This window comes from Polypterus senegalus, chromosome 7 (assembly GCF_016835505.1).
Source record: "Polypterus senegalus isolate Bchr_013 chromosome 7, ASM1683550v1, whole genome shotgun sequence".
NCBI lineage: Eukaryota > Metazoa > Chordata > Cladistia > Polypteriformes > Polypteridae > Polypterus > Polypterus senegalus.
Window position 1 is genome coordinate 157181354 of NC_053160.1, and position 288358 is coordinate 157469711.

Genomic DNA, 288358 nt, shown 5'->3' on the forward strand with positions numbered 1-288358 from the left:
ACAAGGTCAGGGTTTGTTTAAACTGTTAACAGATTATACAGAAGTGGCCATCAAGGGTAATATTAAAGCCTCCAACACCCAGACTTGACTGAAGCACCACAGTTACAGGTTCGAATAGTTATTTTATTTGCCTTGTACCTTGAAAGGCTTCTTTAAATCAGTCCAGCACCTCACAATATAGTATATATCTATATCTGTATCTATATCTATCTATATATAGAGTAACAAAAGGAGACAAGAGAGGATAAATCTTTGGGGCACCCGAAGGCAAACCCCATATATTATAAATAAATTGCGGATATCAATACATCAGAAAGAAAAGAAAATGTCATATCAATGTGAGTCTCCAAAACAGACTGCTGCTCAAGATCACAGAACTTCTAATATTATTGGCTCCTGGCAGGAAGAGGCAGATTCAGGGAGGTGGACACAGGAAGTGATGTCACTGATGTAATGGTCATCAGTCTTCTTGTATGCAGAGAGGAGAAAAGACATTAGTCGACAGCACCTTCTGGCTTTCCAGAGTGTGTGTGTATATAGATATATATTGTGAGGGCCAACCAGCATCTTTACCCAGAAGGACAAGGGGGGATGGTTTTGAAGGGCACTATCTTCCTTGAACTGACACTTGGCAGCACCTATGGATTGCAATGGCACCTCAGATTCCCACAGGGCTGTATGGGAATTACTATTTGTCAGCACAGCCCTGTTGGGTTCCATGGATGCTGCCACTGCGGTACCTGTGGATGTTGCAGAGCCCTACTTTGGGCTTCAACCACACCTGGGAGCAATTCCAGACCTCCCTAATGAGCCACCTGGAGTGCTCCTGGTTGTGGCTTAAAAAGGAGTCAGCTGCCTCACAGAGACAAGCCAGAGTCAGGAGGAAGAGGGAAGAAGCTTGCCAGGAGGAGCGAAGGTAGAAGGAGACAGAGAGAGGATAAAAATGAAGTACTGTGTGCATGGGACTGTGTACTGTGCGTTGCAGGTGGGAAACGATTGGAGCGCATTAATAAAGTCTTGTGTTGTGCTACACTTTGGTCTGTGCCTGTCGTGTCGGGGGCAGCTGGAGCACCCCTGGTTTCCACTATATATATATATATATAAAAAATCCTTCCCTTTTCTCTTCTTCCATTCTTCCCCAGCTAGACAGTATCACAAAGTCTTTTGACAAAATAAATGATCTAATGTACATATTAGACTACTGACACATTACATTCTACTGTAACTATTTAGAGTAACTGCAGAGTAATCAAGTTTTTCTAAATACAGAAGCTGTGTTTCTCTCTCTTTTTAAACTTTCCATGTTCGCTGGGACCTGAAGCCTATCACAGCAGCTTTACAACACAGAGGTGACCTTTGGGTGTGATGCCACTCCATTGCAAAGCACAGTTGGTCCCCATCGCACTCCATCTGTATGTCACCTGAACCCCCCCCTTCCATTATAATGTTAGAAGCGGATGTCCTGGTATCTGTTAATACAATTTAGAACCTATCTTTGGATTCTGCAACAGTCCATTTTCTTACACATTAAACATTAATATCACACTCACTTATATCATTCACTCATCAACTTAATCTGCATGTCTACAGGATATAGACAGAGACAGAAGTGAAGAACTACAAATCACACCCAGGTCCCAAGAGTTAAGATGCAACACTAGTTGCTCTGCCAACCAAATTAAATATATTTATTTACATTTGTGAAAAAGTGAAGTATACCCTGGCAGAATCCAACCCAAGATGAGACAAGCTTATTGCAGGTCATACTCTGGGAGTAGTGTTCAGCCCCATTTAATTAAATTGCTATTGCTTAAAATCAAACTATTATGTTAACAACTTCCGTTTTTAATATGTAGTTAAAACTAATCTAGGAAACCTCATTAGCAACACAGCAGCAAGCACAAGGCAGGGTGCCAGTCCATTACAGGGCATACACATGGACAGCACAATAATTTACAGGCTCCAGACGACTTTAGCTGTACATTTGTGTGATGGGAATGTGCAAACTCCACACCGACAAATGTTAGCCTAGATTTTGAATTCAGATTTTGGGACCTGTTAAGCAGCAGTGCTAATCACTGTACCACCCAAATCTAAATACATCCACCAATTTGACAGGGCGCGATTTTATAATGGGACTTGCTAAAGCACACCAAGGCATGTTATGATGAGCAACACATGTGCCCTATCTGTTTAATATAGAATTAAACTGAAGTGCATGCAATGGGAAAACACACAAATTATACATAAGACATTGACCAGAAAGGGATACATAATTAATGCTCTGGAATCAGCAGACGTTAATGCTGGGCCACTCTCCATTCAAATAAATCCATCCATCTTGATGACTTGCTTATCCAGGGTAGAACTGCAGGGTAGCTGGAGCCTACCATGGCAATTATAGGACACAAGGAAGGAACACCACCTGGGTAGGGCACCAGTCCATTGCAGGACAAATACACACATGGGTCACTTTAGCAATGTCTGTTCACCTAACATGCATGCCTTTGGGCTGTTGGAGGAAACTGGAGCACCCATAGGGAACCCATACAGACACTGAGAGAACAGGCAAACTTCATGCAGGGAACACTTGGGATATGAACCCTGGTCTTACTGTGCCACTCCATCCAAATCCAGTTTAAGTTACTTATTCAAATTAAGTCATGTATACTTGGTTCACTGCCCATGTAGCACTTTGAATATTCACATGCTAATTAACACATTGCTCTTCAACAATAATTAAAGTCGGAGGAAGAAAAAAATTCATATAGTGTATTACTGCAACTGGAAAGATGGCCAAGCATAGGTTGAAGTGAGAATTACAGCACACTACCATTGAAAAGTGGAGTTTTCCCTAAGACAAAGGAATCCCCACAAACAGAGCAGCGGGACTGCAAAACCTCCTTTGAAAAGAAGTTGGTAATATTTTGACAAACCTTTTGATCACAGATTCCCAATTTCTAATTCGTCAAACAAAACCAACAGATGCACGAGTGCAAGCGACAGCAATATCTGCTGTCCCGTTTGATACAATGCATTTTAACTAAACAGGCAGTTGGCCTCCCAGGGAAGTGCTTTGGGAGGCCATCACAGATCACTGCAGGGAAGCAGAGACATATCAGGAAATGTCACATCTGCCGACTCTCTACTTGCCCAGGGACTTTAACTGCATCTATTTAAATCAAAAAGGAAAGTCTTCAGTGTTGACACCTTGGTTTGTTTTGCCTGTCACGGTCCCACAAATCAGCACAGGGAAATCTCAGAGGATACAGATACTGCTAAGAAGGTTTGTTTACTCAACTCACAAGTGATCTGCACCTGGGGACTGTCCTCTTGTCACTTTATCGATTAACTGGTTCCAGCTCTGCAGGCCAGCCCTGAAGCAGTGAGTGCCCATGAATAATGATGGATCAAATTTTACTACACACTTGACAAACTGAATGAATGAATATTTAGGAGGTAAAATAAGGTGTACTCTTAATATTCACACATTTTGAGAACTGTGTTTATGCACAACTTTTTGTTTCTCCCTTAACAGCAAATCCTCATTTCAAACTGACAAACACAAGCCAATACATTTTTGTGGTGGTTTCTTGCCTAGAGTACAGACTTTAGTGCTTTTCACTTTTATAAAGCATACAGATAGAATTTAGAAAACCAGGATGGAAAACTGAACTCTTCCCAGTAAGAAATCACAGCCATTTGTTTTCTGTATTCAGTTATTCTAAATTAAATTTGCAAGGGGTTTGATTTTGTCTAGGATTTAACATTTAGCTAAAACATTAGTCAAAATGCATGTGGGATAAATCCCCAAACAACTAAACTGTTCCAAGCAATCAAATGTGTTTGTGTAGCATGGGATGGATAAATAGCGCACTAAAAATATTCTGAAACCACACACAATGCTTAATTTCCACACCTAGGACAATAACTCCCAAGGGATTACAGATCTTCTCAACTTTCACATCAATTCTCTTTCCTTGGTCAACTAAATTGGATTTTGTCATCATTTTAGAACAATCCTACCTCTCCTCTACAGGACTTCAAAAAAAAAAAAAATCTAGAAATTAAACCACACTGCATTATGCTACATACCTCAACCAGTCCTGCAGGAGTGCATTGAAGCTCAACTCAAGTTGAACTTCTATTTCCTCAAATAGCATTTTATATATTTTTTGACAGAGGTCTTCAGAATTGTGACCCCCATACACAGACTGAAATGTGTGGGGTATTTCAACATTTAGGACTCAAACCATACAAGATTATGAACTGGACATTTGTTCAGCATCCCCTTATGACACTGTAACTAATGCAGATCCTCAAGAGCGAGCTGAATGCATAGCGCTCCAGCAGTGCCATCATGAAAAGTAGCTACTGCAGGTGAGCTGAAGCATTGTATTATTATAGGCAGCTGCTGAAAGTTAAAACATCTGGCTAATGGAGTGCATTCAATACTGGATATCTATTGCACTACAAAATTATATATTTTTGCACACACACTTCACAAAACGTTCAAAAAGACAAAAAAGCGGTCCCATTGGGGGCAAAGCAGTTACTACAGAACACACACCCACCACCCCCAGTAGTTGGACACAAAACAGACCAAAAATTCTGCCTTGTTTGTCTGAATGGGATTTTTCTCTGGCTTTCCTTCCTTGGCACAAAATATCAACTTTAAAACTGGCCCACAGAGGATATACAAATTCATGTGGCCTTGCAATATACTGGCATCCCAATACTGCCAAAATAGGGTCTGGTCTTCACTCTCCTGACCAGGCTTAAGCAAGTTCACTAATGGAAGGAAGAATGGACTACTTTGTCCACGCAGAAACAATACCCACAAACACAAAATTATCTTGACTAGGAAACACTTGTAATAAAATGAAAAAACAGCAAAGCTTGACACTTGTAACCCATTTTAGAGGAATTTACACAAGGATTGGAGTCATAAACTATTAACCACCACCTATGGCCCAAGAAACAGATAAGGGTTAGCATATGGGCCAAAGTAAATGGAGGCCACACAAGGCTTTATCATGAACTCAATCTACAGAGACTGAAAAGGAATGTGATGGTTAGGAGGACACACGCTGGAAATCACTCCAAAAAGTTTCTGTAACCTCAACCCCCGCATACCAACCAGGGTGCAAAAAGAAAGAACAAGTCTGCAACATTCTGTAGTAGAAGCTTACAGAAGAAAAAAAAAAAAAATCATACAATTACTTGTAATCATTAAAGATCAATATTCTGGACCTGTGTAGATAGTGAAGCCCAATAGACAGACAAATTAAAACCTAATGGGCTGGACAGTAATGAAACAGATTAAAAATTCTTCTCTAGGGGTGTCCTAAGCAGAGGAATGGAAACTGATGGCAGCAACATGCCAACCTGATAAAATGCAAATGAACAGTTTATTAGCAATTATTGAACAACTGGACAAAACACACCACACAGTCTAAGCATTTACTACTCAGATTCTCAACCAAAAAGAGACACAGCATTTTCTGGGCTTGCAATGTAATGTAATCCAGCTGAAGATCTCTAGGAAACGTTCTGCTTCCAGTGACTTCATAATATACTAAATGGGCGCTTTATAAACAAAACACCATCCATCTAACTCCAATTGAAGAACTACTACTTATCCAAGAGGCAGTAGACACAAGAAACGGTTGAGTCCTGAATAGTAAGCTAAAACCATCACATCACAGGGGGTTCTGGAGGTGCCAAGTGAGCCATGTGTTGGACCCAAGTGTCTAGAGGTGGATCAACACCACTAACCACTTGGCTAGTCTTGTGTTGATAGCATAAAAAGTAAAACATTTGGGTTGGAATAAAAATACAAAACCATATGCATTTAAAAATAAAACCAATTTACTTAAAATAGAACATTTATTTGTGCATCCAAACAGTTCAGAATATATACAGCTAAATATGTACAATATTAAAATCTGAACAGATTTCTCTTAAATACTCAAAAGGAGTAAATGTCAGCTGGGTATAATGAAAAAATGTCAAATGTATAATACATTTCAGTCTCCTCGGAACATCTGGGATTTTTTTGGGATTTGTCAATGGGTTAATGTAAAATTTCCACAAACTCTCCAAAGTCTTTAAAGCAAATGCAAAGCAAGTGTGAGCAATGCAAGAATCACCAGGTATGACCAGGACTGATGCAGCCGGCAGCCATTTGAATGAAACTTGTACTCCTCCTGTGTGTCATCTGAAACAAAAGGAAAGGAAATAGGTAAGGCAGCTGCTTTGTCATTGGTAAAAGGACATTTTAACATCACAAGGGTTGCCATATTTCTTGAAAAGGGAGGCCATTAAGAGTCTTGCCAGTTGGCAGGCTCCTGCACCTTGACTACTGAAGGAGGTGCGAATGGCAGCCATTCTTATTCAAAGACAAAAGAAAGGCACATTAGAATAAAGAAAACCCGACTCCCAAAAAAACATTAGCAAAATATTTCACCTTAGATTCATTTGTTCTACTGGTTAACTTAAAAAAAAAAGTTGCAACCAAAAGGAAAAGAATTGTTAATACTTCATTCATATTTGTAAGAAAAGGGGTGTCAAGTGCACCCCAGCTGATTTTAGCTATTTCAGTTATAATTACAATTCATTTATAAAGCACACACACAATTTTAGATCAGAACATAAAACTGCAATTACTCGAAATGGCAGAAGAAAGGAGACTTGGGAACAGCAACACATTTTACTGGACTAGTAATTAAGTGTAATCTACGAAACCTCCAAATATATTTAACTTAGAACAAAAAAAGCACCTTTAAATACATTAATGAAAGTAAAAAGCCATTCTCATGGTTAAACAAAAAAAAATTAAGACTGGGAGGTAAAATAAGAAACCCAATTAAAAAAAAAAAAAAAAAAAAAGGGAAAATGAATCAATAAAAATAAGGTACTTAAAAGCAGTCTGCCATCTATATTTGAATTTTTCCCCTGGCCTTGCCCATTCCAAATACAAGATATTAGCTGCCCCAAGGCAGTGGGAGTACTGGCAACATCAGGTATGTGGCCAGAAACAGTCCATCACAGTCCATATTCCTACAGAGCAAGATTTAGAGCTTGCAAAATACCAGATCTTTAGGATGCGAGAGAAAGGCCACAAAAAAAAAAAGAGAACATGTAAACTCTAGACAGGGTGGAGTTGGAACCAGCAGCTGTGAAGGAGCAGCGCCAACCAATGTGCCCTCCAAATAGCTGGGAATGTTTCTAGATTGGTTTCTCACTTACCATTTAATTTTAGTAATCCTTTCCAAAATTATGCTCTCAAATCTCAAGTTCTACAATTCTCTAGGTCCTTGTACATCCGACAGACATTTAACTGGACTAATGGTCCATCAAAGCCAACTAGTACTTAGATAATCTCAGATCATTGTTTACAGATTTTCTCCTATAGCATAACAGTCTCTCCAAAATGCAGCAACATTCACATTTCTTTTAACTTTGGAATTTGATTATATTTTAGGCGACACAGCACAGGGGTTAGCACTTGAGCCTCACTTTGCTTGGGATCAGGGCTCCATTCTCAGCTTAGTCACCGTCAATGCAGCATTTCTACAGATTGTCTACCGGTACTATAAGTTTCCTGACGCAACTCCCAAAAACTTCACTAAATCTTAATTAGGAATTGTACGTTTGCACAGAACCTGCAATGGCCTGGGGCAGCATTCAGGACTGGTTGCTGCAACCAGGCTAGGCTGCAGACCCTACTGCCCTTCAATAGAAAAGCTGTACTCAGAAAATGGATGTAATTTGTCCCAGTAAATAAAATTCACAAGGGGGTGTCATGCATCATTATAATTTAGATTGAAGTTCGACTCAATGCGGATTCCTAAAACTATAAAAAGAACACATACCACAATTTTCTTGAAATACTCGAGGAAAGCAATGGAGAACTCCATAGCCACAACGACAATATGAACATCCCTTCTGCACCCATTCCCCATGAGGAATGGCTCCACAATTTCTGAAATTTAAATAAAACCTCATTAGACCCTCCATCTTAAATTGAAAGCATTTATGGATGCACTCCATCAGAAAAAGCCAAAGTCTCACCTGATCCGTTCATCATATTCACAGCTCCTGCCTATAAAATGCTTTGGACATGCACAAAAGCTCCCCAAAATACACGTACCCCCATTCTGACAACAGTTTCTGTTTAGTCTGGAACCTTTGAAAGAAAAAAAAGGGAGAAAGCCACAAAGTTGTATAGCATATCAGATAAGACATTACAAAGTGTACACAAAAGAAAAACTCCAAACAAGGTCAGAGAGGCTAATGTTTAACCACAAACACTCGCTCTGTTTATTTTCCCTTCTCCCTCTTGACAACCAAAGCTTTCAATTAAAAGGCAATAAAACAAGGAAATGCTTCACCAAATGTTTGCTTATTTGGGCCAAATTCTGTTTATCTGTATTACAAGCAAATGATCACGCTGAAGAACAGCTGTATAAAGAGTACCTAAAGCACCCATTTAACAGCACTTGGTCAGGTCAAGTTTGTGACCTTTTGTATAACAGTTCATCTGCAGCTTAATTAAGGGAGCAAGGAAGATAGATTAAAAAGCAAAAAAAAAAAAAAACCTCTTTAACAAGTAAAACACCATTTAGAAACAAAAAAAAAAGTATAGCATGGAATACCACAAAGCGCAGTTAAATACAGCAAAGTCACACCACAAACTTACTTCCAGTAAGACCAATGAAAGGCAACACCTCTCCATAGTCTCTGTGCTTCTTTTCTTCTAGCCGAGTATTCATTTCATTGAATTGTTTCAGAAATTCACTGTGGCGAGTCGTGGGTTTTCTAGAAGATTCTGACTTTCTACTCTCTTCACAGTCTTGCCCTTCACACCCTTAGAGACGAGAGTGGAAAACAAAATTTAGTTGTGAATATAATTTAATCTTCCTTTCACAATTTACACTATCATGGAGATCTGGAACACTATCAAAGAAATGTATATTATATAAATAAAATGCTAATGCCTGTCCATCTGTCATGAGATTACTCACAAACTAATGGGGCTAGAACCTTGATCTTGGTGTTAATCAAAAGCTTAAGACTGCTGTGATAGGTTTTGGAAATTAAAAAGAAAAAAAAAAAAAAAAAATAGCAGCCTCCTGATGGAGATAAAGTTTATTGGAATTAAAGTATGGTTGCCACAAACCCTTCCATTAGTAATCTCCAGGAACACTGTACACACAGGTTCAGAACTCATAATTTTGTACATTTGTAAATATCGGGCAGAGATCTTACTGTTTATATCTAACCCTTTGTAGCATTTTAATTTTAGGACCACAGGTCTACATGTTTCACTAGTATTAACACACTTCAGTTATATAAATGGCCACCATCACCACTTCAGTTTCAGGAGACTGGGTTGGAATCCCAATTGACCAATGTTTGTGTGCACTCATCGCAGGTACTCAGGTTTTCCTCCCAATTGCAACAAAAAAGATGTGTTATATAAAATTTGCCCAATCTCACTTAGGGTACCTTTAAGGGGTCTGCCTTATACCCTAGGATTCTGAAGTAACCAAATGAGATTGAAAATGGGCAGGCTTATTAAGGGCAAGTGAATTCAAGAAAGTCCCCGCCACCAGATTTCCCTAAGTTAGTTCCTTTAAGGAAACAACTCGTGGAAATTTACTTAAAAATCACCACATCCTCCAGCATACATTAGGTCCCCAGTACACAGCTATATGGCATTACAGCTGGTGCTTTCTCACCCAATACCATTTAAAGAACTAAGAAACTTTTTGGTACCATACGTTCCAAAAACTTCACACACACACAAAGTCTTGAACCTCCTCCGTGTAATTTAGCTGCCACCCTTTTATTAGTAATCAGCGTCCATTCTGCATCTTCATAAAAGGATGGACCACTAAAGATTATAAATGCAACAAGCACATTGAAAATTTAAAACCATTGTGCAAGCTGAATAATTTTACATTTTTCGATACATTTGTAATTTTAAACTTCACACAAAGGAATAATGCCAAACACAAGTCTGAATTTTGGATGGAACCCAATTCACCAGAGAAAAATGAGTAAATGTGCACCAAATTAAATTTGTTTTGTCAATTGACACGAATCATTATTTGACTTCTATCAAGAGGCATTAGAAATATGAAAGCTACATGTAAAATAAGTGAAAATGCTGAGACTTTATAAAACTACCACCGACTGAGCATATAGTTCATTATCTCCATGTGGCTGAATCATAATGACCGCAATATCACTTCAGGTTACATTAAATGATCTCTTGAAAGAAGAAACAGCTTCTTCCAGTTGGGGTCACAGTATATGTATAATGTATTATAAAACTGCACAAATCAGATTAGGCGGGATCAGTAAATGGATTTTTATCAAGTACCAGCAGCACCAGAAATCTAGTTATAAAATCAGTTTTAATTGAACACATTTGAACATTCCCTTTTTACAGCTTGTCCCAAGGTTCACTTAATGTGGAGTAGCTATATTACTTTTTAATAACAGTTTTCTGTAATTTGTTCATCTAGAGTGATAGCATTGCCATCAATACTGGCACACAGAAGAGAAAACCAGATTCACGAATGCACATCACATAAAACTTCAGATAATTTCCAGTCCTTTCCATAATTTGTCTAAAAAGGTAATCAAGATCATGCAACAAAAATTAATGTGTACAAAAGGTATAAGCTACCAGATTGTTATAGTATTTGATTTAACATTGATTCAATCAGATTTCTGCCCATTTCCTGAGCATGCCTTCTCCAAGACAGCTGTGCCAGGAGTGGAGTGCCTACCATCATCAACATCACATTCAAAATAAGCACCAGTCTTAGAAGGGGCCCTAATGCCCTGCAGGGCACACCCCAAATAACCACCCACATTTGGTGAACGTGCACATCTGACAGGAACCACGTTTGGAGTGGAACACTGTTTAATGGGAGCAGATAAATGCAAAATGGTTACTGAATGTACAGGTAATATGCTTTTGTCTCACCGTTATAGTCACACCTATTCACTGCGAGCCCCTGATCATACAACACAACCCGTTACTAAAGACGGCAGTGAAGCAGAAGCAGTCTTGTCATTACAGTTTTATCTTCCTACAGAGGAGGTTGCCTTAAAAAGCTCATCCACTTGGTGAGCCTGCATTTTTTTACCCCTGGATCAAATAAGCATCATGGTCCAAACAGCTAGATCATCACTTTTCACACAGCCCAGGGTTCAACAAGATTCATCAGTAAATTAGACAGGAGGTGAAAACACCAGAGAAACACACTAACACTATCAAACCGAAGAAATAACAGGGAACTAAAGCAGGTTAATTTATTTGATGCATTAAATTTATTAAATGTGGGGTAGAAGCCTAAACCAGCAGCTTCACATATAAATGAGGAACTTGGCAGGCAGTGTGGTGTAGGGATTACGGATCTGCACTTTAAACCCTGAGGTTGCGGGTTTAAATCGCGCATCGGACACTGTGCCTGTCCTCCATTTGAAATAGGAATATGAATAAGTAAAAAATAAATGTAAAAGGTAACTCGTACGGGATGAAAGTTAACCCTTCCTTGTTAAACATCCATAAACCAAAATGCCGAAAGATGTTCGTTCGTGCAGAGCGAGTATGCGGTGGTCCCAAAGTAACGACTGAATAAACGCGCAAGACATCACTCCGCACTATAGTTTCAACAGCCACATGTGGCTTTATTTAATAAGGAAATACAAATTAAGGCAAGTGTAATGTTACTGAAACTGGAAGGTTGGTTTCCTCCGTCTTGAAACATCTGCGTTATGCCAGTGCCCGACGGGTAAGGCGCTATATAAAAGTTCACAAACGGCATCTGCGAACTCAAATTTTGCCCACTTTTCCAAAAGGGGGGAGGGGGGGCGACGATTTTAGCAGTCGACAGTACCTTATGTTTGCATAGAATCTATAATATCGTTTCTGATTAGGGAGTAAAAACTTAAATACATATTTAAGTCAAAGGTAAGACAAAATCCGACATCAACTAACAATAATAAAGTTTAACGACCCACGGACCCCATAAAATAAAACCTTAACGTACCAAATCCGAACTGAAGGCTCTGAAGTACGAAGACCATGGATACAGCCCACCTGAGACGAAAAGAAAAAATAACGTTAACCTCATCACAATGAAGTAACTATTTAAACTAAACCATAGTTTCACTTAAAATAAGCAGTGAACTGTGTCACATACGCTCACGGGGAAAGTGAAAAGCAATATATAAACGAGTGCGTGCTTGAGACCTTCAAGAAACAGGTAATTTGAAAGCCCTTACCCAAATGACTCTCCGTAATTCATGATTCGTGTACGCCTTGTTCACCCTCAACCGAGAAATCCAAATTAAAGAGCGTCGTGGATGTAACAAACGTTAAAACGTTTCACTCGCACCCATCCAAAAAATTAGCCAAAAGACGCAACACTACTTGCTTTTGCTATGAAGTGACTCACAGCTCGACTGAAACTGCGACTACTTTTTTTTTGTCGTGGCGACTGTCTCATCAACTCGTTAAGGATTTTTGACAGCCTCTTATCACCCCCCGGCCACACCCCTCACCCCCCGCATCGCATGCGCGAGGATCGCTTCGTAATCTTGAAGAATCGCATCGTTTGCGTGGCCTTACTTGATAAGACCAAGTGGCAACTACAAACTTGAATAATTTAATCGCTAATTACACATGAAACTGCAATTACTGAATGTTTTGTAAGCAACCCAATTAACATGTAAATCCTACTGTTAATAAACTGCGATTAGGGAAATCTGTGCAATGGCATCAAACCCATCAACTCTGAGATCAAAAGCAAAAACGCAATGAACAGTAAGTGTGACAAGTCCATGCAATCATAATCCTATCTGTAGTCAGTGATCAACAGTCACTGTATTCAAACAGTTTTTATCGCTCGCACAATGGGCTAATTATTTACAACAAAAACAGCTTTTGCTATCTCAAAATTATTTCCCAATTCTGCCAGTTTAAATGTTATCTTGTAGGCTCTGAAATCCTATCATCTTCTGACTATGTAGTTGAACTTCACAATCAGTTTTGTGTTTAGATTCTTTCAGAGTGAATACTGTTTATCTGTCTGCCTTTCTTAATGTGTTTTATTTGTCCTGAATAAGAAAAAAGTATTGTAGCAAGGTAAAATGCTTCAACCCAAGCAACAATGGGAGCAAGGCAGGCATCAGTTCTGAACTGGAGGCTATGATATTTATTTTGCACAGTGCTCCAAGACCAGGGTTCGCATCCCAGGTCCTCGCTGAGTGGAGTTTGTATGTTCTCCCTTTGTCCGCGTGGGTTTCCTCCAGATCTTCTGGTTTCCTCCCACAGTCCAAAGACATGCAGGTTAAGTTAATTAGCTCTACTGCATGGTTGGTGTGTGTGTGTGTGTGTTCACCCTGCAATGGACTGGCACCCTGTCCAGAGTTTGTTCCTGCCTTGCACACTATACTAGCTCCTGCATCCCAACTAGACCCCCGCAACGTTGTTTAGGACTAAGCAGATTAGAAAATGACTGACAGTGCCTCCAATAGGAGCAACAACAATCATTCATACATTATTTATTTGGTACAACATTTGTATTCTGTTCACTGTTAGTTCGTTCTAGTGCTTTTTACTTGTAGTACTCCAATAGGAGCAGCAACAATTATTCATACATTATTTTTGAAAACACTTTTAAAATGAATCAAGATTTTTTCCGTAATTGTGATAATACAATAAAGTGTAAAAATGAACAGTCACCTGTACTAGAATCATCTGGTACAACATTTGTATGTTGTTCACTGTTAGTTCGTTCTAGTACTTTTAATAATCAAACCATCGATTCTTTCATTTTCACTTCAGGGTCATAGGGATCCAGGGCCTATACCTGAAACTTAGGGTGTAATTCAGAGACAAACATTAGACAATTTAAACAGTCCATCACAGGCACACACACTCATTCACAACTGCCTAATTTAGAATTACCAATTAACGTAACATTTTTTAGGTGGGAAGAAAGCCCACACAGACTCAGGCAGAACCTGGAAATTCCACAGAAACAGTGTCCAGTCTAAAATTGTGCTGCACTTTTTACGTTTTATTTTGTAGAGTAAATTTCTATAGTAGATGTGTCAATCAAGCCACCTATTCTTATTTTTAATGTATTATCTATTGAGGACACTGGCAATTAGTCCTTTACATGTGAGTGCAATCAATAATTGTTCATTTGGAATAACACTTGTTAGTCAACAAGTCCTTTCATTATATGTCCCAGCATTTCCTAATACAAGGTATTACAGCCTGTTATGACAAAAATGAGTGCAGACAGGTAACAGCACTAGATGCTATGCCAGACCATTGCAGGATACACTCATATCAACCCAAGTATAGACTGACTAATCGACATAACAGCATGTATTTGGATTGTGAGGTCAAACCAGAATTCCTGGAAACCCTCATGACATATGGGGGAGAATTCAATTTTACATTACAACCTTCCTGAAGAATGGGCCACAGTTGCCTCAAAAGCTTGCATTTTGTAATTGGTTGAGTTAGCCAATTAAAAGTGTTATTTTGATTGACTTCTCATTGCATCCATAGTGGCTAACATGGTACAACACCCTACCAGAATCTGAACTGAGATTCAAGTGCAATATGGCAGGAATGCTTCCTATTGGTCCATCATGCTTTCCTACTGTCAGTCTTCATGGTATTGTATGCTTAAAAGTAAAGAACAGGTTCATTATAATTTTGAACATAAAGGGTACCTTTGGGAGGCAGAGTGGTAATGCTGCTACCTCACAGTAAAGACACTAGAGTTCACATCCCAGGTCCTTCCTGTATAGAGTTTCCTTCGGGTGCTCTAGTTACTTCCCACTGCCCAAAGAAAGGTAGGTAAGGTGATTTGGTGATGTTAAACTGGCCTTGGTGTGTGGGTGTATATGTTCACCCTGTGATGGACCGGCACCCTGGCCAAGGTTTGCTCCTGCCTTGTGTCCTATTCTTGATGGGACAGGCTCCTGTGACCCTGGTCTGGATTAAATAGGTCAGAAAATGATGGACCATCCATCCATATTTTTTTTTATTTTCAATGTCATTTTTTTATAGACAGTTGCTTCAATTCATTCTTATTATTCAGTTTTGGAACTTGTTTTTTCCAGTACATGGTTTTAGAAAACCAGAGTCTATTTTAGCAGCATCAGAAGCAAGAGGAGAGAGAGGTTGGGAGCATGCACTGATTACAGTGCGCACCCATCACACAACGAATCACACGGTTTGGGACCCGAGTGCAGCCACACAATGGGTGACACCTCAGCACCACGCTGGAACAGAGTGAGGTTTTGTACAGTGCTGGTGCCAATCTTGCCACCAACCCCAAATTTTCTCTGCAAGTTGGAGGAGCTGCTTGCAGGGCTGAGTACAGATTAACATTATACCCTGGATGAAGGAATTGCAGGTTAAGGGCTTGCAGGTTAACAGACTCCTAGATGTTTAATGCAGCACGATACTTTCCAGTATTAATGGCACACAGAAACTCAATGCTGGTGTTGGTGCTAGGTTATTAGTGAGCTAACCAACTGTTCGGTAGCTAACATGTGCAGCTGGGTTCCCCCTCCTTATGATTTGTGCACTAGATGAATGCCTAATTCTCCTTAATGGTGGCACAGGCCCTGGGTGAGGGGACTTACACTCAGTGATTTCACCCCAAAACACCACATCAAAAATTTATAGAGAGTCATTTAGGTGTCATCCTCTCTGTTGGTGTTACCTGGTGCGCTCGATGACCCCCTAGTTACGCTACTGGTAGTAAGAGAGAAACAAGGAAGGGAGAACATGAGCGGATGCATTTTGGAGGCGCTGGAGGTGTCCAATAGTATTTGAAGGAAGCCCCACCAAGAGAGAGTTGCAATAGTCCAACAGAGGCAGGACCCGTACTTTAACAAGCAGTTGAATGGTATAGCCAGTGAGGAATATTTGAATCCTTGAATATTATGAAGAGAAAAACAATAAGATTGGATCGTTGAAAAAATATATTCAGTGAATAAAAGTGAGGAGTCCTGAGCCACAACAAGATTCCACACTGTGACTCATGGCGAAAGGGTGACATCTTCAAGGGCAATGCTTAGAGACAATTCTGATGAGGGAGAATCAGAATGCAAATACAAGATACAGTGGAACCTCGGTATATGTCCTTAATCCATTCCAGACCCTTTGACTTATACCAAACAGGACGTATACCAAACAAATTTTTCCCATAAGAAATAATGGGAAAATGATTAATCCGTTCCCATGAAAAAAAATCCTATTGCTATTGGCATATTATACATTGATGGGGTTGTATAAAATAATTTAAACACTGCTTAATACTAAAATACATAAATACAAAAGCAATTAGATGAAATAAATGAAAATTTTACCTCACTTAACTTTTTAATAACATCTTTGTTTTTCACAATCGTAGACGGTTGACGGTGACTACAAACGGTATGCAACAGCCATGTCCCGGATACGCATGCCACCTTCATACTTTTCAACAATCAATTCAAATTTACATGAAAAAAACACAAAATCACGTTGTGACGATGCAGGTTTGCTGTATGAACCCTACACCATCGGTAATGTGCCTCACTGCTAACCTCATCGGTAACAACAAAGCAAGGGGATGGTGAAAAAGTGCAAAGTGCTTTTATTAAAACAATTAACAAAACAAGGTGTTCAAATTAAAGTGCAGTCTCCAAAGTTCCAATAAATAATCCATAAAATCCGAAGTGAAACGTGGACAATAGGAAAAAGTCTTCTTAAAAATAACGAAGTTAAAATAGAGCAGGAAGCATTCTTAAAAAAAAAAACCAAGAAGCAGCCCGGTGCCTTTTTACCTGGCGGCCCCCCTGCTTCCCAACAGGGGAGTCGCCCTACTTGCAGCTGACGTTAACTCTGCCTACTTCAGCTACTTCGCTCGCTCGCTCGCTCTCTCTCTCTCTCTCTCCCTCACTCACTCACTCACTCACTCACTCACTCACTCACTCACTCACTCACTCACTCACTCACTCACTCAACCTCCCGTCCGTTCTTTCTTTTTCCTCCCCTTCTAGCCGACTCGCCTTCTGTTTATCAAGATAAGCAGCCCCAGGAACAATCATGAATGCGGACGGTCCCTCACAAGTGCACTTTGGTGAGAAACGCCCACATCGCTAATTGCCCTGACAACATTCAGCCACATAACCACCACGCCCCCTCACCAAGCTGCTAGCGCGGTGATTATTTATTTTAAAGCTGGACTTTGACAGGAGCTGTGGACCCGCTATACCACACACGTGAAAGTTCACAGAGATTTATAGCGCGGGTTGTTCACTGAATGCTAGCAACTGGCACACTAACGCACGTGGGCAGTCGTGGCTTTGTCTCGAGAGAGGTAAACAAGGTTAGCACGCGATTCATATTCCAAACAAAGGTCGTATACCAAGCAAAATATTTCGTGTCCAAACAGGACGTATACCAAGTTGGACTTATTCCAAAGCAGACGTATACCAAGGTACCACTGTATATGATTTTGAAAGGTTATGTTTCAGGTGACTCATCCATGATGAGTTTTCAGATGGACATCTGTAGATCTTTTCTGGAAAATGTGGTGTTGTAAGAGGAAGAATGAAGAGAGATCTGTGCAACATCAGCATAGAGGTGGTAGGAGAAGCAATGAGAAAAATATCATTGCCTATAGAGTGAGGGTTGAGAAAACAGACAAGTGTACCTGACACTAATCCATAAGGCGAACATGTGGAAAATTTATGTGGAGAAGACAAGGAATTTGATCAGTCAGATGGGTAGAACCTGAACCATTTCAAAGTGGAACCGCTGATTCCAAGCTTATTGATGGAAGAGATAATCAAGGAGTGGTTAACAGTGTCAAAAGCTAATGTAAAGTCACGAAGGATAAAGACAGCGGAAAGAGACATAGCTCAAGCAGATCTAAGAGCATTTGTGATTGAAAACGGTGCAGTCTTATTAGAGTAACCCTTGCAGAACACAGACTGAAGAAGATCTTGCAAATTGTTGTTGGAGAGAAAAGAGGGGAATTTTTGTGGACTATATACTCTAGAGTTTTGGAAAGGAATGGAAAAAGGGAGACAGGGCGGTAATTCTCAATGGCACATAGGTTGAGAGAGAGTTTCTTCATAATTAATATACAGAAGCTGTTCTAAAAACACATCCTTACAAGACAGTTACTTAGGGAAACAAGAGTATGAATAAAAAGATGAAACAAAAGGTCATTAAGTGCAAACATAAGTTACAAGTAAAATCGAAGCAGATTAACAATTTGAGATGGCAGTATTATGGAATTAAGTTCAATACAGTTGGCAGAGGAGATGCAACCATTATGCAATATAGTGTTACAGTTACAAGCACAGACTGTCTGTACGTGTGGAAAGCAGAGTTTTTAAAAATGATTTAAATGTGAGCATTGACAGATTTTCCTTAATGGGCCTAGGGAGAGAGAGAGTTCCAGGAGATAGGATCAACATAGTGAGTGTCGGGAAAAAGTTGCACAAGGTGTCTTTGAAAGAGTGAAAAGCCAGCATCTGGGCATCACCAGTGCTTGTAGGGAACATTCAGATAGACAGAAGTTCTAGACCCACTTGGTGTAGGATCTGTACATTTTACCCTGCGTCCATGTGGTTTCTTCATAACCAAAAGACGCAAAGGCAGTGGCCTTGTGCGAGTGAATGTCAGTGTGTGCTCTAAAGTGATTGTGTTTCTTGGCTTCTGTTCTGAGCCTAATGCTTACTCTGTATTGGAATAAGCAGGGAAATAGATGGCAAGGCCTTCCAAAATGAGAATTATCTGGCAATACTTTACTGCAAGAGCTAAAAAGGGCTAAATACAAGCATACCAGGAAAGCAAACAAGAAAAGTACTGCAGCCGAGGATAGTAACATAGCCCTGAGAATTGAATTGTTGCTAATAGAGTAGAGTAGTGGGAGAAGTGAGAGTGTCCATCTTGAATAGTATCATAAGAAACTAACAAAGGAGGATTTTGTGAGAGAGAGAAAAGGCAGCAAAATCACATGAGACAAGGGGCAGCTTTAAAGACCTAATATCTGACATTTTACTTGAATTCTGATAGTCACGTGAATCTTCAGTATTTAAAAACAATGAGATAGTAAACAGCTGAATTGCCTGGTTCAGGGTATACATGTTTCTTTGTTGGAGAACATGAAAAACAGCTATGGCATAGTGCCATCTAGTAGGTGACGTGTCAGCATTTTTTCCAGAATACGAATGTATTTTTCAAAGTGGCAGAGGGTTAAATGAGCAAGAACAATTTTTACAGACCCCCTATGTATGCTTCCATGCAGGGCGCTTGTTAGACACAGCTGAAATCTGTTATAATGAACAGATATGCATTGCACTCCTTTTATTATAATGGCTGCTTGTTATCAAGACAACATGCAACCCCTCCACCCAGCAACTGTTCAGTTTATGAATTAAATCAATGACAACATTTTTGCAAAATTCTTTTTCAGTACATAATGAACTGTTTTACTTTGCACTTCAAAGGAAAAATGACATAAATAAAATACAAGAAAAAGTAGACATGTCATTCAATATTTAAGATTTACATTTTGGAGTGGGTCCAGAAAAGAATTATTTTATTAATGTCACCCATTTGAGGACACCTACCAGTACCCAGAATCCTCAGTTTCTTCCTCTCTCTCCAGGCTCTCCCAATGCTTTAGGTGGTACCTTGTGAAGAATGTTCATTCAGCTCTGTGGTGCCCCCTATTTGGAACTCCCTGTAAACATTAAACTCCTTTGGTCATACCAATCAAACAAAATAACTGCCTTTTATCTACTATTGTAGTTAAAGCTTCTATTTCTTCTTTTACTGTATGATATTTATGTGTAATCCTTTTAACTTCATGCTTTCACTTTGCCATTCTTTTGAATTTCTAGTAAACTCTGTACTGTCATGCATTTTATTGCATTATAATTTAATGTTTTTTGTATAATATAGGGTCGATATTGTTCAATGCACAATGTACAGTGAAATTCTAACTTGCATGCACCATCACTCTATGGCAGGGGTGTCAAACTCCAGTCCTGGAGGGCCACAGTGGCTGCAGGTTTTCATTGTAACCATCTTCTTAATTAGTGACCAGTTTTTTGCTGCTGATTACTTCTTTTAATTAACTTGACTCAGGCCCTTTAGTTGTTTCTTTTTCCTTAATTAGCAGCCAAACAATAATGAGACACAAAACAAACCGCCACATCATACAATATCTGAAAATAAAGAAAGGTGAAGGTCTCAGTAAGGTTGATCTCTCAACTCACCAAAACACTTTGACGATATTCTTATAAAAAACAGAAAACGAACAGTTTTGGAAATGTCAGCTGTGGCAGAATGAGAGCAACAACAAGCCGTGGAATTAAATAACGAGTTTAATTAATAGCAAGAAGTGGCTTCTCATTATGAAACTGGTTGAAGTTTGAAGCCCCAGTTTAGCTGGTCATCTGTTGGCTCGTTTCACATTTCATTTCTGTTTGGCTGTCATTTAATGAGGAAACGAATCAATTCAGAAAAATGAATCCTTCTAACAGGGCTATTAAAATGTGAATTAGCAGTGAAAACAGGTCACTGATTAGAAAAAGGGTTGGAATGAAAACCTGTAGCCGCTGCGGCCCACCAGGCCCGGAGTTTGACACCTGTGCTCTATGGCATCATGATAAGTGAGTATTGCAACCGTACCTCACAATTTCTGTTTCCTTACATGGAAAATCTCAGAGCACAGTTTACAGCAATATATAGTAGTGCTTGCAAGGAGAGGCACCATATTAAATAATGCAAGTCTGACTATATATAAGGAACTGCAACAGCGACTCATATCGTAGAAGTACATTAGTCTGCTAGTTTATGACAACTTTCTTCTGCTACTTTAATCTGTTGGTTCTCAAGTCAGAGTTCATTTAGCTCCTAGACTAAATTGATCTCTTTTAAAGTGCTATGCTGGGACCTCACCAAGCTTTTGATCTGAGTGGTACTGTGGTGGTGTGCTCACAACCTACTGAGTGTTTGATCTTTGCTGTTTACTTTACTGCACATATGTCTAATCTTCATTATCAGGACCTCTTCTCTAAGTCCCTGGATTTCAGAAGACAATTTACAAAACAATGAGTTAAAGGATGGCCACTAACACCTCATTTGTGTAATCTTCTTCTGAGACTGCAAATTGCTTCAAGATTACCACAAAAAGTAATAAATGTGAAACACTTCAGTCTGTGCAGCTTTATCTTTATTCTTTGTTCTGTTCACTTGCCAGACTGCTGCTTCTCCTACAATCACATACTGCCTACCTGTCTCTGGGGGGTACTTAAACACCTGCCTACTTATTGCTCCTCCTATCATAAAATGGTTAAACATGTACACTTTTCTTTAGTTTTTAGTCCAAAGATGTGAAATGAACTTCCCATGACTGTCTGAATTGCTGCATGCTTTCTGATGTTGAGAAACTTCTTTATGACTCAATTGTTGGAACTGGTAAAGCTCTCCTATCCCTTTGATATTGAATAGCTTGTTCTGACCTTATTGCTCCTTTATCTTCTAGTCCTATAGTACTAAGGCTACATCTTCACTGCTATATTTTCATTTAAAAACAGCAATTGTAAGCAAAAGCAATCTCTACCCACACTACTGTTTGCACATTGTTTATAAATGAAGCTCCATCTGCATAAAAATGACTGAAAAAGCAAATGACAAAAATGTTTGCCTGCAGTGGTGGAAAAATTCCTTGACTGATCGAAATTGTAGCAACCTGGAAATTATACATGCAACATTCAAACTGAACTTAACTGAAGAACTATGCAAACAGGGTTCCAAATACAGTACATTTGATTATGCATTACCTGCTTACTGTGTACTTTATTGGCAACTGCTGAAATATGTATAAGATTTTTAAGTCACGTTGGGTAAAGTCAAATGCTTAACATAGAAGCAATAATAATAAATAAGGTTCAGTCAGGTGTATTTATGCAGCCAGTAGGGATCTCTGAAGCTGCATTCGATGCTTCAGATTATAAAACTGCTGGGAACTTCATGACATGTTGGCAGGTAGAGAACAGCAAGACACACATTGTACTGCGTACCTAACTCTGAAAACTGAATCAGCTTGGTAATTAATATAAACAGCCTTGAAGCATCTAGGAGTTATGGAGCAGGAAGTTGAACAAAGTGCCCATCCAGCATATGGCACTGATGCATACACACAGTTACTCATTACTTTTAAAGTGACCAATTAACCTTATGAGCATGTCTTTAAAACATATGATAATAAAACAAGGACCAGGAGAAAAATTCACGGAGTCATTGCAGACGTCACAAAAGCAGTTTTTGAGCTGGCATTCAAACCCAGCTTCCTGAAGCTGTAAAGCAGCAGTAATAAGGGCTGTGCCACAATGTTGCATGTACATGTTCTTAAGTGCTGTCTAATGTTTTTAATTCTCCCTAGTGTCTGCCAAATCTCATTTAGTGTAATACGAAACATCATCACCCCAGTCCCAAAGGTATCATGTCCTGGTGAGCTGAATGACTTCAGGCCTGTCGCCCTGACTTCACATGTGATGAAGACCATGGAGCAGCTGCTGCTTCACCACCTGAGGCCACAGGTCCACCACGCCCTCGACCGGTTGCAGTTTGCATACCAGGAGAAGGTGGGAGCGGAGGATGCCATCATCTTCATGCTACATCGATCCCTCTTCCACTTGGAAAGAGGCAGTGGTGCAGTAAGAATTATGTTTCTGGACTTCTCTAGCACCTTCAGCACCATCCAGCCTCTGCTCCTTAGGGACAAGCTGACAGAAATGGGAGTAGATTCATACTTGGTGGCATGGATCGTGGACTACCTTACAGACAGACCTCAGTATGTGCGTCTCGTGAATTGCAAGTCTGACATTGCTGACGACACTGCTATCGTGGGCTGTATCAGGAGTAGGCAGGAGGATTATAGGAACCTAATCAAAGACTTTGTTAAATGGTGCGACTCAGACCACCTACAACTGAACACTAGCAAAACCAAGGAGCTGGTGGTGGATTTTAGGAGGCCCAGGCCCCTCATGGACCTCGTGATCATCAGAGGTGACTGTGTGCAGAGGGTACAGACCTATAAATACCAGGGAGTGCTGCTGGATGATAAATTGGACTGGACTAACAATACTGATGGTCTGCGCAAGAGAGGACAGAGCCAACTATACTTCCTTAGAAGGCTGGCATCCTTCAACATCTGCAATAAGATGCTGCAGATGTTCTATCAGACTGTTGTGGCAAGTGCCCTCTTCTACGCGGTGGTGTGCTAGGAAGGGCAGCATAAAGAAGAAGGACGCTGCACGCCTGGCCAAACTGGTGAGAAGACAGGCTTTATTATAGGCACGGAGCTGGACAGTTTGACATCTGTGGCAGAGCGACAGGTGCTGAGCAGGCTACTGTCAGTCATGAAGAATTCACTACATCCACTGAACAGGATCATCTCTAGACAGAGGAGCAGCTTCAGTGACAGACTGCTGTCACTGTCCTGCTCCACTGACAGACTGAGGAGATTGTTCCTTCCCCACACCATGTGACTCTTCAATTCCACCAGGGGGGTAAACGTTAACATTATACAATGTTATTGACTGTTATACGTGCCTTGCACTCTCCACCTTGCATTTTTTAACTTGCACTGCACTTTTATTTAATTAATATTGTTTTTATCAGTATGCTGCTGCTGGAGTATATGAATTTCCCCTTGGGGCTTAATGAAATACTCTATCTATCTATCTATCTATCTATCTATCTATCTATCTATCTATCTATCTATCTATCTACACAGTGTTAGCTAATTTCCAGTGCTTATGACTTTCTCAAGTTTTTTATGGACCTGAGGAAAAGGAAGTGTTAATCATTTCTATCTTCAAATGTAAGTCAAATAGCTATTTTAACACTTTTATACTCTTGGCTATGCTGGATAGCTACACATGCATATATAAGCTTTGTGTTACATTTCAGTCAGGATTCCTGCCCTGGCTGGGGTTCAATTCCTTGTTTTATGTCCTTTTTGTAAATTTTTGTGTCATTTGTTTATGTTGTTACTTCTTTTAATTGTCTGCTTTGTTTTCTAATCCTTTGTTTTCTAATTCTTTGTTATGTGCCTTGTGTTTCATGGGTGGTTCCCCAAGAGGTGGGGTCTCCTGCCCATCAACACCTCAGCCCTATAAAGGCGAGACTTTTCCACAGTGTCTGGTAGGTCATTTGAATGCACTATGGAGTTGGTGAGTTTTCTTGAAATTTTGCTGTGCTTTATGCATATTGTAATTTTCTATTTATGACTTCACTATTTGATTTCTGTATTGGGACTTGTTTGCTTCTCGAATTGCCTTTTTCAGGCATTATAAGGCTTTTTGTGCTCTTCTGAGCTTCTCAGTGTTAAGTAAATCTTTTATTTTATAAAGATCATGTGTTTGTCCTTATATCTAGCTGGGGTTTGACAGTAAATTCCCCTCAGCAGCCATTTTTGGATATGTTTTATTGCTTTCAATTCCAAGTTCATAACACTTTGTTTGTAATGTTGCAAGGACATAGGTTCATTGTTGTTAACATGACTGCTCCCGACTCCATTTGCACCAAATAAGCGCAGTATGCTATTATCTGATATTTGTGGGGTGAAGGTGTAGCGGGAGCACAGATCCAATGTTAATTTTCAGTACAATATCAAAACAATGTTTTGTCTCTATGAAATGACAATGAATAGATTGAAAAGTTCAAAATGGGTGCATGGGCATCACAGATGAAGGAATTTCATGTCACCTGTCCTCATTTATTTCTGCTGACAATATCTAATGTGGCAATGACTTGGTTCTGGGAAACAAGCATATGACGATAGAACTAAGTGTGTTAATATCCAAAAAAGAATGATTTTCACGTAAATGCTATATTCTTTCTGTATTCATTTTTATAAATCCATTGTGGGTACTCTACGACTTTCGGTCATATACTCATTAGCTTTGTGGAAAGCTATAGAATAATTGCTGTTTTGTCCTGACAATTTATTGATTTTTTTAGATTTTTAGCCATTTGCTCTTTATGCGTGTGAAGTTGCTTTATAGGAACTGAATATTCCTTGCAGCTACTGACCCCATCACTTCAATGTTGCTGTTCTTTATCAATATACACTAAGTAGTTATTTTACAGGTACACCTCCCTTCTTTTGTCATATTCACAGTGAGCCAGGAAGCCTGTCCATCCGGACAGAGTGTACAATTAGAGTGACAGAGATCAATTAAAGGGTTTCTTTTAGAGTAGAAAAAGAGAATTGTGAAAGTAGTCGGAAGAGGCTGGTTCAACGAAAGTTAGATCATTCACCAAAGACAGCACTAAATTCAGATTTGAAATGAAAGCTGACAAAATCAGATTTCAAACCTCAGTTATTTATGTACTTGAACACAAGTCTCTCATAAAGTATTTTATTTTTTTAATGTCTGGACACTGTTTAATGTGCACATCCATCCTTTATAGCATGACCCTCATAACATCATCATGGTTAAGTAACTCATGTCATCCAAAGCTTCGAAATCATGCCAGTCCAATGAAACTCAAGAACATATGATAAGATAAAATTGTCGAACTAAATAATACCAAAAAATGCAAATTATAAAAAAAATGACAATAAATAATGCATATAATACATGTACAAACATTGTAAATGATCATCAATGTGTTCTTGACACCCCTGAAATTAACTGCTTGATCAGTGACCATCTTTATAATACAAGGGTATTCAAATATAAATAGGAATTTATGAGTTACATTTTATTTATTGAATACAATAAAACGACTTATACACTATTTTTCTATTTAGTCTTTTGCCACTGCAATGCACTTGTTCCAGCACTCAGGAAGCTTCATAATCCTACAAGAGAAGAAGTCTTTTGACTGCATGTTGACCCATTCTTGCACAGTGTCTCATCATTCGACTTGAATTTCTTAAATTCCTTAAGTGGACCAAAGAGATAATTGATCCTCTCTGAATGACTTGCACAAATCATACACTAGACTGAGAGAGACACTCATCCTCAAACTGATTTATAAGTCTTGAATAAATCTGATATGGAATGTCTTCTTCATTTGTCAAAAATGTAATCATAATTTGTTGCGTACCTTCTTCTCCAACATGTTGATTACAACTGACAGGAAGAGGGGAAAGAGCAGCTAGCACTAATGATAAGTTCAAACATGCATGTGTTTGTCCAATGAGTCACATCTACCTTGCTCTCTTTATAAGAACAGAGTATGAAAATTCCTGCGTATAACTGAACGACCCTCATATAAATTGATTTCTGTCCATCTGGCAGTTCCACTTTGTTAGCCATATTCACCATTAACTTCTTCACTGCACCATCTATGGGATGGTATTTTGTTGTGCATGCAGTAATAAAATGCATTGTATTTTAATTCCAGCAGAGTTCACATTGCAAACATTAGCACTGCTGTTGAGAATCCTTTACCAAATCCTGTATAATTGAGGCAACAGACAAAGTAACATTAGCCAATTTAGTAAACCCATTTTGTAAGATGTGGAGATATGGATTGACACAAAAAGTCAGAAACTGGGAAGTAACAACTTGTTTAATGAAGGCAGCAGTCCAGTTAAAAACATAAGGTGTTTGGGATGAACACTTGCAATTAAGGTGGTCCACAGGCCTTAACCTGAAGCTCACTTAGTTAAGCCTTTTTATTATTACTTAGCACACAAATGAATGAAACACTGAAGTAGCATCTCTTCTTTAACATTTAGTGCCATTTGCACCTGTGTCTGCACTGTTCACCACTTATCATCACTATCTGAATACAATTAAGTGAATAAAGTCTACAGGAAAGGGCAAATTGAAAAGAATATGATAAAAGAAAGTTAACATTTAAAGCCATGGCAACAAATGCATATTTCTGTCATTTTGTTTACATGTAAATATTATTTCTTATTTCTGATTGAAATATAAGAGAAGAAAAAGCTAATTAAACAATTAGATACCCCAGGACTGAACTTTCGAACCTCTAATTTAGGTGATATTTCATTGTGGTGGGCTTCATCAACAACTCAAAATACTTACCAGGTCTCCTGTTAATTTTAATTCTAAATAATGTTCCATTCTCCTATTTGTTTCCACTCGTGCATCGATTTGCACTGAAGAATCAGGATTCATGATGAACAGCAATTGTAAATACCATATATAAAAGTGAGTGCGTTTATTTGACGGATTGCCCACCTGTTGTGTATTTGTTCTTTTGCCCTGCCTGTAGTTACCAAGATAGCACTGGATGGATATATTAGTCAATAAACATTTTATTTAACTAATTAACAAATAGGTGATTAATTAACTAGACAATTAATTAACTAATCACATTGCAATCTGATTAATTAAGCAATTTACTCATTAAAATAAGCCATTATTAAAAAAACTTGATTACTAAAATGTGTAAAGACTAACCTATAATTTAATGGTCTCTGACTAAATTTGTTCACTTTTCCCCTAGTGTTATTTTCAAACTTGTATTAATTTGTCATCACTCATAAACCATAATAATACAGAGATGTTCAGAATGAGCTGCGTGTTCAACCTAACCCTACCGGTAGTTCCAGAGGCCTGCATGTTAACAGTGTTTACAGGAAATCTAATAAGACACTTTCCTTACTAAAGCAAATACAAAACAGGCAGTCATCAGATTAAATCATCTATTATATTGATTGATCTTTATAAACATGGAAAAATATAGAGCAGGAAAGCTTCTTACATATTTGTAAAAGAAAAGGGTAAAAAAAGCTGCTTTTGGGTTAGCACTGAGATGAGTTTGTGAATCTTGTGTGGATCATTGGAGTGTATGGTTCTCAATTGTGATAAAAATGACCAGTGTGCTGTGAAGACCTGAGCAGACATCCATTGTCAGTGCTTGTCATGCCTACACTATGTATACCACAGCTGTCCTGTGTCTGAGTGGCCTGTGCAATATGCTTCACTCTCAGCAGATATCACTAGTGTTGTTTTCCTGTCACCCATGGGGCATGCCCTCGTGGCTGTTCTTTTCCTTCATTTACATATTTGGCTGATGCCTTTACCCAAAGTTACTTACAACATTACAGATATAATTGATCACATTTTTTTTTTTTGTTTTTACAGATGAAGCACAGCAGGTGAAATGACCTGCTCATGATCACACAATGTCAGTAGCAGGATTTAAACCCACAACCTTAAGGTGTGAAGTTCAAAGGTTTAACCACTGTGCCAGCATTCATGATGCTTGTCCGTGTTACCATTTACAATGTGAAGAACCCGATTACACTGTACGGGTAGCCCACACCTCAAAATATCTGCTACAGGAGCACATCATAAGATCTCGATTAAGACCATGAGGAAAGTTAAAGACCTAGTATTTTACAAGTTTTTGCATGATGAACAACCCTTACATTTTTTCTGTCTGTCTATTGTAGGAGGGGAACAGGCATCCTGGCAGGGATGAAGGATGGTTTCATATCCAGATGGGAGACCAGAGTCAAACAACAGATGGAGTGGCCAGCAGGACAAAAAATAAATTTGTGACCAGTTGGCATGAAATAATGGATGGACCAGCAGAAGCCAAGGGTCGGGAGTTGTTCCATCTCCATACTTAAGGTGGCAGTGGTCCTCATATGGCAACCCAGACAGGACACCCACAGTGATGCTTGGGAGTTGGAGTCCGGAAGTGCAGCCCTGCCAGGGGCCCTGGATATTGATAGAGGGTACTGTCAGGGGAGGACCTCCCTACTTTTTTCATGGCTTGGAAATGCTTCCTGGAAGACATGGAGTGGCACCAGAAGCATTCCTGGGTCTGGCTTAAAAGGGAGCCCACAGCCTCATGGCAGTGAGCTAGACTTGGGAGGCAGTAGGCAACACTCAGCAGAAGTGGAGAAGGAGGAAGAATTATGAGAACTGTTCTATTTTTTATATACTTGTGGCTTATTACTGGAGAGTGGATTGGGGAGAAGTGCCCAGACAGAGTAAAAAGCCTTTATTTTATCTTAATAATGTGTGGTACTTTACTGTGTCTGTGGTTTGGGGGTCTCCGGTTCCCCCTTGTGGTCACACATTATATATAGGTGTGGCGGATGTCTGGTAGGTAGCCACCCAAATATCAGATTGTGATCAGACCTATGCATATATATATATTTTGTAGAGATTTTCCCAAATAATAAACATCTTACACAAAACAAAGTGTTGGGGACCGTCCCCATATATTGTCCTGCAGACAAAGTAGCAAAATAAATGATCAAAATTCGACCAATGAGGTAACAGTTGACAAAGTTTATCATTCAAAATGGCGTTTATATACAGAAATGTATTATGGGAATAGGAAATGGTTGGCAGGAAGTGACGTGGCAATAGGAAGTGGAAACGACATTGTTTGATGAAAACCGGAAGTGATGTCTTTTTGAAGTGTTAGAAGTGATGTCAGTTCATGTGGCCAGAAGTGATGTTGTGGTAGCCATTTTGGAAGCTGGAAATGTTGGTGATTAATTTTCCTTGGCTTTTCTGTGGAGAGAAGAGACTCCGGTAAGCACCACATAACAACCCTTCATCTCGCAATGTTTCACTCACCTTTAGGCTTTCTGACTGCCTCCTAATCGCACGTGTGTGACAATTTATATATATAATTTTATCTTTATTTATAATATATAAAAATGTTATCTTCACAACTAAATATTAAAAAGCTGGGAGCCAAAAGATGAGTCATGTAAGTCTCACTTTAAAAAGCTTCATTTAATCTATATTATGCTTCATTTGGTTTACATCGTGCACATTCTTCCTTCCTCTTATGATATTTAAAAGACAAGCAGTTTTATTATCATCTAATATTGGGGACAAAATTGGACTCTGAACAGTGGCTTGCTGCTTACAATTGTGACAGAAACCTTTTAGTAACATTTTAAATTTTTTCACTGTTTTCAAGTCTTTCTATTTTTTTCACTCATTTGTTTGCTGAGAACTGTATACTGTGACTGAAATTGAATATAGGTGTTAATAAATATAAAGGATAACAAAGTTACACATTTTGCTGCAATTCCCAGTCATTTACAATATTTTTGTGTCCTATTATGACTTTTCTTGTTAAGAAACAACCAACAAACAGTATTTATTGCCACGCCCACTGTTCAACCTCATATTCATGTTGCCTAGCAACAGTAATCATTTGAATATCACCTAGGACTCTTTTTTAATTGCAGGCTTTCTTATTTAAATAGCCTCCAGATACTGAGTTTGCATTTCAACTTGAGTTATTTACTTGTTTTACCAAGCAGGTTTAATGTTTAATGTTATATAAAAATGTTGTTGTGTCCTTACTAAGATGCTGGCTTTGACCTTTTGCTCTTCCCAAGCTTTCACCTTATTTGTCTGCTCCTGTGTTGTCTCTCCATGTCTGGGATAGTATCAAGAAAATGACAGTTCTTAATATTGAGGCATTCAAAGTAAAGTTCACGATGTTTACGGATATAAAAGAGTACTTCAAGTATTAAATCAAAAATTAAACAAAACAAGATTCCAGCTAAACAGACTCACACCTCTATCTGTTTATCTGGTTGGCACAGTTCTGCCCACTTGTCCATTTCTCTAGGACCATCAAAACACTGTACTTTTTCATTTTCCACCTATATCTCAGATTATAAATATAACACCAGGTAATATCTCCAGCAGAATTCATGATTCTGTACTGATGGGTTGCATCGATAAGGGAAATGAGATAGAGTATAGGAGTCAGGTGGAGAACTCTGTTTCTTGGTGCAAAGAAAGATGTCTGCATCTTAAAGTGAGCAAAACCAACAAACTGGTTATTGATTTTCGCCACACCAAAGAGCCTCTATGCCCAATCACTATTCAGGGAGTAAATGCAGAGGTGGTGTGCTCCTACAAGTAGTGACAGATGAATGACAGACTGGACTGGTCTCTTAAAACACAAAGTACAGACAAAGTAGAGCAGGCTCTTTTTTCTTAGGAGTCTGTGTTTTTTAATGTGAATAATGACACACTTCACATCTTCTACAAGTCTGTGACAGCCAGTGGAATTGTCTAAACTGTGGTGTGCTGGGCTGGTAACATAACTTCAAGAGAGGTCCACCGAATTAACAATCTAATTGAAAGGGCAAGCTTGGTTTTGGGCGACACTCTGGACCCCCTGGAGGTGGTAGCAAAGGAGAGAATTAAAACAAAACGGAGTGCCATTATAAACAATGCTACACAACCTCTCTCTGACACCAACACTGTGGACTTTCAGTCAACAAATTATTCAGCAGTAGTGTCTCAAGAAGCATTGCGGAGGCTCCTTTATACCAACTTCAATATGCCTACATAAGTGGGACTGCGACTGCCAAGTGAAAAGTTTTCCTTCTTTATAACTTTGTTTGTGTTCATTCTGGTATATGTTCAGACTACAGTGTGTGTGTGTGTGTATTTATTTATTGATTTATTTATTTATTTGCTTAAAGAACTTCTGCAGAAAGCCAAACTTCCCCTGGGGTAAAATAAAGTTCTATCTATCTATCTATCTATCTATCTATCTATCTATCTATCTATCTATCTATCTATCTATCTATCTATCTATCTATCTATCTATCTATCTATCTATCTATCTATCTATCTAGCTATCTCCTCTCCCATCCTCAGCTTTAACAAGCTGTCTGCCATTGGCTGGGTAGGGGTACCCCTTGTTTGTCTACGGGGTACTCTGGGCTAGAACTGTGTTGTTGTGATTTTACTCTTATTGAAGGGTTATTTACTATTTTTGATTTCTTTCTCATCATTATTTTTTAATTACTTCTATTCCCATGCTATTTTGAGAGCTTTTTACATGGGCATATTGCATTAGTACCTTCTGCCTATGAAATATGACTGTATCCTGTGTCGAGGGTGCCAGGGGCCACAACCCGGCCGGGACGCCTTGGAGGACCGGAAGTGGGTGTGTGCCCATCTGGGATCACGTAGGGGCCGCTTTCCTGGTTGCTTTGGGGGCCACGGGTTCAGGGCGTGGAAGCCCCACCCTGTAAGGGCCCGTGGTCACTGCCAAGAGGTGCCCCAATGCCTTGGGGACCGAGGACCTCAGCACTTCCGCCACACCAGGAAGTGCTGGGGGAAAGAGAAGCAGGGACACCCGGAGAGCTTCCGGGAGAACAGCCGGCACTTCCGCCACACTGGGGCATGTCAGCAGGTGATTGCCTGGGAGCACCGGGAGCTCATCCGGGTGTGGATAAAAGGGGCCGCCTCCCTTCATTCAGGGCAAGAGTCGGGAGCGGAGAGGACTGAGCTGGAGAAGACAAGGAGGTGGCCTGAAGAGAGTCAGAGAAAGGCATTGTGTGGCCAGGACTTTGGGGACTTTGGGGGTTTTGTGGTGCACTTATTGTCAATATTAGTGTAAATAAACGTGTGTTTGGGTGACAATGATAGTGTCTGCCTGTCTGTGTCCGGGTCAACCTCCACACCTGGTATTGGGATATTTCTGAAAGGATCCAATGGCCTACCATATTACTTTTCTTCTTTCTTTGGATTATGTGCTGCCACATTGAAAGAGAAGCTATGGCCGGTGTATAAATTTATAATTAAGCCCTAGATTTCAAAATGTTTTGGTCATACTTCTCAGATTTTTTATTGGAACAATTTTTATTAGATTTCAAAAAGAAAACACAAAACTCCCCAAAAAGGATTCAAGTTTGACAAGAGCAGTGAAAGCAAGCAACAACAAACCCCTCACGACGCCCCCCTCTACCCAACCCTGGTAAAACCGACTTTAAGGATTAAAAGTTATGAAGAGGAGAAAGACACAACAGATACAATGTGGCCAAATGCAGAGAGACAAAAGAATTAGGGTTTATGACATTGAACAGTGGCCAAATACCTCCCTATCAAACACAGAGCAGCTTGCCGCTTCTCTATTTTGGAGCCAGACAATTCTTTGATCCACTCCATCAAAAGTTCAAGTAGGAGTAGATTAAAGAATAAGGATTTCCAATAATTAAAAAAAAAAAACAACAAAACAGAGTCAACAGATTTCCAGCAAGAGACTAGGGTGAGTTATGTGGCAGTTGTGCCCAGACAAAATAATCCCTGCTGGATAAAAGGAAGAATAAGAGTGGAGAGGATCAGGAGAACAAATGTACGAGGCAAAAAATGAACATTAGCAGGTAATGACAGGCATGACAAGGTGTAGCCAGTTGGCTAATCCGTGACACTACCATACATGCTGTATGGCTTCCTTATATCCTGTCACTTCACCACCAACCATTAATTTGATCTTTTCTTTTCATCGCCATACCAAATTTCCATTTTTGTATCATTTCACTCAGCTCGGCGTTCATACTTCAGTTAGGCATTGCATAAATGCAAGCAGCAAAGATTCACCAAAGCAAATTTGTTATTTACCTGTCTAATTGGTAAGAACTCTATTTGTTCTGATAAAGATGGTGTCAATCTTACGTTATGACTATTTCCTTCTGATATCTTAATCTGTCACAAAAAGAAAACTCAGAGTGCAAATATAACGCCTTGAGCCACACTGCTAACTATATTTTGAGAGATTAAGTTTTTTCCAATGCTATACTTGATAATACCACTCCCATGCCTGCCCCCAAGTGCAGTCATCATATGTACTTGATCTTCAGCATGGAAGAGTTCACATAGCAGTCTCTCATGTGCTTCCCCATGTGCCTCCTTCATTATTACTGACAAATCTCCACATTAAAACATTCACTATTCTGACCATTGCTCATACGTTTTCATATGTCAGTGCTGCTGCAGGTGGTAACCGTTTCTTCACCCATAACTTCCTCAATGGTCACCTCAATGTCTTCTCCATATTTCTATTTGCCTTTATTTTACTGCTTTTATTTACAGCAATAACACTTTGCATTTTTTCCCCAGACATGAAGCCAAATAGCACTTTACCTGGTCTCAGATTCTTTCATTCCATAATACCTGATGACACTTGGCAAGACACAAAGTCTGGGAGGAGTATTTTGATCAGCAAGGGCTTTTTCAGGCATATAAAGAACTCAAGGTTAAAAAATGAGAGGCAAAAATGAAGGAAAAAATTAACAAAGCAAGGTTGCTGAGCCTCATTTATGATCATTTCCTTAACTATGAGAAGTTTCAGTGTTTTCATGCAGTAAATCGAACATTAGATGAATGGCAATACACACCGTCATCTTAAAGAGCCGTGCTGCGATGAAGTCAAACTTTGCAAATTTGGCTGAACACTGTGACTGACAACATGCACAGCTGCTAAAACAATATGGAAGTACCCATATTATAACATCAGAAAATGACATTACCATAAACAAATTGGGAAAAGAAAGCACAATACATTAATATTATAAAGGAAACATTAATAAAAATAAAACATACAATAAAACATTAATGGATAAGTAAACAAAATATTATCTCTATGACCTGATGCCTGTTTTTGAATTTCTCAACCAAGTTTACTGCTGGCTCTAAAAGTCTGATCAGTTGCTAATACCCACACTACAGTGCTTCAGCCACCTTTACACACCAGATTAAGCACACTTTTTTCCAGATAACTAAAAGCCTCTATTTCACCACAATCCAGTTGCCCAAATCAGCTGGACATTCAGATCTAAAACTTTCAGCTGCCTTTGTTTACCTCTGTTCAGCTTCTTCAGCGTTTTCATAACCTCCTTCAAGGACCACAGCTAGGTCATTCTGCAGTCTCATAAGCAATATCATTACCCCATTAATTCTCTTTATTCAGCAGTTCTCTTGTGTATTTTGTCAGGTGTTCATTCATCCTAGTACTGTCAATCATAATGGTAATATTGACATTTTTCAGGCAATTCACACCCACTACATACTATTTTCAAACTCCTGCTTCATCCCTTCAAGAGCTTGTGTTTGATTCTTGTCTGGGTCACTGCTCATCTGGAATTTGCACATTATCTCTAGTTTTAAATGGATTTCCCTGGGTGCTCCAGTTTCCTCTTATATTAGAAGTATATGTGGTTAAGTTCATTCACATCTCTAAAATATCCCAGTGGGGATAGTTAAGGTTATATAAGTGAGTGTTTAATTATTATATTTTCAGTTTTGCTTTAAGTGAAAATTGTTGTAAGACTTCTACCTTACACCTTATTTTCCCTAACCTTTCTCTGTGAATCAAGATTTCCACCATTAAACACAGTGGAGGTAACAGAACCAGTGTTAGTTTAAGAAGCAGAATAACAAACGTTATTGATAAAAAGAAGGATTTCAGAAATAGGATAATTTCTTATGTGTCTATGTGAGCATAAAAGAAACTGAAGATGCAATCAAACATAAAACACAAAACAGGCTCAACTGAATTCTCCACAGGTTTTCTAGTTTTGAGGTTCAGATAGCTAGATGTTTCATTTTAATGTAATTGTTCACCATTGACCATGCTGTGGATCTTTTAGAAACTTTTGTGATATATCTCTCTTGCTATAGTGGTCTAATGCTGAGGCTAAAGACAGATTAAGCATTGTCTGCAGTGTTTCTCAACCTTTAAGTATTTGCGACCTGAGTTTTCATAACAGTTTTAATCACGCCCCCCTAACATTTTTTTGAAATGTAGATGCATATTTTATTATACCTACTCAACTTTTATCGACATTTATCAAACTCTATATTTGTTGTTCTAGCATCAGAATGTATTTTAAGTTAATTTGTTTTGGTTTCAACAGATGTTTTTTTTCATATTTTTGATTCTTGTTTTCTTTTTTTCACATCTTTGGGCCCCCTTTTTGTTACTTCGCACCCCCCTAGGGGGGCCTGCCCCACAGGTTGAGAACCACTGATTTGCTGGGATGTGACGCAAGACCCACTTGATTTTATTTAGCCAAAATTTCTAAAAGCTAGAAGTTAACCTGATACAGTTATTACTGACCCGGTTACACCTTAGCAATTAAAGATGAGAAAGCAGCTTACTGTTAAGTCACTACAGTATTGCAGCATTTAAAGTTCTAATATGTCTTGATATAGATAGATAGATAGATAGATAGATAGATAGATAGATAGATAGATAGATAGATATGTAAGGCACTATATGATAGATAGATAGATAGATAGAGTATGTAAGGCACTATATTATTGATAGATAGATATGTAAGGCACTACATAATAGATAGATAGATAGATAGATAGATAGATAGATAGATAGATAGATAGATAGATAGATAGATAGATAGATAGATAGAGATAGTGTGGCCTGTAGGGGGCATAACTCCACCCCAAACCCCAGACACAACTACACACATACAGTCCCAGGTGTCGATCTAGTGCTTTTATCTACAATGACATGTACTGTACCTTTTGCAGGCTTCCTGTAGTGTCATAGTGGTTCCCACACAACACAATACAGCCCAATAGCACTGGTTGATCCCTCTACTCCTTCATTTTTCTCCACTTCTCCCATTGTCCATTTACTTTTCCAACTACTACTTTTCCATCTCCCTAGGTCAAGTGGGGGGGTTCTTTATTAACACCCACCTGAGGAGTACTTCTGGTGCTCAATCTATTGCCACTAGAAAAGTGCTTCTGGGTCAGGCAGAACCACCCTGGACCTTGTACATTCAATATCCAACAGCTCCCCTGGCTGCCCTCACAGAATATGATACAGCAACCCCATAGAACTACCATGCTTCCCTGAGGGCATCGAAACTGGGGCTTGCCAGACAGGATGCTGCCACTCAGTGTAGAGGGGATGCTCTGCCTATAGCAAACAATCACCCACTATCCTGTCCTTCCAGCCTCCCAGTTCCAACCAGTGTGTCCTTCCATGCTACTGTAGCATCCTTCCTTGTCCACATCCTGGAACAGAAAGGAAATATCATTGCTACTTCATTGACATTCCTTTACCACGGCCTCCTGGTTGGGTTGGAGATTTGTCTCTACAATAGATAGATAGACAGACAGACAGATAATAAGAGTTCAATGTCCTGTTTAGGTGATTGAAGATTGTGCAGTTCTAATGGTTTGGAAATATGGAATCACAAGTTTTAAGGCTGGATCGCCTCTCTAATGTCATCCACCTTAAGCTACCCTTTATGATGCAGACTGACTTTCTTTTAAGCCTGCTTCAGAGAGATATTCTACTATATTAAAGCAGTAACCCTAACCATTGTATATAGTATTTATTTACTACAAATCTACATAGTTATACACTTAAGAATCACTAATATACTAGGTATTGTAAAGTCCAATCCCAACACAGACAGGTGTAGGACACAAATTCAACCACACGTCAGTTTTTACTTTCTTTTTTACTTTGCGGGCAACGCCTTCCCCGTTCCCACAAGCTCAACACAGTCCCAAACCCAACACAATACTCTTTTCCTTTTCTCCTCCACTCATCACGGCAAGCTTTTGTTTCTCTCCTCCCAACTCTGGCTCCCGGAGTGGTGTCTGCTGGCTCCTTTTATAAGGCACCCGGGTGTGGTGGAAGAGCTGTTCTCCAGTGCTCAGCAGCCATTGTAGCACCCCCTGGCAGCACCCCCGGATCCTAACATGGCTGTATCTAACTCCAACTCCCATGAAGCCCTGCGGGAGTCCGAGGCACAAATGCAACCCAGGGGGGGCTACCATCTAGCACTCTGGGGGAGGTAACACTCTGGTTAGATTGGCTCCGCCTGTCCTTCCAGCATGAAGGCATTCCAGCCGGGCAAGGGTCCCGGCCATCCGTCACAGTATCAAGAATATTATAACATAGTCAGCGCACCCTTATGGGAAATTCATTTGCATACTGATGAGGCTGATCCAGTTAAGAATAAAGTGTCTGAAAAAAGTGTTCAATGTGTGTAAAAAGACAAGGGTTTGATTAACAAGATACAAATAAGCAAAAGTAAAAACACAATCCTGATGCTACACAGACAGACTCCACAAGGAATTACTATATACAGATATTGTCCCTGTCTGCTGATTGTGGTGTTTTGTCTACTTGACAGTGGCAAAGCATATCAAGCACAGGCCATTCTTCTCACCTGCTGTTAAGCTTCTCTGTCAGTAACTTCTGGGGACACTAGTGCCCAGCCTGTGAGTCTTCACCTCTGAGACTTGCCAGCAGAAGACCATTTCTAGTTTGAATTAAGATTTGAGGCTAAACTAGAGTCACTTCAAGTTCTGGCAATACTGGGGTAAAAGTGCCCTCTAGTGGCCACTAACATCTTTGCAACTCTTCCCTGTGTATGTCACAGCAGGTAATTGACACACCACCCAGAATTGATGTTTTCTTTTTTGGACTCCACCATGAAGTGAACAGCCTCAATGCCTCACCACCAAAACCTTCTGGTGTTATTCTAAGATTAGAGAGAAAACAGTCAACACCATTGGAAGCCTTTATTTAAGACTTCTGTGTGTCTACACACCACATCTTTTATTTTTTTCTGTTGCTTGCACCTTGACTCCAATAACATACTAGTATCAAACCTTTTTTTTTAAAGAAGCACAACTCTGTCTTACATAAGTGAGTTATATGTTATGTAAAGCTCGGTATTATAAAGTGCTGAGTCTTGATTGATAAGGTTAGGCTAGTGGGCAAACAGATTAATTGGATTTCAACTAATTCAATCTATTGGTAGCCTGGATATGATATAGAGGAAGAGAACTATTTACATTTGTTTTAATTATGAATTTGTAAGAAGTCCTCTTTGCTTAATGGGAATGTTCTCCAGCTTTGTACAGCATTAGTTTGCTTTGTCACTATACTTTGATTGCTGGACATGGAACTCATTAATGTCAGGAAGAAGTCTCTGCTTGTGTTGCAATGAGTCTTAATGGAATTAGCACTGACAGACACAAGCCTAATGTAATAAGCAAAGAAATCCCACGCTTGGTTTGTAACAGGCTTCTATTTACATTTATTTGACCCTGTCATCTGACACTGTTAGAAGAAAATGTGAGAGACTCTGACGGCTGGAGTTAGGATGGGTCCAATTGGATTTCAAGGCTTTTAAATAGGTGGCATTACCTTTGGCAATGGTTCACTGCATTAGTATACAAAGGAGACATATGAAATACTCTCTGATGGCTGTGTAATATGCCAATATGGAACCCTTTTATGTAACAACACCAATACTTTTAATGTGTGGACACTTCCTGGTGTAGATAGATAGATAGATAGATAGATAGATAGATAGATAGATAGATAGATAGATAGATAGATAGATAGATAGATAGATAGATAGATAGATAGATAGATAGACAGATAGACACACACTTAACACAAACCAGAATGACTAAAAATGAAGAAAATTAAACAGAAGGAAAAACATCTCACTTGACAGTCACAGTCCCAGTGACGTATTATACAGGTTTGTCTTGACACACTTCTGTTGAACGATTTGTTGGCTGAAAATACTCAGTGTTAGTGTGTCACAGAGAGGGTGTGTAGCATTGTTCATAATGACACTGAGTTTTGTATTTATTCGCTCCTTTGCTACGACTTCCAGGGCGTCCAGAATGTGTCCCACCACTGAGCCTGCCCTTTTAATCAGCTTCTTGATTTGGTGGGACTCTCTTGAAGCGATGTTACCAGCCCAGCAGAGTGTAGAAAATCACATTGAAAATTGCCATCACAGAGTTATAGAAGATGTGAAGGATGTCACTACCCACATTAAAGAAATGCAGCCCCTTAGGAAAAAGGAATCTGCTCTGCCCCTTCTTATACAGTTCCTCTGTGTTACAAGACCAGTACAACGTGTCACTGATGTGGAACCCCAAGTACATGTAGGAGTGCACTACCTCTACATCTACCCCATTAACAGTGACCAGACATTGAGGATCTTTGGTGTGGTGAAAGTCGATAACCAGTTCCTTGTTTTTTCTGATGCTTAATTGGAAACAATTAATTCTGCTCAAAGTTCTACACCTGACTTCTATACACTGTCTCCTCTCCCTTATCAATATACCCCATACATCTTAGAATTTCTGCAGGTGACATGACCTGGTGTACATACAAAGTGAAGAGAAAAGGAGACAGAGCTGTTCCTTGTGGTGCTCCAGTATTGCTTATGTCCATATCAGAAACACAGTCCTTGAGTCTCACAGGTTTTGTCTGCCCAACACATAGTCCCTTATTCAACACACCATTGGCACATCCACCTTAACAGGGATACCTGGATGGTGTTGAAGGCACTGGAAAAATCAAAAAGCGTAATCCTCACTGTGCTGCCAGTGAGAATATGACTTTTGGAGCTGATTGATAGTTGTATCCTCCATTTCAATCTTTGCTCGATATGCAAACTGCAATGGGTCTAGGTGGCCTATCACAAGAGGACTCATATAGTCCAGGACCAGCCCCACAAATTCTTTATGAGGTGAGACGTAAGTGCCAGTGGTCTGTAGTCATTAGATGAAGAAGTGCCTGCCTTCTTTGGAGCATGAGTGGTGGAGGATGTTTTCCAAAGCAGCAGGACTTTCTGGAGCCTTAGAGTCAGACTGAATAGGTGACATTTGACACCACAAAGTTGGTCAGCACAGGCCTTAAGAACTCGAGGACTGACTCCATCTGGTCCTGCAGCTTTTCCTGTATTTATTTATGTTAAAAAGTTTTAAATCCATTTTACTCTTCTTTAGGATACATACATACATGCATACATCTTCTTTGTGATATTTTAATCTTGCTTTCTACACCCTTGGTAATCCATTGATCAATCCTGTGATAATTTATTGATTTGTAAATAGCATAACATAGTGTTGTCACACCAGCCTAACTGAATTTGGGGTCAAATGTGGGCAGAACTAATCTTACACGATAGGGAGTAAAGCAGGAGCCAGCCTTTGATGGGGTGCCAGTTCATTATCAGGTACACTTATACGCACACTGACACTCACACTTACACATGGCTAAATTAGAATTCTCAATCAAAATATCCTTGCAATGTAAGAAGAAAAATGGAGTTCCCTGGGATGCTCCATGCCAATAACTGTACTAAAGACAAAGCTTCCATAATCTAATTCTTTATGGTTCTAAATATGATGCTGTAAGTACGCTTTTAGAAGTTTTTCATTTCACTAAAATGGCCTTCATTAATCTTTTAAGACTTAAGTTGTACTTATTTCAACTTTGAGAAGACAGAAAATTTTCATACATTTTCTGTCTTCTTAATGTACATTTTTCATCACATTTGTTTCACAAAGACCAACAGCAACATTCAAAAGGTTGAATCTAAGACTGAGAAATTTAAGAGTTGTTTTGCAATGTGGGGCAAAATCCCTGCAGAAAAGTGGGAGAAAAGTGCAAACACCATATAGAATGTAACTGCCGAGAGTCAATTTTAGGTCCTATCTGAAGGTTTTTTAATATGCAAAACTTTTCTTGCAGGAGTCTTGGGTCAGTACTAAGCAGCTGCTAATTGTTATATATATATATATATATATATGTATATATATATATACATATATATATATATATATATATATATATATATATATATATATATATATATATATATATATATATATATATATATATATATGTATATATATATATACATATATATATATATACACGATTGGGATAGGAATATAAACAACAAACAGATTAAGTTTGTAGATGATATCAAGCTAGGTGGACTGGTAGATCTAGAATACTTTAAATCATCAGAGGGATTTCAACAGCATACAGGCTTGGGCAGAGTTGTAGAGATGAAATTTAACGTACCGTGGGTAAAAGTAAGGTAGTACACATAGGAAGTAAAACTTGTGCATTTGAAGACACAATGGAGGGGGGGGGTGTCTAAAAATTAAAAGTACATGTTACGTGAAGGACTTAGGCATCATAGTGGACTTGTCGGTATCAATTTCCAGAAAGTGTTCAGAAACCATTAAAAAGGCTAACAGAATGTTAAGTTACATAGCTCCCTGATGTGCAGAGTAAAAGTCAACAAAGATTACACTTAAACTTTATAACGCACTGGTGAGGACTCACCTTGGGGAATGTGTACAGTTTTGGTCTCCAGGCCACAAAAAGGCATAGCAGCGCTTGAAAAAGCCCAGAGAAGAGTGACTAGGCTGATTCCAGGACTACATGGAATGAGTTATGAGGAAAGATTAGAAGAGTTGAAGACTTTTAGTTAGAAGACTTTTTCAGTTTAAGCAAAAGGAGATTAATTAGCACAGTCAATTGAGAATTACTACAGTGGATCAAGACTGTTATTTTAAAATGAATTCAACAAGAACATGGGGACACATTTGGAAACTTGGTAAGGGTAAATTTTGCGCAAACATTTGGAAGTTTTTCTTCACACCAAAAACTATAGGCATACGGAATAGTTTAGCAAGTAGTGAGATGGACAGTAGGACTTTGGGGACCTTCAAAACTAGAACTGATGCTATCTTGGAGGAATTAAGTAGATATGAATGGCAACCTTTGTTGGGCTGAACGGCTGGTTCACATCAAAATATTTCTAATGTTCCAATGTTTTAATGATAAGATTAACACTTTTTTTGTTTTATGACTTATGATTTTTGGCTGATATTTTTGGTATGTTTAGTTTGCTTGATAACACCTTCTCATTTCTTGGTTGTTCTTTAATCTCCTGATCCTCTTATAGTTTGAGCTTGACATTTGCATCCCAAGCATAACAGGACCTTGAAGCTGTGAAGCAGGCTAGCCATGCCACCTGTGCTGCAACATCTTGAGTTAACCCTTACATTATGTACATTATATAGTCTGTAAAGGAATTTTGTGAATGGGATGTCTGTAAATCATTTCCTATTTCTAAAACTGAATATGAAGAATGAAATGCATCTTAAAGAGTAAAACTTTCAACTACCATGTTCCCCTCAGTATATTATATGCATAATGTATTTTCTCAGCTTTCTATATTGTTGAAACTGCCTTCATCAATCTGTTATTGAGTAGATGGTTTCAGTGTTAAGGAAATACATGCAGATACAGTATGCACTTGCAAGAAACACTTCACAAATGGAAAATGATGAGCTGATAAAGAATGCATGAAAAAAGAGTTGGGATCATGCGGGTTTAATGGTAATTAGAATGTGTCTGTTGAAAATGGCACAGTTGTTAATTACAGTATTGTTAGCAATGGAAAATGTTCTGTAAATACTTTCAATACAAACAATAGAGGGATCTCAATGTTTGCGCACAAGATGATACCTACTAAAATGTTTTTAATTTTTCATTGCTTTTTTGTGTGTCCCAAAATGCAACCCAAATTAACATAGGTTTATTTGAGCAGTTGCAGTGCCTTTTGTGGTTTGTGAAATTCCCTTAACTCCAGTGTAGGAGATGTTTTTCATTTCTAAGTACTTTGGGATGTGTGCAGTTGCTTATATAATATATCTCATTAGGGAAGTTCACATTGATCTCTGTAATCTATACTAATAAAAGGCAAAGCCCTCACTCACTCACTGACTCATCACTAATTCTCCAACTTCCCGTGTGGGTGGAAGGCTGAAATTTGGCAGGTTCATTCCTTACAGCTTCCTTACAAAAGTTGGGCAGGTTTTATATCGAAATTCTACGCGCAATGGTCATAACTGGAAGCAGTTTTTCTCCATTTACTGTAATGGAGATGAGCTTCAACGCCGGGGGGCGGAGTTTCGTGTGACATCATCAGGCCTCCCACGTAATCACGCAGTACATAGAAAACCAGGAAGACCTCAAAAAAGCGCTCAAGAAAACATGCATTATATAATTGAGAAGGCAGCGAAACAATAAGAAGCGAGCGAGTGACATATACAACCATATTCATGAGTTCTGCTACTTGAAACAAAGCACGATGTAAACCTACACTTTAAATTAAGTTCATAGACAGGCTGCCGCTGGCGTTTGTAATTTAGTGCCTGCCCATATAAGGCCGTCCGTCAGCGGCAATCCAATAGCAAACTGCCACGGGTAAATATTCACGGGTGAAGGACTGTGCTTATGGAGAGGAAGATGAGATGGTCAGGGTGGTGTTTGACACAAACTCAGCGAAACTGCGAGAGAAAGTTTTAAGTGCCAGGACTAAGGTAACATTAAATAAAGCTATGGACATAGCACGAGATGGCACCAGCACAGCTGGGAACCTTCGATGCAAGTACACCGAGTGGCTCACGTGAACTGGACGCAGTGCACAGATAAAAGCAACAGTTCCAAACAGCTGAACAAAAACTGAATTACACAATTGAAAAGGCAGCAAAAAATATGAAGCGTCTGATAAGCATATTCATAAATGCAGCTACTGTGGAAACAAAGCACACGGTGGAAAAGTCAATGTCCCGCTAAAGGAAGACAGTGTAAAAACCCGTGCATGCAGTGTGTCAGGTCTCAGATAAAGAAGAAGACGAGCTGTTTATTGATGCAGTAAGAAACGAATCGATGAATGAAACCTGTCATCTTTACAACGATTGACAAACACGGAATGTAACTTGAACACAACACATCCTACAAATACGAACCTGATTGAAAGAAATAATGATAATCAAATCCTTGATGACAGCAACACTCAGTAACACTCACAAAACAAATACTGTATATTGACAGTCATGTTACGTTATTTTTAAAATGTTCCCTTTTCTTTTTCTACCTTTTTTTAACACACTAGTTCTCCGCTGCGATACGCGGGTATATATATATATATATATGTATATATATATATCCCGCTCTACATACTCGAATAATGGATACTTTATTCGCCATCAATGATTGTTTTGGTAAAGCCATACTCAGTGTATTCATTAGATGAACGGTAAAAAAGTAAGAGCGAGGGAGGATGACTCATTGAGGCATGCAGGCTGTAGTCTTGCGTCAACTCTATCTGAATTGCGCGATCACATTTGAAAAATATATCTTTTCAAGTTCTATTTAGTCCATATGTGTCAAACTCAAGGGCGGGCCACATCCGCCCGGCGTGTAATTATATCCGCCCGAGATCATTTTATATACTGTATTATTGTTATTAAAGCCCGGGTATATGAAGCGCTGGTAACACAATAAACTACAGATCCCATAATGCAGCGCTTCAGCTGCCTTGCCGAACACTAACTGCGTTAATCAAGTCTACCATATGATGCTGCAAGTTATTGCGGCTAGAGTTATTGCGCACTGAGTTTGCAGCGCTTTGGTGACTTTGAAGAACAAAAAAAGTCCGTCTACATGCGGCTCGAACCTTGTGCATGTTTGGTAGCACATATCTGTGTGAGAAGCTCTTCTCAGTGATAAAGACTAACAAAACAGCACACAGGAGTCGCCTCACTGATGAGCACCTGCAATCCATCCTGAGAATCTCCACAACACAGAACCTCACACCAAACAGAAACGAACTTGTGGCCAAAAAAAGATGGCAGGCGTCCAGCTCTAAAATGACATATGAGCAAAGACAACTGAATGATTTGATTTGTTATTGCACGTAAGAGCGGGAGTCAACCGTTTTAACAAACAGCGTATTGCACTGATACGAAATAGCTGTGTGTGTATATATGTAGATATGTATGTATATGTATATATATGTTTATATATGTGTGTGTGTATGTATGTATATATATATATATGTATTTGTGTGTATATATGTGTGTATGTATGTGTGTGTATATATATGTGTGTATATATGTAGATATATATGTATGTATATATGTGTATATGTATAGATATGTATATATATATATATATATGTTTATGTGTGTGTGTGTAAATATATATATATATGACAACAACACTCATCTCTCACAACAGAGACAAAACAATTCAGGTTACGTTATTTTCAAAATGTTTCCTTTTCTTTTCATTGCTTCTTTAACACACTACTTCTCCGCTGCGAAGCGCGGGTATTTTGCTAGTCATTTTATATTTCTGCATTGTAAGTTGCTTTGCAATTTTTTTTTACTACACTTTATTAAGGTTCTATTAAATGATCACATCACAGAGCACATCATTTTGAACCTCTTTATTAGGCTGAAAATAATTCTCTCCTGCTAAAAGTGCTTTATAAATGCTTTCAACAATAACAGATGCCACATGTTAATCTTATTCTGCAATTAAACATAATGTTTATCAGAAAAAAATGTTGTCTCTTTGCAAATCAAACAGCATACACCCTGTATATTTTTTTCTCAAACAGGACTTTCCATCTAAAAACCCAACTGTAATTTAATACATTACTTCTTCTTTCAGTCCACCTTTCTTCCACCCATGTCAATACATTAACTGGAAGTCAATGGCACAAGAAAAAAGAACAGCTACTGTACATTTTCTAATCAACAAACTAGTAAGAGTCTGGTTCACTTTGGAATCAACATATTTTATATGCAGACTCCATTTATGTATTAATAAATGACAAGATTTGCAGTAATTGGTGAATTACTGAAATTAAAATGTCTCTCCTGATCTCTAGCTTGTGTTATACTCCCACATTTTCCCATTCCTTGTTGTGAATATTCCTATAATAACTGGCCAATGATAACTGAGAAAATAATGCTTCTGAAACAATTCCCTGGGCATAATGAATCATTTACTTTTTTAAAATACTGAAGCAAAGAGGGCAAAGACCAACCTGTACTTTGCATTATACATTTGCGGAAAATAGCACTTTCAGAATGAAAATGATTTAATTTGACTTAACTTGACTTTAACATATATTTTTGAGATTCTGTAAAATGTTAATTTCCCATTGGGAACAAATAAAGTATCTATCTATCTATCTGTCTATTGTGCGGGACATCAAGCAGCTTCAACTGGCCAGGATGCCCTCAGGATGGAAGGACCAGGGGAGAGAGCGTACATAGGGCATTATCTCCCCTGGATCGCTAGGTGGTAGCCCTCCTGGGTTGCAGCATTGCTCCAGATTCCAACAGGGCGAGCATGGGACATGGAGTTCTTCAGCTCAGCCCTGTTGGTTTCCGCGGGTGCCACCATAGTGTGCTGCAGGGACTGGGGAGCCCTACTTCATGGGGCTCCAACCTCATCTGGAATTGCTTTGAGACCACAAGTATGGACGACTGGAAGTAGTCCCAGATGGTAGATTAAATGATCTGCCTGCCTCACATTGAGGAGCCAGAGATGGGTAGAAGGTGGTGAGTGAGGAGGCAGTGAAAGACAGAGAAGGAAGGAAGAAAAGAATGCCTTATTATGCTTGTAATTATGCTTATAATTGTGCTTATTGCATATACTTGTGGTTGTGGTGGGAAACGCTTGATAAAGAAGAGTTTCCCATGAATAAAAGACTCTTTAAACTTTTGTCTGAGCCTGCTTGTGTTGACTGTCTATCTATCTATCTATCTATCTATCTATCTATCTATCTATCTATCTATCTATCTATCTATCTATCTATCTATCTACGGAAGTGGGTTTTTGAGATAATAGAAGCCAATTTTGGCATTTTTCTCTCTATTAAAAATTATTTTATAGTGGTTATATGTGTTTTGCATCTTTTTCTGACACTGCCTTTGTTTTCATGGATGCAACTATTTTGAGTATCCATTGTCATGTAGTTGCTATTAAACAACCTCCTAATGTGTGTGGTGCTAACAGAAGTGCTTGAACAAGATAAAAGTTTGATGTGGTGAACTTCATTTTCATCCAACTTAAATCAAAAGAAATCTTTGCATGTTGTTGCTTGTATTCTTTATTGCATAACTTTTTTTCTGGCTTTGACTTTAATTATTGGTTTTGCGATTTGGTGTAGACAGAGCAGATTCTTGGTATTGTGTCTTTTGTCTGGTTTTCTAAAGTTTCCTTTCTGGTCACCTCTATTATTTCTAGTTTGCCCTTCTTTCTTTTGGCAAACAGAACACAGCACACATGGTGAAACATCCAAAATCACACATGCAGAGCCAGTTTAAATAGCCAGAAAAAGATCCTCATTGACACAAGATGAATGTGTAAACTCCAAAAAGACTGCAAGATCTCAGCCTGCTGGATGGAGGTCGTGAGGCAGGAGTATTAACCACGCCAGAATGAATCAGTATCTCTGCATTTTATAGAGCTTCTTTCACAGTGCTTAGTATCACAAAAATTTCACAAAGCAAGTATGAAATGCAATATTAAGTTATATACATAAACAAGTAAGATTAATGGATAGATAATAAAGTGCAATAGACAAGACATTCAAATATTAAATATTAAAACTACATTAACAAACATCATTGTTTACTGTACTGTTTATTTTTGTACAAAACAATCAGGAACTTAATCAGATGAAACATTGCATCTTTTTCTGAATTTGTCATTTGTTACATTCTGTACAACTCTGTTAAGTATACTTAGAATCTTACTTGTACTTTACACGTAATTACTGGAAAACTAGTAAAAAAATATAGACATGTCCTTTTTTATTCTATTCACTTGTCCCTTCATTTTCTGAACTAGCCTTTTCCATTATAACATGTAAGCAAGTTTTTAAAATTAACTTTCTTTGTCCTATCTTTATAACATTTACAGTTATGTATGAAGTGGGATTAATAAAATTTATTTTCTATATGTTCTTTCTCCTGGTCAAAGTCTGTGGACAGCCCTGCCCAAAATGTCAATATGACCACAAGAATACACTCACGTGCACACTCTCTCCTATCAGAGCAAATTAGAGTTTCTAATTAATCCAATGTGTATATTTTGGGATGTAACAGAATACGTGAGTACCTGGGGTAAATCTATGTGAACACAGTGGAAACTTCAATTACAATTATTTATATACTATATGCTAATAAATATTGGTGGATGGCTAATCTGCTTTATCAGGTGCTATTTCATTTCTAAGATAGGGCTTTCTCAATCCGATTTTTTGTACTTTCAAAATTTTTGTAAAAATGTAAGATTTAATTGGATCTTAATTTTACATTTGTGCTGCTTTCATATTTTAAATTCTGCTCCCTTTTTTTCATACACAGACGCTTTAAAATGCAGTGATATAATGTTCTGAGACGCTTCATTCTTTATCTCTCAGTCTGCTCTTTAATTAAGGTGGAGGTGTTAAAACCCCAAGTCACATAACAGTGATAAATTTTTCCGACCTGAGCTGTTTATCACAGTGTGCCTCAGATCCCTATAGCGGTACCCACTGCTCTTAGAACTATTGAAATAAGATAGACAAAATATTTCATTTACATTTCTTCTAGGAAATTTCTTTAAAGATCAGATTGTTACATATGCCTGTTAATTGTTCCTGGAAATCATAGTTTGGTTTAAAGTCATGACCAAGAACACAGGTGTTCAGAGACAGCTGGCACATGCCTAATCTTTATTTATAGTGTCAGTACGGGCACTTCTTAAAAATAGCATCACACAGAATGAACATTCTGTAAGATAATAGATAGTTTCTCTTTCATATCTGTAGTACCATTAACTGATGTTCTCAGTGAAAACTAGAATATAATGTAAAGACTTCCTGACTGAGAAATAAAAATTTCTTACATAGTGTGCAAACTTTGCACTTGGTCTGCTAGAGAGTTTATCCTTTTCAAGTTGAATAAATTCTGACTTGAATGTGACTTAACACTTTGATTCCAGAGTTCCCGTTGTTGTGGCCTCTGCACAATACAATATACAGTACTATACTAGAATGTTTGACTCAGTGATGCCATGTTCTGTAAGATATGCAGTCTAACAGAACACCCGATGCACACGAGAGAGGCCTATGGCGCCATTCAGGCATCATTGACACAAGGAAAAATTAATAAAAAACATATTTTTAAATATTTATATGCTTTTGAATGAATGAGCTTTACGTAATAAAAATGAAGTGAATAGAATTACTGTTTGGCAAAAAAATGTAAAATGTGACAGCTTTCGTGTGCAAATGTGCACACCTGCTGGTGTGCTCAAATCCAAGGCATCACCTTTGTTCTTCTGCAAGGTGCCTGCGAAACTGTCTTACCAGTTGCACAGCTAATTAGGTTCCTGTTCCATCAGATACAGTCGCTGTGGAGAAAAAAGCAGGGATTTCATAAACTAAATAATTACAAAAAGAAATAAAAGATTTGCTGGCACTTTATGTTTTATTAGCTTTAAGTCTTGTGGCTTATGATATCATGTTTGCTAGACATGAAAAGCTTTTGAAGAGCTAGAAATGCCCAAATCAAGATAAGTCCAAATTAATGGCAACTTGCAACAGTTACTACTAATATATGGATGGGTGCTGCTTTTCAACTTTTTACAAAGGAAATTTGCTGATGTGTGCCGCGGGTCCTAGCGTCCAACGCCCTGAGCCAGCGACGCTCTCACGCCGCTCCACAGGAATGCAGACGGGACAGGGTCTATACCTTTCCCAAAGGGAGACTCAAACCATCACAGCATCCCAGAAAAAGAGGAGGAATCGAAGGAAGAGAGCCGGTTCCTCCAATAAGGGAGGACGTGAGGCAGGCCGCTCATGTCCAGAGAAGGGCCACCCTCTGCGGAGGCAGAGGGAAACCTCACAGCCGGCTGAGGTGACGGGGGCACAAGCGGTCCCATCCAATGTCCCAACATGGGAGGCGCAGTGGTCTTGAAAGGGGGGCCGAAGTGCAAGCACCGGGGTGCCAGTCAGAGGGGGGAGCATTGCCCGTATATGAAGCAGAGAGATGCCGAGTGGTGGCATCAGGGCAACGTCTCTGCCCCTTGTTCTAATTTATGTTTTGCAGGACCGGGCCCTGGAGTGGAGTGTGTCAGCTTCCTGCCGTGGGAGACATGCCCTCGCGGGACAGGCCACTGGCCCATAGAGGTCTCAGCTTGCGGTGGGGCACTGTGGCGTGTGGCTGAGGGTGGTACCCAGCCGGGACGCCCAGGATGACCAGAAGAGGGCTTATGCCTCCTCCAGACCACGAGGGGGCAACCTGCCCTGATGGCTTTGGGAACCACGGGAACAAAGCTAAGAAGCTCAACCCTATAGGGGCCCGTGGTCACTGCCAGGGGGCGCCCCAATGCCTGAGGAGCCCTAGCCCTCAGCACTTCCGCCACACCTGGAAGTGCTGGGGGGAAGAAGACCAGGGACACCCGGAATGCTTCCAGGTGCGCAGCCGGTACTTCTGCCACACTTGGGAGTGCTGGCGGAAGCTAATCGGGAGGCACCTGGAGCATGTCCGGGTGTGTATAAAAGGGGCCGCCTCCCTCCATTCGGTGGCTTGAGTCGGGAGCAGAGAAAGACGGAGCTCGGGAGGAGAGGAAAGGAGGCGGCCTGAAGAAGGAAAAGGCATTGTTGAGGCCTGGACTTTGGGGGAGTTTTGGGGTTGTGTGTGGCACTTTATTTGTAAATATTGTAATTAAACGTGTGTTGGGTGAACTAACGATGTCTGCCTGTCTGTGCCTGGGCCAGTTTCCATATTATTTATATAAAAAATCTTTGCAGTAAATGATTCAGTGGTAAAATTACAATGTATGAAAGGTTTATATATCATAATTAAAATGGTATTTACATGCACACTATATGGCAACATATTGCACATTGATTAGCACCTGCAAGTATGTAATAATTTCACTTTCCTCTGTACATGTTACAATTATGATCCTATACACATACACTGCTCAAATAAATGAAGGGAACACTTAATCATCAAAGTGTAACACCAAGTTAATTAAGCTTCAGAGATATCAATGTATTTAATTAGGAAGCAAAAGCGATTGTGAAGCAACTTCGTGGGCTTTGGTGCAAATGAAAGTGTCAGCAGGTGCACTGGAAAGCCAACAGCAAGACACTCCTCAAAAAGGGAATAGTTTTGCAGATGGTGGCCACTGACAATTGGTCTCTCCTTATCCATCCTGACTGAGTCTTCTCTAGTTTTGCAATTTGCTAGTGACTACTGGTAGCATGATGCTGAACCTGTAGCCGATTCAGGAAGCACAAGTATTCCAGCTTTTCCATGGTGGTACATCCATATGTGCTGTCGCAAGACGGTTTGCTGTGTCTCCCAGCACAGTCTCAGAAGCATGGAAGAGATACCTGGAAGAAGGGCCATTTTTCTCTATTTCACTGTCTCTTTAATTTAATATTTTTTTTTTTTTTTTTGTATCAGTATACTGCTGCTGGATAATGTGAATTTCCCCTTGGGATTAATAAAGTATCTATCTATCTATCTATCTATCTATCTATCTATCTATCTATCTATCTATCTATCTATCTATCTATCTATCTATCTATCTATCTATCTATCTATCTATCTATCTATCTATCTATCTATCTACAAGAGGAGAGCTGGACAGAGACTTAAAAGGGCATGAATCCAGCAGCAGGACTGGAATCTTCTCCTTTGTGTGAAGAGGAACAGAAGGAGCACTGCCATAACCCTAAAATGTGACCTCCAGCTGGCTACCGGTGTGCATGTTTTTCACCAAACTGTCAGAAACTGACTCCATGACGGTGGCATGAGGGCCTGACATCCTCTAGTGGGACCTGTGCTCACAGCCCATCATCATGCAGCTCAATTGACTTTCGACAGAAAATACCCCAATTGGCATCTCCATAAATGGTTCCCCATTCTTTTCACAGATGAGACCAGGTTCACACTGAGCACATATAACAGACATGAATCTGATGATGCAGTGGTGAGCATTATGCAGCCCGCAACATCATCCAGCATGACTGGTTTGGCAGTGGGTCAGTGATGGTCTGGGGAAGCATACCCTTGGAGGGTCACACAGATGGCCATGTGCTAGGCAATTGTACCCTGAGTGCTGTTAGGCACTGGGATGAAATCTTCAGAGCCATTGTCAGATCTTATGTTGGTGTAGTGGGCCCTGGGTACTTCTTGGTGTTGGATAATGCCTGTCCTCAAATGCAGGCAGTTCCTGGAAGGTGAAGGCATTGATGCCATTGACTGGCAGACCTGAATCCAATTGAGAATCTCTAGGACTTTAAGTACCATTGCACCTGACGCTGCCAAGTAATGCCACAGACTGTCCGGGAGCTTACTGACACCTTGATCCAGGCCTGGGAGGAGATGCCCCTAGGACACCGTCTCATCAGTAGCATGCCCAGAAGTTGTTGGAAGTGCAAACAGGCATGTGGGGGCCATACAAACTACTGAGTCACGATTATGGGTTGGATTAGACTGTGATTACAAATTAATGACTTTCATTTTCGGTGTGATGTTGAATCCAGCCCTCAATGGGTTGGTTATTTTGGTTTCTGTTGACCATTGTTACATCATTTTGTTCTCAACGAATTACACAATATTACTCAGTAAAAATTTTCAACTTGAAAATTTCTTACATTGACATCCAAGGTGTGATTTAAGTGTTTCCTTTCATTTTTTTGAGTAGTGTAATTGTGATATGATTACAGAAAGGTTAACCAAATCTTAATTGTTTACACTTTATTGATCAGATTTGTTAGGTCACACAGTATGTGTTTTTCTAGTCTCACCATCATTTGGAATAAGCAGTTTTTGCAGAGATTCAGTTTTTAGAATATCGAATTCAGCTCTCCTAATGGTGAGTTCAGCATTTAAATAACTGTCTTTGTGCTTCTGGATTTTAATCTAGAAATATCAAGTTTTAATTTATCCATAATGAATTGTTCTCTAGCTAAATATAGTATTAACCCGATAGTGCTATATTTAAGCCAAGGTTTCTCCCCGGCTTATGTTTAAATTCTGTGAGGTACAAGTAACAGACAAAGTCCAAAGAAAAGTCAGAGTGTCAACCTGGCCACGTTGTTTAATAACAAAAACAACAAAAAATTGCTTTAGCAGAAAAATAAACAGTTGTTTGATGGGACAAGCATAGGGAAATAAAGCAAAAGAATTGTAGCTTCTGATGGCTGTCTGCTAAGGGTATGTCTGCAGAGCTCCATCCTCTAATAGGCTTGGGTCAAGACTAAGATGCCTTAGGTTACCTTGGGGCAGGGCAGGTGTTCCTCACCCTCAATGGGAGTTATCTCAGAACTACGGACAGAAGAGACAAGACCTGTAGTGACAGTGATCTGAGCCGATATGTTGATCTACAGGCGTGTATGTGTGACAATTTATTTTCTGTTCATTTTTGATACAATGATTACTATTGCATATGTTGATATTGTTGTTTATTCTTTTTCTAATTATATATACTATGTCAATTTTATTTCATTTACTATTTAATTTGTTTGTGATCTTGCTTTCCCTTGTTTCTCGTATTTTATGGATGGACCCACAAAAGTTAAAGCCACCAAGACAAGCATAGTGAGTTCCTTACACTTCATTGAATGCATTTTGTTGGAGTGTTGGATCTTACTTGTGAGCACTGCTTTATTTCTTTGAATTTAATGGTTTTGTCAAATATTTTTGTCTGTGTTTAAAATTTTCATTTAAGGATTTTTTTTGGATTACCCTGTTGGCAACTCCTTTTGTTTTGAGCATTTTGCTATTTTTCCTTTTCTTTTTCTTAATAAATTTCTCTTTTTTTAGATTCCTTTGTTTGGCCTTTTTATTCACAAACCAGGGGTTGATGGTAATTCTCTCCATTTTGCGACACTGTGAACATTTTGGGACCTATTTTTTTAATTTTCTGAAACCAGGCTGAGGCTGGCCAATAAAGCAGGAATTTGGCTGGCCTACATATGCAGGCTATTAGGATTCTGTGCAGAATATTAAGATTTTGGCATACTTTTAGCTTATTTTTGGAGGCACATACCACTTTGTTCATTGTGTGTACTGCACGCATAACAGACAGTGCATTAATGTTATTGTTTTTGCAGCCTGTGTATTATGTTCATGCCTATGTTTATTTATTGTTTAATTTGGTTTTATTGTATTATCTTTTTTTGCACTGAGTGGTGTATTTACTGCTCTGTGTCGAGTTTACGGGAGCCATCCTATGCTTAGTTGATTGATTGACTTTGAATTTGTTGAGAAACAGTGCAAACCTGTGGCATTGCATTTAGTAGGATAGAGTTCTTCTAGTTACTCTATTTTGTTGATTATGCGCTCTAGGATATTATTTGTATTATAATCATACACTTGCCGCCCCATGAAAACACAATACACCCTGCTAGATTTGTTCTAGCATCAGCTTTGCTAATGTAGTGTCTTAATCACAATTGTTAGTTAAAGGCAGAGGATGTGGAGAAGAAGTGCCAATCAGTTACATTTCGAGTTAAAGCATAAATATCAAAATGAGTAGGTGTGAAGGAGAAGAGAAGAAAATGTCTACTTTCAATTAAATTTGTTTATTCATTACACAGCACATTAACACAAGCAGTGTCGTGGAGAATGTAGGTATTTATTTATTAATACTTTTTTGTTGGTTTAGCTGATTTTGTTGTCTTGTAATTGATTCTAATATACTTCTCCATACAATTTTCTTTTACATTTCTACAGTAGAGCCCAGCCAAGATAAGTGACTTACCTGCGACCACACAAAGAACCTCTGATGAGAAATGGGTTGATAACCACATTGCTTACAATTTAAAGTCTTATTCATAAGGCCATAGTCACTATATAATTCTTCTTCTTCTTTCGGCTGCTCCTGTTAGGGGTTGCCACAACGGATCATCTTTTTCCATATCTTCCTGTCCTCTGCATCTTGCTCTGTTACACCCATCACCTGCATGTCTTCTATCGCCACATCAATAAACCTTCGCTTAGGCCTTCTTCTTTCCCTGGCAGCTCTATCTTTAACATTCTTTTCCCAATTTACACATCATTTCTCCTCTGCACATGTCCAAACCAACACAATCTCACCTCTCTGACTTTGTCTCCAAACCGTCCAACCTGAGCTAATGTATTCCATCCATCCTCGTTACACTATCTTTAACTCTGCCACCTCCAGCTCTGTCTCCTATTTTTTGGTCAGTACCACTATCTCCAACCCATATAGCATAGCTGGTCTCACTACCGTCCTGTAGACCTTCCCTTTCACTCTTGCTGATTCTCATCTGACACAAATTACTCCTGAAACTCTTTTCCACCCTGACTGCACTCTCTTTTTCACCACTCTTCCACAATCCCCATTACTCTGTATTGTTGATCCTAGGTATTTAAACTCCACCACCTTTCCCAACTCTACACTCTGCATTGTCACCATTCATGAATCACACTATATGATACAGAGTAGTCAATAACATGTGGCCTGACAGAACCATCACCCATGCAAAGGAATTACAGGCATGGCACCCATTAGTTCTCATCTCGCATACACACAGAGCCTGCCCCATGGCATGGGACAAAATCAAACACAGTCTGGTTGGACTGAGTAACTGGATATGGCAGAATATATGACTTGGGGTCACAGGAGCGTGTCACAAATGCCTCAAACTCACTAAGATTATGCAAATGAAGCCTGAGACTGAAAATCACCAGAAAGCTGTGAAATCTAACAGTGAGCTTAGCAGATAAATAAACAAATAAATATAGTGCAAGGGAAAATAATAGCAGTAGTATGAAGTGCCACAGTATCAATCTGATCTTAAATTCTGGTCTCGTTTAAGTTGAAGGCTCTTTTTTCACTCTAAAGAATCACCCTGGTAAGTTAATGGAACATTTTACTGCTTAGGAGACAATTGAGGAGGTTTAGCAGGGAACACAGCAATTGGATGACTTTTGATTTTCAGTTGTGATGTCTTCTTTTTGAGATTAGCTTGATTTCCCTGTGTGAATGCGGGTGCAGTGTTACGTTACGTTAGTGATTAAGGCATTTTGATTCACTTTACTGATCTGATTCTTTCAAACTACCAGTGAATTAATTCTTTGGATATTTTTTTGTATTTATTTGTATGATTAGAGACTGGTGCATGTGTGAGTTCGAGGATGAGGCAGGAGGAGCCCTCTGATCGCATCAAAAATATACTGTATTATTATAATTCATTCATTATAACAAATATATTATAAATTATACAATTTTTTGTTTGTATATTTGTGCGTGTGTATATATTTATTTAAATATTTAATATGACGACAGTTTATATGACATTGTCCTGTTTCAGTACATGAAGCATAATAGCACAATTAAGATGCATAATTAAAATGTTACGTTACAGAATCAGAAGTGAAAGAGGATTGTACAAGTCATTCTCAGGTAATGATTCATTTCACAAATCAAACGAATGGGAATTTTGTGGCGAGTCATATAAACAAGAATCATGTGACTCATGCTTGAGTAATAATTCGTTCAAAAATCAAATGAACGAGAATAGTGTAACTCATTCTTGGGTAATAATTTGTTCAAGAATCAAATGAATGAGAATCATCTGACTTCTTAGGTAATCATTCATTCATGAATCAAATGAATTAGAATCGTGAGACTCGTGGGTGAGTCAAATGAACAAGAACCGTGTGAATTATGCTCGAGTGATAATTTAGTTGGAACTTGAAAAAATCAGTGAATGATATATGCTCTGAACTGTAAAACCTGTGCGGTAAAATACAGTTGAAAGAGAATAACTGTCACAAATTAATATTTTTATGGGGTTCAGGTTTGTGTGACTAACATGTTAATGTACAAAGGGACATAAACATATATGTTTATATATTCTGTTTAAAGCAATTCCAATAGCGAACTGTACAAAACAAACAATTCATTTATTCTAATATAAATGTGTTGTTAATGTATTGTACTCGTATGATGAACAAGAGAATAATCAATGACGGAGTTCTCATTCTCCAATGATGATTAAAGATCTAAACAGAAAGAATCTTGAATCAGATGGGTAGTACTTTTACATGTGCTTTACTGTATAAGTGTAAAGTCTAGGCTGATGGTATCACACATGCTCTTTAGTTGAGCTCCTGTTGAGCTCTACTGAATCAGTTCATTTGTACTTATGAATCTGATCCCATTATTCACTGAAAAGAGTTGTAAAAAAAGAAACAAATTGTTGATGAATCACCCATCATTAGGTTAACTGCCATGGCCTACTTCTTATGTTGTGCATTTTGTTTCCCATGACAGGTAGAGGAGAAAAAATTCCCTGGTATATTTACACAAAAATGTAATCATCTTGTTTGGTTCACCCAGAGAGGCAAAACTTCACAGCACAAACACCTCTGTTGTCACCCCTAGCAGTTCAGCTCACAGTTTCTCCTAAAACACTTCCACAGTTCTCGTCTACAAAAACTGCTAGAAACACTGTTTAAAGAAAAGATTTAAAATAAAAAGAAACAACTGAAAAGTGCCAAAAATGTGTAGCTGCTGAATCTCCAGTTTCACATGTGAATAACACCTTCAAAAAATGCTCCCATGAACATAAAATTACCTCACTTTCTCACTCAATAAGAGGATTGTCATGGTAGCCTTTTCTCTCTGTTTTCAGTGCTCAGTTGTGTTACATGTGGGCCACGTCATGGGAGGATTCAGATTGTGACTCTGTGGTGAGTCCTGTTTGCACAAAGGAGCGTTTGTTCTTTTGTTGTGAAGCACCTGAACTCAGTTCTGTTGCTCTGAGCAGGGAGCCAATGTCCCTCCAAGGACCACTGGACATAAGCCTGTCTGGTGTGCCAGTATATCACAGGAACACTCATGAACTTACTCCACACTCACTTACATTAGGTTAGTTCTACTCAACCTTTTCATTTTCCTTCAGTCACAGCCTCCCACTGAAATCATAATTAGGTGGCATGCAGCAAGTTTTGCAATACAATATTTATCTAGATAATCTACAGTTATGGAGTGACTGTAACTATCCAGCTGCTAACTTTTCAGTTTTACCGACTTACTGGCATCTTCTCTCCAATGTTTCAAACAGAAAACAAACCTGTTCAAGCAAAAAAACATTGTATTACATGGCTGCAACAAGACGTAAAGCAAAAGGACATCTTTTATTGGCTAACTGAACAGATTACAAAATGCAAGCTTTCGAGGCAACTCTGGCCCCCTTCTTCAGGCAGTTTGTAATATTATTACATGGCTCAATATTTTAGAATGCATTATTTAATTCCAAATTCTACTGGAATACAAAAAGCATCTTCTGTTTTCTAAAAAATGTTACTGCGTGGTGTTGGTGTCATATGCTATTTGGATAGCTCCACAGTGTAATCACAATCAATTAAACATTTTAATTGCAATGTTGAGCCAAACATTCAGACATGCTGGCTTACAAACATTAAGATTGGCTACGCTTCAATACACCATTAAAGGAATATTTTCTTCACCTACCACTTTATAGTTTATCTATTTAAGTAGGAGACACAAAGCAATCAAGAGAACATTTACCTTAGTATTACTGCTTTTAGCTGGCAGACTAAGGTATATACAGTTTAACCTTTACTTACTCGATCTCCTTCACTGTTACTACTGAGAAAATTCAATCACGAATGATTAGTAGCAGACCTTGGGGCACAGTAGGCAGGAGTCAAGTGCTGTGAATCCATTACTGTTGCCACTTTAGACTTCAAAGTGTCATGAACAGAACCCTAACCCAGCAGGCAAGGAATGAAATTGCCTGAAAATATGGTACCTGCACATCAGGCCTGCAGACAGACCCCCAAGGTGTGTGCTGCAAGAAGCACTCCAAAGCAAAGAGGCAGCAAATGGCTACTCTTAAACTTTCTAACACTTCTATTGATTTCTTACACTGCTGCCAGTGGACATCTGCGTGATGAAGGCATGTTATTCGCAGTGTCAATATTTTGCATTCATATTTATTTAACCCAGTGGAAAAAAGCCAAAACATCAGCCCTAACAGAATTTTTTCCTTAAATAGAACATGGATTTTTTTCTTCTTTCTGGAGTCATTTGACAGGATTATTAGTTTGGAACTGCAGCGCTGCAGTAACCTCATTCACAGTGTCACAGTGGAGGCCATACACATAGGATTTGGAGTCTCCTCCTATTCTCTGCTCATCAGTTCTGGTACTCAGTGACATTTCCGAGAGAAAACTATTATCCAAGAGTTAAATGGGGCCACATGTGATCACACTGAGTTGTAGGACATTTGGCAACAACATTTCAGAAAGAATAAAGAGTTATTGTTCCCTTGTTGCTCGAATTATTTTTATAGTTACAAGAGAAAAGCCAAGCAAAATGACACCTTTTATTGGCTAACTAAAAAGATTACAATATGCAAGCTTTTGAGGCAACGAGCTCGCAGCTTGCATATTGTAATCTTTTTAGTTAGCCAATAAAAGGTGTCATTTTGCTTGGCTTTTCTCTACATTCATAATGGCTAACACTGTACAACACCCTAGTACTATAGTTACAAGATAAATTTGATATTTCTCAAGCCAATGTTATTTCTTCACAAGCATGCGATATGTTAATCTGCTACACAAATAACGAAAATATAAAACTCCATCCAGGAAGACCACTGTGAGCAGACAAGCCAACGGGAAATAAATTCTTACCTCAAGAAAATACTAGCAAGAATCTGTGATAAATTATATTACTTTACTTTTATTGTCATACTAATAAGGATACCTCAGAAAAAGGAAAGGAACTTTTTATTAATAATCTTTGCTAACTTAATGTGGATATAATCCATAAGAGTTTTCATGCTTGAACTCATGCGCCCTTCATCTCCATCTTAAAATTCTGGAACAGGTTAGATGTTCTTTAAAATCTGCAAAAAAGACTTCACTTTAGCTCACAATTGCATGTGGACAATTAATGTTCAGTATACTGTGATTATGAACAAATAACTTCAACTTGGAAAATACCAAAGTTATCCATGAAGAATTCTTCATCACCCCAAAACAGACACCAGAGAGCTAAAAAAAAATTTGTACTATATAGGGTTTATGCACATCTATTTCCTGAATATGTTTTTTCCATTGTTAGTGGAAGATTGCTGGTGTTTATTCCTGCAGAACTTGTTTCAGGTAACCATGCTCAAGATACCAGTTTATTGTTAGGCACCATTGCACACACATCCATACTAATTTATGCTGCAACAGTCTGGAGTCACCAATTAAGCTAACATAGACATCTTTGAGATGTGAGTGGAACATGGAAGATCAGAGAAGAACCCAAAAGGACAAACTTCACACCGTAGGAACTGAAATCAAATTCCTGCAGTTGTGAGGCATCATGACAGGCCATTATCATTATAGACACATATAGTGTCATACATGTGTGAATGGGTGGTAACTTCAGTGCTTGTCGACTTGCCATTTCAAACCAAGTTTGGTGTTGCCGCTGCCTTCTAATGCCTCTCCACTCCTTCCTTCTTCAGATACAGAGAATTGTCAGCTGATGACACACAATGTCACTTCCACTTTTTGGACTCCTGATCCCACCCATTCTGCCTCATAACCATCCTCATAACCGGTATCAGTACCATCTTTCTCCAGTCTGGTCGAAGAATCCCATCTGTAGAGATGTCCTTTTCATGTGAAAGCTTTTTTCAAACTTCATAATATACTAGATCACCATTCGGTACCTCAACCCTTTACATTTATTTGTGTTTTCTTATTACAATAGTAAGTGTGTGCATGTGTGTAATTCCATAAGCAGAGAGACACATTTAATATAATAGTAGTTGTAATATTAGTATTGACATTTGTCCAGAGTATGCCATATACTGTACATGGCAGACCCCTGTTGCTTCAGTTTTGCCAGAGAGCATACACTGGTAATGACAGAACCATCACAAAATACACGTATGTAATCACCCATACTCTTTCACTTCAAACAAATTTATTTTTAGCAATAAATTCAACATTAAGTTTTTTGGATGAGAGGGAAAACAATATAATCCAGATCAACATATATGAAGATGGGAAGAATTCTAACACCATAGCTGAATTGTGATTTTGAGTTAAAGGACAGTGAGATGGTGATACATGCTAATAACACTAAAATTAAATTATACAAGTCAAAATGCAGATTGATATAATGTAGGCATAAGTGTTTTAAAAAATGCTCCACCCAGAAATGGTATTTTCTTGATATGTTATTTACCCCAAATAGTTTGCAGTGGTGGCCGAGAACATCATTTTAAACTCATGTTTTCATGTAGACAGAAGAGAAAAAAGGTTATGATATAATAGAAGCCAATAGTGACAAATTCTGTGCAAATGCAAATGAGGTGAAAACTTGTAGTTACCGTTATTATTTATTTATTTAGCAGATTTTTTTATTTAAGTTGACTTAGAAAGTAAATTATAATACAGACAAGAACAAAAAAGCAAGCATCAAAAGGAAGCACACGGGAGTAGAACTACTACATGATATACCTGGAGCTAGACTAAAACAAACATCAGTATCCTAAACTCTTTGTCAGTTGAACAGCAGCTATCCTGTAGGAGAGAAACAAATCAGTTGCAAAATGTATTTAATGAAAAGTTGTGTTTTCAGAAGACCTAACCCTAAACATGAGCAAATCAGGTGCAGTTCGAATAGTCAAAGGGAGATCATTCAACTGAGAAATGTTGTCCAGTTTTGGTATGTCTGGCAAGAGGAGGGATGATCAGCAGACAGACAGAGGCAAAATGGAGACTTCTTTAAGGGAAATAAGGAGGAACCAAGGATTGGAGATATTGAGGACTGTACAGAGAACTCCAGGTCAAAACAAGAGTTTTGAACCAGATCTTTTCAGCAACAAACAGCAAGTGAAGAGACCGAAGCAGAGGAGTAGTTTTAGCAGAATGAAGAACAGAAAACAATAGTCAAGTAGCTGCATTCTGGAGTAACTGGAGAGGTCTGATATCAGCTGAAGGAGGTCCTGCTAAGAAAGAGTTACAATAGTCCAGCTGAGAGAGAAAGATTTAAATTTAAATTTTATCACATGGCTTCTAAAAAACTCTAGCAGTGACTTAATGTTGGCCTTTTTCAGAAGTGTCTTCTTTCTTGCTACTCTCTCAAGGAGGCTGAATCTGCGAAGTGCTGAATAGATTGCTGATATCTGGAAGATTTCACTCATTTCAGTCAAAGAGCTCTTGGCCAATTCTTTGACAAATGTGATTCTGGTCTGGTTGCTCAATTTGGTAGGATGGCATAATCTTGGTAGTGTTTGGGCTCAAATCATTTTTTTTCAATTTGGGTATAGTGAACTTCATGGTGCCAAGGGTTTTTTAATAATTCATTTTAAAGTTCTACAAGCAGGTCTTTGGTCTTAATGGTGGCAGGAAAGGACAAGACAGATAAGAAAGAGTCTCAAATCAGATGGGTGGTACTTTCAGTCTAGTCTGGTCTGGTCTGATCTAATAATTGTAAGACCTCTCAAAGCCAGTTATATTTAGAATGCAGTCATTCAGCTGAACTCAGTTGGATTTGAAATAAACACGAATGTACATTGTTAGCATGATTTCTCAGGAAAATTGAATATATCGTCCAATTAAGGTTGTTAAAAGGAGAGAATGCCTTTCAATTAAGTAATTTTCACAGTTTTATCTTTAAAATAATTTCTGAAGAATATCTAAACACTTTATATCATTGTAACATTATAGGAAAGTACTTCTACATGAGTAGAAAAAATCATATTTAAACTAGCTTTGAATCTGACTTTACAGCACAGCAAAATAAAGAATAATTAGCACAAGGTTATTATTTTCTGAGAGTACAAAATCTACAGAAAATCAATTTGAACACCACTGTAGACTTGTTTTGGCAGAAATAGCAGAACCTCCATCCAATCATCTATTTTCAGTATCCACTTAAGCCAGTTATAATGTTACAAGGGCCAGAGCCTGTACAGAAGGTTGTCAAACTCAGATCCTGCCATATCTTTAATTAGCAACCAATTACTGCTGCTAATTTATTATTATTTTACCCTAATTATGGTTGACTTGCTTTAATGTTTTTTGCCTTAACCGGCAGCCAATTAATAAAGAGATAATAAGCAAGCCAAGAGACGACCAACTAACTCAGCGGCCTCAAAGAGTCCTTGAGGGCCACCATTCTCACTTCAACCAATTTCGTATTTAAGTGGTAATAAAACCAGTTATTTAATTCTATGGCTTGTTAGTGTTATTATTCAGCCGCACCAGTCGTTTCCAAAACTGATTTTTTTTTTCTAAGATCACCATGCAAATGTTTTGAGGACCGCAGCAAAGCTTCATTTTTTTTATTTTCAAATATTTTATTGAACAGATATTGTATGGAAGACACAGGTGCAAATGGGATCTCAGTTGGCCTGGTCACCATTTGACTTGCTTTTCATCTCATTATTGTTCGGCTACTTGTTATTAAAAAAACATCAGTCAAAATGCAAATCAATTAAAAGTAAGGCAACATAGTGTGTTCCTTTACATTTAGTAACTGGTTAGTAATGGAAAAAGTGGCAGAAATAAAAACATACAGGAATGGAGTTTGACATCCCGGCTATACAGGCAACATTGGGCACAAGGGAGGGCCCAAATCTTAAATCATCACAGATGGGAATCAAAATCACTGAAGCACCACTGCACTGCTAACAGAACTGCTCACTTCAATTTTAGATTTATAACAGTTTAGTCTTTGTCAACCTAAGAAAAGTGAAAGGAGATAGATAGATAGATAGATAGATAGATAGATAGATAGATAGATAGATAGATAGATAGATATGAAAGACACTATATAATAGATAGATAGATAGATAGATAGATAGATAGATAGATAGATAGATAGATAGATAGATAGATACTTTATTGATCCTGATGGAAGTACCAGTAGCCAAGGATTATACCAAGTTAGATACAAACATTTAAATACACACTATACAAATCACATTAAGTAAGTACACTGCAGTTGAAATCTTACTGTACAATACATGTAATGTAATGTAGATGGTGCATACAATAATGCCAGTGCCATGGGAACTGTGCAAATAGTATTACCACCAAAGTGACAAGTCGCAAATACTAATAAAGTGATAGATACTAAAGTGACATAATATTAAAGTAAAAATAAAATAAAGTGACATGGCTTATGCTGATAGGATGACATGTTTCAAGTGACACATTATGAAAAAGTTCATACAGTAGTAACCAAGTAGTGAGATATCAAATGTAGTGCATAGCTATTACAGCTAATATAGCTTTAGAGTAGAGAAGGAGCATCAGGCTTATTTGGGAAGAGTTAAAGAGTCTAATGGCTCTGGGGACAAAAGATCTTTAGTATCTGTCAGTATTGCAGTTCTGTGATAGCAGCCTACCACTAAAATGATGGTGAGGTTTATTGTCCATAACAGACAGCAGCTTCCATAGTGTCCATCTCTCTGCCACTGTCACCAGAGGGTCCATTTCCATGCCAACCACAGATCCTGCTCATCTGATCAGCGTGTCAATTCAATCAGCATCTCTTTTCTTCAAGCTACCCCACCAGCACACCAAGCATAGAAGAGAGCATTGGCAACCACCAACTAACAGAACATCTGCAGGACTTTGTCATTTATGTTAAAGGAGCCCAGCCTACTCAGAAAATAGAGCCGGCATTGCTCCTTCCTGAACAAAGCCTTTGTGTTTTCTGACCAGTCCAGCCTGTGATCCAACTGTTCTCCAAGGTATTTATAGGTCTTGACTCACTCCACATTAACCCCTTCAATGCAGACTGGTCTCAGTGTTGGTCTAGATCTACGGTAGTCCACAGTCATCTCCTTGGTTTTAGAAGTGTTCAAAAGCAGTTGGTTTGATCGACACTATCTCACAAATTCATTTACCAGACCCCTGTACTCCTCCTCCTCTTGTCCACACCGACTCACCCCATAATGGCAGTGTCATCTGAGAACTTCTGCATGTGGCATGTCCCTGAATTGCAGCTAATGTCTAATGTGTACATGGTGAAGAGGAAAGGAGAAAGAACAGTTCTCTTTGGAGCTCCTGTGCTACTGATTACAGTCTGTGAGTCTGCATAGGGAATTATCTCCCTTGGATAGCAAGGTGGCTGCCCTCCTGGGCTGCAATGTTAACGTGGATTCTCACAGGGCATCATGGGACATGGAGTTCTCCAGCTCAGACCTGTAGTTTCCACAGGTGCCACCATGGTGTGTTGCAGGGACTGGGGAGCCCTACTTCAGATGGATAGAAGGTGGATGAAGCATACAAAGATGATTGGAGGAGGTAGTGAAAGACAAAGAGGAAGGAAGAAAAGAGTGCCTTATTGTGCTTGTAATTATGCTTATTGCCTATACTTGTGGCTGTGGTGGAAAATGCTTGATAAAGAAGAGTTTCCCATGAATAAAAGACTCTTTGCCTTTTAAACTTGTGACTGAGCCTGCTTGTTTTGATTGTTTGGGGTGCTGGAGAGCCCCTTGATGTCCACATTATCTATCTATCTATCTATCTATCTATCTATCTATCTATCTATCTATCTATCTATCTATCTATCTATCTATCTATCTATCTATCTTTGCAAAATGTATTAAGAAAATGAGGAGCTGTATGTATAACTTCATTATAGGTCATTGATGTGATACTCACCTTCACCCCTCATTTTATTTTTGGCAGCTTGACAGAGTCCATGAGGTACTGTTTTAGATCCTAAAAAAGAAACAATAAACTGTCCTGAATCAGTCTCTTCTACTGGGAGACCTAACCTGGACCCCTCATTGTCACATTTCCCCTGCCTCTCACACTTTGATCATTTTGCAACAAGCTGCCACAACACCAATCTTGTCTATTTTTTATCTATCACTCTGAGATATGCACTAATCACTCTGAATGAGGCTGCTGGATTTCTCTCCTACTTTATTATTGGTCATGAAACACAGTTTCCTTGGACACTGCTTGGCTTTTCCTTTTATTCTACTATAGTTTAATAAAAACAATTTATTTATTTTTTCTCCAGCCGTCTGGAGTTTTTTTGTTTTTTCTGTCCCCCCTGGCCATTGAACCTTACTCTTATTCGATGTTAATGTTGATTTATTTTTTATAATTATGTCTTTCATTTTTCTATTCTTTAATATGTAAAGCACTTTGAGCTACTGTTTGTATGAAAATGTGCTATATAAATAAATGTTGTTGTAAAAATCACTCCTAATGCTTTAACAGAAGTGTTTGGGTTAATACCATTGCGCTATGAAAAATCTATTGTGTGCAGTGGAATTGGCCTCCTAACCAGGTTGAGCAAAACCCCCATATAATGAATATGTGAAGAAGAATTGTTATTGGAACTTCATTCTCCCCAAACTGCCAGGTGGCAGCATCCTAGGGCTGGAGCACTCATGTACATATCAATAGGGCAACCTGGGTATTTTAGCCCTGAAGTACAACCCTGCTGAATGCCATGGGTGCTTCCAGGGGGTGCTGCTTAGACTAAGCATCCTTATTTGTAACAGGATCTGCCTGACCCAGAAACACTTCTTCAGTGGGAAGTCGTGTCTCCAGAAATGCTGTCCTGGTTCAGCATAAAGGGAGCTACCCATTTTCAGCTGGGGGTTTGGTTGCAGACAGTAGAGAAATCTGCGAAGGAGTGGAGTGGAAGGAGTAGAGTGGATTGGTGAAAACGAAAAGAAAAGAAGATAAAATGGAAAGTACGTACAGTGTTTATGTTGTATAGCCCTGAGTGCAAAGGAAAGCCTGTGACAGGTGTTTGTGGGAAAATAAACTGAACTATCAACCTGAGAAGTGCAGTCTAAGGGGTTTAGGGCAGGAGTGCCCTCTGGTGGTGACATGTGATATGAACCCATTACAGTCATTGCACAAATACTACTTTTGCTCAACTGGGAGAATTCTAATGCACCTTCCATAACTTAGTGAAACATTATTGTTTTATATTGTCTCTGTTTGGAAAAAAACAAACTATCTTTGTAATGATCTGTTCTGAACTTTGCAAAAATTTAGCAAGAATGTATTAAAATGTAATTCTAAAATAAGCATGGGCCTGTGCTTATCCTTTTTATTTTATTTGCTGCTTTGTTTTATGTTAAGAACTAATTTAGAAGGCACTCTGTTATTGTATAGCATTCTGAGTAGGGAGGGGGCTGAGTGTTGAGTTTGGCGGTCTCTGGAATGTATTATTGTATTTGCTAAGTTTTTTGATTAGATTGTGTTTTCTTATTGTGATTAGTTCTTTAAATTAAAATAACCAGTCTCTGTCTGCTTTTAAAGAAGAATTGTCTACAGTTTGGAATGCCATTTGTTTTATGTAAACATGATGTGCCATTGAGCGCTCCTATGACATTAAATGGTGTTGTAAATAGTACTGATGACTGATTCTTCTTACATGCAAGCATGATGTCCCATTGAAAGCTGGCCCTTGTTGACCTACATGTTGTAAATTCCAGAAGTGGTGCCTTGGCAAGTGGTAATGTTCAGCTTGAAATCATATCATCATTTTATAAAAATAGAATACCATGGCATCTGCAATGTCAGTCACATTGGGAAGAAGCTTGAATCACTAGACTAAATCAACTTCAGTGCTGTTGTAAACAACTTACCTTGTCAGTGTTTGTTGGGCACTTCAAAAAGAAGGTACGGAACATTTTCATTATTATCATTATATTTATCAAACTGGTGATCTGTTTTTAACATTCTGTTTAAAGAAATGGGTTTTAAGATGTTCACAGTTCAAGTTTGTATACAGTATTTCCAAACATGCTGCTTATGTAGTTATTTGGAACAGTTCTGTAAAACAGAATTACCATTTATATTATATTATATTATATTATATTATATTATATTATATTATATTATATTATATTATATTATATTATATTATATTGTGGACCAATGGTTAGTCTATTCACTTCATGGATTCAGGATTCTAAATCTCACAAACCAGTAATTTTGTTTTTGCTGAGTCTGCCCAAGTTCTGCTCATGTCTTCATGGGTTTTTCTCTGGGTGCTCAGGTTTTCCTCCAACATCAGGAAAGATGTGCCTGTCAGATCCACCTGGTGATTCTAAATTGGGACCCTGGGAGTGTGGGTGGGAGTATGGGTCCTGCTGATGGATTATCACTCTGACCAGGGTTAGTTCCTGCCTTGTGTCTAGTGCTGCATGGGTAGCTTTCAGCCTCTCACAGCCTTCAAATTTCATTAAATATCAAGGTAGATGATATATATTGTATTAATGTGGACTTGTGCTGTAATGGTTAGTGCTTCCACACAGCTCTAGAGGCCTGTTTTCAAATCTAGAATGTTCAATATCTATTTGGAACTAGTATGGGTATTTGTGTTTAATGCCACTTTCCAGATAAATGTTAATTAGTTTAAAATGCATCTTTAACTGTGCTTTAAGTGTGCTTGAGTTTTCATTATATTTGCCAAAATACAGTACGCAGTCACCAGAGACTTTGCTTTGGAATAAGACTGTTCAGGAAAAGAAGAGGTGAATAGATGAAGCAAACTAGTGGATATTATATTATATCTCTGTATTATAAAAAAAAAACCTTGTGACAAGACAAAACTTTTTTCCTGCAACGAGACATGATCTTTTGAAGAGAGACAGAGAGGCTCTTACTTACAACCTTTGGAAGCAAGTCCCATGATACACATGCAGAGCAGGTTAGAGATAATAAGTAGGAAAATTCAAAAGTCTCAAAAAAATGAGAGTAAAGATCGCATTAGCGCAAAAAAACAGAAAATATTACTCTGTGAAATAATGGAACAGCAAAAAGAGATTGAATAGTGTTTGAGGATGTCTAGGGGAGAAGAGAGACAAGGCATTGAGACAAAAGGACAGCTGCTGTACAGACTTTTAAACTTTCAAAGCGCTGCACGAAATGCAGATAACATGGCACAACACCAGCAGCAATTCAGCAGCTGATTGAGCAAAGAGGAGGTAAAAAAACAAGTGTTATTTGTTTCCCATTGTATCACCGTTTAAGAGGGGTTTTGGAGGAGTGATCGCGTCTCCTTGGGATGCATTCAGCCCCCCTCTTCACAACGGCGCATAGCGCTGGCTCCCTAGTCACATTAGCTGTCCATTATCCAACCCACTATATCCTAACTACAGGGTCATGGGGGTCTGCTGGAGCCAATCCCAGCCAACACAGGGTGCAAGGCAGGAAACAAACCCCAGGCAGGGCGCCAGCCCACCATAGTAGTTATATTATATTATATTATATTATATTATATTATATTATATTATATTATATTATATTATATTATATTATATTATATACTGTTGACTATATTGGGTGCAAGGTTATAACCAACCCTGAATTGTGTACCATCACATGTGCTGCTTTCTGTCTGCGGTCTGCATGCTCCCCAAACATGTCTTCTTTTCCAACATTCATTCTCAGTTCACCTCACAATTCCAAACCATACAATTTTTGTACTGTAAATGTGAGACAGTGTGCATGTGTCTGTTTTCATAACTAACTCATATTCAACACAAACGTGAAACACTGTCTTGCACCTTTGACTACTAACAACATTCAAGTTAGACTGGAATTTAATGTGAAATAATTTTAGGACACATTATATTTTCTGCATACTTAATACACTGTAAAAAATAAAGATTCTTTAATGGTACTATATGATGCTTTACTGGGTTGTGTGGTTCTTCATGGAACCATCGCTTGAGAAAGAACTATTTCATTCTGGGGAGAGTTCTTTGCATATGAAGTTGGTTCTTTGTGCTTTGAAAACGTTCTAATATGCAGAAAAACCAGAACTTGTTCACTTAATGTAGGCTACCTACCAGGACATTAACAGATTCAGAAAACTTGGACTTATATAAAGCACTACTGGTATTTTACAAATCTGTTATCACCTATTCGTGATTATTTACGAAGCCTATTATGGACTTAAATAAAAAAGGTTCTTTCTGGAACCTTCACATTGATGCGTCTCCTGGGAACCAAAAATGGTTTCTCTGTGGTATTGCTCTGAAGTAGCACCTTTATTTTTAAGATTGTACAGGTTATTTCATTATATACAGTAGATTCTGAAAGTATTCAAATCCCTTCACTTGTTACACATTTCGTTACGTTGCAGCCTGGAGCTAAAATCATTGCTTTGTGATTAGGATTATTGCCCTGTTGGAAGCTGAACCTTCAGCCCAAACTCTGCACATTAGCACACCCTTGAAGGCTGTTGGGAATTTGGGTGCTGTCAATATTCAGTATCTATTATCGTAAGGAGTAGGAGAAGGAGGTTGGGATTACTGATACTGATATTATTGTAAGACAGCCAAAAATAAAGTTTACAGACTGACAACATGTTAATGAAGTTTACCATACTAGTACAACCTTATAAGGAGGCACAATATTTGATGGTGCTACTTCACACATTCTGTTTTTCAGGTTGCAATCTGACATCTGGTTAGTGTTTCTGTTTAAACATTTCCTCGTGTTTGCAGAGTTTGCTTTCTCTTGCTACTCTCGTGTTTCTCCCACATCTCAATGACATATGTGTTAGGTTATTTGACGATTCTAAATCAAATCTATATATATAATTCACTAAGGCAAAACACCCATGGAAAGCACGCCGGAAGGGGCGTGGATTCACTAAGCCGCTGACAAGTAAGACACCTATGGCGCACCCAGGAAGGAGCCATGCCCACCAACTCCAAGACCATTGGATACAACAAGTCGCAGAGCCACTCCCACCAACTCAGACGTGACGACACAGAAAAAACGGCGTCATTTATATTCGTTTGTCGTAGAGGCCACATGCACCTCCGAGCCACATTTCTCGCGGAGGTGAATCGCCATATGCAGCGTGTAAAACAGTTTGCGAGGGGTATCCCATGGGATCCTTAAATAAATCCTTTATAACTGACGTTAAAACACAATGAAGTAAGCAGTCTATAAAAACCGAGTTTTCGGTTACGGCGCACGACCGCGTGCACCATGGCAAACTGTTTTACACACTACATACAGCAATTCGCATCCGCGACAAACATGTGTCTTCTTAGATGCTCCTGCAGGAAACACGGAAGACGTTTCCCTGCACATCAACACTCCTTTTTCACTGGCCCACGTCTACCCTAGCTCTCTAGGCATTCACACTGCCTGCCCGTGTGCCCGGACGCAAAAACTCACCGACCACCCAGTTAGTCCCTTTCGTCTGTGCTAGGAGTCCACATGAATGTCTGAGCCACGTTGACTTTTCATTATTCTTTTTGGTTTCGACACCCGACCGCATCCACAATGAAAAACCATGCGAAAGGAACAACGAAGCCCCGCACAGAGACTCCTCCCACGTGCTCAGGAACGCACCTCAGACCACTGGCCGCCAACTCAAACAGCTCATCAAACACATACTCACTCGCTTTGGTCTGTGCTGCGGTCTAAATCCTGCTGTGAGCCACGTTGACTGTTCTTTTGCCCTCCATGGCTACCGCTTCAAATGTACTTCATGGAAACAACACTTCTTTCAATGTTATAGAAATTCCTGCTTCAGGTAACTGTTTGTTTCTGTCAGTCGGGTTTTTTTGAAAAAATGTCATTGGCGAAACTGTTCCTCTCAAACTTCATAACATGGCTGTTACCTTGGTTTGCCAACATTGGGATAACTTCGGTGACGTGGTGTCCGTTGTTGTTAGTCGCAGAGGCATTGTTATACAGCCTGCTCAACAATACGCTGACTACATGAATACATCCGGAGTCTATGGGGGTAAAGCAGAAATTGTCGCAATGTCCCAAATCCTTCCAGCTACTATCAGCATTTACTTCCAAGAACGTCCTCATGCCTCTCCTCGAGTTTACAATCCGGCCCAGCGTCTCTTCATATCCTGGCTCTTTAGCGGTCCTTTGGATCATTAGCATTACGAGGTTCTCATGCCTCTCAAATACCCACGTGATAACCTTCTGGTGACTTCTTTTGACTCTGTCAGTATATGCACACAGGGTGCACACCCACTTGCTCGCCACACTAATGTGACGTCACCTACCCACTCTCCTCTTCCTGAAAAACATTTAAAGACACACTCCCCTAAACACACGCATTCCACACAGGATTTTCAATGCACCTTTTTTTCCAAAAGCTTCAGAGTGCACAGATATCTGAACGCACATTTAAAAAAACACAACACTAACCGAATGATGCAATGTGAACATTGCCAACAATGCTTCAAAACAGCTCGTGCTCTCAAGAAGCACTTACAAACTCATTCCACTGTCACCTTCAATTGCACATTTTGTAACGAGGACTTTACAGGTGAGATGGATCTCCACAACCATATGCAGATCCATTCAACACAAAGATTTGTATGCAAAATTTGTGACAAACACTTTCACGCACGCCAATACCTTTCTAACCATCTCAAAACACATTCCCTCATGAATTCTTTTCAGTGTCAACACTGCTCCAAAACCTTCACATGCTAGAAATATCTCAAAGCACATTTAAACACCCACTCCACTGAACAAACGCATTCTGAACAGATCTTTGAATGCACGATTTGTTCAAAAACGTTCCGAGTGCAGAGATTTCTCAACATGCATTTAAAAACACACTCCACTGAACGAATTATGCAATGTGAACATTGCCAGCAATGCTTCGACACAACTCATTCCACTTTCCTTCAGTGTCAACACAGCACTAAATCGTTCATGCACAAACATCGCATTCACTTTCTGCAGCTTTTCAAGAAGATTCCGCCATTCACTTCCAAGAACATAACATTGGCCTACCTACCTCACTATGTGCTTCTTGCGATGCTCTTCATTGGCCAGCAGAGATCAACAAATCCAGACATTCCACTAAGTGTTGTCATGCTGGCTCTTTTATTAGAAGACCACTTGACTGGCAAGAACCCGCTGTCCCGAAATTACTGTGATCATATCAGGGAATACAACTCTGCTTTAGCTTTCGCGTCAATGGGCGCACACATCGCTCAACCGTCTGGACAAGGACCGTATGCTTTCAGAATCCATGGTCAAATTTATCACCAGGTCTCTCCTTTATATAACAATCCTGACACGTCACCACAATACAGTCAGCTATATATCTTCGATTCTGCTAAGGCTTCCACTCAACATTTGCAAAAGGAATGTGATAGCGCTTGCAGTGACATTTTGTTGTTTAAACTAGACAACATGATACGACAGGTTAATCCCTTCGCACAGTCTTACATGCAAATGCATGACATTTTTACTCACGGTAACCCTGTTACTGCTGTACAAATGGTGTTAATGGAAAATCCAGGTCTGGATATGAGAAGGTATAATGCCCCGTCCTGTCAAACTGATGTTGCTGCTATCTTTGTAGGTGAAGACGGGGTTCCTCCTGCACAACGCGACATTTGCATATATCCAAGGGGAGATGCTTCCAAGCATATCTCTGTTCTCAATATGAACTGTGACCCCATGGTTTAGCATTTGTTATACCACGGGTTCACTAGTGTATTGTATTTTGCTCTCTCCAGAGTTCCATCTTTTCATTCACTTACTGTTGTATTCTCACACCACCCGTTTTAGACAACCGTGTCTTTCCAGAAGTGTTTAGCATTCAATAAATAATTATGCATCAGATTGACCGTGTGTCTACCCAGCGCAGAGAGGCGCGTGTAAGCCGTTGAACCCCATTCGGGTTGCAAACCGTGGAATTTCCACTAAGTGCGACTCATATACTCCCACTGATTACGTCCCTTCGCTTTGTCCACACCCCCATTCCCATCTCGCTACTACCATGGTCGGGTGTCTTGGTGGATTATATATAGAAAAGCAGCCAACACCGCACAGAGCAATGAAAAGTCTACGTGAGTCACAGGTGCATCTGGACTGTGCAAAAACGTCAACGACTCAAGCGATGGGAGGAGAAGGCGTAATGGCGCTCCGCCAGTTTTCAGTCACGGATGATTGTGTGTTGGTTCGTTCCATTCATTGTTACAATGTTGATTTTCTTGCTGATTTATTACATTACCAATTTTTCAAATGTTTATTTTCTCCCTGTGCTTAAAAATCATTAAAAATCCGGCCTGATTATGCGGCGTATGGTACGCCGCGGGTTGGCTAGTACATAATATATGAAAAACTGTGTGTGTGTTAGGGGCCCTGCAATGAAATGACACGCTTTGTCAAGGACTCATTCTTAACTTGCACCTGGTGTGGCTGAGTTTGGCTCCTTGTAGCCTTGAAATGGATTAAGTGGGTTTCAGAATGTGTTATATTATAATCTTATATATCTCCAAAAATACATTTATAAAAATAATAATTAAAACATTAATAAAATTTAAAATGAAATAATCCATTAGGGATATTTGTTAGTCCCTTAAAATCCAGAACATTTTTTGTTAATTATTAACAAACATATTGATCAGTCTTCCTGTGAAGTCTGCTGCTGTGTGATTCCCATTGATTTGATTCTCTCCAAATCATTCCTTGAACATAACTGAAAGGTTTTTTTTCTTTTCAGCTTAAAAAAGACATGTCCTGATTAAATCAGTTTTGATTTAGGTCTAACCATATGATACACAAGGTTTGCTGTGGGAAATAATTTACAGCTTTTCACAGAGAATGTATTTAGCATATTCATATTTTTCGATATTGTGGCCTTTCCTAAAGATCAGGATAGCAACTAAAAGTAAGAGACAAACCATCATTCAAATGGATAAACAACAAATAACACTTTCAAGCCATGATATATGAAATTGAAATTGTGTTCAGCCATTTGCTTGTTTCTGAATTACCACTCCTTCTCTTTTACAGGCGCTGGGATACGTCTCGTAAGCATGAAGTCTCAGGTAGTTGTCTATAATTTAGCACTGATTCGGAGTTTGTGGGAATGCAGAGTGAAAAAATACATACAGAAGCAGAAGAAAGAAGAAGAAAGGCAAGAGAAAAGTGCCTTAAAAAAGTAAGAGCTGCCTAATGATGAGTATACTGAATATTGAGAACTAGCCAACCCGCAGCGTACCATATGCCACATAATCAGGCCGGTTTTTTAATGATTTTTAAGCACAGGGAGAAAATTAACATTCGAAAAATCGGTAATGTAATAAATCAGCAAGAAAAGCAACATTGTAACAAAGCACGGAACAAACCAACACACAGCGTCATAACCGAAAACTCGTTTTTTAAAGACTGCTTACTTCATTGTGTTTTAACCTCAGTTGTAAAGGATTGTTTTAAGGATCCCATGGGATACCCCTCGCAAACCGTTTTACACCCTGCATATGGCGATTCACCTCCGCGAGAAACATGCCTCTATGAACAGTCAATGTGGCTCGGAGTTGCCAGGAGTTGGTGGGCGTGGCTCCTTCCTGCGTGCGCCATAGGTATCTTATTTGTCGGCGGCTCAGTGAATCCACGCCACTTCCGGTGTGCTTTCCATGGTTGTTTTGCCTTAGTGAATTATATATATAGATACCAAATATTCTCTGAATACTGAGTAACCAATTCAGTTTTCCTTTTTGCCTTTTGCCTGATAAGATGTAGACACCTGTAGATATCATAAGCAGTAAGCTGCCAGAGGTTTAAATTTAAAGTTTAGGTTAGCAAAAATGAAACAGAAGGAAATTTCAGAATATTACAAATAGGCCTTATTCAGGGAACAACTAATAGGTTACAACCTACAGATGTTTTGCAGCAATTAAAGTAAATTAAGCCATGCAAGTGGAAGCAAACAATTTGCACAGGTGTCCCAACTTCTGTTGATTACTTAAAAACCCTCTGTTTGTCTCAAAGCTGAATTGGAACAGACTGTGTTACTACACCCTCTGAAGCACTACATCACGGGTGTCAAACTCCAGGCCTGGAGGGCCGCAGTGGGTGCAGCTTTTCTTTCTAACCCTTTTCCTAATCAGTGTCCAGTTTTCACTGCTAATTAACTTCTTTTCCCTCTATTTTAATAGCCCTGTTTTTAAGGATTAAGTCTTCTGAATTGATTATTTTCTTCATTAAATGACAGAAAAACAGAAATGAGACATGAAACGAGCCAACAGATGACCAGCTAAATTGAGGCTTCAAACTCCAACCAGTTCCTTAACGAGAAGCTGATTCTTGCTGTTAATTAAACCCGTTATTCAATTCCATGGTTTGTTGCTGCTCTCTTTCTGCCATAGCAGACATTTCCAAAACTGTTGATATTCTGTTTTTTTCTAAGAACCCCTAAAATGTCTTAGTAACCTGAGGGATCAACCTTACTGAGACCTTCATCTTTATTTTCAGATTTTGTTTGATGGGTACAGGTGAGCTGGTCATGTCCTGCTTGTTTTATGTCTCATTACTGTCCGGCTGCTAATTAAGGAAAAAACAACTAAGGGGCCTGAGTCAAGCTAATTAAAGCTAAGGCTAAAGGAGTTAATCAGCATCAAAAATTAAGAAGATGATTACAATGAAAACCTGCAGCCACTGCGGCCCTCCAGGACTGAAGTTCGACACCCCTGCACTACATGGACAGTATTACATTGTAAAAAGTTATAACTTCCAGTGATGAGGACACAAAAATGGCAACTAACAAATGAAAAGAGACAGAGCATTGTTACAATTAGAAGTGCACCTTTCATTTAAAGAAATAGAATAAAAAAATCAAAGTGTCAGTGAGTACAGTGGTAACCTAAACAATCCAAAGGAAACTGGAAACTGGAGGAAATTCTGATAGGTAGAGATCTGTCAAACCCAAAGTCACAACTCAATCAGAAGACAAGTTTCTGTGGTTTACCAGCTTACATGATAGGCACCTCACTGCACAACAGCTTCAATCACAGCTTAATAACAGTGGTGGAAATAAGCAAGTCTCACTTTCTACTGTGAAGAGGAGACTTCATCCAGGCTGCAGTAGTCCACATTCGGTATTTCAAGGCCCTATTTTGTCCTTAAATGAATGGCTTTCTTACTGCCGCCCACCCTGTCAAACCTGCAGCACAATCTTTATATATATATACAGTATATAAACTGTACCTCTGTCTGGTAGTTTATGTCATAGTGAATAGTTTTATTTAGGTAATCACCCAGAGCCTGTCTAATATAAACAGATAAAATAAAAATTAGTAATTGGTCAGCACAGTGGTCCAGTGGGTAGTATTGCCTTCCCAGTGCATTTATAATCTAATTTGCCTTCTGGCTGAGGTGACATTTGTGAGGTCTTTGCATGTTTTTCCTATGTTTATTTCGGTTTCCACTGGGAAATCTGATTTTCTACAACATCCCTAAGGCATGCTGGTAGGTTTATTGATTTACATTTACTTATTTGGCTGACACTTTTTTTTATAAGGTGACTTACAACATTTATGATACAATTGGTTACATTTCTATGTTTTATTTTTCCAATTAGAGCACAGGCTGGTCAAGTGATTTGCTTATAGTCGCACAATGTCATTAGTGGGATTACGAACGCACAACCTCAGGGCTTAAAGTCCAAAGTTTTAACCACTACGCCACACTGCCTGCACATTGGTGAATGTAAATTATTGGTGAATGTAAAGTGTTCCAGAATTGCTGCATGTGCAAATGTGGGCTGTTGTCCCATCTAGGGCTGATTTTCACCCTTCATGTGCTACAGGAATAGCCTTTGGCTGTCAGCACAACTGCACTAAATATCGATGGATCACAATTGTATGCTTGTTTAGATGGTATAATTATTTATCAGGCTAATATATTTGCACATCTTGTTAAATTGCATTTACAGTATGCCTGCTTATCACAGAAAAGGTGAGTTACTGCATGTTAAATAAAAAGGCTTAGATGCAAGAGAAAAAGTTACAGACATTCAATTTTGAACCAGCAGGAATAAAAATAAATGCATTCATTTTTGCTTTCTGCCCTCCACCACCATAACCAATCATCGATGGGGGAGGACTGAAAGCTTTACATTTGTCAAAAATTTCAATCTGGTTTTCATAGGATCTTGAAGTTTTAGGGTCCCCTGATACCAAAACCATTGATATCTCGATAATGGATGTGTGTCTGTCTTTGTGTGTCAGTTTCTTGAGGATGGTCTACAGCTAAAATGGCTGGATGGAAAAAGACCAGACTCGAAACTTAACCTTGTTTAAGCACTTATGGCACAGGAATCCTCAAGTACTGTAATTCTGCAATTAATTATGAATTGTTTTTGTCAATTTCTGTCGTAACAACCCACTTTATGATCAGAAAGATCAGCATCAGAGTAGTAAAGAATTATCAAAACTTTATACAATAGTTTGGGTAACTTGGTTCCTAGGGTGCAAAGCCTACTGATGCTCATGTCTGAATTTTTTAAACTACCACAGCAGAACTGGGTACAGGATAGTAGCAGATCTTAGACAGGATGCCAAATAATTGCCGGACACAATCACATACCCATACCTGCCCACTTTAAAGTTGCTAAGCAGCTTAATTTGAACATCTTCGTTGGTTTGTAGGTAAATTATAGAACCCAAATATAAACCCATGCAACACGGGAAAAATATTTAAAATACACATGGTGACTAGATTGTGATTTGAACCCAAGTAGCTTGAATGCTTTGTCTCAGCAGAACTAACCACCCTAAATTTAAGTCACTGGATCTTATCAGTAGTAGAAATTTCAGTACAAACCCTAGGGGCCCTGCAAACTCTACTAGCAGTACCACTTCTACCTCAGGTTCTGTTTTCCTCTAATGGCTCAACAATCACTCCAGTGCATTAGCCTGCTAAGTAACAAAAATATTATTACATCTCAAAAGACAGTGGCTGACGTCTTTTTTGTTTTTAGTTGAAGATTACTTAGCTGAAGCAATTTTCGTTTATTTATTTATTAGTAACCATCTGTGTAATGCTGTATGGTTGTTCCTTGGAGGTACTACAACTTTTAGTATAACTCAGCATTTCTCAACCTTTAAGTATTTGCAACCCGAGTTTTCATAACAGTTTTAATCGCGCCCCCTAATGTTTTTTTGAAAGGAGCCCACTAATATCAATTTGTTCTTTTTTAATTAATGATATATCATAGATGCATATTTTATTATACCTACTTAACTTTTATCAACATTTGTCTAACTCTATATTTATTTTTCTAGTATTAGAATGTAGTTTAAGTTAATTTATTTTGGTTTCAATAGATGTATTTTTTATATTTTTGATTCTTGTTTTCTTTTTTTCACATCTTCATGCCCCCTTTTTTGTTACTTCGCACCCCCCTAGGGGGGCCCGTCCCACAGTTTGCTATAACTTATCACTATCTGTGGAACCTTAAATGTCATTCAGCTGCTGAATGTGTTCTTGTCTCCTTGCCTCAGATGTAGACATTTCTGCCATGTCTTCAGTGCCTCTAATAGATGAATGCAGTTACCTTCTCAGCAGTCCTTTGGCAGGCAGCACAGTGGTGCTTTGGTCAGCATTGCTGTTTCATTGTTTCTGTAGACTGGGCAGTGTATGTTTTACATTTGATTGTTCTCCTCATGTTTGCACGTTTTTTCTTCTGACTATTTCTTTCCATAATCCAAAAATGTTCAATATACTGTAGGGTAATCATAGAATAATGTTGCTTCACGTCATGCTATTGCTCTGCGTTCAAGCTGTTTTCCTTCTCATGGAAAAAACACTAAAGAAGCAGGGAGCCATGGAAATTATTCTTTTCAATTATTAATTTTATCTTCTTGTTAGACTGCTCAGTTCATAATTATATTACAATGTAAAATGTCCGGGCGGCACGGTGGCGCAGTGGTAGCGCTGCTGCCACGCAGTTAGGAGACCTGGGTTCGCTTCCCAGGTCCTCCCTGCGTGGAGTTTGCATGTTCTCCCCATGTCTGCGTGGGTTTCCTCCGGGCGCTCCAGTTTCCTCCCACAATCCAAAGACATGCAGGTTAGGTGGATTGGCGATTCTAAATTGGCCCTGGTGTGTTTGTGTGTGTCCTGCGGTGGGTTGGCACCCTGCCCAGGATTGGTTCCTGCCTTGTGCCCTGTGTTGGCTGGGATTGGCTCCAGCAGACCCCCGTGACCCTGTATTCGGATTCAGCGGGTTAGACAATGGATGGATGGATGGATGTATAATGTCCAGAAAGACTGTGCACACAGTTGGCTTAGGCCTGTGTTTAACTTTGGCTTTGACTATACAGTGTATTGTATCTGACCATGGAATCCCAGAGGTTTATTTTCTCCATTAATTCTACTCACTGGAGTTTTTGTTTTCCTCTTCTCTGTTGCCAGCTGGCCATAACACAATTATAACTTTAATGGACACCAAATATATTATTAGTATCCTTTTATGTTAAGCAGTTTGTTTTTTTAATGTGTGAATTAAATCATTTGAACAATTTGACAATGTGATCTGCAACAAGAGTAATGAGCAGGTTAAGGAGATCCTGGAGTGGTGGAGAGGAACCTCCTTGCAACAAGGAGGCTCGGGTTCACATTCTGGGTGCTACCTGCATGAAGTTGTCATGTTCTCCTCACATCCTCACATGCTCCAGTTTTCTTCCATAATCCACAGACATGCAGGTTAGGTGAACTGGCATTGCCAAATTGGCCCTAGTTTACAGTATTTGTGTGTGTGTGTTTACTCTGTGATGAACTGTTGCCCTTATCAGGTGATGTTTCTGCCTTGCACCCTATGAATGCTGGGATAGGATCCAGGTGTATTACAACCCTGCCTTGAATAAGCAGGTTGAGAAGATAAATGAAGTTATTGAATTAAACTGGTTTTCCTAAATTGGTGTAGGAGTGAAAGTGGATGTGCATGTATGTGTGCCCTCTGTACTGGCACCATGTACAGCAATAATTCCTGCTTTGTGGCCAATGTACTCAATGCTGTTGGGCTAGGCTCTGCTTTCTTGTACATATTGACTGGAATAAGATTAAACAGTTTTGGCAAAAAGTATTGAGAAAGTCTTAAAGAATCCTACTGCAATGCCTTTAGTGGTCTGAAATTCAACAGCATTCTGAAAGTTTTATAATCCTTCCATTTACCTGAAAAAAACTCAAGTTACCATCTACCTCACTTCTTTTTGTATTAAATCTAAGACAAACTGACAGAGGCCTATACTGCACTATTCTACATCTTTTCAATGAAAGCTCCCTTAGTTTTTATGGCCCTATTGTCCAGAATGTCAAATACTAAATTTACTGTCAGTATCCAGGCACAAGCCACAGAACTTTAGTGTTTCACTTAGAAAACAATGATGCTGAAGCAAGGATATGTTTGCTTCCATTTCACTGCTCTATTTTTAGCTCCATATAAGCATCCTTCCATACTTCATTATTCCATTATCTAGTTTAGGGTCGCATTTCCTTACAAGGCAAACTCAAGCATACACCAACAGCCCCCCATATAACCCCAATTTACAGTCACCAGTTAACTTAAATGCATTTTTAGGGATCTGCAAGAGAACCAGAGAAAACCCACACGGACACGTCAAGAAGATTCAATTACCTTACAGGCAGATGCCAGGCCTGCAATTGGAATCCAGACCTTTACAGCTGTGAGACAGCAGTTCTGTTTATTTGATTTTACTTTCTCTGTGTGCATTACATTCTTACTTTTTGTGCTTTTTTCTTGCTTTTTGAAATTGCTTTGGGAAATTGTTTTGACAGAGCACACTATGGAAGTAGTTACATAAAATAAAGGTTAAAACTCAAATGGGTCTGTAAGAAGAAAAGGCTAAAAAGAAGAAAAGATAGTTGCGTGCCTCCAGCTGTGGGATTATTTGTTTACATTGCATTGTCTCTACGATTTATTCTCATACATGAAACACAAGCATAGAGTGGAGGCAGATTGTAATGTACATGCAACAGATATTTGAAGATGGTCACAGGATATGTTTTCATTTCTTCTTTTTTCTTTTTGTATTAAAGTCCAACTTAAAGATTGTCCACACCTTCATTTATGCTTTCTCTCACTATATTGACATAACTCCATGGGTAATTAGGATATCTACTCCCCAAACAAATGAAAATATCTTGTTTCACTATATATGTGGATATACAGTAATACTAAAATATCACTTTGGATCACCTGTGTCATACAGGAATTGATTACTGAATAGGCCAGAGGAGGAAAACTCTTAGAGAACGATTTTATTGTGCAAAGAATTGTGTTATTTTGCAATATATATATTCCAATTGTTTCATAATAATTATTGTGATATTATGCAAAACTACTGCATTGTTTTACAAAGACGTTGCCAGCTGTGGTCTGTATCACCCTGCACATGCACATTAGTGACAGCTGATGAAGAAGAGGTTAAGCATGTGCATAGCATGCAATAGAGTGACAAGAATTGAACAGACATTATATACATACATTTAATTCTGCATGTGCTGAGGGGTATATTTAATCCACCCGGTTTAGGGTCTCAGAGAGCCAGCCAGTGATTATTGCAGCAATCCTGGATGTAAGGTAAACAACAAACATTGTGGACAATATGTTGCTATAGATATTTGGTGGCACAGCGGTACTTTGGATTTTTGGAGGCTCAAGTTTGAAAAAGGGGATGGATTTTATTTCCTTCACGGTATATGAAGAATTAAATGTATTTTGTTAATTGGCAAGTATTACTAGCACATTTCCAACATTCTGTGTTAAAACAGATAATCCACAATCCACAATGCCTTTATCAGGGAGGATTTGCAAACTCCATTTAGACCATGGTACTGTGAGGCAGGAATGACAGCTCTTTGCTACCACTTTGCCTAAATTAAAACATTTGTACTAAACTTACTAAATTCAAACCTGATTAAAATTAAATATATACCGAAAACTTTTACTCAGTTCTTGTCACTTGGTTGCAATTTATGTGTGTACTGAATCTCTCCCTCAATAAATGGACGGCTGCATGCATGATGTTACTGGCAGCAACAGGCAGTATGTTTGCAAAATAACATAGTTCGTTTTCAAAACAAAAACTTATTGCAAAATGAGGCTAATTATTGTGGAATAATGCAAAACTATGAAATAATGCAATCTTTTTTTTAAGTGGTGGGAATAAACTTCTATAGATTTTGCTCATGTTATTTAATCAGTGATTTTTTTCTTAAACAAACATAGTAGGTGGATTTTTAAAAAACTTAATTAACCATTTATTAAATTTATATATAGCATCTTTTATAATAGGGCAGCACGGTGGCGCAGTGGTAGCACTGCTGCCTTGCAGTTATGAGACCCGGGTTTGTTTCCTGGGTCCTCCCTGTGTGGAGTCTGCATGTTCTCCCCGTGTTTGAGTGGGTTTCCTCTGGGTGCTCGGGTTTCCTCCCGCAGTCCAAAGACAAGCAGGTTAGGTGCATTGGCGATTCTAATGTGTCCCTAGTGTGTGCTTGGTGTGTGGATGTGTGTGCCCTGCGGTGGGCTGGCACCCTGCCTGGGGTTTGTTTCCTGCCTTGCACCCTGTGTTGGCTGGGACTGGCTCCAGCAGACCCCCGTAACCCTGTAGTTAGGATATAGCAGGTTGGATAATGGATGGATGGAAGTTTCCAACACAGGTTAAAAACCTCCAAAATTCCAATCTATGACCTTTGTGCTGATCAACTCATACATTTAGAAAATGTGCGCATAGTGCAACATTTAGGTGTATTTGGGGACTGTTTTGTACGTTGGAGCATTTTTTCACTTCTTAAAAAGACATCTCATTTTTGTTTATTATATATTTTTGTAACAATGGGTCATACCCAAAAATATTTATTAGTAGAGTACATAAGGTACATCTTTCCTAGTAATATTTTATAATATGTAGTTGAAATTGAGATGAAGTAGGCTCATGGTGGCTCAGAAGCTCTCAATGGCAGCAGATTCCAACTCAAATGACGTTAAAATTGCATTGACTGATGTTCTTGTGTTAGCTGTTGATATGCTGTTGTTATGGCTAATTGTAGTTCACATTTCTTAAGTATGAAAGTTGGAGAGTGTCCATGGTAGACAGCAGGTCATTATGAGCTTTGCTGGTAAATTATAGTGTCAATGAATTATTGTAATTTGCAGATAATATAAATACAACTGTGAAGTTATTTTTAGTGTAAAGTAAACATTGATTTTCCATTTATTCACTCTATACTTGTAGAGCCACATTTAATTCACTCCTTTTTATTATTTCTTTCTACCTAGAATAAGTGATTTTTTTTGTTTTCCATGCATTTCATTGTCAGATAATTACCCTGCCTTGGGTTGACATGGCACAAGTGGCCCAATTCTGCTACTATTACTATATATAGCAATACAAAAGAATTGACTCCAACAAAATCAAAAAGTGGACTTGATGAAAAATATTTGAAAATTGGATCAAAAAACCAAAGCATTTGACAAAATACAGCACTGAAATGGAGATATTTATATAAAACGGAGACAGGATGGGATATGGCAGGAAATGACATCAAAACTGTAGGACCGAATGACGTCATCATAGCTGAATGCGAAGTGATGTCATCACAATGATCCGGAAGTGATGTCATCAGTGTGGGACCAGAAATGACATCATTTTCTGTAGTCGGAAGCAGAAATGAGGTTAGACAGCCATTTTGAGAACTCGGAAATGGTGGAGGTAAGTGAATGGGATCAAAATATTTCTTCTTTGGGTCTGGTGGAAATGAGAGAGAGCCGTTAGTACCTGAAATCAACCCTTTATCTTGCGATAGATCACTCACCTTAAGGCTTATTGACTGCCTTCCAAGCGCACGTGTGTGCAATGATAAAACAACCCAGACGCATCGGGTCAGGCGGTGAAATAATTCAAAGGGAGAAAACCCTGTAGGGGTCTGTGGTACTTCCTGATAGGCAAATAACACGAGGGGAGTCCCTTGGTCTGTTAACACCTCTTTCGGGATCCTGACACACACAAAGATCCCTACTAGTTCCCGTGCTGTAATTTTGGAAGTATCCAAGTGCAAATGAACAACCTCTGGAAATCGAGTGGCAGAATCTACTACAACAATAATAATATTTATCTATACTAATAAAAGGCAAAGCCCTCACTCACTGACTCACTCACTCACTCACTAATTCTCCATCTTCCCATGTAGGTAGAAGGCTGAAATTTGGCAGGCTTATTCCTTACAGCTTACTTACAAAAGTTAAGCAGGTTTCATTTCGAAATTTTACAAGTAACAGTCATAACGGTCGATAACGGTCGACAACATCCGCCATGTTGAACTCTCTTATTTACGGCCCCATCTTCACGAAATTTGGTAGGCGGCTTCCCTGCGCTAACTAAAACCGATGTACGTACTTATTTCGATGGTATGACACCACTGTCAGCCGCCATATTGAACTTTCCAACGTCACTAATTCTCCAACTTCCTGTGTAGGTAGAAGGCTAAAATTTGGCAGGCTCATTTCTTATGGCTTACTTACAAAAGTTAAGCAGGTTTCATTTCGAAATTCTACACGTAACGATCATAACGGTTGACAACTTTCGCCATGTTGAACTTTCTTATTTAAGGCCCCATCTTCACGAAATTTGGTAGGTGGCTTCCCTGTGCTAACCAAAACCGATGTACCTACTTATTTCAGTGGTATGATGCCACTGTCGGCCACCATATTGAACTTTCCAATGTCACTAATTCTCCAACTTCCCGTGTAGGTAGAAGGCTGAAATTTAGCATGCTCATTCCTTACTGCTTACAAAAGTTAAGCAGGTTTCATTTCGAAATTCTACGCGTAACGGTCATAATGGTCGACAACGTCCGCCATGTTGAACTTTCTTATTTATGGTCCCATCTTCACGAAATTTAGTAGGTGGCTTCCCTGCGCTAACCAAAACCAATGTACGTACTTATTTGGGTGGTATGATGCCACTGTCGGCCGCCATATTGAACTTTTCAATGGTCTTTGTTACTTATGGGCCCATTTTCAAGAAATTTGGTACGCGGGTTCCCAACGCTAACTGAATCCTACTTACGCACATATATACTGTACGTCCATAGCCTGCAGCTTGGTCACCGTGTGAGGTAGCGTTGGGTCCCCCATCCCAATGCCTCCCACGTTGTTGGCTGCCTGCCTATATAAGGCCGTCTTTCGCTCCGGTCTCTACATTCTCTTCCTTTCTTCGCCACGGGATTCATGTCTCCCTGCTGATAACTACAGCCTTTTTATTTAATCAACGGCTTCTCTGCTGTTTTATTGTTCGTTTATGATGATTATAGTTATTGTTTAGGTATTTTAGACTTACTTTACATTGCTCAGGTACCCATTTCCTTTATCATTCCAACTGAACCCCCATTAACATGTCTATCGAGGTGATCACCATCGATCAAAGAACTGTCACTTACCAAGTGGTTTCCATGCCCGGAGATGGCACCTACCTTTTCCATTCTCTGTGTTACATATTGCACGGCCATATCAGGCTCACTCTTGATATCCGGAGGAACATTGTGTCTTATGTATTATACAGGAGATAATTATACTACAAAGGAGCACTATAAGAGTGAAATGCTTAAGCCCTTCACCTATGGTTCTGCATGTGAGTTGATGGCTGCCGCTGAATTGTTCGGTTTTCGCTTTCAAGTGTACTGAAATGGCCAAATATTTTAAACCTTTCGACAACTGCCAGTGCCTCTTAAACATCTTAGACTCACAGGTGACGATTTCAGTAGTGGACACTTTGATGTTTATGAATGTTTAAACTCTCAAAAGCTGGATGTGAAGTTATCGATGAAACCGGTTGTATGCTTACAACGCTTGACAGATGACGAATGTCACTTCAACACAAGTCCTGCAAATACTGTCGTAATTGAAACAAACCATGAAACTCAAACCGATTATGACAGCAGCAATCCAAACTGTGAGATTTGAAACAAGATTACTGTTCACATGGCCAACTGTACGTTACATGCTAAAGAGTAAGCTCAGCGCACAGCTTGGTCATATTACAACCGGAGGGCTGAACTCAAAATGTGGTATACAAAGAGATCCTTAACAAATAATTATTGGTATATTTTCCCTCAGTTTAAAAAGGTTTAATTTTCTTCTTAATAAAAATTTTAAGGCAGTAGTTCGCTGCTGCGAAGCGCGGGTATTTTGCTAGTTTATTTATATATCACATTTTCATACAAATGATATAGCTCAATGTGCTTTACAGGATGAAAAAAGACAAAATATAAAAAATAAAATTGGGCAACACTAATTAACATAGAATAAAAGTAAGGTCCTCATAGTATTCAGGTTTCACATGGAATAACTTGATGATGATGGTCATGTAGACTTCTGGCCTTTAATTAAGGTGCTTTAATTGGGTGGTGGTGGAGCAGATCGCCACCACAGAAAACCCGTAAAAGAACATCAGAGAAAGTAGGAGTTAGTAAGGATTTTGGAGCCACCATGAATTATAATGATGAATAAATGCATATGCAGAATATCAGGATTAAACTAAAATGAAGCTATGAAAAAGCCATGTTAAAATAATGACAAATATACTGTATATTTATGGCCATTTAATGAGGATTCTAACGGACCTACGAGGTCAATGTTCAAAGGGAATATCAATCAGGGTAAAGGAATAAGAAAATCTGATGAGGATAGCACTCAGGGCATGAAGCACATGAAGCACACAATCATCTGATCTACTCGTTTATCCCAGGCTCACCTTGTATCAGGCTTGTTGACTGCCTCCTAAGTGATGTGTGTGTATATACACAGTACACCCCCAAAATTCGTGGGGGTTACGTTCCTAGAGCACCCACGAATTGTGAAAAAAATGCAACTTTTGGATATGGTTAAAAAATGCCTTTTAAATGCCTATTTTTATAGTTTAAACCATAAATACGGTATGCCCCAGAAGCACTTTAATTTCGTTGCAAACTCAGCTTAATACATTACCTAAAAACAGAATGAAAAGGTAAACCCGTATACTGTACAGTACTGTACTGTTATATCTCCCTCTGTGCTAGAATGTTAAATACCGATGTTACCCCTATATGTACTGTAATTTATGCAAGCGCGTTTTCTTTGGTATGCGCTGTTGTTTTCTTTGTTATAAGTAGAGTAAATACATAATAATTTCATTTAATTAAAATATTCATTTATAAAATAAAAATTAAATGTACTGGTACTCATCAATGATGAATGATATTGATGATGATGATGATGAGGTAGCTGTGCAGTACAATCCAGATGATTTAAAACTCCACGAGTGGCGTCTCTTCTTCAGGCACTTCAGGAGGAGTCGTACATTTGGACGGGTCCTCTTCTGGTGGGGTTTCGTGCTGGCTTTTCTTTATAGGTTTCAGGAACATTGTGATGGGAAGTTTGGGAAAATCGTCTCCTGTAGCGAACTGCTGGTACAATTTCCGTGCTTTCTCACGGATGATATTATCGTGTCCTTCTTCCTGCAGTCAGTGATCCACAATGCCAAGGCAGATTCCATTTTGATGATATTTTTATTCCTTTCGGTCGTTACCTTTTTGGCACTATCACAGAAACTTACAGATATAGTACTCCAGTCTTGAAACTGAATGATTTTTGGGATGCCAAATGGGTTGTCCCTTTTATTTGTTGCCAGACAAAATAAACTGAACAAAAAAGGAAAAACAAATGAAAACTTTTCACTGCTCCCTGGTCGGGGGTTTCTCATAAGTTTCATTCTCTTTCACAATGGGACAATGGAAAGAGTAAACCTACCCGTAATTGAAATCACACAGAATATTCCTCTGTTTTAAGACAGACAAGTTTAAAAATTTGTCGGTGGTTTTCAATGTGTGTTTGATATGTAAAATCTGTTGTACAGTCTGCTCATTTTGGAATATCTTAATGAAGACGAAAATTGAGCTTTCACAACAAACTTTTATAAAGAAAACTGGGCAACGTTTCAACAAAGTCAGTCTACAGAGAGTTGTGTTGTTTCATGCAGATAGACAGACATGACAAGGATATTACATGCAACGACACCTGGAAATAAGTGTATTAACCTGGTAAGGAAAAGAAACAGCTCAGGAAGTTGAATGCAGTGTTCTGTAGGCTTCCCTCAAGTGCAAGTACCTTCTGGGAACTGTTTGCTCACCCACACTTCATGTTGGTTGGTTTCTTCCAGATGTTCTGGAATCCTTTATAAGTCAAATACATTGTATCAAGTTGATTGACCTCTCTAAATCGTCACTAATGATTTCTGAGTGGGCCCTTAAATGGACTTTCATCTTATCTTTGTCTTTCTCCTATTTTAAATTATTAAACTTTGATTCGTTGTGATTATAAACTTCCTCTGTAGGTAATATAAAAGGATGGGGACCACTTTTAATTAAGCACGTCTGTTTGTGATTTCTTTTACTTTTTAGGTTGACTGAAGAATGGACCTTTAGACTTGAAATAAAGAAAAGAGCACTTTTAAGAAAGAGTCAACTGGAAGTTGCAGATGAACTGTATCATATCCATGACAAACATTTTCAGTCTGCAGAACGTACCTCACCCGATTCAGGAATTGATGTTGAGGCTGAAGACAGAAATTTTATATTTGAGCTCAATGGAGAACATCACACGGTATGCTTGAGTTTTGTTCATACTTACTGTATGTATTTAGAAGTAAATATTCTCACCTTAATTTGACCCTGTTGAGACAATAAATCTCAGTGAGGTGTTAATTAAATATTTCAGAATTACTGAAATGTACTTACCTCAGTAAATGGATTTGATTTATACTATTGTGGAATAAAAACAAGATAATTGTCAGATTAATACAATGTTTATTAGGAAAAACAAAATACATGTGGAGAGCACCCAAAGCCAAATGCATATTCTAATAACACCAGTTCTCACAAAGCACTAAATAATAAAAGCAAAAACACTGCCAAGGTTGCAAGGCTCTATACTTGTTAAGATGTCTGTTCTAACCTTCAATACAAGTAAATACTTTGTATAATAAAAGTAAAAAAACAGGACAATAAGTGCAAACTGACCATGCAGGTGGACAAAAAGTATAAACTATTAAGAATTCTAAACATGAAAACTATGCCATAATACATCTCCTTTTTGGCATAGCTGTTAAGCCTTTCTATTTGCAGTTGCATGCAGTTACTTCTAGAATAAACATATACTATAATAACATAAAATAATACAAAGTACAATATTGTACATTACTCCACAATATATACAATACAATACAATTTATTTTTGTATAGCCCAAAATCACACAAGAAGTGCCGCAATGGGCTTTAACAGGCCCTGCCTCTTGACAACCCCCCAGCCTTGACTCTCTTAGAAGACAAGAAAATACTCCCAAAAAAACCCTTGAAGGGAAAAAATGGAAGAAACCTTGGGAAAGGCAGTTCAAAGAGAGACCCCTTTCCAGGTAGGTTGGGTGTGCAGTGGGTGTCAAAAAGAAGGGGGTCAATACAATACAATACAATACACAGAACAGAACAAATCCTCAATACAGTATAAGAAGAAAAATTCTTGAAGTACGGAGTAGAATTTAACAGTAGATGATATCACATATTAAGTTTTGGATATTTTTAGAGTCCTGGAGACCTCATCCATCAAGCTGCCTCCCCCATTGGGCCATTCCACAGCTGAAATAGCTGTAATCTGACGAAAAGACCCCTCATTCCCACGATTCCTGCAATCCTCCATCAGGGATGACTTTACCTTAGGCAGGCAAAACAACTTGGCAGGTGGGCCGTGGCAGCAAGTGCCACTTTTGAGTACCGAGAAGAGAAACAGAATAGGTGAGGGTTAGTATCCAATTCTAACTATCATGTTACTTATGTTTTAGTGCTAATGACTAACAACAGAGATGCAGTCTGTACAGTAAATCAGCAGCTCTAGTCAGGAAGCGCTAAACTGAAGTAGTGAGTCTTCAGTCGAGATTTAAAAGCTGAGACCGAAGGGGCATCTCTTACAGTAGCAGGCAGATCATTCCATAGTTTATGGGCCCTGTAACTAAAAGCTCAACCTCCCACTGTTATTTTATTAATCCTTGGAATCATAAACAGACTGGCATCTTGAGATCTTAATGTGTGCTCTGGTTTGTAAGTCATGATAAGTTCAGACAAGTAAGCCGGACCTCGGCCATTTAATGCTTTATATGTTAAAAGGAGGATTTTGAAAATTGCCCTAAACTTAACTGGGAGCCAGTGTAAGGATTTAAGAACTGGAGTTATGTGTTCATATTTTCTTGTTCTTGTAATAATTCTTGCAGCAGCATTTTGGATTAACTGGAGGCTGTATAAAGAACAGTTTGAACATCCAATGAACACCACATTGCAGTAGTCAATCCTACTAGAAATAAATGTATGAATTAATATCTCAGAGTCCTGTTTATTTAGAAAGCACCTTCATTTACCAATATTTTTAAGATGGAAGAAACATGATTTGGACAGCTTTGTAATATGCGCTTTAAATGACATGCTAGAGTCAAAGATAGCTACTACATTGCGGGCTGATTCAGTAAAATTAATGGTGATTCCAACTGAGTTAAATGATGACAAAATATTGTTGTGATCAGCGTCATTCCCTCCAACAATTAACATCTCTGTTTTATCTGTGTTTAAAGACAAGTAGTTCTCATCCATCCACTCCTTTAATTCACTAACACAACTAATTAAAGACAACATCGGAGAAACTTCATTTGATCTAAATGAAAGGTATAACTGGGTGTCATCTGCATATGAGTGAAAATTAACATTATGTTTCCTAATGAGAGATCCCAGTGGAAGCATGTAAAGTGAAAACAGTAAAGGTCTCAGTACTGAGCCCTGCGGGACACCATATTGAACTTCTGTGTATAATGATGGAGTACTGTCAGCACATTTCTGTACATATTGGAATCGATTTGATAAATAAGAAACCAAGTGAGCAGAGTACCTGCAAGCCCAACATCATTTTCTAGCCTGTGCAGTAAAATAGAATGGTCAATGGTGTCAAATGCTGCACTTAAGTCTAACAACATAATTACAGTGGAGTTTCCTTCATCAGAGGATATCAGAATGTCATTTACAACCTGCGTTAGTGCCGTTTCTGTACTATGACCTGTGTGGAAACTAGACTGGAATTTCTCAAATAAAATATAATGCATAAGGTGTGACTGAAGCTGATTGGCGGCTACTTTTTCTAGTATTTTACAGAGAAAGGGTAAATTTGAAATAGGCCTATAATTATTTAGTATGTGTGGGTCTAGGTCTGACTTTTTAAGTAATGGTTTAATGACTGAAAGCTTTAGTGCATCAGGTACTGTGCCATGCAATAATGAACTATTGATAATGTTTAGAATAAGCGCTGCAAGAACATCCATTGCACTTTTTACTAGTTTTTTTGCCACTGGATCTAGGGAACAAGTAGTGGGCTTCATTTTAGAAATTAAAGTTAAGACTTCCTGCTCAGTTACAGAATTAAAATTACTAAAGTGCTGAATGCAATGTGAGGCAGGGCCTGCTAAGCTAGTATGTAGTTTGTACTGTGATGCTGAGATCTGGGATCTTATATTTTTAATTTTCTCATTGAAGAAGTTCATAAAGTCTGTACTGCTAATATCTGTTGGTATTTTGCACTGTAGATCTGAATTTCCATTTGTTAATTTAGCCACTGTTCTATACTGTACCCAAGGATTTTTATTATTGCTATCTATTATTGTAGAATAATATTCTGAGCAAGCTTTAAAGAGAGCTTCTTTATATTTTTTAACACTCTCTGTCCATGCAATATGAAAGACATGTAGCTTTGTTGTTCTCCAACTGCCATATAACATGCTTTACAGGATACTGTACAACATGCAATAATCAATATATTCTGTCCCCGAACGCCGTATTAGTGAGGCTTCTCTCCCAAGACCAAATCTGTACGGAGTGTGCGTCGCCCAACTGGTTGTAGTGAACGTGGACAGATAGTTTACTCACCAAGAAGTCAAGGCTGAGAGTCCGTATACTTTAATGTAGAGTTCTTGCCATAAGTAATACAAGTATTAGGACGTAAAACCATTGATAACCTAAAGGTAAAAGGACGATAATTTCCTTAACCTAAATACAATATGGTGGGAACTAAAGTAAAAACAAAAGCAGCGCCAATAGAAAAAAGGGAGCTAGGGACATACCAAATGTATTAATTAAATGGGGGTGGAGGTAGGAACGTACCAAACAGTTTAATAAAAATATTAACACGGGCTGCTGTAGCAGCACATAATACATTTTGAAAGCTTCACCATAAAATAAATGTATATCAATAAAAGTTTCAGTATAGCAAAAATCACATTTTTCCTGTATAAATTGCTTAGGTGAATTTTCTCGACTGCTTATGCCAAATTAAAGTCAACTGACAATCATATACACTTTACCAGTAGCTTAAAAAGTAAGTCTAAGAAGTAAATTGAACATAATGTATATAAAGAAAAATGCAGATGAAAAGAGAGACAAAGTAAGTGAAAGCATCCACTTGGAGTGATGGAGTTCTAGCTTGTTTGTAAGTCACAGATTGTATAGATTTTATCAAAGTTATATTTCCATTTTCTAGATGGCCGCTTTGTTAAAGGAAGGGCAGTGCTTCTAATGTGGTAACTAACATTCACCATAAGTTATAATATACTGTATATTCAAAAACTGCATCTTATTCTTGTAAAACTTAATTTCAAAATATGTTCAGGCTGAAAAAAAGTGGCTTATGTCACAATAAAGTTAATTTTCTACTCACCAACAAGCAACAGATTAACACTTTCATGACTGTATTAATAATAACTAGGGCTGGAATCGATTCGAAAATTATTAATGACATAAGTGTATGTAAAATTACATTAAAATGTAGTTATAACATTAATATAGTACATAAATCATACATAAAATTAAATAACACTGAATCACAAAATTAGTGCAAAATTAACACAAAGCAATTAAAAAAAAAATAATGGCACGCTTTAAACTAAACTTTAAACAATGACCATAAACCTGAAATTTTAACAAAATACTACTTGAGCAAGAAGTTGAATTTGAATGCCTTCCTAAAAGTCAAGTTGAAAAAAAAGGCAATAAGAAAACCACGCCAATATATTAATTCTCAAATAGGGATGTGAAACACAGACATGTCAAATAAAAATGATCAAGACGATTGTTGACTTTGGATGCACTGCTATAGACTGATTTAACTGAAAGAATAAGCATATCTTAAATGGGCATACATTAAAACTCCATAAAAACTAACCTCAATTGTTCACCACCATCAACAATTGAAAATTATAGTCTACACAAGTGTTGTGTCTGCGAACAGCAATCTCTAAGTTGCTTTTCTTGCTGCCCCCTGTCCCACCCCTTCAGACAATTTAGCACATCTAAGAGATTTATTGCTTTTTGGTTGGTAGAATCAAGATGTGCCTGGGGATTATTTGGGTTACAAAAATGTGGCTCTACAGAAGAATGGTTAGAAAACACTGCTCTACCTAAAACTCCACTCCTAGCATGCTTAAAAAGATCTCCATAAGAATGCTGTACAATACTTGGAATGTTATGTGGAATTCTTTGCATAAATTGGTGAAGATACTGCATACTGGAATAATCAGTAAGAATAACCATTATACTTTCATAGAATTTTGTCATTATATTAGGCAGTCAACATTGCAAGCTTCCAGACAGACTGGCAAGTTAAATATAAAGGCACTAGACACTTATTTTGGTTTTAGTGCCACTCAGTGATAGCTTATTTGGCACTTATGGGATATAACTTATTTGAGATCTACCAATCTATCTTTAGGCGTTATTATGGTGTTGAGACGGCCCTCCTTAAAGTATTCAATGACATCTCTATTACTAGCGCTGCAGTCCTTGTCCTCCTTGACCTGTCTGCTACCTTTGACAGTATTGACAATGAGATATTGCTGTTGTGGCTTGAACATCTTCTTGGGCTTAAAGGGGCTGCTCTTAACTGGTTCAGGTCATATCTGACTGGTAAACACTTCTCAGTGACTTTAAATTCCTCTTATTCATCTACTGCTCCTATTAAATGTGGTGTTCTTCGGGGATCCATTTTGGGTCCTGTTTTGTTTTCTATATGCCTTCATCCTATTGGAGCTACTTTTAGGAAATTTAATATTTCTTTTCACTGCTTTGCTGATGATACACAGGTTTATACAAAGTATTCCCATCTGCAACTCTGCAATAAATCAACTGCACAACTGTCTTTCTGAACTAAGATCCTGAATGGCTAATCATTTTCTTGATCTAAATCAAAATAAAACAGAGGTGCTTATAATGGGTCCATCAGCTAAAGGCCAAATTGATCTTGGACTTCTCGGCTCTTTCTCTGTCTTTTGCAAACCTCAAACTTCCCCAATCTTGATGTTATCTTTGACAGTAGCCTCTCTTTTGAGAAACAGGTTAATTCCATAGTCAAGAGTTGCTTTTCCAGCTTCGTCTATTAGGTAAGATCAAGCCTTTTTTTATCTTCTAGGGATCTTGAGAAAGCTACTCAAGCTTTTATCTTTTCTCGCCTTGATTACTGCAACTCGCTGTATTCTGGGATTAGTAAATCCCTGATACGCAGGTTACAGTTGGTCCAGAATGCTGCCGCTCGTTTTCTGGTTGGGGCAAGAAAGTCTGATTCTGTTTCTCCAATATTAGCTTCTTTTCACTGGCTGCCTGTCAGTTTTAGAATTGATTTTAAAATCCTGTTGCTAGTTTTTAAATCTTTACATGGTCTTGATCCTGCCTATTTATCTTGTGTACTTCACACTGGCCACCTAGGGTGCTTACATCTTCTGGCCAGTTGTCTCTTGTTGTCCCTAGTACCAGATTATGTAACATTATTTCTGTTTATTATTTATTTTATTTATGTTCATTTATTTTATTTCTATTTATGTTATTCATGTTAATTGTATGTTTTTCTTGTATTCCATTATTGTAAAGCACTTTGGCCACAGCATTCCTATGTTGTTTTAAATGTGCTATATAAATAAATTGACATTGACATTGACATATAACATTGAATTGATCTTCTTATGAAGTGAAAAAAAAAGTGTAACGTTTACCTTCACAATTTTTCTCTAGCATCGCAGCAGGCCTGCCATAACCCACACCCCTTTCCTACCAGGCACCTGTACCTGTCAGCAGGTATAATTTAAGAAAATGGACACTAGTGTTACATATTGACATGTGGGGTATCGTTATGAACAGTGTAATATAAAATTTTAAACCTTTAAATGAAAATTTTACTTAACATTTAATATATAATTTGTTTAAAAGTAGTATATAAATATGGTACTGGATATGTATATGATTCTTTAGGTAAACACTTAACTCTTTTGTATTATTGTTTCATAATGTTAAAAAAAAAAAAAAAGAAAAAGAAATGCCGCCCTGACCAAAGCACTTCCTGAGGAGTTTGCCTCGATGCCAGCCCTGGATGGGACAATATTTTTTAATGCATTAAACAGGCCACATCAATTGCAAAAATTAACGTGTTAACTTCCCAGGCCTAATAATAATACTATAACAATTGTCATCTCTTTATCACAAGCTACTGACATTGAAGGTGGTCTTTGACTTGGACTAAAATTAAATAGAGCAAGATAGAGAAGATGTGCATGGAGCACTAAATAGATGAATGAGTCTCACAGGTGCACTCAACTTCACTGGATCACTGTTGCAGATTTGTTTCATGGGTGAAAGAAGGATATAACAGCGGGCTTGACTTCAGCGTTTAGATGATGAGTAGAAGTGTCACTAGCAGAATTCAGTAATAGTGCTGCTCGTGTACTGAAGCTAGTGAATGGGTTGGAACTCATTGTGTTTGAAATGTGTCAGAAATTGAACTGTGGCATTCAGTGTTAGAAGGAGTGTGCACATACTTATTCTTCAAAGGCAAACGAAGAGAAAACTGTAGTAAACCAAGAAGAAGATTAAGGAAAATATAAAAATAAATGTGTCTAAGTCTTGAAAGGTATTGTGACGAACACAACACACAGCATACAATTGATGAAGATGGAAAAGGAAATCTTAGCAGCACGGATTTTTATGGGTGACCCAAATGAAAGTAGCCTGACAAAGTGATAGCCAAATCACTGGAAACAGAGACGGGCAAGAAGTTTATACAAACACATTACACTTGATGTTAATCTGATCAATGATTAAAGACAGAAATTAACTTTTTAATAAAGTGTTTGCTTAAAAATTATTTCTTTTGCGATTCTAAATTTAGATTTCTATTTTGTTATTCTAAATTATAGATTCCAAATTTGTGATTTATTTTGCAAGGTCTTTCCTTTTTTAACAAAGTTTGAATACCCTTTAACAAATGGTTTGACAGTAAATAGCTGGCTGCTGTGACACTGCACATCATGTAATGTGGAATCACATGTCTATCAGCATGTAGCATCACAACAAGGTCACAAAATATGTGACATATTCCATTTAATGAAGACATAAACAAATAAAAATAACACTGAAATGTTAAAATCACTTTTTAAACCTTAATATCAGATAAGGATGAACACTGGAAACATCTCTAATTGTAGCTTCAGTTTTGTTGTGTAACATTGAATTCAGTACAGATCCAACAGGGATACAGTGGCTGGTCACTGAAGACCTTCATTATAACTGAGAAGATACACGCTGCAAAGTGGTTAACACTTCTTAACTATTCTTGATATTCCATCCATCCATCCATTATTCAACCCACTATATCCTAATGACAGGGTCACGGGAGCCAATCCCAGCCAACACAGGGCGCAAGGCAGGAAACAAACCCCAGGCAGGGGGCACACACACACACCAAGCCCACACTAGGGACAATTTAGAATCACCAATGCGCCTAATCTGCATGTCTCCTAACTGCGATGCAGCAGCACTACCCACTGTGCCACTATGCCGCCTCTGATATTCCATTATTGCATGCCACATGGGTAACAGAATAAGGAGCAGGAGAGGAATGTAAGTCAAAAAACAAGGTCAAACAAAACTGGAAGGCAACAGAATGATCACCATAACCAAAATATAAGACAGCATTTAAAGTCCAAAAGAAACAAGCTACAAGTAAAAAACCAGAGAACTATTTAGATAAAGCATATTAATGTATTAGAATGTTTTTAAACACAATTTTGGACAAAGCACTTGGAGTGGCCTCATAAAATGTTGCATTAGTGACATTACACGGCATAACCTATAAGAGTGCACCCTCAGGAGTGTGCCTTCATGGAAACAGAGCTACAAAAAATAACAGCAAGCACAAGAAACAAAATGAAGATGCAGTGAGGTACAAGGCATTATTATAATAAGACTATAGAATGGAATGAATGATATATTTCAGGTTTCTAAGGCTAAAGATCTCTATACAAATATCTCAAACATGCAGAAAAAAATGCATCTGTGACACAAAAAAATAACAACGTTTGTCCCCTTGTAACAGTAGTGGGAGGCCCTGCTGACCTGAAAAGAAACTTCCACTTCAGCCATTCCACCTTTACTACAGAAAATGGTATTTACAGTACCTTCTATTAGTCCTCTGGCTAATGGATCTTTTAAAAGATGGTCTTTACAAAACATTCTGCATTGACTTTTCCTAATTTTAAAATAGATAGTAGTCTCCTTAGTTCTTCCTGGACTCCTGGCTTCTTTTAAAGGCGATATCACATTATAGATTTTTCTATCGTAGCTTTCAATTATATATTCTTAGCAAGATAGAGGCAGACAGCAGCATGTTCCCTTGAAGGCCAGTTGCATAAATGTGACATATCTAGAGACTCATTTCAACTTGTTTTGCCCCGACAAATCCAACAGGTCACAGGTTCAAATACCTGTTAAATCTTCGTACAACACCAGCTCTGACAGGCAGCACACTATTGGCTGTCAGCAAAAGGGGAAAGGAGTTTTCGGTCATGTAAACTTACCTAGTCTGGTCTTGAAATCTGCAACATATCCTACGACTTGAAGTTGTGTAATGTAGCATTTGGTTAAAACAGGTGCTCAGGCTTCTTTTAGCACAATAGACACATAGTGAGTAGGGTGAAGTATTATCTCTTTATCTGTCTAGGGGTGAACTGACAGATAAAGAGATAATACTTATATCTGTCTAGGGTGCACACTGTCCAGGGGCATCAAACCCAGAATTAGAAGTGTCTAACCGTTGTCATGTCCTGGCGGAGCTGGACGGTGACTCTGATAATTCTGAGGTGGAAGGCAGGGTTGAGGAGCCCCAACGGGCCACCTCAAAACCAGTTCCCAAAAAGAGAGAGGTAGTGATAGTTGGGGACTCAATCATTAGGGGGATTGAAATGCAGGTGTGCTCCATAGAGAGAGAGTCTCGCCCGGTGTGTTGCCTTCCGGGAGCACAGGTGGGAGACCTCCCTGGAAGGATGGATAGGCTCTTGACCAGAGCGGGGGTGGATCCAGTTGTCATTGTCCACGTTGGAACAAATGACATACATAAGGGTAGTCTGTCAGTTCTGCGTTCCAAATTCAAAGAGTTAGGTACCAAGCTGAGGAGCAGAACTGACAAGGTAGTCTTCTCCGAAGTTCTGCCTGTGCCACACGCCAGTCCAGGTAAGATTGAGGAGATTAGAAGGCTTAACGTGTGGCTCAAATCTTGGTGCAGGGTAGAAGGGTATAGGTTTATGGGGGCATTGGGACTCCTTTTGGAACAGATGGAACCTGTTCCGCCGTGATGGGTTACATCTGAACCGGAGGGGCACCAATGTATTGGGTATTGCGTATGTGTAGGCTAGTTGAGGATTGTTTAAACTAGGGAATGGGGGGGCAGGGAGAGAGACTAAAAGACAGTTGGAGAGGAATATAGCAGATAAGGCAAAAGAAGACCCCAAGAGATTCTTTCAGTATTTTAGTAGTAAAAGAACAGTTAAGGAGGAGGTCAAGTTCATCAGGAATAGTAAAGGGGAATTAAAAGATACAGACAATGAAATAGCAGATGCCCTAAACTTATATTTTTCTGAGGTGTTTACAAGTTAACAAGTGGATATCCTCCCAGAGGTAAACACGACTACTAAGGAGGTATTGAGGGATTTGGAAATTGTAGAGGGAGAAGTGCTGCTCAGATTAAATAAGATGAAATCAAACAAATCACCAGGACCAGATAATATTTATCCTCGTGTTCTTAAGGAGGCTAGTGAGTACATATATAAACCCTTGACACATATTTTTAGGAAGTCACTGTGCACTGGATAGATTCCAAAGGACTGGAAAATGGCAAATATCATCCCATTATATAAAAAGGGTGACAGGGCAGATCCAAGCAACTATAGGCCAGTAAGCTTAACATGCATCACAGGAAAATTAATGGAAGGAATTATTAAGGATAAGATTGAGCAACACATGGCAAGGACAGGAGTTATTCTGAACAGTCAGCATGGGTTCAGAAGAGGCAGGTCGTGTTTTACTAACATGTTGGAATTCTATGAGGAGGCAACAAAAGGATACGATCAAAGTGGAGCTTATGATATTATTTATCTTCACTTTCAGAAAGCATTTGAAAAGGTGCCACATGAGAGGTTGGGCATCAAATTAAAAGAAGTGGGAGTTCAGGGTGATGTTTTTAGATGGGTGCAGAATTGGCTCGACACAGGAAGCAGAGGGTGATGGTGCGAGGAACCTCATCAGAACTGGCCGATGTTAAGAGTGGTGTTCCACAGGGGTCAGTGCTAGGGCCGCTGCTGTTTTTAATATATATAAATGATTTGGATAGGAATATAAGTAACAAGCTGGTTAAGTTTGCAGATGATACCAAGATAGGTGGATTAGCAGATAATTTGGAATCCGTTATATCATTACAGAAAGACTTGGATAGCAAACAGAATTGGGCAGATTTGTGGCAGATGAAATTTAATGACAGTAAATGTAAAATATTACACATAGGAAGTAAAAATATTAGGTTTGAATACACAATGAGAGGTCGGAAAATCGAGAGTCCACCTTATGAGAAGGGATTTAGGAGTCATAGTGGACTCTAAGCTATCAACTTCCCAACAGTGTTCAGAAGCCATTAAGAAGGCTAACTGAATGTTAGGTTATATAGCAAGATCTGTGGAGTACAAGTCCAAGGAGGTTATGCTCAACCTTTATAATGCACTGGTGAGGCCTCATCTTGAGTACTGTGTGAAGTTGTGGTCTCCAGGCTACAAAAAGGACATAGCAGCGCTAGAAAAGGTCCAGAGAAGAGCGACTAGGCTAATTCCAGGGCTACAAGGGTTGAATTATGAGGAAAGATTAAAAGAGCTGAGCCTTTACAGTTTAAGCAAAAGAAGATTAAGAGGTGACATGATTGAAGTGTTTAAAATTATGAAGGGAATTAGTACAGTGGATCGACACTTGTATTTTAAAATGAGTTCATCAAGAACACGGGGACACAGTTGGAAACTTGTTAAGGGTAAATTTCGCACAAACATTAGGAAGTTTTTCTTTACACAAAGAACGATAGACACTTGGAATAAGCTACCAAGTAGTGTGGTAGACAGTAAGACGTCAGGGAGTTTCAAAACTCGACTTGATGTTTTCTTGGAGGAAACAAGTGGATAGGACTGGCGAGCTTTGTTGGGCTGAATGGCCTGTTCTCGTCTAGAGTGTTCTAATGTTCTAATGAACTTGAGAACTTCCAGTCCTCTTAATCTGCCTATCTGCCCTCAGTGGGTGATTCTCATGCTTAGAGCTTCTGATGACCTACTGAGGTGTATCCCCCTTGGACTGTCCATCAAGAACACACTGTCGGTTGCCTCAGGTTTCCCTTTGTTACCCCAGTACTGGTGTCATGGAGAGAAGGAGCAAACTTTGACATCTTTATTAATTGTTCTATCGTAGCCAACCAAGAAATAATAAGGGTTTGAATCCCAAAGACCAATATTTTAAATCTTTCCTTATGTGTAAATCACATAACTTTTCCAATCCTGTAATTTCTAACAATATAAACGTTTTGCTAAACTATTCACATTAAAGTAGTCATCATTATAAATGACACTATATAAAATAAATCAATTGCCGCTGACTATGTCCGTCTTTACATCAAAAGAAAGTAGACGTTGTACTTGAAAAATCTTTTAAAGAAATGTATGAAAGACTGTAGTTTTGATATATGGCAAAAGTTTATATGTAATAGTATTAGATATGTTTTTCAGCAGTGAGTATCTACAAAGCAATATTGGGAATATTGCCCACTGGCTTTCATAGAGAAGGTCAGCATCAAGGTTATTTTTAGCTCAGTCCCATCTATTTGGCATACTGTTCATCATGAGTCTTTTTTTTTCACTCACACTGCTTCTGAAAGATTTATTTACTTTTCTATCTTGGAAATGTAGCCCATAGCTCATTGACTTTGGTCGTATCTTTCAGCAGAGCAGTATAGTTTTTGAATAATATTTCAATTTCTGCTGTATTTTTGTTTTGTTGCTAATGCATAGCTCATCTGTGTCAATGGGTATTCACATAAATTTAAAAAATGGGAATATTTGGAATTGCAGCTCTGTGTTAATGAATTAAATATGAAACTGGGATTTACAAATGTTAATAATGTATGACTTAACAACAGTATCAAGTGATAATTGATGCATTTATTATGTATCATAGTGGTACAGTATTTTTACCTTCAGTATTTTTGCCTTCAGGGACATGTGTTCCAGTCCTGGCACAGTCCCATAGAGGCGAATTCACACATACGTCTACGCTCACTCGTTCAGGTACAATTTACAGAGGACAGTTAATCTTACTTGCATGAAATGAAATGAAAGAAGAGACCAAATTACTTAGAAGAGACTGTTAAGTTCATAGGGAGAATATAGGGACTCCTGGCAGATAGTAACAAGCTCAGGACAAGAAGAACACAGGTTCCTTGACTTGTGAGGCAGCACTTTTTAATTTATGTTTACTCATGTCATCATGTAAAGAATCATCTCATTAATATTCTTTGTATAATATTTTAATAATAACAATGATACTCACAACATAAACAACGTAACTAAATTGAATTGGGGATCCATTTAGCTGTCAGGAGTAGCAGTCGGACATAAAAGAGGAAAATATACAAACTGTGCAAGGTGAAGCGACGTCTCTCCAGGAAAACCTGATACGGTAAACTAATCTGAAATTGAAGCTGCACTGAATGTTTCCTCATTTTAAGATAAATGGGTTTCTAAATTTGCGACTGTTTTTCAGTACGAGATTTTGAAATTTCAAAACTTTCTACAGTAAGCTGTAATCAAGACACATTAACAAAAATTTGACTTCACTAACAAATATTCTTGAAGAATAAATGTGTCTAATTTAAATAAAATTAGTCAGATGGGAACTCAGTTGTTTCATATGGAATGAAGGACAGAAGGACCGATAGACAACCATTGCCATTGCAGCAATTGAAATTTGCACTATTAGGAAATGCATTAAAGAAAAGAAAATGAATGCAGTGAACTACATGAGGTTTTCCAGTATGTTAATATGTCTTCCAAGATTTTAATAGGTAGTTAGAGTGTTAGAGGTTAAATGAACATGAACACGCCGCTGTGGGACCGCACCATTGTTGAACAACGTGCCATAGTGAGATTTCTTTGGATAGAGGGAATGAAACCTGCTGAAATTCACCTTCATACATTCGTTTGCTTTGTCATGTCTACTGCCTAAGCCAGTATGAATCTGATCCGATTTCATCTTTACATCTCAGTTGGCTTCAGTTTCATTTAAAGAGGACAAATCCACAATGTCAGATTTATGGTCAAAGTTAGACTGATGAACTGCTGTGGCATTTTAAATTATGATTCTGCTAGCTTAACTTACAGTAGCTAAGAGCTGGAGAAACTGAAAATTTGTATCTTTAAGTTGGACAGTCCAGTGTTGATTATTTGGGTCAACTCAACAGTAATTTGTACAGATGACGCTGTTTAACTTGAAAGGGATTATACAGGTTGATTCAAAAAGATTCATCCGATTTCAAAGTGTCCTATTTTTACAGCTGTGAGGCACCTAGGAAACAACACAAACCAATTGAAAGAGGGGCTCATAAAGAGTTTCTGACTGTCACTTGAAGATGGCTCCTTTTAGTGTGTGAGTGTAGTGACTCCTGAACCGAAAGCGTTTTGTGTTCTCCACTTCATCGCTGGATTGGCCATAAAGGAGCCCAGCATTTCGCACTCCACTTCTGGCCGCCAAGATCACCAGATCTCACGCCGTGTGACTTTTTTGTGGGGGTACATTAAGGATTCTATTTATGTGCCACCACTCCCAAGGACACTGGATGATCTCCAAAATCTCATTGAAAGAGCAGAGAGTACAGTGACACCCAACATGCTCAATTGAGAAGGGGATAAATTTGACTATTGTGTTGATGTTGTCCATACAGTTGGAGGAGGTCATATTGAGCACTTGTAAAAATTACATAATAAACTTTATGCTCATCTAAACCATTTGCAATTTACTGCATTGTTCTGTAATGATTTACAAGTGAAATAAATAATTTTGAAATCGGATAAATCTTTTTGAATCACCTTGTGTTTTAAAATGAAGAGAGACTGACTGATTTGCTACAAATTTTTCTTTTGCCGACAGTGCCATTGTAGTTACGTGCTATAATGAGGTGCAGTGTATCATATTTGCATTCAGCATGTTATCATGCTGTAGTGTTAACGTGAATCCTGCTGATCCTTTCCTGGTTTGGATCACTTGGTGTTTCCATGATCACATGAGAGTGAACTCCTGTGTTGTTTTGCTGTGATTTAGTCACAAATATACTGGAGGCATCCAACTTGGAATGAAGAAAAAAGCAGAGAGGTTGTTATCCTTAGCGGGCACATTAGTTAGAGTTGTTGCCTCAAACCTCCAGGGATCTGTGTTAGATTTCTGACTGGTCACTGCCTGCATAGAATTTTCATATTCTTCTAGTGTCTCTGGATGTTTCATTTTTCTCTCACATACACAAAGACATATAAATTACAAAAGATGGAGTTTCCTATAGGGCTCAGTGTGAGTGTGTCCTGTCCAGCATTGTCTCCGTTCTTATGTCTGATGTTGTCAAAAATGCTCAGACTCCTTGCCTCCTGTCCTGGAATAATTTAAAACAAGGAGATGAATAGATGGATGGTGCTATTTGTAGTTAAACTCACTTCTGTCAACTCATAGCTGAGAAGAACAAAGCAGGGCAAAAGGAAGATGAAGGTGGCAGAAACATGAAACATCCTGGTACAAATTCACGCCCCGCTAAAATCTGAATGCTTGTCAGTTTTAATTAGCAACTCAGCCAGTCTTTCATGCTTAGAGCATATGGGGCATCTGATTAAATGCTTATTTTCTCCTGAACACTGAACGGTTTTGTGATGCATATTATTTGAATAAACAGTTGGGAGAATTTGATAAGCCAGCTCTTTCACAGATTTAACAAAATGTCAGCTAATAATGATCTCGGAGAAAGCTGACACTCAGATGGCAGAGCAAAGTTACAGTTTTAGGTGACAGTTTTCCTTCAATTAGTGAGCAGTCAATGAATATTTATTACTGATATATTTAGATATGCAATAGTATGTCTTACTTTAAAAAAACAGTTACAGATGTGATGTGAAAGACAAAAAAGGGTCATTCATTGATTGAATTAATCCTTGTAATGTACTGAGATAATGCATAAGATTAGAAAATGGCACTCTATAATTTGGGTGGCATGGTGGTGGTGCTGCCTCTCAGTAAGGAGACTAGGGTTCACATCCCAGTTCCTCCCTGTGTGTAGTTTGCATGTTCTCCCTGTGCTTGACTGGGTTTCCTCCCACAGTTGAATTTGCAACAATAAGTTGGCTGTAGTGTGTGTGAGTGTGTGTTCACCCTGCAACTGATTATTGCCCTGTCCAAGCTTTGCTGGGATAGACTCCAGCCCCCAAACACAACCCTGGTCTGGATTAAACAGGTAAGAAAATGACCTGATTACATATGGAGAAGCTTATTATTTGCTGTTATTTTATTTACTCTTGTTATATTTGCAGGAGATCCCAGATTATTTGAAAGAAATGGTTAATGTCCGACAATGGCACATAAATAGGACAAGCATACAGGAAATTCCAGGATATATTGAGGTGTTTCAAGATTTGAAAGTTTTACAGCTGTCGCACAATGGCATTCGAGAGCTACCACCGGAGATAGGTAAGTGAAACTTGAGTTGTACTCTAAAATGTTCAATTTTCATGTGGCATTTATTGACAAGGTTCTGTTTTTTCAGAGTATTTAAAGAACAGGCATTCGCTAAAATCTTTAAAAATGATCGTAAACTGAAATATTAACACAATTGCTGTATACATTATTGTAAAGTAATGTACAAGAGAAAAAACTTTTAAAATCCAAAATATACAATATATTAAGGAACAGCCTAAAAATGTTGTTTTGAATTGAATGAGTTTAGCTGGTGGTCTGTTTTACTTTCTCATATATGAAATATTGGGAAAGTATTGTAATTGTCCAAAAATTCAATATCGACATTTTGATTAATTTTGACGTTTTAGACCTCCCTCACGTTCTCATATATGAAGGACAGGGAAAGTATTAGAATCCTCTAAAAATTAAATTTCAAGATTTTTATGTTTTAGTCTTCTCTGAATCCGAAAATACCATTTTATGGCTGTGTGTTTGTGTGTGTGTGTGTGTAAACATGATAACTTGAGCACACTTTCACTAAGGTCAACCAAATTTTGCATACAAGTATTAGGGACAAAACAGATTTCTAGTAACTTTTGGGCTATTTCCGCTAACTGGAAGGGGTACTTTATATTTTATTCATGCAGCTGCAGAGTCCAATTTATTCAACTTTACTTTTATAATAATTGCTTACAGTAATATACAGTGGTGTGAAAAACTATTTACCCCCTTCCTGATTTCTTATTCTTTTGCATGTTTGTCACACAAAATGTTTCTGATCATCAAACACATTTAACCATTAGTCAAATATAACACAAGTAAACAAACAATGCAGTTTTTAAATGATGGTTTTTATTATTTAGGGAGAAAAAAATCCAAACCTACATGGCCCTGTGTGAAAAAGTAATTGCCCCCTTGTTTAAAAATAACCTAACTGTGGTGTATCACACCTGAGTTCAATTTCCGTAGCCACCCCCAGGCCTGATTACTGCCACACCTGTTTCAATCAAGAAATCACTTAAATAGGAGCTGCCTGACACAGAGAAGTAGACCAAAAGCACCTCAAAAGCTAGACATCATGCCAAGATCCAAAGAAATTCAGGAACAAATGAGAACAGAAGTAATTGAGATCTATCAGTCTGGTAAAGGTTATAAAGCCATTTCTAAAGCTTTGGGACTCCAGCAAACCACAGTGAGAGCCATTATCCACAAATGGCAAAAACATGGAACAGTGGTGAACCTTCCCAGGAGTGGCCGGCCGACCAAAATTACCCCAAGAGCGCAGAGACGACTCATCCGAGAGGTCACAAAAGACCCCAGGACAACTTCTAAAGAACTGCAGGCCTCGCTTGCCTCAATTAAGGTCAGTGTTCACGACTCCACCATAAGAAAGAGACTGGGCAAAAACGACCTGCATGGCAGATTTCCAAGACGCAAACCACTGTAAGCAAAAAGAACATTAGGGCTCGTCTCAATTTTGCTAAGAAACATCTCAATGATTGCCAAGACTTTTGGGAAAATACCTTGTGGACTGATGAGACAAAAGTTGAACTTTTGGAAGGCAAATGTCCTGTTACATCTGGCGTAAAAGGAACACAGCATTTCAGAAAAAGAACATCATACCAACAGTAAAATATGGTGGTGGTAGTGTGATGGTCTGGGGTTGTTTTGCTGCTTCAGGACCTGGAAGGCTTGCTGTGATAGATGGAACCATGAATTCTACTGTCTACCAAAAAATCCTGAAGGAGAATGTCCGGCCATCTGTTCGTCAACTCAAGCTGAAGCGATCTTGGGTGCTGCAACAGGACAATGACCCAAAACACACCAGCAAATCCACCTCTGAATGGCTGAAGAAAAACAAAATGAAGACTTTGGAGTGGCCTAGTCAAAGTCCTGACCTGAATCCAATTGAGATGCTATGGCATGACCTTAAAAAGGCGGTTCATGCTAGAAAACCCTCAAATAAAGCTGAATTACAACAATTCTGCAAAGATGAGTGGGCCAAAATTCCTCCAGAGCGCTGTAAAGACTCATTGCAAATTATCGCAAACGCTTGATTGCAGTTATTGCTGCTAAGGGTGACCCAACCAGTTATTAGATTCAGGGGGCAATTACTTTTTCACACAGGGCCATGTAGGTTTGGATTTTTTTTCTCCCTAAATAATAAAAACCGTTATTTTAAAACTGCATTTTGTGTTTACTTGTGTTATATTTGACTAATGGTTAAATGTGTTTGATGATCAGAAACATTTTGTGTTACAAACATGCAAAAGAATAAGAAATCAGGAAGGGGGCAAATAGTTTTTCAAACCACTGTATTATTAATTTGATTTGATTTGTTGTTGATGGATCTTTAATGTACATAATATAAAAGCATAATCATTCTCTTGTGGTGTACTCCTAAAATATCTATCCCCATATCTGAGTATACAAGAAAGTTTAGGGGAGACCACACAAGATTTTTGATTGTGTATGTGGACTACCCATCCATCAATGCATTATCCAAATCAGCTCATTTCATTACAAGACTGCATAATGAAGTGCATAATGAAGTGCAAGACAGGCACAAATAGTGGAGATGATGTCCTTGCATTGCAAGTCACAGTTATGCCCGTGCAGACACCCACATTGGCCAATGTACAGCTGCTAATTCATTTTCGAGATGTAGAAGGAAACTGATGTGGCTGGAGATGACACACGTGAAAAAAGGGAAATGTATGCAAATTATGCAAAAAAAAATTTTAAAAAATATGCTACATAGTGTAACAATGTGGCTTGAAGGGTATTGCAAAGGTAATGCAGTAATTTGTTTTAAATTTTCAATGCAGAGAAAGGATATCTGCGGCAGGCATGTCAAATTAGACAAAAATTAAGATTCCGGTACTCATATGAAAAATAAGATTTATTCAAATATAGTTAGTGAAGGGCTGCATTAGTGTGCATCTCAGCATCTGCAAAGGGAAAAAAAGGTTAAAGGTTATCCCCATTCTGAAAAGGAAAGAGAGTAAATGACACAGAATTTTGGCTCTTTAGCCTTCATCAGGGTGCAACTGAAAAAACAAGTAAAAGAGGAAGAAGGGAACAAACCAAGGCAGAAGAAAGGCAAAAAGGTGATAGTACAGTAGGTGTGAAAAGCTACCATTAGATAAGATGAAGGGAGAGATTAAAAAGTTAGTTGGTCAGTACAACCTTGAGAAATACAGTATGTGAACCTAGGCTGAGACTGACCTTAGCATCTTCTGATTTTCTGTGAAAAGTGTTATTGAAGCCTTGTGAAAAATCACAAACATAGAGATCAGTGTGTCCATGATCAACGGATGGGAAGTGTTCTACAATAGGCTGTGTAAGGCCTTTGATCTTAACATTATGAATGCTAGCCATCTGCCTGTATCACCAATGTAGAAGGCTGGATATTTCCCACAATAAATACACTCAAGCTAGAGTGTTCCCAAGCACAAAGTCCCAAAGAAAATTTTTGAAAAATGCACACCATCAAACCCCAGCTAGTAACAAAGACGGCAATGAAGAATCCTTATAATTAAAAAGATTTATTTTAGCAAAAAATGCTCTGTAACCAAATAAGGCTCTGAGAAGCACAAAAGGCCAATGAATTACATGTGACAACAAAAGCAATGCAAAGCAAACAATATATCAATACACAATCCAAAGGGGAAGTTAAAAAAACAGAACAAGAGTTCAAAATCCAAAACATTCACAAGACAAATACAGAATAATGACATAGAAACTCATCATCACCACTAATGCAACAAAGTGAACTGCCTTAAAAGCAAAAAAAGTCAATTACACAGAAGCTCCATGCAAAACAGCTGCAATTTTTGAAAATCTCTCAGATTGATGAATGGCTACTTTCGTGATTATTATAATGCCCTGGCCTGTCTCCGACTGTACGCTTTTGTATGTATAATCACTTACTGAACATACATGACAACCTAGTTAAGGCCTCTTCTTTCCTGGACAGAATATGTTATCTGGAGGATGACAATGAGTTTTTTTGATCTGGAAGATAAGGTGTGAATTTATGAGGCTAACATTGAATACCTATTGGGGAGATACTATGTTGTCCTTTATTCTGACTAGCCGCGGTTTGACAGTTTTTCCCCCTATAGTTGGCATTTTAAGTCATTGTCTGGGATTTTATGCTTAGGAACACTCTAGTTCACAACACAAAAATAGCTTAAATATTCATGGTGCTGCATATACTCTTGTTTCAAATGTACTTTTTATACTTATTATTTTTACTTTTTTACTTGAGATGCATCAGCAAAGAATAACATGTTTATGAGTCATACACACTTGCTTATAATAATCAGGTGAAACGTTGCAGAGTTCAAATGGTTGTGACACCTGAAAACAAGGCCCTTCACAAAAATGAGATTTTGAGAGTGGACAAATGACTTCAAAGAGGAAGCAAATGGTGTTTAGTTGTCACATACACACATTCACACACATACACAGGACCTGACCTGACCTGAATTAATACTTTTTGCACACTGTTGAGCACTGAGGACAGGAGTCAGCAGCCATTGAAGATCATGTAGGACTAAATTAAACTGTTATTCTTTTCACTCCTTTACAAGTACAGCATAAATGTAATTCAGGTGACCTTAATATTTATTTATCATTACATTTACAGCATGCTTAAGACATTGTATATTAATATGAATTCATTACACTTATATAGCACTTTTCTCACTACTCAAAGCACTACCACATAGGGGACCCAGGGCACAAACCCATGATCTCCTTACTGCGAGGCAGTAGCACTACCACTGTGGCACCTGTGTTAAGCCAGCAGCCACCTAAGATGCCATTTTAACTTTGTGTTGGCTGAGGTAACAAAATGAACATTCATGACATTGAAAAAGCTCTTTAAAATTGTGATTTTAAATCTGTGATATTAACAAATATAATGTGTTAGAAGTAGAATGTTTACATGTGCTTGTTAACAATGCAAGTTAACTTGTCTTACATTTGATGTAATATTAAAATAAGTTTGTAAAACTCATTAGTCATACAGTTTGCGAGTTGTTATCGATAGTAAATCTTTAAAGAAAAATTTTTGCAAATGCTGCTGATGTAGCTTCTTATGTAAATATGCAGACTGACTGTGTTTGGGTGTTGAACAGAACTTTGGAAGACCCTGGGTGGGGGGAGGCTGCTATGGAAAAAGTCTGGAAAGTTCTCTACCAGACAAGCATACAGTAATGTGAGTTTCAGAAGGGGGTGGAGGAGCCTTCCAGAAACCGCTAAATGGATGCAATTACAGAGAGAGCTTCATGGACAGATGATATCAGGATATCGGGTTCTTGCAAAATATTTAAGAGTCTTTGAAATGTCTCATTGGTATGTAAGGTTAACATGAGTTAAGCAATTAGATACAGTATCTTCTGTAGGAAACTCTGTAGTTTGTAAATGTGTAGCAGGGTGTTGAAAGCAATTCTGAAACAATTAGTAAGTCAATGTAATGTAGTTAAGATCACTTACAGTAAACAGATCTCATTTTATTTAATTTCTTCTCACCAAATATACACATATATTTGTTTGCACCTCAACTTTACAACTCCCTTTATTTGCATTGCATGTCTCATCCCAGTATTACTCAGTTATTACCAATAGTAATAGATATTTTGAAAAGGGAAACAGAATCTTGAAACACAATACTAGTATTGAAAATTGATTACTAGCCAACCTGCGGCGTACCAAACGCCGCACAATCAGGCCGTTGTTTTAATGATTTTTAAGCACAGGGAGAAAATTAACATTTGAAAAATCGGTAATGTAATAAATCAGCAAGAAAAGAAACATTGTAACAATGCACGGAACGAACCAACACACAATCGTCCGTGACTGAAAACTGGCGGACCGCCATCGCTCATGTGCCCACCTCCAACTCGTCACTTGAGTCACTGTCGTCTTTGTACAGTCCAGATGCACCTGTGACTCACGTAACTTTCCGTGTTCCTGCAGGAGCATCTAAGAAGACGCATGTTTGTCGCCTATGCGAATTGCTGCATGTAGTGTGTAAAACAATTTGCTATGGTACGAGCGGTCGTGCGTCGTAACCGAAAACTCGGTTTTTAAAGACTGCTTACTTCTTGGAGTTGGTGGGCGTGACTCCTTCTTATATGCGCCATATGTGTCTTACTTGTCAGCGGCTTAGTGAATCCACGGCCCTTCCGGTGTGTTTTCCATGGGTGTCTTGCCTTAGTGAATTATATATATATAGATTATATGATTATGATATAATGATAATAATAGTATTATTTATATGAACAGCATGTTTATCAGATATTTGATATCATTAGAAGCAAAAGTACACATAGCAATATTATTTGTAAATGACTCATTATCTAAGTTTGTGGCTACTGTCTGGAAGTCTTAAGTATTAACGCGTTCAAGTTATTTTTAACGGTATTTAAAGTTTACATTCAACATTTACCAAAGTATTAACGCTTTTAAGTTAATATTAAATTTGTAGCTACACTCTGGAAAACATGTACAAAGTATAATGCAGGTTTTCTGGGAAACAAAAAAACTAGCGATTGCATTACTAACTACGACTTTGGTTTACATTCTAGTTTTGTAGGATAGGCTTGATTTATTGGTTTTGACCTTTATTACTGATTTATGATTATCTCTTGATACTCATTTGCTGCCCTTGTGACCTGACTCTTTTCCACCTCTTGGCAGTACAATTCTAATTGTTTATTGTTGGCTATTACAAAGCTCACCAAGCCAGGCCATTAGCCTCTATTAAGGTGAACGACTTCATTTTTCAGATCTGTTATGCATATAACAATCTAAGTACACCTTATGAACGGTATATCTACAAATAATCTATAAATATAAAATGCTAACGTCTGTCTGTCTGTGACTCAGTTATAAACTAATAGGACTAGAACCTTGATCTTGGTCTTACTAAAAACTTTTCAATTAATATGTTCAGGAAATTTACAAAATGCTAGTTTGTAGCAAATTGGTGGGCACTGTACCTGAAGGCAGAAAAGTTTATTGTAATTAAAGTATGGTTCCCACAAGCCCATCTGTTGATAATCCTCCAGGCCACGGTACATATGTGCGTTTATTTTGAGTTTAATTCAGGAAACGCTTGGGTCATCTATTAAGCCTGAATTACTAAATGAAATACAAAGCAACTTCATCCTTTGTCCTAAGCACAATGATTTCTTTGACATTCACACATCCATAATATGCAAGTTGATTGTGTACTTGAGTACAGTTAATATTAAGTCTAAACAAGAAAATGAGCAATTTAACATCCCTGTTGAGTTCATTAACTTTTTGACACCTCCAGGACTGACACTTCACAAGCTTACTCTGAAATAAGGAACACTTGTCATGGTTCTTAGAAACCTTAACGGTAATAAAGGAATAGCCAACAGCTCCAGATTGTGGTAACAAATCCCCTTCAAAACGTACCTAAAGCTGAGGTCATCACCGGCTCTTCCATTGCCAAGATTTTTTTTACCTCACGTGGATATGTCTACTGATGACCAAACAATGCCTTTTAAAATTAAGAGAAGGCAATTTCTGAATTGCCCGACATTTGCAATGACCACTGAAAGAACTCAAGGACAAACATTCAACAAATTTGCCTTTCTTTTGGATTTGCCTATTTTTTCTCATGGACAGCTCTACGAGTCATTTTCATAGATCTGTAGTTAAGATGACATTAAAGTAATGATAAAAGACTTTTCTCTTTTAGGAGAGGTCAACAACTATTTTTACAGAAGTTATATATAAAGAAGTTTTGTAAACACTTCTGTGTTGTATTTTCTTTGGCTCGCTTAGTTTTATTTCAATTATATTTTGTAATTATTTTATGCAATGTATATTTTATTTATCATTTGATGTTGGTATTTTAATGTATTTTTATTTTTTGAAATACATTTTTTCTCTTGGTTTTTATTTGCATTTAATTTTAGTACTTCAGGGCTGCATGTTTCACCAGTGATTATATATACTAGTTTTTGCCATTTGTTCTATTTTGTTATCAGGTAAACAAATGAAGAGATAGTTTTTGCATTTACTCATCGATTTACTGAAATAGTATTTTACACGATAGTGTCGTCAGGAGTGAAGCCTGTAATGCCACCACATGGAGAAATGCATGTCCCAAGTCCCAGTCATCTTTGAAATATGGAGGCGAATGGGAGTGTCTGGGGCAAAGTCGTGTGCAAACTCAGACAGTACCAGGTTGACCAATTCCCCTTGAGCTACTGTGCCACAGTCTCACCAGAGACCTGGGGCCTTATGTATAACGCCGTGCTTAGAACTCGCACTATAACATGGCGTAAGCACAAAAGCCGAAATGTGCTTACGCACAGAAAAATCCAGATGCAGGAATCTGTGCGTACTCCAACTTCCACGTCCTTCCGTTACATAAATCCCGATCAGCGTGAAAACTAACGCTCGTGCACGCGCATTATGTAACGCCCCAAATCCTCCCAGAATTACGCCTATTTGAATATGCAAATCAATATAAATCGCCCTTAAGCGCAGCCTTCTGTGAAAAGACAATGGGAAAAGCACGGGGAAAATATAAGAATTTCAGCGAATACCAAGTGGAGGCAAAGGAAAAACATACTATTTGTTCAAATAAACCGTGGTATAATCAACAAAAGGAAGTTGATCGAGTGACATAGCGTGTTGGAGAAACTTGAAAGCTCACATTCACAAAATCGCACAGTGCCGGAAATAAAAAAGAAGTCACATATCAAAGTTGCCGTGAAAAGAAGTGTCATATGAAAGTTTATTAGGGTACAGAGAAAAAAGGCACACGGTGGGGAAAAAGCACGAAATGTCAACTTTAATCTCGAATTTTCCACTTTAATCACATAGTTTATTTTGTCATTTAGTAGAACATTATAAACTTCATCTTAAAATCGTTTAATTAACCAGTTTCTCAAAATTACATCGTAATTAAAGTAGCACGTTAAATGCTTTGTTTTGTATTTGATCTTCTACTCGTATGTGATCTATGTGTGTGGATCACTACTTGCTTCTTAAACTGGCTCTCTTCCTCCAACTGGACACAGAGTCCATTACATTTGTGATATTACAGCTCTCTGAATAACTAAAATACTGAGATGTATACGTGATATCATTTTCATGATGATAGGAGCTAAAGCACATTATTAAACATGTGTTTCATGAGCCTCGTGCTCATGACAAGCATTTATCTTTGTGAAATTTGTCGCTGCTTTTAGCTGTGTTGTTATTTTCTCTTTCTGTTTTATATTCAATATATATTTGTGCGCCCAAGAGTCCTTGCTTTTCTTTCCCCAAGTAACCGATCGCCACACAATCAGCTCTGTAATAGACGTTAAGCCATCTGTAAGCTTAGCGCCGATTCTTCAAAACGTTTAATGTAATGAAGAATTCTGTTGGTTCGGATTAAATTACAACCACTGCACACATCCGGTCAGGGATGAATGAAGATGTCCAAATTCTATTTATTAATTTCTTCCAAACTTATACAATGTGAAGATATGGTCTTATAATCAATTACGCAAACTTTCACATTTAAACGAAGCTCCTACTCTACTGCTCAGACGCCACCAAACTAATCTAAATGTTCAAAGTGAAGCCCCGTGATTGGCCAAGTTCCAACTCACCACGGGCCAACCACAACAACCAATAAATCAAGGCGGAAGACAACTAATTAAGGGGGTACAACACATAAATAATATATTGCCTTTTCAACAGCCGCCCCCAAATTTGTTATTCAAATTTGTTACATAGGAAAAGGCTATAGTGAAACACCATCCATCCGTTTACGAATCACTCCTTTGGAACGGCTGGAAGTTGAATAAGACGAGTGACTGGTCTGATATATGATTTATTGTTTACTTGCACTTCAGCAGTCCTGACTGTCCCATCAGTTCCTGGTATTATACGGACCACTTTGCCAACAGGCCAAAAGGCCCTGGGAAATTGTTTATCCCAAATCATAACAACCGAACCTAATGGTAAATTTTCCCTTTTACTTTGCCATTTCTCTCGTGATTGTAAGTTGGGCAAGTAATTTTTAATGAAGTGAGACCAAAACTGATCCGCAAGGATTTGGCTGTGCCTCCATCGCTTACGAGTTAAAAGTTCAGATTCTGGGTAAACAACCTGAGGTAGTGCTGAGTCCGCCGCCCCATTAGGAGATAATTTGGTGTTACGGGATCCAAATCAGTAATATCTGATGAAGTATAGCCAAGTGGTTTTGAGTTTATAATTCCCTCAATTTCAATTAATACAGTCCTGAACACTTCTTCAGTAACTGTTTGAGTCCCAAGTGTTACTCTTAGCGCTGCTTTAATAGATCTGATTTCTCGCTCCCACACACCTCCGAAGTGTGGAGCTCCAGGAGGGTTGAAATTGAATTTAATTCTTTGTTTTGCCAAAAGATCTTGAAGATCAGGGCACATTTGCATCACTTGACTCTGACTCTCCTCCACGGAAATTGGTTCCACAGTCTGAAATCAGCTCAGAAGGTTTTCCTTCCGTGATATAAATCTTCTTAATGCCATTAAAATGAATCTTTCTCCATAGTAGATAGAACGTCAATATGAACTGCTCTTGTTGTTAAACATTTGAATAAAATACCCCACCTTTTCTCATTTCTACGACCTATCTTAACTAAAAATGGTCCAAAACAGTCAACACCTGTAGAGAAAAATGGTGGTTTGAAAAGTCGTAATCTACAAGGAGGAAGATCTGCCATCTGAGGGGGTTGTGGTTTTGCTCTCCATTTCTGACATTCTATACATTTACGTTGGTGTTGTTTTACAGCCTCTCTGCCCCTGATTATCCAGTAATGCCTACGCAATTCTGAGAATACTCTTTCTTGACCAGGGTGTTTTAATTTTTCATCAAATTCAGCTATTATTAATTTGGTAACTGGATGTTTAGAATCTAATATTATAGGGTGTATAGCTTCAATATTCAATTGCTCACTCTGGCGTAGACGCCCACCCACTCGAATAAGTTTAATGTCAGAATCATACTCTGGAGCTAATTTTATGAGGCGGCTACTTGGTAGCACAGGTTTACCCGACTGTAGTAGGCCGAATTCCTCTGGGAAGCTGTCTCTTTGACTCTGATGTAGTATTGTCAGCTCGGCATCTCTGTAATTATCAGCTGATGGGGCATTCGTAAGGCTGCCGCCCCATGATGGGATATTGTTGTCTCTACAACTAATTCTTGGAATGTATGACACTCCTCAGCCTTAGGAATGGAATTAACAGTTGTTGAAGTGAATCCACAGAAATCAGTTTTCTTCATTTCAGTGTCATCTGCAACACTTGCTGTATCAGGCAGAATGGGCCATCTGTCAGGTGGATGAGCTAGGAATGCGGGACCCTGATTCCAGCGATTCTTTCCTGCAAGTGCCTGAAGTGATCTCCCACGTGTAATGTCGTCTGCTGGGTTGTTTTCAGACTCCACATATCGCCATTTTCGCACATCTGTGAGTTCCTGGATTTCAGCTACCCTTGTTCCAACAAATACCTTGTATCTGTATGACTCAGACTGAATCCAATTCAGTACTGTTGTTGAGTCTGTCCACATTACAACATGATGTACTGTATATGATAGTTCCCTGGTCAGCAGTTTCGCAAGTTGAGCACCAGTGAGTGCAGCGCAGAGCTCAAGCCTGGGAATGGACTGCTGCTTTTTTGGAGCTACTCTTGATCTTGCTGTCAGAAAAGCAATCTCCACGTTACCTTCATTATTTTCTGTCCTCAGATATGCAACTGACCCATATGCTTGACTAGAGGCATCACAGAAAATGTGAATATCCCTAGTAGCAACAGGAGTGTCCATTCCTGGGCTCACATAACACCGTGGAAAGCTTATATCTGGGAGAAACTGTAATTCTCTTTCCCACATACACCAAGCTTGAAGGAGGCCCTCTGGTAAATTAGGATCATCCCAATCTCGTTGTTTATCCCACAGGCGCTGTACAATTAATTTTGCCCGAGTTGTAAATGGTACAATATATCCAATTGGGTCGTACTGCTTTGCCAGGACTCTATAAATGTGTCTCATTGTAGGTACTGTACTCTCTATTGTTCTACACCTGTAACTAATGTTGTCTCCTTTACAATCCCATACTAATCCAAGTGTTGATTCTTGCTGATCAAACTGCTTGTGATTAAGCCAAAGGTCACTGTTACAAGCTCTAGCTTCAACGGGTAAATGGGCTATAACTTCAGGCACATTACTTGCCCACTGCCTTAGTTCAAAACCTCCCAGTGACAGTACACCTCTTAATTTGTCAACCAATTCCTTTGAGTTCTCCAATGATGCTGAACTATATAGGCAGTTGTCGACATAAAAATTATTTTCTACACATTTACTTTGGTCTTCTTCAGGAGAACTGTGATTTCTGATATGCGCTGTAAAGCATAAATTGCACAACAAGGGCTACATGTCGCTCCAAATGGCAAAACTTGCCACTCTAAAACAGTGGGTGGCTCGTCTACCTTTAAATCTCGCCATAAAAATCTAAGAAGTGGTCTGTCTTCAGGGAGCAGACGAACTTGATGGAACATACCTTTAATATCACTGCTAATTGCCACGGTGTGTTCTCTGAATCGCAGTAACACTCCCAGTAAGGTAGGGCCCAGAGTGGGTCCTGGTAGCAGAAAATCATTCAAATTCTGACCTTGGCATTTAAAGGAACAGTTAAACACAATTCTGTTTTTTCCATTGTGTTCTACCATATGGTGTGGAATATACCAGGTCTCCTTGGCTTCTTCAACGCTATCATTTCTTAATCTGGTAACATAGCCTGCCTTTTCCAATTTCTCAATTTCAATAGCGTATGTCTTTGCTTTCTGTACATTCTTAGCTAATCTCCTTTCTGTACCTCTTAGCAGAGAAATCACTGCTTCTTTAGGTGCCTGCAACTGAGGCATATTCTCAACTCGAAGCAGAGGAGTAGCATACCGCATAACTCCATCCACATTAACCCTCACAGTTTTCTCCTCTAATAAATGTATTGCCCTTTGTCTTGTTTTGATCTGCTCACCTGTTTTTCACTTCGGTAAGGTAAAACATCCAACTGCCAGAGCCTCTCAATCTGTTGAATCAGATAAGCATCAGGGGTCAATACTGAAGTGAAATGACAAACCATTACCTGTTCAGACAACTGCTGCTTCAGTGCTCGGCATGGTCCCTGAAGTGTCCATCCAAGTCTGGTTCTTACGGCAGCAGGTCCTCCAGGAGACCTAAGCGAATTGGTTCAATTGGGGTGATGAGGTGAGGGTAGTCAGATCCTATGAGGAGAAGTGGCTGTGCATTTTCAAATGACTGAAGAGGAAGACCTTGCAAGTGTGGATATTTACTTTGTAATATGGCAATAGAATATGAATGTTCTGCTAATCCCAGGTGATTTGCAGTAAAGGCTCCACAAATCTGAAATTTCTTATTTGGCTGGAAAGCGGGAGATACAGAAAAAGATACTGATTGTCCCTTTAGCACTTTAAGGTCTTGTCTTACTGTTCGAAGTGTAAGATCTTCGGGATCACCATTTAATTGAAGATAATCTGCTGCCGCTTGGAGCAGAATAGTTCTTTCGGAACCATCATCCAATATAGCGTATGTTTCTAGTGCTTTGTCACCACTTCGTAAAACAACTTTGCTTACTTTAAGAAGAACCCTTTTTGAGGAGGTAGGCTTGTCAACATAGAGTACTTCACTTGTGGAGCTGGCTGGCTCTTTATTCTCCATTCGTGGCTTAACATTCACTTCATGAAGAGCTTCCAAATGTTTACCATTACAAGTTTGCACGTAATTCTCATCCTGCACTGGGCAGCTTGATGATTTCTTCCACATTTCCAACATTTCTTATTAGATCGAATCCAATTCTCCTTTTGCTCCTTTGTTAACTGACTGAAATTGGTGCATTGGTTAAGAGAATGCTTATTATTGTTGCAATAAGCACAATACATTTTAGGTCTCTCAGTAAATGTGGATGATTCAAATGGTTTCTGAGCCTCTACAGGGGGAATGGGAACGGCAGCAGGTGAATCCATACTAAGGAGAACAGTTGAGGCCTTAGGTGGGGCTGCCTATGTGGACGGCCTTCCCTTTGCTCTCTTCGTTGACTGGTATGTGCCTTGGTTCCAGTACTGGTTATTTCTATTTCACCTTCTTGCACTTGAACCTCAAACTCAAGCCAATTTGAGAAATCATAGAGTGTTGGGACATTAATGTACCTTGACAAGATATAGCGACGGAAGTTAGCTTTCAAATCGTGAGGTAGCTTGGAGGAAAGTCGACTTACGTGTGAGCCACAATGCAGTTCAATTCTGCCCTTTTCACCTAGTTGGTCAAGCATCCCCACTAAAGCACGGATCTGCAAGGCAAATCTACGGAAGGACACAGTATCACCAGTTCTGATATTTGCACCATCCATTAGTTCAGCTATTCGTTTTAACGCCAGTTTATGAGGCTGACCATATTGTGCAGTTAAGGAAGCCATAGTATCACTATAAGGATATGGAGAGTTGCTATAAGAATCTGCAATTAATAGTGCATCCTCCAATTTAAGGTGATCCATAAGGATTTGATACTTAAAACGTTCAGTAGCATCACTTGGGAGGAGATTCTCGAGAGCTATCTTCATTCTAGAGAATTCTCTTGGATCCTCATGGACGAAGTAAGGTATCGTAGGTTTTGGTCCTCTGTAGCTTTTCTCTTGAGATTGACGTATTAGTGAAGAATAAGGATTTCGATACTGGCCTTCAGCTGGTGGCACTGAATATGTCTCATTCTGAGCGTTTTGATACTGTTGTGCAGGTGGATAGATAGTGGGGCATAATGGATTGAATTTATTCTGCATCGTGTCCTGTCTGACAAATCGTATTGAAACATTCTCTGGACTACTTTGTCTTATAAGATCAGTGCCTAAAGGGGTTTGTACTCTTTGGATTAATGGAGGATCTCCAAAGAATGTTAAATCTTCTGACCGGTATCCACGGTCACCTGCAATGTTGGCAACTGGGCTGCTATAAACTGAAACAGGCCTACTCTGGGAGACAATTGAAGTATTGGCCTCTTTTTCCATTTCAGTAACTGAAGGAGTTTGAGGTCGTTTATCAGGCTCCTGTGCAGGGACTACATCTCCATGAGGCTGCAACTTGCTTATGGCATTGGTAAGATGCATCATATTCTCACGCAAATACTTATTTTCAGCTTGCATCTCTCTAATTGCTGCAAGGACCTCATCACTAGCTCCTGGGTTTGGAGGGTTAGGAGTTTTTCTCTCAGCAGCAATCCGGACCTCACTTTGTTGCTCAATGTCAGAATCGGGAATGTGAGAGGGTGAGGGGAGGGGTGTCATCTTGGCAGCACCCTCATAACCGGTCCTCTTCCAATAACTTGTAGGTGAATGATAAATCTCAGATTCTGGATTCACCCTTCTAATTACACCTTCTTGACTGAGCGTACAATTCTGCAAATCGGAGTGATGTGCTGTCTGAGGTGGAATCACAACTAACTGATTCGGTAATATGGGTGCACTGTTACACCAACTCACATAGTTCACATCAAAATCTTCCAAATACACAGGGCGACGTACTTGGCCTGGGTCTAACAATGGCTTCATTATCATCTGTAGTATTTGTTGGAAAAGACGAATACATCTTCTTTACAGTGTAGCAGTTGTCTATCCGGCTCGAAGGACCATAAATTGTAATGAAGAATTCTGTTGGTTCGGATTAAATTACAACCACTGCACACATCCGGTCAGGGATGAATGAAGATGTCCAAATTCTATTTATTAATTTCTTCCAAACTTATACAATGTGAAGATATGGTCTTATAATCAATTACGCAAACTTTCACATTTAAACGAAGCTCCTACTCTACTGCTCAGACGCCACCAAACTAATCTAAATGTTCAAAGTGAAGCCCCGTGATTGGCCAAGTTCCAACTCACCACGGGCCAACCACAACAACCAATAAATCAAGGCGGAAGACAACTAATTAAGGGGGTACAACACATAAATAATATATTGCCTTTTCAACATTTAAAGAACACTGAAATATCTTCGTAGTACATGTTTAATTAATCTATCCTTCACGACACTCCCAGTGAAGAATATAGATTATTTAAATGAAGTTAAAGTTTTATGTGTATAATTTAACAAACATATTTTGCTGCATTTCACCTTAAAAATTATATCGTCATCATATGTAAATACACGCTTTATAAAGTGGCCCAGGTTGTGAGATATTATAACTATAGTGCAAGTTTACAGTGGGGTGATTGTACTTATAAGTACAAACCGTTCTACAAGGAGCAATTGATTGAGTGCATTTAAAGTTCTTGGGATTAAACTGTTTCTGAACCGCGAGGTCCATACAGGAAAGGCTTTAAAACATTTTGCAGTGGCAGAGACAGCGTGTGCTTAATACCGTATACTGATAATTCTCTTTCCGATCAGCTGCTGCTGTGATTCACACTCAGATACAGTGATATAAATACTCCGAGTCGTGCAGTGAGAGAAATATGGAAAAAGATGATCCGCTGTGGCAACTCCTAACGGGAGGAGCTGAAAGAAGAAGAAGAAATAGAAGTGAGAGTAACAACACTAAAGCAGTTATGGTATTTGGAATACTATGGCTGTTCCCTGGACCATTATATTGTTACGAGTTAATTACAATCAGATGCATTACACTAATAAACAATATGCGGTTAGTTTCTGTGTATTTATAAAGCCGCGTCATGAAAATAATGAGTAATCACACAAGAACAGTACCATTGCTTTGACGCTGGGTGCCGCCAGTCTGCAAAACCGAGCGGAGAACTTGCATACGACAAGGTATGAGGTACCGTGGAAAAGTGCGTGGCTTTACGCCAAGTGTAGGTTTTATACATCGCGATTTGAACGTGGAAAAGTTCTTACGCAACATTTCTGTGCGTACGCACCGTTTATACATGAGGCCCCTGGTAACAGATCTTCCTTAGCTCCAAAAATATCACACAGTAATGTCAGGTGTGCTGCTTACATTTTACTGGCAAAGAGAACCACACTCATACATTAGTGATCATAAAAAATATAGGAAATGTTAAAATAGTGATTAGTCTTTTGAGAGGTGGCACAGTGGCATGGGTTTGAGTCAAATCCTGGCCATGCCTGTGCAGAATTTGCATAGTCTCCTCATGTCCACAAGAGCTTTTTATAAGCTATGCCAGTTTTCCTTCCATTTCCCAAAGATGTGCAGATTAGGATAATTAGTGGCTGTGAACTACTATCCTGAATGAGTGATTATGGATATTTCCAAGAACGTGTAATGCTGTAGGGTGGCATGGTGGCGCAGTGGTAGTGCTGCTGCCTCACAGTAAGGAGACCTGAGTTCGCTTCCTGGGTCCTCCCTGCATGGAGTTTGCATGTTCTCCCCGTGTCTGCGTGGGTTTCCTTCCAGGTGCACCGGTTTCCTCCCACAGTTCAAAGACATGTAGGTTAGGTGCACTAGTGATCCTAAATTGTCCCTAGTGCATGCTTGGTGTGTGTGTGTGTGCTCTGCAGTGGGCTGGTGCCCTGCCCGGGGTTTGTTCCTGCCTTGCACCCTGTGTTGGCTGGGATTGGCTCCAGCAGACCCCCGTGACCCTGAGTTAGGATATAGTGGGTTGGATAATGACTGACTGTAATGCTGTAGAGATACACCTGATTCAGTGTTCCTGTCTTGAATGCCATTTTGCAAAGACAAGCTGTGGCTTCCCAAAATCCATAACTGGATTATGTGGGACTGGTGGTTATTAGATTTGCATTTATCTCTGCTACACGTTCTGTGTACTTGTGTTAACTTTTCTGTTTCATTTTAATAAAAATGAGCTTTGAGAACTAATATACTACACATATCTGTAATACTTTACAGAACATTCTTTTTTATCTGTAATGCAATGGGAGGAAGCTATATCATTTTATTAGACTCTTCTGTGTGAATTTTAATCTAGAAATGAGTTCAGGATGGCATAGTAGCGTGGCTGCTTTTTTTTCTCAGCCTGACATTTTAAACCAGATTTGTTTCTTGTAGCATTTGCCAGTTTCTAAACTGAGTAGTTGGGACTGATCTGATATTTTGAATATTTTAAAATAAAAATCAGTTAATATATTGTTAGTTATTGTTGCATTAAATAACCTAATATGTAAAGAGCAATAAGCAATTCCAGATTTTCCCCCCGTGCTAAAAGTGCCATAATTACTGTACTTTAAAAATGTGTGTGTTCAACTTGCTTAAGTGAAGAAGAGAGCATTTTGCAATAGTGTGCTATGTGACAGTGCCCATTTGTCATTTGGGAAAATAGCATACTGCATGTGCAATCTGGAAAATTGGATGTTCATGGTAAATTCATTTTGACTTGCATCAAGACAAAAAGCACTTGCATAAAAATGAAACAGGCTAACACTTTCAAGAAAAAAGAATGCCTTTTCATTAAAGACTCTTCTCTTCTGCTATAGTTAGGCAGTAGAAAAAGCAATAGGAAACTGCATGTGGTTTTCAAATACCAAGGTCTCTAGCTGTGCACATAGTTAAATTTAAAGTTGCTGGAATGCTTTTTCTTTCCATCACATCTTTTAATAGATATATTTGGAAGATGTAGTCCACACTATGAAGTTTTTTGTAACAATTACCTTTTTTTTCAATTATTCTAATTATTAGAATCAAGACTTATCATGAGAAAAAAAATCTTTTCCATATTAGTGAAAAGAAAGAAGAGTAAAATTTAGTAGAACAATTAAATTTAAAATAAGAAACACATTTGTTTGTTTTGTATTATATAGTATAATACTGGCACAATAAAATTGCACAACTCAAGGCACTTCCATATATTAATATTGCAAATTTATTTCTATTTATAGATGAAGATGAGTGTATTGAATCTCTTTTAATTCCATTAATCTTATTACTCCATGATCATATCCCCAAAGTAACTCAAAAATGATGCCATCAGTCAGGTAGCCTAACCCTGTGTCACTCATTCATGTCTGTGGCCTTATTGGCTCAACTCAGGTATGTGATAGCACTCTGGGACGAGAGGGGTGCTGTCGCTAACAGTTTTGCATCTTCACTCCACACAAGAGAAGACACCCTTTGAGAAAGAATGACTGTGACCTCTTTCCTCCAGGATGCCCCGCCCCTTCTGGCCGGACCAATATAAAAGCAGCTGTTCCCAGAATGTGGTGTCTCAATCCAGACCTGTACATACCGCTGGTTCGATCTCCGTAGACATATCGTAGCAAACAACCATCAGTGGCCATCTTTATTTTCTATTTGTGTGCTTGTGCCATCAAGCGCCTCTTTATTTTGCTAGGAAAGTTCTTTTTTTGTTGAGGTACTATTAAATGGGGTGACCCGGTTTCCACCCCAACCTTTCTTTGTGCTTGTCTGTCCCTTGAACCATGACACCAGCTGTAATCTGATATGGGTGGGTGTGAATTTATTTGTGCTTTACTGTCAAGTTTGAATTATTATTTTCAGATTTTTATGTATTTTCTAATATGCTTGTAATTGTGTTTTTGGACTTTAGATGTGTTGCTATTTTCTGCACTCTTTGGGTGGGGAGAAGGAGGCAGGGTCACCCTAAAATCATTCCTGCTGGTTACTCCTTCTTGCTTTATATTCTGGAAGAGTATAAGGTATTCAGCATTTTTAGCAGCAGAATATTTAGTTTGTATTTAGAGTTAAAAGTGACTATTTTTATTTGTTGAAATTTTTGGTTTCTTGGATTTTTTTCACTTCTGGGTATTAGATTTTGCTTGTGGTTTGTGTATTATGATTCATTCATCTTGAATTGCCTTTTAGGCATCCTCTTTTTGCCATTTAAAATAGTTTTTGCTAAATTTTCTATTTATAAATAGTCTTCATTTATATGACTACTTCGTTTTACTTGTCTTAACAAGCCAATGACTGATGGTTCTCTCCCTTGTGAGACTTTTTGATTTATATTTTGGGATTTGATTCACATTTTGAATTTTTAAAGCCAGCTCTCCATTATTTTATGACCAGCTCCAGCTAAAGCCAGCAGGTAGCAGTTGACACAGCTGGTCTGAAGAAAGCTTATTCTGGGCTGGCAAGAACAAGTAATGTTGTTTGAAAACTGACATTTTCAAATATCCATCCATTTTCTAACCCGCTGAATCCGAACACAGGGTGACGGGGGTCTGCTGGAGCCAATCCCAGCCAACACAGGGCACAAGGCAGGAACCAATCCTGGGCAGGGTGCCAACCCACCACAGCATTTTCAAATATTCTCTTGTAAAGTATTTGTCGTTTTGGTTGATGTCATCCTCTGGCAATGATATGGACACACTCCCCCCTTCTTCTTTACAAAGCTAAATCTTAGGATTGTGACATCATAGGATAGTAACGCTACCTGCATCTAAAGTTGGAAGCCCTGTCATTTCTATTGAAACACATGACTATTAGCATAGATATGATCCTAGTGTGATCAGAGTTTTAATTAATTTTAAATATGTTAAATATTTTCGTTATCTACTCTATATAAATACAATCCTAAGCCTAAAAGTGTGCAACGATTTTATGTGATGTTTTTATGTCTCATTTTTTGTCATGCTTTAAATCAGGCTTATTTTAAAACCTACATACTGTATATATGTTTGGTATCATTCTTTTCAGAATTTATCGAACATTAATGTGGTGTTGTTAGATTTTATGATTTTTATTCCGTTTTAAAAGTATAATCTGAAAAATATCAAGAACCCACTTCTCACGAGATGAGACTTTGTGCCAAGAGATTTAACCACGCCCGGGGCTGAAATAAAAGACAAAGAGTAGGACCGCTTCTGTACAGGCTTTTAAATGTTCGAAGTGCCACGCGAGATGCAGATCACTTTGCACGGCAGCAGTAAGTCAGCAGCTGATCAAGCAAAGAGGAGGTAAAAAAAACTATTTGTTTCCCATTGTATCACCGTTTAAAAGGGGGTTTCGGAGGAGTGGCCGCGTCTTCTTGGGATGTGTTCAGCCCCCCTCTTCACAACACGAGCAACAGAGACGTAAAGTGGCTGGAGAGAACCCCTATAAATAATATTTTTTCTTTTGTACGTTTACAGATTTTACTAATATTCTGGCCCCAACTGGGGATTGGGCACCAAAGGTGCGCGGGGACTTGCCCCCCTAGTTATGACAATAACGTCTTTGAGGCATCTTGTTATTCATTTGTTTCACAGGCATTGCTGTTTTGCATTTTGACATCAAAGCGGCCATATTGTTGTTGATAACTGCTACAATGTGGTAAATCTTCATGCTGATTATAGTTTTTATCATTGTTGAGTTACTATTTGTTTGTTTTGATTTATTTTATTAGATTTGTTTAGTATTTGTTACATGTGCTCTGTCTCCTTTAAATGTGAGCCCATTTGTGTCGTATGTGTGATACCCCAAGCAGAAGGCCACTTTGACGTCAATACTGAAATCTTCCTGTGACTATTTTAGAGCCAAGGAAGAGGATCTCAGGAGTGATGAATTGTGTTTGTTAGGAGTCTTCATTTAAGTATTGTTTAATTTCTGGTTTCTGGGCCTTTTCTTGCTTCTTTTATTGGATTTTGCTTGTGAATAGTACAGGTATTTTGGAACTATTTTAACCTAATATTGCATTTTAGGCAAATCCAGTTTAACTCTTTTTCGTCATTTTGCCTTACTTTCCTATTTTTGCTAATAAAGCTTCAGTTAAAAAGATTCTAAAGATTGCTTTTACCAACCTGTCACTATAATCCAGAGTTTGACATTTCTCTGTCTTGGGTGAGACATTTTGATACATATTATGGGAGTTGTTAATATTTTTGAACTTTTAAAGACAGGTCCCCGTTTTTGGGGACTGCTAGGTTCAGCCAGCAGGTAGAAGATTGGGACTGGTTGTATCCAGAGTCAGTCTATCCTGGGCAAACCAGAGAAGGCCCTGGCTTGTTTTGGGGGTTATTTTTGGAGGCCCTAATACCCTTCTATCTCACAAAGCTGATGTTTTACTCTGTACATTATCTTATTTAAGGTTGGTGCTACTCTGTCTTAAGATCTGTGCATTCGATCTAAGGTTAAATCATTTGTGAAATCTATTTTTTTTGCTTCAGAAGTTAGGAAAAGCATTTTAGACTAAGGGATTTAAGTATTTGACCTTTGGATTACATTTTGTGGGTTGGCTATCATTCTTTTTTTATCCAATTTCTTTTATTCAACCTTTGCACATTTACAACTATTCTTTGTCTACAGCTTCAAAATGTTTTTCATGTGCTAGTCCTTCTTCTTCTGTATGCAGTTCCCCCTGCTCGTAGATCACAACTGATCCAATTAAAATGTAGCTTTTGGTGATGCAGGCATTTAGCCATCTTTGGTTAGAAAATAATAGAACCAACCAACAAATGTGTTTCTTCAATCATACGAAACGATGGGACTTTTTGTTGAACATCCAGTTATAAGTAAATCCTTATATATGAGAATTTATGTTCTGATCTGATTAAAGGACAGTTACAAGAGGGCAGATTTGAAACAGCTCCGCAAATGTCCTGTTTTTAAATGATTAGGGCTTATTTCGGTTATTGGATCAGGCAGATTGCTAATGTTAGAGTTTCAGAAACAATTGTACCTGTTAACTTCTAATTCAACCTGATTATTTGTCATTTTAACATTTTAATTTTTGTAACTATTTATACTTTTAAAAGTATTAAATATAAATAATTTGATATCCAAATAATTTAGCTGTAGACACATTTACATTATTGCAAACAAACCAAAAAAAGCACTTATGATGAAATAAAAAAACTAAATGTGTCTTCATTTAAAAATTATAACTCCAGCAAGAAAATATTTTATCTTATGAAATTTAATATATAAGGCTACATGACATATTTTGTTACCGTTTAGTCACCACTGAGACTTTATTGTACAAAATGTAAATGTTGAAAATGACACAGAAATTACTTCAGCTTTAATCATATTAAACAAGATAAAGACTAATGCTAAGGACTTTTAAAAACAGCCCTAAAATAAACTTTTATAGGTTAGAATTTTCACAACTACAGTATAAGTATCGTCTTTACATCTGATACATTATGACACAAGATCAATATATGAATCATGAAGTATATAAATTAATACCTTGGTAACATACTTTTACAACCCAGAGTATCATCCAGAGCAATTGTATGTTAATCTGTTAATAAAGGTATCTGACTGCCAACCGTCAAAACTGACTGTATAAGTCAATAATTGGAATTGACTTAACCTTGAAGATGCACAATTTATGTCAATCACATCTGATCTATTATTTATGTGTCACCATATAGATATCCACAATCTTTACTTTTTCATGGCTCACCAGTTTTGACTAAACTAGAAAGTTATGAGATATTCCCCATTGTTTTTGTAATTTATTTTTGTTAGAAACTCTATTATTGATTTATAGGAATCTTCAGAGATTAGTATCCTTAACTTATGAAAAATGTTATCACTGTATACGTATGGATTGCATTCTGCTAATTATTGACTTTTAAAGAAAATTGGTTGCCATAGAGACCATTTAGGTATATCTTATTAAACAGATATTGTATTAAACAGAGACAACAATTGTAGAATCAGTAATTTTCTCTTCTATCTCTCTCTCTCTCTCTCTCTCTCTCTCTCTCTATATATATATATATATATATATACTGTATATAAAATCCAAAGTCTGCCTGTCTGTATGCACAGTATGTCTGTCCACATTTCATAAGAGAAGTTCTTAACGGATTTAGATCTGGTGTTTTTCTATAATTTGCTTGAACATTCCAGTAGATATTGTGACTTCTCTCATCGCACTCGGTATCATAGTTCACTTGTGGCAGTGATTTATTCGTGCAAATCAGAGAGAGAGGCTACGGGCTACAGGGAGGGGGAAGTGGGCAGGGCCCTCCTCACTCACGCGTCAAGTCTCTGTTTGAGTCGGTCTGATGTGGCATTGGTGAGAGGGTTTTAAACCCTCGCATTCCTCTAATCGCGATGGACATGCCCTTTCAATTCAAGAGATTACAGTTCCCAGTGAAGCTTTGCTTTGCTCTGTCAATTAACAAGGTCCAGGGACAGACACTCAGGTTGGCAGGGGTTGATCTTAGCTCATCATGCTTCTCGCATGGTCGGCTTTATGTCCCTTTTTTCCGGGTTAGTTACTCAAGAAACCTATATGTCTTCGCCACTGATAGCAAAACCAAAAATATTGTATATCAAGAGGCCCACGGATATGAAAGCTATCAATATAAATTCTTCTCAATACAAATAGTTTTTTCATCTTATTTTTGATTTTTAAAGTTTGTCCTGTTTCTCTATTATGTGGGTGGAGTCGCGGGGGACAGCTAGTTTATTTATAATTAATGTAAAATGATTTTTTTCTTTGATTTTGATATGGTTTAGTTTTGAGTCAGTAGCCATACCACGTGCACAACTAATCCACCTGAAGCTAAGCATATTTTGGCTTGGCTAGTACTTGCATGGGAGACCATCAAGAAAGCTTGGGTTGCTGCAGGAAGAGGTGTTGGTGAAGCCAGCAGGTGGCGCTTACCCTGTGGTCTGTGTGTGGATCCCAATGCTTCAGTACAGTGACATGGCACTGTGTTGTAAAAATGGTGCTGTTCTTTGATTGAGATGTAAAATTGAGGTCATAAATGATCCCTGGCCATGTTTTGAAAAGAGTAGGATTTACCCATGATTCAATGCTCTGGCTAAATTTTCTATCACAACCTTGTCTGTTCTGGCCCCCTAATTATCCTCTGCCTCAATTTGTCCAACTCTCTTTCTTTCACCTCTTCAACACCTAAAGGGTAAAGTGTAGTAAGCATACTGGTTCAAGAATGATTGGCTCCATATCACCCAGATGGATACTGCACATTGGTGGTGGTTGAAGCGGCTCCCTTACCGTTTATGTAAAAGCGCTTTTAGTGCCTATAAAAGCACTATAAAAATGTAGCTATCTATCTTGTGCTGATTAAATCTGAAATAAATACTATTACATAAAGAAAATGTGTACAAGACCAATCGATTATCTGGATCTGATGTGGTGATGAATGACGTAAGTCAATATGAAATAATCTTTTCTGCCACGTCAACTGGCACCTTATGTATGTGCATAAGCAACAGAATCTGTCGGGGACTGTGGAAATGCAAACAAATGTGTTCAAGCTTAATGATATTTGACTACTAGGAGAAACTAAACAAAATCATTTTTTGAATTCCCATTTTTCAATCTGCCCTTCAAATCTTTGACATCATCCTTTCTTTTACTTATTTCTGTATTTTTAATTTTTGCTATTTAGGATTTATTACTATATTTTTTATTTAAGAATGCATTACTGGATTAAGCTTGTTTTGATATGTTATTTTTTATTTTTGGTTGTTTGATTTTTTTTTTTTTATCTTTCCAAACATTTTTTAGCATCTGAATTCTAAGACCTTCTTACAGTAACTGCACACAAAATTCAAAATCAAATGCCTCTAGTGAATACTTTTGGCTTTAAGAATCTAGTTTTGTTGTGACTTTGAATTTTGGTTTTGACAAAAGGTCAGGTGAATCTCTGTATTGCAAACCACTGCTCATTTGCCTTTCTTCATAAGACAGACAGAGGGCATCTGTGCCTTGGTCAGATAAAAATTCAGTTTAATTGGACTGGACGCATCAATTTTTGATAAAATGTATAGAGCCCAATGCTATGGTACCTACATTAGTCTTTTGATGTTTCAGAAGAATGACTGTGTATGAGTATGTGGGTTGTTTGGGGATGACTGAATATTGGTGATAAACACTATATAGTATACATCTTCTAAATCATATCTGATAAAGGGAGAAACTGCTGTGCTCTAGTTAACACAGAAGCCTGAACAGAAAAAGAAGTAGGAAAAAAATAAAAGCTCAGTGTCTCAACTTGTCGTTTACCAATTTCACATTTTCCAAGTGTTGACAAGCACTTAGGAGGAAAATATTCATCTAGCAACTAAGAAGTAAAATATTCAGTTAATAATTAGTTTCCATAATATTGTGATTATACAAATATTTCTCAAATTTTTATTAGAAAATCAAGTGCAAAAATATATGACACTCTAAGTCACTTCTTTTTTCAGTTTACAAATGGCATAGTCCAAATATACATTATTGCAGATCCAATGCATAATTATTAATCATACAAAGAAGATTAATTTCAAAAACAACAGCTGAGTCCAGTTATTGCGTACTCATCCCAAACCATTAAGAAACTAGTTTTAATTTTAATTTGTCACCTATGTTAATATTTACCTCAGTACTGCCTTCTATTAAGTTAGCAGCATGCTTCTCTAGTATGCATATTACCGTAAGATGGTAAAATATCGTTTTTTAAGAAAGGTGGAACATTAGAGACAATAACTTTCTTCGCAGGCGCCGATAACGGCAGGACAGGAACTAATGTGCCATTTATAACCCCTTCTTCAACAAGTTTATTTACGAGAGACTCGTCGTTTAAAAAGACGACTACAGCCTTATTCATTCTGCTTGCTGATAGAACATTTTTATAATCAACTATTTTCCCTACTCCCACCACACAAGCTTCGGCAGAAACCTGAGGGTCCACCAGGACCTTAGCGCCATGGCGGCGTGAAAGACTTTCAAACGCCTTTGAAAACAAACCAGGAGCCCGGCCTTTGGACACGGCCATGGCGATAACCGCCAAGGCCGCGTCTTAACAGTAAAAAAAACTTATAAAAAAAACAATAACAACTCCAAAACAAATCTCTAAGAAAAAAAAAGAAAAAAACAAATAAGAGAAAAAAACGAGGCTTACACAGAGACGTCGACGCCCGTCGGCTTCCACCGACTCAAACACGCCCACCCCAGACAGCACTAATCGAGCAACACACAGACAGAGAGATAGAGAGATAGATAGATAGCTCTCAACTCTGAACCTTGCAAAGGTCTTTTTTTAATGTTCAGATAATCCTTTGTAAATCTTTTTAGAACTGATAATCGTTATAAATATGTAAACTAATATATGTAACTAAGCAACACTGTTATCCTAAATTATAGTCAACAAAGATCTAGTATAAGTATTTAAGAAACACGCATGAGCATCATGGTTGCTAAGGCTTGTGATATGTAAATATGCTATGAGAAACAATAAATGAAAAAAAAAAATGACTGAAAAGATGTAACTATCCATCCATCCATCCATTATCCAACCCGCTATATCCTAACTACAGGGTCACGGGGTTCTGCTGTAGCCATTCCCATGGTACAACGCAGGAAACAAACCCCGCCCAGGGCACCAGCCCACCGCAGGGCACGCACACACACACACCAGGTACAATTTAGAATTGCCAATGCACCTAACCTGCATGTCTTTGGACTGTGAGAGGAAACCGGAGTAACTAGAGGAAACCCACGCAGACACGGGGAGAACAAGCAAACTCCATGCAGGGAGGACCCGGGAAGTGAACTCAGGTCTCCAAACTGCGAGGCAGCAGCACTACCCACTGCACCACCGTGCCGCAAGATTTAACTATCTTTATCTTGTGGTGTATGGCCGGCTGTTTATCCTGGCCAATACCTCCAAGCCGCCAGGTGGAGCCATCCCTGCAGTATGGCGGTTCCCCGGCTGGATACCGTGGGGGCCACTAGGAGACGCTGCAGGGGGGAACAATGGGTATTTAACCTACGCCCCGGAAGTACATCCGAGTCACATGGACAAGGGGAATGACGTGCTTCCGAGGTGAAGAAAAGGACTTTTTACCTGACCCGGAAGTGATACAAGATCACATGGACTGGGGATTGGGAACACTTCTCCGGGTCAGGGAATATAAAAGGATTGTGGGAGCTCCCAGATGGTGAGCTGAGCTGGGTGGAAGGGTGGCAGTGCGTCTGGGAGTGAAGGATTGTATTATTGTGTTAATTGTGAATTATTGGATGACTATAGTGGAGGAGAGGGTGCTTTGTGCACTGTGGCGATTTAATAAAGTCATCGTTTGGACTTTTACCTGGTGTCTGGAGTCATAGACAGGGGTTCAAGGGAGCGATAACGCCCCCTATCTGTCACAATCTCTATATGAAATTCATTTGTAATGTAACAATCTAACATTACATAATAACAGTACTTCTATTCTCCAAAATGCAATGTAAATATATATTAGGTTTCATATATGAATCTTTACAGCTTTTAAATCATACTCAGCAAGGAATTTATTTTTTTGTATTTTTATTTTCTTTGATTTCAGCACGTGCAATAATTTGCTGACAGTATTTTAATATTATATTCAGAAGTTACATCTGATTTGCAAAGTTCAATATTCTGACTTTTACTGATTTCACCTTATCTCTTTTATAATACACATTAACAATTATTTAAAACCTATTTTTCCATCTGAAGAATATTGGAAAATTCAGATGGTTTCTAAATATGGTGACACTGGGACACTGAGAAATAAACTCATGCATTTATTTCTAGTAGCATTGACTACTGCAATTTGTTAATCACAGGCTGCTCAAATTGTTTTTATACAGCTTTTAGCTAATGCAAAATGCTGCTGCCAGAATCATCACAAAGTCTATAAAATACCACTTTACATCTCTTGTCCTTATGTCCTTTCTCTGTCTTCCAGTTAAAGGATAAGTTTGGCATTTTTCAAGTCCAAGTTATTTCTTCCCAAACATGGTATATATAGCTTTAGCAGACACCCAACAAAAGGAGCACATGTCCTCCTTTTCGGCGTTGTGTCCTCCATCCGACAGGCATTGCCTAAAAAGGTGAAAATGTCCAGCTTTCATCAATCAAATCACATGCAATCATTTCTATGTTTTACATAAATCAGCTGTGTTATATCAAAAACAAAATACACCCATTTCGCCATTTTGTGTTGTCCGTACTTGTTTTACGAATATGTAGTAGTCTTTTATCTAAAAATGTCGTCCAGCAGTAACACTAACAAGAAGAAATGCAAATTCTCAGACCATATGAAAACGAAGTGTCCATGCTTTGGAGAAGGATGCACTGAAAACGAAACAAGTTGTTTGATTTGTGATTCTTACATGTCTGTTGCAAACAAGGGTACCTTTGGTGACCTGTCAAATTAAGTTGCTTTTAAAGTTTTCTTTGGAACACACAGTTCACACTGTGCTTTGTGAATAGAACGGGACATGTTCTTCTTTGTCCTCCTTTATGACCTTCGGTGTCCTCCTTTGGGTTCGCTGGTATCTGGTACCCATAGGTATATATGCATTTGCCTCATGAAATTCTGTTCTAAAGTTGGGCAATTTCTTTAAATTATAAAAATCTTCTTGCCCTCACTGGCACTTTACAATGGAGGTTAAAGGGGGCATGGGGCATCACTGGAAAATAAAAGCTAAAAAATTTACTAAATATATCCAAGACTGTTGTCGAGTATTGAGTCCCATCTTACGATTACATACACATTTTAAACTAGTTTATATATGTCATTACTTAACAAAAACACCAATATTACGAGTTTCAGTCATTTTAAAAGAAGAACAGCTGTGCATGTCGTCTCAGTGTTTGTCTTCTTCCAAAATAATCTTTCACCCCTTTTTCCTCTCAAAAGACCAAATCACAGTATACTTTTCATACCATGTGGTTAGTTTTGTTTTCAGTTACTTCTGCATTTATATTTGAACTCACAGAAAGGAATAGAAAATGTATTCTTACCACAAGAAAAATAGTACCATGAATGTGTGTTGTAGCAAACATGGATTAGAAACTTATATCTCAACTTTTGTCACTTCATTTATAAAGTTTTAGATGTTTATTTTCTGGTAGTACTCCATGCCTCATTTGCCTCTATTGTAAAGTGCCTGTAAGGGCAAGATATTTATTTAAATTTATAGTAAACGCATAACTTAAGAACATAATTTCACATAACAAATGCATACATACCATATTTGTAAAGACATAACTTCAACTTCAAATTAACCAGACTTATCCTTTGAGCCTAGGGCTGATTTCAGCATCCTCCTTCTTATACTGTATATAAAAGCAGATCCAGGAATTTAAGTTAAATTGTTAGTCAGAAAAACAGGGCTGAGTTTAAAAAGCTAGAAAATCAAGAGAAACCAAAATACCAAAAGCCAAAACAAATGCCAAATATTAAAATTAAAATATTCAATTTGGAAAGAAAGTTAGCTAAACTAACTGTCTAATTCGTTAGCGAAACACAGAAGGTTTTCATTCACAAATCCAAAAGTTCACCATAGATAGTGAGTTGTCATTTTAACTTTATTATGTAGGGGTTTTTGGACACAGTCCTGCATATATTTTGCCCTCATGTTTTCATTGTAAGGACCTTATTATTTTAATCGTCATTTTTATGTTATCACAAAGCCATATTGTTTATTATTTTTGAGGAAAGTGCCACCATTTTGTGTGTGGTTTTTAGCCTGCTGTGGCTTTAAGTGACAATGCCCTTGTGACCACCACATGTTATGGCATGTTATCTCTCGAAGATGATGGTATTCAGAATGGTAAATTGTTGTTGGCAGCATCTATGTTTTTAGAGTTGTTACTAAAATTTTCATGTAATTAGCTTTCAGCTCTATGTTCTAACTTGGAACGTTGCCTGTTCTCCTTTGACTTTGATTCTTATTTTGCATATTCAGTTTGATTGTTGGTTTCTCTGCTGCCCTGGCTAAAGACTTTTGAGTCTTGATTTCTGACTCTGCTTTTTTGGCCTCATCCCCTGGTCCTAGCTATTTATTTCCCTTTGATTTACCAGTTTATCACTGTGGCAGTACAGTCAAACAGTAATATCGGAAGCTGTCACTAAGAAAAAACTGGCTGAGATCGTTTGAAAACACACAAAATGGTGATAACCATGATGAAAAACAAGGCAAAAAATTGACAGTATGGAAATAATAATTAATAATGACAATAAATAGTCAGGTGGTTAATCACTACAAAAATAGAACATTTTCATTAAGCAAGAAATTATAGGAAACCAAGATACGTCTGGAAAGAAACACTTTTTTTACTCATTGCCATAAATGTGAATCTACAGAACAAGGCATACCTGACTGAAGAAGTATTGTCTCGGGGGAATAATTACTAAACAGAAATGCGCACAAGTGAAGTGTAGTGAAATAGACTTCTCACAGTAAGAATATTAATACATTGGAAAATGTAGAAAAAGCTGAAACGAAATTTCAGATGAACAGGATGTCCATGTGTTGTTCCAAAGCATGTAAGTCTCAAAAGTTCCAAAAGCACTTCTAAGAATGCCCGCTTGAAACATAAATGGCTAGACACAAAAAGGGCCCAAATGAATCTTAATAAAATAAAATATTTATTTAAAAAGATGCTCTGAATAAAACTGTGAAACTCCAAAGAACACAAAGCAAAGAATGTCACAATATGCAATCCAATGGTGTAGATCAAAAATCCAGAACATCTAAAAAAACATCCCAAGCACTCCAGAGCACATTCACAATGAACTGCCAGGCACTATGGGACACCCTCTGAATTTTGTGGGGCAGAGGGCTGTTCCTGGCGATGATTGGCAGGAGGCCCCGCCTCTTGGGGAGCCACCCATGAAACACATGGAACATAACTAAGGTATAGTTTGCAATGCAGAAAATAAAAAAAGAAACATTAACACAAATTACTTGTTCAAATATTAACAAAAGGAGAGAAAACAAGGATTTCAATCCATGCCAGGGAAGAAACCCTGGCTGAAATATTACATACTAGCCAACCCGCGGTATACCATACGCCGCATAATCAGGCCGGTTTTTTAATGATTTTTAGGCACAGGGAGAAAATTAACATTTGAAAAATCGGTAATGTAATAAATCAGCAAAAAAAGCAACATTGTAACAATGCACGCAATGAACCAACACACAATCGTCCGTGACTGAAAACTGTCGGACCGCCATTGCTCATGTGCCCACCTCCAACTCGTCACTTGAATCGTTGTCGTCTTTGCACAGTCCAGATACACCTGTAGACTTTCCGTGTTCCTGCAGGAGCATCTAAGAAGACGCATGTTTGTCGCGGATGCGAATTGCTGTATGTAGCGTGTAAAACAGTTTGCTATGGTGCCCGCAACTGAAAACTTGTTTTTTAAAGACTGCTTACTTCATTGTGTTTTAACCTCAGTTGTAAAGGATTGTTTTAAGGATCCCAGGGGATACCCCTCGCAAACCGTTTTACACGCTGCATATGGTGATTCACCTCCGGCGTGGCTCCTTCCTGCATGCGCCATAGGTGTCTTACTTGTCGACGGCTTAGTGAATTCACGCCCCTTCCGGCGTGCTTTCCATGGTTGTCTTGCCTTAGTGAATTATATATATATATATATATATATATATATATATATAGATCATGAAGGAAGAACAAATAAAGACTTTACCATAAGACTGGGATTAAGAAGTCTTAGGTGAGAAGGACTTTTCTTAAATTGAAAAATAGATAGAGAAACCAAGAAACAGCTGAAATTGAGATAAATGTTTGAGTGTGAATACGTTTAAAAAAGAAAAATGTAGGCATAGGTGGAGATATTTGTAATGAAGAAGACTTGAATGAGAGGGACCATTCTTAAGGTGGAAATCCAGAGAGATGTTAAGATATAACTGAAAAAGTTTTTTTTTTCTAAGTAGGAAAATTCACAAATTAGTTGTTATGAGAATATTTGTGTTATATAAATGGTAAGCCTGAAAATACCCTGGCCCATTCAGAAACAGACTATGATAAACGGATAGTATATGGATAATTTAATGCTTCAACAGAAATACATTTTTCATTCATGTTTCTCACCAGGTACACTCATTAACCTTAGAGAACTGGATGTCAGTTACAACAGATTATCTGGTGTTCCACCACAACTTGGTGACTGTGAGAACCTGGAGAAACTTGATCTAGCTGCAAATCTAGACCTATGGGAGCTGCCGTTTGAGGTAAGGAAACAAACAGATGAATTTCATTTATATTAAAGCAGCTATTATCACTATTGCACAGTGCTAATAAGTAAGTGATCATGACTATATTAACTCCAATTGGTGGCTCCATATTGGCCTAGTGTCTGTGGAAGTGCATTTTTGTGAGTGTGCCCTGTGATAGACATAAACTCTGTGATAAACAGATAATTAACAGCAAATATTTTGCTTTTCAGTTAAATGTATTGTATTATGGTTAGCATGAACCCTTCTTGATAATTTTATTATGTTACTGAAATTGTGAGAGTTGCTTACTGTGAAACGTATATACTGTATATGCCCTATCTTATGTAGTTCCTCTATTCTATGAGAACTGCCCTGCCTGTCATTGATGTGGACCCCAAGTTCTTGTAAAAGTGCACCACCTCAACATCCACTCCCTGCATAGTGACCGGACATAGAGGCTGTTTGGTGTAGCAAAAGTCAATAACCAGTTTCTTGGTTTTGTTGATGTTGAGCTTCAGACAATTCTCTTAACAGCAAGACACAACATTCTCCACCTGACTCCTCTCCTCTGTCTCGTCCCCTTTGTCAAAACACCCCATTAGTGCAGAATCATCTGAGAATTACCACAAGTGAACATAGCCTGGTGTCATATTTATGGTTCAAGATAGTTAAAAAAAAGTTAACAGGACTGTTCCTTCTCATGCTCTAGTGTTGCTCACATCTATATCAGAGACATAGTCCTTTAGGCTCAAAAACTGTGGTCTTCCGGACAAACACAAGACACATTAACCTCATGTACCTGCACATCCCTGAGGTGACCCCTTAACAGTGATAGCTGGATGGTATTAAAGGCACTGGAAAAATGATAAAAACATGATCATTACAGTGCTGCCAGCTCTCTCCAGATGGGAATAATCCATGTTGAGCACATAGATAATTGCACCTTCGAGTACATTAGAGGGTCAGCTTATGTTGGATGGTTGGGAGACAAAGTCATAGAGGCTAGGTTGCATAATTTGGACATGTGCACAGGAGAGATGCTGAGTATATTGGGAGAAGAATGTTAAAGATAGAGCTGCTACACAAGAAGTAAAGAGGAAGGCCTAAGAGAAGGTTTATGAATGTGGTGAGAGAAGATGTGCAGGGGATGGGGGTAACAGAGCAAGATGCAGAGGACAGGAAGATATGGACAAATATGTTCAGTTGTGGTAACCCATAATGGGAGCAAACAAAAGAAGAAAAAGAAAATTCCAGTCTCTCTTTTATAGGGAAGCTAAAGTAAATACAAGTGTTTTTTCACAGAAGGACTCATAGAGTACGCACGTATCCAACCTCTTGAAGGTCTTCATGATGTGGGGCACAAGGGCAATTAGTCTATAGTCATTAGGTGATGAAGTACCTAGCTTCCTTTAAACTGGAACAATACAAGATGTTTTCCACAGCAGTGACAGAGGACACCACAAAGTTGGTCAACACAAGCCTTAAGAACTCGAGAACTGATTCCATCCAGGCTTTTCCATTGTTTAGCCCCCCAATTTGGTCATCAGTTAGGTCATCATTTGGTCACCAGTTAGGGACAGTCCGTAATGATGACCAGATGTGGACTAATCACTGGCCACATGATTTGAAATGGTAAGAGTAAAATATGTACAGGGGGTTGTTGATGCAGTAGAGATGGTGTGGTTGACCTGGTAATTGAAAAAAGGTGGTGGTGAGAGGCAAAAACTATTAAAACCTTGTTTCAGGGCAATTATTTTGTCGTTCCCTTGAAGTTTCTGAGCCAATTGGATTGCTTGAGTCTTGTAATTTTGTCCACTTCATTCCTAACATCCTTCATGCTATTCTGAGTGAGTTTGTTTTCTATTTAAGCTCTGTAAACTTCTTTCCCTTCACTCGGCGCTTTCTTCAGCCTCCTTGTCACTAGATTTGAAAGTTCTCTTCTCATCATTCAGAAGACTTTTAACTCCTTAGTAATCCAGCACTTGTTGTTTGGCATTGTACCTTCACAAACAGCATGCAGCTTCCCAGACTCCATCAATCTGACATATATTTAGCTACTTTATTACAGTTTCCTTCTTTGTTTCTGGCTTTGCATGCTACTTCTGTATTTCTCAAATGAATTCCACTCTTGTCATATATTTTGCATGCTCCCTTTTCATACCAGAAAGCCTTCCATTTAAATATTTTGACCAGAGACTGGGTTTGTTTATCTCCTTGTTCTATAACTTTAAGTAACCTCTACTGATCAATTTGTTCTCAGATTGCACTGTGGTTAACACTAGTACTGTTTCACAGTTCCCAGGAATGGATTCAGATCTATGCCTAGTCACTGTTTGTATAGTCTGCATGTTGTTTCCAATGTCTCTGTAGGATCACCTGTGGGCACTTCAGTTTTCCTCCATCTTCCTAACGGAATGGGTGAGCAAGTCTAACTCGATACCATGAATTGGCACAAGAGTGTGTGGGTGTGTGTGCACAAGTTTAGCCCATCTTGGACTGGTGTGTCTATCACCCTGAATTTAAATATTTGAAGATCAATAGAGCTTCCTTAAATTGTGTTGTTAAGGTAATAAAACTAAATCTGCTAAAGTATAAAAATGAGTTGCATTTCTATTAGCAGGAGAGAGCACAAATGCACTGCATAATGTAATAATAATACAGTACTAATAACAGTAATGATACATTTTATTGCATATTGCTCCCAAAGTGACTAGTTTTAGAGTCACCATGCTGACTGAATGTTTTGTTTTTTAATTTTGCTTAGAATACACAAATGTATGCAGTATGTCTTCAAATTAAAAAAAAATTAATATAAAAAATGAGACTTCTCATAATTGTCATATGCCCTTTCTCTGAAAGGTATTGTTTTTGAAAATTATAAAATACAAAACTGTTTTAAAAAATGGAGTACATTACCTAAATTATGCATTTTCAGTTTAACACTTTGCTGTATATTCTTGTAATGTTCTTTATAACATTTTTTCTTTAAAATCCACCATGTTACCACATTCCACATCCTGCAATTAATCACTCGACGTTTGTTCGACCTCCTGTGTAAAATCAGAGCTCATAAGCCTCATCACTAAACACCATGAGAGGAATAAACCACATGAGTTATTCACGCTACACACATAAATCAAACTTGTCACAAAATCCAAGGGAAACGTGTTGGAAAACTAAGCTCTCAAGTTTAGTCTTTACTGTTATTATCAGTCAGTTAAACAGTAACCTTTTTTCTCCTGATTCTTTGCCATGCCAGGACTGGCAATGTTTGAAAGGGAATTTGGAGACCAAATATATAGTGGTATCAGAGAATATTCAGACCCCTTCAAGGTATACATTAATTTTAAATTGATAAACCTTCTATTTTCTCCCATCAATCTACACTCAATAATCAATAATGAGAAAGTAAACATATTTTTCCAGAATTTGCATTTCTTTAAATTAATGACTGACATCTCTCATTCTTCTTCATTCAAGTAGTCAGACCCTTTCCCTATGGCAGTCCATATTATGGTCAGGTGCCTTCTGTTTGCTTTACCTTTGAGATGTCTTTAGAACTTGACCTGTGACAAACTGAATTAATGGGACATCATTTAGAATGGCACACACTTATGTATATGAGGTTCCACAGTTCACACTGCGTGATAGGACAGAAAACAAGCCATGAAGTCAAAGGAACTGTGTATAGACCTCCATGATAAAATTGTTGTGAAGCACATATCAGACCATGGGTATTAAACAATTGTAAAGCTTTAAGTCTTCTCTAGAGCACAGAAATCTAAATAATTGTGAAATGGAAGAAATTTGGAGCCACCAGGACATCCGGCCAAACAGAGTAACCAGGCAAGAAGGACCTTGATCAGGGAGGTGACTAAGAACTCAATGGTCATTCTAAAAGAGCTTCAGAAGTCCCCTTCTGGGATATGAGAACCTATCAGAAGGACAACCACCTCAGCAGCATTCCATCAATCAAGCATTTCTGGGAGAGTGGCTAGTCAGAAGCCACTACTAAATAAAAGGCATTTCACCGCCCAGTGTTTGCCAAGTGGCATTTAAAGGATTCTCTAATATGATGAGACAAAAGTTGAACTCTTTGGTCAGAACTTCAAGCACTATGTCTGGCGTAGACCAGGCAAGGCTCATCACTACCTAATACCACCTCTATAGTGAAGTGTGGTGGCATCATCATGCTATGGGGGTACTTCTCAGATGCAGGGATATGGAGACTGGTCAGAACTGAGGAAAAGATTAACTACAGCCTAATACAGAGAGGTCCTAGAGGAACACATGGTCCAGAATGCACAGGTCCTCAGACTGGGGCTGTGGTTCACTTTTCAGCATGATAAAGACATGAAGCATAAAGACAAAACAATACTGAAGAGGCTTCAGGACAAGTCTCTGACTTTTCTTGAGTTGCTCAACCTAAACCTAAACTTCATAGAACATCTGTGGGGAGACCTGAAGATGGCAGTTTAAAGACACTTCCCATCTAATCTAATGGAGCTTGTAAGGATCTGCAAGAAGGAATGTTATAAGATATTCAAATCCAGGTGTGCAAAACTTCTACAGAATTACCTAAGGAGACTGTGCTGTAATTACTGCCAAAGGGGCTTCTACAGAGTACCGAATTATGGGTCTGAATACTTATATGAATGAGAGATTTCTGTTTTAAATTTTTAATAAATCTGTAAACCTTTCTGAAAACATGCATTTACTTTGTCATTTTGGGTTACTGAGTGTATGTAGAATGATGGGCAAAAATTGAACATTTATCCATTTAAAATTAAATCTACACAATAAAATATGCAAAAAGTGAAGGAATCAAAATTCTTCCTGAATTCACTTCATTTTTACAGTGCTTCAGGTGCAAAATGACAGTTTGTTTGTATGTATGAGTTTGCTCCATACAATTTCTCTTGAATGTTAAAAAACAAGAGAAAGACATGCACACAACATAATTGCAAAAGTAAAAATGAACTCTTATGACATTAAAATAAATCTTAAAAGTGCATACAGCATATGGAAACTTAATTACACCCTTTAGGCTCTTTGCAGCATATTGCATTGTCCTATTCGTTTGCCCTCGTTATAATAGTAAGAAGAATTCTTTACATTAATGTAGTGCTTTTCTCCTACTCAAAGAGCTTTATTCATAGTGAGTGGGTATGACGGTGCAGGTCCTGCTCCATACTCCCTCTTCCAGATTTGGGAGTCTATCAAAACCAACACCATTGATTGTCATGACCGGAATGAGCTGGACAAATGAGGACACCACATGAACCAAGGGGAAGGTGCAAAGTGCAAAAGTGCTTTTATTAAACACAAATCAAAAACGGTGTCCACAGTGCAGTGCTTAAAGTTAATAAATAAATAATCCATTAAAAAATGTGCATAAGGTGGAGGTTAAATTTAATAAATACTCATTAAAATGAAGTTAAAATCCATTGGCATGGACTGTCAGTCAGTTATTGTCCAACCCGCTATATCCTAACACAGTGTCACGGAGGTCTGCTGGAGCCAATCCCAGCCAACACAGTGTGCAAGGCAGGAACAAATCCCAGGCAGGACACCAGCCCACCCGAGGGCACACACACAAACACCCACACACCAAGCACACACTAGGGACAATTTTAGGATCGCCAATGCACCTAACCTGCATGGTTTGGACTGTGGGAGGAAACCTGAGCACCCAGAGGAAACCCACGCTGTTCTTTCCTAAAACCCCAGTGCCTTTTTCCTTCCTTTAACTGGTGGCTGCCCTGCTAATCCCTCATGGGCCTTGAAGCAGTGGAGTCACCCAATCTGCAGATGCAGCTGACCTTCCACACGTCCGGTTACCTTCCATCCATCTTGGGTCCCCAATGGCCAGGGCGCGCACACTGGGGCGGTCCCCCTAAGCCTCCCTGACCCACGCTGCCATCCTGGCCGTACACGTTGAGCCGTCCAAACTCTCGGTCACTCCAGCTCCTCAGAACAGTTCTGCTGGAGTGACTGTTTTCAACAGCTCCCCCAATGAGTGTCGTCCTCACACTCCTTCTCAGGGGCTCTTCTGCCAGCTGTCTGCATTCCCCCTCAGGAGCCTGCTCCCTTTTGCTCGCTCGCTCACTTCCATACCGGCTCTTTTCTCCTCCTGCCTTTTGTCATTCTTCTAACCTCCGTCTCAGTCTTTCTTTTTCTCTCCTTTATTTTTCTCCTTCGTACTTGCGCTTCTCCCTTTTAAAATGGGGACGTGGCACAGCTGTGATAATTAGCAGCTCCTGACCTCAAATACGGCCACAGGCGATTCCGCACCTGTGCACTTAAGTGCAGGACAACCCACATCGCTCACGGGAACCACTAGCATGCCCCCCTCCTTAAAGCCGTGAGTGTGGTGATTATTTATTTTATATGGCAATCAGCCACGGACCTCACTTTACCACCGTGGGGAGCTACTTCAACCACCACTAATATGTAGCATCCACCTACAGTAGATGATGCAACAACAGCCATTTTAGCACCAGTAAGCTCACCATACATTAGGCTATGAGGTGGTGAAGTGGTGAGAGATAGACAATTAGAGACAGGAGATGATTAGGTGGCCAGAATGATTAGGCCATGGTGGGCAATTTAGTCTGGACATCGGGATAGATCCTGCTGCTTACAAACGATGTCCAGGGATCTTTAATGATCAATGAGAGTCATGACCTTGGTTTTACATTTCATCTGAAGGATGGCACCATTTGTACAGCACAGTGTCTCAGTCACTGCACTGGGGTATTGGGATCAACAATCAGAACACAGGGTAAGTGCCATCATCAACACCCCTTCCAGCAGCACCCCAAGCTTTCCTAGCTGGTCTCCTATCCAATACCGGCCAGGCCCAAACAAGCTTAGCTTCAGGTAGATGACATCTTTTGAAGTACATGTGGTATGACTGCTTGCTGTCTCATTTCAATTAAAAAATTGCCTGTTTTATTTGGAATTTAAAATGTGTAACTTACTAAACATGTAAAATTTAGTAGAACAGCAAGCCTACTGTCCCAGTACACAGTAAACACATCTCCATTTAAAACAGCAACATGGTGTTCATTAAAGATTGTGTCCTAATTGATTTTTTAAATTCCTAATCAAATACTCAAAACAGGACACGTAAAAATAAAATAATGATCACTTTACTCATTTTAATTCACAGCCATGGTTGAGCCAGTTCAGGATCATTGGCACAGGAATGCTGTTATTACATTGCAGCACTTTGATAATTTATAAATAATTTTAAACATTAATACAAATCTTTTAAATTGTAATAATGTATATTATATTTTCATGTTTCTTTATAAATTCCACCCTTGCAAGATTACACTTTTTGTAGCTATGCAAGTGTATGTCACAATGAATGGACAACTCTTAAGTGCTCTCTTTTAAGTTTCGATTGATACCTGTGGCCACCTCTTCTCTGTAGGATTCTGCAGTATGTTGGCTGAAATTTGCCATATTTGGATTGGCTGAAATCTATATATAATTCGATTGCACCCCTCTTAAAATTATCTGCTAATCTACTTTTGTAATACTATAACAAAACATTGAATACAAACTTTTTTTGCACAAGTTTAAGTGCCACCACTTCTAACATCAAATTTACCTGACTAGGCCAAAGAATACGCTGCTCTTTAACTCAGTTTGTTAGCTCTCTTGTGTCTTCTGATTTGATTTGGGATTCTGTCCCAGGTGACTGACAATCAGCTGTGGGTGTTAGGGTGGACACCCACTGGCAATGGACAAAAAAGTTTGCTGTGTCTATCTGGTTTCCAAAAGTTCCACAGCTTCTGCTTTCTCGTGGGGTTCAGGTAATGAGTTTGACTCATGGACACGTATGCAAGCCAAGTAGTATGATGTGGTTTATTACTGATGGCAAATTTAAGCTGTGGTAATTGTGACAATGTCATGGCAGCATCATCCTCACAGATTTAAGCAATGCCAACCCCAATGAGACATTTTCTTTTCTTTAGCTTACTTTTACATTTTATATGTTATCAGTTCATATCAGGCTGCAGCTGGTGATAAAAGTGAACAAGATTCAGTGCGGTTAATGTCAAGACTTTCAATTTAGGCTGGGGAATATAGAGGGAAAAAGTATGTTTCAGTTCTCACCATGCAGCCCTTTTAAGATGCAGTGATGATATCGCTTTACCACCAGAGATGCAGGTTCTTTGTTCACCTCATCTGGTTAGGTTACTTGTGTTTCTGGTCTGTAGAAGGACTGTGATACAAGATGTGAGTTCCGATGTCAGGTGGTTGATAAGGGCAAATATGTTCACAGATCAATATTATACAGTGACCTTCATAGTGAACATTATGAAAGGATGTTTCACAAAGAAATAAAGCACAGTTCATGTCATGAAAATTGATGTTAATCTTCATACAAATAAAATCCCTTCTCTCACAAGGTTTTTTTTTCGTGACCTAATAATGGATTTTATTTCTACTTAATCAGGAGGACAATCTTATCTATGCAGATAATTATGTACTTTTTATAAAGGATTCAACTATCCAAATAAAAAAGCTGAAACCTGCTAAAAAGCATAGACTGATGCAGGGCATTCATAATAATGGCATAGTGTATGCAGAACAGTTAGGCTTCATACCAGCAACTAATAAAAGCCTGAGAAACATCAGCAACTGGCAGATGCCGCAGTTAAGAGTTGTGCACTCATTAGCTGGATTTCCCTGTCAGCAAAATACCATAAACAGTTACCAGGATCCTGAAAAAGAGAAAAAACATTTGAAATTAAAGATGCTGTGAGATGTCATGTAAACAGTGCATACAAAAATATACACAACAGTGGTTTATTGCCTTATAGGTATTTCAGTAAGCTATAGAGAATCACAGACAGACTAACCTTTAAGGGAAGCAAATTTACAGACTAGCAACAATAATTCCTATAGCAGATGCATCCTGGTAACTTGGGTATTTATTTACAATAATGATGTACCAGAATAACAAAATATTTAGTAATAGGTTTATTGACAAATCTTTCTATAATACTATTCCATATTGTGCTGAAAATCGTTTAACAAAGTGGTTTTCAGTCATCACCACAAACTTATTTAAACAAAATGTAATAATAACATAAAGAGATGATGTCCTAAAATGATTAAAATGTCCTCTCATTCATCAGCATATGTTCCCATTCTCCTAAACAAAGCTGTATCCGGCATTGGTAAACCTCTCTCTGTATAAAATGTACTAGCCGTCCCTGACAGCTACGCCCATGTAGTAGTGAAATAGGACAGTGAAGAGGGCTCTGCCTGGCTCCCAACTCCTGACATCACACTTCCCCTTCCCCTCAGCCCACAGCCTCTTTGCGCGAATATATCGTTCCTGCAAGCGAACTATGATACATGGCGTGATGAGAGAGGTCACAAAATTAACCAGAATGTTCAAGCAAATTATAGAAAAAAACAATCTAAATCCATAAAGTAGTTCTCTCATTCATCAGCTAAGCGGAGGTAAGGTACATGCCCAGGCTGGCACATCAGTAAGGAGGGCCCCTCCCCTCAGCCTGCTGTGTGCCTCTTGGATTCGAGCAAATAAATCAGCACCACAAGCGAACTATGATACATAGCGCAATGAGAGAAGCTGCAAAATCAACAAAAAAAACCCTGATCTAAATCCGTTAAGTAGTTCTCTTGTTCACTAGCTAAGTGGAGGTAAAGTACGCCCCAAGGCTGGCAGGTGAGTAAGGAGAGCCCTGCCTCTCTCCCCTCAGCCCACTGCATGTTACTCATACTCGCGCAAATAAATTATTACCACTAGCAAATTATGAAACATGGTGTTACGAGGGAGGTCACAAAATCAACCAGAATGTTCAAGCGAACTATAGAAAAAATCGATCTAAATCCGGTAAGTAGTTCTCTCATGAAAAGCGGACAGATAGACAGACATTGGATTTTATATAAACAGAGATGTGTCTGAGAATGTGTATCCTGTAAAAATAAAGAGAGGAACAGATCATAAAGGATTGGGCTTCTGAGGGTCCCTATTAGTGTCCAGTTTAAAAAAAAAAGAAGAAAAAAATACAGCACAAATGCTAAATATGACTCTTTAACCACAAAGCTAGCTATGGTCTAGAGCAGGCAGGTCAAACTCACTACCATTGGTGGGCCACTTCAACTGCAATATGTGCATCAGCGGGCCGCACTGTAACAAATACTATTACAGTGCATCCGGAAAGTATTCACAGCGGATCACTTTTTCCACATTTTGTTATGTTACAGCCTTATTTCAAAATTGATTAGATTCATTTTTTTCCTCAGAATTCTACACACAACACCCCATAATGACATTGTGAAAAAAGTTTACTTAAGGTTTTTGCAAATTTATTAAAAATAAAAAAAACTGAGACATCACATGTACATAAGTATTCACAGCCTTTGCTCAATACTTTGTTGATGCACCTTTGGCAGCAATTACAGCCTCAAGTCTTTTTGAATATGATGCCACAAGCTTGGCACACCTATCCTTGGCCAGTTTCGCCCATTTGTTTTTGCAGCACCTCTCAAGCTCCATCAGGTTGGATGGCAAGCGTCGGAGCACAGCCATTTTAAGATCTCTCCAGAAATGTTCAATCGGATTCAAGTCTGGGCTCTGGCTGGGCCACTCAAGGACATTCACAGAGTTGTCCTGAAGCCACTCCTTTGATATCTTGGCTGTATGCTTATGGTCGTTGTCCTGCTGAAAGATGAACCGTTGCCCTGGTCTGAGGTCAAGAGCGCTCTGGAGCAGGTTTTCATCCAGGATGTCTCTGTACATTGCTGCAATCATCTTTCCCTTTATCCTGACTAGTCTCCCAGTTCCTGCCAGTGAAAAACATCCCCACAGCATGATCCTGCCACCACCATGCCTCACTGTAGGAATGGTATTGGCCTGGTAATGAGCGGTGCCTGGTTTCCTCCAAACGTGATGCCTGGCATTCACACCAAAGAGTTCAATCTTTGTCTCATCAGACCAGAGAATTTTGTTTCTCATGGTCTGAGAGTCCTTCAGGTGCCTTTTGGCAAACTCCAGGCGGGCTGCCATGTGCCTTTTACTAAGGAGTGGCTTCCGTCTGGCCACTCTACCATACAGGCCTGATTGGTGGATTGCTGCAGAGATGGTTGTCCTTCTGGAAGGTTCTCCCCTCTCCACAGAGGATCTCTGGAGCTCTGACAGAGTGACCATCGGGTTCTTGGTCACCTCCCTGACTAAGGCCCTTCTCCCCCGATTACTCAGTTTAGATGGCCGGCCAGCTCTAGGAAGAGTCCTGGTGATTTCAAACTTCTTCCACTTACGAATGATGGAGGCCACTGTGCTCATTGGGACCTTCAAAGCAGTAGAAATTTTTCTGTAACCTTCCCCAGATTTGTGCCTCGAGACAATTCTGTCTCGGAGGTCTACAGACAATTCTTTTGACTTCATGCTTGGTTTTGTGCTCTGATATGAACTGTCAACTGTGGCACCTTATATAGACAGGTGTGTGCCTTTCCAAATCATGTCCAATCAACTGAATTTACCACAGGTGGACTCCAATTAAGCTGCAGAAACATCTCAAGGATGATCAGGGGAAACAGGATGAATCTGAGCTCAATTTTGAGCTTCATGGCAAAGGCTGTGAATACTTACTGTATGTACATGTGCTTTCTCAATTTTTTTATATTTAATAAATTTTCAAAAACCTCAAGTAAACTTTTTTCACGTTGTCATTATGGGGTGTTGTGTGTAGAATTCTGAGGAAAAAAATGAATTTAATTGATTTTGGAATAAGGCTGTAACATAACAAAATGTGGAAAAAATGATGCGCTGTGAATACTTTCCGGATGCACTGTATACTATTACTGTAGCTTTCTTTGAAAACTTTAAAAAATGTAACATTTAAAGTTTAAAGAAAAGCAATTTATTTCCATACACTCTCCGTACAACAGCGTATAATTAGAGTCTTAGCCTCTTAGCTAGGTCCTTATATTATTACTAGACATTAAGCCTGTTACAATAACGGGCACTAGAACAGTAGTGAATAAACATTAGTAGGAACAGTCTATATTAAATGGCAAGGGACCTTGACCTCATTCTGTTTCTTGTCTTCATTTTTTTTGTCAAAAATATTTTTGCAAGAAGCCTAAAGTAAAATAATAATAAAAATAAAATAGATATGTATATGACAATACAGTAAGTATAATTAATATTGCCTTAGTGTAAAACTTTGTAACAATCTGTAAGACACAATATCTGAAGAAGATATTTAGGAAAAATTTTCTATTTTTTTACCTCATGAAATGTTTTTTATACAATTTAATTATAGACAACATTTCTTGTAAATATTCTGAGTTTGGCAACAGTTTGCCTTGTTCAGGAATCTCTACAACCTTGACAACATCTGGAAAACTTCTTACTCTTGATAATGCAACATATAACTGACCGTGGCTGAATACTGGGTCTGGCAAGTAAATGCCAACTTTTTCTAAGGTTTGCTCTTCTGAGTCTCTCTCTTTTAGTGTTTTTCTGACGGTCATTTTCTTTTTCTTCAATCGATCTATTTTCTCGTATTTTTTTTTTTGTCTCTCAGCCTTTCTTTTGTTGATGTTTACTTGTTGAGCTGACCGTTCTTCCAGGAGATGTTGCTTATACAGGATTTGATTGTCTGTGTCTTTTGTCCTACTTGACGTGTTATTTTTTTTGGGTGGCATGTTGTTAGTAGATATGTCCGTAATATTTTCTCTTACAGTAATACTGGCTTGTATCTGGCTGTAATATTCATCACTGTATTGTGTGTCATTAATTTTCTCTCGCAGTAATGCTGGTTTGTATTTCCTTAAAATGCCTGCAATTTTCTCTGACAGTAATACTGGCTTTGATGTCCGTAATATGACTTTAATTTTCTGTCACAACCGTGAGCAATCAGCAGAGTGTCCCCAGCAACTGATGTAATGTGTGGCGTGCTGCTTATAATTGTGCCTGTGGTGTCTCTCCAGCAAGTACTGTGCAGTTCCCCAGCAAGTATTTTAATCTGTGGGGGCGTGCAGCTGATTATTGTATGTCGCGTCTCCCCAGCAACGGATTTTATGTGTGCGGCCGCGACTACCCAATCAGCACTCTCCCCAGCAATGGTGTCCTTTATTTCTTATTATGCGCGGCCGTGGCAAGGCCATTTACTGTGTGCCCAGCTTCCAGTGTGTTTGCGTCCATGGTGCCAAGCGCATGGGCGGGGCATGGTGCGATGTGGGACGGGGCATGGTGCGATGTGCGGCGCGGCCCGCACATGCGCACTTCACCAGAAGAAACACACACACGGACACCTGGACGCGGGTTTTATTAAAGAGGATATTATATTCATTGCTTATATAGGAGTCTTACAGTGTGAGATCTATTTCTTTTGTCCTGACACTTGGCATCTCTTGTTAGTAACCAGTTTGTCAATATCAGGCTTGAAATCTTGTACAGCTGCAACTTTTATGAGGGGTGAAAAGTGCTTGACAGTAAGTCTTGAGCGATATGTGGTTTTGGTAGCTTTCATTAATGAAAACAATTTCTCACAAAGGTAAGTGTTTCCGAACATAGACAGTACTCTCGATGCCAACTTACGGATCTGCACAGGGTGAGGGTGGCAGGTAAGCAAACAAGCCTGGCACACCAACTTTGTTGTATTTTGCCATCAGAACAGAATCTGACTGCAGTTCAATCAATTTGGATATTCTCAGGTGCATTCTCAACGTTGTAAGAGAACAACGCAAAGTCCTGTTCGTGTGAACTGAAATGACGAAAATGCTCACTGAATTCATTGCTCAGTAATTCAAGTTGGAAAACAAATCCTTCAAAAATCAGATTTTATTTTACTAAGTTTACTTCAAAGTTTATATTATAAAATAAGCCGATATGCAAAAAGCCACCTGACCTACACTAATTTTACAAACTCAAAATCACAAAAATATGTTAATAACCAACTCACCAACTTCTCGCGTCCACTTCAGATCTTCAGCTGTAGTTTGCACTAACTGTTCGTTACAATACTAGCACAAAATTACATAAAACTAGAGCAAAAAAATGTGAAAATATGCGGGCTATTACTACACGTGATGGTAAGTTCTGTCCAGTGGCCAGTCTCAGCAGCCCAGCCAGTAGTGTAGCCTAGTAGGGGCGGCTCTGGGCTCGTGGCGGTCCTGGGCAGAAAAAGAATCAGTGGCCCCTTCGCCCCTCCGATGTCAATATGGTATCTTATGCACAGCGGATGGCCACGTCCGTTGCGGACACTGCATAGCCGCCTCATGCTAATGACACTCTTCTATACGTGTGTGTCCCTAACTTGAAAACTAAGTGGCGGCCCATGATATTCTCATTACAGCAGAATGTTATAATACTACAGTATAGCTTACTGCTCGGACTCTAGCGACATTAGTAAATACAGAGTACTAATTAACAAGAAACACAATGTTTTTCGGCTACATTGCCATCAGCTATGTCGTTATTTTCTCTTTCTGTTTTATATTCAATATATATTGGCGTGGCGGCCCTGTGCAGGTGCACAGTTTGCACAGGCCTAAGGCCATCCCTGTTACCCGCTGCTGCAGCCTAGCATTTCAGTTGTGACGTTGCAGCTCATTAACTTTGGTCAAGGCTCATGGCTATACTAGCAGATGATGTTTCCGGTACCATAATGCCATGGGAAAATGCGCTTTTGTCATAAGGCAGAAGTAAGAAAAGGCAATAAGTAACGCCGAAGATGCAGAATGATTCAATCACAAACGATAGTAATCATTTTGTACAAGTTCAGTGCTAACTAGGATCTGTCATGCTGACCGCACAGATTTCTGTTGTGGGCCGCATGTGGCCCGGGGGTCGCGTGTTTGACATGCCTGGTCTAGAAGTCCGACCTTGTTGGTAGCTGGTCCTCAAATGAATGCTGACTTCCAGTCAGGAACTTTTTTAAATAGTGATGCAGGTGGAAGTGGCGATGCTATATTCAATTTCCCAGGTGTAACATCATAGCTTTTCCTTTTTGTCTTCCTCTATTCTAGGACAGGAAATGGAGCACAAGTTAATGTTGGTGTCACCTTAATAATTTTCCTGTTATGCTAGTGGGATAAAAATCGATGCAAAAAAAAAAATAGCAAGCAATAGGGTCAGCCCCAAAATAGTAATTCGTTTTAGAGAATAAATACTTTCAAATAAAAGGGTTTTGTATCCTCAAACTTGGAGGTCCTGAAAATGGTTACTGACGTAACAAACAGTGAGAATAGGGAGAAACAAATAGTGGCATCCTTAATAACAACAACCGAAAAGTAACTCACAACACAAAAAGTAAGCAAAGATTCAAAATTCTGACCTAAAAATTTAATTTAGTGCTTTACAAACCCCCCTAAATGAGTGTAAGAATGTACCCTTAGACACACACACACACTAGAAAATATGTAAATAACCTAACCCATGACACTTCCCCTGTTTGTTTCCATAACACTCACCTATGAGAGGTTCTCTACACTGAGACAACACACTCCAAGTAATCAACATATCTGCATCATTTGTGTTAGCTAGTGTTTCCTGAAGCATAAGCTTTCATTCAATGCTGTTATCTTTGTAGCTACAATCTCAAGGATATTTTTTAAAGAAGCATTGGCTCTGTTTTACTCATGTTATGAGTGAGTTCAGATTAATGATCAGAACAGTGCCAGAACTGAGAGCAGCGTTCAGGAGCGAGAAGATCAAAGAAAAAGCAGATGAAAGTACCATACAAGAGGTTAAGTCATTGTCCAGGAATATTCAGGTCTTCTAGGACCCTAGATGCTAATACAAAACAAAAACAATATAAAGGAGAAATATCCAAAAATCTAAAAATACAGAGCACAAGGCTAAAGCTCAAGGGGCCACAACAAAGGTTTTAAGACAGTGCTAGATAGTTGTCTAAAAATCTAAATTGACAGACTCCTCCAATCATGTGAATGTGTGATAACTGATTAGTTAAGTGTGTCTGGAACTCATGGTTTGAGGACAGCAACATGTGACTATACAGGTGATAGACTTAGTGAATTGCCAATACCGACTACTTTTTCAGGACAGGTGAGGTTGGGGAGTATGTACGGGTACATCGCATTGCCGCACCCACCACACGATGAAACAGCTTAGGACCCTTGTTGGCAACCCCTCACGTAGACACGCGGTCCAGTTCCACCCTCTGGAAATGACCATCTACCTGCCACAGCCAGATGTTATGCGGGTGTCCCCTTGGCCTGGTCCAGCCGCTCGGGTCCTCAACAATGAGAATTCTGTGAGCCGGATCACCCACAGGGAAATTACACCACATCGTTGTAGTGCTGTAACTGACATCCCTCACCATGCAGGTGATGTGCTTTATTCAGGTTAAGAGTTCACTGCACTTTATTTTGGATCTTCAGTTTTTCTTGAAGTCATACTCTTAAGATACGAAGCAAGGTTCAAGCGATCACAAAGGAATTCAGTAAGTATGAAAAAGCTAAACATGGAGTTGTTTAAAACTATGTGGGTTAAGAAAAAAAACAACTGAAGCTTGCTTAGACGTTGTGAAATAGTATAAAGATAATATACCAAAAGGCAAATAGTAAAAAGCAAAAGAACAAGATAGGTCAAAATGCAGATATTTTGGAGAAACAACATTTATATTTAGAATTTGAGGTGTGCACCATGAATCTGTAATGAATCTCTTTCCTGTTTATGGAGCACCAATATATCCTGGTGCCTTTGAAATGAACAGTCATGTCATGATTATGTTTTCTGTTTAATGAAGCTAAATGGGAAAATTTGGTCCATTACTTAAGATGTTGAATTATGTTGAAAAGAAAGGTTATGACCAAGAACATTTTCAAAGCAGTGTTATTTTTTTAATTCCTTCCTGTGTTTCATGGGCACTGCCTGTGCTTGTTAAGCTGTATTTTTGTTTCTTTGGACATGTGTCCCAATGCTTTCTTTAACAATGTCTTCTAATGATTTTTCAGCTCAGCAATCTGAAAAAACTTCTGTACCTTGACCTAGCTGGGAACAGATTCAGCAGCATACCCATCTGTGTTCTTCGCATGTCAAGTCTGCAGTGGCTGGATATCAGCAGCAATAAACTAAAAGAGCTTCCACAGGATATTGACAGGTGACCACAAATTAGAGAGGAACATTCCACCTGCTCATCCGCCTACTCTCCTTTTTATCATTTGAGTGACTGCTGGAGGAAAATGCTGGTGTGTCTAGGCAGGGGGCAATGTGCACACCATTTCCCTGTCAGCACATCCCCTGACTGAAACACATCTCCCTCTCATGCTTTTGTAATAATATGTGAGTCATTGGTATCAATCAGTAAAACTCCAGGTTATGAAAATGATAATTATTATCTTCATATGGATAATGTTAAGTATGGAGAGAGCATAAAGTTATTTGTATGAATTACATTTTTTATGTTTGAGTTATTACTAAAGTTAAGCCTAATATTTAATATGTAGTTTTTCATTTTTGAATAAAAGGAAAATAAAGAAGTTAGTAGCAGGAAGGGCATCCAGCTTTAAAACCTGATTTAATAAATCCAAAATGTAGGGAGGGAGCTACCGGCCAACCTGAGGGTGCCCAGAAAATGACCACTAAAATGCTAGAGAGGGATAGAGACTTGTAGACTGGCAGTTCATTTAGCTTTTGAAAGTACACACATTGGCATTACTTGGTAAATTTATTAATACAAAGATTATTATTATCTATTGTAAAACTCAGGGCACGTACAGCTGCCCTATCCCCGACACAGACAGGCAGGACATGACTTTGCTACACAGCACACTATTTATTTTTATAAACACAGTCCAGCACTAGTCCATGCCACAGTCTTTTTGCTGCCAGTCCTTCTGTCTACACTCCTCCTCCAGAGCTTAGTCTTCTTCCTCCTGACTCAGGCTGTTGAGTGGTAGTGACGGGCTGCTTTTATAGGGCATCTGGAAGGAGTCCAGGTGCCCAACGAGCTTCTTCTCATAGATCTTCCTGGTGTGGCAGAAGTGCTGTCAAATAGGCCCTGGAAGATTCCATGTTCATAACCCGTGGCCCCATTGAAAGCCAAGGGGGCTGCCCTCTGCTGGTCCAGGGGAGGAAATGTCCTGGAAATATTGTCTCCCGTGGGGTTCCACTGTCGGGGCATCTGCCACACTATATATATAAAATGCTAATGGGTGTCCATCTGTCACACATGCTGTAAATTTGCAAATCACTGGGCCTTGAACCTTGATCTTCGTCCTTGAGAGGTTATGACAAATTGCAGGTGTGGGCTACCTCCACCATGTAACTGGACTTTGGGTTCTTCACATGGCAAGTGGTGGCACAGCCATGCACCACGCCTGACAGGAAAACAACAGCAGCACAAGCATGTGGCATTGCTGACAGGTGAAGAGCCATGGTAACATCTGCTGTAAGTAAAGTGCATTGCACAGGCTGCCTGATTGTTTTCCTCCCAAATGCAAGTCCTGCAAAATCAAAGAATCATAGGTGCAGGCTGCCTCTACCACATAATTGGACTTTAGGTCCTTCACACACAAGTGGTGATGTGGCAATGTGAAATGGCTGACAGGAAAAGAACTGCTGCAACATCTGCTGACAGTGTAGAGCATTGCACAGCTGACTGATCATTTTCATTGGCAATGCAAGTCATACGATTTGAGCACAAAAGACAGTGATACACGCCATTAGAGCACAAAAGAAGTGGTGGTACCCATGCCAGACTGAGCAGAAGTGCATGAACCACCTTTCTTTGAGGAAAAGAGATCTGATTTTCTTTCTAATTATTGTTATTATCAATATCATCATTTGAATAGTTTTTTGTTTTTTTTTACTACCTTAGTATTCAAACTGATATAGATAGATGTACTGTATATACTCGCGTATAAGTCGGGTCTTGAATACCTAAAAATCGATCATAAAATCAGACCCAACTTATACACCCGTTCAAAAATAAGACACAATTTTTTAACATCTTCTTGCCTCCTCCAATCTCACATTAGTTTCTCAGATACATCGAATTTTGTTGCAGCAGAGCAGTTACCAATTTCGTTCACCACTTTAACGACTTTTAATTTAAAACCAACATCATATTTTCTTCTGATCGAACGCTCCACTGTAGATAAGGGATGCTCTTACGATAAAGGAATATGAGGGTGTGAGATACAAAAAACACAAAACAGTGCAAACGTCGCTTCAGAATAGTTTGGGTGTTACCGTGTGGTCACGTAGGCAACATACATAGAAAAAAAGGCAGTGTGCTCTGCGGTTACTCTCTCAGGTGGGTGTTGACATATCATAATCTCTTAGATCAATAGCATGAGTTTTCCGCATTCGACTTAAATGACCAACATTATAAAATAATGAGAAAATGAAATTATACGGTAAAACCAAGCCCTGACTTATCTGCAGGAGAACTTAAACGCGAGTATATACGGTATACATATTTTTATGTTCCTTAAGATTCCCGCTTCAATAGATCACATAAATACAATTTATGATACAGAAATTGGGCTCAAGGTTTAGGGATGCTGCCTCACAACTCCAGGAGACATGGGTTTAATGCTAATGCTGGTCACTTACTGTGAGGAGTTTGCATGTTCTACTTGAGTTTCTGTGAATTTTCTTTTTGTTGGGTAAATTGGAGACAATACCAGTGTGAGAGCGCCCTATGATAATGCTGCTACTACTCATTTTCTGTTAAAATGAGAAGGAAATGCACAAATAATTGAAAGGAAGAGTGCATATAAGCAGCAGAAAAAATAAAAAACTCCTTATGTCATTTTTATAATAATACTTTTTAGGAAGGTTGATTGTAAACAGCTATCTCACAGTTCATGGGACATGCTACGAAAGAACTACATACACAAAATACTCTTTATTTGTGTAAACATATCAGTCAATTTGCCCATTTCAAGAAAGTAAATACTCTTGTCTTTAATATTTTCTGACATTTTGTCCATCAGGCATTGCAATCAGCCAGTACAGAATGCAACGTCTATCGATACATTTATTTTCTGAACTCCCACCCCATTCATTACAGAGAACTGGAGCCGACCTAACTAGTAAAAGTTTAACCCTGGATGGCATTAATCCCTTGCAGAGCACATTCACATACATACTCACTCAAGGTTAATTCACCAAAACTGTACATTTCTGGAATGAGAGAGTTGACTAAAAGTAGAAGTAGAAACTCCTAACTGATGTGCCACTCTGGAGTTCTCTAATATGAGCATCTTCAAAATAATCTGATAGCCATGCACATGAACGTCTAAGGGGTTTGGCACTGTGCTGGGAGAAAAAAAATATGGGCTCTTCAAAAGATAATGTGGGAAGCATGGTGGCACAATAGTTAGTGATGCTGCCGCACTGTTCCAGAATTTTCAGTTCTAGCCCCAGGCCCATTTATGCATGTTAGGTGATCTGTCAGCATTATGAACAAGCGTTTTGTCACTGTGCATGTGTCTCAGTTTAAACGTCAATACAAAACTGGTGGGCTGTAACAAAGGAAGTTGACTCCAGGAGTTCCAAAGGGCATTCCTGAACCCAGAAGCAGTCTTCAGAATAACCCAGAAAGAAGTTTTGGAGCAGCGGCTATAAGTGCTTGTTGCTTTTACTGTACATATTTTGTGTTCTCCCAGTATTGTTACCTGTTTATTATAAAATTCATTCTTATTCAACTTTTTCCCTGTTTCACTTTCTCCCACTATTGTTCACAATGGGTTGTATGAAATATAGTAAAATCTGGGAAGGTTATGATTCAAAGTTGTTTTTTTTAGCTTCTAGGTCACTCTGCAATCTTAGTTTTAAAAATGTATGCATAAGTAAATAAATATGTAAATTTTATAGGAATATGACTCAAAAAATGAACTGATTTTAGCATCAATATAGAATATAAATCACAATGAGGTAGCACAAAACAGTTTAAAATAAAGTGCAAACTATTACATAAACGTGAGACCTAGTACTGTACAGTCAATATACTGTATAATTGTTAAATTGTTGAATTGGGCACATAATTTATTTTTACACCAGATATTAGTGAAGGTTTACTTACAGGAATAGGCAAGTGAATGCTCAGAAAAGAAGCCAGTGACATGTTATGCATGACGTGCTCCTGATCTTTCATCTATGTCAAAATGAATGGTAAAAATTAAAGTCAGAAATACCAAACGAGATTCAAGGCCAGAATGTCCTTAACAAGATTAACAATAACAACTTCAAACACAAGGTTGGTTGCTATGTGTGCCACTTTCAATTAAAGTGCAGTTGTGCCAATGTCACAAGCGACAAAAGTGTGCACCCCTGTCCAGCATCACACCTCATCTGTGGCCACTGAATGGCAGCATTCTTTGAAAAACACATAGAAACGTAAAACAAGAAACAAACAAAAACAATACATTTTTATAAGTGTACATGCAAATACATTGAAAGTGCTTAACAGTCAGGAAAATACATAATGTACTTAAGAAATAATCTATATATATAATTCACTAAGACAAGACAACCATGGAAAGCACACCGGAAGGGGCGTGGATTCACTATTGCGTCCACCATGAAAAACCACGCAAACAACGAAGCCCCAACTCGCTACTAACGTGGTCGGGTGTCTTGGTGGATTATATATAAAAAAGAAGCCACAACCGCACAGAGCAATAAAAAGTCTATGTGAGTCACGGGTGCATCTGGACTGTGCAAAGACGACAACGACTCAAATGCCGAGCTGGAGGTGGGCACATGAGCAGGCAGTGCATACTGAACGCAAAATTCAGTCACAGACGATTGTGTGTTGGTTCGTTCTGTGCATTGTTACGGTGTTGCTTTTCTTGCTGATTTATTACATTACCGATTTTTCAAATGTTAATTTTCTCCCTGTGCTTAAAAATCATTAAAAAAACGGCCTGATTATGCGCACACGCCGCGGGTTGGCTAGTAATATTATAGCTCAGTGAGATTCTTTTGTTAATGTTGCAGTGCTGACAGCAACTGACAAACCCTAAAGTAAGATTATGAGAGTATGCCATGCCTGAAGGGGTGTGATCATTACAAATCGCTCCATACTCTACCTTTTAAGTCCTAAAAAATCAACACTTACTATTTTAATAAAATGAGCTGTGTTCTGTCATAGCAGAATCACTACAATAGACTAAATACAGAGTAAGACAGACAGTCTATGTAGAAATACATCTAAACACATACAACATGTATTGTATGTAGTGAACTTCATCCACAAGTAAGAAGAAAACAGCAATATTTCTAGTGAGAAGAATAAAAGTTAAATAGGCATGATTCATGTAGAGTAACCAATGTAGCTGGCATACTTCAAATAATCGTCCAACCCTATAGAATACTGAAAGGTTTCAAGACAGCTTCTCATTCATTTTTATTTTATTCTTTTGCATTCCCCTCTCTCACATTCTTTATTCATTTCTTTCAGGCTTGAAAATCTGGAATCCCTGTTCCTCCAGAAAAATATAATGACATACCTTCCGAATTCCTTGTGTAACCTACCAAAGATCACTATGCTTGTAGTCAGTGGGGAAAACCTTGTCCAAATTCCGACGTACATTTGCAGCAGCCCTCATATTAAGTAAGTTATTTTCTGTTCAGCATGCAGTAAACTACTGACTAACACAATGTCACTACCTCTTCATTTTCATTTTTGGTATGCCTACAATACTGTCTCTTTTTAAGTGCAAACAAGTGCAACAACAATTTTTATCCATCCATTTTGTAGTGATTATGATAAAGTAAATTATTTTGTATTAAACTGTGGTATTTACCTTTTATACAGTTTACATTATTATCCATCCTGATGAAGTAATTTTTATTTTACTGGCATTTAATGACAGCTAATGAATCTGGGTATATCAGAATTAGCCAACATTTGCTGTGCCATTATTTGTCTTTGTTTTCCTTCCCTTTGAATTGTTAGAAAAAGGATTTGTATTTTATCATTATTTTTAAATTATGGTGACATTCTAGGACTCATAATAGCATACACTTATACAGAAATGACATTATGACAATGTATTTCTAAGGCTCGTCATTTTAAAATTACCAGTAATATTACAAAGCATGCTAAAATAAAAGAGTATTGAAATGAATAGAAAATTGCTGTTTTCCTGTAAGTATAATGTGGTTCTATAGATGGTATACTACATACATTTTTTATGATGTTTTTATTGATTCATTTGTACTAATAATAAGTAAACACAAAAATGTTACCTACTGTATTAAAAATAATAAACTTTATAAATGTACATCTTTAAAGTATTAAAGATCCACGCTAACCTGATATTATAATGACAGATAGATAGATAGATATGAAAGGCACTATATGATAGATAGATAGATAGATAGATAGATAGATAGATAGATAGATAGATAGATAGATAGATAGATAGATAGATAGATAGATAGATAGTGTCACAAGAATGGACAGGAGACATAAAAAGGTTTGGGGAAACCACCCGTATATTATGCCCTGGCTGCAAAAGGGTTGGATTTTGTGGAATTGTGTCTGGTTCAAAGTCCAAAACAGAACTGATGACATGTGGCAAAAATGGTGGCTTTAAAGGACTGGATATGAAGCGACATCGTCCTGCAAGGCGGAACCGGAAGTGATGTCATCATGGGTGCCGGACCTGGACGTGACGTTATCTGGGCGGGAAGTGACATCACCATGGTCTGCAGAGGACTGACCCCCTGGTCAGTCATGGAATTGTCACTATTTGAGCCCTTTAGCTGGCTCCCATGTGCATGTGTATGATACTAGATAGATAGATAGATAGATATTCTTTATTTATCCTCAAGGGAAAATCAGAACTTTACAAAAGCTCAAGCAAAAATATAAAGATTATAACAAACCACAACTCCCCAAACGCACACAAGGCCTTCTAGCTTACATAATATGAAAACTGCTGCTTTTGCCAAAAATAGGCGCTTTAGATACAGTAAGATGTAGTCAGATCTGCCCAGTTGTGCCACAGATTTACATTTAAAGGCATTGACATTTGGATTGAGCAGGTGCATATTTTTGTATCCCCAAATGGAACATGCTGATGGAAGTCTGTTCCTTCCAAAGATCTCCTCGCTGAAGTCACCAGCATTCTATAAACAGAATGAATCATCATTAGAGTGTTGGTAACAAATTAAATCATTTCTGTTGTTGAGTTAATAGACATTAACAAGGATGGCATACCTTATCTCCCTAGACTGTAAAATGGATTAATTTAGTAGTATTTCAATGATAGGATTACAAATTTTAGTTGTAAATGTAATGTGCTTGTGTTTTAACCATTTCTCATTCACACTGATGTCCAGTTCCCCTCCTGCATTTTCCACTTTATGCGATCATATTTGGTGAAACCCATGCAGCATTAAAATTAATCTTCACCTTTTCCATCATCAGATGAGCTGCTCCTGTGATAAGGTGTAGCAGATCTCCTTAGACAGTAGTTATCACAGTGTTACCAGCTGAAATATTTCATATACCCCACTTTATGTTACTCAGAGCCTCTTACATTCTCAGATGTTATAGGCGTAAAGTAGTCTTCAGATTATCTATGCTCAAACTGTGATATCTGTCAAGTTTGCAGTTTGTCTGAAAGACAGTTGAGATGACCAGACACTTAGTTTGCGGTGACAGCAGCATCTTCAATTTAAAATTCCATTTAAAAATTATAGTAACTAGCCAGATGCTAGGTCACATTTAACCATAATAATAATAATTGTTAAACATCACATTTAACCATAATAATAATAATTGTTAAACAAGTTAATTAAACACAAGAAAAAATACATATTGTGCACATTTCATTACTGAAAATAGTGATAATATTATTGAAAATAACCAAGTAGTGTGATGGAGAGTAGGACTTTAGAGACCTTCAAATTTTGATGTGATGTTATTTTCAAAAATCCAAGTGATGGACAAGCTTGTTGGGCTGAATGGCTTGTTCTAGTCACAATTTTTCTAATGTGCTAATTGTTTTTATGTCATATTGTTCTGTGCTGCCTGTCATGCCAGAGAAGATCTGTTTCCAGCTTTTCTGATATACTTGTAAAATATTTGAAAGTTTTATAAACAAGAAGCACCACACTAGGTATTAAGTAGTAGCAGAACAATGTAGGTGCCTGATGAAAGTGCTGGTCACTACTTATATGACACCTACTTGGCAAAAGAAAGATGAAGACAGTACAGCAGGATACATTAAGGTAAGAACAACATGACTGCTATATGATCACTGTGCTAATCTAGCCATATCTTCAATATTTTGACACTGGGTTTTTAGATTCTTTTAATGAAAAACAAAGAACACGGTATACTAAATAGTAACATGGAAAAAACTTAGATTGTGGTCAAAAATGCACCTTCCTCTAAAGCTGAGGTTCCTGAGGGAAGATTTTAAAACCTGAGACCAGAAAAGACTGGCCCAGAAGTGAAATCAGGAGTGAGTTCATAGGTCTTCTTCCGTCTTGTGATCTCCCTGTCTCAGGACAAATGAAGAAATAGACATACAAATCCCTCCCACGTGTGCCCATTAAATCAGTCCTCAAAAAAGCGTATTTTACTTACATATTTGACATGACCCTCCTCTAGGATTTCAAACTGAAAGAAATGTCCATCGCAGGGCATACTAAAGCATTCACCAGCAGAGTTGGCAATTAACCTAGCATGTATATCTTTGGGTAAATCTGTAAAAATGTGAGAAAAATTCATGCAGACAGGGTGAGAATGTTCAAGCTACAAACAGACAGCGCCTCTATTTCATTTTTCAGTCTTTTTTTTTAATTACAAAGCAAAAATTTTGTCTTGCTGTTCTCTTTGTGATTTTACCTTTATTTTTTTGCTGCAATGTAACAATCAATTATTCATGTTTTTTAAGCAGTGTAGCCTTGTCAAAGTTGTTTCAGTAACCTTTCAGTTACATTTGTTTTTTACAAACATCGGTTTATTTGTCATACAATAAAAGGAGTAGATAAAAGAAGCTTGAAAGGACTCCAAAATAAAGGATAAAAATCAAAATACATTTTTATGATCAAGTTTTTATTAGAATATATAAAAAATAGAATATACAAGAAGAAAAACAACCTCATGATGCCCATCTACAACCAAACACTATCCAGCTATTCGAATAGTGTAAATAAAGTAGAGAAGGCAAAGGTGCCAGGATCACACCCAGCTTGAGCAGCCATGCAAACAGCCCAGCAGAAGCTGAAGAAAGTAAACAGAGAGACAGAGTCATTGGCCCACAGCAATCCAGTCCTGTACCAGACAACTGGCATTTCAAATCAAGCCAAATTCGATTTGTCGCAGAGAAGTTATACACAGTACAATATGCAGTGAAATGCTAAACTCCAAGACTGTTCATTAGAAGAACATAAAAAGACAATAAACTGGAAATACTCAACTCTATAAATAACAATAAATATCACAATGTACTGTACAATGACAGCATTATATTAATGTTTTAAATGTATATAATAAATATATTAATATAGGAGAATTAACAATAGGATATCATGTAGCTCTAGGCACTGTCTTCATTTACAATGCATATGGACTGTGGAAAGAAACTTCTGCTCAGTCTTTCTGAGCTGGTCTTTAGGCAGCAATAGCATTTTACTGACCGCAACACAGAACGGTATCTCCGCTAATTTTCTTTGCCCTGATCTGACATTGCTTGGTATAGATGTCCTGGAAGTTAGAGAGTGCCCACATAGTGAAGTTCAGCTGACTACACCACAATCTGCAGAACCTTGCATGTTTCCAAACTAGGCAGTGTAATGTCTAGGTTGCTTGCAGCAATTGCAGCTGGCATAACCTTCTCAAATCTGGATATCAATAGTCACGCCCAGGATGGCTAGGGCACTGAAGACGCATAAGCAACAAAAGTAGCTGCAAAAAATGCATTGTACCTTTTATTCCACAATCATCAACTCAGGCACTGTAATAATAAATATTGCACAGCAGACTTTCACTAAATACAATCCTCAATAAAAACAAGTTCTCAGTTTAGGAGTAAAATCAGTCAATACATATTTTATCAATAATCCACAGGAATATAACAACAGGGATAAAATCAAACAAACAAATTTGAGTTCTTTTCTCAGCCCACACTAAGCCCCAGTGCCTTTCTTCCACTTTTCCAACCCATCAGTTATGCTTAGTGGGAGCCAAGACACCAGCAAGCACATTCAACCTTTAAAACTGGCCCCAGTTACCTCAGCCAGTCACTGCTAGAGTGCACACGCCCAGCTCAATTGTGTTTACAACTGTCAAGCATTCATAGGACAATCTCCTGAATCCTTTGCTCGCTCCCGCTCCCAGAATGCTCAGCGGGTGCAACCCACCCCATGAGAGCGTACCTCTCACTTACCATGAGGCCAGCTCCCAACCACCATTCTTCCTGTCCATTGCAACGGCTTGCTGGCCTGATTGTCCACTCTCTTACTGTCTTGCTCTTCGATTCAAAAAATCATCCTTTCTTTATTTTCTCATTTCCTTTCAGTTCACATTTTCCTTTTCAATTCTCTTTTGTTTTTTAATCTCTCATCTATCCTGCTCAGGCTTCTTTTAAACTTGTGGGTGCAATTAATTACTATCCACAAAGCATCAATGAGGAAACCAGCTGAACTAGTCATGCATCCGAAGTGCAAATGTGAATAACTGATTTCCTCAAACACTCCAGGGCCTCACGACTTTTCAAAGCATGTACCTGCACCCACTGTGCCTGAGGCACACAAGTAAATAGTGGATTTATTGAACATCTTTAGTCTCTGGAATGGCATCTAAAATTCCTCAAAACGTCTGAGCTGGTAAAGACATTGTCATGCCTTCTTCATCAAGGTGTCAGTGTGCTTGGAACAGATCTAGTCTTCTGTGATGTGACATCAAGATGCCAGAAACTGTCTACCCTTTCCACCAGATAGCTGTTAGGGGATGCTAGTGCCTCTGCTGTTTTCTCCCAAAGTCCACAATCAAGTCCTTTGTCTTGCCCACATTCAAGAAGAGACTGTTGTCCTGACATCAGTGTGGCAGTCTCTCCACTTTATCCAGGCAAGTGTGCTCACTGTTGTTAGAGATCAAGCCCACCACAACTGTGTCATCAGCAAACTTGACAATGATATTAGAGACTCGTGCAGCTATACAGTCTGGTGTATAGAGGGAGTACAGCAGAGGACTCGGAACACAGCCCTGTGGATACCCTGTGTTGAGGGTGATGGATGATAAAGTGTGGCAACCCACTCAGACCACCTGTCAAGAATTTAAAAACACATCTGCACATTGAAGTACTCAGACACAGCTCCCTGAGCTTCCATGGTGAGCTGAGAAGGGTTTATTGTGTTAAATGAAAACTGTAGTATAATTGTTTTATAAAAAATGTAAATTTGCACGTCCTGCAATGGACTAACGCCCTTGTCCAGGGTTTGTTCCTGCCTTGTGCCCAGTAACTAGCTAGAATAAGTGCCTGTAGACCCCCATATCCTTGTTCAGGACTAAGCGGGTCAGAAAATAAATAACTGACTAAAAATATGCAATAGACAGACATCTAACCAAAGTCTTCATCTTTTTTGTACCCAAAGCTTCTGAATTCTTACATGGCCCGAATAGGTTCTAAAGAGAAAGAATGAGTAGAACAATTAATTTATTATGATTGATCAAAGCCACTAAAGTAACACTCATAAAACAGATTCTAGTTGTTCCAAGTGCAATAGTTTTCTGCTAATAATTAATCCAATATGAGCTCTGTATGTATTAATAAAAGCTATTATAAAATTTATCCTAAAGATATAAAAGTATATTCCAAACTTCTAATGACTACATTTTTGCAGTATATTCTACTGTTTACTTTTATCATAGAACAGTTAACCATTAAAAGTATCGGCCATGGTTACCCTTGAGGTAATCTGCAATGACACTAAGACATTATCCTCTTGTCATGCTACTAAAACTCATTCCGTGTTGCAGAATAGTGTGAGTGCAACTTGGTGAATTGCAGAATATTGTTTAAAATTTACCATGTGCTGTATCTAATTCAGATATTGTGCCTGGTAATATCTATATGCAATTTTTACTGTTATTGACTTAAGAACCAAAGTGAAACTGCAGACATGTTTTGCATTATTTACTTCTAATGAGAGGCAGCAAAGCAGATGGTGGAAGTCAAATGATAATTATTGCATGTTGGAAGAATTTTACATTTAAATGACATGCATATTTTCCAATACTTAATTTTTGAGTTGCACAGATTTTAAAAGTAAATTAAAAAGAAATACAAAAAGTCTTACACCACAATGGTTTAGATGTGCAACCCAGCAAAATGATATAAACAGCAGACTGGTCAAAAGTCGTTTAAGTTTTCATATGTTTTGTGACTGTTTTGAAGTTGAGACACACTGTTAGAATTTATTACGAAGGTATTGATTTTTTGTTAATATTATTTTAACCCAGACCTACATTACTTTTAGTGATTTTAAAAACTTACAAGTATGTTTCCATTTTTTGGGTTACTTAATCTAATTCAGTTAAACAGGAGATTTTAACCAAACTGGCAGCACAGAAAACAAACTCTGGATTAGGTGCCAGTTCATTACAGGTATTATGCTATTTTTAATTTAAATTCAATAACCTTTTTAGATGAACTGAGCATTGCTAACAGATAAGTGCTATTTCAAAGTAACAGTTATAAAGTTTAATATTTGAATGTTTTAATTGTACTTTAAGATAAAATAATCTTTTACCATTGATAGAATGTGAGAGTGACCATATAGATACTATGGTGACAATACAGATCACCATCCCAACTGATACAACTGCAAATGTAAGGTTATCAGATGTCTCAAGCTACTTTTTGTCGTGTCAGTTTTCTCATGTAGGTTTTAATTGGCATGTCAGATTATTGCACACATGAAGGGCAGTAGTACAAGTGGGTGGCATCGACATGCTAATTCTATAATGTGAGATGTGCCATTGACAGGAAGGAGAGAAGAAGCTCCAAAAAGTGCAGAAAGTGGTGGGAGGGGGGAATGGAGATTCAGAAGAAGATCCAAGTTGGTGATGTGTACAAAAGATAAGGGAAATAAATATTGGCAACTACAACATTAAGGGTGAAATTAGACACTACTTGTATGTCAAGACAATGAAAGGAAAATGTGACATTCTGAAGCAATGGATGATTGTAATATGTTAAGGGAGGAATATTAATTAAGCTACGGAAGGGAGCTACCCAGAATTGTTTTCCGTTTTTAGTTTCTTTTCCTAAAGTGCAAGGTAATACTTTGAAGAAATGTTAATTGATACACATAATTTCATCACTAGAAGGCAGTGTGCTATCTGAGTCTAGTTTGAACATTCTCTTCATGTATACATACACTTCTTTCCACCCACTCAAGCCATGTTGTAGGTTGACCTGTGACTCAACCTACCTGACTGTGAGGAGTTGGTGTTGTCCCACTGGTAGGCATTTGCGTCAAATGAGTGCCAACAAACACACCTGGCCAAAGGTGTTCACAAACACACAGCAAAAATACAACAGCGACAAAGTGCACAGTTAGTGGGATTTTAAGAAGTGGTTGCTTACAAAGCTGACCAAAAGGTTCACCTGCATGTTGAAATGATGTTAGTGTTACATTTTGTGCTTTGTATTGATGCTGCTTTTTAGAAGATTGTGAGTACATTCCTACCCAAATAAGAGACATCTAAATTAAGATATGTCCAGCTTAATCGCTGTCTGCAGCAAATGATACCAGCATATGTACGGGGCCGCATTTTTCCTTATGATTTCACATAATGTGGAAAAAATTGTACAGTATAATTACACTATAACTTTTTGTTTTCTCTTTATTTATTGTTTCTTTTGCCATTTTGTTAATTTCATTTATATTATTTTTATAAAAAAAATGAGTTTTTTTCAGTAAACAATACAATCTCTTCAGCAATAAAATCACAATTGACGAGAAGCTTGTATATCACAATTAATACTGCATTTACAGTATATGTGTACTGCATACGCAAAAGCTTTTGGCCACTGACTCCAGAAATCTTAAAACGTGCAACTCTCACTGAAACTCCAGCTTTAATATATGGCATCTTTCCAGCTGCACCTTAGATAGGAAGCGTAATTGTTACAATTATGTAGTAATTATTAATTTTTAGAAATTTAAAGCACAACACACATCCTTATATCATTATATTATATACGGTGAATAAAGATGCGCATTTAGAGGATTGGACTTGGATCCTGCAGGAATCAACCTGGAAGTTGTGGGTAAAAAAACATTTCACTGGATAAGAATTGGTGGGCAGCTTTGAGAAATGGGGGATGCGAAATTACTTATAATGTGCAATACAACTTTTTTAAAATGTTACTGCTTTGAATATGAACAAAAATATTATGTCATGAAATGTCATGTTTACTTATTAAAATCCAATATTTATGCTTTTATATTTAGAATTTAAATTCTGAACACAAAATATTCAATGCATATTTATAAAACAGAACAAGCAGATATGCAAAGGGCATTCTAAAACTGACCAGTATGACCAGTATAATCCAGGGAAGTCAAATAAATGAAGCAGGTGCTCAGAAGGAAAGGAGCCGGATGATCTGCATTATTCCCCATCCAAATCAAATTGTGTTTTAGGGAGGAGCAAAATATTCTCTCTGATAGTATTAAACAATGAAAAAAGCGATCTGCCTTGAACCTGTGCGTGAAAACATTTGCCATATGACTTTGTAGCTGCAACAGGCTTTGTGCAGCTTGTTTAACCCTACATTGATAGGGCAGTTAAATACGGCACATTTGATATCTGCATATGAGTTATGCTTCTAAATACAATATGCTGAAGTATGAAAAAAACACATTTTGTTTATCCTTATTTAATTTTAGGAGCTCTGAACTACAGATGTGTTACTGTGATCATATATTTTTGATGTATGTGTGTTCATCATGAACAAGATCTTACTGCATGGGACGCAGTTTCCGTATAAACTCTTCAATAAACCAAAGTGAAAATAAAAAGATCTAAAGCCGAAACGTCACTTTAAGTAAACAAAGTTGTGTGTTCATGTCAACAGCACATGCCTACATTAATAATCATAATGACCAGGCAGCTGATGTGAGCAGTCAGAGTATGTGTTGGAAAGGGATTAGAAAACAGTCCGACAGACAGCTCTGATATACCTGTAACATATGTACACTCTGGAGCTGCACTGGCACTCTCCATTTTCATAGCTTGATGTTCAAGTCTAGTTTATGTGAAAGCTTAAATCATGTTATATGCTCTGCAATGCTTAAGCCAATTGATATTTGCAGACAGTGTGTGTGTTTTATTAATATGTTAGCTACTATAAAGCTGACACGTGTCCAACTGGAGTTCTAATCCTGCATAAAGAACTTGAAACTCTATTGTAGAACTAGTAGCGCATATTTGTCACTGCGCTCCTTTTTTACCACGCTGATATTAACTTCACTTGTTTGTTGTCTGGTACAAATCTTGTAATCGATATTTAACCCATTTCCTATTGTCCAAATGACTTGAAATTTTGCACACTTACTCACTTCTGATGACAATACATGAACCAATAATCAGTTTCACTAATTGATGAATTAATCCATGTTAATTATCCATCCATTATCCAACCTGCTATATCCTAATGTTAATTAAGAAATGAAATTTTCATATGAAGAACAGTTCAAGATTTCACCAATAGATGGTGCTAGTAACAGATAGAAATATTAAAGGAAGTGTTAAAAGATTGATTACTAAATTATCTATACAAATAAATGAAAAGGCCTCACTGACTCACTCACTCACTCACTCACTCACAGACTGACTCATCACTAATTCTCCAACTTCCCATGTAGGTAGAAGGCTGAAATTTGGCAGGCTCATTCCTTACAGTTTACTTACAAAAGTTGGGCAGGTTTCATTTCGAAATTCTACGCGTAATGGTCATAACTGGAACCTATTTTTTCTTCCATATACTATAATAGACTTTGGCTTGATGGCCGTGGGAGTTACGCCTCCCACGTAATTTAGTGCCTGCCCATATAAGGCCGTCCGTCAGCGGCAATCCAATATAAACACTGCCGCTAAATATTTACGGGTGAAGGACTGTGCTTATGCAGACGAAGATGAGATGGTCAGGGTGGTGTTTGGCACAAACTCAGCGAAACTGCGAGAGAAATTTTTAAGTGCCGGGTCTTAGCTAACATTAAATACAGCCGTGGACATCGCACAAGATGGCACCAGCACAGCTGGGAACCTTTGATGCATGAACACTGAGAGGCTCACGTGAACTGACGCAGTGCACAGACAAAAAGTAACAGTTCCAAAGAGTGCTGAACAAAAACTGAATTACACAATTGAGAAGACAGCAAAAAAATATGAAGCGTCTGATACATACAAGCATATTCATAAGTGCAGCTACTGCGGAATCAAAGCACACGGTGGAAAAAGTGAATGTCCCGCTAAAGGAAGACAGTGTAAAAAAAAAAACAGTGCATGCAGTGTGTCACGTCTCAGATAAAGAGGAAGACAAGCTGTTTATTGATGCAGTAAGAAACGAATCGATGAATGAAACCTGTTATCTTTACAACGATTGACAAACATGGAATGTAACTTGAACACAACACATTCTACAAATACGAACCTGATTAAAAGAGATGATAATCAAATCTTTGATGACAGCAACACTCATAACACTCACAAAACAATTACTGTATATTGACAATCATGTTACGTTATTTTTAAAATGTTCCCTTTCCTTTTTCATAACTTCTTTAACACACTACTTCTCTGCTGTGAAGCGCGGGTATATATATATATCTATACTAATAAAAGGCAAAGCCCTCACTCACTCACTCACTCACTCACTCACTCACTCACTCACTCACTCACTCACTCACTCACTGACTCATCACTAATTCTCCAATTTCCCGTGTGGGTGGAAGGCTGAAATTTGGCAGGTTCATTCCTTACAGCTTCCTTACAAAAGTTGGGCAGGTTTTATATCGAAATTCTACGCGTAATGGTCATAACTGGAAGCAGTTTTCTCCATTTACTGTAATGGAGATGAGCTTCAACGCCGTGGGGCGGAGTTTCGTGTGACATCATCACGCCTTCACGTAATCACGCAGTACATAGAAAACCAGGAAGACCTAAAAAAAAGCGCTGAAGAAAACATGCATTATATAATTGAGAAGGCAGCGAAACAATAAGAAGCGAGTGACATATACAACCATATTCATGAGTTCTGCTACTTCAAACAAAGCACGATGTAAACCTACACTTTAAATTAAGTTCATAGACAGGCTCCGCTGGCGTTTGTAATTTAGTGCCTGCCCATATAAGGCCGTCCGTCAGCGGCAATCCAATAGCAAACTCCCACTAAATATTCACGGGTTAAGGACTGTGCTTATGCAGAGGAAGATGAGATGGTCAGGGTGGTGTTTGGTACAAACTCAGCGAAACTGCGAGAGAAAGTTTTAAGTGCCAGGACTAAGGTAACATTAAATACAGCCATGGACATAGCACGAGATGGCACCAGCACAGCTGGGAACCTTCGATGCATGTACACCGAGCGGCTCACGTGAACTGGACGAGTGCACAGATAAAAGCAACAGTTCCAAAGAGCTGAACAAAACCGAATTACACAATTGAAAAGGCAGCAAAAATATGAAGCGTCTGATACATACAAGCATATTCATAAATCCAAAACAAAGCACACGTTGGAAAAAGTCAATGTCCCGCTAAAGGAAGACAGTGTAAAAAACCGTGCATGCAGTGTGTCAGGTCTCAGATAAAGAAGAAGACGAGCTGTTTATTGATGCAGTAAGAAACGAATCGATGAATGAAACCTGTCATCTTTACAACGATTGACAAACACGGAATGTAACTTGAACACAACACATCCTACAAATACGAACCTGATTGAAAGAAATAATGATAATCAAATCCTTGATGACAGCAACACTCAGTAACACTCACAAAACAAATACTGTATATTGACAGTCATGTTACGTTATTTTTAAAATGTTCCCTTTTCTTTTCTAGCTTTTTAACACACTACTTCTCTCCTGCGATACGCTGGTATATATATATATATATGTATATATATATAACCCGATCTACATACTCGAATAATGGATACTTTATTACCATCAATGATTGTTTTGGTAAAGCCATACTCAGTGTATTCATTAGATGAACGGTAAAAAGTAAGAGCAGGGAGGATGACTTATTGAGGCATGCAGGCTGTAGTCGCGTCAACTCTATCTGAATTGCGCGATCACATTTGAAAAATATATCTTTTCAAGTTCTATTTAGTCCATATGTGTCAAACTCAAGGGCCGGGCCACATCCGCCCGTGTAATTATATCCGCCCGAGATCATTTTATATACTGTATTATTGTTATTAAAGCCCGGTATATGAAGCGCTGGTAACACAATAAACTACAGATCCCATAATGCAGCGCTTCAGCTGCCTTGCCAACACTTACCGAGTTAATCAAGTTATTGCGAAGCTAGCTCACACGATGCTGAAGAGAAAAGTTGATTCTGAAAATAGAGCCTTTAAAACCGATGGGAGGCTGAGTATATGTTTACTGAACCCGTGTGTCTCATTTGTGGAGCTAATGTGGCTGTAATTACAGAATTTAATCTAAGACGGCACTATGAGACAAAACATCAGGGTAACCTGAATGCAATGCAGAAGATACAGAAAGCAGCATAATTAAATAAGAATCTGACACTTCAGCGGACGTTTTAACCGTGCACAATCACAAAGTGATTTCAAGTGAAGCTGCTTTTATGGGAGACACAAATGCACCAGTGCACTTGCCCCACTTTCCCTGTTGCCAAGTAATGTTAAACCAAGTCGTCACTACGGTGTTCCCAAACACGCACTTTGCTGATAAACTGAGCGCACTGAGTTTGCACGCCGCTTTGGTGACTTTGAAGAACAAAAAACGTCCGTCTACATGCGGCTCGAACCTTGTGCATGTTTGGTAGCACATATCTGTGTGAGAAGCTCTTCTCAGTGATAAAGACTAACAAAACAGCACACAGGAGTCGCCTCACTGATGAGCACCTGCAATCCATCCTGAGAATCTCCACAACACAGAACCTCACACCAAACAGAAACGAACCTGTGGCCAAAAAGATGCCAGGCGTCCAGCTCTAAAATGACATATGAGCAAAGACAACTGAATGATTTGATTTGTTATTGCTGAAAGGAACACATTTTATTTATATTTCTAGGTTTTGTTATGCAGCATGTTCATATTTGAATTTGTATAATTTTGACAGGATATATTTTTATGGAGAGCAAAATCTTTTGGGATATTTAAAATCTAAGTTTATTTTTATATAAAATTACATAAGAGTAAAGAAATGTGAATGTTTGTTCTTTTAACGTTTACTTTATTTCTAACTTGTATAATTTAGACAGGATAAATTTTTATGGAGAGCAAAATATTATAAGTTGTTTAAGGTTTGAGTTGATTTATTCACGAATAATATTCCTGTCTGTTTTACCATTCCTACCAAAGATATTTCTGTCGACTAAATAAAAATTCCTTCTATTTAAAATTTAAATAGAACTTGAACAAATACGATAGTTCATAATATCCACGCAGACTTGCACGTAAGAGCAACGGAGTTATCCGTTTTAACAAGCAGCGTATTGCACTGATCTGAAATAGCTGTGTGTGTATATATGTAGATATGTATGTATATGTATATATATGTTTATATATGTGTGTGTGTATGTATGTATATATATATGTATTTGTGTGTGTATGTATGTATATATATATGTATTTGTTTATGTATGTGTGTGTAAATATATATATATATATATGACAACAACACTCATCACTCACAACAGTGACAAAACAATTACATTGACAATCATGTTACGTTATTTTCAAAATGTTTCCTTTTCTTTTCATTGCTTCTTTAACACACTACTTCTCCGCTGCGAAGCAGGTATTTTGCTAGTAATATATATATATATATATACAGTGGTGTGAAAAACTATTTCCCCCTTCCTGATTTCTTATTCTTTTGCCTGCTTGTCACACAAAATGTTTCTGATCATCAAACACATTTAACCATTAGTCAAATATAACACAAGTAAACACAAAATGCAGTTTTTAAATGATGGTTTTTATTATTTGGGGAGAAAAAATCCAAACCTACATGGCCCTGTGTGAAAAGTAATTGCCCCTTGTTAAAAATAACCTAACTGTGGTGTATCACACCTGAGTTCAATTTCCGTAGCCCACCCCAGGCCTGATTACTGCCACACCTGTTTCAATCAAGAAATCACTTAAATAGGAGCTGCCTGACACAGAGAAGTAGACCAAAAGCACCTCAAAAGCTAGACATCATGCCAAGATCCAAAGAAATTCAGGAACAAATGAGAACAGAAGTAATTTAGATCTATCAGTCTGGTAAAGGTTACAAAGCCATTTCTAAAGCTTTGGGACCCCAGCGAACCACAGTGAGAGCCATTATCAACAAATGGCAAAAACATGGAACAGTGGTGATTCCCTGTGGTGATTTCAGTGAATATGATTTCTTATTCTTTTGCATGTTTGTCACACAAAATGTTTCTGATCATCAAACACATTTAACCATTAGTCAAATATAACACAAGTAAACACAAAATGCAGTTTTTAAATGATGGTTTTAATTATTTAGGAAGAAAAAAAATCCAAACCTACATGGCCCTGTGTGAAAAAGTAATTGCCCCCTGAACCTAATAACTGGTTGGGCCACCCTTAGCAGCAATAACTGCAATCAAGCGTTTGCGATAACTTGCAATGAGTCTTTTACAGCGCTCTGGAGGAATTTTGGCCCACTCATCTTTGCAGAATTGTTGTAATTCAGCTTTATTTGAGGGTTTTCTAGCATGAACCGCCTTTTTAAGGTCATGCCACAGCATCTGAATTGGATTCAGGTCAGGACTTTGACTAGGCCACTCCAAAGTCTTCGTTTTGTTTTTCTTCAGCCATTCAGAGGTGGATTTGCTGGTGTGTTTTGGGTCATTGTCCTGTTGCAGCACCCAAGATCGCTTCAGCTTGAGTTGACGAACAGATGGCCGGACATTCTCCTTCAGGATTTTTTGGTAGACAATAGAATTCATGGTTCCATCTATCACAGCAAGCCTTCCGGGTCCTGAAGCAGCAAAACAACCCCAGGCCATCACACTACCACCACCATATTTTACTGTTGGTATGATGTTCTTTTTCTGAAATGCTGTGTTCCTTTTACGCCAGATGTAACAAGACATTTGCCTTCCAAAAAGTTCAACTTTTGTCTCATCAGTCCACAAGGTATTTTCCCAAAAGTCTTGGCAATCATTGAGATGTTTCTTAGCAAAATTGAGACGAGCCCTAATGTTCTTTTTGCTTAACAGTGATTTGCATCTTGGAAATCTGACATGAAGGCCGTTTTTGCCCAGTCTCTTTCTTATGGTGGAGTCGTGAACACTGACCTTAATTGAGGCAAGTGAGGCCTGCAGTTCTTTAGATGTTGTCCTGAGGTCTTTTGTGACCTCTCGGATGAGTCGTCTCTGCGCTCTTGGAGTAATTTTGGTCGGCCGGCCACTCCTGGGAAGGTTCACCACTGTTCCATGTTTTTGCCATTTGTGGATAATGGCTCTCACTGTGGTTCGCTGGAGTCCCAAAGCTTTAGAAATGGCTTTATAACCTTTACCAGACTGATAGATCTCAATTACTTCTGTTCTCATTTGTTCCTGAATTTCTTTGGATCTTGGCATGATGTCTAGCTTTTGAGGTGCTTTTGGTCTACTTCTCTGAGTCAGGCAGCTACTATTTAAGTGATTTCTTGATTGAAACAGGTGTGGCAGTAATCAGGCCTGGGGGTGGCTACGGAAATTGAACTCAGGTGTGATACACCACAGTTAGGTTATTTTTAACAAGGGGCAATTACTTTTCACACAGGGCCATGTAGGTTTGGATTTTTTTTCTCCCTAAATAATAAAAACCATCATTTAAAAACTGCATTTTGTGTTTACTTGTGTTACATTTGACTAATGATTAAATGTGTTTGATGATCAGAAACATTTTGTGTGACAAACATGCAAAAGAATAAGAAATCAGGAAGGGGGCAAATAGTTTTTTACACCACTGTATATAAAAAATACTTTTTAAAAGACATGTTAATATTATGTTAAAAAGTGTACTAAAAAGTAAAAAATAAATCTTTCATACATCGCTTGTAAAATAAAAGCGTGGGCACTTTTCATCATTCAAAAAGCGCCCATGCATTTATTTTTTTTACAAGTGATGTATGAGAGACTTATTTTTTACTTTTTAGTACATTTTTTAACTTAATATAAGTGAGGTTTTTAAAAGTATTTATATATATATATATATATATTATTCCACCACGCTTTTGTCACTGCAGGCTTTTGTTGGTGCACTTTTGCCCCACATGCTTATGTCAGGCCACCTTGGTGGTCTTTCCAGCTCAGGTTATGGTAACCTTCAGGATGATGACATGTATTTGAAAATGGAAAGATAAAACAGAAAGTGTTACTGACTTGTAGAAATTATTTTGTGAAAACAAAACTAGGAATTACAATGTACATAAATATGAATTCACTAAGGTCTTATATTTTGTAATTGTTTAAAAAAATCCTCAACCTTCGCCCCTTTTTTATACCACAATACCAAACTGAGAATTATTAAAAGGGAGTGTTTTTTTCCTATTTTGACAATGCATTTAAAAAAGCGTCCATTAGCCTCTTGAAAGATCTCAGACACTGACCAGCGTATTCTATAAGAAAGGTCATTACTTTACTGAGATCAAAAGGCTACTGTCAGTCTGAGTCAGTGATATTAGCCTAACAAAGGTCAGACTCAATTGAAAACTATGTAATAGAACCTGGCCTTTCTCATATTAAAAATAGAAAGTTATCTGATAAGGTAGTGAGTCCAGCCTCCATCACTCAGAGGGTCTGAAAGTCATTATCCTATATTTCCTATTTGTAGCCTAATATAATATCATAATATTAATTTTAATCCCCTTGTCCACATTACCACAAAACCACATCTGTTATAATTGGTGTTAACTAATTCAACATCCTGTTGTGAGACTGGACACGTATGGGGAGATTGAGGAAAAAAAGAAAATGCAAAAGCGGCACATCAAAGAGCCTGAATTTAAAATCTCCGTCTCTCGGTTAGCTTTGACTAGCAATATTAAATTTCCACCTCTTACTTTTTTGCCACTTTTAAATCATCACCAGGTTTTCAACACAGTGGGAAGCTTGCTAATTTTCACTTTTTTATTCAGCCTTGGCGCTTTTACTTCTTACCACTATTCTCTTTCCACTTTCATTAAGGTCTCTCTGTACTTGTAAAGCTATTTCTTCTTTTTTTTGGAAAATAGAAGGCATTACAAAATGCAGAATAAAATTAAAATGCTGTAGTTCGAGGCTGGTAATTCATGGCAAATACAAAAAATATATGAAAGGCATTCTGTTTAAATTAATGTTAAAATGTTCCCGTTAGGGATGCTGTGTAGGAAATGGGGGATTTGTCTAGTTTTAATTCAATTTCAAAGCAGCTAGAGTCCACTTGTTTGATTTTGGGTTGGAGAGCATTTTGTGTAGAATGTGTATGTTCTATTCATGATGGGAGGTCATTTCTCTATAAGTTCTAATATTATCCTGCTGTTAGATCAAATAATGACTCTACATTCTCTGTATGTATGCTAGTCTATGTTTAAATTTCTTCTTCTTATCCACTCCTTATGCAGTAACAAGAGCCACTTAAAGGGAATGATGTGTTAAAGTGTTGGACCTTCTGTAGAAATCAAGGAACAGTTACATCTGGCCTTCTCATGGCTTTACAAAGGAAATCGTAACATAAAGTTAAATAAGTATATTATCATAACTATCCTTGTTCAATTTTAGTTTCAATATTATGTTATACTGTACATATGTTTATCATTCTATTTTTTGAATCTGCTTATTCCAGCCTCATGAGAATGTGAAACTATCTTGTAGTGTCAATGCAAGGCAAGAACTACTGTAACTCTGGATGGAACACCATTCCACTTCAGAGAGTGCATTTAGAGTTACCAGTCAATCTTAAATTTACATTTTTGGCATAAGGAAGCAAACAGGATTATACCACAAGTGTATGCAGAACATTCAACCTTCACACAGACAGATATAGTATAGTACAGTAGATAAATGAATCCTTTTGTCTATGTCAAATTTCCTCAAAGTACTCTGGTTTTAGTCCAACATCCCAGACAAAATGCAGATTAGATTACCTGACCATTCTAAATTGGCCCTGTGGTAAAGTAACTGGGGCAGAAAGATAGCACAGTGGTAGTGCTGCTGGCTCACAACAAGTAGGCTAGTTTTCACATCCCAGGTGCTTCCTGGGTGGAATTTGCATGTTCTCCATGTGTCCATCTTTGCTTCCTCAGGGTGCTCTTGTTTCCTCCCACAGTCTGCAGACATACAGGTTTGGTGAACTTTGCTAAATTAGTCCTAGTGTGTTCTACGTGTGTCTTTACACTACAATGGACTGCTGTCCTGTATAGAAACTGTTCCTGCCTTGTGCCAGATGCTTGCTGGGATAGGCTACAGCTCATGATTCTGCTCAGGTTAGATGGGCTTGAAAATGGATGGATGGTATTGTAACTGTGCCCTGTGATTGACTGGCACTGTATCCAAGGCTGGTTACAAAACTGAGACTGTTACCCTGACATAGGCTTCGGCCCACCTCAGGCTAAAACTGGATTAAGCGTGTTTGAAAAATATTAACATACTACACTCACCTAAAGGATTATTAGGAACACCTGTTCAATTTCTCATTAATGCAATTATCTAATCAACCAATCACATGGCAGTTGCTTCAATGCATTTAGGGGTGTGGTCCTGGTCAAGACAATCTCCTGAACTCCAAACTGAATGTCAGAATGGGAAAGAAAGGTGATTTAAGCAATTTTGAGCGTGGCATGGTTGTTGGTGCCAGACGGGCCGGTCTGAGTATTTCACAATCTGCTCAGTTACTGGGATTTTCACGCACAACCATTTCTAGGGTTTACAAAAAAATGGTGTGAAAAAGGAAAAACATCCAGTATGCGGCAGTCCTGTGGGCGAAAATGCCTTGTTGATGCTAGAGGTCAGAGGAGAATGGACCGACTGATTCAAGCTGATAGAAAAGCAACTTTGACTGAAATAACCACTCGTTACAACCAAGGTATGCAGCAAAGCATTTGTGAAGCCACAACATGCACAACCTTGAGGCGGATGGGCTACAACAGCAGAAGACCCCACCGGGTACCACTCATATCCACTACAAATAGGAAAAAGAGGCTACAATTTGCACAAGCTCACCAAAATTGGACAGTTGAAGACTGGAAAAATGTTGCCTGGTCTGATGAGTCTCGATTTCTGTTGAGACATTCAAATGGTAGAGTCGGAATTTGGCGTAAACAGAATGAGAACATGTATCCATCATGCCTTGTTACCACTGTGCAGGCTGGTGGTGGTGGTGTAATGGTGTGGGGGATGTTTTCTTGGCACACTTTAGGCCCCTTAGTGCCAGTTGGGCATCGGTTAAATGCCATGGGCTACCTGAACATTGTGTCTGACCATGTCCATCCCTTCATGACCACCATGTACCCATCCTTTGATGGCTACTTCCAGCAGGATAATGCACCATGTCACAAAGCTCGAATCATATCAAAATGGTTTCTTGAACATGACAATGAGTTCACTGTACTAAAATGGCCCCCACAGTCACCAGATCTCAACCCAATAGAGCATCTTTGGGATGTGGTGGAACGGGAGCTTCGTGCCCTGGATGTCCATCCCACAAATCTCCATCAACTGCAAGATGCTATCCTATCAATATGAGCCAACATTTCTAAAGAATGCTTTTAGCACCTTGTTGAAGCAATGCCACGTAGAATTAAGGCAGTTCTGAAGGCGAAAGGGGGTCAAACACTGTATTAGTATGGTGTTTCTAATTATCCTTTAGGTGAGTGTAGCTGCATGTGGTGTTCAGGACAAAAAACAACCTGAAGACTCCCTAGTAGTTTTACTATATTGGTGAACTTGCAGAAGTGTCATCTAAGTGGGCTGGGACAGGTTGTATCTTTTCTAAGACAGATGTGTAGTCGAGTGCAGCTGTGGCACAAATTGAGCGGGACAGGCTGGAACCTGTCTCAGGTAAATGTATGGTAGTTCATTGTGTGACCGTACAATGTGCATATACCACAAAGTTGGGTTTTCTGCTTGGGCTGAATGAGAACTGAGGTTCATGCAAGTGGCAAAAGTCACACTTATTTAAGCTTCTGCATCTTCTGTAGAATTCACATCAACTCCTGTGGCTGTGGTTGAGCATTAGCAGAGTGGACTGCTCCATACACACACAGATACACACGCACACACATACATACACACACAGTGAGAACTGAGGTGCATGCAAGCACTGAAAAATTTAAAAGTGCATGCATGCACCATCTAGTTGCTGTAGTTGAGCTTGAGCAGAGTGGACTGCTCCATACTCATACACACACACAGGTCTTTTGTTTATATATGTCTAATTACATAAGCTAAAAAATTATAAGCAAAAGTTACAATATAATATAAAAACACATCATACACTGATTTGTTCCACATACTATCGTTTTGTGAACATCATATGTTAACACAGAAGTTTTTATTCTAGCTTAGCACAGAACATTTAACAAGTTTGGTGCAAGACAAATTACTTGCCACTATGCAAGCTTTGATAAGTTAGGTAAAGGTTGATTGCACTTGTTTTGCATTACACAAAAAGACAAGTCACTTCCCACATTAAGAGAACATGGTCTCCTAAGAAAAAAGAGTCTGCTCTGCCCTTGTTTAAATACTATAGTTCCTCTGTTTTACAAAACCAGGCCAGTATGTCATTGATGTGGATGCCAAAGTGCTTGCAATGCATCACCTCCACATCCACTCTTTGAAAATTAACCAGAAGCTGTTTGGTGCAGTGAAAGTCGATAAACATTTCCTTGGTTTTGCTAATGTTAAGTTGTACCAAAAAACAAAGTTCTCCACCTGACTCCTATACTGTGTCTCATTCCCCTTGTCAGTACACCAAATGCAGAATCTTCAGAAAGTTTTCTACCACTGACATGTACTGGTGTTATATTTATAGTCTGAAAGTACACGGTGAAGAGAAAATGAGACAGAATTGTCACTGGTGCTCCAGTGTTGATATTATTCATATTTAGAGACACAGTCCATGAGCCAGTGCGTTAGACGGGACACCATAGGCTCATCCAACTGCATATCTCTGCGCTTACCTCTTAACAAGGATGGCTGGCTGGCACTGAAGGCACTGGTGAAATCAAAAAAACATATTCCTCACAATGCTGCCAGCATTGTCCAAGTGGGAAAAAGCCTTGTGGAGCAGATAGGTAATTAACATAGGTCTTTAACTCCAGTCTTTGTTTGATAGGTAAATTTCAGTGGACCAGGTAGTCTTTCACAAAAGGGCTCATATAGGCCAGGACCAGCCTGTCAAAGGTCTTCATGGTGTGGGATGTAAAGCCCACTAGTCTATAGTAAAGAAACCATCCAAGATTTCTGTTTATAGACTATTTTTCTGCTTTTTAATATGATCCAGCTCCACATTTTAGTTGACAAACTAATTGATCAATTTTGTTTGGACCCTAACATGGTGGGTTGGATTCTGGACTTTTTAACAAACAAAACACAAAGAGTGATTGTTAATGGCCAGTCCTCTGCTAGCCTAAGTACATCTGTGGGCACTCTGCACGGTTGTTGTTTATTTCCTCTTTTGTTTATCCTGTATACAAATGACTGCAGGAGTTTACACAAAGATAGGCATACCCTGAAATATGGAGACGACACTGTCATCGTGAGTCTTCTACAAGATAAGGAAGACCACCATGAACCTATTGTCAATGAGTTTGTACAATGGTGGGATCACTCTAATTTATGACTTAATATTTCTGAGACAAAAGATATAGTTGTAGATTTCAGGTGCCCACTATCCATTGTCACAACTTTAATTAAAGGGGAGACAGTGGAGATGGTAGAGCAATCATCATCATCATCATATCTTATCACGCCACTGCCGTTTCCAGATAAGAGCAGTGTCATTAGCATCCTTAAAATCTTCATCGGTGCATGTAGGGCCTCTGGAACATTCATGGAGAATGTGGTCCATTGTTTGGGTGGGCTCACCACAGGGACATTCAGCGCTTGTTGTGAGGCCCCATCTAAATAGGTTGTCCCTTATTTTGCCCACCTTTGACCTAGATCGGTTAAGCGTGACCCAGTCTTTCCTAGAGAGGGATGTTCTTTTAGGTAGATGTTCTTGAGGTGTAGGAAAAGCTTCTTTGGGAGGGCTACGGTCAGTCTCTCAACACCTCTTCAGCCTATGTGTTGTGGGCTGCTTTGGATTAAGGGGTTCCACTGTGGCGAAGCTCTGATGAGAAGGTAGTCGGTGATTTACCTCCTGGTGATGTTGAAGTGAGTATCAGGAGTCCATCAGTTGCTCAAACCTTTCTGCTCTTGAACTAGTTTCTCGTCGTATATGGGGATGTGCGATCCCAGTGAGCCTGTATAAAGCAGGAAGGAACGTTGTTTGTAATGTGCCGGTGATGATTCGGCATGCACTATTTAGCTCAGGGGCAACCATGTTTGCATGGGTTGACCTAGCACATACTGGTTTGCAATACTCTGCAGTCGAATAACAGAGTACCATTTAACCTTCTCGTGGTACCCCTGTTAATCCTTCCAGACAGAGACCAATTGCTACACTACACAGTCCACTGCACTCATCCAGGAGTGGGAAAAGGGTAGAGCAATACAAATATCTGGGAACAATAATTGACAATAAACTGAACTTTGATCTTAACACAGCACAAATCTGTAAAATAGGACAGTCACGATTTTTCTGTCTTAGGAAACTCAGTTGAATTATTGAATCCACTGCTACATTTGCTTTCATCTGTTGGTTTGGCAACCTCAGCAATAAGAATATACATCATCTTAACAACATTATAAAAATTTGCAGTAAAGTTATTGGTTCACAGCAGACCTCTATCATTGAAATGTATTGCAAACAGGTTAGAAAGAAAGCCAACTCAATTTTGTCAGACAGTAGCTATCCCCTTTTTTATAAATTCCAGCTCTTGCCATCAGGCTGTGGAGTTAGGTTTCCAAAGGTAAAAAGCAACAGATTTAAGAACTATTTTATTCCTAGTGCTATAAGCATTTTAAATTCTGTTACTTGTAGAGATGCTGGTAAATTTTAAATTGTGCATTATCATTTTGAGAAATGTTGAAAGTAATTATTCTTCTTTGTATTGATCTTGAGTGTTTATGCAATAACATTGATTGTCAAATGCTGTATCTTTGTTTATCTGTTTTCTGTTTTTGTACTTTCCTGCTGCAAACAAATTTCCCTGTGGGATAATAAAGTCTACCTAAACCTAAACCAAGTCAACAATAATATTATTTTAAGTTTAAGAATGAATACGTTTACTAGCCACTTATTTAATAACTGTATGTGAGTTAAAGATATCAGCCCTCAATAAAAATACACTAATATAAGTAAAACATTTAAGGGGAATGTTTGCCTAATGGATGAAAGTGATGTGGCGCACTTTAAGTCACAAAATCCAGTTTAATTTTACCTAGGCCTAAGGCAAAGACACACATTCGGTTTAAATATTGATTACAGATATTATTTAGGCCAAACATACATAAATTGATGAGTTGGGTAATTGAATACTGCAGTTGTCTTTTCCAATACACATTTTGTTTGTTAAACCTGGAAGGGAAGGGAACTGCAGATCTTGCAGTACAAATTTCAGTGGATCGCTAGGATAGCAGCTGCAGCATTCCACTCTAAACGGGAAAGAAAGAGGTTTTTATTCATCTCAGCAAAAACAAAAAAGTTGAATACAATTCTGATGTTAAGACTTACTTGGGTAGTTTTCAAATAAGTACAATCCAATTCAGACTTGGAAGCAGAATCCATTTTGGCTGCATCAGAAGCAGTGTTCAGTCCTAGGTAGATGGCCAATCATTGCAGACACAAACACGCAAACTCACTCATATGAGGTTATTTAAAACCTCATCTAACCCAACATACACATCTTTGAGATGAGAGCAAAAATCTGTCTTTTTAAAGAACAGGATGCTGACAACAAGAAGAACAGTCCCTAAGGTTACTGGACACGCATGTAGCCCTTTTTCTTCTTCGAGTGGCCACAGAGTGGATACTTCATTTTATTGAGGATTTCCAGTACACAGACATGATAAGCAGCAGTTGCTGTACAAAACAGTGCCTAGTGTGAATGGCAAGTCTGGACTGAGAAAATGAGAGGTGGGTATTTTGAAAGAACTTCCCTGTGAAACAGAAAACTTGCATTTAATGACTGGGAGAAGTGAAAATGGTATGCTATGACTGGAAGAAGAGGCAGTGGGGTGCATTTTTAGCTCATGATTATTTGCTTGGCTTTGTGGAAGTGACTCACATTTTCCCTTAAAATGTTTTCTTTTCAGTATTGTGAGAGACAGCCTTGCTAAGTGAGTTTGCCTGATCATATTCAGTTAGGGTTGGGAGTCTAAAATAAAGATCTAACTGATTTGAATTCTTATAGTTTATTTCCTACTTTTGTGTTAATGCATTGGACTGCTGATAAAATTGTAAAGCATACTACAAGCAACATTTGGTTTCTAACTCTATAACAGAATAATTTTGCAAAACATTTTAATTACTTATTTTTTACACATAGTTCACAGTAATGAAGAAAAGAGGTTCTTTAGCTTACACTTTTTTCCATTTTCACATTAATAGTGTACTTCTTTTTATACATATGCATTATTCCAAACACTTTGAAAATTCTTTGCATAATTATAATGAGCTTTCAGCATGCAACACTTCAGCATTTTAAGGGATTTTAAAAATTCTAAAATGCTTATTTCTGAGCAACAATTTAGGTACAGTGAATTCAGAAAATATTTAGACCCCTTCACTTTTTTGATATTTTGTGATGTTGCAGTCTTCTGCTAAAACATTTTTAGTCAATTCTCGCTTGTCCACATTCCTACAAAACTACACAGAGGTGGAAACTGCAGATACTAAAGCATTGGTCCTATTGAGAAATGGGGTTAGGTTCTGGGTGGAGAATAAATATTGTAATATTTGGTTATTAATTTACATTCTGGCCATGCACTGAAGAAGGAGTAATGCATTTATTTTCTCATTTCAACTTTAAATTGAGTTGCTTATAAAAGAAATATAATTTTTAAAAAACAACAAATATTTAAGTTCTAAAAACGAAAGCCTTCCCAGCTTTCCTGTATTCATTATCTATTTATCTTGTTTGTAAATCTACTCTTTATCTCTGTTCAAAGTCAAGCAGGCCTGGTTGTAGCAGGTTCAAGGCAGAAAGCTATTCCAGGATGGACACCAAGCAAAGTCATGTGCACCCTTAATCACTCACCCTGTTTTAATGTAACTAAATATTCTGTGGCATGAACTGTCTTGAGCACAGGGAGGAATTCTGACCCCTACTGGCAAGCAAGTAATGTAAAACAGCAATATGTATTACCATAAATTCCACCCTTACTGACTTTTTAGGTGCGCTCATATATAATGCGAGAAGTATCTATTGCAATTGTCACGTCAGTCTATGTTGTGTGTCTGTTTACCTGTCCGTATAAAACAACTTGCCACCAAGTGGACCAGTTTTATTCAGATGTGGCGCAGATTTTTCGAGAAAATCTGTCAAAATAGTTCAGTTTTCATTGAGATATCTGAAACAAATTGCACTATACAAAGTTTTGAAAGTTCAAGATTTTACACTGAAAAGCACTGGCAAATCTGAAAACTCATCTATCTTAAAACAAAGAAACATATTGTAGACTTCAACTACAAAAAAAAAACAAAACAGTTTCCTGTTTCAACTTTACCTAGAGAGCAGTTACATAAACCTGTGTATTTTATATAAAAAGTGTCATTTTTATTTCTGGAATATGTGCACTTTGATCACATCTGATTGCTTTATTTGTAATTTTTAACTGTGGAGCAAAGGAGTGAGACAAAGAAAAATGTGTCTTTGTCCCAAACATTATGGAGGAGACTGTATGTGTATGAAAGCTATTGAGCCACCATAAGCCTGCTTGTGCAGTAGTACATAACATTGCAAAGTGCTATTTAAAGTAACATAATCTACTAACATATGTAATAACATTTTCTTATCACTGTTATTTTTGAATACAACTTATTGTTTCAAAAACTATTTAATAAATAAAAATATGATAACTGACTCTGATGAAGTAACCAAACTAATTTAAATGCTCCAACTTTTATGTGAGTTAAATTGACCCAGGAATACACCTGAATGTTGCACCATGTGTATATTTTTTTAACTTAATTTAATTTAATGAAGTTCTTAATAAGGCTCATTATGAAAAGCACAACGTGAAAAGAATGCTGATTCTAACTAAAGTGTTTTAGTAGGATAAAAAGTGTTTAGATTGAAAATGTATGAATGTAATATTTGAAATTGTTTTAACTTTTAAGCATATTAATGTTGGTCTTATGTCCTTTCCTGTGTAAAGCTCTTCTCCTTTACCTGATCTAAACAGTTTATGAAATGGAGTGATGGGTCTTAACTTTAGACAGTATTTCTAGACCCCTTTTTCAGGCTTGACATTGCACTTGTGCTCTACTTATAACCCTCTTTATTAAGATGTTCTGGTGATACAGTATTCTAAAATGGTACTGCATTGGCTTTATGTTTTGTCTGTAGAGTTTGTGTGAAAACAAACTAAAAACGCAAAGTAGGATTTGTCAAAATCAAGGCAAATACTGTAAAATAGTGGACCAACATTTCAGTAAATCAAAAATGACAATAGAAATAAATCTAAAAGAACTAGAAAGGACTATGAAATGGGCATTTTGATTGTATAGATAAATCACAAGAATGGTGCTGCATCATCATATGCCCTTCACTGTTATAAAATATCACACAGTTATGCATCTGTCACAGAAACATATCACATAGTAAACTCCTCCTGCCCTCACAAATTTGAAAAATATCTGACCATTTAAAAAAGCAGCAGAAAAAAGAGAAGAACAGCACATTAGTGCTTTGACTGGTCCTGCCAATGTCTTCAATGTTTTGTCACACTTACACCCTGTCAAGTTAAATAGCTGCTTAATGAAGTACTTCTTCCATTGACCCCAATATTTCTTCTTCTCTTATCCCTGTTTTCTTGCCATTTTGCAATATAAGGAAGAATATATAATTCTAAAACAATGAAAGGTCATTGAGCACTTTGCTCAATACTAAAGTGATGTCCATGCATCATGTCCTGTGTAGACATTCACACATAATCTCAATTAAGTACAATAATAACCTAAGATGTATAAATATCTTCCCGCATTTAAACCAATGCTTCCCGATAAGGGTCACAGTGACAACAAACAGTTAGTAATATCAGACTTACATAAATCTAGGAGTCATCTAGGAAATTCAAAGGCATTGCAAGACAAACTGAAAGGTGCTGCTTCTACAGCATATGTGCTGGTTCTCCTCCAATGTTTTGATGGCTGGTGCACCTCCAGTGGAAGCTACTCAAAGGAGGTTTGTTTTTAAATGTTCAAACATATCAACTGGCTGCACTTATTGTAGACACATAATGGCTAAAGTAAAGTAAGGTGCATGAGCAATGAAGAGACCATACAAAACCCAAGCGTTGGTCTTGTTAAAGTCAGGAGTCGACGGATCACTGACTAATCTGCAGATGTAAATTGTATGCTAGAAAAAGTGGAACCCTGGCTGTGACACCTCGGAGAAAACTGTGGTACCATCTTAAAACAAAAAGTGCAAATAAGGTGAAGAAGTAAAACAGCTCCTGAATAAAATAAGAAATATCCTTCCATATTACCAGAAGAAAACAGGCTCAGAAGGACGGGAATAAAGCATCACCTACATCCAAAGTCAACAGGAATCAAATTAGAAGTATGCCTGATTAGATTGGAAGAACTATTGACTAGAAATCAGCAGTTATGATAAAGCCAGCTAATGTATTCTGGTTATTGGTATTACTGTAACTGAAAAGTAATAACTTTTGTGAAGATATGTTTTTGGCTGTTATCAGTTTCTCTTCATAAATTCGGTAGGAAAGTTCAGAACAGCTTCATGCATGCACAGACACACACACACACACACAGGAGCTGTAGGTTGAAGGGGAACCATTGCAGAGTAGTTGTGAGCAAATCAACATCACCTCTATGGTGTAGTTGCTAGAAATTTAATAACTAGCTAAAGAACATATTTCTTCTTGGCCACATTAATTGAAAGATCAGAATTCATAAGTGATGTGCCTTTTTCAAGTGGAGCAAAAAAAAAAAATAAAATAAGCTAGCATACATTTATATTTTGTGATGTTTGTTGTCGTACTTCATTTACATATCTATATAAGTATATAGCTACATATATTTGCATATATCCATCTTCTATTATCCTCGTGCTATTAATAAATTGTACTGTATTATTTGGTTTACTGCAGCAAGCATGTTTAGGGTATTTGATTGACAAATAGTCTATCTCCACATCTGAACCACAAACAGAAAAAGTGAAAGATAATTAATGTAGACTTTCACCAATTTATGTTCTTCATAAATTGTATAGATCTCTTCATAGTTCGGGTATCCCAGCTGGTAGGTGAAGCAGAGATCCCTCTCACATCCTACAATATTGATCAAATATAGCCACTGAGATAGTGTTGTTCATTCTGTTTGCATAATACTGTATGTCTTGACTCTTAGTTCACATAGTGTTCTTATGGAGTGCTTTGTCTTTATAACAGATACATCAATTTATTGGATAACCCATTAGGATCCGAGGAGGAGAAAGCCCAGCCTGACTTGGAGGATGAAGATGCTGAAGAAAAAGAGCTGGAGAAGGAATTCATGAAAGCCTACATTGAAAGCCTGAAGGAACGAGGTATGGATGCTATTGCAAAGAAAATGTGGTCTTGTTTTATTATTTTATTTCTTAGCTGATTATTAGCTTGGTATTAAATAAAACACTCTTTGCTAAAGAGAACTGTTTTACGGAGCTATTTCCAAAAGTATGTAAACTTTTGTCTATTGCCTGTAACCATATACTGTGAAATGGTTCTCTTTTTAGCAAAATAATAATGAATGTTCAATTAAATATTCCTTTACTGACAATTAAATACATTACATGTGAACACTGAGCATCAAGTATAAAATAGATTCAAAAATAAATTTACAGATATAAAATATTTTTAGCTGTTGGCACCCTTTCGATATAATTTTTCTCATACACTCACAAAGTTATCACGCTAGCATGTTTTTGAAAGTTCTGTTTCTTTTATGTCAAATGAAAGTGTGTGGTCAACATGGAACAGTGGTCATGCATGGCCAGTACTAATACAAATTTTGACAAATTGCACTTGCTCAGTCTCTGGTATAAGAATAAGGAGCATCAACTAAAGCATGACAAGAAAAATGTAATAACAAAATGGGAAATCAAATTCAGCTTAGAAAAAGACACATAAAGGCACTTTTGCATGGGAGATGTTTAAGTTTGCCTTAGATCAAAAAGGCAGGGTGCCAGAAATAGATTACCTATGAAGGCTGGTTCACCCACCAGTTCTCTCACTTGCATTGATGCCTGTGTATAAAAAAGAACTACTTTCTAATTCTGATATCTTGCATCTTACACTTTGCAGTATGCATAATTTCACTTACTCTCTTCTCAATTTTCATACATTTTTGAAGTTAAAATCTTTTAAAACTGACTAAAATTCTTACTTGTTATAGGATACTCCTACACAGTTGCATCAGTGTTTGAATGCTTTTTAATGAATTGACGTAAAAGTGCTGATTAGGTGTAATTATTTTTCTGTTTGCTTGATTTAGAGTACAGTAGTTCTTAACAAGTAGCTTAGCAAACCAGCTCTTTTCAGTGAAGAGAGTGAAAAAGACACCAACTCACCACCACCAGGAATGTTAAAAGCATGCTACTCTCATTTCAAAAATCCTAAAGAAACATGCAACCAAACAACCAATGTTGTTTATGAGAAATGGTATTATGAATATATTTTAACAGATTTCCCAGAGAAACAGTGTGTCATTAGTTTTTCTTATGTCTCTGCAAGTGGTCTTTCCATCTGCCTCTCACTGTCACTCACACACATACACACACATTCACTCTTTATGATCCTGGCCTCTTGATAATGCCAGCTGAGCCTTCACTCCAAACTCTTCCATGGAATCTAAACTCAGAATGACTCTGGCCATTATACAGCCTTACACTCCTTCTGGGTTAGGGGCTGCCCTGCAGGTACGACAAGAGCAACAAACTAAACCTGCCTCTAGTGTCCCTTTATTTTTGAAGCTTAAATTTTCCTTTTTTGGTTGGTTCTCCTACACAATCTCTAGGAAAAAGAGTAGAGTACTAGACTCATATTGGTCCTGTCCAAGTTGTATCTCTAAATTAGCTGCCCAGCCCTAGTTTTTCCCAAAGGTGGCTATGTACTGCCACTTGTCAGGTAGGAGGCCCAGCGTCCTTTTCTCTGCCCTCTCTCTCTCTTAAAACATTGTAAGGTAACTCTGGGAACTTCTAGTAAACCTAGCATCTTGCATCCTGTAGGCTCATCTTACTGTCTTCTACTAGCACCCGGATGTCGACATTCCAGACAACCCAGCACACATACAAAGTGTACTTACCCTAAGCAACTCTAAATTCCTATAGTGGCATCTCCAGTTCCTCCATTCATGCAAGCACAGTTTTCTCTTTGAGGTTTTCTCCAGTTAGAAAATGTTATCTAATGTGGCAAAATGTCTGCTTTATCTTGATTCCTTCCTTCATATCAACAAAATCTGAAATTTCAATAAAGTCATGTGGGCTTTTCATAGCCACTGGATATAGCAGATGACATGACAGGTCTGCTAGTTAATGACTTCTGATGACGCCTCCTCTGCATGGCATCAAATCTCAATATAGACTCTTTCATTTTCTTTAAGAATTCATAAGAATTACTTCTGGGTGCTTTGAAATCACTATAGTTTTTTTCTTGTCTGACACTTCTTTTCTTGTCTTGACTCTTTGGAACAAAAAAAAACCCAACTTACATATACCATTCGACTTCACTTCTTCATGTCTAGTTATGCAAGATGTTGAGTTTTTAGGGGTTCCCCCCAACTTTTTGCTATCTAGAGTCAAGTAAAAACTACATTTGTAGGCCATTTTGAACCATATTTTCTGCAGGAAATGATCATTTTCTGATAAATAGTAGGCTTGTAGATGTCTTCAGTAAAAATGGTCAGAAGGAACTGAAGTTGTGCAAGCCACATTGACTGACCCCAGAGGTTTACCCTCTAATGGGATATGAGAGCTCAAAGTTACTCCTTTCCACAAAACATAAAAATGGGCATTGACAATATAGGCATTTTGAGTTACATTTTATGCTATTTCAAGGTTGTTGATCACAAATATGATATTTTTGATATTTATTTTTTTACTGGTGGTCCTAGACCTCTAAGAGCCACTCCCAGAAGGTTAACAAACACAAATTTTAAACATAAGCGTGTGGGGTATCATTTTAGACTATTTCAAGGTCAATGATTATGAATATGATGTTATTTTTCATCTAGCCTACTATGGACCTTTATCAGAGGGTGAACATTTCTATTACAATCAAGAATATTAACACATTAAACATTTTGGTCGATGCACACATATTTTTATATTTCAAATATCTGACACAACTATTCATTTTTATTATGTACTTCTACCGCAATCAATACATTTTTTTATGAACACCCTAAATTAAGTGCCCTACGTTAATTCCGACTTTTTTATGCATTGAATCATTATATTGCTGGTTTGAAAAGCATCTCTTTAACCTTAAAGGAATGAATTAAAAAGGTGGTGACAAATGTGTGTATGCATGTCTTGAAAATATTAAAAATGTAAATGAAAATCGAAGAACACAGCTTCATTGTAGAAGTGGGCTGTTGTGCTATAAGCGGTGCAAACTCTGGAAGCCATTTAAACTTTAACAAAACTTTCTTCCATTTTTCAGGCTGTCTAAAAGTGACTTATAATTGAATTTGTTAGGCACTGTATGTAATAAGTATTGATTAATTAATCTGAACAGGTAGCCTTTTGATTAAAAGCATTATTGATCTAGTAAAACCACTTGCATTTTATGCAATTCTATTGCTTCTGTGATGGACAAATATATATATATATATATTTAACCCAGCAGAGTTCCAAAATCATAATAAACTGCATTCAACTAGAAATTAATCTACAGGGTGGGCCATTTATATGGATACACCTTAATAAAATGGGAGTGGTTGGTGATATTAACTTCCTGTTTGTGGCACATTAGTATATGTGAGGAGGGAAACTTTTCAAGATGGGTGGTAACCATGGTGGCCATTTTGAAGTCGGCCATTTTGGATTCAACTTTTGTTTTTTCAATAGGAAGAGGGTCATTTGACACATCAAACTTATTGGAAATTTCACAAGAAAAACAATGGTGTGCTTGGTTTTAACGTAACTTTATTCTTTCATGAGTTATTTACAAGTTTCTCTTTGTTTACAGCCATTGACATGTCGCAGAGGTTAACACGTGAGGAGTGGATAGAATTGTGTTGATGTCTGGTGAACGCAGTAACTGGGTCATTGCAGCAGATTTCAATGCAAAACACCCTATGAGACCACCCATCTCCCATGCTACAGTTAGCAAACTGCTTGCTAAGTTTCGTGAAACTGGTTCAGTGTTGGATTTGCCAAAATGTGGACTCATGAAAACTGTCGCTAATGATGAAACATCAGTGGCTGTCCTAGCTTCATTCAGCAAGAGCCCACAGCGTAGCACTCGCCGCATGTCACTGGAGAGTGGCATTAGTCGAGCATCCCTTCGGCGGATATTAGCTACTCACAAATGGCACCCTTACAAACTCCAGCTACTGCAGCATCTCAACGAGGATGACCAAGATCGGCGCACTGAATTTGCAGAATGGGCAAAACAAAAATGGAACAGGACCCTCATTTTACGCAGAAGATTTTGTTCAGTGATGAGGCAAACTTTTATGTGAATGGTGAAGTTAACAAACAAAACCACCGCTATTGGTCTGACACTAACCCACATTGGATAGATCCCTCCAAGACTGTTGGAACAAAAAAAATGATGGTATGGTGTGGTATATGGGGTACAAAGATAGTGGGGCAATTCTTCATCAATGGAAACCTCAAGGCCACTGGATATGCGAAATTGCTACATGATGCGTTTCCCTCTTTATGCACTGAAGCTGGCACGTTCCCTGAGTTTTTCCAGCAAGATGGTGCACCACCACATTATGGGTGTCAGGTCCGAGCATTCCTAGATGAACAGTTTTCTGGAAAGTGGATTGGTTGTCGTGGGCCAGTTGAATGGCCCCCAAGGTCTCCCGATCTGACCCCCTTAGACTTTTATCTTTGGGGTCATCTGAAGGCAATTGTCTATGCTGTGAAGATACGAGATGTGCAGCACCTGAAACTACGGATACTGGTAGCCTGTGCTAGCATTTCTCCTGCGGTGTTGCTATCAGTGTGTGAAGAGTGGGAGAAGAGGGTATCATTGACAATCCAACACAATGGGCAGAACATTGAACACATTTTATAAGTGGTCAGAAACTTGTAAATAACTCATGAAAAAATAAAGTTACGTTAAAACCAAGCACACCATTGTTTTTCTTGTGAAATTCCCAATAAGTTTGATGTGTCAAATGACCTTCTTCCTATTGAAAAAACAAAAGTTGGATCCAAAATGGCCGACTTCAAAATGGCCACCATGGTCACCACCCATCTTGAAAAGTTTCCCCCCTCACATATACTAATGTGCCACAAACAGGAAGTTAATATCACCAACCATTCACATTTTATTAAGGTGTATCCATATAAATGGCCCACCCTGTACAAAAACTACTCAGTGGATAAGCCTTATGTGATATGAGGCAACAAATCACTTATTATAGAGTGCCTTTATTTGATAGGTTTACAAATACAGAAATAAGACGTGAGTCATAAAATAGAAGACATGTTTTAAAGAAGATATTAACGGTCCTGTTTTTTGAATTTTTTTCAGAGTCAGCCCCCTGCTACACTATGAAGGTATCACTGAGCTGTCAGTTATGACACACTGACATGGAACTATTCAAGAGAAGTATGCATAATTATACTGGATTGAAGATTCTGGAAAGACAAAGTAAATTTGTTACTAATTTTAAACAAGTACCGAAGTCTTGTGATGGGCTTATGCCATACCAGAATTTAAAAATGTATGGGAGTTAAATAATTAAAAATCACTTTGATATTTTTTTTATATATATTTTCTCTGTGGCACACTGGCATAGTGAATAATGTTGCCGTCTCACAGAGTTAAAGTTCTGCATTTGAATCCCTTGCTTGGTCACTGTCTGTGAAAAGTCTGCACATTCTCCCTGTGTCTATATGGGGGTATTTCCAGGGTGTTCCAGGGATCTTCCAACATCCCAAAGCTATATGTGTTAGGTGAACTTGCAGTTCTGAACTGCCCCTGTATATATGAATGCATACACACACACACACACACACACACAGGCAAATAGCTTAAATAGCTTTTAAAACACTTTTGATATAAAATTTGTCCACTTAGTCAAACTCAAGGACACGTGCAAGTCTAAGAGTCCATTGCCGGTAGCCCACAGTCATCCTGTTTGCACTGTTAGTGACCGGCATGTCGTAATTTGAATTTTATTGTCTGAAGGGAGCAATCCCTCACAGATTTACAGAGAAACATTAGCACAATATGCTTATTAGACAAAGAAAGGAGTAAAGAGAAGTGTGGAAAGGTTAGGAGTTGTGTCTGATGAAAGCCGTATGGTCCATCAGGTCACTTTAGGAACAGTAAGAATTATTTAAAAATGTATGTTCTGATTTACAATTTACTGATTGTAATGCAATCTGTAAAATCAATACAGTATATTTCAAATGCAGGAGACAGTATTGACAAACAAGCTGTTTGGGAGAAGTATTTGAAAAAGAAAGGATACAATTTTGAAAATAAATGCAAATATTTTTCTAAATGTTTTGTGATAAATTACATTTACTTTTCTTTTGCTTATAAAGAGCATAAAATATATTTATATGAAATGCATCAATTTTTCAGTCCATCTATTTTCTTAACCTGCTAATCAAGAGCTGGGTCACAGGTAAGCTGGAGCCTATCCCAGCAAGCACCGGGTGCAAGACAGAAACAATATATTAAATAGTTATTTCAGAAGATGCAAACAACTTTTGAAGACATAAATAATGAGAAATTTGACAGTAGAGGAGTTTGGCAGATGTCTTTCAAGTTATTAAGGGAGGTCAGGGGCTTGTAAGTAGAGGCCATGTGAAGCAATTCTATCCAAGATTTCAGGTGACTTTTTAGTAATGCGATCTTTTTATGAAACAAAAGCACAGCAGCATTCCCTTCTGTGTCTCTCATCTCCGATATATGCTGCTACTTTAAACATTAGTTAGCAGTCAATCATGAACCCTCCAACCATTTCAGAAATAACATAGCAACAGACCTTTGTCACAATGTCTTTTACAAGACATATGAACCAATTGAATAGCTTTTCTCAATTACATTAAGCGTATTTCCCAAAAGCAGCTATATTTCCATACTAACTTTAACATCCACAAAGCAAAATAATCTCAACGCATGTGTTGTGAGCAATTAAGACGTATCAAGGCTAAATATGGATGATGTATTGGTTGGCACACTGTGGCCCAAGCACAGTCTGGGTGAGCTGATGCCTTTGTGGGTTTTCTTTAAGAACAATGATGATGATTTGGACTCACATGTGAAAATCTTGTAGGTCAAGTTGAAAAGAACTTTAAATTGGACAGTGCAATGGAGTGTGGGTAAGTGAACCATGTAATGGATAGCATTCCTTCAAGGTTTGGTTTCTGTCTTGTTCTCTTTGAATCCTTAAATGTTCAATCATAGGAAGCAAACTAAAAGAACATCTCTTTTTACAGACAAGTGAAAAATACAACATTTAGGGATGTGCCGGGTATGAAAAATGTATGGATTGATTTGTTTGTGTCTCCATCTTGCATGGAAAGTTTTACATAGATATTTTTGAAGTTTCCATAAGGTGAATTATTTCTTTTGTATTAAGTTGTACAGCAGTAATTTTTTATTCTGTGTGACACATTCATTGTATTAGTAATTAAATCATTCATTGATGGATTGTACAAATGAAATTCTGCATGCTGCTATGCAAAAATGTAAATGCTTTATTTTTTTACCATCATTTAAAGATGTTTTCATTCAAGTTACTTTCCAGTTTAAACCAAAGCATTATTGTTTTATTGTTATTGTCTAAATCTGATTGTTTTTTTCTTAGATTTTAAAAATATATATAGTCATTTGATATTTGGGAACAGATTTTCCTGTTGCCTATGAGTACAGCAAATAAAGTTAAGCTACGCAAAACCTGAAAATTGTCACCCTTTTTATGAAGGGAGTAAACATTTTGAAAAGGATAATGAACATTTATAAAAGAAAGCTTGCATCACAGGCATCTATAGCATAATTCTAATAAATATTGTAATCTACATCTTAACACATAAAAGACTGGTCTTCATTGTTAAACCAACATCTCTTCAGAAAAGATTTACTGGTTATATCCAAATTAATGATGATTTAAAACAAGGAGGCAGAGATATTTCACACTTCTAAAGGGAGAATCCTGGCAAACAGAATAGCAAAAACATGAGCCTTCAACACTGGATTTTGACCTCTTCACATAATGACCCCAAGTCAGAGAAAATAAAGTATAGCTATGACATGAGTCACCATTACAAATAAAATTCAAGATGGACGTTTATATTAACACCAGACTGGTGGAGCCACAACATTGAGCAACTGAGCTCTCTATGGTAAGACTGATGGAATCTAACAGACCAGCCTCCTTTATCAGTTAGGTTAATTTACATAACATATTTAAATGTATTTTAATTCACACTAATCAGCACACAGATAAATGGTATAGTCTTCAAACATCCCTATGCCTTTAAGTATTATCTAAAGGTCTAAATTAGTTAAAAATATTGAAAGTCCTTCACACACATTTATCTCAGAAGACATAAAATATATTTAATTGTAATTGTCATATCATTCCTTTGTTTACTGTTTAACAACAACAACAACATTTATTTATATAGTACATTTTCATACAATTTATGCAGCTCAAAGTGCTCTTCATGATGAAGAAAGAGAAAAAAGACAAAATAAATAAAACTTAGAATAAGGGAACACCAATTAACATAGAATAAAAGTTAGGTCCGAATGCCAGGGAGGACAGAAAAAAACATACCTAACATAAATGACATGGTATTCAGGGTTCTCATGGAAGATCTTGAGGATGACGGTCATGTAGACTTCTGGCTTTTAATCCATCAATGTAGGGACATCACGGTGCTTTGATTAGGTGGTGATGGCGCAGGTCGCCACCACAGAAAACCAGGAAAAGAAACAGAAGAGAGAGTAGGGGATAGTATGGATTTTGGAGCCACCATGAATAATCATGATAATTAATTGAATATACAGAGCATCAGGATTAGATTAAGATGAAGCTATGAGAAAGCCACGTTAACGTAATGTGTTTTCAGCAGTTTTTTAAAGTGCTCCACTGTATCAGCCTGGCGAATTCCTATTGGCCAGCTATTCCAGATTTTAGGTGCATAACAGCAGAAGGCCGTCTCACCACTTCTTTTAAGCGAGTGCAACTATAGTATTTTTAATTTCTGAATGAATACCAGAAATGGATACAAATGTCAATAATGAAATTTTTTGTTTTGCTTTGATTAAATTCAGTGGAACATTCCCACTTTATTCATTTAAACCATGCAGAAATTCAATCCCTGCATCCAACATACATTCAGGTCAAAATCCTATTTGTGAAATGTATCAGGCACCTACTTCATGGGTCCCATTTTTTTGGGGGTTGTCCTCTAGTCAGATTTAGTGAAATAAAGTCTTTCTTTATTCATCTGACAGATTTAGGGTCACAATAATCTGTAATTTTTAACAACTCTTTAGACTAACACCCTACTACTATAACATAAACAAAAAACAAAGTCCTATTTTATATAAACTTACAAAAAGAATCTTACTTTATGAGGAACAATGTAAAACTTATTTTAGAACCTGGCAGGCTTTTATCAGTGATGTTCTCAAATAACTAAGCACATTGAACCCCTGTTAATCTGTTAATCTGTATGTCTGTCTTTCTCCTGGTTCTAAACAGGCAGAAGAGGAAACTGATCCTATTTTAAATAAGATGTACAGTACTGTATGTCTTAATGATTTATAATGTATTAATTGTAAGGAAATCCTTAAAATCAATAACATATAAACAAAAAGAATTAAAGAAATTGCAATGTTGTAAGTGTAGGCAGTTAGTGGTTTGCTTTGAGCCATACAGCCAGTTGCAGTAATGCGTTTAGCCGCTAAACAAGAATTCTTGTTGGTTAGAAATTTACCAAAACCGTAAACCACAAAAGTGAATCAAGCCTGATGCCAAGGTGTGTTCAATTTTTAACATTTCTGGCTCAATAAATACAAAAAACAAACAACTTACCAGTATGGAAATGTTGTAAAGCATCACTACATTTAATGTGGCGTACTGAAGAAAATACATGATATTGTATAAGCATTAAAATGCATTGTGTGGAGCTGGGCCCGGACACAGACAGGCGGACACATTAATGTCACTCACAATATGTTTATTTACCATTATTTACAGTGCACAACCCCCAAGTCCAGGCCTCACAGTTCAATGCCTTCCTTTCCTTCAGGCCACCTCCTTGCATCTTCCCAGACGTTATCCTTCTTCCACCCGACTCAAGTCCCCACACAAAAAAAGGTGGCCCCTTTTGTAAGCACCCAGATATACTCCAGGTGTGTTCCGGCAATCTCCCACTGACACGCCCCAGTGTGGCGGAAGTGCCGGCTGCATCCCCAGAAGCACTCTGGTTGTCCCTGCTCGTCTTCCCCCCAGCACTTCCGGGTGTGGTGGAAGTGCTGAGGTCCAGGGCTCCAAAGGCATAGAGGCGCCCCGTGGTGGTGACCATGGGCCCCCAAAGGTACCAGGGCGGTTGCCCCCACATGGTATGGGGAAGGCGCAAGCCCTCCTCCGGTCCTCCTGGGTGTCCTGGCCGGGTCGCCACCCCAGCCATCTCTGACAATTGTTATATAAATAGTATATATAAAATATAAATAGTGTATGCTATATAAAACTGCTAAAACTACAAAAAAAAAAAATTATTTTAAATAATACATCATTTTAAATTCTACAGATAAAATAAAGCACTAATAAAGCATAAAGGGGCATTTGGGTTTTATATGTGTTTAAATGTTACACAATAATGCACACAAAAACAATCAATCTAGATGTGAAAGTGTATTTTTAGGAGAATAGTAATGCAAATGTTCAAGCAAATAAACACTGATGAAATATAATAATAAACAAAGAAACTAAAAACATACAAAAAAACTGAAATTTTTATCAGACAAACCAGATTTATTTGCTCTTTTTCCATTAATATTGTGTAACAGTGTTTTATTCAATATAGGTACATTAAAGTGTGCTGCATGATTTAAGGAGACTCCAGTTTAAGGGGGAAAAATACTGCCATCAGCAAGAATATGAGGGGGCAATTTACTTGAATGAATACATAAATATATAGTACTATGAAATGGAACCCTTTGGATTTCTGTCTGTACCCAGAATGAATCTCAGGTGGCAAAAAATAACAAACAAACATGTTTATTGAAAATAAAGCACACAAGTTAGTAATAAACAAAAGGAAAATGCTGTCTCTAAACACTTGGGACCACAGGCATTGATGTGGCCAATGCAGTGTAGTTTCTGTTCTGTAGGCCTCAATGGCACCCTTCTTGTCAACCCTGCCTTTACATTAAGGAGCCCCTTGCTACAATGTACTGGATAGCCCATGCAAATTCTTGTTAGATTTTTATTGCCACCCTCTCTAGAAAATTGAGAACTCCTGGCACCAGCTGGGTAGTCTTCCTGCTTTGTGCCCAGTTCTATGAAGAAAGATTCTGGCTGTGTGTCTACTTTGGAAGATGCAGGCATTATACAATATAATCCACCTTAATAAATGAATACCTGTCAGTGTATCTGTGTGCCTGTCTGGTTGCTATGCCTCTATCACTACAAGAGATGGTGCATCACAAACATTTGTAGTAATAAATAGAATTGTGTTTGACATTCTAAGAGGTGGTACATTACCTACATTAACTCTGCTTTTATGAATCCCATGGAAAATGGCATATAACAGAGACATAGGTATTGCATTTGTCATTCTAAGAGATAAAATACATTGCTACAAATGTTTGTGATGCACCATCTGTGGAATGGCAAACACACAGCATATGTCTCTGTTATATACCATTTGGCATGGGATTCATAAAGGCAATGTCAATGTTTGCGACATCTGTTGGAATGACAAATGCAATGCATTTTATTACTACATGCATTACAAGATACATTACATTGGAAGGTGAACCTCAAATGATAATGTTGAGGTCTACGTTGATTACTTAGATTTCAGACCATCTTAGTTAAATTCCCATGTCCCCTCAAACGTCTGCACAATTTTGTGCCGAAGATTTTCGTGGATGCTGACATTTTATACATTAGTTATTCATTGGTAAAGACTCTTTGTTGCATTTGGGCTCTATGATAGTATGACAGAATGCACAGTTACTACTTAATAAATAAAGCCAAGTGGGAATTTGTTGAAATATAAACAACAGACTTATTGAAAAACTTTGATTGTGAGGCTTTTCTGCTTCAATTCTTCTGTTAAGTCTTTTTGAATGTGGTGATCTCACTGTATCTTTGAGTACCTCTGATCACATGATCTTTTTTGCATCTTCTATAATTAAGCCTGATGTCTTTTCTGTAACATTCTTGACATCCCTGCAGCTCAATTAATTAATTAAATCACCTGGACAACAAAAGTGTATTTCATGAAAAACCAAATACAGACAACACCTGTGACATGTGAAGGACACTTCAGTTCAAGATTTTACAGAAACCAAAAGCTTAGTTTTTTGCACATCTGCTGTAAGTTCAAGTGTATGTTCTTGCACATGTGAAACATACAACTGATCAAAGAATGACCGTTATCAATGTGCACAAAGTCGAAACTCTGCTGTCTGTGTTTGTTGCATAAATCTTAGGTGATTACAGCTTCTTATCTTCTGCACTTGCAATTTAAACAAAAAAAAACTAGAACACATTAGTTACCATACATAAAATTTTAAATGCAAGCATATTTTTGTGCACTCTATGCTCATATAATTTGCAGCTGAACGATTTATTATAAAGTAAAATACAAATGAGGCCATGTACCTTCTGAAAACTCGACTTTGGTAAATACTGATCAAGACAAAGGAATAATTTCACATCAGTGTAAACATGTCAGCTGACCCTTACAAAACTGCAAAACAGCAGTGGGAGGAAGATCTTTTATATTTACTCTTAACCAGTGGAAATATGTTCTCAAAAGAATATTTCTCTTTAATCTGAACATAAATGCAATTTTCAATTGTGCATTATACACACTGCTGAAAGCTCAGTCCTTCTGAAACTGAGGATGATGTTTCACCTGCAAGATGTACAGTACCTCATAGCACAGACCATACCTGGATATATGGGCTTTAACCTTGAATAAAACCTGGTGAAAATTTATCAGAGAACACTGAAATTTCAACAGACCCTCATCATCTTATTTTTCTCTTCAGACTTGTCCCAAATGGGACATCCATCTTTAATCATTAATCTAATGAAGCTCCCTTTATTACATTGCTATATCACTGTCAAATTTTGCTTAGGAGGGAGAACTTTGAATCCCCCTCAATGTCATTGTGCCATAGGGATATGCTCTTCTAGGTGAAACAGGAAAATTATGAAGTTTGAGGATTTTAGCAGACGGCTGCACCCTTGTCTGGCTGGGGCACCTTCTTAATGGAAGGGTGGTGGAAAGAATGTACACTGGGCAGTATCTCCCAGTGCACTAGATGGCAGCCCCCTGGCATGCAATGGTGACTCAGATTACCACAAAATTTCATTTCATTTCATTTGAGTAGGAGCTCAGCACAGCCCTGTTGAGTTCCGTGGGTGCCATCAGGGCTTGTCAGGTTACCGTCTCTCCCAGTTGTGCTTTTGGAACACGCTAATAGGCAACCACAAGTACTCTCGGGTACAGGATAAACAAAGTGCTGGCACTGCTCAAGAAGCCAGAGTCGGGAGGTGGAGGACAAAGCTTGCTGGAAGAGGAGGAGTGGATGTGTAAGGAGAGACACAGTCAGAGAGAAGAAAGACACAGAGAGAAGGAGAAAGATAATTGCTGTGTGCCTTATTTCATTGTGCTTGTGCTATGTACTGTGTGCCGGCTAGTGGGAAACTATTGGGAAGCATTTCCCACAACTTAATAAAAGCCATATGTGTTTTGAACTTCTGTCTGCATCTGTCTGTGTTGGGTTTGGGGAGCTGGTGCACCCCCTGAAGCCCTGTGGAAGCCTGTTTTGAATAGAGGCTCCCTTTTATCAATCTATTTAATTTGTTTTTTTTTTTACTTTGATCAACAGAAATAAGACTCTCAGATGTCAAAATGAAAACAGATCTCTCAATAGTGGTCTAATTGAATTTAAATGAAATATAAAACACTAAATATTTGATTGTATAGGTAACCACCCCTTCAAGTTAGTATTTAGTAGATGTACCCTTGGTAGCCATGACAGCCTTGAGTCTGTGTGCACAGGTCTCTATCAGCTTTGTACGTTTCTGGACACTGCAGTTCCCCAGTCTTCTTTACAAAACTGTTCAGGCTCTGTGAGGTTCAATGGGGAATGTGACTGAACACCTTTTCTAAAGTCCAGGCACAAATTCTTAGATCAATTGATATGTGGACTCTGACTCAACCACTTCAGGATTAACATTCATGATTTTAAGCAATTCTTGTAGGATTGCTGTCTTGCAGGAAAACAAATCTTCCACCCAGGGATAAATTTCTTGCAGTCTGAAATCAGCTTTTCCCCATTTATTTTATCCCCTGTCCTCACAAGCCTTTTAGGGCTTCCTACTACAGAAGTATCCCCACAGCATACAGCTGCTTCCACCTTAATTCACAGCGGGGCTAGCGCGTTTATGGTAATGTGTAGTGTTTCGCTTACACCTGACATATTGTTTAGTATGATGGTCAAGTAGCCTGGTTTTGATCTCATCAGCACAGAGCATCTTCTTCCAGGTGACTTCAGAAACTCCCGTGTATCCCTCACTAGTTTTCTTCTTTCACAATCACTATGTTTTGTAGATGGCCCGCTCAAGCAGATTTACAGTTGTGTGTTTCTTAATAACTGATTTAGCTGGACTCTAAAGGATATTCGTTGAGTTGGATATTTTCTTGTCACCTGACTTAGGCTTTTCAATTCTCTTTTCACTGAGTGGCTTTTATTGTGTAAGTTAGGCCTCCAAACTGACATTGGACCTTCCAGCTAAGGTGCGGTTAGACTACAATCAACTGAGCCCCCAAACAGGTGGTCTCCACTGAACTAATGATGTGACTTTCAAAACCAATTGGCTGCACCAGTGAAGATTTAGGAATGTTGAATTAAAGCTGTTGATTACTTAAGTGATCAATTGTTTTGTGTTTTACATTTTACAGCACTTCGCAGAGATCTGTTGACATTAAATAATCTTTTCCTGTTGATCAAAGTCTAAAAGCCACATTCGCTTGATTCAGTTTTCCATAACAATAAAATGTGAAAACTTACAATGGGGTGAGTATTTCATATAATCACTACATCTAGTGGAAGAACAGCATGGTTGTAAATCTCCAAAAGGGGAAAATAAAAATAATATTGAATATTAGATAATATTATGTAATGTATTCTGCTGCTTTGCAAAACTGTTCTTCTTTTTCAAACATCTACATTGTAATAATGGTACCAATTATTTATGTTAACATTTATGTAAATTTTGTGTTTGGCTTAAGTTAATGTCTTTTTAATTATGCAGATTAGTGTATTTATGCCATCTGCTGATTCTGAAAGCAATTTGCCGCAGCTCTACATTTTACTTGGATAATTAAAAAAAAAAAAGAAACAGAAAAAAGATACTTCATGTAAATAGAAGTTACAACTATATTTTGTGGGCATACTGTTCGAATAGTCTTTAATTTGTTACATCACTACTTGCAAATTGCTACCTTGCAATATTATCCATCCCTATATTTTTATTCTGTCATAAAGATATAAGATGGTGCAAAGACAATAAACAAAATAAAAACATTTGCCCCGGGACTGTCAAATATTTCAGCTGTTTAAGAACTCTCTTCTGTGCCATCTGTTTTCTTAAATAAGGAATGTGCAGGTTCTATATTTCCAAACCAAATGATTCTAGAGTTACTACAAAACTCCATAAATCTTTGTCTCAGTCTTTTTTATTGTTTCTTGATGCCTTACCAATTACAATCACTAACTAACTTCTACTTCCCTTTTATTTTCACACTACTCAGAACATCTCCACACTCCTTATTATTTTATCCGTTAAGAGAATTTGCCTTCATTGTCCTTGAGGCAGTTCACAGTCCACTGCATACAAATGAGACAACAACTAGTGGAGAAAATTACAAAGACGGAATATGCACATCCAGACTCTCACATGCTTGTGTTATGGAACTTTAACTGTGCTAACCTGAGGAAGGTTTACCAGGGTGTAAACAACACATAAGAGCTGTAACTTCAAACAGAGAACCCTGGGATCACATCAGTATGCGCAGACATCAGTACCTGTGCATATTAACAATAAGCCCCTGTGCAACAAAGAAATAAAATCATTGTGGGAAGGAAACAAAACTTTTAAAGAAGGAGGGTTGGACAAAGGAGTTCAGTTTTCAGTAAAACCAGTAGAGATGATCAAGGCTGTGTACAAGACCAAGTTGGAAAATAAAATAAATTAACCGTTTGGGGGACTTAAATTAATTGCTGAGTAAAAAAGTGAAACATGCTGTATCTGGTGATTATCCCTCACCCTCAGACAGTCCAAAATAATTGTCCTGTACCTTTGCTGGTGCAGCTTGAAGGCATAGTTAATGATGCCACCTCAAAAATCTAGTGTCCTATGCTTAGTGGCTGTTTTCGTGGAGTTAACTCATTCTGCTTGTGTTTGTGTGTTTTTTCCTCAGGTTTTCAGCTTTTCCTACTCCATAAAGATGTGCTGGTTATTGGTAACTCTAAATTGCCCAGCAATGGATTAGCACCATGACCAAGGTTTTTCCAACCGCCATATTCCTAATTCCCAGTTACCAACACCAAGTTTGAATTGGATTCATGGGTTTTGAGAATGTTTGTATGTATGTATGAAATTTGATGTGGAAAACAAGATGAAACAGCTGCATGTTGAACAGAATCAACAATATAAAAGTACCAGGTTTCTTTTTTCCACAAAGATACTTTATTCCTGTACCAGTCAGTTTATTCCTTTTTTCACAGATATTTACTTATCCAATTAAGCACATTAAAATCAAAGCTTCCTTGGTAATTACAATAAATGATTGATGTGATGTCTCAGTGACTATAGGCCTGTAGCCTTAACATTTGTGATAATTACAATAATTGAATAACTAATTGCCAACTTTCTGTATCATGTGCATTTTTTGATATTTTCTGCTTACATGACATAAAGATCATTGCAAGATTTAGGAACCTCAGGTCTTCAAGACATCCTTCATCATCTAGAATTACCCTGCACATATGTCTGGATCCATTTTTTAATGAATACAGCACTGTCTCATCCAACGTTTTGTTAAATGGATCGAAATGAGTATCAATCAGTGCCTTTGGTTTGGCTATTTTCTTTATGATTCAAAGAAAGTGGTGAAGGTAAAGAGCAACAACTATAAGACACTCATCTTAACTATGAGTGATCAACACGGCTTCTTAACAACTCTTTTATTCACTTGAATTAAACAATTGCATTTCACACATGGATACTGTAAGAATACTAAAACTTGCAGAGACACTTCTCCTGTAGGTCCCACCATAATTTGTGAGTCAGCACAATGCATGTGAAGACTGATCTGGTGAAATCTGTTCCCGTAAGAATCAGAAATTACATATAAAGAAAACGAAAGAAATGGAGGTGGACTTTAAGCAAGGCAGAAGACTTGTCTTTTACTATCTATGGCCAGGTTATAGAGATAGTTTTTGTTTGTTGGGTAAATGTTGATTTCTGTTACAGTTGTGCTTATGTTGTCTGGTTATTTGCATGAGCTTCACCTTTTCAAAATTCATGCAACTGATCATTTATGGTAATGAAGTATATCTCATACTTCAATTCAAACACTTGTGACAACACTCTACCTTTTTAGATACCCATCTTGCTTCCTATTGAAAACAAAGAAGAAAATTAACATGCTTTATCTCCTTCAGGGAAAATGAATATTATATAAGAGATCTGCTTTATATACTTATCCAATGTTAAGTGGTTTCAAGTACATTTTTCAACTCATGTTTTCCAAAGCAGAACTTCAATATGGAGAAAGCAATTTGTGATTATGATGTCACTGTTGATACAAATCCTTTCACTGAACCATCAGCTTCATTGTATATAGTCTACACATGGAAGGTAAGCTGTGTGACAGCATGGACATTGCACTTCAACCTCGCTGATTGGTTACTGGGAGTGAGGTTCATCTCACTAATTTAAAAAAGATCTGCATTTATTAGCCTGGAGGCTGCTAAAGGGGTTCACTTGGACTTTCCAGCATTACAATGATTCTCCACTGGCTTCAGCAGAAAATATTGAAAATTGAAAAAAGTGAAGGTTTTGGAGTGCTGATTGAGTAGGGTCACCAGTCTGTCCAATTTTTTTGCATTGTAATAGATGGAATTTAAAATAATTTCCTGCTTTTAACGGAAACTATAGATTTTTAGTTTTACTGGACTTCACATCACTTGCTATATGGTTGAGAGACATGGATGATAACCAGTGACCAGTGATGAAGACTGGACACCTTTGGTACTGTGTCTCTTCGAAAAATCCTTGGCTACTGCTGGTTTGACTTTGTTTCAAATGAGTGGTTGCTCATGGATTACCAAATTAGGCACATTACCTGCATTGTGAGGGAGCGTCAGTTATGGCACTACGGCCATGTGGCGTGATTGCCCAAGGGTGATCCGGTTCGCAGGATCCTCATTGTTGAGGACCTGATTGGCTGGACTAGGCCAATGGGACGCCTACGTAACACCTGGCTGTGGCACATAGAGGGTAGGACTGGACCGCATGTCTGCCTAGGAGGTTGCCAACCAAGATCCTGAACTGTTTTATTATGTGGTGGGTGCAGTAATGCACTGTATCAGTGCATACTCCTCACCCTGAATTGATCTGACCTGACCTGACTGATACTTTAAAGAACAAGGGTAAGTGTACAAATGACCCACAAGTTTGCTTTTTTTATTTAATTTCATCCATATCGTATTCCGTATTTTTAATTAAGAACAGAAGAGTTTTATTGTTCCAACGCATTGAGCGTCACGTTTGAGATAAAATAACTTAAATATTTAAGTGCAATGAAGTCACCCATTCACCTGCTCACTGACCACAATCTCCAGTATACTGCTGGGCCTCTCTGCCCCACTGCCCTTGGTTGCCAACTGTTCCTTGTTTTTGCAGAGTTTAAGGTTCCCCTCATGTTTTTCTGCACTTTTGAGTGTATAACTTTTACCCCTGTTTGGCAGGCCTGTGCAGGCCTAAGCCCGCTTCTTATTTTTTTTGGGTATGGCTTCCCTTGAATGTAGCCCTTTGTGGTGTGAGGCTTACATCTGTTTTAAAGTACAGTTACGCTTTATTAAATGAATTTCAGTTAGATGACACTTCTGCACAAATTATTTTCAGAGAAACAGAATGTGGTTTTAGTAGTCAGTCTGCTAACATTAGTTTCATTTTGGTAAAATTTGTATCTTAACATTTTTTAAATAAATGATTGGTGTAGAAAGAAATGGAGTGTCTGCTAAAATAGTTTTTTTTTCATTTTTTACAGAAATGTAGCAGGTTTGAGGGGTAATGTTGAAATATAAAATTCTACTTCTTTCCTCTTGGAGCAGGTGTCTCATGTGACAAAGGCCACAGCAGCTGAATGTGTCAGTTAATTAGCTTGTTAAATGAAACTTGTATGAGTTCTGAATGACTAGCAGCATGTCTTTTTAATTTAATGATTTGTTCATGGCCCTATACAACAACCTATAGGAAAGTAAGGTCATTACCAATGATTATTAATTAAAGTAAGCTTCTACATTAAAGCACCTCTGTGTCTGACTGGTATTTAATTCATTTTGATAAATTCTAATCTTGGGAGGGCTATCTGAAATGAATCCTTTTGGGACCTTGTTTAAACTCCTCAGTAAGATCCAGTTAAACTAACTTTTTACAGCTTGCTGTTAGATTTAATAAGGATCCCAGGGGGAATTCTGTACTGCCATTGTAACCGTGTATGTTTTTATGATTAAAAGGGAGTTTGTTTATTTGAGTAGACAGGGGACTTAAATTGTTTCTCTTCATTTCTTCACTCTTGAATGGAGTTATTTTTACTTCTTTCCTATGTTATTCATATCTCTGTTTTAGTAATTGCTTCAACTGATTGATCAGTGAGGTTGAAATTCTGTACTTGTTATTTTTCAGTTCATTTCTCAATAATTTTTCCAGTGCATTCAAGCATATATAAAGAATACAGAAGTATTTGGTACCCCTGAAAAGTTGTTAAAATGCTGAATGTTATTGTGCCGGAAAACCTTTAAGTAACATTTTTAGTCTTTGAAGTTTTTCAGTTATATTGCCTTTTGCCTAATTGCTCTAAGTAGGGTGAATTCATTTAAGCATGCAGTTCCATCAAGCGGCCCCTGACCTTCGCATGAAGTATCACATATCTCTCTATATAACCTAATACTGGATCACTGAATTTCCCCTATATGGACCTATTTGTATTAGATTAACATTTTATCAGCTAAATATTCTCTTGTACAATATATTCATGCACTATAACAAAAGATTGTTAGCATACCCATGTCTATATACAAGAATGACATATCTTGTAGGGGTGCTCCATGTCTCTGTTAAATGAACTTCTTATCTATATATACTGTATAAAAGTCAATGTATGTATGTATGTATGTTCCAACATCACTTCCAAACGACTGGAGCGATTTTCATGAAACTTGGTACAAGTTTCTCAATGGTTGACTAAAAATACTGAAGAGTGAAATCAACCCGAGTGAATTCTAAATACCTGTTTTTTGAAAAGTTATTTGGGGTGGTCATTGCAACTGCTTGTTGATGTTTCCATGATATCTTTAAGTAGTTATGTCTTAGGTTTCTTAGGATGTGTAAGAATAATTTAGATAAGGTGATGATTGCCCTAAAAAACCCGTTATTTTAGATTAGATTAGATTCACTTTATTGTCATTACACATGTATAAATACAGGGCAATGAGATTCAGTTTAGCATCTAATCAGAAGTGCAAAGAGCAGAAGTACAATAAATATAATATGTGCATATTATGTACAGTTAAATACGATATTTATAGTTAAATGCAATATATACAGTTAAATACGATATGTACAGTTAAGAGCACAGTGAAGATGGGAATAGATATAGATATATATAAATAGATATACAAATGTTCTAAATGCGGATGGCAAATATACATATTTTACAATATACATTTATGTACCTATACATGTATTTGTATGTACTATAATACTATAAGTACTATATATATATATATATATATATATATACAGTATATATATATATATATATATATATATATATACACATACAGATGTACAACATACAGGTGTGTTATGTATGTGCAGTAATACTATAAGTACTATTATATATACACAGATGTACAATATACAGATGTGATATGTATGTGCTGTAATACTATGAGTATTGTAATATATACAGATGTACAATATATGATATATGATGTACAATGTACAGGTGTGCTGTGTGTGCACAGGTATGTACAGATATGTACAAGGAAGGGAGGAGGAGTAGTGTAGAGGATTAAGTGTGTGGATGTGAAGGTTCAATGGGGGACTGAGTTCAGAAGTGTGACCGCTGTGGGGAAGAAGCTGTTCCTAAACCTGCTGGTTTTAGTTGGAAGGCTCCTGTAGCCTTCTGGAGGGAGGAGCTGGAAGAGTTTGTTGGCTGGATGAGAGGAGTCCTTAAGAATGCAACGAGCTCGGCGTAAACATCTCTTCTTGTGAACGTCCTCAATGACCGGAAGTGGAGTCCCTATGATGCGTTGTGCGGTTTTCACCACCCGCTGCAGTACCTTGCGGTCAGCAACAGAGCAATTCCCATACCAGGCTGTAATACAGTTAGTCAGGATGCTCTCTATCGCACAGTGGTAGAAGTTGCCCAGTATGACAGCAGATAGTTGGCTCTTCTTCAGTATCCTCAAGAAGAAGAGGCGCTGATGGGCCTTCTTGACCAGGCTGGAGGTGTTGTTTGTCCATGACAGGTTCTCCGAGATATGTATCCCCAGGAATTTAAAGCTGGAAACCCGTTTGACAGCCATGCCATTGATGTGAATGGGGTGGTGGGTGTCTCCCTTCTTCTTCCTGAAGTCCACAATGAGCTCCTTGGTTTTGGTGGTATTCAGGAGCAGGTTATTTTCGGCGCACCACGCAGCTAAGTGTTTTACCTCCTCCCTGTAATTAGACTCATCGTTATCACTGATGAGACTGATCACCGTGACATCGTCTGCAAACTTGATGATGGAATTGGATCCATACATGGGCCTGCAGTCATGAGTGAAAAGGGAGTAGAGGAACGGGCTCAACACGCAGCCCTGTGGAACGCCAGTGTTGAGTGTAATGGTGGTAGAGCAGTTATGGCCAGACCTGACATGCTGGGGTCTGTTGGTCAGGAAGTCCATGATCCAATTACAGATAGAATTATTGATACCAAGATCCACAAGTTTAGTGATCAACTTGGAAGTGATGACTGTATTAAATGCTGAGCTGAAGTCAACAAACAGCAATCTTGCATAGGTATTCTTATTGTCCAGGTGTGAGAGTACACCGTGAAGCGCTGTGGTTACCGCATCCTCTGTACTCCTATTGTTACGGTAGGCAAATTGGTGAGGATCCAGTGTGGGGGGCAGGCATGTCTTGAGGTGTGCCAGTACCAGTCGCTCAAAGCACTTCATAGCTATGGGCGTGAGTGCTACAGGGCGGTAGTCATTCAGGCACATTGGTGATGAGTGTTTCGCACTGGCACTATGGAGGTGGTTTTGAAGCATGCTGGCACTGCTGCCTGGGCAAGGGACAGGTTGAAAATATCCGTGAAGACCCCTGCCAGCTGTTCAGCACATGCTCTAAGGACACGTCCAGGGATGCCATCAGGGCCAGCAGCCTTATGAGCATTGATGCGGCTTAGTGCGTTATGAACCTCCGTGTGGGTGAGTGTGATGGTATGGCAGTCATCAGAGGGTAGGGTTATGGTGGACTTTTCCTTGTTGTCTTTGTCAAAGCGAGCGTAGAAGTCGTTCAGCTCATTGAGGAAGGACATATCCATGGCTGTCTGTGTGGAAGTGCCGCACTTATACTCAGAAATGGCCTGGATGCCCAGCCACATACGTCGGGGTCAGAGTTGACAAAGTGCCCCTCCACCTTCAGTTTGTAGCTAAGCTTGGCCTTGTTGATGCCCCTCTTCAGTTCTGCCCTGGAAGTACTGTAGGCCTGTGTGTCACCTGATCTGAAGGCATTTTACGTGCCTTTAGCAGAAGCCGCACTTCCCTGTTCATCCATGGTTTCTGATTCGGGTACGTTGTGATCCGCTTCTCTGTGGTAACACTGTCAATTGTGGTGCTGATGTGTTCCAGTACTGAGTGTGTGTAGTAGTCAATGTTTATTTGTGAGTCGAAGGTGGCCTGAGAGGCAAACATGCTCCAGTCTGTGTCCTTAAACCTGTCCTGGAGTGTAGAGTCAACCCCGCTGGCCACACTTTGATGGTCTTCACTGTTGGTCTCACACGGTTGATGAGTGGTGAGTATTTGGGGGTGAGAAACAAAGAAAGGTGATTAGACTGTCCCAGGTGGGGGAGGGGTGTAGCTGTGTAGGCTCCAACAATGTTAGTGTAAACATGATCCAAGGTTTTATCCCCTCTGGTATGGCAGGAGACATGTTGGTGAAATTTAGGTAGCACCGTCTTTAGGTTGGAGTGGTTGAAATCACCTGCTACAATAAATGCAGCCTCAGGGTGAGCAGATTGTTGTTTGCTAATGGCTGCATAGAGTTCTTTCATAGCAAGCTTAGCATTAGCATCCGTGGGATATATGCAGCTGTTATTATAGTGGAGGTGAACTCCCTCGGCAGATAGAATGGTCTACACTTAACCATGAGATACTCAAGGTCAGCTGAACAGTGTTTTCCAACAATGACAGAGTTTGTACACCAAGCCTTGTTAATATAAATGCACAATCCTCCCTCTTGTCTTACGGAATCATCAGCTGTTCTGTCCGCCCGAGAATGTGGCGCCCGACTAGCTCTATAGCATCGTTAGGTATACCGCTGTGTAGCCATGTTTCTGTGAATATCATGATGTTACAGTCCAGTATTCTCCTATTGTCGGTGATCCAAAGTCGCAACTCGTCCATTTTATTCGCCAGGGACCGCACATTAGCAAGGAAAATACTGGGTAAGGATAGCCGATGTGGTGTTAGCCTTAGCTTAGCTGTTAGTCCTCCGCGTTTCCCCCGCCTTTGTTTACGGTCTCTGCGCCGTCTTCGAGTACTTCCGGTCGGCCGGGTAGCCTGCGAAGCGTCGGGTGTTCTTCTTATCTCAGGGATGAGATGAAGGTTGCTAACAAAACAGTCCGAGTTGTGTAGATCAATATCCAAAAGCTCTTGTCGGGTATAGGATGTAAAAGCGAAGCTGTTCTGAACGAACAGACCCGAGATGAGCAGGAATAACACTGCTATTTTGCAAAATCTGAAGAGACGCTGAGCCTCGCGTGACGCACGCGCCGCCATGAGGGCTGATTAGTAAAAACAAAAAATAAAATTACCTTGTAAACATCTTATGAAAATTTATTGAGATGATTATAGATAGGATTACATAGAAACACTTAGGAAACAGTTGGTTGAAGCACTCTCAAAAATAGATGGAATGATAGTCCTGAAAAAATACAATTCCAGTATGACTGTAACAGTGTACCAATGCGTTTTATTATCACCGTAATGTGGTTATCCCCTACCCTAAACCTAACCCATCCCCTTCTGGGTAGGGGTTGATCTTGTGCTCATATATGCATGTTATTATCCAGTTGACACTCCGAACGACCACTAGAGGGCATAATGGAGGTGATTGCCAGCATTCTTTATGTTTGAGCACCGCTGTGCCCTTGTTGCTTTTGAAATTAAATAGAGTTCTACGCGTGTAAGTGTGTGTGTCTGTCCGGCCCGGAAGTGAGACTTAGAGTCGGGGTGAGGGCTCCAGCTCTGAGGATATGCAAGCGAGGCCAGCACACCGGTAAAAGGAAACCTCTTAAGAAAGACAGTCGCTTAGCTGCTAATGCACAAACGATGCAAACACGTTGGCAACACCAATCCTCCTAGGAGAGAGATGCCCAGAGTAGTTCTGACGATTTCAATACTTTCTAGGATCAACACAGGCTTACACAGTTAATATATGCCAGGCGACTGCCAGCATTCTTTATGTTTAAGCACCACTGCGTCCCTGCTGCTTTTGAAATTAAATAGAGTTGGCCGGTTCCGAGCGTCAACTGGATGATAACATACATACAAGACCGCAAAACAAGCACATTAGTGAGACTTTATTGTTTGTTAATTTAGTTTTATTTTTAAAGTTGTGTTTGTTTTAATTATGTTTTCCTCAAACAATTAAAAAAAAAAAAACACTCTATTTTCCTCCCCGGCAACGCTGGGTATTTCAGCTAGTACTTAGATACTGTTGGAGTCTGACAAACTGTTTTATGTATGAATGCCATTTGTTACATTTGTTTTTATCTTGTCAGTTTATTTTCCTGACCCTGCACTTGACTGGCATCATATCTAGGACTACTTCCAGCCCACCAACATGTGCCCGCCGTTGCCTCCATCATCTTATTACTTTTAAAACTTGTTGATTGGAATATCTTACTGGAACAGTTCAGGAGTCAGATGAGGTTTGCTTTGGTTATCTCTGATTCTTTATTAGATAGAATAAGTGGGGTCAGAAAATGTGGGGGATGCACATGGGCATGCCTTACAATGGTCTGACTCACATTTTAGGGTTGGTTTCTGCTTTGCAGTACTCTTGCCTAGGTGAACACTTCTTTTCCCTATGATTAAGTTGGTCCAATACAATAGAAAATTGACATATGGATGTTCTGCATATATTTTAATCTAATTACAGTGATGTATAGTTTCTCAAAAATTTAAATAATTTGCTCTTTTTATAATTTTGTTATTCATGCTATCTAATTACAATTAGATTCGTGGATACACATTGTTCATTAAATTAGAGGTAACTGACAAAGGTAAGATCTAATTTAATATAATTTGTTAATGTCTAAGGGAAATTATCTTTTCACATAACCTTTCGGGGACAGAGTGCAGGGTTATTCATTGTACAGCACCCCTGGAGCAATTTTCAGGTCAAGGGCCCAATAGAGTAGGTTTTCTTCTGGCAGTAATGGGATTTGAATCGGCGAACCAGATATACACATTCTTAATAGAGTGTTGGTTCATCATTACCTACTAAGAAACCATTAAGATGCTGAAGCTTCCTTCGTTACTGCAGGCAGCGGCGCACTCCAAACAATATTCAATGTGTCACTGGAGTTTGTGTATTGAATAAGCTTTGCACTCACATAACCTGTTTATGAAATATAATTTTATATACAATATACAGTATTTTTCATTTATATTTATTATGCTACAGTGCTTGCTCTTCCTTTTTATTATACAGTACATTCTTGTGTTTTATTATCATTCTGTATCCATCAAAAAATATTTCTTGGAGTCTGCTGCTTAGAAAAATGCTTACAAAGTCTTCTGTTTCTAAAGATTAAACAATGATTGGTTTCATTTACTAAAACATCGTTATATAAAGTGTTACCATATCCTGGCAGTTGAGGATATCACAGCTACTGCACCATGGACAAGCCAGACCACCAAATCTATTGACCCACCTACAGTAGCTGTCCATATTTACAAACCCAGATGAAAGGTGATTCAATTGAACTTTTTTCTGCTGTTGTTCTTTAGACTACTGTTTTTCTTCTTTACACCAAAAAGATCATTTGTAATGGTAATAATAGCTTGAAGCCTCCATGTAGTACCATTATTAATGAAATTCTCAAGCTTAGACTATCATTGGTTTGAAAATATCACACAGTTGGTTGATTGTGAGTGGATTTTGCCTTTTTTTCTTACATATTGAATCACAAAAGACTTAATCAAGGATACTCACCCTTTCTTCAGCAGTTTCCCCCAACTGATTATGGTGTTTCCTTTTGCATCAATGCCATCCTCACCTTTGTTTGTTTAAAAACATAAGTGTTTTTACCTGAAGCTCCTCAATAAATATGCCCCAAAAACATTTTTCTTAAATTTGTTCAAATCGCTTTTTCATTATGCAGATACCAATATGATTACCAAATGGTTCTGTCTAGAATTTCATATGCAGCTTTAATCATGATGATTGAAAATTTCTTATTTATCTCAATGACAAGGTGACATAAATGCACCTATTTTAAATATAATGTAAACCTATCATTTGCATTGCTTATTTCTGGATTTTCTTCTTAATTGTGTCTCTATTCATAATCGTATCAAATTTTGTAAATGTTAGCTGTTGATTTTTATAGGCTGAAAAATTTCTGTGCCTCTGTTCTATTTTATACATTTAGGAACCTTGAACAAAGTGCAAGGAACTTCTTGGTTTTGTAATGATTTATTCTATACCTCCATAGAATATTTTGGCTCTATCTTTTTAAAATTGTTTCATTCATCAATTCATTCACCAAGAAACCCACATATTAAATTCTAGATTACATGAAGCTGGGGCCCTGTACAATGGTGTATACAGAAAAATCTGACAGAATAGTTTGTTCACTTCTAAGGACTAAATCATTTTGCTAATTCATTCATTGTATTTCCTCCTGATTTAGTTTTGTTGCCATATATCACAAAGACAAAGAAAGCAAGGCAAGTATACAGTATATTGCATATAATATCTTATTACAGCAACATATTCTTCAGATGAGTAGCACACAATATGGTGAAATAGTGTGAGACCTCTGAAAGAAACATAAAACAGGCCGAGACTCCTTATCCTGACCAAGGCAGCCTGACCCCAAACTCCATAGATAGGCTTTGACCTACACAGGCCAAAGAAGAGGATCTGGTTTTAGAAGTTTTTAAATTTTAAATCCCAAAATATACAATGGAGAGAAACCGTGAACAACCCCGGCTTGAAAGATAAGTCCATTCCTTATCTTTCTAAAAGATAAAAATTATATGAAGCTAACCCACAGCAAGCAGTCTACATCTGCAATCCAGTAATCAAAAAAAATCCAAGCAAGAAAAGCAACACTCACAAAAACAGTGCAGTCCAAATGTCTTCATTCAGTCTTAATGTTTTAAAATTTTCAGTTAAATTTTCAAATGGGAATGTTTGTATAATGTCCCTGTATGCCTATATGGGTAATAATTGTAAGTACTGTTTTTATACCACTAAGAATCCTTTTGTTTTCAGTCTTCCCTTTCCTTCTCCTAAACTCACCAAATGTTCCCCTGCCATAAATGTTGGTCCCTCTCAACAGTGGCTCCTGTTTTATCAGTGGTTATAATGATTATCCCTGGCTCCTTAAACACAGGTCTGATTTTTGCTATTTTGTCTGTCTTGTTTCTTGTAACACTTCTCTCCTTTGTACCTCTGCATAAGTATTCCTTGATTAAAAATGAATGCTTCTTGTCTATTATCTTCCCTGTGCATGGAGAAGAGCATCTGAATACAAAATAAAAGAAAATACCTGCTGTCTAATAGGTTGTTTATAACATGACAATTTAGGCTATTTATGACATGAAAACAGAGCAGATGGCCCAAGGAAGGTTGCCTTGCAGAATAAAATGCTCTTAGCTTCCCAGAAAGGTACGTTTGCTGTGGTGGGCTCCATATGATGCCTCTGTATTTCTGAAACGTCCGATGACTTTGTATGTCTGGAAGATCATATCTGTACTGAAGTCTCCTACATTTCTAGAAGTGTTGACAACTCCCCTGTAGAATTTGGTTATTTTGTTGTTCTCTTAGCTTGTCTGTATTATGTCTAATAGGCAACTATGGCTTTATCAACTTGTTTTTTCACCTCTCTGGTTGTACTGTAGCTCCTTGTAAAGTTATCTCACTGCTTGTGAAATAGACAGGTGAATAACCAGTAAATGGTCATGTTAAGCAGTCCTGAGTTAGAATATGAAATGCTAAGTCTAATCTGCTCATACAAAACCATCAGTTTTCAAGTAGCCTAGAAATATTAGGTCATTACAGTAATAAACAAAAGTCAGATAAAGTCTACTTTCAAGTAAATGATGAGCAGTGACAAGAGTTAAAGGCAAATCCTGCCCTGATTAAAAAAAATATGGGGAAAATGGCACAAACGACTGCATAATTTGTTTGTGATGCAAATCATTGCAGTACTGTACAGCCATGGTGTCAGCAAAAGACCTTATATCTTACAACCATAAACCAAACACTTTTTCCCTGTGTTTTTAAAATTTGCTTCCTACATTAAGTCACCAGTGTAGTGCTTATTAAGGTAATCAACATCTCAAACAACAAGAGATGGAATGGCCAATGAGGGTACATGGGGTATTTTTTAAGTATTTGCAAATGATATCAGTCAGCCAGGCACTGAATTTTCCTCTACATAGCTTGAAGTTTTTTAATATAACTAAACTAGCCAACCCGCGGCGTACCATACTCCGCATAATCAGGCCAGTTTTTTTATAATTTTTAAGCACAGGGAAAAAATTAACATTTGAAAAATCGGTAATGTAATAAATCAGCAAGAAAAGCAACATTGTAACAATGGACGGAACGAACCAACACACAATCGTCCGTGCGGTGCTCAGGCACGGAGGGTGGAACAGGAGGAGAGGAGAGGAGAAGGACGTCCACTCGCTCAGTCCGTCATGCTAGTCTGCTGATTTCTCGTCCAGTATGCACAGCCTGCTCATGTGCCCACCTCCAACTCGTCACTCGAGTCATTGTCGTTTTTGTACAGTCCAGATGCACCTGTGACTCACGTAGATTTTTCATTGCTCTGTGCGGTTTTGGCTGCCTTTCTATATATAATCCACCAAGACACCCGACCACGGTAGCAGCGAGGTGGGAGGCGGGTGTGTACAAAGTGCAGGAGCATCTAAGAAGACGCATGTTTGTTGCGGATGCGAATTGCTGTATGTAGCATGTAAAACAGTTTGCTATGGTGCACGCGGTCGTGTGTTGTAACCGAAAACTCGGTTTTTAAAGACTGCTCACTTCATTGTGTATATGACTGTAGGTGAATGAAAAGATGCAACTCTGGAGAGAGCAACATACAATACAGCATTTTACACGCTGCATACAGCGATTCACATTCGCGACAAATTGTTTTACACGCTGCATACAGCGATTTACATCCGTGACAAACATGCCTCTTCTTAGATAGTCCTGTCGCGTCCACCCTTGTTCTCGAAGCATACACACTGCCTGGTCATGTGGTGCCTCTGTGTGAACTGGTCAGGCACAGAGAAGGTCAGCTAGTGAGAGAGTGTCTCGACTGTTGCAGGTCCTGCATTGGTGAAGCAGGTGAGACGGTAATGAAACAGAGGCACAGGGTTTATTGGTTTTTAAAAACTGCCTCCTTCATTGGGTTTTAACCAATGCACGGAACGAACCAACACACAATCGTCCGTGCGGCACTCAGGCGTGGAGGGTGGAATGGGAGGAGAGGAGAAGGATGTCCACTCCGCCGCTCCCTCCGTCATTCTAGTCTGCTGATTTCTCGTTCAATATACACTGCCTGCTCATGTGCACACCTCCAACTTGTCACTCGAGTCGTTGTCGTCTTTGCACAGTCCAGATGCACCTGTGAGTCACGTAGACTTTTCATTGCTCTGTGCGGTTTTGGCTGCCTTTCTATATATAATCCACCAAGACACCGACCACGGTGGTAGCGAGGTGGGTGTGTACAAAGTGCAGGAGCATCTAAGAAGACGCATGTTTGTCGCGGATGCGAATTGCTGTATGTAGCGTGTAAAACAGTTTGCTATGGTGCACGCGGTCGTGCGTCGTAACCGAAAACTCGTTTTTTAAAGACTGCTCACTTCATTGTGTTTTAACCTCAGTTGTAAAGGAATGTTTTAAGGATCCCATGGCATACCCCTCGCAAACAGTTTTACACGCTGCATATGGCGATTCACCTCCGCGAGAAACATGCCTCTATGAACAGTCAACATGGGTCGAGGCTACATGTGACCTCTACGACAGACGAATATAAATAATGCCAGTTTTTCTGTGTCATCGCGTCCGAGTTGGTGGGTGTGGCTCTGTGAGTTGTCGTCGTATCCAATGGTCTTGGAGTTGGTGGGCGTGTCTCCTTCCTGTGTGCGCCATAGGTGTCTCACTTGTCAGCGGCTTAGTGAATCCACACCCCTTCCGGCGTGCTTTCCATGGATGGTCTTGCCTTAGTGAATTATATATATAGATGATTTATTTAAATAAATATTTAGATACTGTTCCTTATATAATAGAAACAAATAGAATCATTTCTCAAGGGAGATCCTCATCCTCAATGAACAGAATTGCCTCTATGATACTGACTAATATGACTAACTCTGTACAGATCTAGAAATGTCCCCTTGAAAAGTGCTGTTAGCTTAGGAAAACAGAAGGAACTGATTGTTTTAATTTAAGCAAATGGTGACACAGTAGACATGGTAAGTGTTCAAAATATTTAAAAACAGGAAATGGATCACAACTTTTATTGGGATGCAAGCTCTGCAACAATTACAAAACAGAGATAGAATCAAGTTAGTACTATCTAATATAAAATGCTCAAGGTGTGTTTTTGTGAACCTATTACATTGATTCCATTTTTATCATATGCTATGTTTCAATTCTGAAACTTTTCCTCATTTTCACCTACAATTACATTAGAACATTAGAATAATGTAGACAAGAACAGGCTATTCAGCCCAACAAAGCTCGACAGTCCTATCCACTTATTTCTTCCAAAAAAGCATCAAGTTGAGTTTTAAAAGTCCCTAAAGTCTTACTGTCAACCACACTACTTGGTAGCTTATTCCATGCGTCTTTAGTTCTCTGTGGAATGAAAAACGTCCTATGTTTGTGCGAAAATTACCCTTAACAAGTTTCCAACTGTGTCCTCGTGTTCTTGATGAACTTGTTTTAAAATAACAATCTCAATCTACCGGACTTATTCCCTTCATAATTCTAAACACTAGTCATGTCTTCTCTTAATTTTCTTTTGCTTAGAATGAAAAGGCTCAGCTCTTTTAATCTTTCTTCATAATTCATCCCCTGTAGCCCTGGAATCAGCCTAGTCGCTCTTCTCTGGACTTTTTATAGCGCTGCTTCTTGTAGCCTCAAGACCAAAACTGCACACAGTGCTCTAGATGAGGCCTCACCGTTATAAAGCCTGAGTATAACCTCCTTGGATTTGTTCTCTACACATCAGGGAGCTATATAACCTAACATTCTGTTAGCCTTTTTAATGGCTTCTGAACACTGTCTGGAAGTTGATAGCATAGAGTCCACTACGACTCCTAAATCCTTCTCATAAGGTGTACTCTTGAATTTCAGACCTCCCATTGTGTATTTAAACCTAACATTTTTGCTTCCTATGTGTAATACTTTATACATTTACTGACATTAAGTTTCATCTTATACAAATCTGCCCAAGCCTGTATGCTGTCCAAGTCCCTTTGTAATGATTTAATATATTTCAGATTATATGCCAATCCACCGATCTTGTTATCTTCTGCAAACTTAAATAGCTTGTTACTTAGAATTTTTTCCAAATCATTTATATATATTAAAATAGCCGCAGCCCTGGCACTGGCCACTATGGAACATCCCTCTTAACAACAGCTAATTTGGTAAGGTTCCTTGCAGAGTAACCCTCTGCTTCCTGTGTCGGAGGTAATTTTGCAACTATCTACAAACATCACCCTGAACTCTCACTTCTGTTTAGTTTGCCCAACCTTTCTTGTGGCAACTTATCAAATACTTTCTAAAGTACAGATAAATAATGCCATATACTCCACTTTAATCATATTCTTTTGTTGGGAAGAGCCCCATGGAGACATTTTTGAAACTTGTCACCACTGTGGGTTTAGTTAGTGAAATTTTGGTTTTACACCAAAATGTTTCTGCATGGGGAGTTTATTTAGTTTATTTCACACAGCCACAGGGAATGCACAAACCAGTGTGTTTCTTTGTGCTGGTCCCAAGCCAGGATAAATGGAGAGGGTTACGTCAGGAAGGGCATCCATTATAAACTTTTGCCAGATCAACATGCAGACAACAATACAGATTTCCATATCATATTAGTTGAAGCCCAGATTAACTATGGCCGCCACTAGTACTGTTAGCCAACAGGGTGCTGGCAGAAATAGGGTTACTGTTGGACAAAGATGGAGAAGGGGGGGAGACATGTCCAGAGGCAGGAGGAGAGGAGGAAGGTAAAGAGAGCGGAACTAAGGGTAGAAACTTTGAATGTTGGCAGAATGACTGGTAAGTGGAGAGAGTTAGCTGATATGATGGAGAGAAATGTGATAGACGGCCGGCAGCTCAATCCAGCCAGGACATCCCTGAACTGGAAGAATGGAGGAAGGCAGCTTTTCCAGGACAATGCCTCCCCCAGAACGCTAGGTGGCAGTTCCTCTGGACAGTAGCTGTGCCCCGGATTCCCTCAGGGCATCCTGGGACATGGAGTCTGTTTTCTCAGCCCTGTTGGGTGCCGTGGGTGCTGCCAGGGGGAGCTCATAAAGGACTTGGGGACTCATACTCCCCCTACAACCTGGAAGTGCTTCAGAGTCAGCAGGAGAGCTGGAGTTGGGAAGGGAGTGTGACGGATCTGCTGGGAGGAGAGAATTGTATTATTGTGATTATCAATTATTGTGAATTGTGGTGGTTGTGGTGCTTTGGGGCACTATATTTAAGAAAAAAACTAAAATTCTGCTTGGTGCTTTTAAACGTGTGTACTGAATATCTGTCTGTTGGGTTTCACGGGGCAACAGCGCACAGTAGCGTCCACTGAAGGATGATTGATATATTGTGCCTGCAAGAGACTAAATGGAAGGGGAGTAAGGCCAGTGGATTCAAATTGTTCTATCATGGTGTGTATGGGAGGAGACATGGGGTAGAGGTTATACTGAAGAAACAGTATGTCAAGAGTGTTTTGGAAGTGAAAAGAGTGTCAGACAGAGTAATGGTTATGAAACTGGAAACTAAAAATGTGATAATGAATGTTGTTAGTGCATATGCCCCCCAAGTTGGGCGAGCAATTCATGAGAAAGAAGATTTCAATAGTGAGTTGGATGAAGTGATGGACAGTATACCCAAGGGACAGAGAATGGTGACTGGAGTGGATTTCAATGGACATGTTGGTGAAGGGAACAGAGGAGATGAGGAGGTGATGGGTAGGAATGGTTTCAAGGAGAGAAATGTAGGTCACATGATAGTGGATTTTTTGCAAAAAGGATGGACATGGCTGTGGTGAATAGGTATTTTAAGAAGAGGGAGGAACATAGGGCGATGTACGAAAATGGAGGAAGATGCACACAGGTGGATTATATTCTATGCAGGAGGGTCAATCTGAAGAAGATTGAAGACTGCAAAGTGGTGGCAGGGGAAAGTGTAGTTAGGCAGCATAAGATAGTGGTCTATAGGATGACATTGGAGATCAAAAAGAGGAGAAGAGTGAGGACAGAGCCAAGGATCAAATGGTGGAAGTTGAAAAAGAAAGACAGCAAAGTTGAGTTCAGACAGGTGGTAAGACAGGCACTGGGTGGCAGTGAACAGTTACCAGACAGCTAGGCAAGTACAGCAGAAGTAGCAAGGGTGACAGCAAGAAGGGTGCTTGGAGTGATATCTAGACAGAGGAACAAGGAAAAGGAAATGTGGTGATGGAATGGGGTAATGCATAATAGTATACAGAGGAAAAGGTTGGCGAAGAAGAAGTGGGATAGTCAGAGAGATGCAGAAAGTAGACAGGAATACATGGAGATAAGGCATAAGGTGAAGAGAGAGGTGGCGAAGGCTAAAGAAAATGTGTATGATGAGTTGTATGAGAGGTTAAACACTAAGGAGGGAGAAAATGACCTGTACCAATTGGCCAGACAGAGGGACTGAGCTGGGAAAGATGTGCAGCAGGTTGGAGTGATAAAGGATAAACTTGGAAACCTACTCACAAGTGAGGGGAGGGTGTTGAGCAGATGGAAAGAGTACTATGAAAGGCTGATGAATGAAGAGAATGAGAGAGAGAGAAGGGTGGATGATGTAGTGATAGTGAATCAGGAAGTGCAATGAATAAGCAAGGAGGGAGCAAGGACAGCTATGAAGAGGATGAAGAATGGAAAGGCTGTTGGTCCAGATGACATACCTGTGGAAGCTTGGAAATGTTTAGCAGGCATGGCAGTGGAGTTTTTAACCAGATTGTTTAATTAAATTCTGGAAAGTGAGAGGATGCCTGAGGAGTGGAGAAGAAGTGTACTGGTACAGATTTTCAAGAATAAGGGGGATATGCAGAGCTGTAGAAACTACAGTGGGCAAAACTGATGAGCCACAGCATAAAATTATTGGAAAGAGTAGTGGAAGCTAGGTTAAGAAGGGAGGTGATGATTAGTGAGTAGCATTATGGTTTCATGCCCGGAAAGAGCACCACCGATGCTATGTTTGCTCTGAGGATGTTGATGGAGAAGTATAGAGAAGGCCAGAAGGAGCTGCATTGCGTCTTTGTGGACCTGGAGAAAGCATATGACAGGGTGCCTCAAGAGGAGTTGTGTTATTATATGAGGAAGTTGGGAATGGCAGAGAAGTATATAAGAACAGTACAGGATATGCACGAGGTAAGTGTAGCAGTGATGAGGTCTGCAGTACGAATGACAGATGCATTCAACGTGGAGGTGGGATTACATCAGGGATCGGCTCTGAGCTGTTTCTTATTTGCAATGGTGATGGACAGGTTGACAGACAAGATTAGACAGGAGTCCCTGTGGACTATAATGTTTGCTGATGACATTGTAATCTGTTGCAAGAGTAGGGAGTAGGTTGAGGAGACATTGGAGTGGTGGAGATATGCTGTAGAGAGGAGAGGAATGAAGCTCAGTAAGACAGAATACATGTGTGTAAATAAGAGAGAGGTGAGTGGAATGGTGAGGATGCAGGGAGTAGAGTTGGTGAAGGTGGATGAGATCAACAGTACAGAGTAACAAGGATTGTGAAAGAGAGGTGAAAAATAGAGTGCAGGAAGGGTGGAATGGGTGGAGAAGAGTGTCAGGAGTAATTTGCGACAGATGGGTATGAGTGAAAGGGAAGATCTACAGGACAGTAGTGAAACCAGCTATGTTTTATGGGCTGGAGATGGTGGCAGTGACCAAAAAACAGGAGACAGTGTTGGAGGTGTCAGAGTTAAAAATACTAAGATTTGCATTGGGTGTGATGAGGATGGACAGGATTAGAAATTAGTACATTACAGGGTCTACTCTGGTTGGACAGTTTGGAGACAGTTAGAGAGGCGATATTGCATTGGTTTAGACATGTGCAGAGAAGAGATGCTGAGTATGTTGGGAAAAGGATACTAAGGATGGAACTGATAGGCAAGAGGAAAAGAGGAAGGCCCAAGAGAAGGTTTACGGAAGGGGTGAGAGAGGACATGCAGGTGATGAGCGTAACAGAGCAAGATGTAGAGGACAGGAAGATATGGAACAAGATGATCCGCTGTGGCAACACCTAATGGGAGCAGCTGAAAGATGGAAGATTATTTAGTGACCTCTCCTGCACTTTATTCCAATCTGGGCAGTGTTGAGCATTATTAGTTTGCTTTAAGTGCTAAATATCTTCACAATAAAAACTGTACATGAATGAAACATGTTATCCTGATGTGTAAATGAGTGAAGCACCCCATGGATTATGAAATGGAAGTTCAATATAAGTATGGGCAGAAACTGACAAGCTGTATTTGCATAAATGCTCCCATCAGTCCTTTTTATGCTCCTGTTTTATTTTTAATTTTAACAATTTAAAAAGTAAAACTGACTGTGGCCGTTGTCTAATAACTTTCACTACAAGAAAGGTGGAGATTTGGGTTTTGAATGCTGCCCTATTTTTCAGAAACTTTAACTTTTTTTTCCTTTCCCTCAGTAGTGTACAGAAATGGCAAGTTATGCTGACAGTGACATTTGAGGATTTTTCTATTTTGGTGATGACAGTTTTCAAATAATAAAAAATATTTGATGTGATTCTTCAATTTCAATAGCCATAGCTGAGATAGCATTTTTTGCAAATATATTATCAAATGTGTTTATGGTTCAAATTGAAACAAGGTGATTGTCGTGGAAAGTGTTTTTTATATTTTATTTTAATGTTATCCTCTTCCAGCATAATAAAGCACAGTGTTGTGCTTGCCAGTTGCACTTCTGTGTTAACTTAATATGATTCACACAATTTATTCTGTTTTCCAGTGGCAAAACAATTGAATTGTAGAGGAGTTATTCTATAATTTAACTCTAAGGTGGAAATGCAGAAACACATGCTTTCTTAAAAGCACAGAGTGTGGTCATTTTATGTCAGAGTGTTTGGATTACTTAGGTATTTTTCCACTTTAAAGTTGGGGCTCTTGAGTAAAGTGAATGTCTTTCTTCAGAAGATGAAGTTACAATTTCCATCCCTGGTTAGCAAAGTTGAGTGCTCTTCAGCACAGGTATTTTCCATGGGGCACCCAGATGGAGTTGTAAACATTTCACTTGCCGTAAGCTGTCTACCTTTCTTATTTGATTATTTCTCTTTACATCTGTCTGTGGCCACATGACTGGAAGAAGCAGCTGCCTCATCTTTCCCCAGACTGTCTATACTTGATATTTTTTTCTGACACATTTCTAAAATTCTTGTTGTGGCTCCAGTTGAGCTTTTTTGGGGAAGAGGTGTGTGAACATTTGTACTGTAATGGAATGTTAGATACTTGATAATGGCACTCACCATTCTAGGCTCTTGTTTTCAATATTTGTTACACTCTTTATTTATCCAAAACATTTTGCCCTCTAAAAGATCATATTTGTTTTTTTGCTAGTTAGGGTTTTAAATAGTGGCAGAATGCAGCAGCGGTTGCAAATCTGAATATGGAAGAGCAGAAATTATTTTTAATTTATTTGCTTAGCAGATGTTTTTATCCAAAGTAACTTACAAAATCAGTCCACATTATTGAGTTAACATAATTTTGGGGGACTGTTTTGGAACCAGTGTTATAGGATGCATCCAGCAGGAGGTGTATGTTCCCTGGGAATATGTTCATGAGAACAAAGTAAAACAAAGGACTATATATCTACGTTAAAAAATCTTCAGCACTTTTTTTAACTCTATTTATTAAGAATTTCAAAAACAAATTACCTCACTTTTCTACTGTGGCGAGCGGCTGGGGGTGGTACCCGGCTGGGACACCCAGAAGGACCGGAGGAGGGCTTAGCACATTCAGGTACTTGCAGCAGTCTAGACATGACAAGACCAATACGTAGATTAGATGTTGTGCTGCATACTCTTTCAGATATGGCCTGTTATACAGAGTGAATCTGCATGAATGAGAGACTGCTGTAGTGTGGTCAGTGAAGGATATCTGGTCATTGATCACAATTCCCAAGGGTGTATTGCATACTGACTTGGTGGTTGTTAGCTACAATGAGTTGAGCTAAACACAAGTAGGGTGTGGATAGATGGGATGGATGGGATTAAAAGGAGGTCCAATCCAATTGGACATGCAGAAATTCTAGCTGATACTTATGTTGTCCTCTTGAGGGAACACTAGGTAAGTTATAGGCACATATAATCAGTATAGCACTGATACTGTATGAGAAACTGTGGGACTTGATAATAGGGCCTAGTGAAGTGGCGTACAGTGGGAAAACGAGAAGGCCCAGTACCAATCCTTAGAGCACCCCTGTGCTTGCTTGAAGCACCCTTGACATCTTTCATCATCAGGACATATCATAGGATCTGCCCGAGATGCATCATAGCATTCAAATTATCTGAGATAAGTCCAAGTGACATTGCAGTCAGTGAGAGTGGCAAGGAGGATGTGATGATTGACTTGACCGGTGATAGAGAGAGAATGGATGATTAACTGGTAGAATTAGCCAGCTGTTAGTGGAATGGACCCCGTGACCCTGTGTTCGGATTCAGCAGGTTGGAAAATGGATGGATGGATGGATGGATAGTGGAATGGCATCTTTCGAAGCCTGACTGATTAGAATCAAGGAATATGTTCTTGGCAAGGAATAAAAAACTTGTTCAGAGACCACGTTTAAAATAGAAAATAGAGAAGGTAACATTAGTGTTGCTTACATTAGGCAAATAAATCAGTTTTTATATGGTTCCGGTGAAAAGCAAATATGCATAATATTCCCTCTATTCATTTTATAACCCACTTAATCCAAGTTTAGTCTAAAATCCACTCATCAATCCATTATCAGAGTCTAATTACTCCAATTCAGTCTCAAAAGAGGTCAAACCATTCAATGGCAGCATAAGACACAAGGCAGAAAATCATCCTGAATGAGATGCTAGTCACATAACATGCATACTGAAGAATGCCTATAAAAAGTGTGAAGTATTTACCCTCTGAGGAAGTTTTCACATTTAATTGTAATACAATATTGAAACACAATAAATTTAATTTGGCTTTTTTGACATTGATCTGCAGAAAACATGAGTCTAATGTCAAAGTAAAAACAGATCTGTGCAAAGCAATCTCAATTAATTACAAACATAAAACGCAAAATAATTGATCACATAAATATTCACCCATTTCAAGTCAGTGTTTAGCAGATGCTCCTTTGGCAGCCATGACAGCATAGTCAGTGTGCTCAGGTCTCTATTAGCTTTGCACATCTGTATTCTGCTGTTTTTTGTTATTCTTCTTTGCAAACAGCTCAGGCTCCGCCAGGTTGCATGGCAATTGTGAGTGAACAGCTTTTTGTAAAATTCAGTTACAAGTTCTGAATTGGATTTAAATTTGGACTCTGACTTGGCCACTCCAGGACATTACCTTTGTTGTTTTCAAGACATTCTTGTTTATCTTTGGCTTTATATTTGGGGTTGTTATTTTTCTGAAAAACACATTTTTTCTCAAAATGCAGGCTTCTTGCAGACTGCATCGAGGTTTCCTCCAAGATTTCCAAGTACTTTGATGCATTCATTTAACCCTCTGCCCTCACCAGCCATCCAGGCCTGATTCTGTTATTGCCGCTATGCTTCATGGTTGGTATGGTTTTTTTTTGATAATGTGCAGTGTTGGCTAATTCAAAACAGGACATTTTGTTCAGTCAATAGAAAGATACATTTTGGTCTTGTCTGATCATAGAGCCTTGTTCCAGCTGACTTCAGAGTCTTCTATTTGCCTTCTGGCAAACTCTGTGCATTTTTGTTAACAGTTCTCTTTGCAGCTCTCCCATAAAGCTGCAGTTGATGAAGCATCCAGGCAGCAATTGTTGTATGCACAGTCTTCTCTAAACTTACACAATGTAATGTAGATTGCGACTCCTTAGGAGTTCTTATAGATCTCTTGGTTGGCTCCCTCACTGATTGTCTTCTTGTACAATCACCTGGGGCTTCATGTATAAACTGATTGTCTTCTTGTACAATCACCTGGGGCTTCATGTATAAACGGTGCGTACGCACAGAAATGTTGCGTAAGAACGTTTCCACGTTCAAATCGCGATGTATAAAACCTAAACTTGCTGTAAAGCCACGCACATTTCCATGTACCTCATACCCTGTCGTATGCAAGTTCTTTGCTCGGTTTTGCAGACTGGCGGCACCCAGTGTCAAAGCAGTGCTACTGTTCCTGTGTGGTTTATCTTTCTTTTTCAGATCCACATTACTGACGCTGCTTTATAAATACATTGAAATTAAGAGCATATTGTTTATTAGTTTAATTCATCTGATTGTAATTATCCTGTAACAATATAATGGTCCACAGAATAGTCAAACTATTCTAAATACCATAGCTGCTTTAGCGTTGTTTCTCTCACTGCACCTTCTTCTTCTTTCAGCTGCTCCCGTTAGGGGTTGCCACAGCAGATCATCTTTTTCCATATTACTCTCACTGTACCACTCTGAACAGCTGATCGGAAAGAGAGTTATCGGTATACAGCATCAAGTACACGCTGCCTCAGCCATGTGCTATTTGAACTGCTTCTAACATGGCAAACGCTTCAAACCATTCCTGTATGGAACTCGCAGTTCAGAAAGAGTTTCATCCCAAGAACTCTAAACACACTCAATCAGTCCGTCAAGTGCTCCTTGTAGAACTGTTTGTACTTACAAGTACAATCACCCCACTGTAAACTTGCACTACAATTATAATATCGCACAACCTGAGCCACTTTATAAAGTGCGTATTTACATATGATGACAATATCATTTTTAAGATGAAATGCAGCAAAATATGTTTATTATATTATACAGATAAAACTTTAACTTTATTTAAATAATCTATATTGTTAATAATTAAAGGACACGGTGTCGCTACGCTAGCAAGGATCTGGCGCTCCGTTTACGGATGGTTCCTGCATGCACTGTATGCTTCACTGGGACTGGCGTGAACGACAGAATAATTAAACTTGTACTATGAAGATATTTCAATGTTCCTTAAAAGTTTTGAAGAATGGGCATTATAAGCTTACAGATGGCTTAACGTCTATTACAGAGCTGATTGTGTGGGGATTGGGTATTTGGAGAAAGAAAAGGAAGGACAGAAATTGGAGGTTAGTACGTTTGAAAGAGACAGTACTGCTGCAATAAATTATTTTATGAAAGGTCACACACAATCACTGTGCCAATGTGTTCCCATGTTTAATAACATGCTTTAACTCCTATCATCATGAAAATGATATCACGTATACATCTCAGTATTTTAATTATTCAGAGAGCTGTAATATCATGAATGTAATGGATTCTGTGTCCTGTCAGTGGTAGAGAAAGCCAGTTTAAGAAGCACATAGAACATCAAATACAAAACAAAGCATTTAACGTACTACTTTAGTTACGATGGGATTTGAGAAACTCGTAAATTAAACGATTTTAAGGTTAAGTTTATGATGTTCTACTTTAATGACCAAATAAACTACGTGATTAAAGTGGAAAGTTTGAGATTAAAGTTGACATTTCGTGCTTTTCCCCACTGTGTGCCTTTTTTTTCACTGTACCCTAATAAGCTTTCATATGACACTCAGATGGTGGGCTACGACTCTCCTTTTCACAGTGACTTTGATATGTTACTCTTTTTTTATTTTGGGCACTGTGCGACTTTGTGAACTTGAGCTTTCGAGTTTCTCCAACACATTATGCCACTCAATCAGCTTCCTTTTCTTGTTTATACCACTGTTTAAACCAACAAATAGTACGTTTTTCCTTGCCTCCACTTGGTATGCGCTGAAATTGTTCTATTTTTCCTCGTGGTTTTGCCATTGTCTTTTCACAGAACACTGAGCTTAAGGGCTATTAATATTGATTAACATATTCAAAGAGGCATAGTTCTGGGAGGAGTTGGGGCGGGACAGCAGGCGCGTGCACGAGCATTACTTTTCACGCTGATCGGGATTTATGTAGTGGAAGAACTTGGAAGTTTGCGTACGTACAGATTCCTGCATCTGGATTTTTCTGTGCATACGCACATTCCCGCTTTTGTGCTTATGCCATATTATAGTGTGAGTTCTACGCACGGCATTATACATGAGTCCCCTGCTCTAAATCAGGGGTGTTGAATTCCAGTCCCGGAGGGCTGCAGTGGCTGCAGGTTTTCATTCTAACCATCTTCTCAATTAGTGACCAGTTTTTGCTTCTAATTAACTTTTTTTACTTTAGTATTAATTAACCTGACTCAGGCCCCTTTAGTTGTTTCTTTTTCCTTAATTAGCAGCCAAACAATAAGGAGACACAAAACAAGCCACCACATGACCAGCTCACCTGTGCCCATCACACAATATGAGGAAATAAAGAAAGATGAAGGACTTAGTAAGGCTGATCTCTCAGGTCACCAAAACATTTTGACAAAGTTCTTAGAAAAACCATAAAAATCAACAGTTTTGGAAATGTCTGCTATGGCAGAATAAGAGCAGCAACAAACAGTGGAATTAAATTACGAGTTTAATTAACAGCAAGAATTGTCTTCTCATTAAGAACCTGGTTGAAGTTTGAAATCCCAATTTAGCTGGTCATCTGTCAGCTCATTTCATTTCTCATTTCTGTTTGGCTACCATTTAATGATGAAAAGAATAAATTCGGAGGAATGAATCCTTGAAAACAGGGCTATTAAACTGAAGGGAAAAGAAGTTAATTAGCACTGAAAACTGATCACTGATAGGAAAAGGGTTAGAATGAAAACCTGCAGCCACTGTGGCCCTCCAGGCCTGGAGTTTGACATCTGTGCTCTTGACAGATTTACGGCTGTGCCATACTCTTCTTATTTCTTCATGACTGATTTAACTGATGAACAGTGACTTGGATATTTTCTTGCCTCCATCCCCTGACTTGCGTTTTTCAATCCCTTTTTCATGGAGTTGCTTGGGGTGGTCTTTTGTCTTCATGGTTTAGGTTAGACCATGATACCAACTTACCACTAGTTTGCCCTTCCACATACAGGTGCATTTATTAAAAATTAAATTAAAACCTCTTGACTAGAGACAAGTGGTCTTCATTAAACTAATTCTGTCACTTCTAAAAACCTTTGACTGAACCAGTGATAATTTAGGTTATGCAATCAATTATTTTGTGTTTTATGTTTGTAATTAATTTAGACCACTAACCACAAAGATCTGTTTTCACTTCAACATTAATAAGCCTTTTTCTTTTGATCATTAAACCAAATTAAATCACTTTTATTCAATGTCCTGCTATCTTCCTAATGCAGGATAATCTGGTTTTTTTCACCTGTGATTATAGTATAAATATTGTTTTATTGATGCTTTATTGATGCTCTTCAAAGGCAGTAAATGGACAAACTCAATGACTTTTCTTACTCTCAAATTTATGCACAACCTAATAGGAAGCAGCCTGAATGTGAATTGTAGTTATGGGATACCTTGCTATTTAAGCTATATCTAGACTACTTGTTGTGAGTAACATGCCTTTATCTTTCTATTCATTGCCGAATGCCATTTTTCTTAGCTTCTTCAATCTTAAGCACAGGAACCTAACACGTAACTAACTGATATGAAATGCAAAATATTTTTCATGAGATTTGATGAAAGAAGAAATATTGAACCTTGGAAATCAAATTTTTTAAGTCTATCATAAAACAGGTAAAGCCATTTATCATGTAATGTTTACCATGAATTTAAAGTGTTTTGAAAATAGATAGATGTGTTCTGTCAAGCTTCACTTGTTGGTGTATTACAGTACTATTTGATAGATGGCAATCTGAAGTCTTCAAAGAACTTCAGTGAATTAAAATGATTATTGTATGTATATTATGTCAACTAAGCTCAATATTTAAGTGTATTTGGGGATGTGTGATTGTGCATTATTGACACAGTAATGGAAATGGACTTTTTGCCTATGGGCAGTATCTGAGGACAACCCTGAAACTGTGAACAGAACTATAAAAAGCAGGAGTTGTTCCTTGAGGGTAATTGCCAAGATGTTTTCTTGGCCGCAGTGATTCTAATGAAGGGCAATATCGATTTTACACCTGGTGTGTTGTAGAATTGATATGCCATTGCAGCCTTAATATGCAGAAGTCTTGTAATCCAATTAACCTTTGTTTTGAAATGATTTCCATACTGCAGTGATCTACATGTGTGCACCCATCAGACCTGAGACCTGGTACCTTTTTTTTTTCTCTTTAGTAAAACATAAAATTGCATGATTTAAACCTTATCTGAGATCAAATCTTACTAAAGAAATTAATGAAAAAATACACAAGGCCTTGATTTTTATTATGCAAGTTAATTTAACTTGGCTGTTGAAGCTACACATGTTACTGGCTTAACCTAAATTCTCTTTATATTTCTCAATTTATATCTTTAAATAAAAACTTCATATTGGATGAGTTTTTAGGAACTGAACCATTTTAATGTTTAGCAGTACTATGTATGCTAGTTTTGACACAGTTTTTATAAGAGATGCTTGTATCTGACCCATGCTGTAAACATTGCTCAGGTCATTCAGTAGCATGTTTAAAGAACTGGCTTGTTATGGAATGTCTGAACAGCAAGAGCATCACATCTATCTATGCACCTTTACATTTTAATTCTAGCATAAGTTGCAGCTGTAGTTCTTGCCTTGGCTTCAAAATGCAACTTACCCCTACATGGGATGGACAGGTTATGTCATTTAGAATTTAGAATTTACATAACTTTCTGAGTAATAAAAATACTGTGTCAAGCATGTGCATCAGAGGGTCACCCTCCAGGTTCGTCCAAGGTGTGTAATTCCATCGCAGACTGAGAGGGAGCACTGCTGCTAACTGAGTCTTCCACCATTGCCTCCAACAATGCAGAGAAACTGCTCAGTGAGGACAATTGATTCTGCCCCTTCTTCTCCTAGGACCATAATAGCTCAGCTGCACAGAAGGAGGCATTACTTACTGACTGGAAACTTAAAGAGACAGATTTCATTCAAACTCCACGTGAAGAATCCTTAATAAGTAGGGATTCTGTTATGTAGAATGCCAGAGGGCATATTAACGCTATCTCGTACTATTTTGGTATAAGTTTGGAAGTAAACTGGGAAGGCTGGGTTGGCACCCCAAACTTTACCTTGCCTGTATCTTGTCTTTTGACCCATCTTTCTCTCTGACAATGTATAACACAATTGTTAAAGGATAAGTTTAGTATTTACAATTAGATGTTATGTGTGTTTTTTTTAATTTACTTAATTTAGCCCAGGTTATTAAGTGCATAGTTTTTTAAGCATTTTTAAAAATATAGCACCTTTTCATCTGGTTTAAAATGGCATCTTAGAGGGACTGCACCAACTGTATAAAAGACAAAGGTGGTGATGGAATGAGTAGCTTCAGCATTGCATTTCTGGTCTTGATTTTTGTCTTTTGCTTTTGTGCCTTTCAATTCTTGGATCTTTGGTTTTGACCCCTGGCTCTCTTGCAAAGGTATTGTTTATTGGTTTTGTGATTTTTGGTTAATTTGCTTAAAGTTTTTATTTATTTATTTATTTTCTTATTTCCACTGCCTTGTTGCTTACAATCTATTTGAATTCTCAATAAATAATCTTTGATTATAAAGGATCTTTGTCCGTGTGTGTCATGGACAAGATGTTCATGGTTTCTCCTCTATTCTGGACATTTTGAAACTTTCATTTATTAAAATCCTTATCCATTTTGGGGATGTGCAGACTGGATACCTGCTATTGGTATTTAGGGCTAGGCTGCCTTGGGTGAGGCCTACTTGGTGGGATCAGACCAGCAAAGCAGGTTTGGCTTGTTACTTTCTTAAGGACTTCTTCTCCTTTTTTCACTTTGCTGTGACAAAAATCATAACACTTACAAATAGTGCACAGTTGTATCTTTCATCATGTTACACCGTTTCAGACATGTCCGTAGATGTGTGCTATTTTACTTCCTCATTTACAAGATAGCTTCACCCATGCCATTTACAGTGAACAGGAGGTTATTCTTCACCCAGGAATCTGTGATGAATTTGGAAATGATAGGAAACATTACATTTTCTTTTGTTGTCTTAAACATACTTCAGAAACATAAACGGTATATTTTCTGAAATCAAAACCTTTGCTGTCTTAAAAAGAATGTATTCATAAGTTTCAAGGCTTTTACTTTTTAATTTGCAGCAATTATCTGTAGATCCCAGTTTAAACTGAAAAGACACACAAGATAGTGTTTAATAATTTATAAAATATACTTCACTTAATTTTCCATGCAAATTATTGGGTACCATGTGCCATGATCTGAAATTTCCTCTAAGGCAAACTGGGTTGAGGCTTCCAAAACTAATTAGGAAGCTGTTCAGAATCGTACCTGAGCAGCAGAGGCTCGCCAGACTTCAGCCAGGCTCCTACGGCACATACTGGCTTCATCTGCTCTCTTAAAAATAAAGGTGCCAGAGTAGTTGTTGAGAAATATGCCATAGAAAAACCATTTTTGGCTAACAAAAGATGCATCCACATGAAGTTTCCAGAAAGAACCATTAATTTGTTTAGATCTGTAACTTGCACCATCCAGTAAATAACTGTGAATAGATGCTAACAGATTTGTGAAATACCAAAAAAGACTTGCTGCATACAATAACTCAGGCTAACTCCAGATTTTCTTAATCTGTTAACGTTCTGCTAGGTAGCCTACCATACTGTACATTAAAGATTTCAGGGTTTCTTCTACAGATTAGAAAGTTTTTCAAAGCACAAAGAACCAACCAAAAATTGGAAGCTGGCAAAAAACTACAGAAATCTTGTAATATATACCATAAGCCCAACAAGAAGAAGGATGACAGTAAACCTCTGGCTTGTAAAAAAGGCTAACAAAGAATCTTTATATAGTAAATAAATGATTTAATTAATAACGGTATACAAATTCAAGGCAAAAGACACAAAAGGACGTACTGTATTTAAAAGGCAATCCAAAGCAAACAAAGTCCCAATGTATAGTCCAGGTATCAGAATCCAAGAACAGAGGCAAGAAGTACACAAAAATGAATAAATCTAACAGAATAGTAATACAAACAAAACTCCAATAAGCGACAAAATATTTTCCCCACTCATAGGCTTCCCCAACTTATTGTATAGACAGAAAGAGGTCTCAGAAGTGATGATATCAGGGTGGGTTTTCTCATGAGACTGCCCCCACAAAGGACATCGAACAGAAAATAAGTAAAAATAAAATGCTTAATACCTAAAAAACAATAAAACAAATAAAGAGAGATTTATATAGAACACCATTACTGTGAGCAAATAAGTTCAACTTGTAAAACACCATATTTCTCCTTTAAGCAAAACAAAAGCAGGTGTAGGTGACTCAAGTACTTTTTTCCCATCTTTCAGACTAGTTTTACTCTTTGTTTAGTCCCATCTGTCAACTGAATTTGTCAATGTCAGACAATTTCCTTTAGTTCCCAGTCTGGAATCTCAGACATATCTAAACAACTTTATGAACTTCATGAAAAGGCTGATTTATTTCTACATTTTACAGTGCACAGAAATGTAGACATCACCTACATTTTTTAAGTTTAAGAATTAGTTGCAAATAAAATAGGCAACAGCAAATAAGGCAATTCTGTACTGGTTTTTTTTTTGGATGTTTGCCGATCCTTTTTAGTCTTCATATTTTAGATACTTTCCATACAATGCAAGATATACAGTTAGATCCACAACAAATCTGGCATCACAGTATTGGCCATTAATGAAATAAAAATAACTTACCGCATAAGATAGAAGCTAAGATAATTTCTAATGTGTCGCGCACATCATGATACATTTACTGGTATATGCCAAAGAAGTAAAACTTGATTGGTTTACTTTACAATGCAGCTTGTACTGTTTGCTTGATTATAATGTTGGCCTTCAGATTGTTTTTCTCCATGAATGTCAGCCGTAAAGAAAAATAGAAATATGCATCATGTTTGGCAAACCTCTTGAGTAAGTGAAGCGGGGTAAACTTTTTTTTTTTAATACAATAGATTTAATTACTTATTTAAAATGACACCACACAGATTAAGTACAAAGGCTGCCTTGGAGCTGAAAGTGAAAAATCTACATTGCCAATAGCTCAGCCTGTTGCCTCTTTGTCTTTCAAGGAAAGGTAAGAAATTTAATTGAATAATCTTGGTAGCAAAATCCATTACTTGGAAAACAATCAAGTTGTTTGCACTTGATGATCAATCAGCCTACATTGTGGAGGATGTTGCATTTACAGTATTATTGAATATCTTGAGCCTTGTCAGTGTTGTTCACATATGGTTTTTCCTGAACTGTACAATGCACACACACAAACACACACACACTGCACGTACACACACACACCAGCTTCAGAAGGAAAAGTGGGAAAGTCACAGGACATCCAAAAGCGTTACTTCAACCCTTTTAGGAACTGATTCTTGTCCTATGTGCATGTTGTTTCATACAGTTAGTGGTGTCCATTTAGGATGTGTGAGGCATTGCTGTCTACATCCCAGTAGATGGCGCTATTGTGCAGAAAATTAAATAAGACACTCAACTCAATAACTGAATCCTTTGCTATGAAGTTTATGGAAAACTTCGTTTTTCATCATGTTTTCAGTTTTCCATAATATGCTCAATGAAATTTCTTGTCCAGAAAAAAAATGGTTTGTGAGATTTTTTCTTTTTTGACCAGTACTGTTAGTCTGTTTTCTGATTGCTCGAGCAGAGCCTTCAATCCTGCAGCATTCTCAGTATAACTTTATTCACCTGTGCAGCCTAAACTTTTCAACTCTGCCATGGGGCTTCAAAGATAGGGCCCTAACATTTTTTGTGATGCAGTCTTAGCAGAGCAGAAACTTGTACATTTTGCTGTTTTGGTGTAGTCATCATCCATCCATCCATTATCCAACCCGCTATATCCTAACTACAGGGTCACGGGGATCTGCTGGAGCCAATCCAAGCCAACACACGGCGCAAGGCAGGAAACAAACCCCAGGCAGGGCGCCAGCCTACCGCAGGGTGTAGTCATCATGAGCATCAAAAATCATGTAAATTACTTACCTTGGATATGATTTAGTATGTTGCATGCTGACCAAAAATTGGAATTTTTTTTGGAATCCATTTGCATTTGAGCATTTGATGTTGAGACATTTTGTAATACTGCCCTTTGATGGTTTTAATGAATGGCATTTTTGACTGATATTTTATCATCACTGGTGCTGGTAGCCTAATGCTTTCTAAAAACCTATTATTTCTCTTTCACTTCCTTACATTTCCTGGGTGTTCTTCCATTTAAAACAGGAACAGAAAAAAACTACGTGAATATGGAATACTATTGAAATTGTCAGAAACAAAATTGAAATGCAGAGTCGGCGGTTTCGTTTTGCGGACATGCTCACTCACTTGTCTATCCGCGGCTGAGAGTTTCTCTCTTGTTTGTCTTTCCTCGGCGGTTTCACTCTGGCAACAGAGTCACTTTCTCTTTCAGCCTTATGCTGTAGCCTTGTATGTCTTTCTTCTTATGACTCGTTAACTTGGGGCCGCCTTGCCGGCTCTTTGAGCTTCAAGCTGTAGCCTCACATATACATATTTATATATATTGTGAATGCTGGCCCGGACACAGACAGACGGACATCATAATTTCACCACACACCGTTTATTTTACAACTACTATGTACAAAGTCTTCCTTGCAGTCACACCCCAGTGCCTCCAGCACCGATCCCCCAAAGTCCAGGCCACACTCTTCCAGTCTTGGTGCCTTTCTCCTGGCCGCCTCCCATCCTCGCTCTAGCTCCGTCTTCCTTCCTCCCGACTCTCGCCACGACTGCTGGGAGGCGGCCCCTTTTATGGGAACCCGGATGGGCTCCAGCTGCTTCCTGGCACTCCTCCGCAGACATGCCCTTGTGTGGCGGAAGTGCCGGCTGCGCACCCGGAAGCCGTCCGGGTGTCCCCAGTCGTCTTCCCCCCAGCACTTCCTGGTGTGGCGGAAGTGCTGGGCTCCAGGGCTGTTCAGGCAGCGGGGCACCACCTGGCGGTGGCCACGGGCCCCTACAGGGCTGTGCTTCCATGCCCCCTACCCGAGGCCACCAACATAACCAGGACGGACGCCCCCTCGCGGTCTGGAGGAGGTACAAGCCCTCCTCTGGTCCTCCTGGGCGTCGCCACTATATATATATATATACATATATACATATACATATACATATATATATATATATATATATATACTGTATATACATACATACATACAGTTTTTTTTATCTTATGCAGAATGAGTAATTATTTGGTGAACTATTCTCTTTCAAATGTTTAATGATGCTGACTGACATTGTGCTGAATGTTTCAATCTTCTTATATTATACTCTACCGTGGCCGTCCGTTTATCTGTCCAGGATTTTAAATCATCTGTAGCTCACAAACCGTTTGAACTATTGACCTGAAATTTGGTACACATATACTATGTGACGTCTACTGTCCGCTTTCGAGTGATTATTGACCTCCAAGGTTATTTCCTATTTTCATTTTTATTTTAATTTATTGTAGAATCAACTCTCGGCAGCGGCAAGCAGGGTGGCAGTGCGGTGCATGTGTACAGGCACCGTTCTCATCCCTACCACCTTTGCTGTCACTTCCCCTACCTCTTCATATCATAAATCATTCTTGAGGCAGATTGAAGACTTAAGTGACAACTTAAGTGAAAAATTAAGGAAAAGATGCTAAGTAATTGCAACACAAAACTTAATCAGTTTTAACAAGAAAAGATGCCAATGAAAGAAGAGAAGAAGCGGGCCACTAAGGTGGAGAAAAGAAGAGCTCCTCAGGAAGCAGCAAGCGCATCAACCTCTGAGCAAACGAATGCTAAATGTACAGAGAAAGAGAATGAAAACTAGGAATGCTTAAGTCAAGTGTATTCACTGCACGTTATCATGCAGTGTTCTGTTACTGGTATTTTAATATTTTCTGGTGTTCTTGCAGCTCTCAATGGTCCAAACATGTCCTTTACATTATCAGTAGACTGTCATTTAGCTAAGCATTTTAGAATAGTGTGACAACATGGAATTCTTCTCATCAAGGCACATTAAACTTAATGCAATGTGAAAGGAGACATGACAACATGAATGGGATGGGGCAACACCATGGTGACCCCATATAATTAAAGGTTTGCAAATTTGTCTTTTCAGAGCTAATTTCAAAACTAACTCAAAGATGGCAGAGCTGTGGTCATATGGCTTCAAGACAGGAGAGGAGCAAGAGGGTGGACAATTGAAGTGATGTCAGGGGTAGAATGGATGTCAGTCTTCTGTTCTACAGAGGGAGTAAGAGAAAAGGCATCAGAACACAGTGCCAACCCCTGGTTCAGCAGATAAGTACCATCACCAGGGACTTTAAGCTGTTTCCCAAGCACATACGTGTGACAGCAGAAGCTCTCTGTGATGAGTTAAAGGCATTGTGTCACATATAGCAGAATTGGACTAATGCACAAACATGTCCATGAGCCAATCTGAGTCGTGACCCTTAGTTTAAGAAATGCTGATTTAATGGATTAAGAAATTTTGAACTCAAAAGAATGTGCAGGATCACATAATGCAGCAACTCCTTTACCAGCCTTCAATAACATTTTAAAAGTTAAAAATCCCTAAAAGGAAGCAATCTGAAGTTATGAGGAGATAATGTACTATGGATTTCAAAGACAATAGATGAATTTTAGGTTGTTAAGTTCAGCTGGAATTGCAAAGAAAATATACTGTAGCTGGTTGTAAATGTGGGTGGTTTGTCTCAGCATAGGATCTGAACAGAGAGAAGCAGCATGGCTTGTTTTGCTTGTATTTACTTGGTGTTCTCCTTAAAAAAATGGATACAATATTTTTATTTGACTTGTCCCTAAATCTAATTAGTAAAGGTCAAAAATGGAAAAACAATACCTCATGTAGTCTGGTGTCACTTATCAAAAAAAAATTGAACTTTGCTGCAATATACATTAAAACGGAATGCAAAAAAGGGAAATTATGTTATTATCAAGTAGAACAAAGGTGTACCTACTGTAAGAAATGCACTGTTGTGTATTTGTAGTGATGGAGAATCTACATACCGATGTACTAAAATTAGAATTTCTGACATGTCAGCATGAAAACATAAAGCAATGACTTCATCAATCCCTGGCACTGCCTTCACTTAAGAACATTATAATGGCTGTGGCAATCAAGAAATGGGATTTCTAATGGCTGTGTTCAAACACTTTGAGCTTCTGCTTGGTTAGAAGTAGAGAGTTTACATTTCTTTATTAAATGAAGAAAATTTTAACAAAAAAATAACTGTACCTTCATTTCCAATATTGGCATATGCGGCTTGACACAAAGTTACATTGCTAAATAACTTTTCATTAATGTGCTGTGTCAATATTTCACAATTCTGTTTTACAGCATTCTTTTTATGTGTTTTTTACTGTTTTTAAGAATTACATTGCAATGTGTAAATTACATGTCAGTAGGGTATTACAGTACTGCTTCATTGTGAGAAGACATTTCATCACCCACTCCTACACATCCAAAGAGCAGAGATGTTATCACTCAGAGATATTAAAGTGTCCAAAAAGTTAGCAACAGTTCAACATTCTGAGTTAATTGAGGACCACATTATTAAATGCCTGCCAAAATCTAAAGAATATCTGAAGTGTTCCTTGTAATGTGAATTAGATTTTTTCAAGTTGTAAGTAAAGTATACACCCATATCCCATTTTTAAGGGTGGCTGGGTTAAGATTTCTGCATCTGAGTAACACAAGGCCACATGCTATGAATGTATGCAGAAGCACTCCATTAAGGGGATTTTGAGTTATTGTGACTTCACAGGTGTCTGATTAAGTAAGCAAAGATTTTATTCTAATAACGTCTGAAATGGAATACAGTAATCCCTCCTCGATCACGGGGGTTGCGTTCCAGAACCCCCCGCGATAGATGAAAATCCAAAGTAGAAACCATATGTTTGTATGGTTATTTTTATATATTTTAAGCCCTTATAAACTCTTCCACGCTGTTAACATTATTAGAGCCCTCTAGACATGAAATAACTCCCTTTAGTCAAAAGTTTAAACTGTGCTCCATGACAAGACAGAGATGACAGTTCTTCCTCACAATTAAAAGAATGCAAACATATCTTCTCTTCAAAGAATGCGTGTCAGGAGCAGAGAATGTCAGAGAGAGAGAGCGCGAGAAAAGCAAACAATCAAAAAATCAATACGTGCTTTTAAGTATAACGAAGCACCGCGATAAAGCACCATTTTGCACAGGAGCGTCGGTATCCTCTAGGCAAACAGCCTCTGTGCTAACAGCCCCTCTGCTCACACCCCCTTTGTCAGGCAGAGAGAGTGAGAGAGACAGAGAAAAGCAAACGATCAAGCACCACGCGGGAAGCATATCATATATCATTGAGGAGTTTTATTTAATATGTAATACATGCTCTGATTGGGTAGCTTCTAAGCCATCCGCCATTAGCGTCCCTTGTATGAAATCAACCAGGCAAACAAACTGAGAAAGCATGTACCATAAATTAAAAGACACATTGTCCGCAGAAATCCTCGAACCAGCGAAAAATCCGTGATATATATTTAGATATGCTTACATTTAAAATCCGCGATGGAGTGAAGCCGCGAAAGTCGAAGCGCGATATAGCGAGGGATCACTGTATTCACAAAACCTGTGAGACAATGAGGCATGATGACATTTCTACCAAGTAGTACCATTACCTCGGTCTATTCCGAACAGTCTGAGTTGAGAACAGTTGAGAACACACACGTCCTGCTAAGAGGATGCAGAAGGCCTGCTGCTCTTTACTGCAGTCAACACTAATCACAAGCAGTTGCTAATTTGTAAGTTTACCAACATTTAGTTAGCTTTCTTTCAGAGTTTGATCTCATAATATGAGGCATTGATCAAGGATGATCCTGCAGAGACTTATACAGACAAAAGAACCATTTGCTCAATGCTTGTAAACTGGAAGCTGAACTTTGCTTATGGCCGCAATATTCTTTCAATCAGATTGAGCCAGAAACTGCATATATCACTAGAAGTACTAAGATCCAACCACCAAGAGCTACACCAGCCCTTAAAAATTCACTTTAGGCAGGAAATTAACCCTTTCTCTTGGGAGCAAGTAACCACGTCCTTTATACCTAGAAGCTATTCTCTCTAGAGCCACAAAGCTAGATGTCCATATTAGCTCTAGTAGTCATTCCTAGATGGAGCAGCAGTGATACTTCAAGGAGGGCACAGTGGAGCCTACATTTTTATACAAGATTGAGTCCGGTTTTCCTACCCCGTGAGAAAAGACCACTTGGCAAAGACAAAGAGTGTCCTGAATCACAAAAAACATTCTTCACTGAAACCTGGAGCAATGAGACACAACATCACAGAGTCTCAGATATTATCCTTAAGGACTTCTTATTGAGAAATGTTTATAGAGTTGTAGTTTGTCTGGAAACAAAAGCAGCTAGTAAACAGCCTGCTCAAAGCGTTCTTTCTCACATTGATCTTTACTATGTTGCAATCTGTAGGCAGCAGTGGAGATCAATAAGGTTTCAATGTGTCACTACAGCTTGTGTATTTAATAAGCTTTGAACTTGTATAAATAGCCAACCTATCAAAGATTAAACATCAAATATTTTGGCAAAGCATCTAGTTAATCACTGATTTGTTTTTTGTGCCAAAACAATGTCATCTTAAAGTTACAAAAAATGTTCTCACTCCCTGGCATTTGAGATAACAGTGACACCTGGACTTTGGACATGTTGGAACACCACAACTGCTGAACTTCTCAACAATAGGTTTTTGAATTGTGGCCCACTTCAACTCATTTCTGCATGCATTGAAAGCACCTGAAGGGAATAACAGAGCCTGTAGAGCGGGGAGTAAGGAGGAACAGAGAGGTGGATTGTGTGTCCACACCATTCTAGCAACATTCACCACCCTGCTGATTTTCCATGAGAATCTCTTAACAGAACCTGATGTGGACTGTATGCTGAATGATTCTTTAATACAAGCTAAGCATCAAATGATTGTGTCAAGATTGTTATTGTTGTGGTTAATTTGGTGCTATTGTGGTTCATTAGCAGCATCTTAAGCTGAACTATCTTTCCACAGAACATTTTTCAATATTGAATGTGGCCTATACATGGAGAATCTGCTCTCTACTGAACACATGAACTCATTACTCTGTAAGATAAACTTCTAGCTGTTACACGATTCTAGTAGAAAAAGTCCTATGTCACAGCCTAAGGTTTTAGCCATCTCATACCCACCATTGTGCATTAGAACAAGGATAAGCCAACTGTGGTATAAGGCCGAAATTCCAGAAGTGAAACACTTAAACGAAAAAGTTATAAGATGAAGAAACTAAGAACCTAAGGCCTTTTCTCTGTTATATACTGCCTTTAATGTCAATTCCTTGGAATTTTTATATATTAATTTTGTTTATCCATAAATGTTCATATTTTGTTTCATACAATGAGTAAACTTCAATGGCCTTAATATAAACCCAAATTTCAGAATCCCCAAATACAGAGAAAGCCACAGTTAGGTCCATAAGTATTTGGACAGTGACACAATTTTCATAATTTTGGCCCTGTAAGCCAGCACGATGGATTTGAGATGAAGCAATCATTGTGTGATTGAAGTGTAGTCTTTTAGCTTTAACTAGCTGAAAAACCCAGCGTTGCCTTGGAGGAAAATAAAGTGTTTTTTTTTATTGTTTGAGAAAATATAATTTAAAAGAAACACAACTATGAAAATAAATTAACAAACAATGAAGACTCACTAATGTGCTTGTCTTGCAGTCTTGTATGTATGTATGTACTGTATGTTATCATCCAGCTGACGCTTGGAACCGGCCAACTCTATTTAATTTCAAACACAACAGGGGTGCGGTGTTGGTCAAATATAAAGAATGCTGGCAGTCACCTCCAGTTCGCCCTCTGGTGGTAATTCCGAGTGTCAACTGGATGATAGCATGCATACAAGACTGCAAGATCACCCCCAACCCTTACCAGAAGGAGGTGGGTTAGGGTTGATTTCAGTGTTGTCCATGAAAGTAAAAACAGGCCATCATTAGTCTGAGATAACAAAACAAGCCCATCGAGAGACAGCAGAAACACCAGGAGTGGTCCAATCAACCATTTGATACATTCTTAAAAAGAAGGAATACACTGGTGAGCTCAGTAACACCAGAAGGTCTGGAAACCCACAGGAGACAACTGTGCTGGATGATTGCAGAATTTTGTTCTTTGTGAAGAAGAACCCCTTCAGAACATTTAGTCAAACCAAGAACACTGTCTTGGAGGCAGACCTATCATTGCAAAATCTAAGAGAAGACTTCATGAAAGAAAAGACAGAGAGTTTACCACAAGATTCAAACCACCGGTACACCTCAAGCATAGGAAGGACAGATTAGACTTTGACAGAAAATATTTTTTAAAAGCCTGTCCAGTTCTGTAAGAATTTTCTTTGGACAAAAGAAACTAAGATCAATATATACCAGAATGTTGGAAAGTGAAGAGTATGGAGAAGTGAACAAACAGTTCATGATCCAATGAATACCATATCATCTGTGAAACATGGTGGAGGCAGTTTTATGGCCTGATCATGCATGGCTATGAATGGAAGTCAGTCACTGGTGTTTATTGATGATATGACTGCTGGCAGAAGTAGCAGGATGAATTCTGAAGTGTACACGGCTATACTGTCTGCCCAGATTTAGCCAAATGCTGTAAAATTGATAGGATGACACAGTAGAGATGGACAATGAGTCAAAACATACTATGACAGCAAACCAAGTGCTTTTCAAAGCAAGGATGTGGAATGTTATTCATTTGCCAAGTCATTCAACTGACCTCAACCCAACTGTACATGCATTTCACTTGCTGAAGATGAAAGTAATAGTAGAAAGTCCAACAAACTATGCAACAACTGAAGAGAGCTGCAGTAAAGGCCTAGCAAAGCATCAGTAGGGTGGACACCCAGCACTTGAAGAAGGACATGGCTTTCAGACTTCAAGCAGCCATCGGCTGTAAAGGATTTTCAACCAAATATTGAAAATGATCACTATATTTGCAATTATGTTAGTTTGTCTACTTTTGAGCCTCTGTAAATCTGGCAATGCTGAAAAATAACTGTGTTTCTTAAACTGCTCATGCAATATTTTTGGTAAACCTCTTAAATTAAAGCTGAAAGTCTACACTTCAATCGTATAATGATTGCTTTGTTTCAAATCCATTGTAGTGGTGTACACAGCCAAAATTATGAAATTTGGATCACTGTCCAAATACTTATGGAACTAACTGTAAGGTATAGGAGCCTTCCTGAAATGTCTTTTATTGGCATTGCCAAAGGATAAACTGATAATTGACTGACTGATGAATATCAATTGATTTTTCTCACCCACCCTACAAAGCTAATCTACCTATGATAGTCTAGCCCCACATGTAATGAATTCTAGAAAACTGTGGTTTCCCACAGCAAACTCAAATTTATAAGAACCATTGGAGTGCTACTAAGCACAATGTTCACATCTGAATACAAATGTGAGTCGTGCTTTTCTTCAGTGAACAAAACAAAAAAGAAAAAATTGCTTTTGTATCACAAGTGTTATCACTTTACTCAATGAATAGCAAGCAGATGTCAAATACTTTATGCTAATAAAGGAGTAGTAATAATAATATGTAATGCAAAAATGATAATAAAGAAAACATAGGTAGAGCAACAATGTCAGAGCGCAGGTAGACAAAGAAGAGCTAAGTACGCAAAACCAAGAATGCAGATCAAACATATAATCAATGAAATGGGCAACAAATTTTCAATGCTAAATCTTCTTGGAAGTGCCTTTTAGTTTCCTAAAAAAGCTGAAAATTCACAGCTTTTTTACAGAAATAGATTTTAAAATTAAACAGCCAGGCATGCTTCAAGCTGTTGTTAAGTTAAAGACTAATAAAACCCAGGTCCTGATTGGATTTTAAATTGTTCTGAAAAACATTATTTATAAATGTTTATTAAAAATAAACACTCCAGATGGCAGAAATACCTGATGACTGGAAAGTTGCAAATGTGACTCTGGTCTATAAGAATGGAGGTAAAAGTGGAGCTTAATAATTACTGTGCCATATAAAACAATGATGTTTATAATAAAAAAATAAATCAGATAACTAAAAATAATAAACTAATAGTATACCATTAAGACTATATAGGCCGGTGATTCCCAACATGAGGCAATTTGATTTTTTAAGGAGGCAATTCGAGAATTTAGGTACATTAAACAATTTATAAAATTAAAAAACAGAAATTCACTGTTAAAAATGATAGAAAAAATAAACAAATAATTTTTATTTTTTACAGAGCATATATTTATATAAACATAGAAGGGAAGGTGATGATTTTACAACTGGCTTGGGTTTTCTACTTAATAATATGAATTGTAAAAATGATTATAAAATTTTGCAATATAACAAAAATATAAAATGATCAAAATATTATAGAGTTAAAGTGTCATTAAAGTTATTTTACGAGGTGTGATCCAAAAGTTTCCGGAATGCATTTATTTAAAAGCGTACACACCAAATAACAATTAATGGTGAAGAGTTCCTTCAAAATAGTCACCCGCTGAGTTAATACACCAATCCCAGCGAGATTTCAACCTTTCGAAGCACCTCTGGAAGTCGTTTTTTGTCAGTGTGTTCAAGACGTCGGTTGTTACCGCTTGGATCTCCTCCACCGTCTCAAACCTGCAACCCTTGAGCCTCATCTTCATCTTAGCAAATAAAAAAAAAATCAGACGGTGCTAAATCAGGGGAGTACGTAGGGTGGGGAATGGCGGTAAACTTAGTAGAAGCCAAAAATTCACGCATAATCAGAGATGTGTGAGCTGGTGCATTGTCGTGATGCAAAAGAAATGACTTGTCAGCCCACATCTGAGGATGTGTTTCGGCGAATTCGATTTCGGAAACACCTTAGAACATCCCTGTAGAATGCTCCATTCACCGTCTGTCCTTGTGGCACAAATTCCTTGTGGATGACACCTTTCGCGTCAAAGAAGCAAATGAGCATTGACTTGGTGTTGCTGTGAACTTGTCAAGCTTTTTTGGGTCTTTCAAATCACTCATTTTAATGAACAACCCTTCATAGACACAACCGAAGTTTAAATGAGAACTGCGACTTGAAACAACTGCGCTGACGTTATAACGCATGATAACAGCTCTCAAGGACAACTTGAACTGCTATCTAGCGGCGATTGATATATCCAAACCCTTCTGACTGCAGAATAAATGCATTCCGTGAACTTTTGGATCGCACCTCCTATATTTATGAATATCACGTATCTTATTACATGTTTTCAAAACTGTATTTGCTGTATTTTCATATTACTTCTTATTATATTACTAGCAAAATACCCGTGCTTCGCAGCAGAGAAGTAGTGTGTTAAAGAAGTTATGAAAAGGAACAGGAAACATTTTAAAAATAACGCAACATGATTGTTAATGTAATTGTTTTGTCACTGTTATGAGTGTTGCTGTCATATATATTGTGAACTTGGCCCGGACACAGACAGGCGGACATGTCTTAAAAACCATCACACGTTTATTAAACACAATATTTACAATAATAGGTCACTAAGACCCCAGCCAATGGTCACTCAGACCTCAGTCACGTGCACAAAAGAACCCCAACACAAAGTCCTGGCCACAATGCCATTCTTCGGGCCGCCTCCACAACTCCTCTTGCCTTGTCCTTCTTCCACCCGACTCTAGCCTCGAATGAATGGAGACGGCCCCTTTTATAGAGGACCCGGATGAGCCCCAGGTGTTCCCGGCAATCTTCTTCTAGCCACGCCCCAGCGTGGCGGAAGTGCCGGCTGTCCTCCCGTCCTTCCTGGTGTGGCAGAAGTGCTGGGGTAACAGGTCCCCAAGGCACTGGGGCGCCTCCTGGCGGTGACCACGGGCCCCTACAGGGAAAGGCTTCCATGCCCTTGACCCGTGGCCCCCAAAGCAACCCGGAAGGCAAACCCCACGTGATCCAGGCAGGGCTCTGACCCTCTTCCGGTCCCTCCTGGCGTCCCGGCCGGGTCATGGCCCCTTGCATCCCTGACATATATATATATACACAGACACACACACATATAAACATATATACATATAAAAATTTCTACATATACAAATATCTACACATACACATATCTATATATATATATATATATACATTGTCACACATGTACAATTAGGAGGCAGTCAAAGAGCCTAAAGGTGAGTGAAACATCACGAGATAAGGGGATATCACATGGTAATTACCTGAACTCTCTTTTGTCAACAGGAAACAAGAAGAGAATTAATCCCGCAACTTCCGGGTTTTCAAAATGGCAGCGATGACGTCACTTCCGGCACCCACAAACCACCTCACTTCCGGCTCCTCAAAATGACGTTACTTCTGGTTCCTGTTTCCACGTCACCATTTTGCCAACCATTTCCTGTCACCTGTTTTTTGTTCTATAAAACTGCCATTTTGTTTCAGTAATATGGTTCATTGTACTTTCAGGACTTTGAATCACTGCATTTTTCAATATTGTCTGCACGACAATATACGGGGACGGTCCCCAAATCTTTATTTTGTATTTGTGACTTTTTTCTCGATCACAATTGGTGTAGTCGGCAGGATTAATTGTTCAAGATGTCAGAAGAACAAGACCTGAATACCGTTCTCTCCACGATCATGGGAGATTTACAGACCCTGAAAATTCAGATGGGGGAGACCAGGACCCAGTTGGCAGAATCGGAGGCTCGTTCGTCGGGTAGGATACGGACGGAGGTCGCTTGGTCACCACCCATTGCTTTGACTACTCTTACTGAATCTGATGACATCGAAACGTATTTTTTGATCTTCGAGCGTACCGCTAAGCGGAACGCATGGCCGAGGTCGGAGTGGGTGTACCAACTGGCTCCCTACCTGAAGGGAACGGCGCAGAGGGCCTATTATGATTTAACTGAGGAGCAGGCTGCTGATTATGACGCTCTCAAACTAGAGGTCTTTAAACGCTACGGCGTATCTCCGGAGCAGCAGGGAAGAGAGTAGAGGGAGTGGCGATTTGACCCTGAGAGGCCACTGAGAACCCAGGGCTTTCTATCGTTGGCTACGGCCCAACGTCAATGACTCTCATAAGATGGCCGAAATACTAGCGTGTCAGACCTTTGTTCATGCCCTCCCCGAATACATAGCCCAGCAAGCCCGGAACACACTTACGAGGACATAGACTTTCTTATAAAAATCGCGGAGCGTCATTGGGCGGCTTGCAAATCGGGGAGATCGGAACGGTTCTCTCGCCGAACCCAACAGGCACGTGGGGCAGCTCCTGAGCCCCCCCGACAAGCTCCCGAACCTGCCGTCCGTAGAAGGGACAGACCAGCCAATCTTCCCCGCTGTTACAAGTGTGGGGAGGTTGGACATCTGTCTTCTAGCTGCTCCTTTGAACCGATGGATTGTTCGTTGGTAAGGGGGGAAAGGTACTGTGCCATCGTGAGTAACCCTTTGTCTCTCCCCTATACAGGTGCAGTTATTATAAATGCCAGAAAGGTAAGGGCAATGTTTGATTCCGGGAGTAACATTTCTATTGTTGTTACCCGTTTCGTTTTACTGCAACAGTGGACTAAAATAAAAACCAGTCTAAAATGTATTCACGGAGATATCCGGTGTTATAAATCAGCCAGATGTATTGTGACAGTAAATGGAAATCTAACAAGTATGGCCATGGCTGTGTTACCGGAACCTCCTTTTCCAGTTATACTTAGTAGGGACTGGAATGAAGTTATTAGCGGTAAAAATGTAAATGTACCAAAGAAATATTTAGGCTTAATGATGGAACAAACTGATCCAACTGCCTCCACGTCATGTCCCTCAGTGGCATGGGTGGATACTAGCACCCAGTACGAAGAAATCGATGTCCCATCGTCCTCTGCGGGAGCTAATACAGTTAACGTGGAGGCAGTATCCCCTCCCATTGAGGTCGCGCAAGACCCAGTTCAAGCGTTAACGTCCCAATTTCTTCTAACACCCTCATCCTTTAAAAGAGAACAGTGGAACGATGATTCCTTAAAGTTTGCTAGGAATGCTGTCCACCGAGGGTTATACAACTCTGAATCCCATGCCACCCACGCCATTCTTTGTTATTAAAAATGATTTGTTATACTGAGTGGCTGAACACGGGGGTGAAGTGTGAGCATCATTGTTAATCCCACGCACTTTTCAGCGAAAAGTGTGTGAATTAGCACATGCTCACCTTCTGGGAGCCCATTTGGGCTTTAATAAAACTTTAGAGAGGATAAAGCTCCGATTTTATTGGCTGGGAATTAATGAGGAGGTTAGGCGATTTTGCGCTTCCTGTCCGGATTGTCAACTTCACCAGATTCCCAGATGGACTCAAGCTCCTCTCGTTCCCCTTCCCCTTATTGATATCCCCTTTGAAAGAGTCGGAATAGACCTCGTAGGACCGTTAGAACCCTTGTTAAAAGGATTTAAATATATTTTAGTATTAGTTGATTATGCCACTCACTTTCCAGAAGCTGTTCCTTTGCGCTCAGCTAATACAAAAACCATTGCACGGGAGTTAGTAGGGATATTCACTCGTGTTGGGATCCCCAAAGAGGTTTTAACAGACCAAGGAACTCCTTTCACTTCGGAGACGTTCAGGGAAATTGCTAAATTACTCCGTATAAAACATCTGAAAACGTCAGTCTATCATCCCCAAACTGATGGGTTAGTGGAGCGTTTTAATCAAACATTAAAACAGATGTTACGTAAAGTAGTTAGCGAGGATGGAAGAAACTGGGATCAGTTGCTTCCCCTTGTTTTGTTTGCTCGTCCCAACCTCCAATTCAAAATTGTTGGCACACAGGCAAGGTCCTTATGAAATAAAGGAACGAAAAGGACTCGTCGACTATTTGGTTAAACAACCTAATCGTCGACTGAGTGAAAGAGTGTTTCATATAAATCTACTGAAACCGTGGAAGGACAGGGATGTTGATCCCTCCTCCGGACAACCCAGTTCTCTTTTCATGTCATGTGCACATCTGAATTTTGGTCCTGATTTGACATCTGAACAACGACAAGATCTCGAACGGGCTATCTTGTCTGTCTCTAAAGTTGTGGACGAGACACCCGGACATACTGCGTTGATTGTTCATGACATCATTATGGACCCTGGAGTGATTGTCAGAGAGAGACCTTATAGACTCCCGGAGGCAAAGAAAGCAGAAGTAGAGCTGGAAATTAGACGAATGCTGGAACTAGGGGTTATTGAAGAAAGTTATAGCCCTTGGTCTAGTCCAATTGTCCTAGTTTCTAAACCTGATGGCTCGTGGAGGTTTTGCAACGACTTCCGACGACTAAATCAGGTCTCTAAGTTCGATGTGTATCCCATGCCGCAAGTGGATGATTTACTTGATTGGTTAGGGAACGCTCAATTCCTAACTACTCTTGACATGACTAAAGGATATTGGCAAGTTCCCTTAACGGACTCCACTAAAGAAAAAAACGCATTTAGCACGCCCAGTGGACATTGGCAATACAAGGTGCTTCCTTTTAGTTTGCACGGGGCACCAGCTACTTTTCAACGTCTGGTGGATACACTGCTTCGCCCCCACAATTCCTATAGTGCCGCCTACTTGGATGACGTTGTCATTTATTCTGGCACATGGAAGGAACATGTGTTGCAGGTTAAAGCAGTCCTCTCCACACTAGCGTCAGCCAGGCTTCGTATTAACCCGAAGAAATGTTTCTTCGGATTGAAGGAAGCCAAATATTTAGACTATGTGGTGGGTGGAGGTACTGTTAAACCACAATGTAATAAAATTGATGCCATCTTGAATTGGCCCCGTCCGATGAATAAGAGGCAGGTTCAAGCATTTTTAGGGCTGGCGGGTTACTATCGCCGTTTTGTACCGCACTTCTCTGAAATTGCTGCGCCCTTATCGAATTTAACAAAGAAACGAGTGCCTTTAAAAGTGGTATGGGATGATGCGGTGGACAAAGCATTCAGTGACCTGAAATTAGCCCTTACGTCAGCACCTGTGTTGAAATCTCCTAATTTTTCTATTCCTTTTATTCTCCAGACCGACGCATCGGCCACAGGATTGGGTGCCGTGCTGAGCCAATGTGTTGACGGTGCTGAACACCACGTTATGTACCTGAGCCGGAAATTGTTGGAATGAGAGACCAAGTATGCTGCGGTGGAGCGAGAACCCTTGGCGATCAAGTGGGCTATCACGTCTTTACGATACTACCTATTGAGACGCGAGTTTACTCTGGTGATGAATCATGCCACTTTGCAGTGGATGTCTCTTCATCGTGAGTCTAACCCGCGCATCACTAGGTGGTTTTTGGATTTGCAACCTTATCGTTTTAGTGTCATTTATCGTAGGGGTTCCTTGCAAGCCAACGCAGATACTCTCTCTCATGTCCACGACCTCGTGGTGTAGGTCGCCCGACCCGAAGGGTCTGGGCTGAGGGGGGGGTCATGTCACACATGTACAATTAGGAGGCAGTCAAAGAGCCTAAAGGTGAGTAAAACATCGCGAGATAAGGGGATGTCACGTGGTACTTACCTGAACTCTCTTTTGTCAACAGGAAACAAGAAGAGAATTAATCGCGCAACTTCCGGGTTTTCAAAATGGCCAATACTGATGACGTCACTTCTGGCACCCACAAACCACCTCACTTCCAGCTCCTCGAAATGACATCACTTCCGATTCCTGTTGCCACGTCACCATTTTGCCAACCATTTCCTGTCACCTGTTTTTTGTTCTAGAAAACCACCATTTTGTTTCAGTAATATGGTTCATTGTACTTTCAGGACTTTGAATCACTGCATTTTTCAATATTGTCTGCACGACAATATACGGGAACGATCCACAAATCTTTATTTTGTATTTGTGACTTTCTTCTCGATCACAACATTTACACATCTACATATATATACATATATACACATATCAACATATATATACACATACATATACATACATACATACATACACACATATATACATACATACATACAGACACATATATACATATATATACAGATCTACATATACTGTTTTATAAACATTCAACATATAAAGCCATCCTTTTTCCTTGCTTTGCCAAGGAAGCTGCCTTTTTATTTAATCCACGGGTTCTCCGCTGTTTTATTGTTCGTTTATTACGATTATTATAGTTCTCTTTATATATCACGTTGTCAGTTCAGTACTCTGGTTGTAATATGACGAAGCTGCGCAAGCTCACTCTTGACAATGCAACGTATAGTTGTCCAGGAGAAAAGCAATCTTGTCTGAGATCAATGGCATCCTTTTGTAGGGTCTGTCCCTGAGACTTATTACTTGTCATCGCGCAGCAGAGCCTTACTGGAAATTGGAGGCATCTGAATTGAAATGGGAGATCAGAGGGTATAAAGAGGATGCGAGGAATACATTGAGTGTGGAGAAACTCTACAGACAGCGCGGTAGCTGTGGAGCTCAACTCGGAGCATATTCTTTTCCTACCTTGTCAATTGTGCAATGCGTTTTTTGAACAGGTTTGATGCATGGAAGTGATCACTCGTACTGCGTTCAGTCAGTTCATGTGAGCTGCTCTCTTGTGTGATGTTGCGATGTCCACGGCTTTATTTAATGTTAGCTAAGACCCGGCACTTAAAAGTTTCTCGCTACAGCAATTTTAACTCCGTTACAAAGTGATCCAAAGTCTCGTTTATACCTCGTGTCTTCTCATTAAACTTGTATCTCGCGAATAAAGTATTCAGCATTTTTCTTCAGCGCTCTTTGGGAGCTCTTCCTTCTTTTCTACGTACTGAGGTCACAGTCAGTTCACGTGATTACGTGGGAGACGTGATGATGTCATACGCAGCTCCGCCCCCCACGGCCATCGAGCTAACATCCATTACAGTACATGGAGAAAAATAGGTTCCAGTTATGACCATTACGCGTAGAATTTCGAAATGAAACCTGCCCAACTTTTGTAAGTAAGCTGTAAGGAATGAGCCTGCCAAATTTCAGCCTTCTACCTACATGGGAAGTTGGGGAATTAGTGATGAGTGAGTGAGTGAGTCAGTGAGTGAGGGCTTTGCCTTTTATTAGTATAGATTATTTTTAACAATTTCTTAGTGATTTCTTTCTCAGTACTTCAACTATCCTTTCCCTCTTTTGTTTCCATGTTCTTTGGAAGCTTGTTTAGATCAAATTAATGAAATTATGGGCTTCCTCCATATAAGTAGGTGTTCACTTTTTGAATAGGTAATAATAAGTATAAGGTATATGTTACAGTGGGGGACATCATGATTTTAGAGATGCCTAGGTGGGGCATGGCCCAGGGCCGTTCTTAGCAGTTTGGGGGCCCTATGCGGTTTAGAAATATGCAGGCCCCGGAATTGGGGGGGGAGGGGGTCTAATAAAATGTCCAGAAAAGGCCTTAGATGACCAGTAGGCCTACATGTACACTTGTCCTTGTGATGCTAGGATGAAGGTGGGTGCCCCAGATGTCCACAAGACAAGGAAGAATGACTTAAAAACATTTACAGTATATTAGGTAGGATACCCAATGGGGGTTAGGCAGTCTTTTGGCTTTGGGACACTGGCAGATTTTGTTTTCTTCACCAGCTTAACTGGAGTTTTTTTTTTTTATTTCCTTATTTATTTCTGCCCTCCCAGCCATCTGACTTTATCATCAGACTGTCACTTCGAAACTTTTTTTTATCATATTTGAAGAAAATAACATTGTATACAATCAAGTGAAAAGTGAGGCCAGCTATGCTATATCGGTTGGAGATAGTGGGACTGACCAAAAAACAGGAGATAGAGCTGAACGTGGCAGAGTTAAAGATGTTAAGATTTGCATTGGGTGTGACAAGGATGGACAGGATTAGAAATGAGTACATTAGAGGGTCAGCTCAAGTTGGACAGTTGGGAGACAAAGTCAGAGAGGTGAGATTGCATTGGTTTGGATATGTGCAGAGGAGAGATGCTGAGTAGAACTACCAGGCAAGAGAAAAAGAGGAAGGCCTAAGAGAAGGTTTATAGATGTGGTGAGAGAGGACATGCAGGTGATGAGTGTAACAGAACAAGATGCAGAGAACAGAAAGATATGGAACAAGATGATCCACTGTTGCAACCCCCTAAAAAGAAGATACAATGAAGTCAAACTTATACAGCAAATTACATCATACTGAAAACAGAAAAACAAAGATGAAAAGAAAAAGAAATATCACATAGCTGAAAAAGGAAAGCAACAAAACCAAATTCAATCCCCACCTGAGAGAAACAGAGAAGAGTCAACAGCCGGGGTAAATATAGTTAGAAATAAAAAAGAAGGGCTCTATTTCTCTTAATTACATATGTATCTTTCTTATATAAGTATGCATTATTTATTTACCTTTTTCATACTATTTTATTCTTATCTTATCTAAATGTATTTTGTTATTCCTTTGCTTGTAACTATTTCTCTAACACGTTAAAAAGTACTTTGAGTTATATTGTTTGCATGAAATTGTGCTACAGAAATAAATGTTATTACATATTATAATATCATAAGCATGATTACATGTAGTTTTTAATATATAAACTCTCATTGAAATGTAATGTGCTGTAATGAACTGGTGTCCGTACTGTAAATGCCAATTTCAGCTGAACACATTTCCTTCTGTTCCTGTTCAGAATGAGATTATACACTGAAATTTCATTGAGTGTTGTTTTAAATATGTTTAAAATAAATCATTCTGATGGACTGAAAAAAGGTTGATCCTAAAGCTCATTGTTTTTATTTTGGGTGCAAAAAATAAAATCAAAATAACTTTTATGGAGTGCTTTGAATTTACTGTGGTCAAGACAGCTCACTCAAATTTCAACATTTCTAAATCACTCACTTACCTTGAAAAATGTCCGTCATTTATGATGTGGAATTCAGTTTTGAGTTTAGTTTAAACTGTTAGCATTGTAAGTAGGTCAGAGAAACAATCTGACCCTAATATAATTGAGTTCAGTTTTCAGTACAGCTGAATTGTTTTTCCATAATTTGCAGACTCTGTACGGTGGCAGTAGAATGATCAGTGATCCCATATGAGCAAACTGGAAATAAGAGTGTAAAAGTCTGTATATTGCATCTTTCAATGTGAGTTCTTCACAAACACAAATCCATGCAAAAGTGTGTGGAATACTAAATTAATCTTATACTAAAATAGACCAGAGATATTTTTGCTCCAAAAACCCTACCACAATTTAGTTTGAATAGCAGCCTTACATCACTGATGATGCAAACGTCTTTCAGGGTACACATTCATAATTTCTGTACAGCAGAAATAGTCCAGACTTACTTGTATCGTATTATATATTCCACAGAAAACGCATTTATTAAACACCTCAGTAATTCATGCTGTAAAATTTGGATGACCGGATAGGCATCATTTTTGTTTTCTTCTCCTGAACTTAATCCACGTTTGGGGTCACATCTGTAGTTAATGAAGACAGTGCCAATAGCAGTGTTGTACAGGAGGTAGCAGCCCCCTAAGAAGCAAACTTTGTATTTCTATTTTTGTTCTAATACTTAAAAGCCACTTTGGTGTGCATGGACATAAACAAGCCCCAAATGTTCATTGGCCTCCAGAGTAATTGTTTGTAGCACTTAAATGGGTGTTTAATTGTATAGATCCAATGATATGTTTTTTATTTTTAGGACCCTCACTACAGGTGTGCTGCTGTATTTATTCTTGGAATTACCACTGGATGTTTAAGTGCTCTTTTTGGACATAATTGTATAAATGAGTAGAGATGATTCAGTCCATCAAGCTTTCAAGTTAGGGTGACAAAGCTGAGTATGATGCATACAAAGCATGTTATATACTTACTGTGTCCAGTAGAGACTCATGGGGCTACAGTCTATCCCACCAGCATTGGGTTAAAGGCAGAAACTAAAACATTAAAATCCTTACATATGCTGTTCTGTATTATTAAAAGTAAGGTGATGCTTACTTTTTAAAAAGTGCCTGTGTCTGCAGCTTGCCACCTGAATTTTAAAAATAAATGCTATTCAAAATAAAAGTTAAAGGGCGCCACATTTATTTAATTCTTACAGTGATTTGTCATCACTTTAAATTGAATGTCCCTTATTTGCTTTAACAGGACCTTTCACCGGTTAACAACGACAGATCCACACTGTACAGACTTAGAGTTGGAGTTGAAGATTTCAAAAGGTATAACATAGGCCAGTATCAATGTCCATAAATCTTTTTTTAGGACATCTGTTCACACTTGCAGCAGAACAGCCATTAAAAAGGATTGCTTTTAAACTTTCAAACAGTATCTCAGTTGGCCTTTTTATGGGAAATTGTTGAACTTGCTCTATGCCATCTTCATTGGAGTGCTGCATTCTTAATACATTGAGAACACTATAAATGAAAAAGATGATTATCAACAGAATAATTTTGTTATATGTAGATTCTTTACTTCAATTAGATAAACTTTATTAATCCCAAGAAAAAATGTAGACACATGCATCAGCAGAAATACAAAAACAAAGATAGAGATTCACAAGAGAAATAAAACAATCAATTAATAAATAATAAATGTATAGTGCACAAAAACTGAAAAATGGACCTAGAGCAGGGGTCTCCAACTTCAGTCCTGAAGAGCTACTGTGGCTGCAGGCTTTCATTCTAACCCTTTTCTTAATTAGTGACCAGATTTTGCCGCTAATTAACTCTTTGCCTTTAATTTTAATTGATGCACAACTTTAGACTCAGGCCCCTTAATTATTTCTTTCCTCAATATTAAGACACAAAATGAACCAACACATAAACAGCAACCTGCGTCAATCACACAATAACTGAAATTAAAGAAAGGTAAAGGCCTCAGTAATGTTGATCTGCTCAGGTCTACAAAACATTTTGACAGCGCTCTTAAAAAAGAAAATCAATAGTTTTGGAAATGTCTGCCATGGCAGAATGAGCGCCATGGAATTAAATAATGGGTTTAATTAGTAACGAGAATTAGCATCAAGTTAAGAAACTGAATGGAGGTTGGAGTTTGAGGCCCCAACTTAGTTGGCTCACTTCACATCAAATTTATGTTTAGGTGACATTTAAGGAAAAAAGAATCAATTCAGTAGTCAGAATATCAAGAAAAGTCAATTAAATTAAAGGGAAATAGTTAATTAGCAGCAAAAACTGGTCACTAATTAAGGAAAGAGTTACAATGAAAACTTGCAGCCACAGTAGCTGTCCAGGACTGGAGTTGCAGACCCCCTGACCTAGAGTATCACCATTTAGTTTTGAATGTCGGGAAGAAGAATTTAATTGCCTAATAGCAGCAGGCAGAAAATAACCCCTGAGGCGCTTCTTAGCACACCATGGTGGAATGATCTTGAATATTTAACTTTTCCCATTTGTCCAAATAAAAGTGGCATAGCAGTCTAAAACAGTAAACTATATTCCAAAACAGTCTTGCCTATTAAATAGTAAGTGTCAAATAGATATAAGGTTACAGTAAATCTAAGCCAAACCAGAAGAAGTCAGCGCCATGAACATGCAGGAATTACCATAACACATTTTATTTTACACTTTATAGTTTTCTGGCAGTGAAACATAAATTACATTTGTTGACTTTTGGCGTGAAAAACAATTAAAGTCCAAATAATATACTTACCATCCATCCATCCTCTTCCGCTTATCCGAGGTCGGGTCGCGGTAGCAGCAAGCAGAGAGGCCCAGACTCCCCTCTCCCCAGCCACTTCTTCCAGCTCTTCGGGAGAATCCCAAGGCATTCCCAGGCCAGCCGGGAGACATAGTCCCTCCAGCGTGTCCTGGGTCATCCCCGGGGCCTCCTCCCGGTTGGACGTGCCGGAACACCTCACCAGGGAGGCGTCCAGGAGGCATCCTGACCAGATGCCCGAGCCACCTCATCTGACTCCTCTCGATGCGGAGGAGTAGCGGCTCTACTCTAAGCCCCTCCCGGATGACTGAGCTTCTCACCCTATCTTTAAGGGAAAGCCCAGACACCCTGCGGAGGAAACTCATTTCAGCCGCTTGTATTCGCGATCTCGTTCTTTCGGTCACTACCCATAGCTCATGACCATAGGTGAGGGTAGGAGCGTAGATCGCCTGGTAAATTGAGAGCTTTGCCTTACGGCTCAGCTCCTTTTCACCACGACAGACCGATGCAGAGCCCGCATCACTGCGGATGCCGCACCGATCCGCCTGTCGATCTCACGCTCCATTCTTCCCTCACTCGTGAACAAGACCCCGAGATACTTGAACTCCTCCACTTGGGGCAGGATCTCTCCCCCAACCCTGAGAGGGCACTCCACCCTTTTCCGGCTGAGGACCATGGTATCGGATTTGGAGGTGCTGATTCTCATCCCAGCCGCTTCACACTCAGCTGCAAACCGATCCAGAGAGAGCTGAAGATCACGGCCTGATGAAGCAAACAGGACAACATCATCTGCAAAAAGCAGTGACCCAATCCTGAGTCCACCAAACCGGACCCCTTCAACACCCTGGCTGCGCCTAGAAATTCTGTCCATAAAAGTTATGAACAGGATCGGTGACAAAGGGCAGCCCTGGTGGAGTCCAATTCTCACTGGAAACGGGCTCGACTTACTGTCGGCAATGCGGACCAAGCTCTGACACCGGTTGTACAGAGACCGAACAGCTCTTATCATATAATATACTTATCTTATAATATCTTATCTGATCTTATCATATCTTATCATATAATATACTTATCTTATAATATCTTATCTTATCTTATCTTATAATATACTTACCATCTTAATAAAATGCAAATCAAATGATTCATACAGTATTTTTCGCAAATAGTATCTGCACATCTTTTTTCTGTAACCGAGAGTGCTTTAATAGCTGTGGGCAAACATTTTGCTTCACTGCATGCCTTTTTACATGCTGCAGTAAATACTGTAGTTTACTTTCATTATACTGAACTAACACTAAAAATTAATTTAAACTTTGCAGCAGTTCACAAAATACAAATCACTGTGACATGCCTTGGCTTAAAACAGCAAATCTTCCAATATTTAGTGTGAGTGTGAGTGCATGAGAATAGTCCCTTTTAATGGAGGTATTTTGTGTGGAGAGGAAGATACAAGACAACAGAGCTAAATGTGTAAAGCAATGAAACTGGATATATGATTTAAATGCACAGAACTATACAGTATCTTGGGCAATTTTTTTAAATCAATATAATATTTTAAATAGCAAATAATTACAGTGGAACATTGGATTGCCGGTAACTTGGTTTGCGAGTGTTTTGCAAGACGAGCTAAAATTTGTAACAAATTTTGACTTGATAAACGAGGGAGGTCTTGCAATATGAGTAGGATGTATACGCTTTGTCTGCCGAGTGTCACATGATCACAACTGAGCTGATGGTTCTTTCTCTCACTGCAGGATTGTGGGTAATCATCTCCCATTCTCGGGCTCAGTCGGTGTGCCTCACTCATATAGTCATATACTGTTGACTATAGCATTGTGACCACGTGTGTGTGTGTTGTAACATGTGAGTCTCTGTCTTGCACCCCAAAACACGATGCTGAGTCTTAGTACTTTAGCAACACCAGCCTAATTCAGCTTGAAACAGCACGGTTATTTATTGTGGCGGGATCTGCCATTCTCCTATACACAGACACAGCAGTCAGGCAAGGTCAGGGCTCGGTTAGTGGCCAAGTAATACTGTGGCCTGCATTTATAATTTTCATTGTATCACCCATTAACAGCAGGTGCTTAGAGCATGTCCGCGATCTTTTCGGATTCACTGCTACAGCACTGGGAGCCTGCGGTTGCTTTATGACACTTTTTCGCGTGCCGTCCCATTGGGTGGAATCCCAAAAAAGTTTAGAAACTCACTCACACCAGCCATGATTCTTTTTAAATGTAAAGTGCAGGTTAATTTGTTTTATGTATTTTTACTTTATATTTTGTATTATTCATTTTTATATGAATAGTTTTTGGGCTGTGGAACGAATCATCTGAGTTTCCATTATTTCTTATGGGTAAATTTGCTTTGATATACGAGTGCTTTGGATTACGAGCACTAATTATTCTCGCAATCCAAGGTTCCACTGTATTTAGTTCTTCACTTATATTTTTTGGATAAATATACAAATTATAATTCAGAACACCTTTACGGGGTTCATAGGATATTTTATTATTGTCACATGATTTTTTATTTGTTTAGAATAAAATCAGACCATTTATTAATTTATCTTAAAACAATAAAATGTTAACATCTACAGATGCCTAACATTAAAATGCATTAATGGTGCAATCTGATTTCTTCCTATGTATGCTTAAAGTTTTTTGGTTTTTTTTGTTACCTCCTACGTCTCTGCCAGAATAGTCATGAAAGTCTTATTATAAGAGATGTCTTTTGTGAACAAAGATAATTGTTACATACTTGAAAGCTCTGATAATTAAAAGCTTTTCAGTTGATGTTTAGGCAGTAACTAACAAAGTACATATTGTCCTCTTTTGGTTCTGTGTGCAAACTGAAATTGAATGATTTATTTGATTAGGCCTTTGTCGTGACACACATTTTTAATGCTAACCTGGTTTTTTTTCACTGCCTTAGAAATCAACAATGCCTTTATCTACCTTTTAGAACAATTCGTTTGGGAGAATGAGAAAACGGTGCCTAGGTACAGCACATGTATGCATTTCACATTCCCCAAAAAATGTGTTTTTACCAGTCTGTATTGTTCGTAATTTGGAGAAAATCTATTAGATTAAACACCTCTTTCTAGGATGTCTTGAGGTGTGATAACTCAAATTCCTGGCTCTGTTTAAGAGTTATGGGTTCACTTTAGGATCTATGTCCACCAAGATCTCTAACACATGTCATACTGTAGTTATTAAAGTACTTCTTATTGAAACTAAACTCAACATTTTAAAACATCATTTCAGTCTCTGGACTGAAACTCTGACTGCAAAACAGAAGAAGGCAGTCTATAAGCAAACTATGAACGGCCAATAAACAATTACAAGTAAGCATTGCTTCTATAGCTTTGGATTGTCATGTTCCCTTGTACCAATTTTAAGTAATTAAAAACATGCTACATACTGTACCTAATATGAATCTATATTTACTATGTCAGCAGCCATACCACCTGCACTTCAGAACAGTCCATCCAACCGAAGCTAAACAGGTTCAGGCCCGTCCAGTACTTGGATGGGAGACCATTTAGGAAAAAGCTTGGTTTGGTGCTGAAAGATGTGTTGGTGAGGGCAGCAGGGGGCACTAAACTTGTGGTCTGTGTGTGGATCCCAATGCCCCAGTGCAGTGATGGTGACACTGTGCTGTAAATATGGTGCCGTCTTTCAGATGAGACATATAACTGAGTTTTACCTGATATAAAACTGTGTGGCCATTTCAATTTCATTTTGGCAAAGCCATTTTTTTGTCTTCTGGACAGAAACAAAAACACTAAATTTTGATTGCCTGGAAGTCTGTGGCAGCTATTTAAGATTGGTCCCTGCATTGGGGATGCAGATTTTTTTATTTTTACCTGAAGATCCCTAAATCATCTTTCATTTATTACTTATGGTAATAGTAATCCATTATGGATACATTATATTTTTATCACTTTCTTTTTGGGGTTGCAGCTCTGCAATTTCCATTGTGCTGTCAGCATCTGCAAAAGTAAGCAGACCACTGAAATCTTTCTTTTACGTATCGCTAGTAAATTTGTGAATAAGAAAGAAATCCTGCAATATGCTAAAAGTACGCAAAAGAGTAGATCAAGACATAGCAGAAACAAAATTATGAAATCACAAATTAATAATCCAAGATAATAATGTAAAATATAAGAAATAATAAATCAGCAAGGAGAAATAGCAAAGCGTTAGGGCTTCATCCAGGAAATCCCCATTTAATGCTGAAATTATAAATTGCTGTAGTTTTACTGTTTGAAATAATCTTGAACTCTGCCTGGAGATGCTCAATTAATAGAAATTAAACTTTTTCTAATCTCATATAATAAATTATGTGTATGAAGCATTTGGCCAAAACAAAGAACTCTAATTCTTCCACAAGCAAAGAGGTCTGTGCAAACTGTGGCCCTAAATTGTTTAAGTTATTTTTTTACACTGAAATGTACTGCAGCATTGCAACAACATGTTAATTAACAACTGTTAATTTAATGACAGACCTTGTATAATTCACGTTATTTACTGTTTATGTAAGTGATTTTTTGGTTGATAATAAACAATAGGCGAATGTCTCAATGATGACAGTTGTCTGTTTTCTTTGACATACTGTAGTTATCTTTACCTTGTGACTCTTCTCCAGTCAGTAAGAGACAGCTCTGTGCAGAATGGTCTGAAATGATTGAAAAGATTCCTTATTAATTCTTTAGTTCAAACCCTTAAGAAAATAAAACACTCATTCATTTATTGCTTAGTTTATTAATATATTTTAAATTTATCTTATATCTTCACAGTCTGTGTTTGTGTTTTTATATCCATCCAATTTCCAACCTGCTGAATCTGAACACAGGGTCACAGAGATCTGCTGGAGCCAATCCCAGCCAACACAGGGCACAAGGCAGGAACCAATCCCGGGCAGGGTGCCAACCCACCACAGGGCACACCCCCACACACCAAGCACACACTAGGGACAATTTAGAATCGCCAATGCACCTGATCTGCATGTCTTTGGACTGTGGGAGGAAACCCACGCAGACACGGGGAGAACATGCAAACTCCACGCAGGGAGGACCCAGGAAGAGAACCCAGGTCTCTTTACTGCGAGGCAACAACGCTACCACTGTGCCACCGTGAACCGTGTTTTGATTTGAACATACATATTTGATAAAAAATAAATGTGAGCATCTTTATAGTTGGCAAAATTCACCAATGTTCATTATAAAGAACACATAATTCACTAAATGTCATTGTTTTTGAAGTTTGATAGAATAATGTAACTTAAATGGTGTGTAATATTTTAAAATCATTAACCTCCATCACATGAAAAAGGATGCCGGCAAAAACTCTACAGTATTAGTTAAAACTAAAACATATCCCTGCATTAACTCCTTTAAAAAAAAATGATTCAATCCCATAATTATAGCATTTATTCTTTATTTTTGTTAATCTCTGACCCTTTATGGTCTAAAATATTAAATTTTTAATATAGCTTCTTTTGATTTACTGCAAATTGCCGAGGGTGATGACTGGCCTTCAGGAAACAGTTATAACTAATGTATGCTATGGCCAAATTGAGTGTTCAGCATTTGTGAAATAATTAATATCAGTTTAGCATTAGATAACTGCTAAGAATATTTATATTTTCAAGGTATAGAAAAACTGATCTTGTGTTTTTACTGAATTTAATATATATACAGTATTCTTTTTATGATGTGAAGATTTCTGTTGCTACTTGAAATTTCTCCAACAGTTCTGGACAGCTGACCTAAATATAACAGAAACAAACTCATTCAAGAATCTCACTTACTTCTCTCATGGTGTTTCCAGCCAGTGATAGCGAAGTGAAGAAATATTGAGCAGTCTAAAAGTACCAGTAAACTCTAATCTTCTGTCCAAATTCAGTTCACTTTTATTATGTCATACCTGAGTGTGCTGCACTTGGTTCTTGCCAAATTAAATATGTTGCAGAACACCCTGCATTTACATGTATCTATCTTGTGCTCTGTACTGTCATTTTATGTTAAAATTGGTTTATGCATTGCCTCAGACATGCTAGCATTTTGTGGACCTTAGCTGTATCAATATTGTTGCATCACTCGATGCATAGCTGTATACTGTTATAAGTATACTATTGATCTAAAGGCATTTCAGTCACATGAGCCATTGCTTACACATCATAAAATGTTACTGCCAAGAAAACATTCCCAGTTGTATTCTGTTATTGCCAGTCTCGGTAACATTTGACTACATCTTATGAAAACAGGTTGTCACCCATTGTTACAAATGTGAAAGTAAACTGCATACGATCCCAAGGTAAGGCAGCCATATTCCAATTGTAAATTTAAGTAAAGATTTATATTTTGACTGCAGCAATATACTGTATGAAGTTATGTTTTTTTTGGTTTAATATATTCTTGAGTAAATTTTTAAATGTATGACAAATGATTTTTGCAATTCTTTCGATTTTGTCTTTTTGTCTTTCTTTTTGTATGTTTTTTGGGTGGTTCATGCCTCACTGATGATGATGGTATCAGAAGCGAAGTGAGTAGTATGATGTTGTGCAGTAGCCATCCATTGTTAAAATGCTCTTCTTTTGATAGAACATTGCATTTATTTATGGAATTTTGAATGGTGAGGACAGCTTTGAAAGAATTTAGAGGTTGATTATATACAAAAACTATTTAATTATAATACCTTTCTTGGCAAATATATACTTCATTTGTCTGAAAAATTACCAACAACAAACACAATAGCATCATTTTGTGGCTTTGGTCATTGTTGTTAAGTGTTTAACCCATTTTTAGGTAACACTACTAGGTTGGAATCCATCCATCCATCCACTACCCAACCCGCTATATCCTAACTACAGGGTCACAGGGGTCTGCTGGAGCCAATCCCAGCCAACACAGGGTGCAAAGCAGGAAACATACCCTGGGCAGGGTGCCAGCCCACCGCAGGGCACACACACACACCAAGCACACACTAGGGACAATCGCAATTAGGATCACAAATCCACCAAACCTGCATGTCTTTGGACTGTGGGAGGAAACCGGAGTACTCAAGGGAAACCCACGCAGACACGGGGAGAACATGCAAACTCCACGCAGGGAGGACCTGGGAAGCGAACCCAGGTCTCCTTTTTGCGAGGCAACAGCGCTGATATAACATGCTGGCTACAAACAAACAAGATTTTGAACTTAGACTTCTTCTTAGCCTTGGTGGCTTAAAACAGCATTTACAAGTCATGCAACACTAAGTGACAAGATTCCAGGAAGGGCGTCGTTTAAAGTTGTCGTCACTGTCAGAATGTTATCAATTCATTAAAGAGTCTTTCAAAACACTGTGCTTTTACACTCTCTCTCACTCTCTGGCAGTCTTCTCCTCAAAGTTTATCAGCATTTCTCCCCTGGCTGGGGTATAAAATTGCGTCTCTTACTTATTTTCTCCCATTTTGTGCCATTTATTTATATTGATGTTTCTTTTGTTTATTATGTACATTATTCTTTGTCCTATGTTCCATGTTTTTGTGGGTGGTCCCCCAAGGGGCGGGGCCACCTGGTAATCACCACCAGAAACTTCCCTCCACCCTTTATATTGGAGGACGTTCCATAATTCCTGGTACTTCATTTCAAATGTGCTAGGAAATGGAGTATTACTTGTGTTTTGCTGTGCCTTTTTGCTTTGTGATTTCCTGAATTTTTTGAACCTGTGCTCTGTTTTTAATTTTGCCTTAGAATCCTGTATTGGGAGTTTGCTGTGGATTTCCTTACTTTCTCAGGCAATTCCTTTTGTGCTCTTAGGAGTTTCTTGGATTTTGTTGTGGCAGAAACACACTGCTCAAAGAAGGCACACAGAGACCTCAGGAAGTGCAGGCAGAATCAAGACATATTGCATGATGTACAGACGGTCTCAATTCAAATGAAATGAGAAAATACAGCGCTCTCGTATTGATTACAATTCTTATCAAATGTTTTACCTCTCTTAATTCATTTAACACTTCTATTTGAATCCAATTTCCTGCAGCCTTGGTTCCACCATTATTTCCCAGCCTAACGAACATGACACTCTATCTTATCCGTCAAGGCCGCCCGGCTGGCCTTCTCCCCTCCTTGGTCCTGTCCAGTTCATGCCACCATTATCTCTAATCCTCAGTACTCAGTGGGGCCTGCCTATTACCCTCTTTTTACACACGTAACCTTTAGCCATGAGATATCGGTGGTTTCCAGCTTTCTAAGAAAAATAAAAATATGCAGCCACAAGCCTTTTTGTGACTTAACCCCTACTATACTAATGTGCATTACCATATACTGCTAATTTTCATACATGCTTATGATTCTCTTTGAATATATGTAAATCATCAAATTTAAGAATATATTCTTCTATAATTTCAGAGCTTTTGCTAAAATATACCTTGTACTTTGTAAAGATTCTTCTGGGCCCTTTTTTTATCTAGTCAGGGTTTTGACGGTAATTCTCCACCTTGACGGTAAAGTTTGAAAGTATTTTTGGATCTGCTGTTCTTTTGGGACTGCCAAGTCACGACACCATGGTTACAGGGAGAGCATCTAAAGATGCACTGGTGAGTGGGGTTTATGGGTAAACCTTGAGGGGAATAGTGGTTTTGTTACTGAGGAAGCAGGAAAACAAGTTAGACCTCTGATATTATATTCCACTCTTTCCTCCACTCCTGCCAATCGTAACATATCATTGTGAACATGAGAAAATGAATCTGCATTACCATGGTGGGATCCCACACAATGTACCACTGTGGAACAAAACAGCTGTAAGGCAAGGAACAATCTATTAATGTTGGGACTAGACTCCTTGTGTGAAACTTCTTACAGCTGCTTATTGATTATACAAGACATTAGTCCTACACTCAAAATAAACCCTCTTAACTACTGTAATAAGAATGACACAGGTACATCAAAAAGGTTTGAGGCGGCCACCCATATATTATGCCCTGGCCGCAAAAGATTAATTTTATGAGTTGTGTTCAGGTTGAATTCCAAAACAGAACTGACTAAGGTTGGATAAAATGGTGGCTTTAAAGGCCATGACAGGAAGTGACATTCTCTGGACCAGAATTGGAAGTGATGTCGCTGGGATCGGAAGTGATGTCACCAATGGCACTGGTACCAGAAGTGATGTCATCAAAAGCGCCAACACCTAGTGGGATTTCCCAAAGTTAGTCTGCAGAGGATGGAGAGAGTTAGTGCAGTTCGCCACCCCCTGGTCTAGCATGGTATTATTATAATTTAAGCCCTCTAGCTGCCTCCCATGCGCACATGTGTGACCCTACCAAAAAAGAAAGTATAGTGTTGAACATGTATAGTGTTGAACATACTAACAATGGTCACTAATTACTTTCTTTATGAAAGTGCTTGCCAATGACACAATTGATGATGGGCTGCCACATACTATTTTCTAAATTTCTCCCAGTAGATTTAATGTCATTTTTCTTTTGTGTTCAGTAATGCTGGGTGTCATTTTCACAAGCGCTGGCATTTGTTGTTTGCTTTGAAGGCAGAAGTTTGTCTTGCAAATTGTTTTCAGCGATCTGCTCCACTGAATGAGAATTTGAAGCCATAATTTTTTAAACCATTCAGTTGAGTTTGGGGATTTTCTGAGTACTCAAAGCAAGGTGCACTCTTTCAATCTCTGAATTATTCATTTTCTTTAGCTTTGAAGTGTATCACTGAAGTCAGCTCATCCATACACCTGGTATTTGTTCTTTATCAAAAGAAGTAATGTTCAATTCAAGTTTAGCTTTCTATGAACTTCTTTCATGTGGCGTTGAATTACTGGGCCCTTGCAACATTATGGATTAAGGATCAGAGTCAGAACAGGGAATGAAATTGCAACCACTTATTCAAATGTCACTACACTACACTAACTGGTATGTCCTTGACAAAATGGCTATTCAACATTAAAGGACACTGATTAAAGCTAAGGTCATATGTAAGGAATGCAACAATATAAGTTGCTTTTAACAAAGGCTCACTCTCTTCATTGTATTCTACACTGTGATAGAAAGTGAAAGTTATGTGGCAGAGAATGGTTGCCAAGCAACTGAAACAGCAGGAAAGCCTTGGCATGACACTAAGATGCATTTAGTTGTCTCTGACAATTCTCAACAAGCATACATTGAACTTTGAGGTACAGATTTCTTGGCATGTTCTTTTTAACTGACTTAGTAATGTTTTCTTTTTTGCCTTCATTTAGGATTATTGAAATCATAATTATGTTATAATGAAATAATAATGGTATCTTAAATGGCTTTGCCAAAGGTCCAGGGACTTTTTCTTAAAATTAACTTTAAAATTTTCAGCTTTCAACTAGAGAGCAGAAAAGATGGAAGTGTAGATCCCACTGCTCTTCTTCTTTTTTTTTTTTACCAAAAAAATAAATCACCATCTTCTCAATGGTGTGAATCTTAGCGGCACCGGGCCACTATGCACTTACACTAACAAATAGGTTTTATGTGATACAGATTATTTTCAGTATTGGCTACATATTTTTGACCTACGTGTTATCGGCTGGTTTCTGCAGTCTTTTGGCAAGCTTCAAAAATATTTAGAAAACATGAATGTGTGTACAGTCTTAGCCTACAAAATAAACACAAAGTTATTCTGTAATACAGTATAAAATATATAAATTCTAAACATCACAATAACTTTAAAATTGTTTTATATCCTTCAGGTAGTTACCCATCCATCCATTATCCAACCCACTATATCCTAACTACAGGGTCACGGGGGTCTGCTGGAGCCAATCCCAGCCAACAAAGGGTGCAAGGCAGGAAACAAACCCTGGGCAGGGCGTCAGCCCACCGCAGAGTAGTTACCCACCTATTACTTAAGTAAACTAGTAAACATTCTTATATATTTTAAAATCAAAGGAACTTTACATTTTACAGCTTTCTATGCAGAATACTGAAAGTGTCATAATAAAATAAACATTTTGATTAGAATAAGAACACTAATTTTGTTATGAACTGTAGCAGTAGCCACCATGATCATGCTGTACGTATACAGGTCCTATAAATGTAAAGTAATGAGGTAAAATAGAACACAACAGAATCTTAAATTTAATTTCCTCACATTTCACTTTTGTGATAATGGAGACTGTTAATAAAATGACATAGCTTAGCTTCTAAACAACATTTAATAAATCTGCAGAACACTGTTAAGAGTGGTATAAAAATAAAAAAGTAAAACTTTCATCAAGTTGAAGCTTTGTGCAGGCAATACATGTACAGTATCAATAATGTGTCGTTAAAGTGCTGTTATCTAGAAATGTTAGCTGTTAATATTTATACTGTATTAACATAACATGAAATTCTCTCATCGTATAAAATCAGGGCGTTCGTCTTTCAGGGGCTTAGCCAGGATTGATGTTGGTCAGATCCATAGTTTGGACTACCTGAAACAATAATGTTATCCTGAGTCATCTACCTCAAAGGCAAGGCATTTCGAGACCTGACTTTTGCACATGAATCATGGACCACTACTTATTTATTCTATGTTGTTAAATTTTATATAATTTACAGAACAAGATTCACGCTGCCAGAAAATGGCAGCATCGTGCATGCTGGTCAAATGGGTGAATATGAGTAATTTAATTTGTACATTTATCATATTAAAGCATGGTCCACCATCATACCATTACTAAGTTTGCAATGGCAATCAACACTCAATATTACAAACATGTGTTATACGGAGGAAATAAAACAAATTAATAAAAATTATGCAACAGAGTTAAGATGCTATGAAAAAGGATGAAGCGCCACAAACCAATTACCAATTTATTTTTATAAAGCCTACACTGTGTCACTGTTGTTGGGAATATGTTATGACTAGGATGGCGTTTTTAAGTAAAAGCAATTAGTAACATTTACTGTTTCTTATCAGTGGAGATTGACTCAAGTCCACAATATGATTAGTACCTCTGATTTTAGACATTGATGCAATACATAGTAGTGCTTCACAATACTCTTGAAAACCAACTTTGAATGATTTCTAATAACATTTATAACATCAGCAAATTTTGCTATGTGATACATATGCTTTGTGTTATAATACAGTAATTTCCATAATTACACCACTTGCGTTGCCATAGCCGTAGCATCACTCCTGTCCTGAATTTTCATATGTTGTTTTTTTTTCTCACAGATTGATGTTCGTTCCCAAGTAATTATTCTACATGCAGTCAGTTGTGAAAACAATATTTACTCAGGAGTATTGATTCTACTAAAAACTAGTGCCATTACCTTTTTTGAATTTTGGTATTGACTTCTTATCAATCTTATCGTATCAGTTCTTAAGACATTCCCATCTTCTAATAAGCAGTGCAATGGTAAAGCAGTGAAGTGCAGCCATGTAACAATACTGGACACTAAAACAATATACTGTTTGTGGTTTTAAGTTTATTTTTCTGCATTTAACAATTTGCTTTTATTACAGGTTCTGTCCTCTTCTTTTCCCTGAAATGTGTTTCTCTTTATCCCTCTAAACATAACATTGGATAAATATATCATATGTGCTGTATATATACCAAAACACGGACCCCAAAGATTTTTGATTTTCTCAGAGAGGTGAAAAACTGCAGGTGCATGTGCCAAGTAGTCATAGTGTACTGCAGTTGTATTAAACACAGTTTCCCACTCATCCACTTCTTTAATGAAGATACGATTTTATGTAGTATAATGAAAATCTTCTTATATAATACGCTACCGTGGCTGTCCGTTTGTCTGTTCAGGATTTTAAATCACCTGTAGCTCGCAAACCGCTTGAACCATTGATCCGAAATTTGGTACACATATACTACATGATGTCTACTATTCACTTTTAGGGTGATGATTGACCTCCAAGGTTATTCCTCTTGTTATTTTTATTTTATTTTTTGTAGAATCAACTCTCGGCAATGGCTATTCCTACTACCGCCGTCGTTGTCATTTCCCATACCTCTTCATATCTTAAATTATTCTTGAGGCAGATTGGAGACTTAAGTGCCAGCTTAAGTGAAAAATTAAAGAAAACGTACTAAGTAATTGCAACACAAACACTGACTTAATCAGTTTTAATGCGAAAAGATGCCGACGAAAGAAGAGAAGAAGCAGGCCGCTAGGGTGGAGAAAAAACGAGCTGCTCAGGAAGCAGCAAGTGCATCAACCTCTGAGCAAACGAATGCTAAACGTACAGAGAAAGAGGATGAAAACTATGAATGCTCAAGTCAAATGTATTCACAGCACATTATCATGCAGTTCACCGTTACTGGTCGATATATAATTAACAAAGAATATTGTAAATGTAATAAGTAGTATAAAAGACATTCAAGAACGTCAAAGCACCACTTCAGAAATGATGAAAAAGAAAAGAATAATGGAAATGTAAAAAAGAAAAAAATCAACATTAAAGAAAAAATAACATAAAAAATGAGGCTGACCCAAGATGTCCAGATTTACATATAAATATAATAAGTTGACAAAAGTGAGAAATTAAAATTTCTTTATTAAACTTTTCTTAAAAACAATATGCTGGGATGAGCAAAAGTAGGCTTACAGTTATTCGTATGGAAAAAGGCATGCAGGTTATGATTATTACAATAGTTTTATTAGCTTTATTAACTCAAAACAATGTCACACAGTGCACTTAGTTACAATTTCGTAAGTTCTCAAATTGCCGGCCTCCCCTACTTAAAACTGTAAATCTACTTTTGCCTACCCCTGCATAACGTACAAATATGTACAGATTTAGTAATATAGAAAGGACTATAATAACTAAACTGATTTACTTAATCAAAATAAATATATATGTGGCTTGAATATGATAAAAAAACAGCATAAAGAAAAATAGCTATTACAAAGAAATCAACAACAGTAGAATTATTGAAATAGCCATAGGAACTTACATCAGTGTTAACACAAAATCCAGACAGAAACTCAAAAGTGTGTGGGACAAGAGTTATAACTGAAAGGCCTGTTATAATTTTTATAGTTTTGTCAATGATGATTCTAGCCAGCACATTTCAACTCTTCTTCATGGTCATTATTTTGTTGCTTGATAAAGAATAGAGTTGTATATGAAAACAAGGGGAAGAACAAATAGACAGTAAAGATTAAACATATAGACCTACTTATACTAATATCCAAATAAAGTGTAAATAATAATTGTCATTATAGCTGTCAAAAGGAAATTATCACTGTTCTATAATATCTAAGGAACAACTTTAAAAATTAAATGTTTATGTGATAATATAGAAATGTAGAGAAAGTTTAAAGAAAACAAAGTAATCGTAACCACACATAGTCACCAAAGAAGATGGCTCATCTTACAATAATGAGCTAATGCATAAGAAAATGACTTCAATGCACTGTAGTAAAGTTTGAGACAAAATAATCGAGAAAGAAAAAAAGTATGAATATGTGTGACATATATAATCAACAAAACAGAATACCATGATTATAGAGTGTTAAGTATTGAGTATATGGTTATACTATATACTCATGCCTAATAAATAAAAGAATACAGTACACCCCCAAACTTCACGGGGGTTACATTCCTAGAGCACCCGAAAATTGTGAAAAACAGCAAATTTTGGATGTGGCTAAAAAAATGCTTATTTTTATAGTTTAAACCCTAAATATGCCCCCAAAACACTTTCATTTAATTTCAAACTCAGCTTAATACATTACCTAAAAAAAATAATGTAAAGGTAAACCTGTATATTGTACAGTACTGTACTGCTATGTCTCCCGCAGTGCTAGAATGTAAAATACCGATGTTAGTTACTGCTATATGTACTGTAATTCATGCAAGCGCGTTTTCATTGCTAGAAGCCTTAGAAAGACAAGGGGGGTTTTAACAGCATCTTGGGGCTTTAACCCTTAAACTGCCACATACTTGGAGGGTAAATGCATCCCTAGACACCAAATACTTTTTTGCTGCACTTTAAATAAACGTCACAATTCACAAAGAAAAAGTGAAATTTTAATGGAACACATTTTTTTCATGCAAAGAGCATCACAATTACTGCAACAATAATCATTTTGCACACTGCTACTGAGCTGTAAAACCTATTTAAAAAAACTACTGGAACAATATGTACAAAGTGCAACTGACGCCATGGATGTAAATCACTGAGCCAACCGCGCTTGAACTGGCTGCACTCAAGCACACAGAGGTAAGCGCTGATGCTGGCAGGCTAGTCTAGTGCAGCAGCTCAATCCCAGGGACAGTGAGGCTGCAGTGCTGCAGAGTGTCGCGCTTGGGTCACAGAATTGTGCAGAAACGCAAGAGAATGTAAAGACAGGAACTTTATTCAAACACTTCAAACAAACATGTCTCTTTCAGAAGTAAAACAAGCTCCGTATGCACTTAGTTCTTGATTAAAGAGAACATAGCGGAGCACAAAGGGAACGGGACCCCCAACAGGACCAGAGGATGCCTGGGGGAGGAGAGAGAAACAAAGGACAGGTGCTGTTCAGGCTTTTAAGTATGTGTAGCGTCGCGCAAGAAGCATATCACGTGACAGAGCAGCCGAGGGAGCAGTGTGAAAGTAGTCTATCAGCGTTTTTGAAGAGGGTTGTTTTGAGGAGCGTCCATGTCTTCTATGGGTGTGTTCAGCCCCCCTGCTCACAAGGGGCTGGCAGTGGTCATGAGCTGGCTGCTCAACAAATGTACAGCACTGAGTGGTCAGCTCCTGCGTGCTCGCATATGTTACTGGGAAACGACTATATCTGGGAGTGGCAGTTTAAGGGCTAAGAGGAACAAAAAGAGAAACACAAGAACACTCAGCTGGGGATGCATCACAGTCAATCAGCAGCAAGGAGAATTACGCTGTAGTGGTCCGGTGCCGCTAAGATTCACACCATCGATGTCAATTTATTTAATTTCATCGTGAAGATTCCAGGGACGCACCCAGTCTTGGCCCGACCCGCACGTACTCACAAACACAGACAAAAACAAAGCAAACCAGTAATCAAACAGCAAATAAAGAATCTAATGAAAACGATACCACCCCGTTCCCCTTACGCCGATTACACATTAAATACAAAAAAGCACAAAAAAAACACACACAGTAAATCATGTAAAACGTTCATGAAAAACAGCAATGGATGAAATGTAATGATAAAAATAGATAGTCCAGAGATCCCCATGTTGAATGGGAATGTAAAGATAGTCCTACCACTAGTTTCTGAAATGGTAAAGATGGGTTCAGGAGCGCTCCTTTCTTTGCAGGATGCCCATGAATCCACTTACAGTCCTCATGATAACAGGCAGACGGCAGACAATCCAGATGCACGAAATGATCCAGGACAAAATTAATAAGTACAAGTAACCCAGTAGAAGGCAGACAGACAGGAACTTGTAATATAATGCTAAAACTTTTTTTTTCTTTTGGTCACCAGCCCCCTTTTTAAAAGCCATGCTGACGTCCTTTGACCCCAACAACCCAAGCAACCTCAGCAGAAGACCAATCAGAGCCACTGCAGGGACTGCTGGGAGTTGCAGTTTCAAATTCTATTGGCTACTTTCACCATCCCAAACCGTACAGTTGCTTCCTGTTCTCTCTACAGTTCAGTATTGCCACAATAAAAGCCATAAAAATTGCAGAGGATATTTGTGGTTTCCGCTAACAATTATTAGATAGGTCCTAAGGAAAAATCCGCGAATGACTAAGGCCACGAACTCTAAACCGCGACTCTGCGGGGGTCTACTGTATTGCAAAAAGCAACGCATACTGTGTAATATGTTAGGAGCATTATGGAAGTAAAAAATATAGTTTAATTTCTCACTTTCATCAACTTATAATATTTATATGTACGTTATTGGACAGTGTGTTAAAATTCTTTTTTTTGTAGTTTGACTATGAAGTTGTTTGTTGTATAAGTTAGACTTGATTGTATGCAATGTTATTTTCTTCAGATAAAATTTTAAAAAATATATATTTTTTTACTTCATTATTGATTTTTTTTTTACTTTCCATTTTTCTTTTTTGTTTTATCGCTAATCCAGTGGTTCTTTGACTTTCTTATGTGTTTTTCATGTTATTTATTACACTTTTTTGTTGAATACTTTTATACTTTTATGGTATGTATATTATCTTGTTTCCTTGCTTTTACAGTCAGTTTATAATTCATTAATTATAAGCACACTCCTAATTTTACATTTGGTTGGTGTTGAACTCAACAAGATAACCATAAAAAAATCAACGTTTCCAATCTCCTGATCACATCATCATTCGTTAGTCATGTCACAAGTTCCAACATCTCAAAATTATACTTTAAGAAATGCTTAAAATCTTATCTGTAATAAAGAAGTGGATGAGAGAAAAACTGTGCAACTGCTGGCACTATGACTAGTTGGTGGTATCAGGTGATATTAAAAGAATGGATTTCTTCCCAAAGTGTGCTCTAGACCATAGAGAGTGGAGGAAAAGTGGTTTACTTGGGTAATAGTTATTAAACTGGTAATGATGATGATGGATTCATCAAAGATAGTAAAGAAGCACAAAGATTTGTTCTCAGAGCAAATCCTTCACAGATCTCACTGTGGGGCAGTTGCAATATTACTGCCCCTATAAGGTCATGGGAAGTGATTAAATTAAATTAAATTTTATCACAGGTTTATTATGTACACATTATTTTACTATAATTTTATTTATTGTGGATTTTGCTTATTTTGCTTCATTTAGAAAACACCCTTCCAGCGAATGAATTTTCCTACATTTTTGCAAAAAAACTTTTCAGAATTTATGGATTCCCAGAAACAACAGTGTTTGATTGAGGTTTAGAACTTGTGTCAAAATTTTACAAATATTTTTATATCAAGATTACCATATCTCAGATTAACCACAGGATATCATCCATAAAGTAATGGCCAGGGAGAACTGATTAATCAAAATCTCAAAAAATACTTGAGATGCAGAGTTGATTCCTGCCACTTACTGACTGGTCTTTCTTTTTACCTTGATGATATATGCAGAAATGTGCTTCCAACTACAGTAATACGGATGTCCCCTTATGTAGGACTATATGACTACAAGCCAAATTTTTTTTTTATTCAGTAGTTTCTTCTGTGCCCAGTGTCTGTCAATACTTAACCAATGGCTGCTGGTGTGAGTTAACCTAAAGACAGGTGAAGCCTCTGCCAAAACAACTGCCAATTGTACAGTATAGGTAGATTAGTAATTGATTATAAAGTTGAGTAGAATGAGTAGCTCTTGGTGATAGACATCTGCCAACAGGTTCTGTCCCATAAACTGGGACCATGCTTTTCTGACCCATACACTATTTTGAAGATGATTGGCCCGATATCTTATAAACTGGCATTACCTAAACACTTTTGAGCTACAGCCTGTGTTTCACATATCTAGACTGAAACATTTACGCTGTAGTTTGTTAAATAGGGGAAATTTCCCCCCATTTCCTAGTGAAGGTGGACAGAGATTTACAATTTGAAACTATTTTGAACCATAAGAAGATGTACAAATCTATTATTTACACTGAAAGGGTTTTCTTGGATCCCTTCTCAAGACACCCCTGGTACTCATCTTCTTAGGACAGTTTCATGGATACTGTATATATGGAAAACACTCAGAAATAGGGATCTATAATGATTTTTGGCTTTGTTATATTTTACATAAATTGTTTTTAAAAATCACAATAGTTCAAGTGTGCTTTATATGTATAAATTGTAATAAAAGGAAAAATGCAAAAATATTTAAGGATAAGGTAGATAATTCCTGAGAAAATACACATAACCGATTCTGCAGCTTTGCAGTGTGTGAGCAGTATTTAATTAATTGGTAAAAAAAGAAGCATTTCAGCTCACTGAGCCTGTCCACTAAGAAGGATCACAAATGATAATCATCAACTGAATTGAATTTCACCCAAACTTGAAAGACATTTCATTTAGTGGGTCTCTGCAGTTATTTTTATCAATAAGTGTGTATCTAAACAAACTGTCCAAAAATCTTTGTTGACTGAGGAGATCAAATATGAGTGTAAGCCTTATAGTGCTGTGGAAAACTTAAATTGCTAAAGTAAATACAAGTTGGCGAAAATTGGCCTTACTGAAACTTGCAAAGAATGAGTTTGTCCAAAACTGCCATTTCCCAAGCACAACCCTAGCAAGATTTACAAAATCAAAAATAGCTTTAATCAGAATGTGGCCAACTGATGCTTTAAAATGTAATATTTTTAAAACCTACATACTTTATAAAAGATAAGTGTGTGTGTTAAAGAGGAATCAGTGTTTTGATTATCTTTGTGCATGAGACACACTCCAGCAGCCACATCCACTATCGTTACTGGTGGTCAGCTGCTACTGCAGTGGCAGCCCCTCCTGATTGATTATTTAAATAGGACCAATGGCATTTATGCATTTATGCACAGCCTCACCAGATGTTGTAAGTAGAAACTTTACCTCAGTGATTAAATATTTTAATAATAAGTTAATACATTTTTTAAATAACTATTTTTTTCAATTTTCTGTCATTTGCCCAATAAAATTACTTATCTAGAAAAATATTGCTTCTTGTAGTATGTGAAATTGTTTTTAATTTTTCTATACCTTTGAGTATGTGTGCACATGTGAAACTTGCTGTACAGTTTAGCGATGGGGCTTGAATGTAATTATCCCCATGTGACTTTAATTTCATATTTCTGAGGTGAGACAATTTTTCATGAAGTATTAACAATATTTTAGCAAAAAAATGCATGTGTTTTGCACATTTTGAGCATACAACTGGATAACTCAGATGTGAATTATGCCTCACAAGTAATTTTTTTTTTTTAATCCTAGATGTTTTTTACCTCATTGGCCATTATATAACACTAGCTGTGTATGCCTGTGCTGTAAAAAGCCTTGGCAATCAATCACATTGGTTGTGCATTAGCAGTTAAGCGCTTTTCTCAGCAGCTTCGTTTTGCCGACGTCCTTGCCTCCATTGTCTATCGGCAGCTAAGCAAGTTTCTCACCCTCCTTGGAGGTTTTGTTTTGTTGATGTGGTTGTCTCGCTTGTGTATTAGCGGCTAAGCGAGTTTCTCTCTTTTCGTTGTGGTTTCACTTTGGCGACAGATTCACTTTCTTTGAGCTTCATGCTGTAGCCTCGCACTTCCTGGCTATCTTGCACTTCCAGGCTGGACAGACAGACACACTCTTCCACGCATAGACGTTCATGTATAGGATCGGTCACCATTAGCTTGTTTAACATCATAAACTTTGTTATCTCCATTCTGCATGAAAACATGAGATTAAATATTTTTCCCAGCCATCACTGCAATCTACACGGGAGAAGGTATTGAGTGGTGTATTCCTTAAAGATGTTCAGAAATCTGTGTCCAGTTAAGAATTGGTATGTATGTAAAAAATCATTTTTTAGTTGGTTGTTGGCCTCCTCCTGACCAGTAAACTCATGGCTGCATGGTGGTTAATTCAAGTTGTGCAATGCTTGTAGTCTGTGTATTCTCGTGTTATTGCGGCTTGCTCTTTTCACCTGGAAGCCATTTGATTGTAAAGTTGAGGTGCTACCATTTTAGTTTAGGCACTTCACTGCCAATAAAGCCAATTTTGAGGTACTTTACTTTTTCATAGCATTTTGAGTAAAATATGGCTATATTTTGTCAGATGATGACAATATTTGTCTTTATGATGTGAAAAGTGTGAAAACATATATTTTTCGCTCGTCACAGAAAGGACAACAAATATTATTGTGATATTAGAGAAGTCTGCACACATGCGAATGCTAAAAACACCAATGAGTAGAACATTTCCTAAATGTGTAATGTATTTAATGTTTATCGTAGCAAAATGCAAAAAAAACAAAGGCTAATATACAACCAAGATTGTCTGAAAAAGTCTTTGTCTTTCATACTATAAAAATGAAAGTGAATGTATTTTCTTCCCATACACGGAGAGAATCCATTTGAACAGGCACCACATTTTAGGTGACAGGAAGCCTCAGAAATCTCATTAATAAGGTACTTTAAAAAAAGAAATAAACTAGTAATTTTTGAATCTGTGTGTTTAGATTAGTCAAGATGTTATAGATTTTTTCCCTTGATTAACTAGCATTATATGTATCACTTTTAACAGAATTCATCATTTTAAAACATTAGAGAAAGTGGTTTTTCAGTGTATTTTTTTGTTCACGACTGTCATATTGTAATTTGGCATAGCATCTACAATACCTGACACTGTTAACTGGCCTATACTGTAGCTTTCAGGGAGTGGTCAGTGGTCTCTGGTCACTTGTGTAAGGTTTTGTTGGACAACAGAAGCAGCAAGTCTGACACTGAACTAAATACTTCCAGCTGGGTTATGCCATAAAGTGTGTGAGGGATTGCCGGCCGTGTATCCCGGCCAACACCCCAAAACTGCCAGATGGAGCCATCCCTGCAACATGGAAGGGCCCCAAATTCCAGCAGGGCATCATGGAACTTGGGAGTTTTTCATCACAGCCTTGCTGGATACCTGAGGATGCTGCAGGGCGGCCCAGGGACTTATACTTTCCTTATAGCCCGGAAGTAATTCACGATTGCGGAAACGGAAGAAATAATATACTTCCGGGCTGAAGAAAAAGAGAAAATTACCCGACCCAGAAGTGTTGGATAATCACATGGACTGAGGGCTCAAACACTTCCAGGTCAAGGAATATAAAGGACTGTGGGAGATCCCAGACAGACGAGCTGAGTTGGGAGGAAGAGTGGCTAAGTGTCTGGGAGAGGAGGATTGTGATTTTGAATTGTTGTATTCTTTATTGGAGAATTGTGGAGAGGAGTGTGCTGTGTGCACTTTATTATTATAATAAATCCTATTAATGGACTTTTATCTGGTGTCTGACGTGGTGTCTGAGGGTACAAGGGTGCGAGAAAGCCCTAATCTGTCACAAGTGTTATAGCTTGCTGTTTATGTATGCTGTTAATATAACATGCATAAAAATGCTTGTTAAATACAACAAGAAATATATCAATGACACTTTAGCATTAATAGTTTGAATGCACTGCTACAATAAAAAGAGTATAGATATTCATTGCTAAAATAAATGTAGATGATTCCTGTATGTTACAATTCAATGGTATTGCTAAAGAATCCTGCCCAGGATTGTAAGGATTCGAATTGTTCCTGCGAGGCAGAGACATAACATTGCGAAGGTGTGTTAAATATTGGTGGTCTTGTTTTATTTGTCAACTGGATTCTGTAATGTTAGGGATGAAGCATAAATAATGCTTTTCAAAAATATGCATCCAATTGAGTAGTCTGAGCAGACATAGTAACACTAACAGTTTCCTTAGCCCTTGGAAGCTTTTTCGAATTTAAAAATGTTCAGCTTTCAAAAATGATTGAAAAGAGCAACAAAACAATTGAGGTGGCAGACCTGTAATTAGATCGACCAGGATCCAAAACTAAAGTTTTCTATAGGTTGGTTATCCTGTTAATAAACTATTTACAAGAAAATTTAAATGTCAAGTCCAAAGATGAAAGTAATTTTTATAGACAGTGAAACAGATCTAATCCTCCTTTAAATTTCAGGACCAACACAGTAAAGGTAGAAAATGTCAAATAAAAGCATGTTAAATTGAGACAGGTGTCCAAGAGTCCAATTAAAACAAGAGCTGGTTGAACATAAGAAGGAAAGTTAATAAGGCCTTTCTCTGAGGAATTCAGTCTGTTGTGTGGGCTATAAGTTGAAGTTTATTATCATATTTTCATGGTACACTGAGCTTTTTAGTTAGGTAACAGGGCACACAATAAATAAATCCAACAGTATATAACATTAGTTTTTAAATATGATACCCAATTATATTAAAAGAAAAAAAAATCAACTAAACACATTTCTGCAGTTGTGAATACAGTTATGGTATTAAGGATCAGCTGTTGAGTAGCCTCATGCCTTAGGGGAAAAACAGTTTCTGCATCTATTAATATTGGTGTTTATGGTCCTGTAGTGACTGTCCGACTGAGATCTTTGTTAATAATGCTAGTCTTTCTAACATAGCGTCTGATGTGTACAAGCTGAATGGCAGGAAATTGTGTTCTGCTAATAATTTTAGCTGATTAGCCCTTCATAGAGTTCTGCACTCCATTGCTGAGCAGCTTTCATACCTGGATGTTTTATACAGGTATTGCAACTGTTGGGGATGGATTTAATTAATGCATTTGGTAAGTTTGCTTAGTGTGGATTGAAGGATCCCATATTTTGTCCTCAGATCTCTAAGGAATAAAGGTGCCAGCAGACTTTCATGAGAGTAGCAGAGACATGTTGTGCTCTGATTAGTTTATCAGTGCTGGTGACTCCAAGAAATTTAAAGTTGCTGATCTTTATCAGACCTTCATCGGTAGCTTGTGGATGTTTCGTCTCCAACATTCTAAAGTCTATAGCTACTTCCTGGGCTTCACTGACTTTAAGGTAAAGAGTGTTATCCTTGCACTACTCTGTCAGAGGCCAAACCTTGACCGATAAATTATCCCAAAACTGTAAGTGATCAGGGTTAGGGTTATAATTAACAAACTGAATGGCGAAGCTGGTGCTGTGTATCTAGCCACACATTCATAGGTCAACAGAGAGTACCGCAAAGGGCACAAGCACACTACCCTGTCAGATGTGTTTGGATAAGGATCTGTGGATCAGTTAATGCTTCCAGTCCTTGTCACTGTTAATTGATTCAAGTAAAATGATCACTCAATCCATTTTCTTGTTGTTCTCATTTGGAATTATTTCTATAAGTATTTTTTATATATATTGTCAGAGATGCCAGGGGCAACGACCCGGCCGGGACGCCTTGAGGGACCGGAAGAGTGCATGCGCCCACCTTGGATCAAACGGGGGCCGCCACCCTGGTTGCTTTGGGGGCCACGGGTTAAGGGCTTGGAAGCCCAGCCCTGTAGGGGCCCGTGGTCACCGCCAGGGGGCGCCCCAATGCTTTGGGAACTCTGCACCTCAGTACTTCCGCCACAGCAGGAAGTGCTGGGGGGGAAGAGAAACAGGGACACCCGGAGTGCTTCTGGGAGTACAGCCGGCACTTCCGCCACACGGGGGTGTGTCGGCTGGTGATTGCGGGGGAGCACCTGGAGCATATCCGGGTGAAGATAAAAGGGGCCGCCTCCTTTCAATCAAGGCTGGAATCGGGTGGAAGCAGGACGAAGCAGGAGGAGTGAGAGTGGAGGCGGCCAGAAGAAAGGCAACGTGTGTGAGAGGCCTGGACTTTGGGGACTTGGGGTTTGTGTGCACTGATCTTTATTGTAAATAGTTGTGTAAATAAACGTGTGGTGGTGGAATACAACATGTCTGCCTGTCTGTGCCTGGGTTCCGTTCACAATATATATATATATATATATATATATATATATATATATATACTGTATATATATATATATACTGTATATATATATATACTAGCAGAATACCCGCGCTTCGCAGCGGAGAAGTAGTGTGTTAAAGTAGTTATGAAAAAGAAAAGGAAACATTTTAAAAATAATGTAAGATGGTTGTTAATGTAATTGTTTTGTCATTGATATGAGTGTTGTTGTCATATCTATCTATATATATCTCTCTCTCTATCTCTATATATATATATATATATATATATATATATATATCAAAATACCCACTTGGCAGCGGAGAAGTAAAAAGAAAAGGAAACATTTTAATAATAACGTAACATGATTGACAATGAAATATATATATATTTATATATATATATACACACAGACACACAGACACACATATATAAACATATATATATACATCATATATATATTTACATACATATATACATATACACATATACAAATATAGACATATATACTGTATATATACACATATATACACAAATCTACATATATATATTAGGGGTGGGACTCGATTAAAAATTAATCCAATTAATTAGAGGCTGTGTAATAATTAATCTTGATTAATCATATGTAATTGCACACGTAAATTTGCCCCAAATCGCAAATTTTTTTTAATTTAAAAGGGTTTTAGTGGGCGACAGAATCAAATAATAGACATGGACATGAATATTGTAAACTCAAGCTGTTTTAATTTCTGAAAAAAAAATGCTTTTAAACTGCATTTGAATTCAAAACAGAAACAAAAATATCATCCCTGGTTAAAATTGGGCAGACTTAAAAATAAAGTGGTAGTTTAATTACTTTAAGTACATTTTCAGAATGCTATTGTCTTTAAATAATAATAACCAAAATTTCAACATAAAGTGCAGTTTTTCTTCTTAAAAAATAAGTCAGAAACATAAAAGGTAATTTGACCAACTTAATTTTTAAACTCTGAGTAACCTCAGCCAAAATTATTTTGTACATTAGGCTAAAACAGTGTGATCATTAAACATTTTGTAATTAGATGTAATTAGAATTACTAACGGTCACGGAAGTCCAATGATCCCCAGTACCGCTTTCTGTAATGCATCTAATTTTGCTTGCTTTTCAGTGTGCACAAAACAAGCTTTAATCAAGGCTTCGCTCAGGTAGTTTTTTGAAATGAAATTTTCCTCCGATCAGTCGTAGGAACGCACTTCATTCCGACTCTAACATTTTTGTAGCTGAGATGTGTGCATCAATGTAATCGATATACCAGGAAATCATGCATTGACAAAAGTTCCCCTTTGCTTGGAATTGAAAGTGTGATTAAATGCGTTATTTTTTTAACGCGTTATGGAGTACATGCATCAAAGTTTCTCAGCTGTGCTTGTGCTTAGAAAAGGAAAGATTTTAAAAATAACGTAAAATGATTCTGCGTTAACCGCATATTTTTTCATACGTCCCAAACCAAGGGGATGCGAGGTTAAAATGAATCAAGAAGCGCGCGTACATACTCGGTACATCCCCTCTCAGGAATCGAACCTCAGATGTTGGCACTACAGGCGAAGCCTCTACCACTGCGCCACGGTGTGTGGCTTGTCTATTTGAGAGTATGTAGATTGAGGTATACGAGGTGTGGCAGAAAAGTAATGAGACTGATTTTTTATTTACCAAAGTTTTTATTTTTTTCAAACATCAATGTTATCCCCTTCAAAGTAGTTCCCTTGGGCAGCTACAC

At 38.4% G+C, this 288358-nt stretch overlaps 2 protein-coding genes across 2 annotated transcripts; one reads left to right on the forward strand and one right to left on the reverse strand.

Annotated features, from left to right (window-relative positions):
* Positions 1–5875: 5875 nt before the first annotated feature.
* tdgf1 (teratocarcinoma-derived growth factor 1) lies at positions 5876–12545 on the reverse strand. Its single transcript, XM_039758063.1, has 6 exons — positions 12310–12545; positions 12075–12124; positions 8705–8872; positions 8077–8191; positions 7878–7987; positions 5876–6220 (listed from the first exon to the last, which is right to left on the reverse strand). The coding sequence occupies exons 1-6, from the start codon at positions 12330–12332 to the stop codon at positions 6111–6113; spliced, it is 576 nt and encodes a 191-aa protein (XP_039613997.1). The 5' UTR covers positions 12333–12545; the 3' UTR covers positions 5876–6110.
* Positions 12546–68129: 55584 nt separating this feature from the next.
* On the forward strand, positions 68130–199057 carry lrrc2 (leucine rich repeat containing 2). The gene is made up of 9 exons (XM_039759434.1): positions 68130–68223; positions 75355–75502; positions 89797–89998; positions 106380–106536; positions 139335–139471; positions 156434–156579; positions 161893–162045; positions 191375–191511; positions 196676–199057. The coding sequence occupies exons 2-9, from the start codon at positions 75378–75380 to the stop codon at positions 196723–196725; spliced, it is 1107 nt and encodes a 368-aa protein (XP_039615368.1). The 5' UTR covers positions 68130–68223; positions 75355–75377; the 3' UTR covers positions 196726–199057.
* The last annotated feature ends 89301 nt before the right edge of the window (positions 199058–288358 follow it).

Excerpts from the sequence above, each read along its gene's own strand:
- tdgf1 (XM_039758063.1), bottom strand. The coding sequence starts at position 12,332 with ATGAATTACGGAGAGTCATTTGG. Across the intron at positions 12,125-12,309 it reads AATTACGGAGAGTCATTTGG|GTGGGCTGTATCCATGGTCT; the intron begins GTAAGGGCTTTC and ends TTTTCGTCTCAG. Across the intron at positions 8,192-8,704 it reads TTTCATTGGTCTTACTGGAA|GTTCCAGACTAAACAGAAAC; the intron begins GTAAGTTTGTGG and ends TTTCTTTCAAAG.
- lrrc2 (XM_039759434.1), top strand. The coding sequence starts at position 75,378 with ATGAAGTCTCAGGTAGTTGTCTATAATTTAGCACTGATTCGGAGTTTG. Across the intron at positions 75,503-89,796 it reads GAGAAAAGTGCCTTAAAAAA|GTTGACTGAAGAATGGACCT; the intron begins GTAAGAGCTGCC and ends TTTACTTTTTAG. Across the intron at positions 162,046-191,374 it reads TGCAGCAGCCCTCATATTAA|ATACATCAATTTATTGGATA; the intron begins GTAAGTTATTTT and ends TCTTTATAACAG.